The sequence below is a fragment of the Castor canadensis genome, chromosome 6 (assembly GCF_047511655.1).
Source record: "Castor canadensis chromosome 6, mCasCan1.hap1v2, whole genome shotgun sequence".
Classification (NCBI taxonomy): Eukaryota; Metazoa; Chordata; class Mammalia; order Rodentia; family Castoridae; genus Castor; species Castor canadensis.
The window spans coordinates 27912036-28200393 of NC_133391.1; the positions used below are offsets into that span (position 1 = coordinate 27912036).

The window sequence follows — 288358 nt, forward strand, 5'->3', positions numbered from 1 at the left end:
TGCTCTGAAGCCAGGAATAAAATAAAGGTGCCAATTCTCCCCACTCTTCTTCAATATAGTACTAGAATTCCTAGCCAGTGCAATAAGGGAAGAGAAAGAAATAAAAGTGATTCAAACAGGGAAAGATGAAATTAAATCATCCCTTTTTGTGATTATATGATTCTATATTTAAAGGATCCTAAATATTCCATCAAAAAATTGATCAGCCCTTTTGTTAACATAGAAAGACCTAAACTCGATATACAGAAATTACTAGTTCTTCAATATACCAACAATGAACAGGCTGAGAAAGAAATCATGAAAACAATTCCATTCACAATAGTCTCAAATAAATAAATTAATTAAATACCAAGGTATAAACTTAACCAAGGAGGTGAAAGTCCTATACAACAAAAACTACAAAACCTCGAAGAAAGAAATTGAAGAAGACACAAGAAAGATGGAAAGACCTTCCATTTCATGGATTGGCAGAATTAGTCATGTGAAAATGATTGTACTACTGAAAACAGATTCAATGTAATGCCCATCAAAATTCCAATGTCACTCTTTGTAGAAATAGAAAAATTAACCCCAAAATTCATATGAAAGCATAAAAGAGCCCAAATAGCATAAGTAATACTGAACAAAAAGAACAACACTGGGGGGTATCACAATGTATTATAGAATATTGGTAGCAAAACCAGCATGGTACAGGCACAAAATCAGACATAAACACTAATGGAACAGAATAAAAGACCCAGAAATAAAACAACACAGCTACAGCTATCTGATCTTTGAAAAAGAAGACAAAAAACACTGGAGCAGACAGCCTCCTCAACAAATGGTGCTGGGAAAAGTGATTATCTACACACAGAAAACTGAAACTAGACTCCTGTCTCTCACTCCAAATCATTCAAAGATCTAAATGTAAGACCTAAAACTTTGAAACTATTACAAGAAAAATAGGAAAACTCTGGAAGATACAGGAATAGGTAATTATTTTCTGAATAGGACTCTAATTGTCCAGAAAATAAGAGCAAGAATTGATGACTAGGACTGCATCAAATTAAAAAGTTTCTGCACAACAAAAGACACAATTACCAGAATCAAGAGACAACCCACAGAATGAGGGAAAATCCAACCCACCGAATGAGGGAAAATCTTTGACAGCTATTAAACAGATAAAGGATTAATATCTAGAATACACAAAGAGCTCAAAAAACTAAGCAACAAAAGAACAAAAAATCCAATTAATAAATGAGCAAATGAATTGAACAGGTAGTTCTCAGAAGAAATAAAACAGCTAATAAATACATGAAAAAATGAACATACTTAATCATAAAGGAAGTGCAAATCAAAACTACACCTAGATTCTATCTCACTCCAGTCAGATTGGCTAGCATCAAGAAAACAACAACAAATATTGGTGAGGATACAGGGGGAAAAGGAACCTTCATGCACTGTTGCTGGGCATATAAACTACAGTAACCTAGTTTTTGAGTTTTCTCAAAAAGCTAAAAATATACTCACCTCTGACTTCATCATATCATCCTTGAGTATATATCTGAATGACTGTAAATCAATGTATAAAAGAGATACCTGAACACACAGGTTTATTGCAGCTCTGTTCTCTCTAGTTAAATTATGGAATCAACTGAGATGCCCAACAACCAACGAATGGATAAAGAAAACATTATACATATTATATATATAGTATATACATATATAGATATATAAAGATATAGATATAGATTTATATAGGCTGGAGGCATAGCTCAAGTGGTGGAGTGCCTGCCTAGCAAATGCAAAATCCTGAGTTCAACCCACAATACCACCAAAAAAATTCACATATATGTAAAACCCACCAAACACTGTTTGAAAAATGAGGGGAGGAGGGAGAAGAGAAATGGGAATATAATGAAGGGGTGAACTTGTTCAAAGTATACTGTATGTATGCACGGAATTATCACAATGAAATCCCCTTGTAGTATTAATGTATGTTAATTAAAATACAAAACTATTTAAAAAAAAACAGGAAGTGGATGAGGAGATGTTGGTCAAAGGATAAATAAATACAGTTAGGAGGAATAAGTTTAAGAAATCCATTAGACAACATGGTGACTATAGTAATATATATATTCTTTAAAAAGAAACACAAAAGATAAATCCAAAACTATTAAGATTTGTAACCTACTTGAGGAGGATGGGACTGGAATAGATAAAATGTGATAAATGGAATAAGGAAGAAGGAGAAGAGTGATACTTCCTTAACTATAATTTTTTGTGAATTTCTAACTTTTAAAACCATGTCAACATTTCACCTACTAAATGTTTTTCTATCTAGCTTACCTACTTACTTACCCACTCATGTAATAAAACCAACCAGGATTCAGATGGAGATGAAAAATGGAATAACAGAAATAAATGAAATGCATTACAGATAAATGACATAACCACACTGAAAGGACAAGGAAAGAAAATAAATAAACCCGCAAAGGAGAGAGGGGAAGGAAAGGAAGAAAAAAATGTCCATTGATATCTTATATCACACACAAAATTTAATTCATAATGGATAATAGACCTAAGTAAGTGTGTCAAACCTCTAGATGAAAACTTTGGACACCTCATTAAAATTAAGACCTTCTGCTCTCTGAAAGACATTGTTATAAGACTAAAAAGACAAATCACAAACTGTGAGACACTATTGCAGATCAGATAGCTAGTAAAAGCTGTCCATTTATAGCATTAGATATCTAAAAGTTTTATATTTATAACATTAAGGAACTCATAATCAACACATGTGATTTCAGCATTGTAGCCGAATAGCAACCCCTGGCCCTATTTCCCCTTATGCACGCACCAATTCAGCAACAATACTCAGGCCGATTCCCTTTGTGAGAAATTTAGAAGCCAACTGAGAGTGTCCTATATCACAAGTGCTGGTAAGACACACTGCATCAAAACTGGCGGGAAAATTTGAGACACTCTTTTGTCATAATCCCTCCTTCCAACACAGCATCACACAATCAGGGGGATCCCCAGCTTCCTGCTTCTTTCAGGGAAGAAAGGGCAGTACGATATGCCCAGTATTCTGACTTTTCTGGAGGCTGCCTGAGGAACAACACTGACAACAGAAAACTCTAGGTTTGGAGCTGCTGAGAACAAAAGCAGCAGTTTTGATAGACACATGCACTCTCACACATGTGTGCATACACTCACACACATACAAAATAAGATCCTTCCCCTAGTTCAGTACAGAGTAAGCAGATAGAAACAATCATATTCCAGCTTCTCCCTGGGGAGAGCAATAGTTATACCACGTAACCCATGTTCCCCTTTAAGGAGGTTGCTTGAGGAACTTACTTCTGCCTCAGAGCGCAGATGGGACCAGCATTCTCTAGATGTCTGGGGGTCACTGAGGAAGAAAAAAAAAGGAAAAAAAACATGGCGCATGCTCTTCCAGATAACTAATAGTCAGCAGACAGAATACAGAGGGCATAAGATATGAACTCCTGAAATAGAAAAAAATAAGACAGTAAATTCGTCTGATTAGGCATTTGGATGCACAAATCCAGAGAAAAACACATGAGAAGGTCTGAGAGGGCCCCAGAATTTCTGGTTGGATGATGAGGTTTTTTCCTGCATGAGTCAGTCTGTGAAAACTGGAAGAAGTGGTTGTTTTTCTAATACACAGATACCAACACAAAGTCAAGAAAATGAACAAACAAGAAAACACAGCACAAACAAAGCAACAAGATAAATTACTGGAAACTAATCCTAATGAAACAGAGGTGTGTGAATCGCCTGATAGAGAATTCAAAATAACCATCTATAAAAAAGCCCAAAAGGCTCAGATTAACAAAATGAGAATTTCAACAGATATTAAAATTTTTAAAGAATGAAACAGAAATCTAATTCAATAGAAGGTTTCAACAATAGCCAAGAAGAGTCAGTAAACAAGAGGTAGGTCATTTGAAATTATTCAGAGGAGCAAAAAGAAACAGAAATTTTAAAAAGTGAAAAATCTTAAAGGATGCCATCAAATGAAAAAAAAAACACATTACAGAATCTTAGAAGGAGAAGAAGAAGGACAAGAAAACTTAATCAAAGATATAATGGATGAAAACTTGCCAAGTTTGGAGAAGGAAATAGACATCTGGTCCCAGGGAATTCCAAAAGACACCAATTAAGATGAGGCCAAAGAAATTCACACCAAAGTAGACTACAATAAAATTTTCAGTCTTTAGTCATTGGAGGTGAGCCCTCAAAGAGAATTGAATTGTGGGACTCTGGTCTGTGAATGGTTTTTTTCAACCATGTGTTTCTGCTGTGATAAGCTGGCTCACCACAAACAAGAAGTAATAGGGCCAATCAATCATTGGGTGGATCCTCTAAAACTATGAGCCCAAATCAACCTTTTCTCTTTATAGGTTGATTAGCTCAAATATTTGATACTGTGCCAGAAAACTGATTAACACAAATGTTCGTATTACCTAAAACATTCTGCAGGTTCAATGTAATTCCTATCAATATCCCAACTGCATTTTTTACAGAAATGAAAACAAACTTAAAATTTATATATGTGAGAATTAAGTAAAGTTAGGTCTTTTCTGTCAAAGAAATGTAAAATTATCATCACACAGATGCCAGCTAACCTCCCCAAATTACTGCCTATATGCTTTGTGAAATATTGGTTGACCTTTCAAGGTTCTTGCAGTCAAACAAAGAGCTGTTTATCTCCAGATGTCCTAATCTCAAACTGCTTGCTTAAAGACGGATGTTGCTCAAAAGAATTTTCTTGTTCTCTTTGCTTCAAGGTCCCCCTTACCCCACATACTCCCTTTTCTAAGTAACCAATCTCGAAGATTGTGAACCCAAACCAGTCCATCAGGGTAAAGGGCAAAGAGATAAAAACTGAGCTGACTCCCCACTCAGTGTGTTCCCCTATCAAACTATGGTCTATGGGTGCACCCTTCTGCAGAAGTAAAACTTTTCTTTTTGCCTTGCTGAGTGACTCCCATGTGTTTCTTTGATCACTGTTTGGAAAGAGCATTTCTAACATATAGCATCTCAAGGGATCCAGAATTGCCAAAATAATATCAAAGAAACTCCTCTTGTGTATCAATCCCAAAGGCTCCTTGGCATCTTCAGGTATGGTTACAACCACCACCCTACTTCCAATATAGAAATCATTATTAGTCAGGGCTTTCCAGATAAACAGAAACAGTCACACAATCACAAAGGCTGAGAAGTTCCCCCATGGCTATCTGTAGTTTGGAGAGCCAGGAGCTTCTCAGCCAAGAAGCTGGAACAGTCAGAACCAGAATTCATGTATATCCCAGCCAGAGGTTGAACATTCACTCAGAGGGCTGCTGATGAAAGACTGTGTTCAAAGGTTGAAGAACCTGGAGTCTGATGTCTAAGGGCAACAGCAGCAGAAAAACACACTACCCAGGATAAGAAACAAAGTGCCCTATTTTTCTATGTTTTTGTTCCACCCAGGCCCCCAGCCTATGAGACGGGGCCAGGTACAGTGTGGAGGGTATTTTCTACTGTGTTCACTGGCTTAACACCAGTCTTTTCTGGAAGCACCCTCATAGAGATATCCAAAGTGTGCATTACCAATTCTCTACACATGCCTCAAATCCAGTCAGGAAGTACATGGTCAAATGATTTTTGACAGGGTTCTAAGACCCCACAATGGGAAAAGGACAGTATCTTCAACAAACGCTGTTGGGCACATGTAAAAGAATGAGGTTGAACCATCATGCTTTACACAAAAATTACCAAAACTGATTAGCTATCTAAACATAAGACCTGAAACTATAAAATTACCAAAGAAACCATTAGGAAACGGTTTCTTACATTAAATTTCACAACGATCTTTTTTATGTAACATTGATAGCACAGGCAACAAAAGCAAAGTAGACAAAGCTTCCACACATCAAAGAAAATATAATCGACAGAGTAGAAAACAGCCTACAAAATAAGATAAAATAATTATAGATCATTTATCCAATGAGGGATTACTATCCAGAAGATAAAAAGAACTCTTATAATTGTGATGAAATAAATAACCCAATTGCTAGGGCTGAATGTGTCCCCAAAATTCATATGTGATTGAATGTAAACAAAAATAAAGATACCTGTTGAAACTATTTCTCGAAAGGGGAGGATAAAGGAGAATGATGGAGGGGGTGAATTCAAGTATGATATATTTGATATATTGTAAGAAACTCTGTAAATGCCACAAAGTACCCCCACCCAGCACAATACAATAAAAATAAATAAATAAATAATCCATATGTTGCCTTCCTGCCCCGCAAGGTGACGGTATTAGGAAGTGATTAGGAGGTATTAGGAGCAGAGGCCTCATGAAATGGGCAAATGCTCTTTAAAAAGAGGCCTGACAAACATGACAAGGGGATTGGACTTTGATCACATGATAAAGCGAGAGCACACAAGGGAAGTATAAGGATAGGTAAGACACCCAAAAAACTAGATAGCATTTGTTGTCCTCAACGCAGAGAAACTAAAGCAGATACTTTAAAGTGACAGAAGCCAATAGGAGAAGGGGACCAGGAACTAGAATTAAGAATTAAGAATTAAGGTAACACACATGCACAGGAAATCAACGTGAGTCAACTCCCTGTATAGCTATCCTTATCTCAACCAGCAAAAACCCTTGTTCCTTCCTATTATTGCTTATACTCTCTCTTCAACAAAATTAGAGATAAGTGCAAAATAGTTTCTGCCGGGTAGTGAGGAGTAAGGGGTGGGGGGTTAAGGGAGGGAGCAGGGCAGGGGTAAGGAAGGGGAAGGGGGGAAGGGGAGATAAATGACTCAAACATTGTGTGCACATATGAATAAAATAAAAATTAAAAAAAATAATAAAAGAGGCCTGAGAAACACCCGTCCTTCTGCCACGAGAAGACATGGTGAAAAGACAGTTGTGTTCAAACAAGTAAGCAGACTCTTGCTAAACACTGAATTAGCTGGCACTTAAACTTGGACTTCCTGCCCTCCAAAACTGGGAGAAAAAAATTTCTGTTATTTATAATATACTCATTTTATGTTATTGTGTTACAGCAACCCCAATGGACTAAGACATCAATTTTAAAATGGACAATGCCAGACAATCCCAGCTCTTGGGAGGCAGAGGCAAGAAGATCATGAGCTTGGGCCCAGGCGTCCAGAGCCATCCTGTGCGGAGTTGTACTTGGTCTGGCACCCACCCAACCGCCACAATAAGTGAGGCCCGAGCCCCCAGGGGGCCCTGGTGGAGCTGGCTGCTCGGACTCTATGGGGAGGCTACGGCAGGGGGTTGGGTGGCTACCCACTGGCCCCAAGCCAAGGCTGGTGCTGGGGGTCTGGGCTGGCTAGGGGTGCACGGGAGAGTGGCCACGAGAATCCCCACAATTCTCCTCACCTTTTGTTTGCTTTGTGGTGGGGAGGTGTATTTTTAAAAGGTGACTTGGGAAGGCTGTAGGCTCCCCGCGTGGAGGAGGCCAGCAGGGAAGGGACTTGCTGGGGGGGGGATGGGTTGGGGTGGAGATGGAGTGCACAGGATGCTGCTGGTTGTGTCACCTGACAGCAGGTGTGCTAGATGGTGCGCCCCATCCCCATTCCTGCAGGGACCTCTGATCATTCAAATTGCTGCTCAAGAGATTGCTTGAAAGGTTCTTTTAGACAAAATTTTAGGGGAAATGTTTCTGAGTTTGAAAATGAGTGACTTTTGTAGAAACAAGCCAAGAGAGACCTTCAGTTCAATTGCCATGAAGTCCTTGTAAGATTTTAATGATCCAATAAACAGTGCAGAAGAATAGACAATTAGAAGGGCACCCTGCTAGCTTCCCTCTTTTCTAGCACCTTTGTGGTTTGAGGTTTTATGGTTAAAGGGGAGGAAGTGCTTTGTTCAGAGGTCCCTGCTCCAGGCAGGTTTTGAACAGCTTTAGGTTTGAGTCAGAGACTTAAGTTGCAAATTAGGTAGAATCTGTCTAACCTACCTGCCACCTGCTGGGGGTTACTTTAGTGTCCTGGTCTGCTGTCAGGTGTCATTAAGTCTGAAATGGATACCTTACACCCCCAAGCTGGAATTAATATGTTCTGTACCAAGTTGACCAAAGTTGGGCAGTAGCAACAGCTTTGCACAGACTGTCATGAGAATGAATCTGTTTTCCACCTTAATTTTTCTTAAAAATAACAAAACTCTGACATCAAATTCTCCTCCCCCTTGTAGTTTTGTAAGGAGAGAGGGACACCTCTCCAGTGTGTTCTTTGGTTTTGATTCGTTACTACTGTTAATACTGACCCCTAGGTAAAGCGTGAGGGGGGGTGGGCAGTGTAATCAAAATTATTTAGAGCAGGGCCCAATTTCAGATGAGGCAGGGAGAGCTCACATTTTACTAAACTTTAAAAATTCATGCACGATGGAGCCACTGGCCTGCTTTCTACCAAATGGGCCAGGGTCAGGAAGTAGTGCAGCTGGGCCTGCCATTTTCTCTGGTCCTGGAAACAGTGTAACTTCTGGTGATCCCTCTTCATTCCTTCCCCCATTGACAGGCTTGGAGTACATGTATTTTGGGACCTGCCTCTAAATACCTTCGGAGCTAATTCTACCCCAAGTCACTTAAAGGAAATGTATTTTAATAAAAGCATAAACTGAACAACCCAGCAAGAGTCCCTATATGGCATTCAGCAAAATTGCAGCAGCCTCTGGTTATTCAAGTGTCCTTAAGGGTTAGTTATGGGCCCCATTTTTGGAACATGAACTGGGGAGAGGTAGAAGTTGTTGGGGTCCGAGGTTGACCACCCCTCAGAGGAACAAAAGACACTGACGATAATGTAAGCCACAAAGCGAGGTTTATATTTCCAGCTAGCTGGGGTCCGTGTATCCACCCGATGCAGCGGGTTTCAACGAGGACCCCAAATGCAAAGTTCAGGCTGCTTTTATATTTTTTAAACATTAGTCATGGTCACACAGCAATTTTTATGGCCCCTGGGGTCACATATTTCTGATATCACCCACATCCTGGTGGTGGGGCAAGATTACTTGAAGATTATTTATCAGGAACTTGATAAACACCAGGTGTCTTGACTCATTGACTCACATACCGTTCTAGCAAGATTAACCAGAAACAGTCCCTGTTCCCAGAAACCATCCCACCTCCCTTAGTTCCAGTAAGTGGTGGCTTGGGTCATGTTAGCCATGGCTGGTTGAGTGGGCTGCAAGCCTCAAAGGTACTCTAACATTCCCTGCTTTAGTTGTTCATAATGAGGAATTATGCTCATCTAGGCGACGAGCGTAAACATCCTCAGGACTAGGTAACTTTTCATATTGCTGTCTCAGGACCATGAGTTGGACTGTACTAATTCAATCTTTCACGAAGGTCACTAGCTTATTCAGAATACAAGGACCAAAGGTTAAGATAAGCAGTAGTATGACCAGAGAGCCCACCAGGGTAGAGACTAAGGTAGTGAACCAGGGGGACCTACTGAACCAAGCTTCGAACCAATTTTCTTGGGCTTCCCTTTCCCGTTTCCTTTTTGCCAGTCCTTCTTTGCCAGGCCGACGAGTGGGGAGGCTCAGGGGGGCCAGCTGCCTCTGGCTGGAGTGGCGCAGCAGCGGCATATGGCGGGGGATTTACTTCACAATCTAAGTCTATCAAGGACGGATGGAGAGTTGGGTCTTCCTGCAGAATAGGCTTCTTAGGGGAATTAACGGGAGTGGGGGTGTTCCCCGACACGGCCAGTATTGCGGGCCGGTCTGCAGGTGCCCCATGGATAAATGGCTGCATCCAGGAAGGGGGGTCTTCTACTGAAGTCTGCAGCATAGGACGTAGGGATATTGATCAGGGTGGCCATGAAGACCGGGTCTATTAATGACATCTCGGACCTTCTTAATCGTGTCCAAGGAGAAGGTACCTTGAGGAGGCCAGCCTACATCAAAGGTTGGCCATTCAGCTGAGCAAAGGGTGTCAAACTTACCTTTCTTAATTTCCATGCCATAATTGTGTCCCTTAGTGTGGATTTCTGAAAAATGACTCAGAAGAAGGGTCTTAGGAGTTACCTGAGCCTGTCCCATGATGATCAGGAGAGATGGACAGAGGAGACCACAAAGAACAAGAGAGACAATTCCAGCAGACAAACAAATTCACACAGGACTCTCTAACGTACACAAGTACTGGCCGGTCAACCAGACTACTCTCACAGGCATAATTCCATTCACACCAGATTTAGGATCCTTACCCAAAGACCGCCCAAATGGCATCCACTGAGGACGTTGGCGCGGTTACTGACCGTCGGGGATGTCTCCCATGACTTCCAATAGTGAAGTCTCCAGGGCTGTAACCCCTTCCTTCCACTCAATGAGAATTCTCAACCAAATTCAGACGGAGACTCTAAGTCCCTCCAAATGGAGGTGGCCAATCCTCCTTCCAGGTCTTTCTCAACTAAACCTTGGTATCGGAGGTCTTTCTTTCCTCTCAGGGAGGGGCTGATATCTCAGTGGGACCTCCAGATGTTGGGGTCCGAGGTCGACCACCCCTCAGAGGAACAAAAGACACTGACGATAATGTAAGCCACAAAGCGAGGTTTATTTCCAGCCAGCTGGGGTCCGGGTATCCACCCGATGCAGTGGGTTTCAACGAGGACCCCGAATGCAAAGTTCAGGCTGCTTTTATATTTTTTAAACATTGGTCATGGTCACACAGCAATTTTTATGGCACCTGGAGTCACATATTTCTGATATCATCCACATCCTGGTGGTGGGGCAAGATTACTTGAAGATTATTTATCAGGAACTTGATAAACACCAGGTGTCTTGACTCATTGACTCACATACCGTTCTAGCAAGATTAACGAGAAACAGTCTCTGTTCCCAGAAACCGTCCCACCTCCCTTAGTTCCAGTAAGTGGTGGCTTGGGTCATGTTAGTCATGGCCGGTTAAGTGGGCTGCAAGCCTTGACGATACCCTAACAAAGTATGTGGGGCCCATACCTGTCCTGTGAATTCCTCCCTAATTCTGTAGGTTTAGAGGGTCACTGGGGCCCTGCCTCAGCTCTTCCGAGTGAGCCTGAATGGGTCAGCTCTTTATTGCAGACTTGTATGGCTTGTTTGCTGCCATCAGACCTGCCTAACTGGTGTCTTGCAATCTTTCAACAAATATTTCCTGAGCATCCGCTCTAGTTGAGGCAGTGAGTCCATAGCCATGATCAAGAAATGCCCAGGGCCTGCCCTGGAGAACTGACCTCAGGAAGAGAAGACAGGCAAGTGGCTGTTAGAAAGAAGGTCAGTGCAGGAGGCCATAGGAGCCTCCAGGAGAAACAGTAACCTAGCAGGGACTGAGCACTTATCTGGCATGGAAAGGAGGACAATAGGAACAAGTATTTGAGGTATGGGGAACCACAGATCTTAGGAGACAGTAATAGAGAGCCTGTGGGGAACTGCCAGAGGCTCAGGATGGCAGAATCCTAGGGTCAGATAAGGCTAAGGGACAAATGGGCCAAACAACAGAGGATCCTGATCAGGACCACACTTAAGAGCACCGAGGAGCTGCTGAAGAATTCTGAGGAGACAGATGTGATAAGGTGTCCTTTCCTCTCTCTTTCTCTCACTTTGCTTCTTTCTCTTTTCTTTTCTTGGTGGTACTGGGGTTTAAACTTGGCTCTACCACTTGAGGCAAGCCCCCAGTCCTTTTTGTTTTCTTCTTTTTTTTTTTTTTCTCAGATAGGATCTCCTACTTTTGCCTGGGCTGGCCTTGGACCACAGTCCTCCTACCTCTGCCTCCCAAGTAGTTGGGATTACAGGCTATACTGCCTGTCCTTTTATTCTCATTAGGAACTCTTCCTCTATTCAGCAAATACTGAGTGACTTGCAGATGCTAAGCCTGACCAGGATCCTGCTTTATGAATCTCCCATTTTAACTTTTCTCTTGCTGGCTTTCCCTCAGTGGTTATCTTCAAGTTCAGCACAGCCTTTAAGAGGGAGAGGAAATAAGTGGGAGAGTTTCCTTGTGAAGCAGAGAGAGGGATTTGCTGTTAAGATGCAGTGTAGATCCTTTCAGTTCAGCCCAGGAAGCCCACCATGGGTGGATCTGCAGAGGTAAAATTTCATTTGTTGTGGCTTCCCACAACAAACTGTTTCCTGCTTGTGCTGAATGACACTTATGCTTGGGTTTTTCTTTTTCCCGCCACTAAAACCTAATGCATGAACAAGATACATGTGCTAGAACAAAGCAGGGTTTAGGATTTATTTTCTATCTCAGTTGGTCTGCCTCTTCTGTTTGCAGTTCCTCTGTTCGCTGAGCATGGATCTTTAACCATCAGGCTCATCTTATGATTTAGTGTTTAATGAATGGAGAGAGATGTTTCTCCTGATTGGTTAGAGTACAATAACAGATCTGTTGCCAGCCAATCAGATTGCAGCTTGTGAACCCCAGTTCTGTGAGCAATGGTTGTGTAGTGTATCTGCAAGCCTCTGGGGACATGGCAGCAGTGCCACTGTTAATCATTTGGCATGATAGAAGTAAACAGAAAAGAATACTGCAAACAGAATTAGTGTCCTCCCCTTCAGAATAAGTCAGGTTTGCCTTCATGATTGGAGTTGATGGCAAGGTGACATGTGTGTAGATCTGGTGCATTTATCCAGCTGCAGGGAACAAGGGGGCAGCCCTCTCTTGTTTTGAAATCACTAGCAGTGATTTTAGCACTGATGATACAGATTCCCTGGTCCTGGAGGCTGGGGCTTATGCTCTCTGATGCAGCTCCCAGAAGCTCTAATCAGTATTTCATTTAGGATCAATATACATGTGTTCATTGCTTAGATAATAAAATACTTCAGGATTGATAAAATAAAAAATAAATAAATAAAATAAAATAAAATGGACAATGCCAGACATGGTGGTACATGCTTATAATCTCAGCTCTTGGGAGGCAGAGGCAAGAAGATCATGAGTTCAAGGCCAACATGGGCTACATTTCAAGACCCCATCTCAAAATAAATAAGTAAAAGTGGACAATGAACCTGAACATATATTTCTTCAAACAAGACACACAAATAACCAACAAACAAATGATAAACATCATAGTAGGATAGAGTAAATAAAGATCACAATGAGATATTACCTTATATCCATTGGGATGTCTATTATTTAAAAACCAACAAACTATTAAAAAACAAAAAGAAATATAACAAGTGTGGCAATATTGACAAAAATGAAGTTGGAGCACTAACACAGACTGACTTCAAGACTTACCATAAATCTACAGTAAACGAGAATTCACAGAAAAGCCAGGTGCTACTCACCTGTAATCCTAGCAACGCAGGAGACAGAGATCAGGAAGATTTTGGTTCAAAGTCATGCTAAGCAAATAGTTTATGAAACCCTATCTCAAAAAAACCCTTCACAAAAAAGGGCTAGTGGGGTAGTTCAAGGTGAAGGCCCTGAGTTCAAGCCCCAGTACCAAAAAAAAAAAAAAAAAAGAATTCACAGGAGAATAAAGAGATACGTTAATGAAACAGGCCTGAGATCCCAGTAATGGACCCACATAAGCAAAGTCAGCCAATCTTGGATGAAAAGCAAAGATAATGCGATGTAGCCTAGATAGTGTTAGAAAAATCAGATGCTCACATGCAAAGTAACAAATCTAGAAGCAGACTTTACACCCTTTATAAAAATTAGCTTAAAATGGTTCCAATAGATATCAATGTAAAATGCAAAACTATGAAACTCCAAGAGACAACATAAGAGAAACAAAGATGGTATGAGTATGGCAATGACTTTTTAGACACATCACGAAGATAAAACCCAAGAAAAAAGTAGTTGATAAATTGGACTTCATTAAAATAAAAAACTGCTGCTCTGTGAAATACAATGTCAGGAGAATAAGAAGATAGACCACAGACTGGGGGGGGGGCGGGGAGTTTGCAAAAGACAAACCTAATAAAGCCTTTAGTTCAGAATATACGAAGAACTTGTAAATTAAAACAGAAGCCAGAGATCATAACAGACACCTCACCAAAGAAAATATACTATACAAATGGCAAATAAGCCTATAAAAAATGTTTCACTTCATATGTCATCAGGAAAATGCAAATTGAAACACCAATAAGAAGCTAGTAATGCTTTTATCTAGTTTCATCTTGTCTTACTTTAAATAGGTTGAGATAACCTATGTAACCTATTATTAATTTTGTGGTCTCAAGTGTTTAGCTAGCAGCCAGGCACCTATGGCTCACGCCTGTAATCCTGGCTACTCAGGAGTCAGAGATTAGGAGGATCGCGGTTTGAAGCCAGCCCTGGGCAAATAGTTCACAAAATCCTATCTCAAAAATAGACCCTTCACAAAAATAGGGCTGGTGGAGCGGTTCAAGGTGAAGGCCCTGAGTTCAAGCCCCAGTAATGCAAAACAAAACAAAACAAAAAAGTGTTTAGCCATTAAACTGGATTTCCTTAGGCCAAATCTTTTGTCACTGAACTGTTCTGAGATATACCTTGATGTTTAAAAGAAAACTTTTAGTAAAAATGGTTTGAGTCTCATCTAGTGTTGCGGGAAGTTGCTAGCTGAGACACGGGACACTGAGGCAGTTTAGCAGGAAGTAACATTTTATTGTGCCAGCACAGACCCAGCAGACTTGTGTTCAAATGCTGAGCCCCAAGAAGAAAGGGATCTCACCTTATGCTCCCTTGCAAGCAGGTTACAGAGGCAATAAAATTAAAAAACAAGGTTTAACCCATATATGGTTCCATGCAATTCTATAGGCTACTTCAGCCTAGTGCTAAGTGCCCTTCTACCCCTAGTGCTATGTGACCTTCTTCACCTTTGAATTCTTTAGGTTTTATCTCTCTGCTATGCCATCCCTTCCCCCCTGCTACCTTATAAGAACTGTCTGTTTTCTTCTGATCCTCCTCCCTGCTACAGTAGTAGAGTACATTTTTTAATTTTTCCTTTCCTTGTAGTTAATTCTGCATATATGTATGTTAAACTGAAACAATTTGATGGAAGAAACTGCACAGGGTTTGTTCTCCAAAGACAAGTACTGTTCAGTGGAACAAAACTATAAACTTTCTAGGTGTGTTGTAATACCATTGAAAAGTAACTCAACAAAGCATACATATGAAAATGTAGTGCCCAAGTCTCTGTCTGCTTCAAAAGATAATACAGATGAGTTAAAAGACAAAAAAACACCAATGAGTGATTACTTACCTAATAGAATTACTAAAATGAGAGACAGATCCTAACAAATGCTGGTAGGAGCCAACACTCCTGGCAAGCTGGTGGAAATGTGAAGTGGTTCAACCTCTTTGAATTGAGTTGAACGTATACCTACCATTATAACACAGACTTTCCACTCCCAGGTATTTTCCTAAAAAAGCAGAAAGCCAATATCAATGAAAGATTTATATGCAGATGTCCACAGAACCTTTACATCAACCAAAAACTGGAAACACTCTAAATGTCCATCAGCAGGGAAATGGTTAAGAAATTGGGGAATATCCTTCAGTGAATAAAAGGGGAACAACATAGATAGATTCTAAAGCAAAAGTGATGGTAATCAGGTAGAGAGAATACATAGTGTATGATTTCATTTACATAAAATGTTAGAAAATGCAAATTCCAGTAACGGAAGATGAATTAGTAGTTGAGGATTGGAAGGATGGGAAGGATTGATTATTGAGGGAAATCGGGTAACTCAAAACTCAGGAATAACCGATTCTTTTTTGAGATTGGGCCTTGCTCTGTAGCTCAGCTGACTTGCAATCCTGGATCCTGTGATCCTCCTGCCTCAGCCTGCCACAGTGTAGTTTATCTTGATTGTGGTAATAATTTCTCGTGTGCACACATACGTCACGTTGTGTGCTTTAAGTACGTAGAGTTTATTGTATCCCAATTATTCTAAGAAATACTGTTTAAAGGGCAAAACAAATCTATTCAGCAAAACTCAGAGTATGAAAACTCTACAGGACAGTACTCTAGAGTCTTTAAACAAATTTTATCTTTCATTTTTTTCTTGAAGCTAATTTTTCTTATTATTGTGCCGGGGTACATTGCATTGTGACATTTACAAAAGTTCTTACAATGTATCATAGTTGAATTCACCACCTCCATCATTTTCCTTTATCCCCCCCTCCTCCCATTCCTGGAATAGTTTCAATAGGTCTCATTTTTCCACTTTCATACATGAATACATGTTTCCACCACATTCACCCTCCTAAACCCTTTCCTTATATCCTCCCCCCTCCTATTGGTACCAATCCCCCAGACAGGACCTGTTCAGCCCTCCTGTTCTCCAACTCTGTAAAAATAAAATTACATTTTTGTTTTTTTAAGATAGCTATATAGGGAGTTTCTTTGTGACATATATGTATTATAACCTGAATTGGTTCATCTCCTCTATTTTTCTCCTTTCTACCTTAGTCTCCTTCTTATGGTGATTTTAACAGGTTTAAAAATTCTATATTCATTCTTGTGTAGGAAGTACATCAGCCATATCACCTTCTTAACTTCCTTCTTTTAAAAAAGGAAAAAGAAGTGAAAGATTACAAATGACTGAAGATATATATGAAATGTAATACATAGACCCTCATCTTGAGATCCCCATCTAAAGAAATCAAATAGGAAGAAAACATAACTATGAGATAATTGAAGAAATTTGAAAATTGACTGGATAGTTGGTATAAAGAAAGTGTTACTTTTTGTATATAATAATGGTGTTGTTATATTTTTCCTATCATTTATAGGGAAGAAGAAGATATGAAGTATAGATGATTATTGACTAGATTATTGAAACTGGTAATAAATACATTGGTTTCATTACTGTCTTGTTTTGGAGTGAGATTTTCATAATAAAAACATTTTTTAAAATGTCTCTAAATTTAGAAATAATAAAATGTATTTCATGTATGTAAACTGTTTTCCACTGTGACACTTGTCAGTTTGTGTACTGGAATACATTAAAGTCACCCAAATTAAAACTGAAAAGAGATTTTTCTAAGATTAAATTTAATATAAATATTTAAGTAGTTGGAATTCTACTCTCAGATAATAGTCTTAAAACAGAAATAGTCTTGAGTCAGAAATGGTCTTGCAACATTTACGTACACAAAATTTTACAGAAATTGAGAATAAAAGCCTCTTTTAAAAAGAGGAAAGAGACTGGGAGTGTGGCTCAAGTGGTAGAGTGCTTGCCTAACAAGCACTCAACCCTGAGTTCAATCCTTAGTACCTTAAAAATGAAATTTACACAAGGAAATGCTGGAGATGTAGCTCGGTGGATAGTATGCTTGCCTAGCCTGTGCAAGGTTCTGGGTTCAATTCCCAGCACCACAGGTGGGGAGGTGCTGAACATACAAGATTGTTTCACTGTTATATTAGGTATGATTACACGGATGTGGGATGGCTGGACACGGCACATTGATTGATGCCTGAATAGATGAAAGGCGCAACTTTGTGTTTCTTAGAGCTCCCCTATACAAAAGGCTGCTATGTAAGTCCACACAGGTGCTGCCTCTGAGCACAGGATAGCAGCAAGTCAGAATCATTGGGCAATTTTTTTGTACCGGTGGGGTGGTAGGCTGTGTGGCTTCTCAGGGGTCTGCTATCTTGAATAGTTCCACAGGCGCAAGGAAGAAAAGACCATCCATGCTGATAGCTATCTGGGGGCCTTTGACAGTGGACACTGTAGCTCAGCGGGGTTAGAACCAGAATAGAAACCTGACAGGGAAGTAGCTGGGAGGGGTTGTTTGGCCAACTGTCGACAAGGAGAACTGAGAGTGTTTACTCAAGACTTCAACGTTAGCTCAAGACAGCACCTGCTTGTGAAACTTCACACAGGTGTCACTTAAAATCAATCACTTTATTAACACATGGTCTTTGCAAAACACCTATGAACGAGGTACTCTCATGTAACATTAGGCAGCTGAGCAAACAAAGGCCCGGACATATGAAGTCACTTCCTTGGAGAGTATTTGAAATGGAATAATTTGGTTCTCGAAACTACCTAACTTACCATAATGTTTTACTGATCAGAGTGAGGGGGCAAAGAGGGAAATAAAAGATCTCCTAGGCCATTAAATCCTAGTGTTGTGGGGAAAGCATAGAGAATCAAGAGGCAAAACTCCAGTGGCATCTCTTAAAGCACCAGAATGTCCTTGTGTGAAGCTAGTGAAACAATTTGGGGCAGATGAAGAGCCAGGCCAGTCCTGGTGATCAGAGCTTCCTGCTTTCACTTAGCTTGATGTTTTTGTGATAGGCTTAGTGGAGTCTATCCATTGGTGGAGGGGCATTTGAAGTCTTTCTCCACCCTTCCCCCACTCCAGTAGGGACACGGCATGACCATCACTCATACTATGGAAGGACCCACCTAAGCTGAAATTTAATTACATATAATCCAGGTACTGTTCTTGGCTGCTCTAGGGGAAGACAAAACTCATTTGAGATCTACTCTGGAAGCCAAGTGTGGTGGCACAGGCCTATATGCTCAGCTATTTGGGAGTCTGAAGCAGGAGAATGGTGAGTTGTAGGTCAGCCTGGGCTCCATAGAAAGACTTTGTCTCAAAACAAGCAGACAAAAAAGAAAACAAACGAAGACTTTCCCAGAAGTTTAAGGAGAAGGCATACATACAACACACATGAAATCTATAACTAAGGTCTGAAATTTGTTTCATACATTTAAAAAATGTGTCAGTAATTCAGGGAGGGAGCTCAGCAGGGACTAACCGTGGAGGAAGGCTTTGGCTGTAGCTCAGTCCTCCCTCTTGGAACCACAGGGCTCCTCTCAGGAGCATTGTTAAATAGAATATACATTCAATTAAGGCTAAATTACTCTGTCTAGTATGGTAGTAATTTGCATATTTACCTAAATCCCAATGCCAGATAGCGAGTTCTTCTCCAGAGCAGTAACTGGGAGCTTTCCAACTAGGGATCAGTACAGTATCTAGCATAGTGGTTTGGTTGGGTTTTTTGCTTTGCCCTCAAAAGTGCTTCTTAAATGTATCTGACTTAGGCCACAGCTGAGCTGTGAGCAGTAGGTTGGTTGAGAATACAAACAGAGGAAGGGTATAGCAAGGGAAATGATCTCTTCAGAAACGAAGAGAAAGGAAAAGCAGATCTGTGGCAGTCTAGCAGAGGGTTCACCCAGGAGAGATAAAACTAGATAGAAAGGCATGGAGTCATACTGTGAAGGCTAAACTGTGGAATTGGAGGTTTCTCCAAAAGGATGGTGGCTTTAACAATGCAGATCTCAGGAAATAGAGTGTTCTGGGAAGAGTTTTTAAATCTCCACCCAGATAAGATCAGATGGAAAGGCGTGATAATGGGGCATATTAGGCAATCATGAGCATTTTGAAAATGCCTCCTAGATGACTCACATTCCCAATTGTTGCCTTTGGCCATGGAGAAGCTTTGGAAAAAAATTGCAATAACTACAACAAATGCCATGAACGGCACTGCTAATCAAAATACTTACCCAAAGTGAAAAGGCTAAGTCTGAAATAGATTTGTTTCAAATGATACAATAACCCACTGCAAACACTTGATTCTAGCTACAGCCTAAGTATGTCTATTAAGAGGATTTGTTCACTCAAGACACATTCAAAATTTTGATTTTGTTTGTGTAAAGTGAATTTTCTCTGGATATTTAAAAATTGAAGCTAATTATTTATTTTTTTTACTTATTGCTAGGCACCAGTGGTTCACTCCTGTAATCCTAGCTAGACTCAGGAGGCAGAGATCAGGAGGATTGCTGTTCCAAGCCAGCCCAAACAAATAAATCATGAGACTCTATCTCAAAAATACCCAACACAAGAGGGCTGATAGAGTGGCCCAACTGGTAGAGCACCTACTTAGCAAATGTGAGGCTCTGATTTCAAACACTGGTACCACCAAAAACTTTTTTTAAAAAATTTACCTGGAAACAAAGGATCATTTATTAAATAGACTATACCCTTAATTAAAGCCAAAGTTTTAAATGAGAGCCCAGGTATGGTGGTGCACACCTGTAACCCCAGTACTCAGGATGCAAGGCAGGACCACCACCAGTTCAAGGCCATCCTGGGCTAAATAGTGAGACCCTGTCTCAAAAATAAATAAATAAGCAAATATGAAAACTATCATATTCTTGTCATAAAAATTTTGGAAGATACATGTGGGGAGACAAAGCACTCCAAAACCCACAATACTGAGCATCCGTCATAATACACTCCTCAATTCTTTCCTTCACTCTAATAAAACAAATACAATATGACACAATTTGCAATTGATTCCCATCCTTCTTCCGGAAGGCATTTTCATTTCATTAGCCTGGCAAAAAAATGTGTCCTTCCTATTAAACTTATTTTATTTATTAGCCCTTCTCATACCATGATGATGAGGTTTTACTGTTGGTGTACATTTTATCTTAATGGTGTTGATGCAATGTGGCCCTCCCTGAAGTTTTTACTTACAAGAGGTCACACCGACCTTCCCTGCTCCCTGGCCAAGGCTGTCTTCTGGCAACAGAACCATGCTCTAACAGCCCCACATCTCACAAACTCCTTGACATCTGCCACTTCTCCCTCTGCCTGAGGCTCCTTCCTCTTTCAAGAGCTCCAAGCAAGTTAACAAACAGGCAAGTGATAGGACAGACACCAAGCTCTTCCCCCATCCCTTCCTTTATCTCTACCCATTCTGCTTTCTCCCAAGTGCCCAGGTATGATCCTGTCACTGGAACCAAGGTGGGTAAAGGGGGCCCCAGAGGGTGGGGCCCTCATCTCAGGGTACTGGGCTCATGACATTGTTACAATAAAGAATTAGCAGAGCATGTCAAGATAGACACCAGAAAAGCCAAGCAAAGGAAAGACGAGTACATGCCCAGGCAAGGCAAGGGTGCAGGCACACAGAGAAGAGACACACTGAGCGGTCTAACATTAAGTATTTATACTGGAAAAGTGTGTAGGTGTCGGGGGGAAGGGGGGGCGGGGGGCTACCTATTTGTTTTTCTTGGTTTTTGAGCATATCAGTCACCTGGGAAAGGTTAAGGAAGTAGGTTATTTTTTATGTTAGGTTGTAGTTCAGTGAGGCCAAAGAAAATAATACTGTGCTAACAATCTAATCATACGTTGATCTTTTTTTACAGAACGAAAAAAAATAGCAGACATGGTTTCCTCTTAAGAGTTAGTAAAATGGACTGGAGGTGTGGCTCAAGCAGTAAGAATGCCCACGTTGCAAGCATGAAGCTCTGAGTTCAAACCCTATCCTACTATTAAAAAAAAAAAAAAAAAGATTGAGCCATACTTCCAGTCCTTTCACTTTTGGTTTATTTTGTTTTTCAGATAGGGTTTTGAACTTTTGGCCAAGCCAGACTCAGACCACAATCCTCTTTTCTCTGCCTCCCAAATAGCTTGCATTACAGGCTTGCACCACCATGCCCAGTCCAGAAAATGTACTTTGTTCTTAAGATTTAGCAAATATATTTTGCTCTTAAGATTAAGCATTTAGCAAATGTGTTTTTGCTGTTAGGTGTCAATGTGTTTTGCTCCTCAATTCCTAACAGAGGAATTCCTTATCACCTTTTCCTGCTCTAATCTACCTCAAGTCTACTTCTCATTTCTTTCCTCAGTCTAAATCAACTCAGGCAGATGACACAGTGGACTCATGCATTCATCAGATACAGCCAGACATGAAGCCCAGTTTAACTTAGGGGAAAATCACATACTATCAAGGCATCTGGGGTCATTGCATAGCTGATGGACACTAATAAGATGGGCTTCATAACTGTTAATACAAGGATTTAGAGGGAAAAGGAATCCTTATCCACTGTCAGTGGGAGCAAAAATCAGTACAACCACTCTAGAAAGCAGTATGGAGGTTTCTCAAAAAACCAAAAATAGAACTGTCATACAACCCAGCACAGCAATACCACTCCTGGCCATATACCCTGAGCCACTTCCACATCCATGTTTATTGCAGCACTATTCACAATAGCCAAGCTTTGGAAACAGCCAAGATGCCCTAAAACTGATGAATGGATGAAGGAAATGTGGTATTTTTACACAATGGAGTATTATTTGGCCATAAAGAAGAATGAAATTATATTGTTTCCAGGTAAATGGGGTGGAACTGGAGATTGTCATGTTGTCATGTTAAGTGAAGTCAGGCTCAGAAGGACAAAGGTCACATGTTTTCCCTCACATGTAGAAGCTAGACCCACAAGATGAATGTATACATACATATATATGTATATATACATATTCATATGTACATAGAGAGAGAGAGAGAGAACATGATTATAATAGTGTAATAGTTGGTCTGAGGGCACTACAGGGAGGTGGATGAGGAAATAAGAGAATGATAGAGAATGAATAATATTGAAATACATTGCTTCTGGGCATGAAGATAGCATATTGAAATGCACCAAAAACTGTTGAATAATAGGGAAGAAGGGTGATAGAGAAAGGGTAAGTAATAGATAGATGGGGTCAATCTAATTAAAGTACGAAAATACCAAGGAGAAACCCCCTTGAACAATTTATATACACTTTTTAAAAATGAAGGACAGGAAGGTAAAACAGGTCCTGTGCAGAGGACGGTATCAGAGGGAGGGGGAGTGTAAACAGAGAAGGTGAAGGAGAGTGAATATAGCCAATGCACTTTGTATATGTGCATAAAAACACAACAATGATACCTGTTGAAATTGTTCTAAGAAGTGAGGGAGAGGGGGAGAATGAGGTAGAACCATAGAGGGGTGAATATAATTAAAATACGTTGCAAGCACATATGTAAATGCCACAACAAATCCCCCCTGTACAATTATTATACATACTAATAAAAATATATCATCTCTGGATTACTTTTAGTACCTAATACAATGTAATGCTATGTTAGTAGTTGTTATACTATATTGTCCAGTGAATAAAGTCAAGGAAAATGAGTGTACATATTCAATATGGACATGATTTTTGTTTTTATAATAGTTTTAATCTTCAGTTGATTGAACCCCCAGATGCACATCTCACAGGGTATTGCTCCCCTTAGTCATTTGTTTTTCACAGCCATTTTTTTGTATGTGCATGGTGCTTGGGACTTAATCCTTGCTAGGCAAGGGCCCTACCACTGATATACATCACCAGCTTCAAAACCAATTTTTAAAACAAAACTCATTCAATAGTACTTTTCAGGATGTACAAAATCATTGCTCAATTTATTTGGCAATGAAAATGGCCATTTTGGTTTTTATGTAACTGTGTTTCTGTTACATAATTCTTGTTGACATAGTGATTCAACCAAGTTACTTGTAGCAAGTGATACACAAGAAAAGCAACTACAGGTGCTTTACATGGACATCAACCAAAGCCAGAAATTGATCAAAGTCATGCTGTAAGAACAGAGCTTGAGAAACATACCTTGTATCATCAGGAAGATGGGGCCCTAGGGACAAGCTGTACCTAAACTGCAGAATCCATTGGAGCCAAATTGATTCCTGGATTGGGGTCCAGAGTTTACTAAGCTGGGTGAAAGATTCCCTTTTAAATTTCAACCTTATGATTTTCCTACTCTTCGGGTCTTAATTTGAACTTGTTGATCAGTTGAAGTATGTCAAAGTAATTCTTTCAAAAATGATTCCTAGAAATAATATTTTCTGTGTCTTTGAAAATTTGCCTTATAAAGGTATAACAAGTATAACTTGAACTAAAATTAGTTGAGAGTAAAAGTTCATGTTTACAACCTTTTCTCTCAAAAAGTCTGCAGCTAGTACTCCATTGTCTTTGAAATTTCATACTGCAAAGAAGAGTCAATTTGATTTTTAAAATTCTGTGCAGTATTATTTTTCTTTGTGTATGTGCCAATTCCATGATCTTTTTTTTTTTTACAGCTGATTCTCAGTTATCCTTAGAGAGATACACTTTTGTTGAGAGAAGCCTTTTGAAAGCCCATCAGGTAAACTGATGGACTTGACATGAAAGAAGCTATAAGAGGAGGAACGGGCTAGCAGGGAGAGGGAGATGGAAGAGGTGCCCAAAGCTTAGGCATTGGTGCTGCCATGGAAATAGAGATTCTGGACATGAAAAAAGCTATCCAGGAAGCCAAAGAACATTTATTCACGAAAAGCCTCCCACTGGAAAAGAATGTGAAGGCCAGGCCTGGTGTCACACTCCTGCAATTGGAAGGCAGGGGCAGGAGGATTATGAGTTTGAGGCCAGCATGGACTACATAGCAAGCTCAAGGCCAACCTGGGTTATAGAGCAAAAGCCTCTCTCAAAAAGACAAAAACTCAAACAAAAAAAAATACAAAGATCTAGGGAACAGCTCAATAGTAAAGTGCTTATCTAGCATGCACGAGACCTTAGGTTTGATTCCCCGCACCATAAAAATAAAACAACAAAAAAAGACAAACCAGTGTGAAGGTTCTTCAAAAAGCTAAAATCAGAGCTGCCATATTATTCAGTAATCCCACAACTGGGTATACAACCAAGGAAAATGAAATCAGTGTCCCAAAAAGACACCAGAATCCCCCTGCTTATTGCAATACTATCCATAAGAGCAAGAAATGTCAATCAAAAAAAAAAAATCTCTTGACAAACAATAAAAAGCACCCTCTTCGATTAAAAAAAAAGTTTGCTGAAGGTATTAGGGTTTTCCCTTCTGCTCATGAATGTATACATTTATTTTTATCAAACTATTTAAAAGCTAGACATCATGACTCTTCAACACAGCATGTGTGTTCCATAAAAACTAGGACTAGGACAAGCTTCAGCATGTCCTCAGTACTATTTTCACACTCAATAAATTTAATACATACACTATCATCTTGCACATAGTCCTTATTTGTCTAAATGTCTTCAATTCTCATGAACAATGTCTTTATAGGTCTCTCTCTTTCTCTCTCTCTCTCTCTACTCAGGATCCAATTAAAGACTGCCCAGTGCTTTAGATGGTCAAGTTTCTACTTGCTTTAACTGAAGCGTGTACCTCCTGCATGTGTGGGATTTTGAGGGGAGAGCTGAAAAAAGCAGGAGTGTTCGTTAGGTGGTGACAGTTGTTCTGTAAAATATCCCACAATCTGGATTCACTAGATTTGGGAACATCTACATTATTTGTGAGACCTAGTGCAAAATGAAAAGGCAGGAAACTGTTCAAAAATGAAGAATTTCAAGACAATGGTGACAGAACCTTAAACTGAGCTTGTGTTTGTTCAAAGCAACCCATGAGTTGGTCCCAGTCAGATTTTGTTCTCATTACTTGATGTAAATTTTTTGTTTGAGGGTTTTTACTTTATTTATTATTTTATTTTATTTTGTTGACTTTTTGAGACAGATCTCACTTTGTAGCCCAGGCTGGCCTTGAACTTGAACTCCTCCTACCTCCACCTCCCAATACAGGAGGATTTACAGACGGAATTACAGGTATGCATGACCCTGCCTGGCTAACACGGGGTATTTTTGCCAAGACTGTCACATAAGTGATGTGTGCACCTCTCATCACAGCACACTAGGAAAGCAGTTAGATTTATTTTCCTAGTTTAGTAAAGTTTTCTTGGTAAGTGCTTCTATTCAAATTTGTTTGAATTATCAGAAACACATGATTCTAACGTTGAATTTCAAAGTCTTAAATCATAAGTGTCTCTTGCCTTTCCCTTCCTTTTCATTTTGATCTTTTTATCTCTCCCACTCCCCTTTTCAAGGGCTTTATGAATTTGTCTTTCAAGTTTTTGACTCCATTTTTGCCATGTCTATTTCTTCTCTTAACTTTTAGCCTCCAGTAGAAATATTAATTCTATTATTAAATTTTTAGTTTTCTACTAAGATTTTCTTGCACTAATCTCCCTTTTCATGTCATGCATTTTCTTTTTAATCTATTTCTCCTTACACATATTCTTCTCTTAGTTATAGAGGCCATGTTTTCTCTCACTCTATGGAAGATGTCAAAACCTTTTCTAAACTTTTCTTTTGGTTCCTAAATTGCTAGTTTCTTAGAAGTCCAAGAATTCAGGATGTGCCCTTTCCCTCATTCTGCAATATTTTTCAAAGACTTTTATCATGTTGATTCTTGTTTCTTTATCGTTCTTCTTAAATTGAAAGAGCTAGGTGGGTGCCAGTGGCTGATGCCTTGTAATCCTAGCTACTCAGAAGGCAGAGATCAAAATGATTGCAGTTCGAAGCCAGCCTGGGCAAATAGTTTGCAAGACCTTATCTCGAAAAAACAAAAAACCTCAAAAACCCCATCACAATAAAAGGGCTGGTGGAGTGGATCAAGGTAAAGGTCCTGAGTTCAAACCCCAGTACTGAAAAAAAAAAAATTGAAAGAGCTAACAGACAGTGTGCATTACTCAATAGAGGGAGTACTCAAATTTCTCTTGACATCCTCCACAACTCCCTTCTTAGACCACAGCTGTACAGAGGTTATACACAGCTTCCAGCTCAGTTCCCCATATCCAAGAAATGTTTGCCTAGCTTATACAGCTAGACTAAAATGGAATCTTTTCCTAGAAATAAATTCTGGAGTTTCAGCAGTGGGTTATACTTATTTATTTTTCTTCAACATTTTAGCATATATTAACTGTACAAAGGGGTCTCATTGTGGTATTTCCATAAATGAATATCATGTACTTTATTAAATCCACTCCCTTAATTACTTTGGTGAGTTATATTTAAATGTTAATTTGCCCAAGATTTTTCTTCTTATTGTTTTCAGATCCATCAAATATTTATCAAGCACTTTTAATTTATTTATTGTCATGCTGGTACCCTGAAGAGAAGATATCAAGATTGTAAGAATGGGAGAACAGTAAGAAAGGAAGTCAGGGACAGCCACTCCAGGGTGTTGCCCACAACTTAGGAAAGAGCTGAAGAGGAGCCTTGGGGAAATTATGAAAAGAAGGTTAAAAATTACAGACTTTTAAGCAATGCAGAAAATTCTCCTGGCCCAAAAAATATTCACGAGTGCCTTTTTCAGCATCTTTGGAGGTCAGGATAGGAACAGGATGCCTACCAATAGGGTAAGGTGTTTCTAAAAAAGAAAAGAAAGAAAAGCCAATAATAAATCACTGAATAATTGTTCAACTTGTACAGAAACTTCCTTTTTAACCTCTAATTCTCCCTGTAGTCAATCCAGTCCTGACTCCCATTTCACCACTAATACCACTGTGCTAAAGCCAAACATGCTAAGGGCTTCCCACTTGGTAGGCAAGAGCTCTACTACGTGATCCACATCCCCAGCCCTTTTGCTTTTAGTTTGTATTTCCAGAGAGAGTCTCCAGCTAACTTTGCCCAGGCTGACAACAAATCGAGATCCTCCTGTGTCTACCACCCAAGTAGCTGGGATTACAGATGTCCTCCACTATACCTCACACCCCAGCCAGCTGAGATCCTGGCCCAAAGCTCTTTCAATTTTTTTTTTCAGTACTGGGGTTTGAACTCAGAACCTTTACCTTGATCCACTCCACCAGCCCTTTTGTTGTGATGGGGTTTTTGAGGTTTTTTGTTTTTTCGAGATAAGGTCTTACAAACTATTTGCCCAGGCTGACTTCAAACTGCAATCATTTTGATCTCTGCCTCCTGAGTAGCTAGGATTACAGGCGTGAGCCACTGGCCCCTGGCCAGAATAAGAGTTAAGCTTTTTTTTTTTTTCTTTTTTGGTGAAACTGGGATTTGAACTCAGGGCTTCATGCTTGCAAAGCAGGCACTCTACCACTTGAGCCACCCCTCTACTTAGTAGTCAACAAATGTTTGCTGACTAAATAATGGATGGGTGAATGTTTCATAGTTCACATTAGGCATGTTTATACACATCATCTCATCAGAAGTGTTGGCTTCTTGGACCAGAGGATTGGTAATGTGAAGGAGGATGGCATATGGCAGTGTGACTGAAATATTTGGGGTGGCACAACTTCCTTGAGTGTCCTAATGTAGCTCCCTTCCCTAATGTGACACAACCAAATGTTCAAACATATCCTTCGTTTTTGTTTTCCAATCTGAAGGGAAATGTGCAGTTGTTACAATGTCCTCAATTCCTTCCTTCATTAAATGAAATACCACAGTTATGGCTTGTTCCACAATTCACATAGGGATTTCATGTAGCTTTAATTGTTCTGTCTTTTCTAGCAATTACAAATGTCTTCCCCCTCCAGGAAAGGTGTTTCTTGTTCTGTCTTCCCCTGTAAAGCTGAGAGGAAAGGGGGAGGATAGGAAAGTGGTGGCCATGTGATGGCTTGTCCCTGTCTGAGTGTCTCTGCTGTACTTTAACCATAGCTCTTTATAGCAACCTTGGCGACTTCTTCCTACTGGCTTATTCACAGGGCTTTGTCCTTGCCTAGGGTAGAGCCTGATCTTAACAGTCTTTGTATCACTGGTACCTGAAGCCCATCATGGGCTCAATCAATGTTTATTGAATGAATAACATCCCTCTGCCTACTTCACAATGTCACCTAGGGTACCCTTTGCCAACTTCACAATGTTACTTTCAACTGACCCCGCGCAGAAATGGGGACTTCACGGGGGCTCCCTGGGCTATCTCCTTTCAGCCCTGTGCGAATCACGCTCCCGCGTGGCTCCAGCAAAGTACCATAGTCTGGAGGGGCAGCAAATGGATTTAGGTTAAACCGGCTGGGACCAGGGGCGCTGGTTCCTGAGGGATGAGGGGCCAGGTCCCCGGTTGCTCTGGGCGCCTCCTCCGCTGCCACAGAACGGCCAACTTTGGCGGCAGAGGCCACTGGCGTTGATGTGAGCCGATTCCCTCAAGCCTTGAGCTCCAAAGTGCCCGGCGAGGGCAGAGAAAGCGGCGCGCAGCCTCTGCACTTCCCAGAACTGCAACCGAGAACTTTTCCCAGCCCGGCCCACGGGTTGCAAGAGGGTCAGACACTAAGGACCCGCCTTTCCAGACTGGGGCCCAGTAGGGCGAAGGTTGTTCCCAAGGCCACGTGAAGGTTCCTCAGCCCCTGAAAGCCCTGATTTATGAAAGAAGAAAGCGAAGATCGCCCCAACCTCTGAGACGCAGCGCCCGATGCCACCCGAGGATCCGCTCGTGCAACAGCTGCCACCGCCGGCCGCGCGGCGCGAGCGCAGAGCGCACCCGAGTGCAGGTCACTGCCCAGCGATGTCCCGCCACGGCCGGGGCGTGCGCTTCGGGCCGCCGCCGGAGCTGCCGCTGCTCCTGCTGCTGCTGCCTTTGACCGCCGCGGTGCAGCCGAGCCCAGCAGGTGAGCCCAGCACCCCCCCGCACCCCTGCACCCCAGGCCAGCCAAGTTGGTGTCTGGGTGGACGCCAAGGGGTGCGCTTCTTGGGGGAGTCTAGCCATTCTCCCTGCAGCCCTGTTGTAGCTCCAAGGGTGGCATTTGAGAAGGGCATGGGACTCGTCTGCCAACTTGAAAAGTTTTGGCCAGGATTCTTGGCAGACCAATCGGTTCACTCCTGTAATCAACTGTTGGCCCACAGAGCCTCAGCTCGTCCCAAAGGCTTCAGCCAGGTGTCATCTAAATATGTTTATTTATCCAGTTCATACAGAGGTGTGATTCTGGACTGCCTTTCGGGTTTTTTTGTTTTGTTTTGTTTTTGTTTTTAACCGACAATGACTTTAATTTAAAAAAATGATTGGAATCTGGTCATGTCAGCTTCATATATACCAGAGGACCAAAGGGTGCTATATATTTTTTCATATAATGTTTACTATAATCCTAAATCGTTAATAATCCCCATTATACAGATGAGAAAAATCGAGATTGGTAGGAAGTCAGTTATGTGAATAAAGATAAAGCAGAAAGTTAACACCAAGGGCATTTGTTTCTCTAGTCCTCTCTGGGTAAAACAGTTTTTGTTCATACAGGTGTCCATTCTAATCCCCCCCCACCCCATAAAAAGACCAAGATTGTGAACTACAGGGGCAATTAAGACCGGCTGGGGACGATAGCACACGCCTGTGATCCCAGCTACTGGTGAGGCATAGTTAGGATGATTGGATCCCAGACCTGCCAAGGCAAAAATAGAGATATTTCTAAAGCAATCATCTAACGCATAAAAGAGCTGGGGTGGAGCACCTGCCTAGCAAGCATAAGCCCCAGAGTTCAAACCCCAGTACTACCAATAAAAAAATAAATTTGAGAGAGGATTAATTTTGCTTAGTTTGATAATCCATCTTTCTGCTGACCTTGTACAAGAATAGGGTAGGGTTTGGGGAGGGTCCCCTTCCCAAACACATTCAGATTCTTGTTACACCACCTTCCATCAACAAGAATCTGCAGTCACCAGATTTCAAGGTCTTTGCTTTCAAAACTTGCCCAATTATCACTCATCAATCTTAAATCTTTCCAGTCTGTCCAGGTCTCTGGGATCAGAAGCAGTACATCAGGAGGTTCCCAGGCCTTGATTTAGCTGCATGTTCTGTGGCCATGGTGACCTTGGTGCCCTGTGTAGCCCAGAGAGGTAGCTAATTCAGACACCCCTGGGAGGAGCATAGAGAGCGCCCTGGACACAGAGGTGGCTTTTGTGCCTAGAATCATGGCTGCAGTCGTCATTCCTTTTCTGTCCTTTTGGACTATTGGGATTACTTTAAAAGTGTCTGTAGGTAAAGGGAACAGCCTGGGAGTGAGGTGGAGACACCATCTTTCTGAAGGTGGGGCATTGTTTATTCAACAAGATGCTACACCCTGCAGGAAACTACATCTTAAACTGACTTGCCCAATTAGGAGGCTGACTAGAACCTAGGAGGATCCGGAGTCAAAGCAGAAAGCAAAGTTCTTTCTGCTGCTGGGTGATCACACAGCTCCACATCCAGACATCCAGGGAGGCTCCTTGTGATGGCTTTTGGAGGGCCAAGGGTGCCTGGTGATGCCCACGCTGCCAGATGTGGTCTCTGCTTCCTTCTTTCTACTTCCTTTCATCTGTTTATTGTTGCAACTTGCTGGACCTTTATCTCGACTTTTGCTACCTCTTACTTGTCTTGTCTTCTCTGAAGTACCTTGGCTCAGGACTTCTGAATTTAGAAGGGACTTGATAAACACCAAAGGGACTGCACTATCATCCCCTTGGAATGAAGTTTATTTTGTCTAATATGTGCCTACTTTCCAAAAACAACTTCTTGAATTTTTGTGGTTTATTTTTTAGGTTTTTTAGTCCAGAAGTTGGCAAATAATTGTACATTCATCTTACCTACATAATTCAAGCTATTAAAGATGTTATGTGTATGTGGAGTCTGAAAAGACCAATATGTATTTTTTAGAATGGCCTTATATAGGTTTGTGTGTGTGTGGCTCTGGGGATCAAACCCAGGTACTTGTGAATGCTAGACATCCCCTCTACCACTGAGCTACACCTCCCAGTCCTCCTGGTACAACTTCTCTAAGTGATAGGCACAGTGAAGTCAGGCATGGACCTTGGGAAAACTGGTTCTGAATCTGGCCAGCAATCTTGCAGAAATTCAGTCTTTCCAGTGTTCTAAGTCTGATCAGATCTGAAGACACTGATTCACCTTGGTACATGCCCAAATATGTTCACCAATCTTGTCAATTACTCATAAGAAATATAACTGTCTGACAGACTGGATATTTGGGTAGCCTGCTTCAGGCATATTCTCACTGTAATCAAATCACACAGAGTAGATAATATCAAGGGTTCTCAGACTTGGGCCTGATTCATATGGCTCTCAGTAGGAACTAGATACTTGCATGAGCCAGTGGGGTGCCCTCCACTGGACAGTGCCTGCTTGGTCCAACTGCCCACAGAGAGGGGATTGGGGGTGGGGCTGCCTGTCCACACTTCTATGACTTACTAGTGCCCACTTGAGGTTGACCTTTCTAGACAGGTCAGACCTTTAGTTGTTGAAGAGTTTACTGGTCCTGGGAGTTATTTGGTCTGACCTAAGGTGACTTGACATTCGGGTTGGATCCAATTTCAGTTGATGCTATAACTCTGAGGGCAATCTTTGTTTTGTTGACACAGGGTCTCACTATGCAGCCCAGGCTGGCCTTTAACTGGTGATCCTTCTGCCTCAGCCTTCCAAGTGCTGGAATTAACAGATGTATGCCACCATGCCCAGCAAAGCAATCTTGTTTCCAAACCAATTAAAGGTAGGACCTGACAGTTGCTCTATAGGTTCAATCTTCATATGGCACTTTTTTTTTTTTTTGGTGGTCTTGGGCTTTGAACTCAGGGCTTAGATTAGACAGATGCTCTACCATGTGAACCACACTTCCAGCCCTCAATCTTTATATGGAAGTTCTTTGTTCTTGGAAGTATGGTATTAGAGAGATGTAGCATAGATTTCGAGAAACAAAAGATCTCTTGGAACCTTACTGCCTGGATTTGAATCTTGGCTCTCACACTTACTATTCAACCTGTAGTCATTTAACTTCTCTATGCCTCAGTTTCCTCATCTGCAAAGTGGGAAATAATAGCATGTATCTCATAAGATGTTGTAAGATGCAGTACCTGGCATACAGTATGTGCTATGTAATCAAGGACCCATTATTGTTGGTATTCGAGTTGCTTTTTTCTAGAAAGGCATCATAGGTATCTTGATGAGGTGGACAGGATTGCAGATGATAGTCTATGTGATTCAGAGCTCTGTTGGACACAGTGGAATGACACCTGTCATTCCAACACCAGGAGGCGTGGCGTGTAAGGAAAAGGCCCTATAAAGAAGGAGACAGAGGAGGGGAAAGAGGAAGAAGAGGAGGGAAAAGACAAGGAGAATTATTATTTGGGAGGCTGAGATTGTGAGGATAGCAGTTCCAAGCCAGCCTGGGCAAAAAAGTTTGTGAGACTCCATCTCAATGGAGAAAAAGCTGAGCATGGCGGCGTGTGCCTGTCATCCTACCAAGGTAGGAAGCATAAGAGGATCGGGATCCAGGCCAGCCTGAGCAAAAAGCAAAACCCTATCTCCAAAAATAACCATAGCAAAAAGGGCTGGAGGCGCAACTCAACAGATAGAGTACCTGCTGAGAAAAAAACTGCCGTACTGCCAAAAAAAGAAAAGACAGGAGGAGAAGGAGGAGGAGGAGAGAGTATTTCCTTAACTATGGCCCAACATTTGCAGATTGCACATTAAACACATGTTTCAAAAAACAGTGAGCAGAGTTCTAGGTTACATTCCTTGGCTGAAACTAATGTACATCACCTTGATGGGTTTTTCTTCAATTCTTTTTTTTTTTTTTTTTTTTTGCAGTACTGGGGCTTGAACTCAGGGCCTACACCTTGAGCCACTCCTGTTTTGTGAAGGGTTTTTCAAGATAGGGTCTCACAGATTGGCTTCCAACCTCAATCCTCCTGATCTCTGCCTCCTAAATAGATAGGATTGCAGGCGTGGGCCACCGGACTGACTTCCTTAATTCATTTTTATTAACTGTATCTGTTTTAGAATTTTCCAACTCTTTTTCTTCCTAAAACTTCATTCCACTACATTGGTGTTTCAGACCCAAAAAGACTCAGTGGTCCCTGTAAACTTAAACAATTTCTCCCTGCATCAGTTTATTTTAAAAAATATATACAAGATAAATTTCAGAACAATTCCCGACACAAGTACCCATTTATCTTTCTTATTAAACTTTCTTTTCTAGTCTTTCTAGAAACATGAATCCAGTAGCAACAATCAAAATATTTCTCTAGAAGAAAGCTATACAAGATCCTTTTTCAATATTTAAATTGAGGCAGAACAGTTTTTTTAATTTCATTGTGATTTATTTCCATAATCTAGAAACTATGAGTCATGTGGACTTTGTTCTGCCACACAGAACAACTTTCACTTTTTTTTGGACTTCTGTAAGCATTAATTTTACATTGTCACTTGTCTTTTGTTCTTGTTAGATCCCAAGTTGTAAAGCATGAACTATTAAGAAAGCAAAAGCAGCAAGATGAGTAGCAACAATCATGGAAAGAATCTCAAAGGATTTATTTTCTTCAACATTTTAAGTTGGTTCATGCATTTAGCTTTGGTTTCTCTTTTTTCTTTTATGGGGGACAGTACTGGGGCTTGAACTCACAGCCTCACACTTGCTAGGTAGGCACTCTCCGACTTGAGCCACTCTGCCAGGCCATGTTTGTTTTGTTCTGGAGACAGTGTCTCACTATGTACCCCAGGCTGGCCTGGCGCTGGAAATCCTTCTGCCTGTGTCTCTCAATTGCTGGGATTACAGGTATGCACCACTGCATAATTTTTTTATGCAGTTCTATTTGTTCCTGCAAGTTAAATTTCACAATCTTGTGAAAACTTAGCTTTACAATGTGGCTAAGAAAATTATTAATAACATTAGGTAGCTTCTTTGTACTACTGCAAAACAGGAATTTCCTTAATGTGGTCAGAAAAATGAAATAGAGGTAGTGAAATTATGAGGAAATTTTAGTCTAAAACTTGAAACTCTGTCCACACAGGCAACAAATGTCATGTTACAATCTTCCTAGGGAAAATTGTAGAAATCTCTTGATTGGGAGATCTGAAAACAGAGTGACCAAGTCACGGAAAGAGACTGACTTACTCTGAAATTTGTCCACCAACCCTGCAGATGATGTAATAATTCCAGCAAAAGGTAGTGTTGAGTTACTTAAACAACTTTATTCTCTTTGTATGCTTTATAAACCTAAGATATCAAAGTAATTAGAAATCAAGAGATGGAGGCATGGCTCAAGTGGTAAAGAACTTGCCTAGCAAACATAAGGCCCTGAGTTCAAATTTGGTATCACCAAAAAAGGAAGGAAGGAAGGAGTCATTATCAAGAATTAATATACCAGGAACTTGATATGATTCTGTCACCAGGTGAGACCTTCCCTACCAGTATGAAAAATAAGGATGTAAGTGGCCACGTAACCAATAAGAAATTGTGCTAGTCTCAATGGAATGGATATAATTAAATATTCTCAAGGAGCCTGTGATGAAGTTTATTGAATTGAAGGCACACAAACTTGCCTAATAAAAGAGTGATCTAGATGAAGGTTTTGCTGAGAGCCCCAAGTCAGAATGAGGCTGACATTCTATTGACTGGAGTTTTGAATAGTATTCTGATTCACCAGGTAGTGAAGAATAGGTACATTTCAAAGGATGAAGGAAGGGGATTATTCCAGACCTAAACAAATCTCCAGCCTTTTTCTGCATTCATGTTCTGTTGTTTTGAAGCTATGTTTTAAAGTTACAGGCCTTTTGTTCCAGTTTTATGTAGACATAACTGAGGTGCCTCAGCTCAGACGACCTGCTCGATTTCCTGCTTTCCACCTCAGAGTTTCTCTGAACTCATAATCATTTAGCTCCAAAACACAAGCAAACCTTGGAGTGAGGTATTTAACACTTCATGGGGTGCCATCCTTGGGATGGAGCCTTGGGAAAAGCTCACTCCACATACCTCTGAGAGACCTGGTAAGATCAATGCCCAATGCCCACAGTGCAGACTCTCAAATTGGATCTCCCTGTTACCTTCTTTCACTTCCTCGGCCCCTCACTCCTGGTCCCTGGGAGCACTTACCTAAATAATCTCTCTCTTCAGTTTGGCTCTGTCCAGCCTACTTATGTGTCCAACACCTACTTATGGGTTTGTTGACTGGACCTTGTTTTAATTCATCAATAATTTGCTTAGTGATTCTGATGAAGAGTCCAAGCAAATCTAAAAACCAGATAGCAATTTATAAAGAACTCTTTCAAGAAGAGACATATGAAGCCAAGGTGCATAGAGAGATTAGTTCAGTGGATATAAAAAAGGAAGCAATTAAAAGATCAGAATCCGTGAGTTATTAACTAAGACCAATCTGAACAGTTTCAGTTATACTTTTCTGATTTTTCTCATTTCATCTCTCTCTCCCTCCTTTTCTCTTTTTCTCCCTCTAACTTACTAAATATATTAGGCCAGCATTGTATTGCTTAGAGTTGAAAACCACTTACTCTTTCAAAAAATGAGGTGCTAGGAAAATAGTTTCCAAATATGAGGGAGAGTAATTAAAGACATTTAGAAATAGCTTATAAATTCTTTCTTACTAATATAAGAGTAGGGTTTTTTTCAAGGAAAATCAGGAAACTCATAGAAAATATTAAAGTATGCAAGTAAATACAAGGAATTTAGTTTGGGTGTTGGGTTTTTACATAGAGAAAAATATAAAAATAATTGGGAGTTTTAAACCAACTTTACAGAAGAAAAAATTTAGTTTTGTAAAGCAACATTCTCATGCACTCAACAAATACTTACCAACTATATTGACTTTTGAGGACAGTGCTGTTAAACATGATTAAATCTGCCAGGTGCCAGTGGCGCATGTCTGTAATACTAGCTACTTAGGAGGCAGAGATCAGGAGCATGGCTGTTCAAAGCCAGCCTAGGCAAATAGTTTGTGAGACCCTATCTTGAAAATACCTAACACAAAAAAGGGCTGGCAAAGTGTCTCAAGGTGAAGGCCCTGAGTTCAAACTCCAGTACCACAAAAAATGTCAAACACATGGCAATTGCCCCTCGGTCTGGATAAACTTTAAGCTGAGAGTCAGAACCATCTTTCATGTCTCATGTAATCCATAATTACATGAGTTATTTTAGACTAACTTCTGTGAATGAGTATTCTGATAAACCTGCCTTTCATTGAAAGAACCACACAAACTGGATTCATCCAAAAAATATCATTTTGTAGGGGACAGTGCTCTCTGATCCAGAGCAGTGAACAGACACAGTCCCTGCTGTATAAAAGTAGGTTAGGATTAGAATAATGTAATATTTTCCTACCTTTAAAGAAAACCAGAAAATAGCATGGGTGCTTGGTAAACCAGAAAGAGGTGATAACTGAAGACACCATTGAGGAGAGAACATTGTAAGAGTAAAGTGAAAAACCCAGATTTTGGCTTAATTCTCAAAGCACATGCTAAACTGTTAGCAGTCAAGTGTTGTCACTGAATTCTCTTAAGGACTGAGTCAAAGTTTCTCCATGCATGGAGGTACACTGGTGTCAAAAAAAATGCATGTATTTGGGGAAGCTTGTTTTTATGATTAGGAAATGAGGAAGTGTCAGTGAAAGTAGGGGGCAAGGTGTGCAGCAAAAAGGGGAAGACAGAGCTCAGAGGAGAACTGCCAAGGTTTTAGAGAAGGCGACAAAGCTAAAATCAAGCTTTGTGGGTGGAAAGGGAGAGACCTTACTGTCCTTCCTCTCTTCTTTCATGGTTCCCATTTACGACTCCTCCCCTGCCATGGCTCTTTAAGACTGCGTTTAGTCAGCCATCCCTGCTTCCTGATTCCCTACAAGACTGCAGGAGGGAAGGGCAGAAGGAAACGAGTGAGAAAAGCTGGGAAAGGTCTCAGCTATGGCATTTGGGGTCAGAAATAAACTTGGAAAACATTTGTTTATATGAAAGGAGAAGGGAACTTTCCATGGCAACTGCCCCAGTAGTCAAATTGGGGCTGGTTGGCTGCATTAACAGTTAGATAAATATTTCTTTAAATATTGTTTATAGATAAAGTTTCACTTCCACTTAACCTTTCTTAAAGAAAGCCTTCCATTATGATGGTGTTTTTACTAAGAAGTAAAAGGACTTTGTCCTACTCAGAATCCTTCTTTAAGGGTTATAATCAAGATTAGCTTCCAAGCCTGACCAAGTCCCAACCTGCCACCCAGTGCCCTAGGTCCAACATTCATGATGTTCTAGTGTTACAATTGTAATTTTATCTCTTATTTGATAGACAATCAAATGTGATAATTTAATACACAAAATAAAATGTTGATTCAATTCTGAATGTTGCCAAAAGATAACCCTATTTAAACATTTAATAGGAGCCTTCTAGACTTCTGACCACTAAGAACTCTATATTTGACATTAAACTTGGATTACCTCCCAGGCTTATTCCCCATCTTTTTCTTCTTTCTATGACTGACACAATATCCTTCCACTGAGTCTCAACCTAGGACCTGAGAGTCAGTCCGAGCGGTTCCTGCCTCTTTGATGACTGATGACCCTACTGCAAAGGTTTTCTTTACCCAGAGCAGATGTGTGATGAGTTCTCAGACAGAGAAGGAGATGTTCTAGCTACCGTTTACTTTCTGCATTTCTTATTTCCCCTTTTCTCTCTTTTCCATCTGAAGTCTCCCTTCCTTTCCCAGTTACATTTTGGGTACCTATTATGAATCAGGTTCTATGCCAAGTGTGGAGGGAACAGTCTCTGGACTCCTGCTCTTCATGGTTTAGGAACAGGGCAGACATGTAAGATACAGTACTGTGCAACAAAGTGTAAATAAAATGTGCATACAAGAGACAATGAGAAGGGGGGAAAATGACCCAAACATTGTATGCACATACTAATAAAATAAAAATTAAAAAAAAAAAAGAGACAATGAGCAAGTAGTGAAAGTCAGCCCTACAAAGGGGACACTACCACTTCCTGAGTACAACATAGCAATTTTGAGATTGCCGGGTGGTTAACAAGAAAGAAAAATCTCCGGCAGAAGAAATGCAAATGAGAGGTGCTAACCCAGCTCCAGGCTGGCTGGAAAGCCAGATGTAACTGTCTCTTGATCACAAAGCACTTGGTGCAGTGGTGATGAAGCTAGGCAAGTAGATAGAAACCAGGTCATGAAGGCCAAGAAGGTAAACTATAGAATTTCTTTGTTATAGGAAATAGAAGCTACTAAAAATTTTTTTAGTTTGCCTACTAAAAAAAAATCAGTTAGCTGATTTTGTTACTCTGGTGGAGAATGGAGCATGGATTAAAGGTCATAGGAACCTTGAAAAAAGACTTCTTCTATAGTGAAAGGCGATAGTACAGATAAAGAGACAGAAGCTGGGTGTGGTGGGGCCTGCCTATAATTCCAGCAGGCAGAGTCAGGATGATCGCTAAGTTTGAGGCCAGCCTGGGCTATATGGTAACACCAGGACCCTGTAAGAAGGAAAGAAAAGAAAGTAGGAAGGAAAGAGAGGTGGACAGAGAGAGAGAGGAAGGAAGGAAGGAAGGAAGGAAGGAAGGAAGGAAGGAAGGAAGTGAGTTTCAATTAAATCTGAGTTATGAGAAAGAAGAGGCCAAGATATACTCAGGCTTCAGGTTGAGAGATGACAGAGATAAAAGCAGAAAATAGGAGATGGTTGGGAGAGAATATGAGTTTTATTTTGGATATTTTGAATTTCTAGTGCTTATGGAATCTTCCAGATTGTTACCAGGTGTGCTACAGGTATACAGAATACAAAGGGACCCATGTGAATGAGAGAAAGTCAGGCAAAGGTGGAGAACATTTAGGAAAGAACAGTGTTCCTGGTGCCACAAAAGGAGAGAATTTTAAGAATACAGCTGCCTTCTGTGTCTGTGGGTTCTGTATCCAAGGGTTCAACCAAGTGCAGATTAAAAATACTCAAAACAAATAAATGCATCTGAACTGAACATGTCCAGACTTTTTTATTCCCTAAAAACACAGTATAACCTCTCTTTACATAGCATCTACAGTGTGTTAGTTCTCATAAGCAACCCAGGGATGATTTAGAGTATATGAATGACTGTGCACAGGTTCTGTGCAAATACCATACTATTTTATATAAGTACTTGAGCATCTGTGGGTTTTGGTGTTCATGAGGGATCCTGGAACCAATTCCCCAAAGATACCAGGGCAATACTGTAAGTATTCATCGGGGTCAAATGCCTTCAGAAGTGCATGTGACATTAAAAGGCTCAAGGATTTCATCAGTGACCCAGGCAGGACTAGCAGTGCTGGTGGCATGGTGGGGATGCATACGAGACTGTAGCAGGCTGAAGTAGTGAGGAAGATGAGGAAGTGATGTGTCTGAGTTCACTTCTCCTTCCAGGAAATGAGGCCTGGAACAGGGCAGTCAACTCACAGCTCTATCACCAGCATCTAGCACAAGAGCACAGGAAATAGCTTCTACTTTTTCTGCAAAATAAGATCTGAATGTCGCATGTGAAGAATTAAGCAGGATTAAGCAGAGGCTATAGGATAAGGAGACTAAGAATGAGTGCTTTTGGTCCAGCCACTGAGGGGAATGGAAGAAGTTGGTGACCAGCAAGTTGGAGGACCCTACGGTTGGTTGAATGAAGAGGTGAGCATGAACCCCATCTCCTGCACTGTCCAGAATCCCACCTGCTAAGGATGAACTCTATGATGCTATAACTCCACCCGGCCTTCGGCTTAGGTCTTTGTGCCCAGGGCACATTCCCCCATGCCTCTGGTTTTTCTGCACTGGTAGCAAGGACAAACTACATTCTCATAGAATGAAAATGTTTAAAAGCAAGTGAGTTGGAATTGTTGGTTACATAGGGGAAAAAAAATGCTTTGGCAACTGAGTTGAGTGGCATTTTATCACAATCCCCTTTCCTTTCAGGAGTCTACTACGCAACGGTTTACTGGATTCCTGATGAGAAGACAGTAGAAGTAAAAAATGTACTGGACACGAATGGGGATGCCTATGGCTATTACAATAACTCTATGAACACCACAGGCTGGGGCATCCTAGAGATCAAAGCTGGGTACGGCTCCCAGTCCCTGGGCAACCAGATCGTCATGTTTGTGGCTGGCTTCTTAGAGGGTTACCTCACTGCTCCGTAAGTACCCGCGCCACGAGTAACTGCCAGGCATTCTCGTTTTCCTTTGTGGTCTTCCTGGCAATGTGCGTCAGAACTGAAAAGTAGCAGAGGTGTTTTGGACGTAATAGACTCACCCTCAGAGTTACATTTGTACCCTTCAAACACCTGCCAGGAAGAAGGTACAAAGCCCTTGAGTATGGCAATTCAATTTCAATGGCATTTCTTTCTTTCTTTTTTTTTTTAAATCTTTGCTTCTCATGAAGCTATTTTAAAAGACAGTGAAGTCATTTAATCTTACTAACCACTTACTGAATGGTAGAAGCAGATAAAAGGTGGAATAACTCCTCAAGAATGACAAAGCAGGGAAGATTAATTTAAAATCAAATGTGAAAGCTTGAGACAGTACTTCCAAGTGGCCCAAGAGATTTTAAATGGAAATTTTAATAGGTCTACTTTAAATGATCTTTCCGGTTCTATCGTTCTTTGATTCTGATGTCCTTGCCATACCTTATAAAAATAACAAGAACACAGTTAAGAACAATGCAGTCAGGATTCATGAGTTTTAGACAAAAGGTCTTTAAGGGAAATGAGGCTGTATTTCATTTACTCAAACTCCAGCCCTGCTTCACGTAAAAAAGTGTTTTATGACTAGGCTTGCTTTTTATTCTCTGTGATCTAATTGTTTAAGTGCAATTTAATTAAGCCTTATTTGGCTTAATTTGACTACCTTAGTCATAGTGGGTGCTGATCCTAATCTATTTTTGAGTACCTGAGATTATATCAGATGTTGAATGACTAGTTATGAGCTCTAGCTACTCTTTTACTTAGAGTACAACTCCTGTCTTTATTTTTCTACCTGATTTTTGTTACCCTATCATAAAAGTCTCCTTATAAAAGTTTATAAACTGAAAAAAGATTTTTAAATATGTTCATTTGGTGACACTGGGGTTTAAACTCAGAGCCTCACGCTTGCGAGGCAGGTGTTGTACCGCTTGAGCCAAGTCTCCAGCCCAACATATGTTTAAAACTGTATTAAACATGTGAACAGCTGGACGTCTCTCCCCACCAAATCTTTATCCACTTCTGTGTCTAGAGTTCTGTGTCCAGAGTTCTGATTGTGTTGTTTAACTTGAATTACAGGTTTGGAAAAATAATTCAAACTTAGGTTCTGTGACTATAAATAAATTAGGTTAACTCATCAATGACATATTCAGGTCATTAAGGAAACTGAGTCTGAGCCAGCAGCTCTAAGCCATAGGAATGCTTTAAGGATGAATATGTCCTTCCTTGGATGTTTCCACTGGTATGGGTGCTGGAGAGAGCTCATGAGAGGGATTCTGAAAAGGTGGCAGTTCCAATATTCTTATGTTGCAGAGAAAAATGAGTTTAATATCTCATAGCAGACACTTTGGGGAATGACTTTATCTTTGAACCTTCATTTTTGATATACAGCATTTATCTTTAAGTAACTTTATCCATAGTAGAAAGTGCTGTTTTATTAATAACTTTTAAAAATACTTTTACAAACTTTTAAAAACACAGAAGTATTTTAAAAATACTTCTGTGTTAGAGTAAAAATTACTCGAATTTTATTTATTTATTTATTTTGATACTGGGGTTTGAACGCCAGTGCTCACGCTTGCTAGGCAAGTGCTCTACCCCTTGACCCACACCATCAGCCCCTATTTTATTTCTTTAAAAAAGACAGCCAAGGCACTTGTGGTTCACACCAGTAATACTCACTCCTTGGGGGCTCAGATCAGGAGGATCACGGTTTGAGACCATCTCGGGCAAACTCTTCGTGAGATCCCCATTTCTAAAATAACCACAGCAAAATGGACTGGAGGTGTAGCTTAAGCTGTAGAGCACTTGCTTTGAAAATCGAAGCCCTGAATTCAAATTCAGTTCACCAAAATAAATAAAAAAGACAGCTACTATGCAGTAACTGTTTTCTTATTTTGTTGCCTTTTATATGTAAAACATCCTTTGAAGATTAAATACCAAAACACTTCCTACCAATTGTGGCCCATGCTTTGGGGATCTGTGTCTTTCTTCCCTTTGGATAAATGGTAAATAGCGGAAGGCAAATGATCAGGAGAGAGGCAGGGACGGGCTAGTTACCTGAGCCTAATACTGGGTCCTTAGAGGAAGGCTGAACAAGAGTTTGTCAACCACAAGAACTGCAGAGTTCAAAGGAAAAGGCACCCTAGTAGCAGTGGAAGAGGCTTGTGGAGAAAGTGAGTCGTAGGTTTTGTGCTTGATAGATCAGAACCGTTTGGTCTCTCTGGAATGATGCAGAGGGAGAGAGGGAGAGAGGGAGGGAGGGAAAAAACACAAAAGGGGAAGGAGGAGGAAGAACTACAATCAAAACTCCCTTTAGCCTATGGCCAAACCACCCTGAACTTGATCTTATCTGGTCTCAGAAGCTAAGCAGTTTAGTTACTAACCAAGTACTGGTTAGTACTTGGGTGGGAGACTGTCTGGGAATCCTGGGTGCTGTAGACCTTAAACAAACAAGCAAATTACCTTTAGGAGAGTCTTTCCTGTCAGGCATGCTGGCTCATGCATACCTATAATTGTAGCTACTTGGGAGGCTGAGATCATGGTCCCAGGCAGGCAAAAAGTTCATCAGGCCCCATCTCAATGATGGTGGCACATGCCTGTCATCCCAGCTATGGATAGAAGCATAAATAGGAGGATGGCAGTCCAGGCCAGCCTGGACAAAAAGGGAGACCTATCTCTAAAACAACCAGAGCAAAAAGGACATGGCTCAAGTGGTAGAGTGCCTGCCTAGTAAGTTCAAACCCCAGAACTGACCAAAAAAAAAAAAAAAAAAATTGTTCAGAGGCTGTCATTCGATTGATTACTGAAAGGCAAAATGAGTAGATTCCTGAATGAGCATGCATTTAAAGAACCTGCTCTGTGCCTAGCTCAAAGGTAGGACTAATAGGATAACTCACTTAATAACCAAATACGCCTCAAAGCTTCCCCAACTCATGAGCTTGGCCATGGGTTGAGGAAGGAGGAGGCTGGGGGAGGGTTCTCCATTTCCTACCTCCTTTCCTGATATGGTCCAGAATATGAGGCTCGTTACAGTTCTGACATCCGGGAGTTTATTTTGAGGAAAGGGATATGCCCCAATGGAGCTGTGCTGGCTCTCGGGAGGCACAGCAGAGGAGTTGCAACAGGGTTGAGGCTCCCAGACCAAGGGCAGCAGCCAGGATTGCCGCAGCACAGTGCACTGTACAATATCTCAATTGAGCTGTGAGACATGTGGCTCCCTCCACACAAAGGTATCTCCAGCATTCTCTGAAGCAAAGCAGAAGAGCTTAAAACATTAACTGTTTGGAAGCTGTAATGAGAGCCACAAGCCAATAGTAGAGAAGGCATCTGCTCACAGGCTAGGTGATTTTTGTTTGTTTTGTACCAGCCACACATGGGTGGTTGTCTGAGAAATAATAGCATCTTCATACATAAATATCATTTATCAACTTCAAACACACACTGCTAGAGATTGTTATTTGGGGCTCACATACTAAGAAACGGGTTTAGGGTGACAGACAGCAACTGAACCTGAGCTGGGAGATGAGTTCACATCAGTGGTCAAAAGAACTTTCTCATCTCATTTTTCGCTCAGCTTGTGTAGTTGCCTGTGAAGCTGCCAAGAGCAGTGAGAAAGCGAGGGGCCGCCACTTTTTTCCATGCTAGCACATTTAAAGTGTGAGGGGGACAGGGGGACAGATATTGTGGGATGAACAACATTTAGATTTTCATAAAATATCAGATAAAAAAAATTGGTTTAACCACCTTGGAAAATATCATTTGCTCTTTGCAACGTATGAAATACTTGAAACACCAAAGAATCTGGTGACACTTCCTAAGTGTGCAAAAAAACATTCTCTAATACGCTGAAGGGTTTCTCTTGAGACATTCAATAATTTTTTGTCTTTGTGAACTGTCACAACACTCCTACGTAAGAGTTGGGTCCTAGGCCTGAGCCTCTTCAGTTCATCATGACACCAAAGCCATTAGTCTGTGGTTGTCCCTGCAGAATGATCTCATCATGTGCAGCAGCTGTGACCAGAGCCATCTGGGACCACAGAGGAGCAGACCCTAGATATTTTGGGGAGCTTCTCTTACTGTCTTGCCCTTCCTCTCTTCCTTTCTCCATCTTCCTACATTGACTCCTTCCCCAGAATCACTTATTGCAGAATGTTGACATTGCCATGGAAACACCCCCTCAGATATAGGTTCCTGGGCCACGCTGCAATGTCACTTCATCCTCAGATGGCCACAGACTGAGTGCAGGATGGCTTCTGTTCCCACGTCTTTTACTTATCCCCCTACCTCACATCTCTTAGGACCAGGATTCCTGAGAGCCAGATGCTGCCTCCCTCATTCCACCTACTGAAAATATTGCTAATCCTCAAGGCCCATCTCACATGATCACTTCTTGATGCCACCTTTTCATGACTCCATTCCTACTGGATCAGAGAGCCATCTGTATAGCCTCGAGGGCACAGTTCCTTCTTAGTACGTTTCTATACCCCAGATACCTGACACAACACTTTGCCCACAGAAGTTACTTAATCACATACTTACTAGGTTTAATTGAATCCTGTTGTTGTTGCAAGTCTACTAGAGGCCAATCAGAAAGCTGAGGTACCTATTTCCATGTAATGCAGTTTGGAACAGCTGTGGCCAAATGGAGCCTCTTTGTTTTAAACGCCATTGGACAACTCCCTACAAGTTGCAAATCCAGTCTCTGATGTAGCATAAATAATGTCAAACTTGATAAATAGTCATGGGTTGATTTTTAATAAAATGAGGCACAAAACCTTTCTGGGAAGAAAGGTGATGAGGATGTAGGATCCTGCCTGTTCTGTTGTAGTTTTTAATAAAGTAGCCAATCTTTTGTGTCATTGAGGCAGCTGTTACAACTCCCTCTTCTGTAATTATGTAGCTTGAATGAGTCAACTGTAACTACAAACACTTGTTTTGTTGCTTTGTGCCAGGCTCTGAGGATAGGGGAAGGAGTGAGGGAATAGAGAGGAGTGTTAGTTCCTAGGTGTGTTTTTCAAAGGGAACCCTCAGATAATACATTGAGATCACACTTGTTAAGGCTAAAATGATAAGACGTTCTAGCAAGACCATGACACAAATATAGAAAGTTACCAAACATGCTGTTTTGTGTTTGGGCTTAACACCCCCCCACCGAAGAAATGCCTCAAGAATCTTCTCCACACCCCCAACTTGCTCCTTTTGGATCAAGGTTGTGACAAAGCAAAGATAATTAAGAAATAGTCTTACTCTTAAAAATACCAAATAAACTATGTACTAGTGATTACTTTGAACAAAGACTACAATGTAATGAGGATGACGGTGGTAGTGACAGCTACCACTCATATTGCATTTACAGTGTGTCAAACACTCTTCAAAGCATTTTACATGTGTTAAATTAATCCACAACAATTCTGAGATATGTATCATTGTTATCCTCACACTGCTAATGTATAAACTTGAGCACAGGGAAATTAAGTAACTAGCTGAAAGCCACAAAGCTAGTAAGTAGGAGCCAGAACTGGAAACCAGGTTGTTTAGTTACAGAGTTTACTCACACATTACAAAACACAAATGTTTTAATCACAATGAGAAATGCTAAACTAGTTCAATATGACCCTTGACCCAGGGAGTCAAAACAAATAGAAAAGAATTGAGATAGCAAATGACAAGTGCTAAATGACATAATGACATAGTGCAAAATATATTCAGGAAAAGAGGAGTATGCATGTGTCTTCATGATTCTCAACATATGAATGGGTAAGGAGGAAACTTCTTGACTTCACTTACCACAGGAGCTAAAACCAAAAGTAACACATCCATGAAGTGGACACCAGTGTCATTTCTGTTTGATGAGAATTGAAAGCCTGGAGAATTAAAAATCTTACTTTCAGTCATGAAACCTAGAGTCAGTGGAGTCAAGCTTTGAACTCAGAACTCAAAGTCTGTGCCCCTAACTGTTACACTTCATTGCTCCATCACACAAAAATGCAGGTGCCATCCAGGGATCACAACAGAGCCTCGACCTAAGAAGACTGCAAGTGGATTGGTTTTGTCAGAGCCCCTGGATGTGTATGGATAGAGGTTTCAATTCTCACTTCAAGGTGGAGATGTCTGTTCTTCTGATCTGAATGTCAGAATCAAAAAATTTGGTCTACACACACACACACACACACACACACACACACACACACGCACACATACACACACACAGAGTTACTCTCCTATATTTCTGTCTGTCTTACCTAAATATTCTTAGCAGTCAAGATTAATGTTCCTGTGTTTCAGGATCTCACCACCTGGGCACTATTGGTGTTTCGGGTTGGATTGGTTTTTGTTGTTGGTTGTATGCTGTTTATCAGCATCTTTGGTCTCTGTCCAGTAGATAACAGATGCCTTGGGCCTATGGGAGCACCATGCATCATGGTGGAGAAGGCCTGGTCACCTCATGGCAACTGAGAAGCAGAGAAAGAGAGAGGAATGGGCAAGGTGCTAGTATCCCCTCCAAGGGTATACCCCCCAATGGTCTAGCTTGCTCTCATGATGTCTCACCTTATAAACATTCCACCACCTTCGAATAACAGCCCTTAACACATGGGCCTTTTGGGGTCATTTAATACCCAAACTATACCAGGCTCACTTACCTGAAGTGTGAGGTTGGACAGAGGATCCTTATCTGGTCATCCCATACTCGTCTAGCTTTATTTCTGTTCTGTCCCTCATTTGTACAGATGGTGAAAGGAATGGACCAACTTGATAACAGAAAAGGTATGATGCCATAAAAACAATGCAAATAAATGTTAAATGTGTTAATTCAGTTTTTTAAAATATACATACAAATACATCAAAGGAAAAACTCCTATGAGGTAAAATTTACTAAATTCAAGGGCCATAAAATAAAAGATTTCAAAGAATTTTAATGATCTCTACCTAATTAGTGATAAAACTCTTCTCTTTCTATTAGTGTCAGTTCCAGAAATGATTAAACAATATTTAAAGGTCCAGACTCCGTGGAGACAAATTCCTGTTGTTGGAAAAAGTTGCCTTTTGCTTCTAATTCTGAACTCCCTGAATCAGTAAAAACATCAAATAAAAACCCAAACTAGGACTTTGGATAAAATTTCAGTCTAGAGGGTACAGAGGTCTCCCAATCTCTATACCCATTTCTAAACTTAGTAGATAAAATATATAAAACATCATAGCACAGGTTCTGTCTTTCTCTCTCTCCCTCCCCCATTTTCCCTCTCTCTCTCCCCCCCATGTTTTTCTATGTTCTCCTTTTCTCCCTGCCATGATGAACCGCAGCCTCTGAAACTGAGCAAAATAAATGCTCCTTTAAGTTGTGTCTGCCAGGGGTTTTGTCGTAGAGAAGGAAAGTCTAATATAGAAAATTGGTATCAGAGAAGTAGAGTCATTGCTATGACTACTTGACAGTGTGGTTCAAGAGCCTTTGAACCTGGCTTGTGGGAGGAATTTGGAAACGTTTAGAAATGCAAACTAGAGAAGCCCTAGAATGCTGTGAACAGAGTTCAGTGGATGAGTCTGCTGGGAGCTCAGAAGACCAGAATGCTGATAGGAATGTAGACAGTAAAGACTGTGCTCATGGGTTTCAGATTGGAATGAGATCTCTGTTTGGGATGGACTACAGGCCATTATTATATTACATGCTGGCAAAGAACTTGTGAACATTTTGTCCATGCCTTGAGACTGAGGGAGGCTAAGTTTAAAGTGATGGACTCATTGGGAGAGGGTATTTCAAGGCAGCCCAGCATTCAGGCTGTGCAGAGCTATCTCTAGCTGCTTTTAGTTGAATTTACATTGAGAACTGGGAGCAAAAGGCAAAGCAGAAAGGTTTGAAAACCATGCAGCTTGCCCAGAAAAAAAAAGAAAAAAGCCCATGTAAAGATGGGATTAAGGAAAAGTGCCTCCTGAAGAGATTAGGGCCATTTAAAAGCAGTCAAATACTTTTCATTGAGACAATAGGAAAGATGCCTTTGAGGGCATCTCAGAAACTGGCTGGACCCTTCCTATCACAGACTCAAGGATGTAAAGATCTTAACTCATTTGAAAGACTTTGCTTTAAGAAGGCAGCTGGAGTGAGGGATATAACAGGGCCACCTAAGGGTAGTGGTTTCCCATGTTCAGTCTTTAGGCCACCATATCCATGGTCCAAGGGGCCTGGCTACTGCTTCAACTGGCAGCTGACTAGTGTAATCCACATGGTGCTGGGTTTTAGACATGCAGAATACAACAGTTATGAGTCATGGGGGCTTCAAGTCATATTTCAAAGGAAAGTCTAAGAGGCCAGACAATGTAGAGTAGCCTCTAAGAGGGTGATGTGTGAAGCTGTGTGGGTGAAGCTTAAGTTGCAGTGGAGACCCAAGGAATTTGGAAATGCCAGGAAAGTGGAGCATCAGCCAAGGAAAGCCACAGGCAGCAATGAAGAACCTGCAATGAAGAGAGGATATGTAGGCTGCAAACAGCATGTCACAGGGACAGGGACAGGGCCACCCAAGTCATGTGGAGCTCACATCATGCCACAGTCTGCTTCTGATGCTGGATATGGAGCTATATGATTTAATGTTTTCTCTGCTGGGTTTTGGTCTTGCTTTGGTCCCATTCCTCCTTCTATGCCCCATTCCTCCCTTTTAGAATGAGACTGTTTGCTGTATGCCATTGATTCTTGAAAACAGTTAATTTGGTTTTGGTTCTACAGGTGCTCAAACTAAGAGTTTGCCTTGGGTCTCAGAAGAGACTTTGTACTTGGACTTTTGAACAGTGTTGAAACTGCTATGACTATGAGGACTTTTGGAGAGAGAATGAATGCATTTTGCATTATGAGACAGACATGAGCCTTTTGGGGACCAAGGAGTTTAAGGAGATGTTTGAGTGTCAAGTTGAAAAGGTGTGGATTTGTAATGATTAATCTTGATTTTCAACTTAATTGGATTGAGAAGAACTGAGGAGTTTAGTAAAATATACCTCTGTGTCTACAAAGACCTTTACAGAGAGGATTAACTAAGGGGGAGACCCACCGTGAATGTAGGTGGCACCACCCCATAGAGGGGGCTTAGTTGAAATAAAAGTGGAAAAAAGGAGCAAGCTCACTAGCACAGGGATGTTCTGTCATGGCTTACTGGCCATCAGAATGTGAACTTCTCTGCTCTTCCATGCCCTCCCCACCATCATGGACAGAAACCTCTGAAATGTGAGCCAAAATAAACCCTCTGCTCTTTAAAAAGAAAAGGAGTGAAAGAAAATGTCATAGTAACCTAACTGGGTCCTAAAACAAGGTAAATATCTCTTGAACCAAAAATGGAACAGAAAACGAAATGATGGAATATGGCTCTGCTGGGCCTTGGTCTGAAGCAGGCAAGGGCAGCCTCCTCTGATGGTGAAGGTCTCTAAGTGAGCTCAGTCAAGAAGTAACCTTGCTGTTTTTAACTTTTTGTAGCATCTGTGGCTCAACACAGATACTCAACACTTAGGAAGTAAGAGAGGTTTATTTTGGCCCACAGTTCTTGAGGTTGAAGTCTAAGATTGGGTGGGTCCACTTGTTTAAGTCCCTGGTGAGGATGGCCCATCATGATGGAGAATGTATCAGGGTAAGATGTCACATCTTGAGCCAGGAAACAGAAAGGGGAACAGTCTGGAGTACTACATTCCCTTTTAAGGCCATGCCCCCATTGAAATAAGCACCTCCAGTAAGGCCTCACCTCTTAAAGGTCCATAGCATCTTCCAGTACTGCTGCTCTGGGGACCAAGCCTTTTCATATGGACCTTTGTGGGCCACTCACCCAAACCATACCAGCATCTTAGCCTACAGATTTATAAGAAACCATGAGTTTTTGGCAAAGAGTGGGGACACAATCAAAACCCAAATAGTCTACAGATATTCCATAGGTTGGAGGTCCTAAAAAGACACTGTAAGACCTGGCTCACAGGACACATGTGAAGGCACTTAGTCAAAGTGGGAGGAGACAAAGGTTAAATAAATAAATATGCCACCCTACCAGTGTTCCATAATACACACACACACACACACACACACACACACAGAGCATGCTAAGAAAAGAAGTTAACTAAATCATCAATAATCATATCATCAATATATTCCAGATTAATTTTATAGAATAGGGATTTTAAATTTGCTTAAGTGCTTTAAGTTACAGATGTAAAAAAATTTTTGACAGAATATTTAAGAAAAGGAAGAAATAAAAATACAGAGCTGAGCCAGGCTCAGTGGTTCATGTCTATAATCCTAGCTATTAGTGAAGAGGCGACTGGCAGGAGTGTGGTTTGTTGCCATTTTGGGCAAAAAAGTTCACAAGACCCTATTTTGACCAATAAAAAGCTAGGTGTGGACAAGTGTGTGCCTGACATTCCAGCTACATGGGAAACATAACTAGGAAGACTGTAGCCCAGGCATAAACGCGAGACCCTGCTCAAAAAATATCTAAAATCAAAAAGGGCTGGAGACTTGGTTCAAGTGGTGGAGTGCTTGCCTGGCAAGCACAAGGCCCTGGGTTCAAACCCAGCATCACTAATAAAAAAGAAAAAGACAGCACTGTATGTGCTAGCAAACTTGTTTGGAAAGAAAAATGTTGTATATTGTGTGTGTGTGAAACAGATTTGATCCTTTTTTCCTGAGTCTCCTTCACTTTATAGTCATGATTGTACCTTTAAAAAAAACTATATTATTTTTGCGTCTTTAAAAACATTTGCATGTCTTTAAACATTTTTATGTCTTTAAAAAATGTTTAAAATGTGACCTACACACAGAACATTGCAAATGGTTAAAAATAAAGTATTATGAAAATATTACAACTTAAAAGAATTCATTTCACAGTGTTTTACTTGGTCTTTGACTTAATTGGAATACTTTTAGGAGGATACTTCATTTGTGTTTGTAATAGTCTTTGAAGCACTTGGAAATAAATTTCTGCCTAATTCATTAAAATTTTCTATGACAAAAAAAGAAAGAAGACAAAAAAAGGGATAGTAAATGGAAAACAGAAAACATGATAGAAATGAGTCCAAGAATATTAAAATCACAATAAATGTAAGTGGATTATTTTTGCCAATTAAAATATTTACTGTATAACATATGAGATTAATTTTTTAAGTAAGCTGTAAAAGGAAGAATCCTTAATAATCATGTCTGAGAATGTAAATTGGCACTATTTGTCAATATCTAGCATACACACACACACACACATAATCCTATAATCCTAGATGAATATGTATATAAAAAGAGATACATATATACAACATTTGATTACATTATGGTAGAGAAAAATTAAAAGCTAGTTCAATGTCCATTAATGGAATGCATGCATGAGTTGTTACATAGTCATACCATATAATACTACCAGCAACTGAGAAGTATAAGTTCAAACAGTAGATGATAACATAGATATTTCTTTAAAAGTCATGGTAAGAGAAATGAACAAATTAAAGAGATAGATCAGCCTAATCTTATTTATATTTTATTCTGAAACACGATAAATAATAGTACACATTATTTATAGTTAAATATATATGTAGTGATTGTATAAAAGTATAAAGGGGAAATAGTAAATCAGATTCAAGATCATAGATTCCTCTGGGAAGAAAGGAGGGGGATGAGTGTCAGCAAAATATACACAGAGGACCTTAACTCTATCTAATATTTAGTTCATGTTTTCAAATATACGTAGCAAAATGGCAAAATATAGTGGTGTAATAAAGTGAGTGGTAGATGCTTGGGTGTTTATTACAGTCTATACTTTTCATATATTAGAAATATTTCTTAATTTTAAATTGTGCACTTGATTTATTTAAATATAAAACACAGTGGAAAAGGCTTGTAATTGGAGAGAAAGTAATTAGCTAAAAGACTGGGTGAGTGGCTGTAATGGAGAAATCCAAGAAGAAAAGTAAGAAAGTCACGATTTTCACCTGTCGTTCTAGACACATGAATGACCACTTCACCAACCTCTACCCACAACTGATCAAGAAGCAGCTCATCATGGACAAAGTGAAAGACTTTATAGAGTATGTATGGGAGCTTTACTCTTCTGGTGTTTATTAAGTCTGCAAATTTCTTTTTCTGTCTCTTTAGCAGGACTCTGTAGAGTTGCTCTCATAGTAGGGTATAGCATTTTTCAGTAATGACATGAAAACTGGTTGATACAACATGTCCTTTAACTTCAGCTCTTTCAAAGGTCAAGGTGGATAAGCTAAGACAGTAGAAGACACCAGCAGGATAAAGCAGGCAAATTAAATCCCCAACCCCTTCCACATGGCTGCTCCTCTCCTTCTTGTAGGGGGTCCCTTTTATTCCCTCTGAAGGTGGCACGGTGACTAATACCAGCTGGTGTTAGCTAATATCTAAAGTTATTTTCTTTTTTGAGACAAAGTCTCACTATGTAGGGCTGGCCTTAAACTCAAGATTCTCCTGTCTCAGCCTCCCTAGTGCTGAGATTACAGGCATGTACCACCACGCCTGCTGCTAAAGTCATAATTATTAACACTGTCTGAGAATATATCCATTTTAATAGTTTTCTAAAGACTAAATTTTTAATATGACTAAATTTGTGGGATGAGGGACCATGTATGGTGATACATGCCTGTAATCTCAGCGATGCAGCAGGCAGAGGTAGGAGGATCACAGTTGGAGACAAGCCCCAGACAAAAGAGATATCTTACCTAAAAAATAAATTGAAACAAAAAAAGGTGGGGTTGTGGTTCAAGTGGTAGAGAGCTTGCCTGGCAAGCACAAGACCTTGATTTCATACCCTAGTACCTCCAGAAAAAAAAAAAAATTGTGGATGACAAGAAATAATTTGGGGGAAGGAAAGGATCTTTGTTTGGCCGTGCTAATCATATACTAAGCAACCTCTTCATGAAATTCTAAAAATCCTACCAAGCACCAGCTAAAAAAAATCACAAAACTAGATCCCATGAGACATGAACTTGTATTGTTCTAAGTAGCTTTCTGTATGCAAAGTCATAACTAATCATCCCATATAAAGTATAGAGAACAGAATGAAGGGAGAAGAAAAGGCCTGTTAAAAATAAGTCTTTTTTTGAGACGTATGCTAGGACACACGCGTTGAGGCACTAAATAACAACTGACATGACAGGAATATAAATTAAACCCCCTTGTCCTTAGGTGGTTTTTTTTCCTAACCTATTGTTTAACTTCTACATACAAAAGTAAAGTTAAGTTGGGCGGCTGGTGGCTCACACCTGTAATCCTGGCTACTCAGGAGACAGAGATCAGGAGGATTGCCGTTCAAAGCCAGCTCCAGCAAATAGTTCTCAAGACTCTTATCTCAAAAAAACCCATCACAAAAAAGGACTGGTGAATAACTCAAGTGATAGAGCATCTTCCTACCAAGTATGAGGCCCTGAGTTCAAACCCCAGTACCACCAAAAAGCAAAAAAAAGTAAAATTAGTGAGCTTGTCTTTGTTGACTTACTGAGATATTATGATTTTATAGAAGATAACATTTGAATGGTTTGTGTTTGACTTTCTTAGGACTTGGTATCACACATAGACTGCGATCACATTTGTGTTTTGGTTCTAGATAGAGCCCAAAAAAAGCTATAAAAGACGATTCATAGTCCTAGGAATAAATTAAATTTCATTTAAGGTTTGCTCTGAAATCTTTTGAGTGACTGGCATGTTATAAGATCTGGGATTTTAATTATACTAGCATAAGTGTCTGAGTGTATATATATATATATATATATATATATATATATAATCTCTAAGTGGCTGGTTTGATTTAACTTTGGATGAGCAGTGTTTGAGACCTGCAAATCTGATATCTCCTCCAGGAAGCAAGAGCAGTGGACCCGGAAGAACATCAAAGACTACAAGGATGACCCATTTTGGAGACACACTGGCTACATCATAGCACAGATGGACGGGCTGTATGCAGGAGCAATGAAGAGGGCCATGGCAGAAGGGACAAAAGTAAGATGTTTAAGAAGTACTGAGAATTTATATGACAAGAATATTGAATTTTTTTGAGGTACTGGAGTTTTGGACTCAGGGCCTTATGTTTGCTAGACAGGTGCTCTACCACTTGAGCCACTCAGCCAGTCCTTCTTGCATTTGTTATTTTTGAAATAGGGTCTCACCTTATTCCTTGGGCTAGCTTGGACCACAATTCTCCTATTTATGCTTCCCCCAGTAGCTGGGATGACAGGTGTGTACCACTATTTGCAGCCATTGGTTGAGATGGGGTCTCGGGAACTCCCCACCCCCAATCCCTATTCCCACCCACCCCCCCAGCCTTGAACCATGATCCTCCTGCTCTCTGCCTCTCAAGTAGCTAGGATTACAGGCTTGAACCACTGCGCCTGGCCTTGAAAATGGTTTTGAAAGTAACATTCCAATTTAGTGGCATATCAAATGAGGACTAGAGCATACATTCCTTGCAGACAAGCATTGTTATATCCGTTATATTGTAGCAACTAACTCACCTTACACAAGCTCAAAACCTGTTTCTGTGTTCATAAATCTTTCATAATATTATGCTCATGATGAAGTTTAAAAGTCTGGTATGAACATAACTGGCTTTTAAACTAACCCAACAGAGGTGTTAGTGCTTTAAACCACAAGCTCATTAAGCCAAAATGTCCAAGTGTGCCAGCTTTGTTTTCCACAGACTACCACATCCACGTAGACACAGATGCACACTAACACATGTGCATTCATTTTGGGGTGAAACTGTACCAAGTCTTTGAGGTGTCATTTGATACACTTCTAAAAATCATCCTGAGTAATTTGTTTCCTAGGGGCAATATGTTTATATATGTATGAGTATATGTGTGTGTATACATGTGTATGTGTGTATACATACATACATGGATACAAAAATGCATACATACATAGGGCAAAATATGCAAAAAGTTCATAGACATATGATATACACAATTCCTAATCATATGAATTCAGCCTTGCTCTTAAGATTAGAAATGCAAATTAAAGCCATACTTTTATTTTTTTCACCAGTTTGGCAAGAATTCCAAAGTATGAAAGTATCCCCATTGGCAAGGCCATAGAAAAAAGATGCTCTCCTAAAACACTGGAGAGAGTACACAGTAGTATATCCACTCTGAACAGGAACTTCAGCACTTTGTGCCAAAATCATGTGCTCATTTCCCTTTTGAGCCAGGGATCCCACTTCCAGTATTATCACAGAGGTACACTGGCAAAGATCCAATATGGCAGATGTGCTAGCCTACTAACTGAGGATAATTTATATTAGCAAAAGACTGAAAGTAGTCAAGTACTTAGAGGACTAGCTGAATGAATGATGTAGTTCTAATGAGCAATAAGTGGAGTCCAGGTGTGGGGATGTAGGCCTGTAATCCCAGCTACATGGGAAGCAGAGATCAAGAGCATTGCTATTTGAGGCAAGCCCAGGCAAAAAAGTTAGCCCCCATCTCAAAAAACAATCCAGGCATGGTGGTACACAGCTGTACTCTCAGCTTTGTGGGAGGCACTGATAGGAGAACCTCAGTCCTAGGCCAGCCCAGGCAAAAATGCAAGACCCTATATGAAAAGCATCTAAGTAAAAAGGGCTGGGAGTGTGGCTCAGTGGTAGAATGCCTATCTTCCACTATTATTTGTATGGGTTGTTTTTTAGTATTTATATGAAATTTTTTTAAACTCTGGAGATATACAAAAGAAGTCAGTAAAAATGGTAAACTAGAGAAAGAATGGGAACAAAACAAATGGAGGACAAAAAGAGGCAGCACAGCCTAGCATGGTTCTGATTGCAAGTACCCTCAGAACTTAGAGAGCTGAGGCAGGTGGGCCATGAGTTCAAAGCCAGCCTGACCCCATCTAAATAAAAGAAAGAAAAGAAAAAGGAGAAGGAGACATTCAACTGAAGACCTTACTATGATTTCTTACATCTTAAATAACAAATGTATTACTTATTCAAAAACACAAAACCAAGGGAATGTTTAATAAATTAATTATTGGGTTGGGATTTTTGCTTTTGTTTTTGTTTTTGGTGAAAGTGACATTTCTCTCTCCACCATCTCTACTAACAACTGATTTGTGCATAGATGCATTGGGCTATTCTGGTTAATTAAATAAGGCAGTACTCTCCAGGTAGTACCAAGTTTCTGTGCAAATATCACCTGACAGTTGCTTCAAGGTTAATGATATTCTGTTAGTCCTATATTAAGCACACAAAATCAGAAGCGTCTTAGTTAAAATTTTTGCTGATGTGATTTGTCCCACAGAGAACATTTACGAATGTCTTGAGGAGACACTTTTAGTCGATGGGTGTGTGTTAGTTCACGCCTGTAATCCCAGCTACTACTGAGGCAGAGGTAGGATGATCCTAGTCTGATGTCAGCCAAGGCAAAAGCACAAGACCCTGACTGGAAAACAAAAAAGAGGACTGGGGCCATGGTTCAAGTGGTAGAGCACTTGCCTAGCAAGCATGAGGCCCCGACTTCAATCCACAGTAGAGCCGAAAAAAACCTGGAAGGATGCTATGGCTATTTAGCGGTGGAAGGCAGATAAGCTACAGTGCACAGCCTTCCAAAAGAAAGAATCATCTGTCCCAACATGTCAATAGTGCCAAGACTGAGAAGCCTGGCCATAGAGGAATGCAAACAGAAAGCTGTTTTATTCCCTAAGAAGCCATGTTCAAAATCAAAATATGCTAAGGCATCTCTTATAATGCCATAAAATCATTTCTGAAGTCATAGTAAATCCAACACATCTGTTCTATTAGAGACCCTTCCCAAGTGAGTGATTTAATGCAACTTGAGCAAGAGATCCAGAAAATGGCCTGTGTCACAATTCAACACTAAATGCAGTCTGTGTCCTTCCCCAGCCCATAACCATGTTCCAGATTCAGTTCCTGAATGCTGTTGGAGATCTCCTGGATCTCATTCCTTCTCTCTCTCCCACCAAAAACCCCAGCATGAAGGTTTTTAAGAGATGGGACATGGGACACTGTTCTGCTCTTATTAAGGTAAGCTATTCAGCAGTGCCTCTTTCTCCTGCTCCACATAGACCTTTTCTCCATGTCACCCAAGTACTGCCACATCCCATCGCCCTGGCTGGAGCTATGTAGCAACTCATGGGGTCCTCTACAGTAGAAGTTGGAGGTACAGAATGTAACCTGTTTCTTCCACCATTCCTCCTATACTATATGTGTCCCCCACTCCCAACATTCCATTTTGCATGTTAGAAGAAGAGACATTAAAGGTTAATGTTTAACTCTTTGGCATGTATTCCAATAATAGAGAGAGCAATACAGTTACCTGATTGACAACGTTGTAGTCAGTTATCTGTGTGCCTGTCTGTGATTCTGCCTACAGGTCCTTCCTGGATTTGAGAACATCTTTTTTGCTCACTCAAGCTGGTATACGTATGCAGCCATGCTCAGGGTATATAAGCACTGGGACTTCAACATCAAGGACAAAGACACCAGCAGTAGTCGCCTCTCTTTCAGCAGTTACCCAGGTAAATAAATTTAGAGGGACACCCAAGAGCTTTCTTCAAGCAACACCCCGGTGATTCAAGGCTAACCAAAGGGAACAATAAATAATAAATGCCTTGTGGCTAAAAGGGCATTCTGATTTTCAGAGTGCCTTTTGAAGAAATAGAGCCTTAATCCTTTTAATAGATAATACAAGTAGGTTAATAGATTTGCCAAGTAGAAGATGCTTTGTAAATGTAAACTATAGGCATCTAAATTCACTTCAACAAATGGCAACTGAGCACTTAGGAACTACAAGACACCAGGTTCTGCACTCAGGACAGATCCTGCTCTCACATCTCCCTGAGGATCTGTGCTCTGTTTCTCTCATTCATTGCAAAATCCACAGTACTTAACCAAGCGTGTGGCATCTAGTACTCGGTAGAGTTTTGTTAAATGAATGAATGAATGACTGTGTAGACTTATAATCCTTACATTATAGTCAGGAGGTCAAGAAAAATACGATACAGGTAAAAGTAATAATGTTACTGAATAGTGTATATTCTACAAAAGTGTAACAAATGTTACCAGTATTCCAAAGAGAGAAAGATTCCATCTGATTGTTGGGGAAGGGAAAGAGGTTGACATTTGAGATGGGTAGTGATGATGGCTAGACGTAGTACAGGGAGAGATGGATGGGAGGACAGTCTTTATAGAAGAGGGGCTACAGACTCCTTTCTCTAAAGGAGGCAGACAGAGGATGTAAGTGAATAAAGAGGAGCGGATGTAAGAAAACAAGGTGGAAACCATTGAAGCAAACATGACCCACTGAAGAAGACGTCTGCGTAGCCCCCACTGACTGTCATCCAGGAACATGGAGACTGGTATTTCCAGATCCTCCAACTTCTTGAGATAGGAAAACAGATTTTAAATCCAAAACTCACCATGTAAATCTAACAAGGATGTCTGCTAGCTGGAATTGCCCTCTCAATTGCAGGCTTGCAATCTCCCCAGGAACCATTATTAGCAGAGACAAGGAGACACACTTAACACCTAACAGTCCACTGTGGAGGCGGTTTGGAGAATTTTGACCTTTAGTGATGTATCTATAACTTACAATGTGGTTATACCAACCTCCTGTCTTATCTGGTTCTCTTTGTGAGAGTGACTGTTTTTTCCTGATTTATTCCACTTTATATGAATTCTGACCAGAGGCATAACCCAGGATTTCCATCCTTGAAACATGATCCTTCCTTTGAGACCTCTTTGATTTTTATCTTTGCATAATTTAATTTAACATTGAAGGGGACTACAGACTCCTCTCTGTTAGGCTGTACTTTGCTTCTTTTTTGTTCTGTGACACTGACATTTAAGGACAGCAAGAGACTGAGGCCAGTCAAATATTCTTATATGATAAAATACAACACTCAGATGTTCCTGCACTGCTGAAATCTCTATGAGTATGGTGTTCTCTATTACAGTCCTGGAGGGCGTAGTGATGGAGGAGAATATGGGAGAGTTTCCTATGAAATTTATGACCCTGTTAACATTTCCATATATAGTCTTCAAGAACAGCCAGGTGCTGGTGCTCATGCTTGTAATTCTAGCTGCTCAGGAGGTGAGATCAGGAGGATCACAGTTAAAAGCCGGCCCGGGTAAATAGTTTGCAAGAAAGACCCTATCTCAAAAATGCCTAACACAAAGCAGGGCTGGCAGAGTGGCTCAAGTGGTAGAGTGTCTACTTAGCAAGTGTGAGATCTAAATTCAAACCCCAGTACCACCAAAAATAAAAAAAAAAAAAAACAGTCAGTCATGGTGGCTTATGCCTTTTACCCTAGTTTTTGGGGAGGAAGAAATTCAGAGGATCATGGCTCAACACCACCAGGGCAAAAGTTAGCAAGACCCCATCTCAACCAGTAAAAAGCTGGGTGTGGAGGTAAACACCTGTCATCCCAGCTATGAGGGAAGCATAAATAGGAGGACTGTGGTCCAGGCCAGCCTGGGCATAAATGTGAGAACCTGTTTGAAAAATACCTACAGCAAAAAGGGCTGGGGGTATGATCCCAATGTAGAGTACCTGCCTAGCAAGCTCAAGCCTCTGAATTCAAGTCCCAGTACCTCCAAAAAAATAAAAATAAAAAAAAAAGAACAGGTAGATAACATGGATAAATAATATAGAGAGCTTTTTAGAACAATTGAAATTGCAAGAGAACAAAAGACATTTTATCCCCCGGTGTTCTTACAGGAGCTGGAGAACTATGTGATTTATATATTCTCTCAAATAGATAGCTTTCTTTCTCAACAAAAAACACAGCATGTGAAGCCTGACTGATGTTGCAAACTGGTTGATTAAGAAATCTGCCATGCTGGATTCATCCAGTGGCCATGGAAGTAAGCTCCCTTGAAGCTCACACTAGGTGCTCTGCTGAGCCTGAACAAAGTTGGGTGATTTGTTTTCTTTTCTGTGGTGCAGGTTGAGTGGGATAGAGTAGAATGTTATTTTTGTATCAAACAGGATGAGGTCTGAAACACTTCAGGATCTGGGCAAGAGTATTAAGAATTTCTGAGTTAACACCCAGTGCTAGTGACTCACACTTGTTATTCTAGCTGCCTGGGAGGCTGAGATCAGGAAGATCAAGGTTCAAGGCTAGCTGGGCAAATAGTTCACAAGAGCCCATCTCTAAAATAACCAGAGCAAAATGAAGTAGAGACTACTCAAGCAGTAGAACACCTGCTTTGCAAGTACAAAGCCTTGAGTTCAAATCAGTCTCACAAGAAAAAGAAAAAAAATTCTGAGTCAACAGTTGAATTTGCTAACAGGATATGTTAGGTATTCCCCACCCCCACACACAGGTAACTATGTGAGGTGATGCATATGTTAATTAGCTTGGCTGTGGTAATCATTTCACAATGTGTATCAGAATATTATGTTGTAACCCTTCAATATACACAATTTTTTATATATTAATTATACCACAATAAAGCTGGAAAAAGAATGGAAATGAAGTTATTAGGAGATAAGCAAATATTTTGTGTTAAGAGAACAATTGTTATATTTACATTAAAATTATACAAAAAAGCAGTTTTTAAAAAGAGGATTAAGGCTATAGTTCAAGTGATAAAGGCCTCCAAGGCCTGGAGTTCAAATCCTGGTACCACCAAAAAAAAATTCCTGAATCAGAACATACCAACTTATAAAACATTCATGACCTGCTTGATGTGCTTATTTAAATTGACAACTAAGATGGTACAGCTGCCATCACACTGACATTCAGGTAGTTATAAGATTTCGTATGTTCTAGCCATATTGTGCTCTCCTGGCATATTTTTTAAAGCAGCCATCAAGATGAGTCCCATGAAAAACACCAGAACGTCTAATGGGTGCTGCATACCTCTAAATCCCCAGGAAGGATCATGAGTTTGAGGCCAGCCTGGGCTGCATAGAGAGACTCTGTCTTGGAAAGAAAAAAACCAAACCAAAACAAAACAAAACAAAAAACCACTATAACTTCAAGACAGACATACTTTTTTTTGAGTTATCTAACAGTAAAGACAACAAAGCATGACATCTGTTAAATAGTACCTCACCATATGAAGTCCTGCTGCTTTAACATGGTGAGCCTCAGTTTTCTCAATCTAAAATGAGATTAATGCTTACTTCATGAAGTTGCAAATACTATATAATTTATTTATTCACCAACAATTTTCAGTTAAATTGTACTGGGCAAAGGATTTATGACAGAGAGCAAGAAAGATACAATCCCTCCTCACAAAATTTGCATTCCTGTGAGAAAGTCAAGTAAAAAACAATGACATGTTGCAACACTAGGGGGCAGCGTGGAGAGTCTGTTCCAACTGCTCACAAAGTGAGTTGAGCAGCCTGTTCATATAGCCAGAAAGGCAAGTGGGGGAGGGCAGGGTTTGTCTGCATCAGTCACAACAGTCCTCTCATGTTTGTGTCAAACATGGTATGCTCATTATGCAAATGAAAGACTGTGTTTGGACCAATCACAGCTCTTCTGATGGGCTGAATTGCCCTGCCTCCCTGACCTAGGTGGAAACTGACCTGGGTGGAAGAGGTAGTTATAGCCATTGGTTTTCTGTTGAGCCAAAGTACCTTGCAAAAGGGTGCTTCCAAAGGCTTATCAGTAACAGTGCCTTAACCATATTTGACAAAAAAAAAAAAAAAAAATTAAAAAACTTTCAAAAGGGTGTTTACAAAAAAAGCCAGTAACAATAAAATGTGATTTGTGTAAGACTCAAATCACCATAATGTTTTACAAATGGTTGGTCAGTGGATAGAAGATTGGTCTCCATCTTCAAGAAGAAAACAAAATGTTGAAAACAATCTCTAAATTACTGTAGCACATCACAGTGTTCCGTGTGCTGCCTGCCCTAACCAGAATCCTTAACAGATAATAACCAAAGAACTGTCAGAGTCAAGTTTGGTGGCACACATTTGTAATCCCAGCTTCCAGGGACTAAGGCAGGAGGCTTGCAAATTCAAGGCCAGTCTGCTACATAGTGAGACCCTGCCTCAAAAAGCAAAAACAAGAACAATAAAAATTCTCTGAAAAATACTTGCAAAATTGTAGTCCAGCATAGAAGAAGAGAAGGAGCAACAGAGATCCTTTATACTATACTCATCAGTATTACAGAAGAATTCGCTGCCTCCAGTACACCCAAACCAACGCCAGCCTCATGCTGTGTTCACCAGAGCCACAGTTAACTCCGTAAAAATGGAGATGGAGGCTTATGTCTTCTATAGCCTTGTTGGAAGTTGGGCAAAACAAGACCACAACTGTTCACAACCGTTCTTGTGAGAAACAGAAAGCTTCTAGAACAAGTTTGTCCAAGGGTCAATTCCTCAAAGGTTTCCAGTGTCTTGGGCAAATATTTACTTGCAGGACAACTGCCTGTTATAAACAACTTGATTAAAAAGTTTATTATAGGGCTTGAAGTGTGGCTCAAGTGATAGAGTGTCTGCCTAGCGAGCATGAAGCCCTAAGTTCAAACCCTAGTACCACCAAAAAAAAAAAAAAGTTTATTACAAAATTCCTGGACCAATATTAGGTATAGTAATTTATCAATGAAGATTTAGAATAGTGAGCAGAGAAAGCTACTAATATATTTATCTCGATCTACTGTCACATGACAAATTCTATATAGTGCCCATGTACCACTTATTATTTATTACCAAATACATTGTTTCTTACTAATTTCCTGTCTCTCCTTGCCATGAGAAAAAAAGTTAGCAATGTTGTTACTCACAAAACCCTCACTCTAGCCGGACTGCCGGACTGGAGGTGTGGCTCACATGGTAGAGTGCCTGCTTTGCAAGCAAAAAGACCTGAGTTCAAACCTCAGACCTACCAAAAAAAAAAAAAAACCCTCACTCTTTGGGAGGTGCTAGGGTTTTGAACTCAGAGCCTTGAGCTTGCTAGGCTGGCACTCTACCACTTAAGCCACGCCTCCAGCCCCAAGAGCCTTCACTCTTCAGAACCTATTTGTGAAGCATAGACCTTGCCTCTGCAGTTCTCCAGCACCATTTCTTACGGACTGTGCATTCGAGCAAGTGGCCTCTAATGACTGTCTCATGATGCTTTGTGAACGATGACCACACGCCAGTCGTTCCAAGAGTGCTGCGAAAAATGTGCATGATGGTTCGTTTTCTAACTACTGAGGTTACTTTCAGAATTCTACAGTGAAAGCATAGATCAGCATGTTTGCCAACGACATCTTGTCTGACAGTCTGTACGCTGCAATTACTGCCTTCCTAGAATGAGATTTTTTTCCATGCTCACCACTTCCCCACCTTCCACTTGCCACCACCAGTGGGTGACATAGGTAAGATGCCTGTGGGCAGAACTGGAAAAGTTGTCCCAGTTGTACTAGGAAAATTCATCCATTTTTAAGACTGACCAATTAGAGCAGGAAGTCACCTCATCACCTGAAGGTAAAGCCTCCGAAGGCTTGGGCCCAGGCTTCCTGGAGGAAGGCTCACAGAGTGAAGTTCTCTGTCACCTCCCTCAGGAGCAGTAGAAGGGGAGGGAGTGACACTGCACTGAGAACAGACAAAGAAAAAGAAGAAAACCCATGTGGAGCCCACCACCTACATGCTAGAGCCCAAGGGCAAGAAGTGACTGTCACTAGCCTAGTGCCCTGAGCATGTGCTCTGTCTGACGTAAGAGCTACTTCAGGTCATCATGTTACCGCTGTCTGAAAGCTTGGTCATGCACCAGCCAGCCAAAAATAACACTGAGGCCAAGTCTTGGGCTCTCTCCCAGAACTACACTGTAGGCTTGAGTCCCAGAGCAACTTCTGCTGCTTGGGTAGCAGGAAAGTACCCCCAGGACAGGAGCTAGGGGGCAAGGGCCCGTGTAGGTGCTTTTTTGTGCCAGAGAGGTTGATTTAGGTAGTGCTGCCATCCCCACCAGTCTTAGTTCCAGAAGGGGATGTAAGTTGCTGGTGAAGTGGCTCAAAGGGTAGAGCACCTGCCTAGCAAGTGTGAGGCCCTGAGTTCAAACCCCAATATCACCAAAGTAAAAGTTTATTTGGGCTCACAGTTTTGGAGTCCAAGGGCATGACATTAGTACAACAGCACTACACGCGGTGAACAGCTGTGGTGAGTGTGTCTTCAGCTGTTATTCTCAAGTCAGGAGCAGAGATAAGAGGAGGACAGGACCAGGCTTGTTCTTCTTGTAACAACCTTCTCGTGAGAACTACTGAGTGGTCCCACAAGAACTAAGGGTTTTCCCTCAAAGACCCAAAGAATTCCTGCTAGACCCAAAGGTTCCACTACCTCCCATCAAGGTCACCATACAGAACAAGCCATCAGTGCCGGACCATCCACACTGAAATCATTGAAAATGATTTTGAGGCTTTTCCCAACTGCTCAATGCTTGTCCATATGTATTAGATATCTATTGCTATATAATGACTTACCCTAAAAATTAGTGGCTTAAAACAATGACAATCTGCAGTCTGGATGGGTCTTTACTGCACTGTGTCTGGGGCCTCAGTGAAAAGACTCAAAGACCCAATGAGGGGCTGAGGGCTGAGATTGCTATCGTTTATCAGGACACTCACTTAAGGTGAGGCTGCCAAATTATTCTTCCTCACCTGAGCTTCTCAGAATTGCTTAAGTGTTCTTACGACTAGGTGCCCAGCTTCCACTGGACCAAGTAAGCCCAAAGAACAAGCCAGTAAAAAGTCTATTATGACCTAGTCTCAGAATTCACATGCTGTCACTTCCACCAAATTCTATTCAGGAGAAGTAAGTTATTATGACCAGCCCAATCTAAAGGGGAAAAAGTTAGGACTCACCATTTTTGTTTTGTTTTGTTTTGTATTTTTGAGACAGGGTCTCATCAAGTAGCCCAGGCTGGCCTTGAACTTTTAATCCTCCTGCCTCAACCTCCTGAGGCCTTACATATAACACCACATCCAGTTTCCTTAAGTGTTTAAAAGAATTCACCAGTGAAGCCATCTGGACAGAGTTTTTGTTCTTAATTAGAAATTTAGTTTCTTTCATTGATACACCATCTACTTTTCTAATTCTTGAATCGTTTTGAAAATGTGTGTCTTTCAAGAAATTTGTCCAGTTCTTCTAAGTTTTATGTGTAGTTATTTATAAAATTTTTCTTGACCTCTTTTTTTTTTTTTGGAGGGGGCAGGCGGTGCTGGGGTTTGAACTCAGGGCCTTATACTTGCTGAGCAGGTGCTCTACCACTTAAGCCACTCTGCCTGACCTTTTTTGCAGTAGGCATTTTCAAGATAGGGTCTCATGAAAAATTTGTCCAGGCTGGCTTTGAGCCACAGTCCTCCCAAATCTCTGCCTTCTGAGTAGCATGAACCACCAGTGCCTGACTTTTTCTTGGTTAAAGCCCCTTTATCAAATTCATGACATTATGTCCCCATCCTTTTTTTTTTTTTTTGATCTGCCTGTCTTGAACAGTATTAATTTTATTGATAATTTCTAAAAAAGATTTTGGTCCTGTTGATTTATTTCTGATTATCCATTTTTCTTCTTCATTATTTCCATTTTTGTCATTGTCTTCTATTTTGCATTTAATTTGCAGTTATTTCTAGTTTAATGTAGAAGCTTAGATAATTGATTTTGATCTTTCTATTAAGAGCAAATAAAGATATAAATTTAACAGTCTTTAATTTTGGATGGGAGTGTTTGGCCCATTTATATTTAATGTAAATATTACACATTTGAATTTAGGTCCCCCATTTGTATTTCGTCTGTTTTGTTTCTCTATTCCTCTTTTCCTATCTTCTTTTGTGTTAAATATTTTATTAACTGTGTTATTAAAAAATTCTACATTTTAAGACATCAGTTGGCTTTCTAGCTATACTTCTTTGCATTGTTTTGTTGCTTGCTTTCTCAGAGATTTAACCTGTAACCCATCACAATTTGCATAAGGTTAATATTTAATTATGCCTACTAAAAATGTGTTTAAAAGTTTGGTAGTACTGGGATACCACAAGCATTCTACAGCCTGAACCACACCTCCAGTACTTTTTGCTCTGTTTATTTTGGAGATAGGTTCTCACTTTTTGCACAGGCCAGCTTGGACCACGATCCCCCTATTTTTTGTTTTTCATTCTTTTTGGGAAGACAGACATGCACCAGCACACTCAGCTTTTCTCTGTTGAGGTGGGGTCTCACAAACTTTTATTGCACAGGCTGACCTGAGACCACAGTCCTTTCAATCTCAGCCTCCCACATACCTTGAGATGAAAGGTATGTGCCACTACACCCAGCTATTTGTTAAGATGGGGTCTCATGAACTTTCTGCTTGAAGTGGTCTCAAACTGATCCTCCTGATCTTAGCCTCTCGAGTAGCTAGAATTATAGCCATGAGCCAGCAATGACCAGCTAAAAATAGAGGAATCTTGTCGTGGAATAAACCTATTTACTTTGGGTTTATTCTGCATAGGATTTGTTGACCTTACAGGATTTATAAATTAATATTTTTCATTAAATCTAAGGGTGTTTCAGCAGTTACAACTTCAAATATTGTTTTTTACTTCCTTTCTCCTCTCCCTCTGGGATTCCAATCAATTATCTGTCAAATGCTAAAGATTTTCTCACAGGCAGGTCAGTTTTAGGCTTTGTTCAGTTTTTTCTCTCTATTCTTCAGATTGGGTGATTTCTATTTATCTTTGAGTTAGCTGATTCTTCTGCTATCTCAAATTTACTTTTGAACCATACAGTGAATATTTTTCATTTCAGTTATTATACTTTTCAAGTCTAGAGTGTTCTCTCTCTCTCTCTCTCTCTCTCTCTCTCTCTCTCTCTCTCTCTCCCTCTCTCTCTCTCTGTCTCTTTCTCTCTCTCTGCTTGATAACACTAGCTGCCATACTTCCCTTTTTAAAGGAAGTCTTATGTCTTTGTCAGTTAAATTTAAGGCTGGGGGAGTGGCTCAAGTGGTAGAGCGCCTGTCTAGCAAGTGTGAAGCCATGAGTTCAAACTCCAGTGCTTCCAAAATATAAATAAATAAATACTTTAAAAATTCAATTTTAGGCTACTTAGAGTTTCTGATAGTTTTTAAGCCATGGATCATGCTTTCCTGTTTCCTTTAGTATCTAGTAATTTTGGTTTGAAATTTGAACATAAAGTGATTTTGGATTTTGGCTTTTTGAAAACTATTTTTTTTAATAGTAGGCAGTTACCGCTCTTGTACTCAAACTTTGAAATGTGTCTCCATCACAATGTGCAGCAGCCTCCAAGGTCTCTGCTCAGTGTTTTTTACTTACAAAGGAAAATTCCTCACTTCTTTCTGTTTTCCCCTGGGCTCCCTGGCATCTCTCTCACTCATGCATAGTGAATAGTTAACCACAGAGTTGGGCAGAGTTTATATTCAAGTTTTGGGTCTCTGCTCTTCTATGGGGGTCTTACTTCCAAATTTCCCCCACAAATTTCCAACTGTTTTGCAGCACTGAACTTTTGCATCTTCCATTTCCAACAAATTATGGCTAGCTTTCCACCACTAGAGTTGGGGATGGGAGATTTATTAGTTTGTTAAGACTGCCTTAACAAAGTTCTATAGATTGGGTAGTTTTATAGAACTTTATTTTCCCATCATTCTAGAAGCTGAAGGTCCAAGATCAAGGTTGGTTTGGTTTGTCCTGAGGCCTGTCTTGGACTTGCAGATGGCTGCTGTCTTGCGGTGTCCTTACATGGTCCTTCAGCTGGGTGCATCTCCCTGACATCTCTTCCTCTTATAAGGACCTTAGTCTTATCGGATTAAGGCTGATTCATATGACCTCAGTTAACTTTAGTTTCCTGTTTCAAGACCCTATCTCTAAACACAGGCACATGCTAAGGCACTAGGAGTTAGAACTTCTATGTTTGAATTTTGGGTACCGCATCTCAGTGAGATCAGGGTGGGGAATGCACTAAAGTAATGAAGACTCATATTCATTCTCCACCAGTAATGCCCCAGTGTCCAGTACCGCCCTGATTTGGGTCATCATCTTGTACCTTTCAATAATTGTTTTAAATAATTTAACAGTTTTGTTTTTCATAATTGTCATTTGTGAAGGAAATGACTCAATTTAATCATGCTGCCATTATTGGAATATTCACCCTTGGTATGAGTTTTCTTATTACTTCTTAATACATATTGCCCTAGTGCTTTCTATATTAAGAAGAAATAGCACAAGAGCTCCTTTTAGACACTTCACTAAACTTCAGGTTAAGTTACCCTCCTTTGAGTACCTCAGAAACCCTGTGCATCATTTCTTTAGGCCACATGTCCAGTGTCTGTGTCTTTGTTGCCAGGGCCAGGACAGAGCCTTGCATATTGCAATCATTGACTAAATATTTATGGAAGGAAAGAGAAACAGATGGACAAAAATAAGGAGTGCCTTATACCATTTTGTGCTGCTGTAACAAAATATCTGAGACTGGGAATCTTATAAAAAAGAGGTTTATTCAGCTCACAGTTCTGGAAGTCTAACAGTATGGCCCAGCATTGGTTTCTTGTGAGTGTCTCATAGTGGATGGCATTACATGGCAGGAGTATGTGTGAGAAAGAGGTCATATGGTGAAGGAAAAAACAAAGAAAAGCCAAACTTTCTCGTCCTTTCACAACCCATTCTTGTGTGAATTAACTCACTCCAGTGAGCCCTTACCCATGCCACAAGACCAGTATTAATCTCTTTGCAAGAGTAGTTGTGATCCAATCAACCTCCTACAAGGTCCTAACTCTTGAAAGTCCCACCACTGCATCATATTACAAAGGGGACCCAGCTTCCAATAGGTGAACATTTGGGGGCAAATTGTAGAAGTAGGGTGGGGAGTTGACAGGAAGGAGATAGGCAGACAAAATATGGGTGACCCACTGTGATGTGGACATGGTGAGGGTTATAAGGAAGAAAAAGGGGAGATAAAGAAAAAGGGAGGAGACGGACTACCTAAAAGATCAGAGCTTCTACTGTGACTTCAGTGTTTTCTAGTCACGTACCCACGATTACATATCCTTGATTGGAAAACAAGAGTCAACTATGTCCACGAACTATTAACAAAGCATTTCAAATGCAAACATGTATGTTCAGCCAAGGAATTATATCTTTTTTTTTTAAACTGTTTCACTATGTGGCCCAGACTGGCCTTGAACTCATGATCCTCCTCCCTCAGCTTCCTGAGTGCTGGCATTATAGGTGAGGAACTGTATCCTAATGCTGATCCTTTATAGCCACTCTGATGATAAATGATGTGAATAGACTTGTCTATCTTTACGGGAATTAGGCAGCACTCGGGTTTTTAATAAATTAGTATAAATTTATTTGTTGCTCAACTTCTTATCAAATAAAAGGAAAACAAAAATCTTTAATATTTGTTTATTTTCTACTATGTGTCTGACTTGTGATTGACACTGTCTTAAACATTTGGTATGTATTATATCATTTAGCTTTCATGCAAAAAGTGTATATCATTTTCATTCTTCAAAGAAAGAGGTTCAAAGAAATTAAATAGGTCACGTAAATAGGTCAAGGCTACCCAACTCAGCAGCTGAGGACTGTGTTCACACACATATCTACTACAGATACTCATTTCTTTTCAGAAATGGTTCAGTGTGCATTTAAGTTAAATGTAAAAGAGCCAGGAGCTCAAAGGACCTCCTGCCAAGCCAGGTGGGTGGTGCTCTTTCGGGAACAAAAGTTGGAACTTATTCAAAGTGTTTTTAATTGAGGATTCCAGTAATGACATGCTTGTGAGGCTGAGCTTCAAGCTTAATTATCTAAGTGATTTTCTCTTGCATGCACATAGTGTGTTTCACCAAGCATGTGTGTGTTTTTTGCATCGTGTCCAGGTATGCTGTCTACACACACACACACACACACACACATGAATATCGAACCTGCTAAAAGTGCAGATGCCACAGTGTCATCCATAGACATTCTTATTTCTTATTCCCAAGCTGGGTATTTGTAACAAGCACCAATATGATTCTAGCAGACTGGGTCTTGATCCCATCTTTGAGACTATGGCAGCCCTGTGGTCCAGGTAGTAAAAACTTTGCTCCAACTTTTCTGATTTGAAGATCATGTACTTGAAAGAAGGAACACACAAAGATGAAAGAACAGGCTACAAGCCCAGGAAAATTTAATCACATCTTTATAGCTCAGAAGTTAATTTCCAGATTACTTTCCTAGGTTATAAAATTATCTATTTAAAAGTGTACAATGTAAACATTTTAATGTACTTTAATTATTTTTAACAATTTCATTTTACCTCTTTGATCTTAGAGACTTTGGTTATAAATGGGAAATAGATATATAATAACTAATGAGTGAGTGTGAACCAGAATTCACATTCTCTACTTTGGAAAACTAGAACGAAGGGAAGGAAACAAATTGTAGTAGAGCTAGTCACATATTCCGAAGGCTCACAGATAAGTTTCAAAGCACTTCCTTTCTGCCTTTAGTGTCTTTCTTTTGCAGTTTACATCCCCTTTGGCACCATCACAGGACAATGATGTCTTTTGTCAAGTCATAGCTGTCTTAAGCATCTTTTGCCAGGAAGCAAAAAGGAAGCTTCCTCTCTTCTGTTTTTTCCAGAAATCCCACCTCATTTTCCACACTTTCCTTGATTAACTGGTCGTATGGTTTCTGCATCTTCACCTTGTCTAAACATGCAACTCCTCATGACTCAGTCTTGTTCCTGATGCACTGTGTCATAGAGTGTACTGAATAAGTATCGTCTTTCTTTGTGCAACTACATACCTGCCCCCATCACATCTGTCAGGTGTGCATATAGAGTTCAGAGTCAGTCTTGGGTTTATTCCTGACATGCTTTTATTAGCTTTGAATGGTTTAAATGGCTCATCTAAGCTCTCATTGTGAAGATCAAGTGATAGCATCTACTCTTCAAAAGCAAGGTATCCAGTAACAGTAAACATTAGTCACCACTCTCTGCTTTTCCTGCCTTAGATTTCACAACTGTTTATTGAACATCTACTGTGTGTCAAATCCTTTTCTTTGTGCTGAAGTGAACAAGCACCAGTTAACAAGAAAGAAAAATTCCTCCATTGACGGAGCTCACATGCTGTGGTATTAAGAAAAAAAGAGGATAAATAAGTAACATTATTGAAATTAAGGGTTTTTTTGTTTTGTTTTATTCGTGGTACTGAGGTTTGAACTGAGGGCTTTGCACTTAGCTAGGCAAATGCTTTACTATTTGAGCCACACCTCTAGCCCTTTTTGCTCTGGTTATTTTGGAGATAGGGTCTTGCTTTTTGCCCAGGCTGGTCTGGACCACACAATCTTCCTATTTTAAGCATTTCATTGTTGCTAGAATGACAGGTGCATGTCACCATGCCCAAGTTTTTTCCACTGATTTGGGGTCTCACAAACTTTCTAACTCCAGCTGGCCCAGAACTGTGCTCCTCCTGATCTCAGTCTTCCAAGTAGCTAGGACTATAGATGTGAGCCACCAGTGCCTGACTTAAAATAATTTATTTTTGAAGAAAAATACAGAGGATTGATTAAGTGCAAACATACTTTCTTTATATTTAAAAACTTTAAGAGACATACTCATTCCTTTATGAAGACACTCAGACTTCACAATAAAGGCAGAATACTGCACGAACAACCTCACTACTTCAAGATTAAGCAAAAATGTGTTCTTTGACTACTTGCTTGGTTGAAGAATAACCAGCAGAAGGAGGAGAAGTTGATTGTCAACAATTAGGATTTTGGCAGGCAAGGAAGCAAATGTCATCTATAAGGGGTGGGGAAGGCTAAAACCATTGTGGAGTCCAAAAAATAAAGGGCTGAGTTATACTGTGTCCTGAAATGGCAGGGAGCCCACAGGCTTCCTTTTTTTGAAATGAGTTAGCAGAATGTTTTCCTGCTGCAGACAGAAACCTTAGAGCCAGGGTCTGATGGAGACTCAGCGGGGGTAGGGGATGGGGGTGGGGGGGGGGCACCTGGGCACTAGCCTTTTGTAAAAGCTCCTGATGAAATTCTGACAGTCTCTGGGCTGCACAGAATTGTACAGCATTGGGCATATGACAGATGTTTAATTTGCTGACTGACTGTCAGACTGGCTTAAAGAAATCAGACAGTAAGGGCAGTGCAGTACTTTCCACAATTCCCAGAGATGATACTGTCCCTCCTCAGCAGCAGAAAGAGGCTGAGCAAAAAGGCTAAGTATGATACAAAGTTGTCACTTTAACAAAAAGGAGGAAATGTGAGTTCCCAACATGTCACATCCATCTGTGTTAAAATGAAATGATAACAAGACAACCAAAGCAAAATGTTCTGTAGAATTGAATTGCTATTACTGTATTAGTTAGCAACGGCTGCATAGAAAAATAGCCCCACAACTTTGACTGGAAGCAATAAATGATTGTTACTGCTTTTTGAGTTCACAGATCAGCTGAGTGGTTTTTTTGTAAGCATCTCAGTGGGGCATATTCGTGCATCCGTGTTTGATTGTGGGTTGGTAGGCAGCTCTGCTGACCTTGGGTGAACTCTCTCATATGTTTAGGGTTGGCTGAGGTGTCTGGGGGGGGGGGTCCTTCAACAGAGTCTTCCATCTTAGAAACCAGGCTAGGCTAGGCTTGTTTACAAGACAATGCAGGGTTACAAGAGTCAGCAGATTCCCCAAGGCCTTGACTCAGAACTGGCAGATTGTGTTACCTGAGCAAATTCCAAATCTAGCCCAGATTTGAGAGTTGAGGAAAATGACAACACTTCTTTTTTTTTTTTCCCCTTTTTTTAAGAGGTACTGGGGTTTGAACTCAGGTCCTTGAGCTTGTGGGGCAAGCACTGTACCACTTGAACCACTTCCTTAGCCCCCAACGTTATGGCAAAGTCACATTGCAGAGAATATGGACAGAGGGAGCCAGGAAGAAATACAGTCATGACCCCATGAGGGTCCTGAGTTGTACAGTAGTCTCCCTTGTCCATGGGAGGTATATTCCAAAATCCCCAGTGGATGCTTGAATCCGCAGATAATATTGAACCCCATACTTACTCTGGTTGGTTGGCTGTTTGTTTTTGTTTTTTGGTGTTACTGGTGTTTGAACCCAGGGCCTTCTGTTTGTTAAGCAAGTGCACTGCCACTTGAGCCACACCTCTAGCCCTATCACATATAACTATGATACGGTTTAATTTATCATAAATAATGATAAAGTTTTAATGTAAATTAGGCTCAGTAAGAGATTAACAATACTATTAATTAGAAAAACTGTAAGGACGTAGTGTAATAAAGTTATGAATTATCTATTCCTGGAATATTCTATTTAGTGTTTTCAGACCACAGTTGACTGTCGGTAATCAAAAACTAGGAGAGTGAAACCAAGGATATGGAAGCACTACTGGATGTTTTCATTGTCCATGGCCTTGCAACACTGGTTCCGCTCTTCCAAAAGGAAGGCCTGGGCTTGGTCTGCGCTCTCTGGGCTTTGAAGCAGCTGATGATTGCACTGTACAGATGGGCATGTAACAAATATACCTAATGACTTCATGGGCTGCACTAAGCAATAGTTTTATGGCATCTGGGGGTAATGGTTACTGTTTCTTTTTATGATCAAAGTATTTTTATAAGTCTTAATGTATGCGTTATTGACCAAAACAGTTCCTTTTTATTTCTTAATTAAATTCAGCAAGAAGCATACTATGAGATCTTACTTAGAGACTGGCATTCATAAAACACCAGAGTGTTTCACTTTCTCCTAATCTCTAACCATCTTCCTTTCAAGCTGCTAATGACAGATACGAGCAACAATATTATTTTACAGTGTCAAAGAACACTTGTTTCTCTTATAGGCATGTGTCAGGACTTTGTCACCTCTCTGGGCTTTTTATTATCTTAATTTCTAAAAAACAGAATTGGTGATCTCAACTGAAGTTTTTGTAAACCAGTTCAGAACTGGTTTATTTTTTTTAATTTTTGCTCCAGAACTCTGGGCTGTCTGGATTTTTCCATCTCCTAATGTGTTTAATAAAAGAGTTTTGCTCTAAGATGAGAAACAATACCTTAAACATTTATATTATTTATTCACTTAACATATATTAAAGAACGCCTGCCCTCTTGTGTCCAGGAAGGCTACTACAGTAAAGGAGTGAACTAGCAAACTTACCAAACCAGAAACACAGGTTTTTCTCCTAGACAGCTTGCTTAAGGCTGCCAAGCATGGCTGTATGGATTGAACAGTGTGAAAGAATCCCAGTCTAAGAAATGAATAAATAGTTATTGGAAATTGCCCCACACTCTGTCAAACTATATACCCTGTGTCCAGGCTGCATCTTCCCAGAGAGGTTCGTTATTAGGGTGCCATCAAGCATTGTACCACCTGGAGTGTGCAACACTCTTTAGTTTACACAAACCTCTGTGAAGCCTAACAGCAGCAGTAGAGAAGCCCATTAGATTAGTTGGATACTTCTCTCATCACATAACTTTCCTTCTCAGAAATTCAACTTAGATTGTGACATCACTTAACGCCAGAGAAAGGGAAGAGGATCAGAGAGGCAAAATGAGAACTGCCAAATTTGTTAGGGGCAGTGCAGGAAACTAAACTGCAGACCTTCTGAGCCACAATCCATGCTTTTCAGTCTTTAGCCTGAGGTAGCCCCTGTATTGAACCCACCCTTTCTATCCCATTCCAGGCCCAGAACAGATGCTCAGTGGCATGCGTCATAGTGGTGAGGTGATTTTAGTTGGAACATGGACAAGTTTTTTTTTTGCATATTACAAACAATTGCAAAATGCATTTGTTTGAATGTGTTTTAGGGAGAAAATCAAAAACTTTGAACTCATGGTTCCTTACAAGTTAATATATGTGATAAAGGCTAAGTGTTTTAGGTTTGAAAAAAAGAGTTAATGTTAAGAAGAGTATTAAGTAATACATATGTTTATACATATGTTAACTTGATTTAGCCATTCATGATGTACACATTTATTAAAATATTATGCTGCACTCCATAAATATACACAATTTTTACTTTTCCTTCTTTAGAATTTTGTTTTTTCTTTTACAAGGTAATGGCAACTAAAAATATCATGGCATTTTCTTACACATGTACAATGTACTTAGAACATATTCACCATGCATCACCCTCTCTCGTTCCCCTCCCCAACTCCTACTGTTTCCCCACAAAACTTTTTATGCTTATGTTTGTTTGTTTGTAAATCTAGAATCTGTATATGAGAACGCATGGAATACTTGTCTTTCTGGCTTACTTTACTTAACATGATCTCCAGTTCTATTAATTTTCCTAAAAATGATGTAATTTCACTCTTCTCTATGGCTGCATGGTACTCCATTGTGTATATATATGCCATAATTTCTTTAACCATTCATCCGTTGATGGGCATCTAGGGTAACTTGATTACCTGGCTATTGTGAATAGTGCCACAATGAACATGTGTGTACAGATGTCTCTATTGTGTGCTCCAAACCTGTTATTTTGTAATGTAGGCACTCACGACAATATCTCTCTTAGCACTGCCTTTGCATGTAGCATTTTTATTTGATTCTAGGAATTTTAAAAAATTTCCTCCCTGGTTTCTTTAGTAACTCATTGATTATGCAAAAGTATACTTTAAGTTTCATGTGTTTCCATAGTTTCTGTAATTTCTCATTACTGATTTCTAATTTTATTTTTGTTATGATCTAATAAGATAAAATAAATGACAGCAATTTTCTCATAGTTAAGACTTGCTTTGTGACCAAAATGTAATCTATTTTGCAAAAAGTTCCATGGGCTGCTGAGAAAAATGTGTGTTCAGCTACTGTTAGATGGAATATTCTGCAGATCTTTATTACATCTGTTCGATCTACTGTGCAGTTTAACTCTGAATTTTTTTTGTTGATTTTTTTTTTTTTTTTGTCTGAATGGGTTATCTGTTGATGAGAGTAGGATATTGAAGTCACCCACTATTATTGTATCTGGATCTATCTGACCCTTTATGTTCAGTATTGTTTATGAAATTCAGTCCACCAACATTTGGTGCTTATGAATTTATAGTTCTTATGTTTTCTTCATGGATCATTTCCCTTTTTTAATGTATAGTGACTTTCTTAATCTTTTCTAACTTTGGCTTGAAGTCTACTTTGTAAATATGAGTACACTACTTTGTACTTTCAGTATGCCACTTGCTTGGCATATTGTTTTCTATGCTTTCACTTTCAGTCTGTGTGTCTTTGCCAGTGAGGTGTGTCTCTTGCAGACAACAATTTATTAGATCTTGTAATCTGATCAGCCAGTCTCCATCTTTAAATTAGAGAATTAAGGTCATTTACATTTAGGGTTATTTTGAGAGGTGCTGCTGATTCTTGTTATTTTGTTGGGGTTTTTTTCTTGTTGTTGTTGTTTTGTTTCTTCCTTGATTGATTCCAGTACTGTTTGACCTTTTCTTTCTCCCTTACTCATCGTGGGAGTTTGCTGATTTACTGAGTTGAACATGCTTGATTCTTTTCTAATCCTCATTTTTCTTCTGCTCCTCTCATGAAATTTATTCTTTCCTAAACTTTCACATTGTGACTGCCTTTCTTCCTCATCTCTGTTTAGGATTCCTTTAAGTATCTTCTATAGTGCTGAGTTATGAATAGCTTTGGTTTGTACCTTATCTTGGAAGGTTTTTATTTCTCCATTGTTTTTAAAGGATAACTTTGCTGGATACAGTAATTTGAGTTAGCATTTACTTCCAAGCTTGAAATATACCTGCTCATGTTTTCTCAGCTGTTAGGGTTTTTGCTAGGAGATTTGATGTAATTCTGATGATTTTACCATTGTAAAATATAAGTATGTTGATGTTTTTCTCTTGAAGCTTTCAATATTCTTTCTTAATTCTGTAGTCTTGGCATTATAACTACTAGGTGATGTAGAGAAGTTCTGTTCTAGTCATGTTTTTGGGGGTGGGTGGGTGGTTCTGAATGCCTTTGTACTTGGATCTCCAAATCTTTCCCTAAATTAATTCTATTCATGAGGGGTGCTCCAGACTCTTCTCTGACATTTCTTTAATGCTGCCTGTTTGACCATTATAGTTAGTTACCAATGACAATAAACCCTCTCATCATTACAGCTGTATCTGACCTGTCATTTCCCTGTTCATTCCAGTATTAACCACAAAATAGGCCTTAAGAAAAGACTTGTGGCTTTCACTGATTTTACTGTGCCACCTCCAACATTTAGAAAAAGTTTTGATCCAGGATGTCAATGTCCTAGTTCCAAAACCATGTCCACTTTTGTACATGTAAATGTTTTCTATTTATAAAAATCATGTAGTCGCAGATAAAACTTGTAAAAATCAGAAAAGCACAAAGAGAAGGTATCCATATTCTTAAGTATCAATATTCTTAACTATCCTGCTAATTAAAAGTTCCTTTGCAAAATCCTAACAAGTAGGCATCTATTTCTGTTTATCTTTTTAAAAAATTAACACTATTCCCAATTCAATATAGATTTTTGTTATCCCAAACCATAAAGATAAACCTTTTCAATGGTGAACCCAGGGGTGGGGGTCTACTATCATCTTTATAATCAGCAGATGGGTAGCTACCACAGAGGTGAGCCAAAGCTGAGAGGGGCTGCTATAGATCAAGGGAAATCATTACTGACACATTACAAAATGCATTGTGAACATGAAATTCAGGGCTAATAATGATGGTTCAGTGTTCAATGCATCCATGTGCTCATTTGTGTATTTGTCTTTCCTATAGGGTTTTTGGAGTCTCTGGATGACTTTTACATTCTTAGCAGTGGTTTGGTATTGTTGCAGACCACAAACAGTGTATACAATAAAACCCTACTGAAGTTTGTGGTACCTGAGACTCTTTTGGCCTGGCAAAGAGTCCGTGTGGCAAATATGATGGCAAATGGTGGCAAACAGTGGGCAGAGATCTTTTCAAAATACAACTCTGGTAAGTGGCCCTGCAGAATAACTTTTAGGTATACACATATGTTAACCTATAAATCCAAATCCATGCCATTCCTTTGTCTCTCCCAATATTTCAGGTACCTATAACAATCAATACATGGTCCTGGACCTGAAGAAGGTGAACCTGAGTAAGAGCCTTGATAAAGGCACCTTGTACATTGTGGAGCAAATCCCTACTTTTGTAGAATATTCTGAACAAACTGATGTTCTACGAAAAGGTACTTTCTTGTTGCTATGTTTGGAAGTCTGATGAGTATATGCTTGTATGTGTGTGTGTGGGGGGGGAAGATGTGTAATATGTGAGTGGAAGATTGTGAAGAAAGGGTGGGAATGTCATTGCTACTTACACTGAAAAGGAATGACCAACCTCAGCACAACATGTAAACATATGCCTCAAATTCTTATGGAACCACATACCGTTTGGAACACAGATCAGACATTCATAACTTTAATACTTCTTATGGCTCTAATACTGCCTGCTTTCCTGAGTTATTGGTTAAGGCTTTAAGTTCAATTCAGCAAATATTTATGGATTGCCACTCTGGATCAGAGGCTGGAAAAGCAAGAATTAGGATCTCCATAAGGAAACAAAGCACATGGAGTTGTTATGAGAACCCAGACTGGGAAAGGCTGGAATATAGTCTGGTATGAAAGCCCAGTAGAAACTAAAGAGAGTGGCATTTTTAGAACAAGGGATGGGAGAGGGCAGTTTGGGAGAGAAACAGCACAAGCCACACATTGGAAACCCAAGACTTTCAGTGCCTTGATTCAATTTTTGGTGTCTCAGAATCTCGGGCAAATTATTTGACCTCTATGAGCCTCCTACGTTCTTCATTTGTAAACTAGGACAATCTATGTAGGTCCAAAATCACTTGTCATTTGGAAATCCCAAAACTGTAAAACCAAAAATTGTTTTTGGGTTCCCACTCACTTGGTAACAAAATATGACATGATTTGAACTCATTTGACAGTAAAAGTTGCCCCAAAATGGTCCAAAATAGACTTGAAATATTTCATTGCCTTTATTTCTTCTTAAAGGCATTACATATGCATTAAGCTACAGAAAGGATTATCTTTCACTATGAGGTGTTCCCCACAGACAATGCAATGTCATATGTAATATATGTTCACTCCATTTACTATATTAAAATCTGAAAAATTCTGAGATTCTGAAATTCATCTGGCCCCCAACAATTTTTGGATGTGGGAGTGTAGATCTTTTCACTGTTGCAGAGCAATTATGAGAATTCATTGAAGTAGGTAGTAGTGTAAAACCAACTCAGTTCAATGTTTTTGTTCTTTAGAAAATGAGGGGATTTTTCGTTTTGTATTGTGTTTGTTTGTTTTGGCAGTTCTGGGGTTTGAACTCAGGGGTCTCCAGCTTGCTAGGCAGGCTATCTACCATTTGAGGCACATCCTCAGACATTTTTTTGTTTTTATTTTTTGAATAGGGTCTCTGGTTTATGGCCCTTATGCTTCCTGCATAGCTGGGATGAATGGAGAGTGCCACTGCACCCAGCTTTCTATTGGCTGATATGGGGGCTTGCAAAATTTGGTTGCTAGCCTCAAACTGTGATCATCCCCACATTCATCTTCAAAGTGTCTAAGATTACAGGCATGAGCCACCATGTCTGGCTATAAAATGAGCATTTTCAACAAGGGAAAATAGAATGTGGGAGAGAAAAATAGGGGGTAGTTAGTACAGAATTACAATAGATCAGCTGATAGACAAGTAAGAACAAAACCAAGATAAAGTGCTTGTCCTGGGTATCAGGACCTGTTCCTCCATTTCCTAGGACCCCAAATTGATTTTGTAATGACACTTAAGAGTGAGCCATCTCAGCAGAGTGATTCACACCAACCAAAGCCACAGAAGACCTGTGCATAAAACAGAAATTTTTTAAGGTGGGAGTTTCAATTGCTGGGCAGTTCACCTCTTACCATGCAGGAGATGTACTTTCTTCCCTCATAGGAAAATCCACCTGAGAAGCTGAATCATTTAAGGCATTAAATTCAAAACTGAGACTCTTGCTCTCCAACGCTTAAGGCTGGTCCAGCTGGCTTCTAAGGGTCTGAGAAAACAGTGTACCTCAAGAGAGATAGGCTGGAAATCGTATGTTCTCCTTCATATGCAGACATTAGATCAAGGGTAAACACAACAAGGGGATTGGACTTGGATCACATGATAAAGCGAGAGCACACAAGGGAGGGGTGAGGATAGGTAAGACACCCAAAAAACTAGATAGCATTTGTTGCCCTTAATGCAGAGAAACTAATGCAGATACTTTAAAGTGACAGAAGCCAATAGGAGAAGGGGACCAGAAACTAGAGAAAAGGTTAGTTCAAGAAGAATTAACCTAGAAGGTAACACACGCACAGGAAATCAATCTGAGTCAACTCCCTGTATAGCTATCCTTATCTCAACTAGCAAAAATCCTTGGTCCTTCCTATTACTGCTTATACTCTCTCTTCAACAAAATTAGAGATAGGGGCAAAATAGTCTCTGCCTGGGAGCGAGGGGTTAGGGTGGATAAGGGAGGGGGCGGGGGGTAAGGGAGGGGGTGGGAGAAGGAGGGAGAAATGACCCAAACATTGTATGCACATATGAATAAAAGAAAAATAAAAAAAAGAGAGATAGGCTGGTTAGAAATAGCATTTTCTTCTTGGGATTGTTGCTGATACAATGATAGATTTAGGTTCTTTGCAACCTGATCCCTGGATCCAATGAAACTTCACTAAGACTAAAAAGAGCTGGTAATGATCTGTGTATTTGGCAGAGGAGGGAAGAACTGAGAGCTAACTTTACTACATTCCATATTCTGGACTTACCTCTGGGCCTTTTCCTTATGTTCTCTTGTTTGATCTTCATAACAAACTACCAAATAAGTATTATTGTGACCATTTTACTGTGAAGAAAGAAAGGCTCAGAAAAAACCTGTGAGGTTGAGCTTGGTGGCTCATGCCTATAATCTTAGCTATGTGAGAGGTGTAGGTAAGAAGATCCTGGTCAGAGGCTGGTCCTGGGCAGAAACAGGAGATCCTATCCAAAAAATAACTAAAGCAAAAAGGAAAGAAAAAAAAGGCTCTAGGGGAATGGCTGTAGTGGTGGAGAGTCTGCCTAATAAGCAGGAGGCCCTGAGTTCAAACCCTAATACCCTACCCCCCCAAAAAACATAAACATGTGATATCCCAAATAAATGATCTTATGTAGTCATTAAGTTAAAGTCCCCCAAATCTCCCAGCATTTGGAAGCAGCTGTGATATAGCCAACAGGAGTCATAATAGAGTTTCTCTTCCAAAGGCCTGTTGTTTGGTGCCTTTTCAGGTAGGGCCGAAAAAGACATCTGATCTCTCTAAACCCTGTTTCTTCCTTACTAGGAGAGAGAGTAATACTTACCAGGTTACTGTGAGAGTAAAAAAATTGGTATATTTTAAATGCTTTAGTAAATCATGAGGATTTATGCAAATGTGATATATAAAGGAGACATTTCTATCATTCTCTTGAGCTGTTTTCAAAGTTTTCTTATTGGCATATATTTCATAAAGAGAAATAGTTGATACTCATCTACTGTTTATCAAGATTAGACACTATTATAAGCACTCCATCTGTTTGAGTTCATTTAATGATCATGATACTACTAATAAAGGGTTATTTGTATGGTAATATATCATTATTATAAAGATAAACTGAGGCACAGAGAGATTAAGTAATTTGTCCAAAGTCCTAATAATGGCAGAACCAGGCTTCATATCCAGTCAAACTCTTGAGTTACATAACCTAAAAATGTTCTAGCAACAAATCTGATTTTTATCCTGTAATTTTAATGTCATTCTTATCTCAATTCTTGTTGATGCTGTTTGTGTCCTGGATAAAAGTTCTGTCATTTGCTTAGTCTTGGTAACCTCCCTGACTAGGAGATCCTATACAACTGTAGAAAGGAAGAAGGCACACAAGGACCAAGAGAATATAGAGATGCTAAGTTAACCCCCGAACAGTGGAGACATCCCTGTTTTGATTGCCTGTCCTGGGGAAAATAACCCACACTCATGTAATCTAGGATGTTCCTAAAATGCAGCTCTTACTACAGTCGTATCACATGCCTGTGTTAAGTGACTAATGAGCTGTGTGGCCTTAGCACACTACAGAGCCTTGAATGAAGCTTAGCCTTCATAAATATTTGCAATCAAAGGAGATAAAAGATTGCTGGAACATGAAAGACCATCCCAACTCTCCTCACATTATGCCTCCACCCTCTCCCAAAAGAAGAAACAGAAAAAAGAAATGAGAAGTGGTCTAAGACCAGTTATTCATCTCTGGACTTAGAATTTAGGATTTCTGATTCTCAACACTGTGTTCTTCTACTAGCCCTTGATTTACATCTGGAGTCCTCCCTTTTAGATCAAACTGTGAAGCATCTTTTGGCATTTCAATAGCCAATCCACTTACTTCATTTTGCTATACAGAAAATAAGGTTATTTTCTGGTTTATAGATTTCTTTAACAATTTGGGGCGAAATCCAAAAATTCATATGCTCTTCTTCCCTTAACAAAATAATCTAGAAGCATACCAATTCTGGAAACTTAAAAGGATGTTTGGTTGCCAAGGTCTACATTCAAAACTTTATTTTCTGTGCCATTTCATTTTGTAATTACACGTGACAAAAATTTCAAAATAAGCTATCATTAACACTTCTTTTGTTCCCTCACTCTCTTGCTTTCTGTCTTCTTCTCTGTCAATCCTACTCTTCTCTTCCATTCCACATCAGGATACTGGCCTTCCTACAATGTTCCTTTCCATGAAAAAGTCTACAACTGGAGTGGCTACCCACTGCTGGTTCAGAAGCTGGGCTTGGATTACTCTTACGACTTAGCTCCTCGAGCCAAAATTTTCCGGCGAGATCAAGGGAAAGTAACTGATGTGGCTTCGATGAAATATATCATGCGATACAACAGTACGTAGCACATTTCTCAAGAGTCATTCTTCAAAACTTCTTTTCTTCCCCATGGATCAAGAATCCATGTAAGTTTATCATCTCTGTACTAGAAGGAAATATAAAAAGTTATTTGAATTAAGTATTCACAGTGTTCAACTAATACTATACATATTGTATACTCAACAAATAGAATTTTTGCATCCTTTATCATATGACAGAAGATTCTATAGATTTTTTTAACTGAAAAAAATTACATGTAAAACATAGATTAACTCATATAGGGTACTACCTCCCTTCCCCACGACAGGTTTTCTTCCAAGCATAAAAGCAGCTAACAGAAAAATATTCAGAAATGCTACTTCTGACTGATAGTACCAAAGTCAAATTTACATTTCCTTTGTTGGAAGACATAGATGCACATCAGTTTTCTGTCATCTCTCTTCTCTCCATTCTTCACTGTGCACAATTATTGGGCAGAGGACTTGTGGTTAGTGACTCTTTCAGAATATATAGCCTTGTATCTGGGAGCAAACTGGGCTGGTGAGGCCCTTGGGGGTGTATCTAGGCTTGTCAGGTTCTAAACTCTTATTTGAGATATGAACATATCTTAGAATAGTTACAACTCACTCTTTTCTTCATTACTGTTTCTTAGATTATCAGAAGGATCCTTATAGTAAGGGTGATCCCTGCAATACCATCTGCTGCCGTGAGGACCTGAACTCAGCTAACCCAAGTCCTGGAGGTTGCTATGACACAAAGGTAACATGCTCTACTAGCTTTTGAATTCAAATCCAATCAGCAATCAGGCCAAGGTAAAGCTGTAGAGCTTTTCATGGCATAAAACATAATGTCTCTAACCATAACCAAATTCAGGAATCAGCTTTTTCAGAGATTCTAGCACTAGGTCCCACTGCCAAACTACAAGTCCTGCTCTGCCACTTCAGAGTAAATCTCGTAATTTTTAACATTCCATTTCCTCATCTGTGCAGTGGAAACAGCAGTACTTACCGTATGGGGTGTTGTGAAGAATAAGGCTTTAATAGCTACAAAATGTTTCAAACAGCAGTTATTTGCAAATGTACACAATCACAATGGTGATGATGATAATGTCAAGTTTTACTAAACTGGCTAAAAATCCAAACAACATGCTATTGAGAGCAGTATGATTTCATGCTAAACATGAATTTAGCTGAAGGAACAGGTATTGGACCAGGTGTTCTAAGCACTAAAGGTTTTCATCATGTTAGAATTGGTGATAGCCAGGTGTGCTGGTACAAGCCTGTAATCCCAGCTACTCAGGAGGTGGAAAGCAGGAGGATCACAAGTTTAAAGCCAGCCCAGACAAAAGTAGCATAAACCTGTCTCAAAAAAACAAAACAATCACTGGGAGCATAGCTCAAGAGGTACAACACTTGCCCAGCATGCATTATAGGTAACGTTAAAGGTTACATATATGTAACATAATATAAGTTCACAGTGGTGTGCAGAAGCTGGCTTATATTGGTGTTGAGTGAACAACCGTGAAAGTTACATTTTAGATTTAGTGGGAGAATTTATACCATGGAAATTAGCAAACACCATAAATCAGGATCTATTAAAAGTTTACCTTCATACTACTACTGGATTTGGGGTGTTCAAGGGCATGAGTTAGCCATTTGGTTGGAATAACACTACCACATCCTTTGACACTTTTGGCTTGGGCATGTCTTTTCATTTGTATCACCTGTCCTAAATTCTGGAAGAAATTTTGAAAGCGTGATCTGTCCTATCTTTGCTCAAAAAATTATAGGAATGCTGACACCACCTACAAATATTTTCTATCAGCCTAATACTTAAACGCAAAATGCTCTAAGTAGTTTGATTCAGCTCAATCTTCTTTGTAGCTATGTGATGGCAAAGCTTTAGTAAAGAAAAAGGAAGGAAGGTGGGAAGAGAAAGAGAAAAGGGAAAGGAGGAAGGGAAGGGGAAGGAAAAGGAAAGGAAGAGGGAAATAAAGGGACGGGAAAGGGAGGGAAGGAGTCGGGGTGGGGGAAGGAAGGGCAAAGGAAAAGGAGGAAAGGGAAGAAAAAGAAAGGGGGAAGGAAAATCAGTGTAGAGAACCTGGCACCTGTGAAGCCCCCAAAAATGTTTTGGTATTTCTTTTTCATAATATTTGCAAACGTTCAGCTGGAAAGTGTGAGAAGTGTAATATTCATCCCACTCTACACTACCACTTCTGCTGCCTTGTGTGGGAGAATCCAAGCCAATCTTCCTTGTGCCAAATTCTGTTGAAGGATATAAATTGAAAATATAATTTCTCTTGTTATAGCCATTTTGAATCCAGTACTTTCTTTCCCCTTGAAGGTTAAGAGTTGATGCTAACCCAACGGTTGGTTGAGTGCTTTTGAGAACCTTGGACCTCATTTGTTGACAGTGGTTACATTCTACTTTAAAACTCTTGCTGCTGGCTCTGATTAATAACTTTTATTGAGGACTTAATATATTCTAGGCACTGCTCTAAGCATTACTCATTAATTCTCATGGCAATTCTATAAAACAGGACTATTAGTCCACTGTACAAATGAGAAAACAAGCTGGTTTCCATAATATAGTGGTTATCACTTTCACGTCACAAGTGAGAAAACTGAGTCATAAAATTGTTAAGTGATTTTTAAACACATTTGTAGTTAGTATTCCGAATGAGCAATCACACTACAGATCTCACTTCTGCCTACATTGATATACACTCCTGCTAATCAATTCACCTTTGAATGCTGGATAGATAGCATAAACGACTATGCAGAAGCATGCAGGAAAATTCTGTTTTAAGGAGGCTAATATTGTGACTTTAGAAAGAGAAGGGGGAAATAAAGGCCATGCATTCAGTCAAGTGGTTTTCTAAAATGTCTCCGGTCCTCTCTTTCCAGGTGGCAGATTTCAATCTAGCACTTACATACACCGCTTATGCCATTAGTGGTCCCACAGTGCAAGGTGGCCTTCCTGCTTTTCGCTGGAACCGCTTCAACAAAACTCTCCATCATGGCATGCCAGAGGTCTATGACTTCGATTTTATTACCATGAAACCAATTTTGAAAGCTGAGAGGAAACGAAAGAGGGAGATGAGGGAATAAAGGCTACAAACAAGATACCAAAGGCACTATTTTAGAGAACTACTCTTAATAAAATGTATTAAATTTATTTTGCTTTTCCACTTTGTTGTTTGTAATAGTAAGCATTCAGTATAGGGTGGAGTGCTGCAGAAGACACATTACACATGATACACAACAATCTAGGCTGCAGCAAACAAGCGAATAAAGCATAAGTATTCTCTCATTTATCAAAATCTGTTATTCTCCTCTTATGCTTATAGACACAGATCCCATCTCTCAGGGCCCTGTAGGTAGTTGACCCACATGACTTGAGTACTAGCCAATGGTACCTGAGGTGAGTGCCACTTACAGACCCCTAAAACCTGTATGTCTCCCATGCCCTTTCTCCTTCCCCTGACTGGTTATGCTTAAAGACAAGAATCCAAGAACCCAACGGATGACAAAGCAGGGTTTTCAAAGGACCCTCCAGCAGAAATGCAGTTAAGTGATTTTCTGGTCATTAACAGGCATCAGTTCTCTGCAACAGTACTCTGTGGTGCAGAGTAGATACACAATATAGTAACCTAACAGTACTGTTGTTCCCCATTTGTTAAAAGCAGTAATTCTGAATGGCAACTCTTCTTTCAAAGCTGGAGAATTACATGTAGTATGATTGACACAGAAGTGCTAAGTAGGTTAAGTAAGTCACAATGTAGTTTATAATGGGTGATTCTAAACAAGATAGATTTTCAAAAGCAGGAAAAAAAAAAAGGCTGAGAATAATCAGAATGAATCAGAGTACTCAGAATGTTAAAAACCCAGTCATTTATTTCAAAGTATAAATTTCAGGCTTGCTGAACAAAACCCCACTAACAGTTAACACATACACAGACACCACTCTACTGTACATTTAAGAAAGAAAGAAAATAACCCACAAAACATAATAAAAATAGGGCAACTTGCTATAGCCCAGTTAATATTAGACATTAGGAAGGTCTTACATTGTCTTACTATTTACACTTTCAACCGCAATGAACAAAAATCAGGATGCAAGTTTCCTACTGAAAATGTTTATATTTAGTTTTGAAATGCCTGATAAAATACTGAAGCCAGCATCCCCAAAAAGTTTTTGATTGCTCAGTTACCTTATTTACAAAGAGAGGGGAAAAAACATATTTAAATATAGGTGATAGGTACTTGGCTGAATTTACAAATAAAAACAAAAGCTTATTTTTAACATGATAAAATCATTTGAAGATGAGAATACGAAACATGTTTGCTGGATCCTATTCCTTGCTTTCGGCTGGCTAAAGAGGGTAACTGAATTTAGGAATTAAGACAAGCTTAACACACGAAGGAAGCCCTCATGAAAATTACCAATTTTTCTATGTCCCAAAATTGGGGAAAAAAAATTTGCCCAGTAATAGTTAAGGAAGGCAAACCTATGCATTGGTTACATAGTTATTTGCTATAATACTGGGACATTCTTTTATCTTCTGGAAATGAGAATAAAATAAGCCAACCAAACACGTATCAGTGATAAAATTAAAATAACAATTCTAAAAATCATAGTAGTGAGGATACTGAAATGGCCCAAGAAGGAAAGTCAGGGAGAACACTTGGAAGGTCTCTGTAGTACCCTACTGTGCAAAGATCACAGTATATAAAAGTGAGAGATGAGGATACCACAAGCATTATTTTGTGAACCTTATACAGTACTGGAAAACTCATGGAAAAAGATAAAATGCATATCATGCAACATTAACACTAACCTTGCTGCATAAATGGTGATTTGGAGAATATTTAAAGAAAATGATGAACAACTAATGCTGTAAAAGAGTTCTGCAGAAAGATGCACATAAGTAAGCTTCTAAGATTCTACACTTGGCTTAGATCATTTTTCCTCAAGGTTATTTATTTTCTGGCAATGGGGATGAGGGCAGTAAGGAACACCTATCTGGGAGGCAAATGGTACCCCAATAAATATTTGCTTTTCAAGGAAGAAAGCTCTCTACTTCTCTCATAAAGTTTATATACTGCATTAAACAGTACAAAGTATTCTGCATATTTTAAAAAGTGAGACGGGAGAAATAGAGGGATATAGTTACCTCATAAAGTTAACCATTAACAACAGATGTTGTATATGTCATTTATAAATTTACTAGCAAGAACATAATTTTTAAAAAGAGGCTTACTCACACTTAAAACAGGGTGAAAATTACTCTGACAAAGTGCAAAGTAGAGAGTAACAACCATTATTGTTACCATTAAATGCCATATAAACATTCTACATTTCAGGTTGAAATATCAGAAGATTCCAGGATTTCCAATAAGGCAACACCTACACAAGTATAGTCAGGCTAAAAATGTAGCAAACTGCATTCCCAAAATGGGATAATTGAGCTTATTTGTAATACTTTGTGGAAAAAATACCAGGAAATAAAAAAGATAAACATGGAGTGTGAACTACTAAAAATTTTGTTATTAGTAACTACCTTGAGTCCTCCATTCTCTCTCCCAAAGAAAAAAGCCACATATAAAAGCCTAGGATTTTAGCTCAGCAGTTTTCAGTAAATCCAAAATGGCTATTGCCCAAAATCCCACAGGCAGGTTAATTTGAGATCATCATCATCCTATAATAAATGCACATTTCCCTTAAAATTACAAGCTCTCTTTGTAATTACAAGCTCTCTTTGTACCTTCTTTCACCATCTGGAGAAAATGAAAGGTTTAATTACTTTCTGTAATAAATCTACTTTTGGGATTACTACTTGAGAATTTGCTCTCTTTCTTTTGATAGAATATAGGCTAATATAATGCAATATTTTCATTCTACTGGACTTTCTTCACCTGACTACATAACACTGAAAACTTTAAAAGGCTAGTGAAAATAAGCAATGTTCAGTAAGGGAACTTTTTGTTGGGTGGTAAGCAAACTGTTATTATGTGACTATTAAACCAGCCAATAAAGAACAGTTTTGAACATGGGCTTTTCTATTCTGATAGGAATGATCCTGAACACATAAGCAACATCCTAAGCACAGCAGTTAAAAATATACACACAGGCAGATATAGACAGGTGTAGATACAGACAGGCATTCATATACATCTAGAAGATAATTTCTTCCCTTCAAAATTTTCATTGTTATAACATTGGCAATTGCTCTACCACCATCATTTGTTCTAGAATGAGTCATATGTAGTTAATTGGCAAATTTGAGGAAAATCTAATTCTCACTGTGGTCTCATTTTCTAAGATTTCCAATAAGGCAACATCTACACAAGATTTGGACCGTATACATTTTGGTAACCTGTAGGCTTTATCATCAATCAAATCTCACACCTACGATGTGACCGGTGACCACTGAAAGTCACTAAAGACAATTTCTTTACAACTAGACTACTTCCTGTTATAAGACATGAAGGTTGTAAACAAAGAAAATAGCATTATAAAAGGGATATTGCTCCCTTGTATAATTCCAGTAAAATGACTAATTTATTCCAATACAAACATGAATTAAAATGTTCTAAGGAAAGATGATTTGAAAAACTTTTTCACAAACTCCATGAATAACTCTCAAAATATTTCCAACCACTCTTACCCCTAAAACTTAACCCAGCCCTCCTGTCCTAAATTATCTATCAAAACATCTGATACTAGTATAGCTAGCACTCATACTGAAAAATCCAGGACCCAAGCTGAATTTTATTAACTTTGAAGAAGAATGGAGATACTCAGGTGGTTCATATAAAAGGCTATAAAAGTATATCTTTTCACCAAAGAATACACTTTTTAAGTTCTTTCCAAAGCTGATAAAAGCTCAATCAGATTCAACTTGGCACCATCGAAACAAAGTTAAAAAGCTAAAGCAGAAAGGATGACATGAGGAAAAAGAGAAAATGCCTTTCCCTTGACACATTAGCTCACTGTACTTCGTGAATTTTACTGTTTACATCCTTTGAGAGACACCATGAACAATGAAGTAAATTGGAATTGCTTTCATAACCTAACACAGTGTGCAACATGGGTACTGGAACAGGTGTGATGGAAATTTTTTTTACCAATATAGTTTTCTCTTGATCCATTTTATGCAGTTAATGACCCAAATTAAAAGCATACATCATTAGAAGAAAAGATAAGTCAATTTTGGGAGATAAATGTAGTGATGCCATAGATGGGGGAAGGGAAATTATATACATAAAAATCTTGACTAAAAAATTACTTGAGAGGGTATGCTATATTTGATGAAAATGAAGGAGAAATGAAGGCTGACAGGCTGAAAGGAAAGAATATAAACAATGGACATATAGCCATGCTATTTCTATAGTTGATTTTTTAAGGCACAAAATAAATGTAAAAGCCAGATTACAAAGGGAGGAGTATTGCAGATGATTTTTCTCCTAATTGGCAACCCAGGAGAAGAAATAAAAGATGAACAGAATCTTTACTATGCTGAAATTAGCCTACTTTAAACTAGCCATTTTGTTTTTCTATTTCTTTGGGTTTTGTTTAGATTAAGTTTAAATCACTTATCTTTGAACCTACAGATCCCTTAGAAGTAGAATCATGCCAGTTATGTATCTGAGATCCTTTGATCTACTTACTTCATACTGGAAGAGAGGTAAATTTGAGAATGAAAATGGGAGATCCCACTGCAATAAACACACAAATAGGGGGAAAAAATGCACACAAACACCCACACAAATTCCCCAACCTCAAAACTGAAGCAAGGTGCACATTTACATTTCAAGACCCTGAAGCTTAAATTGTCCAGGAAAAGATTCTTGCTTTAGGGGCTGAGTTTATTTTACTTCTGGTTATAAACAAATGTAGTGTATACACACATCTGTCTGAGAAATCTTGTACAATGTGGATTTTACATTGGGTATCATGCACAAGATTAAAAACAAGATCAAAACGTGGAACTTTTAAAAGAGGAAAAGATAAAGGCTCCAAGGTTTAACTGCTCTGGGAAGTAGAGATCACATCTGTTGACTGAGGATCACAGAAAGGTCCAAAACGTCCATAAATATCCTTGGCTCGTACTGCAAAATAGTATTTGCTGCCAGAGACAAACTGGGTGAGAGTACAAGCCATGGGTAAGGGAAGTGCTTTTACTTCCCCAATCTTCTTCCATTGTGAGGGCACAGTGGCACTGGGTTCCTCATGGTAAGCATAGAGATGGTAGCTGTCCACAGTAGCACAGCTACGATCCACTTCCAGGACACTCCATGACAATACAATGCCATTTTGACTCTGAACTCTTGCTAACTTCAAGTGCGGCTTCTGAGGCAGAGATGTGCTGGCAGCTTCTGGGGGCAGGCGTTGTGGTTGTGGGGCTTCTGGTAAGGGTGCTGGGTGCACAGGGCGTGGGGGCTCCTAACAAAAGAAGAGACACATTGAATTATAGTGATCATAGAACTGTTTTACAATGCTAGAATTAAGAAAACGTTGAGATCAAAATAATACTTTACATCAAGAATCCTGAGAAGTACCAAATATCGTACCAATTTGGCAAGTTTCTATTTGGTGATTTGTAATCAATCATGCCCAAAACAATGGTGCTGGGGTTAGTCTACAATACTTTCTGTATCTGAAGTACTGAGTTTTTCTTTAGAAATAAAAAACCCTTGCAGATGGAACATCATTTTGAGAGATTCTGTAGATACAAATATAAGTTAGCTATTTCTAACAAAATCATTTATAATTTAATTCACTATGGTACAGACTCCATTAAGTATGTTATTTTTAGGAACAATGTGGGGCAGTGCATAGTGTGAAAATGGTATATACAACTATGCTTCCATTTTAAAGTTATTGTCATACAAAGACAGTAGCATACTTAAAAACACATTTAATGCTTAATGCATATCATATTCTTGGCCAGTCTGCATGAAAAAGGTGATATTTAAATTGAATGATGAATGATAGGACTTACAGATGCATGAATACTTATTATAAGCATTTTTAAAAGAAAGTTTTGCTAGGTAATAAATGAATCAATCATCCCAGTATTTTTATTTATACGATATTCTATACTAATCAAATACTACCATAATCTTGTCACAGAGTAGTATGACATTGTATTGGAGGCTAAATCTAAGGAAAGATTTTTGGTTTTCTCTGTCCTCCTAAACAAACAAATTCCCAATCTTAGTAGATTAATTAAAATAATAAATTGTTGACAACAGAGTAGTCAGAACTGGTGTAAGATTTTAAGGAAAAGAATAAAGTTAGAACATGGAAAATCCAAAATACTCTTAATTTAACCATGAATTAGAATGGTCTATTTCACTTCACTGTCCCAGCTGTGGGCCTATTTTTAGTGCACTGTATCCCATAAGCTATCTCAATGATCATCATCCCTAGGAACATTTATTCACAATGGAAAGATCAATTTCCTTAAAATAAACTTCAACTGGAAGAGAAGAAACCTATCACTTCCCTTATGTGTTGTTACTTTAAAGAAAAATGCTAACTACAACATTTGACCTTGTTATAGTTCAGAATTTTATAAAGTAAAGCATCAACATTTACAGTATGCACTTGTGGTGGTCGGTGATGCACTGTGAGCTGAGGTCCTGCTGATCCCAGGGTTAGTCCATTGTTTACAACATAGGTGGTTGTTTGAGGCACTCGAACTGTAACACCTACAAAAGAAAATTAAGGGAAAACATCAGAATTCTACTGTAAATTTGGTGGGATACTGATTAAACACTTGATGTCAGTAAAGCAGTTTTTAAAATTCAAAAGGAGCCAGGCACTGGTGGCTCATGCCTATAATCCTAGCTACTCAGGAGGCAGAGAATTAGGAGGATCTCAGTTCAAAGTTAGCCCAGAGAAATAGTTTGTGAGACCCTATCTCAAAAAAACCCATCACAAAAAAGGGCTGGTGGAGTGGTTCAATGTGTAGGCCCTGAGTTCAAGCCCTAGTACTACAAAAAAGAAAAAAATCAAAAGGAAAATTATTTTCCACCTAGAAATTTATAGTCAGACAAGCCATCACTTAAGCATGAGGATAAAGAAATAATACAGGTGGGGGCAGGGGGTAGAAATGGCCCAAACAATATATGCACATATGAATAAATCAATTTAAAAAAAAAAGAAAGAATACAATAAGCCTGTTTGTTTACGGATTTATTACACATACTTTTGACCAAGCACAGTTAAATAAATAAATAAATTCAAAACCAAATATGCCTCCTGAAAAGCAAATGGTGCCAAAAAAGCAATATAAAAGCGAATGTTTAATTTAGCTGGTAAAATGAAAATTTGAGATTTGCTGAAAGGCAGCATGTCTTGTAGAAGTTTAGCGGGTTATGGAAAAAAATTAATCAAATATTCACAATATAGCACTGAACTCTGTATATCCTTAGCATGCATGGTTTTTCCTCACTGATGGTCTCCTTGGAACCATGTACCCACAGATACCAGGGTCTACTGCATATTCAAGTGTTCAAAAAGATCTAACTTCCATGCACCTTTTCCCAAATATCACTAGATGATGTGTGCAATCAACGTAAGAGAAAACATGAGGTATAAGAACAGGTATTCTATTACAGAAACAAACACATGTATCTCTAAGAGGAGGACTATAAACAACACTAGTTGTACACCTCATGTAGAAAGAAAACAAGCCTAAAAGGAACAGTGTGATTCAAAGATAGACAAACTAGGCTGGAGGTGTGGCTGAAGTGGTGGAGCATCCACCTAGCAAACAAAAGATAGACAAATTAAAGTTGTCTGTATAAAGATCCCTGTTGTCTCACATTTTCAACCAGGACAGAAAACTCAAGAAAATCATCTTTAGTCAGTGACTCACACCTATAATCCTAGCTACTTGAAGCAGACATCAAGAGGATCATGGTTCAAGGCAAGGCAGGCAAATAGTTTGTGAGACTCTATCTCAAAAATACCTAACATAAAAAAGGGTTGGCAGAGTGGCTCAAGAGATAAAGTGCCTACTTACCAAGTGTGAGGCCCTGAGTTCAAACCCCAGTTCCGCCCAGAAAAAAAGAATCATCCTTGTCTCGTTTTAATGAAATTCCTCTCTTTTTTTCTTGTCCTAATCAGCTAAAAATACTCATCTAACCCCACAGAAGACCTATGACAAACCTCAGAACGACAGAAATAGAAAATTTAGAGCTCTCTACGGTCCCAATCGTATTTCTGGCATATATTCGGTATCTGATCTATACTACAGTCCTGTCAGCTTTTCTGACTGTGGTAAGTCTAGTTTTTCCCTGAACCAACTCATGACCTTATCAACTGATCTGCCCAGAGAAAGTTGAAGCCAGACTATGACCCAGAGACTCTGCTTGGTTTAATTTCTCCTCAGAGCTATCATTTGATAATGGCATTATTACAGTTTCTTTGAACAACTAGACTTTTCCATGCTATTAAACTTTACATATATATTAGCTATATATTGGTAACAAAACCACAAAAAAAACCCAAATGACCAATGGAAAAGTAAGGATGGTGAAAAGAAAAAGAGGGAATAGGAGGCATACAGGATACTGACAAAGTTCTATTTCTCAACCTGGTAGAGAGTACATAGTTGGCTCACTTTATTATTTTTCTTTAAACTTTAAATATACCTTTTATACAAAATTTAACATATAATATATGTAGGAATCTGTATGTTTCCTTTAACATTTTCTCTTTTGGTTCTTCAGTCACCTTCTATACCTTTAAGACTCTTTCCTTAGAAATATCTTTTATAATGACATCCATCATCTATCTGGGCTAAGCCAAAAATTGATCATTTCAACTGTAATTAGGCAGGCCATTTCTTTTAAGAGTGGAGTATAGACCAACATCAAATAAAGGTACTATGATAATGCAAACCATAAATAAAGTTAAATTGAAGTTTACACACAAAGCACATAAACTATATAGTATACATGCCCACTTTTGTCTGGTTAACTCTTATAAGGGAAGAAAAATGAATTAGTAATAGTTTTTTTTTTTTTTACCATTTTTAAAAATCATTTTTAATTAACAAAACTGAGTATCTTTATAGTATATAACATTATGTTTTGAAATATGTACACATTTCAGAATGATTAAATCAAGCTAGTTAACATATGCATTAACACATAATTATTTTGTAGTGCAAACACTTAAAATCTACTTATTAGCAATTTTAAAGTATATATTGTTACTAACTATACTATAGAACTATGCTGTATAATAGATTTCTTGAACTTATTATAGTTTTCATATGATATTACAAGCATGTTTTGCAAAATCTAACATCAATATAAGCCATTCCAACTAAATGCTGAAGAAAAGTGAATGTCTGAGTCATATATAAGCAGAGTCTCTTACTATTTTGAGGATTGACCTGACGAACAGCAGGAGCCTGCATAACAGTTCCTCGTAGTGGAGCCTGAGCTGGTGGTGCTGGGAGAGTTGTATAAACCACTTGATGGTTTGCAGGAGCTCTTGGTACAGGGAGTCTTGTGGTCACCTGAGTTACTGGACGATGTGTTACATTCACGGTGGTTGGAGCTAATGTAAGCCACAAAAAGGTATTAAGAATGCTGTCAATTTTATGTTAAAGAAACAGTACCAAATGGTAATTATCTTTGCATAAAATCTAACTATATAATAGGGAAAAAGAGGTAATAGTCTCCTTCAAAATCTTGCAAGGTAACAATGACAGGGACAACAAAAAATAACAGTATCAATATCAAAATTCAAGCTTCAGAAGAAAAGAGTACCTTAATCATATATAATTCACTGCCACTCTTCGGTTTGACTAGATAATAAACACAGATGGGGTAAAAAGGGATCTTTTTTAAGAGTATGGTTACTATACGAGACATTTACAAAAGCAATTTGTACTTCTTCAACTTTAAGTTGTTCTTAGTAGAGTGGAATTACTGGCCCTCTAGGCCTTCTACCAAGGGGGTATAAATTTAAAGAGAATTGTGTTCCACAGTTCATGAAACTGGCTGGCTATTGTAATTCACATTTTTTTAAGTGAACCGAACTATGTCTTTGGTTGGCTACTATAATTCACATTTTGCCCTTCCTCTTCTCTGGCATTCTGGCATCCCCTCTCCCCCACAACTAATATTCTAGAAGCACTGAGTAGTGCTAACAGGTATTTCTTAAAAAGTGAATCACAGCCTGGAGCTACAATAATGAGGTAGGTTTTGTTTGTTTTAAGAGATGGGGTCTTACTATGCTGCCCAGGGTGGCCTCAAAGTCCTAGGCTTCAGTGATCCTTCTACCTCCCAAGTAGCTAAATTATAGGCACATGCCACCATGACTGACAATAATGTCAAATTTTAAGTTAACATTTTCCCACTAATAACTCTCTGAATTAAAATATTTTATAAATGATCATGTAATAACTATACAATAGAAAACAATAATCTACTTTCACATAGAAAAAAATGGTTTCTATAATAAAATTAATTTGGAGGAAAATACTGGATATAACAAAGATAAAAAGGGTTCCTTATTAAAGATTTCTTGGACTAGGGATATAGCTCAGTGGTAGAATGCTGGCCTAGCCTGTGGAAGGCCCTGGGTTTGATCCCAAATACTGGGGGAAAAAAAGCAAACTGACAACTAAGGACTCCTCAGTCTACATATCCTGTGAGTCTTCCGAAAAGGGAAGAAAACAGACAAGTCATTGTCTAACTACCTGTGGATGGGCATAATGACATTTCCTTTTAAAATATCTAAAGTAGGTAACTGTTGCTATAACTTTGTATAAATGTAAAGCACAGGAGCTCCTGAAGATGAATAACCACCACCTATTCAGATAGAATAATGATATTCAAATATGAGAACTAACTTCTATATCAGAAATAAAGTCATAAATACACTCTTTTGCATGGCAATGCCAACAAGGTAGCTTAACTGATAGTAGCAAATTCTGGAAAACATCTATAATTCTGAAATCCAGCAAATCTACACATATACTTACTGCATCAACAATAATTTCATAATTCAAAGATTAACAGTTATGAAACACTAGAAAATATCCCTTTTCCTACAAACTAGTCTGGTATTCTAAGTATAAATTTCACTGGATAAAATTCCATTTTAACTCCATGCTTTCCTCAAGGAGGAGTGCTTATGTAAGTACTTTGTAGATAAATCTCTAAGCAACAGACTAACTTGCAAGAAGTCAAACTGTTTTGATTAGCTTCTAAACTGAATGATATAGGCTATATCCTGAAAATGTCTGGTTTATAGTATCTTGAAATGTAGCAAGTAAAATACTAGCATTTACTTTCTGATGGTGTTTAGGCTAGTTAGAAGTAGTTCAAGATAAGACTCACTTTAAAATTCATGTTTGATCAATCAATTATAATTTATCTGTTTTACACAGAACAAATCATTATAATCAGCTCTTAGAGAAACTATCATTTCTGCTTTTCAGAATAGCAAATAATAAATATATATGCATATATACATATATATATTTAAAGTCTTCTTTATAATTATTCTCTACCTGTGCTGCTACTAAAGATGGCAAAATTAACTTACACTGTATTTAAAGACACACATTGTCTTCAAAATAATAATGAGGCTTACTCTCACTCTGCCTCCTCTTTCCATGCAATTCCATGGTCACTGATCTCTGAAGCAAAATTAACGCTTTTGCTTAATGACTCATCGAATTTACCTGTAGGTAGTAAGTGTATGGTCGTTTGAGATGGACCACTTGTTGGCACTCCAGATGGCTGAAGAGGCGGTGCTGGTTGTATGGGTTGCAATGGTCGAGACATAGGCTGAGAAGAACTCATGGCTGATAAAGGAGTAAGATTTAGCTTTTTTGGTTCTGTTAATTAAAAGTGAGATATAACAGAAAAATTAGGAAATACAGGTCTTCCTTTTTATGGGTGAATTTTATTTTTCCTTGCCACTTGGGTGTCAAAATTATCTATTTTTACAAGAACAATTTCTTTCTGTTTTGTGTGTATTTTTTGCCAATTTGAAAACCAAGATAAGAGCTAGTTAAACAATTCATTATTGCTTCTAAAACAGATTCTAATTCGTAGTTACAGAAATCCATTTTGCTTTTTAAAAATTTTTTTTAAATGAAAGGATCTTACTTCTAGATTCAATACAGTATCATGTCAACTAGAATAACTTCATTCCTGGCATGATGTATATGAATGTATCTACATGCCTGTGTCAATAATACTGTCCTAGATAAAATACTATAAATTGACAAATACTATAATTAAAAATACTATAAATAAGATTTTGAATTTCAATTACTCAGTATAGTTTGGGTTCTTTTGTTTGATACATAATTGGTTGCTTATCATCACTATATAGTTTTTAAAATAAAATACACAGATTGTCTAGTTTTAAAAGTCTTCAACCTATGAAATAAATATTTGCATCTTAAATCTCTTAAAAATAGGAAAACCACTACATGGTAATTATATGAAGCATATAAGCTAAAAGCCTTTCTCTCTAAAATGATCCTCACTCATTTCTGTCCTATGGAACAGTTCTGGCTTTGTGTCTGCTATTTCAGTAGATCCTTGCAATAATCTTATGATATTCATTTTATAGTTGAAGGAACTTGCAAGACTTAGAGAAGATATGTCAGAACCAGCAAGGGACCTGGGAATCAAACCTAGGTCTTCTGAATCTATATTAACTGTTTTTTGTGTGTGCGCATGTTTTGTAGGCAGATCTCTACATTTTTTTTTTTCTTCCCCAATACTGGGGTTTGAACTCAGGGCTTTAAGCTTACTAGGTAGGTACACTCTACCACTTCAGGAAAGTCCTGTGTGTATTTTTAATGCAGATACTTATAAGTATATATACATTTAATTTTGATCATTTGAATTGCCTTTAGTGCTATATAAAGCATTCATACCCAAAATACTTAGTAGTATTCAGTTACAATATTTAGAAACTAGAATGAGTTGGTATTAAACCATACTCTCAGTTATTATTCTGCAGTTTTGGTAGGTGTTCCATGAATAAAAAGTTCCACTGTTAGCACTGGAGGTGTGGCTCAAGTGTTAAGAGGACCTGCTTAGCAAAGGCAAAGCCCTGATTTCAAACCCCAGCACTGCCCCGCTCCCCCCAGAAAAAGAAGTTCCATGGTTAAATATGCTTAGAAAATGCCAAGTTCAATTGGCTTTTTTCTTAATAGAGACTTCTCTTTACTATGCTAATTTGTAATTTACAATGTATACAGAAGTGCTCCACAAACCTTTTCCTACACCTTGTTCATACTCATTCAAATTTTGGTTTCTGTTTTTAAGTCTAATTTTTTTAACTCTACTTCTAAAAGGGATATAAATACACCACACGTTATGCTGTAGAGATCTGTCTTCACAGAATATTGTAGTATATTAAGAGGAAAAAATGTTATTAAAGTACTCCTTAATACCATTACAATTTAAGTACCTTGTGAAGCTCCACTCTCTTCATCATCCATTGTGAGATCAATGACACCACCTGAATCACTGCCAGTGGCTTTTCCACTCTGAAACACAACAACAAAAAAAAAACCCACACAGTTTGCAAAGGAAACTAGGAGACAAAGGCAGTAGTATGAGGGGGAAAGAAGGATGAGAAGCCTAGTTCAATCTGAATCCTTCAATGGCCTTACCTGAAGGAGCAGAGGTTTTTTTGTTTTTTGTTTTGTTTTTGTTTTAGGAGCAGAGTTTGTCAGAAAAATGTACCATTATGCTTCAAGAGTTAAATAACTGCCATACAAAATACAATTTTCAAAAGAAATTCCAGAATTTTTTTTAAAAAATTAAGCAATACATTGCTTAAAGTGATAAGACACTTTAAGTGCTATATGATTAAACACAAGTATCACCTTCTGGTCAAATTGAAATGTTGACCAATCTTACTCTAAATTATCAATTATGAATAAACCAAAACACCAAACACAAGCTTTAAAGATACAATTAGGCTACTAAAAGAATCTAGGGCTAGAGGCCTGGCTCGAGTGGTAGAATGCTTACCTAGAAAAGCATGAAGCCAAGTTTGAACCCTAGTACCAACAATAAACAAAGAATGAATGAATCTAAATCTGTTTTTTTCTCCCTGAAAAATGGTACAGTATAAAATGGTACATCCAATTTGACCAATGTCAACCTGTTGTTCAAAATCATTAGAAAATTAAGATCAAAAACCGAGAAAGAAAAAAACCACTACTTTAAAGCACACACAATAGTGACAAAAAAGGAAGGCTGGACAATACAGACCTACAGAGCCAGGACTCTTCAGTCAGAAAAACTGATCTCAACTAAAACTTATTTACTATATAAGTTAGTGTTAAAAGATAATTTCCACTACAAGTGAAGGGGGACAGTGTGTGAGACTGGCAAATTGAGGGCTTAAACTCCAGAATCTTTCACCTGAGATAATAATATCCAACCTCCCCCCCAACACACACACACAAACACACTGGAAAAGGAGCAGCAGGCAATAAACTGGCACCATTCCAGAGTTGGGTATCCGATTAGAATGCCACCTAAGACTGAAAGCCTAGGATACCGATGGGGGGAAGGAAACACCCACTCAGAAAAACATAAAAAGTTGTGAGTTTTTCTTTTTTGGGGGGGAGGGGAAGGAGAAGGGAAAGACAACTGGGGTTTGAACTCAGGATTTCACACTTGCAAAGCATGCACTCTTAATGCTTCAGCCACACCTCCTATTCATTTTGCTCCAGTTATTTTGGACATGGGATCTCGTGAACTATTTGCCTAGGCTGGTCTCGACCCTCAATCCTCCTGATCTCAGCTTCCCAAGTAGTTAAGATTACAAGTGTAAGCCACTAGTGCTTGGTCAAATTCCAAAATATTTTATATGCTAACTTATTTTTGTTGTCAAATTTTGTATGTTTAGATTTTTTATGTGTTTGTATTTTTTTCTGTATATCTGAGTAATTTTGCACTCTTTCTCTCATTTTCTCCTTAGTTCTATTTTTCTCCCCACTTTGTTGCTCAGCAGACATGAGACTCATGAAACCTGCCTCTCAGTATTCATTCTTAAGCCATTTCTTCCCCTTCCTTTTCCTATCACCATTCTCCATTTATAGTTTCCCTCCTGTCCACAACTAGAACTGCTTCCTAGCTCATATTTTCTTCTCTTTTTACCTACCCAAATCCTTCTTTGTTACTTATACTTTCAGCTGGTAAATAGAATGCCAGGTCATCTCTTTTGGGGTTTTATTTATGTTTGTCTGTTCAATTTTCTCCATTTCCTCCTATTTCCTTCAACACAATATGTAGGTCTCTTCTACCTATGTCATTTCACTTTCTCATCAACTCCTTCTATTAAGCTTAGTCACCACCCCTTTCTGCCTTATAAAACCATATACCTTATATTATCCATAGTTACCCTCCCCCCAACTCCTCTCCATAACCACCCTGATTACCTTGGGTCTTCTTAGATCATGCAGATTCATCTTTGCTCCAATATACCTCTAAAGATACTAGAGGAGCAGCAGTGATTGCTCTTTAGGAATTGCTGTAATCTCAAGGCTGCAGTTGAGAAACTGTGATAGATTTTGAAGCTAAGCTTCCTCTTCCTGGGGTGTGGCACCCAGCATCTTAAGAACCAAATATGAATGTTTGACTACTAAACCAGAATCCCCCAGTCTACAGACAAGAAAATACACTACAATCAACCCAATACCCAGTCCAAAATAATCTTTGAGAAAGCTCCAACTAAAGGAACACAAAGGATTGGACTCTCCAACCAAAATCAACCCCAGATGTGTAAATCCCAACACAGAAACATGAAGCAAGAAAGCAACAGCTCTCCCTTAAAAGCCAACAACTCTACAATAAAGGTCTTAAATAGTAGTGAAGATGAAGATATACAAACTAATTTTTTAAAAGCAATGACAAAAATTATCAATGAATTCAAAGATGAGATGTATAAGCAACTGAATTAATTCAAAGAGGACACACACACAAAAAAATAACTGAACTGAAAAAGAATTCATATAAATAGATGACTGAAATAAAGAAGAGAATGCAGAATATGATAGAGGAATTCAATAAAGATATAGAAATCCTGAAAATAGTGAAATTGACATCTTAGAAACAAAAAGCTTAATATCCCAAATAAAAACCTCTATCAAAACTTTGGCTAACAGAGTGGAGCAAGTTGAAAATAGAATATCAGGAATTGAAGATAAAGTAGAGGAATTAGATCAAAGACGATGAAAAAATACTAAGAAAATAGCAGAAAGCTTCCCCAATCTAGAGAAAGGGAGGGACATTCAGATATAGGAACCATTTAGAACACCAAACAAGCAAGACCAGAAAAGAAGCATCACCAGACACATTACAATTAATTAAACGTAAACATAAAGAACAAAGAATTCTGAAAGCTTCAGAACAGAAGTAACAAGCCATGTATAAAGGCAAGCCCATTAGAATAGCAGATTTCTCAGCATAAACTCTAAATGCAAGGAGAGCATGGAATGATATATTTTAAGCCCTGAAAGAAAACAATTGTCAACCTAGACTAGTCTACCCAGCAAAACTATCCTTCATAACTAAGGAAATAAAAAATAAGCAAAACTAAAGGAATTCATGACCACCAAACCAGCACTGCAGAAAATACTTGAAGGATCCTACACGCAAAAGAAGAAAATAGACACAACCAGGAAAATGTTAAATAATGAGGTAGATTAGTAAACAAGCAACAGAGAAAAAGTAAACATCAGAAAAACAGCAATGAATGGAACTACTACATACCTTTCAATATTAACACTGAATGTGAATGGCCTCAATTCCCCAATCAAAAGACACAATGGCAAATTGGATTAAAAACCATTTGTTTTTAATTGTGGCAGAGTGGCTCAAGTGGTAGAGTTTCTGCCTCGCAAGCATGAGGCCTTGAATTCAAGCTCCAGTACCAGCAAAAAGTAAATAACAATTGCCATTTAATTTCTGACAAACAGCCTAAAACATACATTGGAAAAAAGATACCTTCTGCAACAAATGGTGCTGGGAAAACTGTATATTCATATGTTGACAAATTTAACATCTCACCCTGTACTAGTATCAATTCAAAGTGGATCAAAGATCTCAATGTGGAAGACAGGACCAAACCATAAACATATACACAAATATAAATAGATAGATAGATAGATAGATAGAGACACAGACAGACAAATAGATAATGTCTGTAATAGTGGGACTGTTTAGGGGACTAAGAGAAAGGAGAGGAAAAAAAATAATAATAGAAAGTGAATAATATCAAAATACACTTCATCTATACAGGAAGATAGCATAACAAAATGCACTGAAAGCTGAATAATATGGAGATAGGAGGGAAAATGGGGGTAGAAGGGAAAAGTTAAGGGGAAGTAATATGAAGGGTTCATCTGATTGAAGTACAATTCGTGAAATACCATGATGAAATCCCTTTAAACAATGAATATACACTTAAAAACTATAAAACAAGTCCTGTTAAGGAGTGGGTTTTAGTGCAAGGAGGGTAAATGGAGAAGGTGAAAATGCTTTAAGTGGGGGTGAGGGGGTGAAGGAAAATGATGGTGGGAGTGAATCTAACCAAGGTACATCGTAAGGATATATGGAAATGTCACAATGAAAACCCCCTGGTACAACTACTATATACACTAATAAAAATGTTACAAAAAGATAATTTCCTCAGTTTCTAAAATGTAGACATTGAAGCTCCAAGGATTAATTAAAATGTGTATATAAAATGCTTAACATCACATGACACATAATAATGCTTAATAACTGAAAATCATAATTTTCTTTGGCATTATCATATTGCGACCAACTCTAAATAATTAGGCTTTTCATCTGTAAAACTCTAAAATAATGAAATTAAAGAAAATAATTCCTTGCTTTCGAAAATTCAGGCCCAATTCCAGGGTAATAATGCCATTGACAATCTTTCTGTGATTTCAGAGAAAATGTTGTATGTACAAACACATATCACAAACTGATCCAATTTAAAGTTAAAAGTTCCTAACAATTCTTAAAGAATGAAACATAATCACTCACTACAACTTATTATCTAGAAGTTCCAGTTTTCACAAATTAAGTTTTGAAACTTAGTCAAATATTACCAAACATGAAATCCAACTTAGGATAAAGGAATGATAAGTCAATAGAAACAGACTCCAAGCAGAGACTGGGTTACTTTAAGCAGATAAAGACTTCAAATTAGCTATTGAAATTGTGCTGAAAGAATTAAAATATGATATTTAAGAATGCATTAAAAAATCTTAAAAGAGAAGTCAAAACAAAAAAAGAAATACTACTACTGGAAAGAATTATTATTAAAATAAAAATTAGCTAAGTAGGCTAAAATGCAGATTATAGGAGTCTGGGGACATGGTGGCACACAGCTGTAATCCTAACACTTGGGAAGTTGAGACAGGAGGATGGTGTAGCTAGTCTGGGCTACATACTAAGTTTGATGCCAGCCTGGACTTAACAAAACCAGACTGCAGAAGACAGACAAAACTCAGTAAAAGTGGAGATAGGTTAACAGAAATTTCCTGGTCTGAAGAATAGAAAGAGAGTTTAGAAACTGCAAAATATGTGACAAGAATCAGAAATCTATGTAATGATAAGAAATAGTTCAGCAGAAACCTAAAATGAGAGAAAATAAGGGGGTCAACTCCACTCTTACATAAATCGTATCAAACTATTGAAAGTGAGCAATGAAAAGAAAATGATGGAAAGAACCCGAGAAAATTAGGAGTTATGGAAGAAACAAAGAGTATTTGCTAACTATTGCTTAGAAACAAGAAAGCAATAAAGATAGTAAGCAAGCAATATGTCCAAAGTGCTGAAAGCTCTCCTAGAGAAAAGAAAGCAAAAGACAAAAATACATCAGTAGATATAAAAAATAAATAAATAAATAAAAACACAGGACATACTTAACATTTGTAAGAAAAAAGCTTAACAGGATACTTTGGTTTTGAAAGAAAATACCAATTCAGATAGAATGAAAAAGAAGATCAAGAAAGGTAAACATGAGGATAAATATTAAAGACTAAACAGCTTTCTGTTCTTAATTTCTTTTAAATTCTTCAAGAAAATTTACAAAGAATGTATTTGTAAATTTCTAATGTGGAGATGTGCTATAGAATGAATTGTAAAGACAAAACTACCACAGATAAAAACAAGAAAGCATTATGTAAGGAAAGCAGGAGCCCTAGGGGTAAGGGTAAACACAACTGAAAGTTCCTACATGTCTAAATAATTCCACATTAACTCTGAGAATAATGGTGTAACTTTAAGAGTCAGCTATGTATTAGAAACTCCAGAGCAACCACTTTTAAAGCATGAAAACACATACAGCTAGGAAACCAAGAGGAATTAAGATAAAATACTTTTTAAAAACTAAGAAACACATACACACACAAACACACAAACCAAGAAAGCACATGGAAACAAATAAGCAGACAAAACATTTTTTTAAAAAGAACAAAATACCAGACAAATAACTGTAAATAGATCCTTTCAAAATGTAAAGATTTTCAAATGGAATAGTACAGCCAGACATCAAGAAATAACTTTTACTTTTCTTCTACAGATTCACTTTAAATACAAACAGATTGATACTTGAAAAGAGAGCCCATGCACATAGTAAGCACAAAAACGCTGCTGTGAGTATTAATGTCAGACAAAAGACAAAGGAAAGTTTATAATGATAAAAGGCTCAATGTATCAGGGAGGCATAACATACATTATGGAAAGTTACATGCCTGTCAATACAGCATCAAAACAAATGAAGAAAAACTGACAAAATTAAAAGGAGAAACAAAAACACTGAGTCACACTAAAGACTAATCATCCACTTTCAGTAGTAGAAAAACAGTGAGATCAAAAAACAACAATCTAGTGACTGTACAGAAGATCCAGAGATTGCTATCAACCACATTAGTTTAACTGACATTTATGGAACACAACAATATCTAACAAGTAACTACAGTCTTTTTCAAGTATAAAGATATTCACTAATATGCCATGCATTGGGCTATACAGTACAAGTCAAATATACGTGAAATACCCAAATCATATAGAGGATATTTACTAAACACAACAGAATCAAATGGAAAAAACAATAAAAAGACATTTACAAAGTTTCTAAATATTATGGAATTAAAAAACACACTAACTAACCCAGGATCCAAAAACAAATGACACAAATCTAAGTAAAATGAAAATGACAATTTAAAAATTTGTGAAATGCAGCTGAGGCAGTGCTTAAGGAGAAAATTTTACATCATTAAGAAAAGACCTCCAAGGGCTGGCAGAGTGCCTCAAGCAGTTAAGAGTGCCTGCCTAGTAAGCATGAGGCCCTGAGTTCAAACACCAGTACCGCCAAAACAAGTAAGACCTACAATCAATAATTTAAGGTACTAAATTAGAATTCTTATTGATCATAATGTAACTGATACAACTCATCTATTAACATATACAAATTGTTCCTGACTAGATTTTGTTTCTGAAGAATAAAATTAGTAATCATTTCAGTAATTGTTAACAGCATTTATAAGACTGTCAGAATAATTAGAACTACTGCTGTCAGACTATGCATTTACAGTCAGTCTTTAACACATTTAAACTTTACAATTATTATATGAAGTAAGCACTAGCATTAGCTCCACTTTGTAGGTGAAAAATCTAAGGTGATTAGGAAAACAAACCATTTAATAGCTCTCCCCTCCAAAAACACCTAGTAATAAGCTTAACAAAGGAAGTGAAAGACCCCTGTAACAAAAACTATAAACCACTAAAAAAAACAAATCAAAGAAAGACATTCAGAATATGGAAAGATCTCCCATGCTCATGCATCTGAATGCAGAAAACTAAAACCACATTAATGTATTTTACCCTGTAGAGGTGTCAATTCAAAGTGGATTAAGGGCCTTAATATAAGACCAGCCCTCCAAAATACCTCAGACCTTAAGACTTAAGCTTCTCTGAGATACTCTGCATATATCCTTGCAGTTAATAAGACAGAGAGAAAGCAAATCCTTTGTGATGCCAAACAAAGGAGGATGTGGAAGGCCTGACTTCTCTAAACTCCGCTCAATATATAGCCTTTCCTGTTGCTCTTGCTCTACACTTTTTTGCTGTGCTATACTATAACCATGAGTGTAACCCACAGTTGTATTTTATGAATCCTTTTAGCTAATCAGCAAATTTGAGAGACATCTTAATTCCCTAAAAATTGCAATATACTATAGATAGTAACATCAAAAGAAGTCTACAGTTTTATAATAAACGCTAATAATTTGCATAAATTTATTTTAGCTATCTATTGTATATATTATAATATATACAATATGTAATAATTGTATGTATTATATATACAATAAACAGGATTAACATAAAATCACATATGTATAAAATACATTGAAACTCATATGAAATATATTAATAAATACTTATTTGGGAGACGTTAGAGAAATCTTTATTCAAGGACTATAAAAAAAGAATACAGTTCACCTTCCAAATCAGCAGGTTCCTTAAGGAATTCAACCAACATGGACCAAAATATTTTGATGTGAAAACACCTATACAGAAAATGTAGTCTTATTTTTTCCATGTCATTATTCCCAAACAGTACAAGAACTATTTACATAACATTTACATTTGTATAAGGTATTATATATAATTAAATATGCATAGATGTGCATATACTATACCATTTTATATAAAGGATTTGAGCGTCCATAGATTTTGGTATCTGCAGGAGTCCTGGAACCAATCACCTGAAGATACCAAAGGATTATACATATGTAATTATTTTCTAATTAGGTATGGCTAAGCATTTCTACACTAGCCACTCAGATTTCCTCAAATCTATAATAGTTTTAAAATGTTAAGTATTATAGAGTTGACAGAGAAAAAATACATTGATGGGCTAGGCATGGTGGTGCATGTCTATAAATTCCCAGCTACTTGGGAGGCAGAGAAAGAAGATCACAGTTGCCCAGGCAAAATTAGTGCTAGACTCTTATCTGGGGAAAAAAACAGCAAAAGGACTGGAGGTGTGGCTCAGTAGATAATGCAGTTGGCTGACTGAAAGTGCAAAGCTATGAGAAAGGGGGAGGGGAGGGGAGCGGAGGGGAGGAGAAAAAGACATTCTTTTAGACAAGTGAATTTAGAAACTGACAGTTAAGAATCATTGGCTACCTATCTCACAGTAGTTTCTATCTGCTACAAAGTGGCATATAGGGTAAAATGCTAACAAGAATTCCTTAATAGAGCTTCAAAAGACCAATAAATTACATTAATAAAGCCTTCATCACAATGACAGAAGTTATATTTTGTACCAAAAAAATTCAGGCTGACAAGAACATATATACTTCCCTAATGGAATTTGTCACTTATCATTCATATTTATAACTGTCACGCATTCAAGATGAAACCTTTCCTTTTTTAAAAATATTCTTATTAGGATATATTAGTTGTGTGGTGGGGTGTTCATTGTGACACTTACATATGTGCTTACGATGAATCTTAATTAGATTTGCCCCCTCCATCTTTCTCCCTCATCTCCCTTCCCACCCTTCTTAGAACAATTTCAACAGGTGAAACCTTGCTACTTTTGATAAAGCATTGCTTTAGCATAGTAGCTGCTCTACCAATATGCTTGTATATGGTTTTTATGTTCTAGCATTCAATTCTCCTTCCTCTGTGCCAAATAAAATATCTATCAAGAGCTTACTATTCTGTTGTATTGTCTCTTTGCTATTTGGTGAAGACGATTTCTATGCCATGAGTCATTTGGGTTGACTGATACAATTCCTTTCTTCAAATAAGTCACTTATGGAAGGGGGCATGGCTCAAGTGGTAGAACCCCTGCCTAGCAAGCAGGAGGCCCTGAGTTCAAGCCCCAGTATAGCCAAAAGAAAAAACCAATTATGTAGTATAATGCAAACTAAATATTTCAGAATTTTAAAACTGTATAGTATGAAGTAACACATTGATACTTTGGACTTTCTAGAATATAATAAGCAGCTGGGTATCACTGGATCTTGTACTGCTTTTTGTTTTTCTTTCATTAAAAATATAGCAAGCTTTTGTATCCACTTAGTTCACTTAAATCTTCTTGCATGTATACTATACTTCAGCAAAAAAACTACAGCTACATACACTGCCGTCTCAAAAAAACCCCTAAATATATACATCATTTTCTGTACCATGTATCTTTTAGAAAAGTACCTCATATATAATTTTACATAAATCTTTAATACTGCACACAAAGACTGCTAAACTTTGTAAGAAAAAAAATACTTTAAAAGATTAAATTTGATCTATAAACCATGGTGTGTATCTGACTTGGGTCAAAAATTCATAATTTTAAGAGAAAATGGTCATAATTAAAGGTCGTCACAATCTTTTAAAACTCATTTCATTTATTTCTGTCTAATATATTAAGACTAGGAATAATAGATGAGCTTCTTTGTACAATTTTAAGGAAGGGAAGAAAATAAAACTATCAATGATCTAATGACTTCACTATAAATCTACTACACCTAAAACAATATAGAAGAATCAAGAGAAACAATGTTAATACAAGAAAGAAGTATATTTCATTATTGGGAGGTTAAGATTTAATATGGTAAAAGACGAAGACCTGCAAAGTTCTAAGAAGGTATCAGAAAAACAAAGACTTTCTTCCCCAAAAGACTACTTTTGAGGAAACTAAAATGGTGTGGGGGTTGAGGAGGGGAGTGGCATAAGATAAGGATAAATCAGTGAGATCCTCTCAAAAACAAGAGCCTGATAAGGTTGAAGGGAGAAAATTACAGGAGATGAACCAATTCAGGTTGTAATACATATATGCATGAAAAAGTCATAAGGAAACTCCCTGTATAGCTATCTTAAGCAAACAAAAAAAAAATTTTTTTTCCTTTTACAAAATTGGAGAACAGGTCCTGTCCGGGGGATTGGTAGCAGTGGGAGGGGAAGGATGTGGGGAAAGAGTGCAGGAGGGTGACTATAGTGAGAATACTGTGTACAGATGAATGTAAATGGAAAAATGAGACCTGTTGAACCTATTCCAGGAATGGGTAGGAGGGATAAAGGAGAATGATAAGAGGGGGTGAATTCAACTATGACATATTATAAGAACTTTTATAAATGTTACAATGTACTCGCAGCAAAATTAAAAAAACAAAAACAAAAACAAAAAAAAGGGCCTTGAAGAAATTACATGAAATGCAGACTCAATCTTTACAATCATAAGAAAGCAAAGCAAATAAACCAGACTGTCAACTGTACAAATGAACCAATTAGGAGTAATAAAGTAATATTATCTCTTAAGGAACTACTAGCTGTGAGAAAATGTTTGGACGTTTGTAAAAAAAAGAAAAAAAAGAGTAATTTTCATTAAATTAAAGAATAGTGATGGAAATTCACTTGTCTATGGACTACAATTAGAATTTCACCTTGAAATAGAAGGAAAAATCTTACCTGTAATGTGCTATCAGCTGCTTTCTTATTAACAGAAGCATCTACTGTTTTGTTTGTCTGGTTTTCTGAGAATTAAAAAAAAAAAAAAAAACTTAAAAAAAAAAATCCACAATATGTTAGGGTGTTTTATATCCAATAGTTCACGTAACCTCCAAATATTTTTCGGTTGACATGTCACACATGTAAATGGCTTCTCTCATAGATCATCACCACTACAGTATCCTTCCAAAGGCAAATTCACAATATAAACATACACTCATTGACCCTACAAGCAATTTAAATTCTATCCTAAGGAATACCTGGGGAAAATAATTTAAGATGTACATAACTTAAATGTTCCAGCATGACAAACATGGTTAAATAAACTATAATTATTCCATACTTGTCCTTTTGGAGACAAACAGTAACATCAGAAATTTGTAATAAATTCATAAAACAAGTTTCAGTGATTGAGAAATACATGTGCATAATTCTCACTAGTCCAATTTCAATTACCTTTCTTCATCTGTGTATTGCGTTTGTAGTAAAAAAGTTGCTGAATACATGAAAATTACTTCTAGAACAGCATTAAGAAAAAAAACCAAGTATGTTTCTGTGTAATTCCTAAGGGTGTGAAGAAGTAAAGGTATTAAATTTGAAATATCTTTTGTATTTATCGAGGTGAGGTGACTATTTAGCTTTTCCTCTTTGGTAATACAGAAAATTACAATATTGAGAGTTTTCTTGTGTTGAAACATACTATCCTTTCTTGCTGGAGATAAAATCTTGGTCAATGTATGGCATTCCTTTCACATGTCATTTTTTTTTGTTGGGGGGGGGTTGGGGGATGCAGTATTGGGGTTTGAAGTCAGGATCTTATGCTCAAACCACTTGGGCCACATCCCCAGTCCTTTCTACTTAGTTATTTTCAGATAGTCTTGAGTTTTTGCCCTGGTTGGGCTGGACCACAATCTCCTATTTACACCTCCCATGTGGTGGGATGACAGGCAAGGTCCACCATATTCAGATAATTGGTTGAGATGGGGGTCTCAGTAACTTATCAGGGCTGGACTTGAACCACTCAGATCTCCGCCTCCCAAGTACTAGGATTACAAACAAGCATAAGTCACTACTCCTAGCTCTCATTTGCAAATTTTAAGAACACATACAGAGTAAACTATTTATGTTTTTTAAAAAGCAGATGATAAAACTTTCTTTCTATATTACATATATAATTCTACACATGAAAATTCAGCTACAATAAATTTCCACCTGCTTAAAGAGATATTTCAGGGCAGAGAAGTTAAAAGGAAGCCCTTACAATTTTTTGCTACCCCATCTGAATTATTTAAATTATTTTTGTAAGAGAACATACTAACACATTGTTACTTTTTAAAAAAAAATTAAAATTACTAGAGTCATACAAATACTTTGCAGGAGTATAAATGGCAGTATCTCATTAGTAAGTCTGGATAACTGCTGTGTGGTGAATACATATAAGATTGTTATTGTATTGATGGACTGTATTGTGTTAAAGCATGAAAAATTGTTGAAATAAAGAAGCATTAGCTAGTGTGTGTTAGGGCTTGGAGGCCAGCTGGAGTGTGACAAGCTGATATGCTAATGAGCCAAACCTAAGGTGGCCGCTGATATGCTAATAAGCCAACCCTAAGGTGACAGTGTGGATAACAGAAGTGGTGAGGTCACCACAGGGTATATAAACTCAGGCCAGAACCCAAAGCCTTGCTCACCTCCTTGACATCACATCGGAGACCATGCTGTCAGGAGTCCCCCTGAGACCCTGACATAGAGGCAGCCGCCACTTGTGAGCATGCCCCTTCTCCCGACAACCACTTGGTGTCGCCGGTGAACCGTGCACTGGACCTGCACTGAAGGTGGCTGTGAGGATCCCCTGGGGCGCAGCTACGCCCCCCTCATAGGCTGAGAAGATGTCGCTCAAGATGTTGCTCAGTGAGCGAGACTTGGGGGAAAGTCTGAGTAACTCCTTGCTGGCTAGGGTAGCAGAGACAGGCATTAGGATCCATAGGAAAGTGCCGTGTGAATTTGTTTGAATAAAAACCCTGTTCTCTGAAATAAGAGTCTCCTGAGTACTGTCTCTCTGTACTCAATTGAACCAATAGGCACTCGCGACATGCCGTATGAGCATAAATGGATGGCAAAAATCTTATTTAATTCTTTCCTTGAAGAAGTGATTGTTTTGTTTTATTTAAAGTAATTTTCGTAGACTTCTGCAATAAGAGATGCTTGGTGAAAATGAAAGTTATAAATAAATTCTATGTACTATATAATTCTCCCCAAATGACCTCAACCTTTAATGTCTAGTTTAGTAAAGGGTACTAGCATTTAACAAAGTCTTAGAAATCCAAATCATCTCGAGTAAAATTTCTCTTACCACCTAAACTTTTGTCAGTAAATTATCAAGTACTGCCAATTCTGTCTTTTGAATAACCTTTAATCTTTTGTAAACCACCATCTGTCATCTAGTTCACTACAGGAATTAATCTCCCTTATTGTATTCTTTTTCCTTCACCCTGCAGCCAGTATTCATGGATGTCCCATTCTGTTAAGAAAACCTTTTTATCTCATTCCCCCTATTCTTCTGTTCATCTCGTATCTTTCCAGATCTCCCGGGTTTCTCCTATCTTCTAAAAGAAAATGGCGTAACTTAGTACTTAGGACATTTATAATTAATTGCTTATTTAATGGCCAGGTTCCTTATTTGATTGTAAGCTTGGTGAGAAAAGGACTATTTTGTACATTAGATCAATGCAGGTATACAGTATTTCATGAATGCATGGGGAAAAAAAAAGAAAAGAAAAAAAAAAAAAAAACCCTACCATTTGGGTCCTAAACTTCTAAACAGTGTAAGGACATATACTTCACTTAAAACTAATAAGGATATAACTAACTATAATTAAAATATATACAAATATATGCAGTCTAGTGACATAGTGTAAGTTTTTATTAAGTAAATAATACCTACATAAGTATAGGCCTTAGGAAGTTTTCATTAAATAACCTAATTAATTTATTGCAATAAAGATATAAAGTTTGGCTTCAACTTTCATATTCAGCAAAAAACTTGCTATTTGGCTATAGCATAGGTTTTTGGGAAGCCCAAAGGTACAAATGCCTGCTATAGTGTCATTTATGGTACTTATAAAATTAGGCATCATGAAAGAACAGATCGTCTTATATGATCTCATTCTAATTAACATTATGAAAACATACAAACTTGCCATTCACATTTATTGTTAATATCTACTAATTTGTTTCAAATATAGGTTAAATGGAACTCAAAATACAGATCTCCTCAATATAATTTATATATAAAGTATGTGTATTAACACATGCTAAATAGAAAATTTTAAGTATGAATTATATTACCTCAAAAATTATTATGAAAATTATTGCCCTTACATACAAAAAAGTTAAGAACACTAAAGTTATAAACTTTGAAACAGAATGATTCCAAAATAGAGTATATCAGATAGGTAATTCTAGGATATGCACTTTTGTGCTCTCAAATGTTCATAAATAAGAAAACAGAATAATGAGATTGTAATCTGATACTTATAAAAGTATTTAGGGTATAAGCATTCATAACATTTAATAAACTCTCTTCTAGTTTTTTTTTTCTTTTTGGTGCCACTGGAGTTTGAATTCAGGGCCTCACACTTGCTAGGCAGGTGCTCTTATTGCTTGAGCCACTCCGCCAGCCCTTCCTTTCTTTGTGATGGGCTTTTTCGAGATAGGGTCTCTTGAATTGTTTGCCCAGGATGGCTTTGAACCATGACCCCCCACAATCTCTGCCCCTTAAGTAATTAGGATTACAGGTGTGGGCCATCAGTGCCCAGCTTAAGTTTTCTTTCTTTTCACATCACAGTCTTTCAGGAAAAGTTCTGTATTTAAGAATATCTCATCAGGTGATCATGAATTAAGAACAATGGCAACTTTGCATCAACATTTCACAGAGGATAAATTCCAGTATCACATATAACAACATCCAACATAAATTATTTGAAATATAAAAAATTCTAAAATAGAAAAAAGAAAAAGAAATTAGAGAAAAAGAACTATTCCTAAAAATTATGCCTGTCTACTAACCTCAGTTAAAACTAAGTGGGTCTTTCAGTGCTGCAAACATTAGCAATATTTTCTCTTGCTGTTGTTTGCTTGATTTTCTCCTTTTCGGGGTTGGGGATCAAACTCAGGGCAAATGCTCTATCACCAAGCTACATCCCCAGGCCTGAAGGAACAATGTCCTTGTACTGTTTAATTTAATTTAAATTATAAATTTAAAAACTACTAATAATTGAATTTTCATACAGAATATCAGTTTTTCTCATATCCCAGATGTTCATTATAAGAGGGTGATATTCAGCTTCAGCCCATATTAACTTTGATCTACTACTCATTTACTTTCTTGACAATTCTGTTAAATAGCATTACTTTCTGAGAGAATACCCTTCTTTTACTAGTACTAGTATACTAAGTACACTATTAATTTCTACATGACAAATAAAGAACAAGGTGTGTATATCTACTTACAAAAGTGCTTTAGGATCTGTTTCTCATATTTCATAGTCACTACATCAACACGAAAGACACTCCAGCAATTTCATTATATATGAAACATATATGTCTATCCATTCTTGCCTATCTTTCCAAAAGCAGTAGAGAGAAAGTCAGAAGTAAAGAAAAAGTCAAGTCAAATGTATGCATTCTAGGAACAAGGAAGACATATAGCTTTGCAATTTTAAATAGAGATATAAATTCTCCTTGTAATATTCCTAAATATAATAGAGCTTATGGGAAAACACAGAAAACAGAAAATAAAAAGGAATCCATCATTTTGTAATAAATGAGATAGGGAAGAACCTATTTTTAAATTGTGCAAACTTGGAAAATGTGAATGATGAATGCAAAAAGCATTTTCCCAAATGGGTAGGGAAGAATGCTTTTTTACTGCTCTCTTGCAAATATGTATTAATTACCCATTTACAATATATTTACTCAACCAGATATTACTGGCAAACATATCATAAAAGCAATCATAACATTGGCCTAAATGTAAAACTCACCAAAATTAGGAAAATTACTAACAGATAAAATACAAATGCTTGCTTACTTCTCAAAGTATGTAACTCCCTTACATACAGGAAATCGGGGATAGAAGGAGTAAAGGGCACCAAAACACAGATAGGAGAAACTATTTCTGATTTTCTATAGCACAGGAGGGTAATTACTAGTTAAAACAATCTTAATTGGGGTGTGGTAGCTCAAACCTGTAATCCTATTTACTTGACAGGCAGCAAATTAGTAGGATCAGTTCAATGGCAGTCCAAGCAAAAACGTTGTGAAATCCCATCTCATGAATACCTGGATGCAGTGGCACACACTTATTACCCCTGCTACACAGGGAAGCACAAACAGGACCATGGTCCGGTACAGGCATAAAGCAAGACAGTAGCTCAAAAATAACCAACACACAAAGGCCTGACGGAGTGGTTCAAGTGGTAAAGCACTGGCCTAGTAGCAAGCATGAGACTCTGAGTTCAAACCCCAGAACCACCAAAAAACAAACACACAAAAATAAATAAAATTTTAAAAACCCCTACAATTTATTTCAAAATGATTCCCAACACATACACATAGCAATGATTGTTTGAAAAAAGTGCTTATTACCCTGATTTGATTTTTACACATTATACATATGGATCAAATTATCATAATTTCCACCACAAAGGTATATGCATATTTTGTCTCAATAAAAAATTAGAAAAAAAATTGTTTCCTGCCCAAACTCCACCTTATAAGCATCATTTATCTTTAGGTATCTAGAAAATTACTAAAAATAATCTCAAGGAAATTTTATTTATTCTGTTCTTCCAATAATGTTAGTCACTTAAGAAAACAAAGTTCAATCATCTAAAGAACATTAACATGTTTAGGTTTCTATTGCTAAATCAACATAGTCACTTACCAGTTCTTGGGGTGGTAGTGCTATTTTGTTCTGTAGAAGATGAAGTACTAAAAGCAGAAATTGGAATTTTCATCTGTATAGGGCCACGATTATTTGGTGGACTATAGAGTCCTGATGGGCCTACTGTAGGTAAAGAAGTCCTTGTGGCTTGTACGATAGAGTGTGCTGTTGGAACGGCCTGTACAGCAAGTGTTGTTCCTAATGGTGCAGCACTGGCAGGAGAGTTCCTTTGAATACTAGGACTGGGTACAGAAGAAATGTTGTTTGGTTTAGTGGGATTTGGCAAAGATGGCAAGGATACTGGATTTTTGGTAAGACCACCCACTGTAGGTGGGCTTTGCACAGAAATGAATTCAACGTTGCCAGATGGTTGATTGGTCACTAAAGTCCCTGGATGACTCTGTAGGAGCTGTGGCTGGGAGGATACTGCAACAGGTACATGCAAAATCACTGGTAAGGGCTGTAAAGAGATTGTAGGTTGAGGATTTCCACTAGGCACCTGAGTAGTAGCGACTACTGTGGCTGTGTTGGGTGCAGGAAGAAGTGATGTTGCTGTCAGAGAACCTGAGGTTGCTGGAGTCTGCAATTTAGGTTGACTAGTGACAACTGCTGGAGGAGTGACAAGACTGGTGGAAGATACTATAAAAAGAAAACAGAAGTCTCAGTTTAATAGCTACCTTACTTTATCAGCTGTAATAAAATAACACATACAAATTCAACACACTGTTATCATGAACAATAAAGTCTTCTGTCTTAAGGAAACTTTTTTTTCATATTTAAGTTCTGGAAATTCTTAAACCTTTTAGATGCATTTTTGTATGTAAATTTGGTGTATAATGAAATGACATGATTTAGCATTAATATGGAGGATTGCTATCTCAGTTCCAAGAACAGTTTTTGAATACTAACTACAAACATTTCAGAGTAGTGGAGAAAACAAAAATACTGAAAACTAAAAATGTGCAGGTATTTTGAAACAACAGTAAAAAGATGAATGCCTTATAACACCAACAATATATAAACACAATAGGAAACCTTCAAAGAATCAGTCATTATTAACTAACAGGTAAACCTGAACACTGTATTTTATCCTTTGGACCATGTGAAACCTGTATGTGTATTAAATATTATCGAATTCCTTGGTAAAGAAAGTAAACTTTCTATTGACACTGTTGAAATCATGTAATTAAGAAAATAGCACTGAGTGAAGAATAGAGATACATTAAAAAATGGGGGAGCATTTACCAAAGAGCAGAGAAAATGAAAATGCTAGTCACTAGAGATGTGGGGTAATTTTGATTCAACTACTTAGGTTTATTGTCATCGGAAAAAGTTTGAAATATGTAACTAAATTTTCTTCTCACTGATTTATAGTCTTTCTAAAAAATCCCAGGTACACTGCAGCAGTAATGTACAAAGTGTAGTCCAGAGGGACACCTTCAGATTCCTGAGAACCTTTCAGGAAGTTTGTAATGTCAAAACTATTTTTTTTAATAGTAATCACACATTTGACATTTTCACTGTGGACATGTGCACCAATGGAACAAAAGCAATGTGAACAGAAATGCTGATGCCCTAGTTTAATAGTTCCCCTCATTTGCAGAAGAATATGTTCCAAGACTTCCAGAAGGTACCAAAAACCACAGACAGTACCAAACTCTATATACACTATCATTTCCTATGCAGTCATGTGTTGCTTAATAAAGGGGGTATGTTTTGGGAAAGGTGACATTAGGTGATTTCATTTCTGGATGTGTACTTACTCAAACCTATGTGGTTTAGGTCAATCACTCAATGTGGCCTCTTGGTATAATCAAAACACACAGGAAATGTGAAATAAGTGAGGCTGCTATCACATTCACTTATAGTCAACTTTTTATAAGGAATATACCCTAAAATAACAATAAACAATATAGCAAATACATGAACCAGTAACATACTTGTTTACTTAATTGTTGTCAAGTATTATGTATTGTGCACCATTGTATGTGCTATATTTTTATTCAACTATAGTGCTATAGGTTTGTTTATAACAGTGTCATCATAAACTCATGAGTAATATATATTGACTTTCAATGTTAAAATGGTTACAACTTCATCAGCTGGTAAGAATTTTCCAGTTCCATTAAAATCTTAAGGGATAAATTCTGTCCATTATTGACTGAAATGTCATTATGAGTACACATACATACTTATGATAAAGTTTAATTTAGAAATTAGACATAGTAAGAAATTAATGGTAATACCTAATAAAAAAGAACAATATACCATAGTAAAAATTATGAATTTTCTATGATTTCCACTTAATATTAGCAGACCACCCATAACTGAAACTGTGGGAAATGAAACCATGGATAAGGGGGACTGCTTTATAAGAACCAAAGCAGTGTACTGGTACCAAACTATCACTATATTCTTCACTATCAAATGCTTACAGTAAAACACAAAGTCAGTTTCATTTAAGAACACCTATAAAGAAGTAAAAACTACTAATTTTATTATATTTCAACACTTCAGTAAAAGCTTCTCTTAATATTTTCTATGAAGAAATAGGTAGTACATAGAAAACTGCTACATGCCAAAATAGGATGACTGACTTAAGGAAAAATGCTTGTGTGACTGAGAAGTAAGCTAAATTAGTTATGAGTAACCTTTTGCATGGAAAACCTTTTGTTTTCTTTCTTTTTCTGGGGGGGAGACGGGGAATGGAATGAGTCAGGATCCATCTATGTAGCCCAAGCAGGCCTCGAACTCAAAATACTCATGATACTCATGTCATAGCCTCCCAAAGTGCTGGGATTACAAATGTGTGCCACCATACCCAACTACACTTTTTTTTTTTTCCTGAAAGAATGACTTCAAAAACACAATGAGTTAGAAAAGTTCATTGGTATGGTTTCATACTCTATTTTGCACTAACCTTAATACTATTTAATAGTGTCAAATAACAACATCCAACTATCTAAAAGGGCTAGCTAGCCCTTTTCCATCTATATATTTGTATGAGGCTTGATTTCTTTCATATACTTCAGTCAAATGAGCATATTCAAACAGACTGAAGGCAAATGCAGATACAAGCATCCAGCTATCTTCAAGTGTGTTAACATCTTAAGTAGAACATTAAAGAGATCTATAAAAGTGAAAGGCAATATAACATTCTTCTTCAATATTTTTAATTTTGGAAAATAGAGCTGTTTTCACTTTAAAATGTTCTTTGTGTTACACTGTGTTTATTTCCTAATCTTGAATAAATTTTCAAAAATTTGTTTTAACTTTAATTGATAATAATTACCAATTGGTACGACATATGAAAGCTCTTCTTTTACAGGCTTGTAAAGGGATCTGGAGACCAGAAAATTTAAGAACTACTACAGCAGGAATTTGAATATTAATATTTTCATGCATATTTATTTATGATCCTGAATTTTTAGTGAGATTTTGTACCTGGACCTATATGCCCAGTTTTCTAGGGTATTTCCAACCTCAAAAGAATTTAAGAAAAGAGAACCAAGACCTCTAATGCCTAAGAAAACTTTTTCTTGGTGCTAAAAAATGTTACCTGTATTCACAGGAGTTTGAAAAGATGGTGGTAAATTCTCGCTTACATTTCTTTTGGATTCCAGCATCTGTCTCACTGTGCCTGCATTTCTATGAAACATATAAACACAAATATTGTCAATGCCTATGCCATTCTAGGGAAAATCAACTGATGTATAGAAAAAGCAGTGGTCCATGAGGGGAAAGAGATGGCTAGATTTGGATTTTGGAACCCTATACTGCAAGCAAATACAGGGAGGCAGAACTGGCACACAGACTTCTGAATGATGGAGTCTACAGCATTAGGAAGAGTCCTTGTCATATATTTTATATCATCAATACTTAACTAAAAACCAAGTGTCGGTACTAATAGAGACATTAATTTTTCTCATCACTGATTAAAGCATACCTCAATTACTTAAGAGAAGACTATTAATGATGTGGTTAAACAATATGTTGGAGGTTTGGAGAGTAATTCAGTGGTAAAGCACATGCCTAGCAAGTTCCAGGTCCTACATTTCGTCCCAAGTGCCACAAAAAAGAAAACAGACAAAAAAAAAAAAAAAGAAGGGAATATGTAGTAACAAAAGAAAATGTTATACTAAATTAGCAAAATTGATACCCATAGGTAAACAATGTAATAAAGCAGAAAAAGAAAATATTACTCAACCCATTATAACAGTTATCTCTACATAAATATTTAGGATTAAATTAGAAGATTATTTTTACCAAATAAAGAAAATCAGAATCTTGCTCTAGTATTCAAAAAGTAGGTGAACTGACTGTAAGTCTTACCTGTAGGCCACATTATTATTGCTGTTGACATCACTCACAGACTTTCCTGGTGATACAGGTGGATTTGGTGGATTCTGGGATGGGAAATACCAAAGCAAAAATCAAAACCCAGTATATAAACATTCTTTTTAAAAAAATAAGACTTTTAAATGCTTTCTCAATATATGAGCTGATAACACAGTGGAAAACATTACTAGTTGAGGTAAGATAGATTTATCTTAAATCATTTATTCTGTGAAGACAACTGCTCATCATTTGAAAGATGTAATTCCTATTACTCAGTTTCTTATGAATATTATACAACATAAAATATTTTAAATGGCTCACATGCTGCCATAGTAGGCAACATATTAGCACTAGAAATTCAATAAATAAAGTAGTGGTGCCCAAAGTTACAAATCAAATCAAAATTATTTTTAAGATTTTGCTTTTAAAAATTCTCCTGTCAAAATAGTTAATGCTGGGTATTAAGGGGGTAGGTGGGAGAGGGAGGGGGTGGAGTGGGTGGTAAGGGAGGGGGTGGGGGCAGGGGGGAGAAATGACCCAACCTTGTATGCACATATGAATAATAAAACAATAAAAAAAAAATTCTCCTGCCACTATGTTCAATAATTTCATAAAAATACATCACAATTCTAAGCTTTAATGACAACGTATTTCAGAATTTCCTCCCAACAGCCAAGGAATTAGAAACAAAATTCTAGGACCTACATATTAATTACCACTATACAGGCCTTAAGCATTAATGACACTATCATCATTTATTCCTTAAAATAAGAACAGGCCAGGTACTTGTGGCTCACAGCTGTAATCCTAGTGACTGAAGAGACAGAGATCAAGAGGATCATGGTTTGAAACCATTCCCAGGCAAATAGTTTGAGAACAGCCTATCTCAAAAAATCCCATCACAAAAGCAAGGGCTGGTGGAGTGGCTCAAGCAGTAATAGCACCTGCCTAGCAAGTGTGAGGTGCCAAGTTCAAACTCCAGTGTTGCCAAAAGAGAGACAGAGAGAGAGAAAGAAAAGAATAAATAACATAACTCCATTCTAGACTAATGGAGTGTAAGAAAAACACACATTAAACCAAAGGTGGTTTAACTGTTGAGAATTATATGCAGCAGATGCCACTGACCACTCTTCTCAATGACAAATATATTTTGCTCCTTTTTATAAGGCAAAAGAATAATTTTAACCTATCAGTATAGAGCTGCATTAAGCCTGTGTATAGAGGAGACAAAAGCTGGAATGAAGATAATCTGCTATAAAGGTACATAAAATCTGGCTATCAAGACAAACACATGAAGCAAACAGAAAAGCAAATTAAAATAATAGCATAGTGCAAATGAAAAAAAATAAAAGGTCTGGGGGGAAAGAATGCATTGTAATGGTTAAGATAAAGGAAAAGAACACTTCAGGGGAAAAAAGTGGAAAAGAAAAGATAATAAATAAAAGACCTCACTTAGAACATGAAAAGTATTTGAAGAATGACTTTAAAAATCATGGCATTATTAGCAATATGGTAAAATAGGAAGGCTCAGACTCTCCTTCCCCGATGGAGACAAGGACTTAGCAAGGTAAGGGCCTTCGCACTTGTGAAGCAGGCACTCTACCAGTCCATTTTGCTCTGGTTATTTTGAAGATGTGTCACCATGCCTGGCACAGTTAAGTAATTTTGAAATAGACAAGAAAAAAGTGACTCAGAATATATACAAGTGCTTCCATAAGATTATGAGCAGATTTCTCAGCAGAAACCTTGTACGCCTGAGGTAGTATGTCAGTATATTCATAGTGCTGAAAAAACTACTCATCAAAAATAGTCTAGCAATACTGTATTTCAAAAATGAAGGAGAAATTAAAACTCTATTGCATAAACAAAAGGTTAGGAAGTTTATTACCACAAGACCAGTTTATAAGGAATGCAAAGAGAATCCTTCTAGAACTCCCTTTCAATTCTTTCACAGAATGGAAGAACACTAAGCAACATCATAAAAACACATAAACATACAAAAACCCCTCTAGTAAAAATACAGAATCCTGTATCATTGCTGTATTGATGCACAAAGCACTTTTAATTCTAGCATAAAATTTAAAAGACTACTTGAAAAGCTACAAAAATGATAATGGATACATAATTTAAAAAGATGTAATGCTACATCAATTAACATCAAGTTGTAGTTGGAGAGAAGTAAAACAGTAGAGCTCTTATGTGTAATTGAAGTTGTTAGTAGTTTAAAATAGTTCTAACTCTAATATGTTCTACGTAATCCCCATGGTAACCAGAGAAAATATCTAAAGAAAATAAAAAAGGGAATCTATGCATGCTACTACCAAACATATACAAAAAGGAAGGGAACTAGAGAGGAACATAATAGTTAATAAAAGATAGAAAAAAACATAGTGGCAACAGTAAGCAGTAATTCCTTTAAATGCAAATGGATGAATCACTAATCAAAAGACATAGGATGGTTTAAAAGTACAAGAGAACACGACCATAGTAAGCCTGTCTAGCAAGTGTGAGGACCTGAGTTCCAACCCCAGTATCGTAAAAACAGAAAACAAGATCCAACCATACTTGTCTACAAGATACTTATTTTAGATGTAAGTGTACACCAAATGTTAAAAGACAAAAGAAAGATATTCCCTGCAATAGAATGAAAGTAATGAAAAGAAATTAAGGGTGGTCAAACTTTTCTAACATGGTAAGTAAAAAACCGTCAAAGGAGAAGGACATTATATAATGATAAAACAGTTAACTGGCCAGATATAATAATCGTAAGTATATATGCACCTAACGTAAGAGTTCTCAAGAATGTGATAGACAGCAACACAGTACTAGCAAACTTCAATACTTTAATTTCAGTAATGTGTAGAATGACCAGACAGAAAAATTAATAAACAGAGACTTAATAGTACAGACTAACTGGACTAACCAGACATATACAGAACACTTTTTCAAACACCGGCAGAAAACATATTCCTTTTAAGCACACACAGAACATTCTCATGGACGGAAGATACATTAAGTCCCTAAACAAGTCTTATTTTTGCAGTACTGGGGCTTGAATTCAGTGCCTTCACCTTGAGCCACTCCACCAGTCTTTTTTGGTGATGGGTATTTTTGAGATAAGGTCTTGGGAACTATTTGCCCAGGCTGCTTAGAACTGTGATCCTCCTGATCTCTGCCTCCTGAGTAGCTAGGATTACTGGCATTAGCTACCAACGCCCAACCCAAAACAAGTCTTAACAAATTTAACAACGAAATCACACTAACAATCTTTTCTGGCCACAATGGAATAAAATGTGAAATCAGCATAAGAGAAACAGGAAAGTAACAAATATGTGGAAATTAAACAACACGCTGTGAAGAAAACCAATGGGTAAAAGAGGGAATCAGAAAATATCTTGAGACAAATGAAAACACAATATACCAAAACTTATAAAAGAAAAAAAGTGTTAGAAAAAGAGTTATAGCAGTAACACAAAAAGAACTATCTCATGGAAAGCCCCAACCCCTGCTCTCGTGTGCATTACCTGGTGTCTGAAGGAAGTAAATAAAGTTTAACCAGGTGATGGAACGACTGTGCACCTTGCAGACAAACAGGGTGTAGATGATTGGCACTTACACTCTTGGGTTGTGTGACCTTAGCCTTATGAAGCAGGAAACTAGGCTGGCATTCCCTTCCACCATTTTTCTCAACCCTAAGAAGGTCTAGCAACTGCACCATAAAAATGGGGATCCCTAACCATGACAGGGATGAGGAGTAGCGGCAACTCAGGAATGATAATTGAACAACTAAACCATTAAAAAATAAAACTAAATTAAATAAAGATCTCGGTTCAAAACCCTAACGTTACATCTCAAAGAAGTAGAAGAAAACCCTAAGCCCAGTTAGCAGCAGAGAAGAAATATGAAGATTAGGACAGAAATGAAGAAACAGAGAAACTGGGGTAAACAGAAATCAATGAAATTAAGTTTTTTCTTTAAAGATCAATGAAATTAGCTAGACTAAAAAGACAAAGCATCAAATTAATTAAAATAAAGAATGAAAGACAAAACATTAGAATGGATGCCACAGAAACGTAAAGGATTATAAAAGACTACAATGAACAATTACACACCAGGAATCTGGATAATCTAAAAGAAAGAGATAAATTTCTAAAACCATACAACCTATCAAGACTGAACCATCAAGATATAAAATATGAACAAATCTCTAACTAGTAAGGAGATTTGATTTAAACAGTAATTTAAAAAAAAAACTCCCAGCAAACAAAAGTAGTGAACCAAATGACTTCACTAGAAAATTCACAAAACATTTAAAGAATGTACACCAATTTTCCTCAAACCTTTTTTTAAAGTTGAAGAGGAAACTCACTTTATTGAGGCCATCATTATTAACCCAATACCAAAGATACTAAAAGGAAACTACAGACCAATTTTTTTGTATTGTTGTTTATTAGCAGTACTGGGTAATTTTTTTTCGGTTTTTTTTTTTTTTTTGGCAGTACTGTAAGTACTTGTGATTGTTAGGCAGGTGCTCTACCACTTAATAAGCCACTCTGCCAGCCCTTTTTCTGTTGGTGATTTTTGATACAGGGTCTCACTTTATGCGTAAGCCATGCTCCTCCTTTTTGGGCTTTCCCACCACATCCAGTCACTGGTTGAGATCAAGTCCCAAGACACCACCCACACTGGCCTTCTCATCTCTACCTCCTGAATAGCTAGAATTATAGGCTTGAACACCTCACCGAGCAGGTACTGGGATTTAAACTCAGGGTCTCAAGCTTGCTAGGCAGCTCCTCTTCTACTTGAGCCATCATACCCCCAACCCTTTGTGCTTCAGTTTTGGGACAGGGTCTTGCGTTTTGGGTCCAGGGCTGGCCTGGACTTCGATCCTCCTACTTACACCTCTCATGTAACTGGCACAACAAACCATACCACTATGCCCAGCGTTTTTATTCAGAAGGGGACTTGTTAACTTTCTTTTGCCCAAGCTAACCTAGAACCATGATCCTTTTAATGTCTCCCTCCTAACCACCTGGAATTACAGGTGTACCCAAAAATGAAAGGCCTCTTTGGGTTTTTTGTTTGGTTGGTTTCATTTTATTTTGAGACAGGATCTTATAATGTAGCCCAGGTTGGATGAACTCACAATCCTCCTGCCTCAGCCTCCCAAAAGCTGGGATTCACATCCAGTCAAACACTAGTTGACCTTGAAATAGTTTCTCTACCAGCTAAAAACTAATTTGTTTATGGGGTTAACTTCATTAACATTTCCAGGTGTAACATTATTTCCTGGAAATTCAAGTCCACAATTACTAGTTGGGATATCACTTTCATACATCTTCAAGTCCTCTTCATATCATATTCATTTGCTTTAAATTGTCCTTTGGATCCGGGGTTTGTTATTTTTCCCAGACAACAGAATTTAGAAAGACTGCTGGGGTTCTTAGTTGCAGATCTTAAGCAATTTATTTTAATTCTTTATTTCTTATGGAAGGGTGTCTACTCTCATTTCCAGAAATGCGCTTAGGAACTATTTTAGGAGGGCTCTCTAATGCATCACCAGTAACTCTTCTTTTTTATCTAGTCTGTCTACATGTCACTGATATTCCTTGAATGTTTAAACTTTTTTCTTTGTGTTTCCAAATTCAGTATTTTTTTTTCCCATTTTCTTTTGGGAGTTTTTCTTTATAGTTCTCAGAATGCCTCATATTGTCAGTCTCCATGTTGTGGATTCTACTCATTTCCTCTTTCTGATGAGGTTTTTCTTCTACCTAAGCAGGTAAGTCCTGTCACATTTTCACTTTTTTTTTTTTAAGAGTTGGCATTTTTCCCAAAACACACTGTAGTACTTCATGTGTATCATGTTATTGATACCTATAAGATACACAGGTTTTGAGTCCCCCTGAATATGTTGAGTGGTCGCTTTGGCTGAGTAGCAAGTTCATCAGTATATTTCTCTGGGTTTAAGAGAAAACTACCCTGAAGCTGTTCAACTGAAATGATGAAAGACTATAACCCATGTATTAATTCATAATCTGCCAAAGGATCTGCTTTGCAATCTCCCTTATTTTTTGACTGGCTTCATCCTTTTGAGTTTCTTTCTTCCATGAAATAAGTATTAAATAAGTGCATCACTTCAGATTTAAAACCAAGACATAAATATAATACCTAATATTAAGATAACGAGTATGGCTGAGACTATTCAGTCTCACAAATGGTAAGTTTTCTCCCTTCTCAGTTTATAGGTGAGGACTGTGCTCAATTTTAATCCTTTATATTCAGAACCTTTTTCTTCATATTCTTGAGAATCTGTGAAATCTAAGGGTCTCTTGGTTTCCTTTCTCTGAAAATGAAACTTCAAAGAAAGTCTGTTTGTCTTCAGAAGCCCATTCCTTTCAATAGGTATGGCACCAGGCATTTTCTTTTCAATCCCAAGGAGTTGGCAAGAATTAATTTATAAAGAGCAGCTGCAATCACCAAGTATATGGGGTCATGGCCTTATGTGAAGTCTATAGTGTTGACATGGTGAATACAGCCAGGATAAATGTGGGTGCAGCAGGAGAGTCCCTGCCCAGGCACCTGGGTACTAACTCTAGGAAAAACTGGTCAGATAACCCTCCCTGATGATCTGCTAAAAAAGCAGGAACCAGGACACAATTCATTCCTGGCTCCCAAGCAAATACTTCTCTAGACCCTATCTCCAAAATAACCACAGCAAAATGAATTAGACATGTGGCTCAAGTGGTAGACTACCTGCTTTGCAAGCACAAAGTCCTGAGTTCAAACTCCTGTCCCAACACACACAAAAAAGTGTATCATCATAAACAATGGTCCATATGGCAGTATAAGAACTGACAATTAATATGGTTATACACAATCAAGCATAGTATTAAGATATTAGAGGGAGTGTATTCCGTGCATATAAGTCACTTTTTATAAGAATTAAAAGATGAAGATAACACTTGAAATTTCTACAAAATCTGACTGGAAAGCAGAAATATGTAAGTGTAAGTAGAAAGACGGCCTTAAATATAAGCTAATGAAGGCAGAAACAAAATCTGAAAGATTCAAAGCCACTTTAACACCGTTCTTCAAGCACCACATACTGTAGCTGATCAGACTAGTCATTTCCAGTAAGTAGGAATTATATAGCATTTGTTCTTTGTTATATTATTTCTAGATTTCCAAAACAGAAGCTCTTTGGAGACTGAAACATTTTCATCTTTATTCCTTAACTTATTGCCTATCTCCTTAAACTACATAGGAAAGAATCAGAAGGTCGTTTTGAAAATAAATTTGATATGCACTAAAACAGAAAAGTGTGCAGATGGCTGCATATTGCGCAGTTCAGAACAAGAATGAAAGGGAAAAGTAGAAATTCATACTGCACAAAACCAATAAATGGAAGAGTTAAATGTTTGGCTCAGATACAGGAAATAAACATTTATTTCTTTAAAAAAAAGGCTTATGCCCATTTCTAACACAAGAAATAAAATAGCTTGATTTTTACAGTTAGGAAAGTGGAGTTGATAGACAATAATAGCATGTAAGACTACAATGAAAAAAATCCTTGGGTATGACCAAATCAAAGTTTGGTGAAATAACTCTGTATAAAACAAAGATAGTAACTGTCACTTGCTCTAGGAAAAAGAGAAGCCAAAATTTTAAAGTTAAAAAATAAAAAAAGGAGAGAGAGAGAGAGAGAGAGAGAGAGAGAGAGAGAAACAGAAGATTAGTGAAGATAAAACTATGAATGGGTAGGCATGGGGAATCCCTTTATGATGAAAGAACAGTTCTAACTACAGTTCTTCACTGTAGTTAGATTTATATAAATCCATACATGAGATCAAAGTGCATAGGAATGCATACACAATGAATGGATGTAAAAACTGACAATAACTGGTAAGTCTATAAACTAAAGAACTGTATTGATTTCTTGGTTCTGATATTATAATGCAATTATATCTGAGTTTCATCATGAGGAAAAGCTAGGTGAAGAGTTCATAGGACTTTGTGTGAGTCTATAATTACTTCAAGTTAAATTGTTTTATAAAAGGCAAGAAGATATAAAACATGAAGAAAAAAGATATAAAAATGCATCAATTACAGAAAAAATTCTAGAAATAATTATTACTGAAATTATTAGTAGTAGTGGTAACTATGATGTACCAGATAATGGAAGACAGTATAAAGGCAAAGAAATGTAATTTGCTCAAATGTAAAAATTCCAGAGGACAAGAGATCCAATTAATCTATAAAATAACACACAGCAGCTATACTAAAATATGAGTGATAAAGGAATAATGGAATAATAAAATAACAAAGAAATCAAACAAAAAGCCAGGCTATAGAGTACAAATGCTATGATACGAGCTTTAGACTTGATTCTATACTAAAAAATATGTAATACATACATATATTACATATTCAAAGCAATAAAAATGATTTACTCTAATCTTGGCCCATGTGTTACAATAAGCATAACAGACGACTTACTGTGGGAAAGTAAAGAAGACCAGAACAGGTATACTAGAGGCAGTAGAATACCAAAATGCTTTGGAAGAAATAGTAGGAAAACAGACTTGGACTCTGGTAAGAATGTATGAAGAAATAAGTAAGACAAACCTCAAAAACAAACATAGAAAATGCCAACTTCAAGAATGCCGTACCCTCAAATAGATGAATACAAATGTTGATAATATGAAAACAGTGAAAAGAATCAGTTACTTCTAAAGCTGTAGCTCCAGAAACAGAGCAGTGTATAGTATAAAAGTAAAATTTCATCTTCATAATAAAGGAAAAGTTTCATCCTAACTCAGCATTTCCTAAGATTACCACAAGAGCTAAATATTAATTGCGCAAAAATAGAAATGCTTACTTCTTGTCTTTTCTTAAGATCTTCTTTGGCTGCTCCAAAGCGTTTGGTTAACCTGGCTATCTTGGCCTGAAAGAAAACAAAAATGAAATGGAAATCATGTGGCATTCTGACATTTAAAAAGCCATGCATATAACAAGAAACTCACATACAATAGGACATTCAGAAAAATGAGAGTATGTATGTAAAATACATATACTTGGAAAATACAGAAAAACATAAGTAAACTACTGTGACCCCTGAACTAAACAGCTAGACATAAACACTATTAGAGGGTTAGCTTCTTTCCTCCCAGAACTGGAGGCACCTGCTCACATATAGTACATTTAAGAATATGTAAGCTTGTGTTTTGGATTGTTCTTAAAGACATGGTAGTAACTATACTTAATACTGCCTTAGGACACATTCACAAGATGGAATCTCTGGGGACAGAATATATTTTTATGATTCTTCTCTAAATGTTTTTCAGAAAGGCTTTACTAACACATTCAGCAGTGTAGATGAGGGCTCAGATATTACTTTTTTGAGGCACTTAATTTCATGTTCTTTTAATCTTTATTATTAGTGTTAACATTTATCAATGACATTTTACTACTTATACAAATTGCCTGAACCCACATTATGTCCAAATACATAGCAAAAAGAAATCTGGAGGTGTGTATAGCAGAACAAAAGAAAAAGGAAAAAGAAAAGAAAAATTATCACAATGCTACAATGAATATTTGACAGTATGTCCTTTCACTCTTTTCCTAGGTACAGGTATGATATTCAGCTGTTTTTGCTATTGCAACTGCTGTCTTACATTAAACGTTATTTTCAAAATTATAAAAATAGCCAGGCACCAGTAACACACACCTGTAATCCTAGTTACTAGGTAGGGTGAGATCAAGAAGATTGCACTTTGAGGTATGCCTAAGCAAATACTTTGTGAGAGCTAATCTCCAAAATAACCAGAGGAGGTCTGGCAGAGTGGCTCAAGTGATACAGCACCTCCCTGGCAAGTGTGAGGCCCTGAGTTCAAGCCCCAGTACCAGGGGGGTAAAAAAAAATTCAAAATAACCACAGCAAAATGGACTGAAGGTGTGGGTCAAGCGGTAGAACACCTGCTTTGTAAGCCCAAAGCTCTGAATTCAAACCCCAGTCCCACCAAAAACAACAACAAAAAAAGATTATGAAAATAAAACTTCTGAGTGTGGTCATGAAGTCTACCAAAATGAGATCTCCTCCAAAGAATCTCTTTTATTCAATATAAAGTCATTTATACCACAGCAGTGAGAAAAAGTTATTTATTTTCAAAGAGTGTTTCAGAAAGTAGTCACTTACAGAGGAGACCCCAAATCTCACAATTAAGTCCACAAATATGACCTAGGCAATCCAGCCTGAAGTGTCTCTCCTCAGGGCTTGTTGATGCATTATTATTAAGGCCCATGGACATACAGCACAATTTTATATCCTTAATATGGTCTTGCCTTTCTGATGACCTAAAACATTTCAAGTGACTTCTTCCAAAAAACAAAAAAAAGAAGATATTTTCTATATCTAAACCTTTACACAGAATATTTTTCATTTTTCTTTAGTCAGATTATCTGCATGAGTATTCTATAAATTGCAGAGCATGTATAGTACCATTATTCTATTTTTACTAAAAAATTTTAAAAAATCATTTGTATATGTTATATATATATGTGAAAAGTATAAAAAGACACATAGTAGATAAAAAGCAGCTGCCTATGGAGGCCAAGATTAGGAAGAAATCAGAGGGAAGAGAAGATAAAGACTTCAACTTCAGATCATATACTTCTGAAGTATTCAAATTCTTCTTAAAAGAAAATTATCACTTAAGACAATTAAATCAGTACAGAGAAAAAGCCTCAAACCATCAGCACTGATTTATTGTCTTCTGACATTTAATAGTATAAAAAAGACATTAAAGGACAGACTTCATTTTTTTTACATAATTCATTATGCATAATTCATTATTATTATTCAAAAGACCTGCCATAATGGGTCTAAGAGTGGGTCTCTATTTTGGCAAGTATTCTGTGAAATTTTAAAAATATGTAAAGAATTCATTTTTGTAAATTCTATTTATACCTGTTTTCTGTTTTTATTTTTTGATAAGTCTTGTTATGTTGCTCAGAATGGTCTTGATGTCCTGGGCTCAAATGATCCTTCTGCCTCAGACCCTCAAGTAGCTGGGACTATAGTTGTATGCCACTGGATTACATATTTAATTACTACTTTTACTTCATCTTTCCTTGGTTTCTTCCTTAGGCAATTATTAATTTCTTGTGTACTGAAACAACTGATAGTTGTTTAAACATAAGTCATATGAACTGTTGGGAATCAGACACTGGGCCTTGTTCAGCAAGCTAGACAAACCAGGAACTTCTTCGCATATGTTACCAAGGAAACTTGGGAAACAGCTCTGCCTAAGCAGAGCTGCATCAAGTTCGTCCTAATAACAAAACATTAATGCTTTCTTAAAGACTAGTAAATAATTAGACATGGAATCTATTATCCAAAACTATGTTCTTTATTAAGCTGCCACAGATTTACTTCATTAATATAAAGGAAGAGGAAAAGACTAAAAGAGAACAACTGCAATAGCTGTTTTCAGGTTAAAAAAAAAAAAAACCCGCTATTTTTTTTTTATTTGACAGAATATAAGATTTATTAGGGCAGGGATTACATTTAAATTTTTCCTTTTTTCCTTCTAATGCCTTCATTTTCAACTGTGGTAAAATGTTCTACATACAAAATAAAACTTACCATTTTAGCCACATAGTTCAGTGTTAGTAAATATATCACAACGTAAAACTACTTACAATGATATTTTCTAAGTCATAACCAATGAAACAAAAATACTACATTCCAGGTATGTTAACACCTTTTCTATTTCCCTAGGAAATACAGTTGAAATTTTGAGAATTTGGAATTTGCATAATGACTTGAAAAGATTCACATCCTCCTATCTAGGAACATGTTATATAATTGTTAACATAATGCTTTCTTTTATCATCCATTTTCTTCTTAAGGGTCTTGAGATTTTCTTCTTAGGTTTATTCTTAAGTACTTAAAATAATTACCATATGTGAAGACTTTTTCTCATTATATTTCTATTTAGCTGTTGTTGATATACAGGAAAAACTACTAGAATATATTGTCATTATATCTGATAGTTGCTAAATTTCCTTCTTCATTTAACAGTCTGCCAAGTCATTTCTACCAGGTTCCTATTTTACCAGCTGTTACTTATTTATTTTGCTTGTCTCATTGAATTGCCCAAAGACTGCCAATGAACCTAATACATAGTATCTATTAGTAAAAATACTTGTCTCATTCTCAACCTAAATGAAAATGTTTCTAATGATCCACTAATAAATATGGCACTTACAACAAGTTTCTGATAGATACTTTTATGAGGTTCAAGGAATTTACTTCCTATCTTTCCCATGAATAGCTGGTGAATTTTAGTAAGTCCTTCTTGGGCATCTGCTGAGAGAATCATACATTTTTCCCTTTACCAGAGCAGTAAAACATAATTGTTAATGCTGAACCATCCTTACGCTCATAAGAGAAATCCATCTTGGGAGGTGAAATGACTATGACTTTTCTTTTCTTGTTCTATGGAATTTCAGTTAGGCTTACTTCATAAAATGAAACTTCATGTTTTTCTGTACTCTGGAACAGGTTTGCTGTACAAGTCATGAATTATCTGTATCTCAAAGATTTGTCAGAATTTCCTGCAAAGTCTTTTGGGTCTTTATCTTCAGATAAAGATCTTTGGCTACAGGATTAAAAGGATTCCTCAAAATTTTAGGTTTTCTACTTCCTTTTTTAGATAAAATGGTCTTCACTGGTATAAAGCTATAAAATAAAAATATCCTCTTAAAGACTCTCCTATGGATATTTGTCTCCTTTTTCAATCCTTGGGTTATTTGTGCTTACTCTCATTATTTCTAGATCAAAGATTTATCTACCACTATCCATCTAATAAAAGAATAAGCTTTGCCTTTGCTGATCAACCTTCACCAAGGGTTTTGTTTTTCCTATTTTTATTAACACATTTGTTATGCTGAGGTTTACTCTGTTATTGCTATTTAATCCCAGCACACAGAAGAACACACAATATTTTTTTTTATCTTTTTGGCTTTGATAAATCCTAATTTTATTACCAAGTTGCTATTGGATACACAATAATGCCAAATTTAGGACTTAAACAAGATCACTACATCCAGTAAAGCTATCCTTTAAAATTGATGGAGAAATAAAGACCTTCTAAAATAAGCACAAACTAAAGCAATTCAAGACCAATAAGCCAGCATTACAGAAGATACATAAATGAACTCTACATATAGATAAAGAATAAAGAAAAGGTCACAAGCATGAGAGTTCAGGACAGAATAAACTTCACAAGAAGAATAGATGAACACATGAGAATTAGGAATATCTTCAATTCAGTATGCCAGCAAACATCTAAGGTGATAAGGGAGAAATAAAACAATAAACAGAACTCCAATCAACTAAGGAAAAACCAACAAAATTACAGGAACCAGAAAATATCCCCCAATAATAAATATAAATGGTATTAGCTGTACAATTAAAAGACTAAGAATGGCCATTTAGATTCACCATATTTGTTATCAATAAGAAACACATCTCACTAGCAAAGATACACACAGACTGAAGGTAAAAGGATGGAAAATATAAACCAAGCAGGTCAAACCTCAAAGCAAGCAGGAGGAGCTATACTTATAATCTGACAAAGTAGACTTCAAGTCAAAGTTAGTCCAAAGAGATAAAGAAGGGCACTACATATCATTAAAGGGAACAATCTATCAAGAAGATACAACAACTGTAAACTTACATGCACTAAATGTGGGTATAGAACAAACACTACTGGACATAAATAGACAGATGATATAAAAATGGGTGGTGACTTCAATACCCCACTCTTGTCAAACATCATCTGGACAAAAAAAATCTTCAGATCTTCAGAGTCAAACTGAACAATAGATTAAATGGACTCAACAGAAATCCAAAGAATACTTCAGAAATCTGTACAATACATATTCTTTTCAGCAGCACATGGAACTTCCTCCAAAATATATCATGTTTTAGACCATACAGCAAATCTTAATTAAAAAAAAAAAAAGAAATAATTTCTTGTATAATAAGATAATAATGAAGTAAAATTAGAAGTCAAAAGCAAGAGAAAGTATATAAACTCAAGGAGATTAAGCAATGCACTTTTGAATGACCACTGAGTCAATGGAGAAATCAAAGAATTCCTAGAATCAAATGAAAACAAAAACACAACTTACCAGGATGTTTGAGATGTAGCAGAGGCAGTTCTAAGAAAGAAGTTTATAGTTGAGTGCCTATATTAAAATAATATTAAAAGAGATCTCAAATAACCTAATGACATACCTTAAGGTCTTAGAAAAAAAATCAAATCCAAAATCAGTAACTAGATAGAAATAATAAAGTACAAGGCAGAAATTAATGTAATGGAGACTAAAAGAAAAATCATAGAGCTGCGCACATACTTGTAAGTTAGCTACTTGGAGGCTGAGATCGAGAGGATCCTGGTTCAAGGCCAGCCTAGGTAAATACTTCATGAGACCCATATCCAAATTAACTAGCACAAAATGTACTAAAGTTGTGGCTCAAGTAGTATAGTACCTGCTTTGCTAGAAAGAAGCCCTCAGTTCAAACCCCAGTCCCAAGAAAAGATAAACAAACAATACAAATAAAAGAATACAAAGAATCAATGAAACAAAAAGCTAGTTCTTTGAGAAGATAAAACGAGATTGACAAACCCTTAGCCAAACTAACCAAAGAAAGAGAGAAGACTCAAATTAATAAAATAAGAGATGAAAAGAAGGACATTACAACAGATACCTATATGAGATTCAGAGCTATCACCAAGAACCAAGAGGATATAAACAACTTTTAAAAATTTATTAACAAGTAATGAGACTGAAGCAATAATAAGAGTCTCCTAACAAAGAAAAGTGCAGGACTGGAGAGATTTACTGCTGAATTCTATCAGACCTTTAAAGAAGAACATCAATGCTCTTCTAACTATTCCCTAACATAAAAAGGAAAGGAATGCTGCCAAATTCATTCTATGAAACCAGTATTACCCTGATACCAAAATTGGAAACAACCAAAGAGGAAAACTACAGAGCAATTTCACTGGTAAATATAGATGTAAAAATTCTTAATCAGATACTTAAAAAATTTAATAAAATTCAGACCAAATTCAGTTAACACATTAAAAAGACCATAACATCATGATCAAGTTGGTTTCATTCCAGGAATGCAAGAGTAGTTCATATAAGCAAATCAATAAATGTAATACAGCACATAACGATAAACAGGGTTAAAAACCATGAAGACACTAGGAATGGAAGGAACATACTGGAACATGAAAAAGGATATATAAAATAAACTTACCCAACATGGTACTAAACGGGGAAAATCTAAGAACATTTCCATTAAAATCAAGAACATGGTAAGAGTGTTCACTCTCTCTACTCTTATTCAATACAGTGCTTAAATTCATAGAGCAATAAGGCAAGAGAACAAAATAAAAGTGATACAAATAGAGAAGAAAGACTTCAAATTATTCCTGTTTTCACATGATATGATCCTATACTTAAGTCTCCAAAGACTCCATCAGTAGACTACTAGATCTGACAAATACTTTCAGCAAAGTAGGAGGATACAAAATCAGCACACAAAAATCAATAGCTTTTCTATACATCAGTAATGAACTAACTGAAAAAGTCAGGAAAACAATCCCATTCACAATCATCTCAAAAAAAAAAAAAGAACGAAAGAAAAAAAAAAATCTAAACAAACTGAAGAAAATGAAGACCACCACCCCACCGATGTTCATGAATTGGCAGGATGAACAACGTAAACATGCTCACTATAGATTCAATGCAACCAGCAAATTCCAGTAACATTCTTCCCAGAAATTTTTTTAAAAACTTAAAACTCAAATGAAAACACAAAAGACCCTGAACAGCCAAACCAATACTGAGCCAAAAGCACAGTGCTAGAGCTAATCACAATACTTGATTTCAAATTATATTACAGAGCCAACAGTAACAAAATCAGCATGGTGCTGGGACAAAAACAGACATGTACAGCAATGGAATAGAAGACCCGGAAATATGCCCATGCAGATATAGCCTTCTAATTCTTGACACAGATGCCAAAAATATACATAGGATAAAATATCAATGGGAAGATACTCCTTGAAAATTTTACAAGAATTCAAAGACTGTCAGTAAGAGGAACAATGGAAACTAGGATTCATTTGGTTTGGTGTTGGAAAGATTCAGAATATGAGGCTACAAACAAACAACCATGTATAAATAGACATTAAACTTTAAATATTAAAAAACACGGACTCACATCTTAAGACTATAGGGCTGACTAAGTGGCTCAAGTGGTAAGACAGCCTGCCTAGCAAGCGTGAGGCCCTGAGTTCAAACCTCAGTGCCACCAAAAAACAAAACATCTTAAGAATGTAATAGTCAAAAACTCAGGTTTTAAAATCACAAAATAATAGTTGTAGCCATGAGAATGACTGATGAGAAACAATAAATGAATTTTCTTCTTTTAAACCTTCATATATTTCAGTTTTATTATGGACTTCTCAAACAGTACTAGTAAATTGGAGTTCAATAATTAGATAATGCTAAAACTATTGACAGACCCTGTTAAAGGAAACAATCAGGAAAAGTGTTGTCCCCATCACAAAACTACTAAGATTTTATTACTTTATTACTAATACTAAAGTCTCACATCAAACAAAATTAGCAGTATGAAACCAAGAAAACAAATTTTAGCCTAGAAGAATGTTGCATCTAAATTCTACCCATATCTGGCTACAATCTGGTTTTCAACTGTGAAAAACTGATTTAACTTTCAGGGGCTGCTTCTCCAATCATCTGTAAAATAAGTACCTATAAGTGGTTTACCAACCAAAGTTAGACTATGATCTTATTTAAACAGGCTAATTAAACAGTTACTTGTGATGAATAAATATACTGATAAAAATTTCCAGCTTCTTAGCTTTGTGGTAATATAGATTATTTTAACATTCCACTATATAGTCATTTCAGCTGGCCAGCTGCATGTTTATAGCTATATTTAATAAAAAGTGAAAAGTAGCAATTATTAATAAATATGGATTAGTAAAGATCTTAAAATCACACAATCCATGGAGGAAGTAAACTGATAACTTAAAAAATCCCTCACCAACCTAAAATAAATAAATAAATAATCCCTCACCAATATTATTTTGAACTTACCACAGCATAGCATGTTAGACACCAGTCTTTCTTCAGTGATCAAAATTAAAAATAAAAATAAATAAGAAGCACACACCAAGTTAGATAATTTCTGAATTTCTGCTAAGGGTTGAAGTATATTCCCCAAAATTCATATATTGAAGTCTGAACCTTTAGTAGCTCAAGGACACTGCAGAGATAATTAAGATGAAATCATACTAGACTGAGGTAGATCCCTAATCTGATATAACTGGTATCCTAAAAAAGGAAGAAATTAGGGTTAGAGTAGTGGCTCAAGTGGTAGAACACTTGCTTAGCAAGTGCATGGTCCTGAGTTCAAACCCTGACCCCAATAAAAAGGAAACATTTAGACAAAAATACACATGAACAATACCATGTGAAGGTAATGCCAGACATAGAAGTGATGCCTCTTTCAGGCAAAGAACATCAAGACTACCAGGAAACCAACAGATGCTAGAGGAAAGGCATAGATCATATTTCTCCTCATAGCACCAGCCCTCAGAAAGAACCAGTCCTACTGACACCTTGACTTTGGATTCTACTCTCTAGAACTGAGATAATAAAATATGGTTCTGTTTTTACAACAGCTCCAGCAAACTAACATTCTTTACCTCTTACATTTATTTTTAAATGTATTATACAGTCAACTTCAAATACATAAAATTATGATGTATCATCATCAGAAAATAAATTATAAAAACTGATGATATGCAGGATATAAAAGTTAAGTGTACAAACCTGTAGTTCAGTAAGAACTGTTTTATGCCTTTTGTTACATTCAATCTTTTCCACTCGTGTTTTCAGTTCTGCCAAAGTCTTATCAAATACAGCACACTGTAGTGCACACAACTTTTCTTCTAGTAACCACTGTATAACCTAAAGAAATAAATATTCCTTTGTTACGCAAAGGCAAATCAGTAAGCAAAACACAGTAAATACTAAGTATGATAAGATAATGACACTGTGTTACCTAATTTAATGAATAAAACATGCTTAGATGATTTAATGAAGAAAATCAATCCTGTCTACTGAAATTCTCTATTTCCCCATATATGGAAGCTACCTCAAAGGATAAATTACACTAAAAACTTGAAATTTTCTAGAGTAAAATTCTGAAAATAATTTGAAGTTTTAGTATTTTCTTCCCATATCCTTATCATGCTCAAACCACTTAAAGGAAATTAAAGAGCCAGTGTTCAAAATTTTAATCTGTTATAGATTAATATTTTTATGAGAAACAGTAAGAATGTCACTGCAATATCATATTCTGCAAAACATTTCTAACTGCCTATTCAAAATTCCCGAATTACTTCATTATGGATGCACAATCTACCAGTACATACCCATGAACTACTATACCTAACTTAACACTGTTCCAGAGAAGTAAATTCTCAGTACATATTAAAGTTTTCAAAGTTCTTTCACATATTTATTTTCATAATTCTTGCAGCTCTATAAGAAGACTAAATGAGCATTATCATTTCCATATGTGGAAGAGACTGGGGGAATATATGATGTTTTTTATTGCTTTGCTATTCCTTTTCCTAAAAAGTATAGACATTAGTATTTGTATGCTAATGAGAGAACCTTCATTCATAACTTCACAACTGAGCATACAAGAGCTTGAAAAACTACTATCACCTAAGTTTCATATATGCCATAAAGGTTTGTGAACCATGAAATATTGAATATTTTCTATGTCTGGCCTGACAGATATATTGGGGGGAGGTTTCCAAAATCTTTACATATTCCCTTTCCCTAGAAAAGCCTTGTCCCTACCATTCTTAATATTAACCATAAAATATATAACAAAGATCTTAAAATGTACAGACTTACAACTATGGAACCAACTTATTTTAAAGATGAAAATATTAACAGATAAACCTGTTTCCTTTTAAGAATAAGATAAAATTCAATACAGGAAATAAAAATAAAAGCTAAAAAACTATTCAGTTTTGTTACAAAAGCAAATAATGTTATATCTCCCTTCCATTTTGATAATTATCATCTCTTAAAAAAAATCATGTGGCCAAAAGAGTCAGAGTCAGAAGGAGTTTTTAAATAACCACAGACTTCATAAGCTCCACTGTTTTTAAGTTGTCTCTATGACACACTAGGTATGTCAGTTAAACAGAATACTATCCTGTCAAAAATCTAGACTGATAAAAACAATGGTGCTTTTTAAGTTATAATTTACGACACCTTTTGAAGTTTCTGACTAATGTCTCCTTTAGCTGTAATTTTTACTTGAAATTCTGCCTCATATTCTTCTTCTATATATCGACGACGTTTGGATTGTACATTGTCCATGTCCTCTGATTTAGAACGTTTTCTTCTGGAAAATTCATCTGAAAACAAAAATAGCAAAAATTAGGTGTTTTTATTTTAGAACTTAATGTTTATTCCAGCAAAATATTGTTTCTATCACAAAAGAATTATCTACCAATTAATCTATGAATTATTTTTTAGATGAAAAAAGTAGGAATACAGCTTTTAGGGTTTTTTTTGTTATACTGGGGCATGACCTCAGGGCTTCATGCTTGCTAGGCAGGTGCTCTACCATTTTAATCATTCTACTAACTTTTAGCTTTCAAAGTCGAATGATTTTCAGAATATAAGTAAGAATTTTCAAATGGCTAAAAATGGCCAATGTACACTACAAAACACAAAATATTCCTTCCTTGAAATTTTCATATTAAGATGAAGAACAGCTATGTCATATAGAAGGTAGAAATCATCTCAAATTCTTTTCCTTTGCTAATTCTCAGTGCACATGAATCCTCTGAAAAACATTCATTCTTATGTCACAAATTCCTATCAACTGTGTATAAGTTGAATTACTTCTTCCTCCCAGTAAGTAACAGGAAAAAGTATTACTTATCAACCTTAGGAAATAACAATACTGCAATAGCTCTTCTTAATATATCCTAATGAATTTCAAATACATAAAAATAATAAAATTAATGTCATTATAAAAGTACATTTGGGACTGGGGGAGCGTGGCTCAACTGGTAGAGTGCCTGCCTAGCATGCTTGAGGCCCTAGCTTTGATCCCTAGTACCTAAAAGAAAATTACATTTGACAAAGAACAGACATTCAAAGATCATCCCTTAAAAATTATTTCAAATAATGTTAATATTCATTAGATCATAAGAAAATTGTATCTGGTTTCTTCTAGAATACCTAAAAAATTAAAACACTAGAATCCCTACATGTTTTAAAGGCAAATGCCCTTTTTTTTGACCATACCAATCCCTCTCAATCTCACTCTATAACCAAATCTAGATGTATATATTTTTTTAATCCAGTTCCATCCTACAACTGCTCTTACAGTAACAACTTACCCATGGGGTAAGAGCAACTTAACAGGGAAAATTAAAGAACCCAGGTTTTCTGACTTCTGTTCAAGTGATCTTTCTATAAACCTGACCATATTCAGTCTTAAAATTTCCTTACTCATGAAACTTAAGAACCTTAAGTAGTCCGAAATATTTACTTCCACTTCCTTTTATCAGCCCAGACAAAATTCTTACAATTCCTAAACTTAAGACTAAAATAAGTTCTCTCAAGATACTCAGATAGTAACTTAAATTTAGATCTAAATCTTTGTTATGGAATACCAAATGTAAAAACAAAATAAAACATTGAAGTACATGAAATAATATGGTAAAGATTCTAGAGTTAGTCATCTACAAAGTGAGTCAATTGTGCCTTACTTAAATTGCAAAATTTTATAGTCATCTCATGAACAGAAAAGGATTTACATGGCCTTTAAAGCCAGAAACAATAATTACTATTTTTCAGATTAGTTCAAGTTTGTTTGTACATGCATACGTTTCTCAGAAGGTCTTTCATCTTCTTCATCTACTACTTGCTCTTCTTCCTCAGGTTTGCTGTCCTTTTCATTCATTTCTATTTCTGCTGTCACAAAAATAGAGAAATTTATTTCTATTGGAATTCATAACTGCTCACTAATTTACATTTTTGGTAACTACAAAGTTTCTAAGTCAAAGTCCCTGAATGTGAAATTTTGGGAAGAAAATGAAAACATGAACTAAGAGAAATGAATGAGCAAGTCCACATTCAACAGTTCTGCAATTCTTAATAAATTCAACTTGTAAAAACAATTACCAATATAGATTTTAAAGCAATTTACTTGGCAATTTTCTATTACCAATACAATTATTAAAATGTGAAAACAACTATTTTAAAGCACTTAAATTCCTCTACATTCAATTTATTAAAACTAGAATAGTGGCTGTGACAATTACTGAAAAAACTTAGAAACTATTGGTAAATTCAAAACAATATTTTAACTAGAAAGATACACTAAGTTGCTTTAATGGTTACAGGGCAATTCATAAACAAGGAATGTAAAGACTACTTTACATATAACAAAAACTTTACTTAGAAATAATACCAACTTTTGATAACAAACAAATAAGCTTGGTGTTTGACATACCTTACCTCATAACCTCAATATAATCCTACACTTATAGCAGTATTTTTGCCATCATGTGTAAATGAGGAAAGTAACATTCGGGAAGATTAGATATTTTTCTTAAGAGACATATTAATATAATTAATGACTGATATTAAAAAATATTGCTGAAAATATCTACACAATTACATTATGTTAAACAAATAAAATCCCAGAGGTACCAGATATGCTCTCAATCAATCAATCTATGCCCCTTCGACTAACGGAATCACTAAATTGGGTAGATCTACAATTACTAATATGTTTGAACTTCTTTTTTTTTTTCATGTGAAATTACTACAATTAGTTGGTTCCTTGTTGGCTTCAATAAAGCATAGTATGTTTTATCATGTTCTATAACTAATATTGAATAAGAAGTCATTATATAAAGATTCTGACATGACATTTGAGCCCTAAACATCAGGGTTTAATTCCAATAACCCTTATGGCAGAAATTAAGGTGAAAAAAGTTAAAAGACATTTTAGGTGAAAGGCAGGGACCAGTATCACTGATGAACCTAATAGGCTTACAAACAGGCTCTATAAATATTTTTCCACACTGAGATAAGCAATGAAACTAATACTATACATAAAGATTACTACAACTATTTTTTAACTCTGTAAGTATTAGAAAATTAACTTTCCATTTACTGTCCTTGGCTCATTATAAATGTTTTAAGATCTCAGCTCTCAGTCCACTTCAGTGAAATGCAAATTTGTTTTTGCTTCCTTTTACAAAGTTGATACACTCACTGTAACACATTTCTGTATACATTTTTCTAAATTACCCTGATTTTTAATGGTGAAAGTTTATAACTCCTAAGCATTCTAGTCCCCAGAGTTTTCAGAGACAAAGAATAACTTAGTTGTTTGAGATAAAAGACTTATTTAGTCTTTATCTGGCAAATAGTCACATCACCCAAAGCATAAAATTAGCCATGGCTTCAATTAGGATAAATGCAAGTCAGAGAACACAAAAATAAATTGGCCAGGTTTGTTCTGCTTCTTTTATGCATGTTAGTTTTCTCTCTTCTTACAGATATGTCAAGCTTAGTTTAAGGTTCCTGTATTTTACTTAAAAATCTCCTAGTACCACCTAATTCCCATTTCCAGGTAAGCTCAGAAGACATAAGTGGATTTCCAACACTTGAAACATTCACTAGATTTTTTGGGGGGGCGGGTGGGGGGTAAGGGGGTTGGTAGTACTGGGATTGAACTCAAAGTCTCCAACTTGGCTCTACCATTTGAGTCATGTTCCCAGTCCTTTTGCTTTAAATTTGTGTGCCACAGCTGGGATTATATGCATGTACTGCACTACCATGCCCAGTCCACATTGGGATTTTAGAATAGATTCATAGGATTAAAATTTATGCTAGGGTTTTACACCATGGAAAGAAGTTGGAAAAAGAAAAAATGTTATTAACAGATTCTTAAGAATGAGGCCCTATATTTAACTTTTTTGTTCATAAATGCTCTAGAGAAGTAGCTTAAAGTGGTAGAGCACTTGCCTAGCAAGTGTGAGTATTAGCAGCCAACTTCTTTCAACCTATAATAATAATAATAAAAGGCCCCACTACACAGACAATTTTATATATACTTTCAGGTAGTTCCTGGAATGTGTGAAACTCATTCAAATCTTTTGTAGAATATATTCTTATTTATGAGTAAGTTTTTGTTATAATTCTTCTGGTGTTGAATACAATCTTACCAGAACTTAGCAGGTATTTTATCTTCTATGAATACAGCACTAGTCTTTCAGCAAGACTAGACAATAAGCTCACTAAAGGCAAATACCAGATCTTGATTTTGATAACCCTAAAAATTTTGAGAAAGGGCTGAGACAAATTATATGCTTTGTATCTATGTAATGACTGTTATTTTTAATAAGTGTCATTTAGGAAGGGTGAAAAAGTGTGTTATAAAGACTAAGAAATAAAATTTACATTAGGGGATTGAATTTCCCATTTTCAAAATTGTTTTTTATAGAACTTGCAGGAAATAATGGGTAAAAATGTTTTCTTAGGTTAGGGGTTGGCAAATGTTTTTTTGTAAATGGCCCAAAAATATTTTCATCCATGGGGGCCATATACTCCTGACATAACTACTTACTTCTATCCTTTTGGTAAAAATTAGCAATAAATAATATGTAATACAGGAACAAATAGCCTTGGCTATGTTCCAGTAAAATTTTCATTAAAAATAAATGAATAAATAAACAGATGGGAGGACTTGAGGAGTGGCTCAAGTAGTACAGCACCTGCCTAGCATGCATGAAGCCCCAAGTTCAAACCCCAGTACCACCAAAATAAAAAAAAAAAAAAAACCAAAAACACAGATGGGGCCCTTGCTTTAGACTACTGGCTCCATGAAATAGTTAAAAGAAACAAGAAATTCTTACAGACTAGTTAAAAGACAACACACCCGTTAGAAAAATGGGTAAAGGAAGTAAGTAGGTAATTCATCAGTAAATAAATACAAAAAGCCAATGTAAAGAGTCTCAACTTTACAAAATTTATCAGAAAAATGTGGCAAGAGATAATATGACTTCTCCAGAAGTAAAGCTTTACTTAACCAAGTAAAGTTGTGAATATACTCTTCTACAATCTCCAAAGTGAATTTTTGTGTTCCCTTGCTGAATGTAACTTGGGGAAAAGTTACATTTTTTTTCCCCTACAATTCTCCTCTCAATTCTCTCTGACACCCAAATCTAGTCTTCCACTACACATTGATCAAAACTGCTCCTTGTCAAAGTCACCAAAAATCTACAGGTTGTTAAATAGCTCTCTTTCATCTAACTTGACAGCATTTGACAACATAAACAGTTAACTTAGTCTCCCCCTCAAAACATCCTCTTTCTGCTTCTAGAACACCAAAATCTCTTAAGTTTTTTTCCTACCTCTACAATTCTTTCTCACTCTTTGCTAGTTCTGTCTCATCTCTAAATACGGAAATGCAAGAGCTGGGTTCTTAGATCCTCTCTTCTATATTTGTAATCACTGAGGCAAACTTACGTTGTCATTCAAATTCAACTAATGTCTATATGCTATCTACTACTAAATATACACTATACATTAGACTATATTTTGAAATCAAGACAGGTATCTATCTAATTTAAGCAACAACAGTTATTTGAAACTTACCTTCCTCCTACACTCTCATTTCCAAAAACCTACTTCAACATTGGTTATAACTCAGAAAACTTTTAATTGCAACTATGCCTAGCATTGGACTGAAAGGCTCCATAAAGAAAAACAAAACACAGAAGAAAAAGTTAAATATAAATGAGGTTAAGAGAAGAATTTTAGCTAAACACAATAAATAGTGACAACAAATTGTCAGTAAGTTTTAATTGACTAAATCATGACAATTCTATCACTACTAACCTAAGGCAATAACAGAAGAAAACTCTGAATCTTATTGCCATGCAATTATCTTCATTGGAAATATTTTGTGCTCGTTTTATTTATCTTAAAACATCCAACAAAAATGTGAAACCTATATCTAAAAAAAACTGAAAACAAAAAATGACTGGCTCAAGTGGTAGAGCACCTGCCTAGCAAGAGCAAGGCTGAGTTCAAACCCCAGTAGTGCCAAAAAAAAAAACCATTTTAAATAATAAATTTGCTAAAAAAAAAGTGGTCAGGACTGACAGGTTTATGTTTCCCTATTAGTACACCACATACATGGTAGTAGCTAGAAGGAAAAGCCAGTACTGTCATCAGACTTGAGACTCTAGTTTATGATTCTGTGTCCTGAAGACATACAGTCAAGAATGAAGAAATTATGGCTGGGGAATGTGGCTAGGAGGCAGAGTGCTTCTGAGCATATATGAAGCCCTGGGTTCAATTCTCAGCACTAGGTGGGAAAACAAAGGAATTGATGAAAAGTAACACCTTGCAGTAATAGATTCTGAAGGTGGTGCCGAAATGATTTCCAAATGGATTAGATATGAAGTGTGTATGTAGGAGAGGAACGGTACCAAGGCTGCTGGCCTAAATAAAATGGCACTGCTATTACCAATAATATGACCACAAAAGCAACTAGGATTTTTCTTACTCTGTTTTTCTCAAGGAAAAGTAAAAGAGATGGGAAAGGTAGGTATTCACAAAATCATTAAGTTTATACATCTTTTATATAAGGGGTTTGGAATTAACCTAAAAGTATCCGGGATTTCAAGGGGGAGATCACTGAGATGAGGGAAAGATGTTAGGTTCCAGAATCAAGAGGGCTGAAGAAAGGAATGAATAGATAATTAGGCTTCAAGGTTTCAGCTTTTAATAATGGTAATGCCATGAGAGAGAGAGAGAGAGAGAGAGAGAGTGTATGTGTTTAAAAACAGTACTCTAGTGCTGGAGGTGTGGCTAAGCTGTAGGGCACTTGCGTAGCAAGTGTGAAGTTCTAAATTCAAACTCAAGTAAGTACCATAAAAAAAAAAAAAAAGATTTTATTGGTAAAATTAAAAATGTGACTTGTTACACCTGAAGTAAATAAATGAGCAGTCCTTTAGGTTCTTATTTGTTCACTAAGTGATAGCAAAAAAGAACAGCTGCTAGGACTTTGATCAATTAATTACATTATGATTTAAACTGCTGTCAGAATATTATGTTAGTCTACCTTATTTATATTCCTAGATTAGAAGCCTACTTGATTTGATGCTGCTCAGAGAAAGTATTTTTAATTATGAATTCTATAAACTTAATCTCTGAGGAGATCCCTCAACAGAGTCACCACCATTTTCAACCTCCTCTGCAACTAAAGAAAACCTAAAACTATCAGAATGCTTTATTAAATAGTTCATTAAAATGGTTAAATAATCAGCTAACCTGGAGAGCATGTCTGGGTTTGTGATATAACTTCAGACTCATCTTTTTCACATGAAATATCCTCTTCATCAGAGAGGACCAAAAAGGCTTCCTTTGGCAAACTCTCACTACTTTCTTGTTTTGATGGTGAACCAAAAGAACCTTCCATTTTCTCTTCCAAATCTGGATTTGTCTCTTCAATTGGGAGCAGAGAAGTTTTACAAAAGCAAGTAAGTTCATCCTCAGTAGGTGCAAGTTTTTCCAAAATAGGAATTATTTCATCTGTCTCCATAGAATCTGCATTTTCTAAGATGTCCTCCTTTTTGTCATCTTTTACAACATTTTCACTAATGGTTTCTACAAGATCTGAAGATTTTTCATCTTTATTCTTTTCACCTTGATCAGTTTCCATACTGCTAGATATAGCCTCTTCTCCAAGAGCAAGCTCTGTGATAGGATCTTCTTCTACCTTCTTTCCATTTTCAGGAGGTAGATCTGAACAAATAGTTCTACCCTCTGTTTCTGGAGTTTCTTCATTACCATTAATATTACTATCAGCTTTACTTTCCTCATCAAGTGAGTCCTTACTTGGAATTTGGTCTAACTTTTCATTGTCCTCAGTTTTTTCAAGGAAATTGTCATCTTTATGGCTACTTTGCTCTGTATTGTCAGTTTCAGGAACTGGTTCACAAACTGACACAGAACTCAGCTTAAAGGTGGGCTCAAAGGCTGATTCAGAATTCAGTTCATCAGAAGTCAATTCACCAGATGTTAGCTCACCAGAGGCCACTTCACCAGAGGCCAGATCATCAGTGGCCAGTCCACTATTGGCAGGATCACCAGCAAGAAGATCACCAGAAGACAGATCAGCAGAAGGTGGATCACTAGAGGCTGGATTATCAGAGGCACAATCACTAGAAGCTGGTTCCTCAGAGGCCAGTTCAGCAGAGGTCACTACACCAGAAATTGGTTCTCCAGAAACTGGTTCATCCAAAACTGGCTCACCAGAAGTGGAATCACCAGAGGCAAGATCACTAGAGCCAAGATCACCAGAGGTGGGTTCCTCAGAAGCAGGATCACCAGATGAGGGATCACTAGATGAGGGATCACCAGAGGTGGAATCACCAGAGTTTGAGTCAACAGGGGCAGAATCATCAGAGGCCAGTACTCCAGAGGCCAGATCTCCAGTGGCCAGATCACTACAGGGTGGATCACCAGAAGCTGATTCAGTAGTCAGTTTAGAAGCTGGTTCAGAAGTCACATTATCAGAAGAAAAAGGCTCACAATTTAAATCCTCATCCTGCTTGTTTTTTACATTAACATTTAGGTTACAAGGTATTTCTTTCCATTCTGTTTTACTTTCTTCAGGGTCAAAACAAATCTCATCAATGCCATTCACTTCTTCCTTATCTTTAATATAATCTATATTTTCCAAAGGTGAAGTTGGGTCCAAATCTCCATTTTCATGGTTACCATTTAAAAGTCTGACATCAGTTTTCAACAATTCTTCTTTGACTTTGTACACAACTTCGAGCTGCTGACGATCACTTACTCTCATTGTTTTTCGAGCCTTGAAGACTTTTTTCTGAGGTTCTTCTATATTATCCATTTCGAATCTTTAAAAAAAGACAGAAAGAGATTAATAACTGAATCAAGTCACCTAATTATAGAACAGCTGCAAATTGAACCAAGCAGTACACAACATATAATTGAAATGACATATAGAACATTAATAATTATTGCTATGTCTTAATTTTCATATTACATAATATAAAAGTGATAAAGGGAATAGTCCATATAAGATAAATTACCAGGAAGAAAACAGGAAAAAAAAAAAAAAAAAGAAGAAACTACTTTTCATTTTCAATATAGGATTCAGAATCTGGAGATATAGGGGCATGACAAAGTAGATGAAGAAAATGAGAAAGGACTGAGGGCATGGCTCAAGTGGTAAGCACAAGGCTCTAAGTTCAAACATCAGTATCACCAAAAGAAAAAAAGAAAAAGAAAAGTATGAGAATAGAAAGAGTTGGAGAAAAGAGAAGATACACAGAATAGAGATAAGGAAGAATTAAGGAACATGTACAGATAGATGACATTTGTAACCAGGCCTAAGTAGATTAACTGAACTATAAACATATTAGTAAGAGATTACTATCAAAAAGTAAAGACATGGTCAATTAACAATTTTAATATTCTTTTAAAAACAAAGTGAAGACAACTCACAAAATGGGAGAAAATATTTGTAAATCATATACCTGATAAGATACTTATATTTAGAATACATAAAACACATAAACTGTTTGTTTATATAAAACAAATTGTTACAACCAATAATTTTTTTCCAAAGAAATTCAATTTTAAAACAGGCAAAGGACTTGACTAGGCATTTCTACAGAGCAGCTAATAAGCCAGTAGTATATAACTAATAAATATGAAAAAAATGCTCATCAGGGAAATGTAAATATAAACTATAATTGGTAACACTTCACAGACCAGGACAGCTATAATCAGAGAAAATAATGACTGCTGGGAAGGTTGTGGAGAACTAAAAACCTTTATTCAATGCTGGTGGGACTCTAAAATGGTGCAGCTGCTTTGGAATAATGGGCAGATCCTTAGCATATTAAATGTACAGCTGTAATTCAACTTAATAATTCAATTCTCTAGGAATTGAAACAAAAACATAACATATGTCCATGAGAAAAGTTGTCCACAAATACTCACAGCAGCATTACTCATAAAAGCCCAATACTGAAAATAACCCAAATGTCCATCAACCGAGGGCTGGATAAATTTGGTATATCTATACAGCGGACTATTATTTAACCATAAAAAAGGTGTGTGCTGATATATACTATAACAGGAATGAAACATGAAAATAAGCTGAGGGAAAGAAGCCAGTCACAAAAGGCTATATATGAAGGACTTCATTTATGTGTCCAGAATAGGCAAATCTATAGAAACAGCAAGGTTAGTGATTAACAAGGGTATGGGGAAAAAATGAGGAGTGGCTGTTAAAAGTTACAGAATTCCTTTGTGGGGTAATGAAAATGTTCTAATATTGACTGTGCTTATGGTTACACAATTCTCTGAATACAAGGAAAACCAACTAATAGCACTTTTTTGTTTTAGTTGGGATGGTGGAATAGCTCAAGTGGTAGAGTACCTTCCCAGCAAGTGTGAGGCCCTGAGTTCAAACCCCAGTACCACCAAAAAAAGAAAAAGTCTTTTGTTTTGTTTGGATACAGGGTCTCACTAACCACCCAGGTTAGTCTTGAACACATTGGGTAGAACAGGCTAGCCACCAACTCATGATCCTACTGTCTTGGCTTCCTGAATGCTGGATTTCAAGATATGCACCATCACACACAGTGTTTTGTTTTGTTTCTGTACATTTTTATGAGTGAATTGTATGTACGTGATTATATCTCAGTAAAACCGTTAACAAAAAAGCTGAAGTATGTGTATTTGTGTGTGACTATATTCTCTAGTTTTGCTAGATTTCTATCATTCTCATTTATTTATCAAAGAATGGACTTCTATCTTGGCTGAAATTTCTGTTTTACATCTGCTTCCTACTTTCACTGGTTTCTTCTCTAGTATTTCTTTTCTCTTATGTTTTTGAATGAATTTAACTTAACACCACTTTTTACCTTGTGGTTCAAGTTTAATCATTAGTTTTCAGTCTTTCCTCTTTTGTAATAAATACAAATAAAGCTATAATAAGAACAGCTATTTAATTGCATCTTACATTTTGATGTGTCATATTTCCATTGTTATTCCGAAATATTTTCTGATTTGCACTGTGATTTCTCTTTACAGCTGAGTGACTTAGCATTCTGCTTAAGAGAATAATACATAAACCCCAGGAGGACCAAAAAAATAATAATAATAATAATACATAATTACCAAATGAAGTTCATTTAGAAAAATACAAGGTTGCTTTTACATCCAAAATTCAAGTAATGTTAATGATGATCAAGTCATGAAACATTTTGGCTTTATATCATGCCCTCCACAGTGCCCAGTTCATAAATTTTGCCTAAACTGGATGAATATTTGGTATTAAACTATTATTGGTTGAACAGCGTAAGAGCTCACCACCCCTCCATACACGAGTCCTAAATCCCAGTATCTCAAAATGTGTCCTTATTTGGATTAGGTCTGAACAGAGGTAACTAAATTAAAATAAGGTTATTAGGGTGGGCCGTAATTCAGTATGATTAATGACTTTATAAAAAGGGGAAAATTTGAACACAGAAAGAATACCATGTGAAGATTGGAGTTACACTGTCACAAATAAAGGAACTACCAGAAAACAAGAAGAAATGCTTAGAGCAAATCCTTCCTTAGTATCTTCAGAGGAAGCATTACATTAACAAATTTCTCTTAAATAACTTTGATATTCTATATATGAATTATATAATTCAACATGTAAAATTCATGTTTAATATTAAATTGCCACCACCAAATAACATTTAATAAAAATAAATACAACCCAAGGCAAGGGACTTTAGCAACAAAACTATTAAATTCATAAATTATAAAGTAATGCAAAAAGAGCAACCAGTAAGTACCATCCATACCCACAAGGGAGCACACTACAGCCATTTACTACATCTTTTATAGGTTCTAAGTATAATGAAAAACAGACAAAACAATAAAGTAGCATGAGCAACCAGTTCAAACTAGTTCGGCCTTATCAGTGCAAACCAATCAGCAATTTGCTTTTAGAAATCTATTTTGCATAAGCAGTGCATATTTAAGAGAGATACACATTAGAGAAGGTTGTGCACCTTCAAATAAGTTTTCATGGCTGTGTTACCAGAACAAGGTATTTCTAAAGATCACTTTAAATTTTGTTGTCTGTATCTAAAATGCCGTTCATAAATCTATTCTATAAAATAAATGCTACTTTTTGAGGTGGCAATACTAGATAGAATCAGGAGGCATTCACATGATTATTAACTTGTTTTCACATTTATATTTTACAGCAGAAAATGTCTGCCATATTTAGAAGTAAATGCAAGTCATAATGAACTAGTACTTTTTTCATGAGAGTCCAAAAAATATTTTTTAAGTGTTTATATATTTAGATACAAGAATTTTGAGGAAGGAAAGGAACATTTTTTTTCTATTGGAATTTATGTTTAAATAACAATAGATAAGTGTGTTACCCACAAACATGTCTCTACGACCTATAAAAAAATTTTTTTAAGTATTTGGTAAATTGTTTTTAGGGATAGCCCAATGAGTGTCTAAATGACAACATTATTTTCTTCTCTGCTTCATCCCCCTCCACCCACTCCTTTTACTCTTCTTTCTAGCAAAGAGATCATAGCTTTGAAACAACAAAAGGAAGCTGTTTTGTCCTTAGCCTACAATCTGCCTGCTCACAGAGCTCAAGAATTTAAGTGGCTGTTCAAGAGCTGCTCACAAACTCAGCGAATCAGCAGCCAGCTTTCTGATTCCTGCCCAGCAACAGGAGACAAACAATAAGATCAGAGAAACAGTTAAACAAAACCTGGACCTAAAATACTTCAGTGTGGTTCTTTATCTGAAATAAGTACTCTAGAACATAGTTTGCATAAAATCCTAAATCCATGACACACTTTAAATATACAGCATAAATAAATTAGGTTTACACCTTTTATGCTACTTTATCTTTCTTTAATAAATGTTTGTGAATGTTTCTAGAAACATAAATCAACTTCCTACCTGAGAAATGAGTCAAACACACACTATATATAAACATACTTTTCCACATTAAGAATCTACAAAATTCAAAGATATATTTCATGTAAAAGAGTCACAGTTCTTACATTTATAAAACATCTATAACTACAAATATGGCAAAACCTTAAAATCCAAAAAATTAACAGTAATATTTTTCATACCCACCTACCACTATTGTTATAAATTTCTAATTCCAAATATCAATAGTATTCTGAGGCAGAAAGATTATTACTATTAAAGAATGGCAAAGTGTTGTATTGTCTACTGCACTGAACTAAGTCTAATTCATATGAGACTACTATGTCTGATTCTTGATGATTTATTTTAATTGGTATTAAGTATACTAAGTACAATTAACTGCCTTTCCTAACAGGTTAACAGTTTTAATGAGTTTTCCTTTTGAAGCAATAAAACAAATGTGTGGATTATACATACATTTATACTTCTACAGTTTTTTAAATGAAATTTATTACTAAAAAACAGAAAATCTGTGATTCGGATATATTTTTTCTCAAATCCACTACTTATTAGATTTTCTTAGTTAACACATTTTTAAAGTAAGCTTCATTTTTCCCCTTCATTTCAGATGAATCTTGTAATTTTTCAAACATACCCCAAGAGGGAGCTTGCTGCAGTCATACTCTTAGTTTATATAATCTCCTCATAGGAAAAATAAACCAGCAGCAGCTTCAATGCTTCTGTCCTGTCCTGTGAGAAAACTGAAATTCACTGTATGATTGGCTCAAAGCTGTAGCTTACTAAAACCAATCAGACATCAGTATCACAAACCTTACCCAGCAACAAGAGGAAGTAGATAAGGGCAAGTGCTTTACCAAGAATGCAAAGGGTGTGAAAATAAAGGTGAATAATGAAATTAGAATATATCAGTATTATAGCCCCAGATGTTCTGTTTTGAATAAGAGGTATATTTTGAGTAAGAGGTCTATAGTAGTTTGTTGTTTCTTTTAAGTAAAATAGGGTTTGTTCTGCCTCCCAAAAACATCCATAACTACTTACTGTGTCAAAATGCATACACAACAAACACTACACTGACTCAAAGTAATGAATATGTGCTAAAATATACTTAAAAATAAAACTTGCAAAAACTGAGAAAATGTTAATTCATGGTTAAGTAAAACCATAAATGGTAAACACAGCACTTGTATCTTTGATACGGGCAATCATATTCATGCTGCTAAAGGACATTAGTACATCATTTTTCTGAATAATGAAATGCTGAAAATAATTTTTATACAAATTTGTTTTCATTAAATGATCGAACTATGATTCAATAAAACAAATAATTAATCATTTTAATCATCATCAGTGATTCCTAACCTCTTTAGAAATGCAACTCTCTTGGTGGATTCTTTAAGTACCCCAATTCTCAGTTAAGAACTCTATTTTACTTTACACTGCTAAATTTTGCTTGAGAATTTCCAGTATCAATGAAAACAGAATCATAAAGAATAATCCTTCTGTTATACAACAAATATAATCTGCCATACTGTTTGCTATCCATTAATAAGACTGGTCAACCTAACTATGCAATGCTTCACCCACTTTGACTTTTTCCACTCAAATTTAGTGTCTGTGTACATACATATAAACATACACACACTTTTTAATTTTATTTTAAAAACCAGGTATCTTATCATTTTTGTTTAAAACCTAGTATTTTCCTAAAACTTTAGTAAAACATAACTACCACTTTCACTACTTTTATTAAAAATTCCACAAAGATTTTCAGAATGTTTTTTCCATATGTTCATTTCTCTCCCCCAGTCATTCACAAGGCATCCGGCAACATTTGTTACTTAAGGATTCAGAATGCCCTGTAGTTCACAATTCTTCAATTCTACTATGCTATGGTTCTTCTTTCAAATGGCATAAAAGCACTGTCTCCAACTATTCTTTCATCTTAAAAGAAAAAAAAAAAGTGTGAGTTCTGTTCTTATCTAATTATTGATTATATTTGACATATCAACAAATAGCCCCTTGCTATTAGCTTGATAGTCATCAAACTCCTGATAATAGCTCAAGACATTAAAATGTGGCATGGGGCATCTTCAAACTAAAATTTTTTAAATAGTCAACAAGGGAAACAGTGTTTTCTTTACCAACAACAATTTCTTAAAGTAGAGACAAATTATACTCTCAAAATTTTGCTTACATCAAAAATTAACCAAAATGGTCAATTACAGTCTACTTCCTTGCTGCACCAAACAGCTAGGGTGGGCTACATGGGAAACAAGCAAAATGGACTGGAGGTGTGGTGCAAGTGATACAGCACTTGCTTTGCAAGTACAAAGCCCTGAATTCAAACCCCAGTCCCACAAAAAGGAAAAAAGCAAAAACAAAAACCCCAATGAGCTGTGTGGGATTGTGTACCTATCATTCCAACTACTCAGGAGGCTGAGGTAAGAGAACCCAGTAGAAGTGTGTTTGGGGCAGGGGAGGGGTGTGACAGAAAGAAAAGCATTCTATTTACAATACCATCAAAAAACAATAAATTTAGCAAAAGAAGTACAAAGCTCAATACTCTAAAAACTATGAAACATTATTCATTGAAGAAATTAAAGAAGACCTAAACAGGAGGCTCACACCTAAAATCCCAGCACTCAGGAGGCTGAAGCAGGATAGTAAGCTTGCTACCAGTTTAAGCTACACAGCAAATTCCAGGGCAGATCAGGCCACATTGAGACACTCTGTCTCTCAAGCAAAAATAAATAAATAAAACAAAAGTAAACAAAACACTCTTAAGATGTTTTGCCAGGGGGTTGGGTGATATAGCTCAATGGTACAGCGATTGCGTAGCACACAAGAGGTCCTGGGTTCAGGCCTCAGAACCACAAAAAAAAAAAAAATCAACGCTCTTCTAATTGAGTTACAAATTCAAGGCAATCCCTAATCAAAATACCAACTACCTTCTTTGAAACTGACGAACTGATTCTAAAACTCACATGAGGGAAAGAAAAAAGCAAGTTAAGTAACCCTATAGGACTCACACTTCATATTTTCAAAACTTATTACAAAGATACAGTAATCCAAACATTATGGTATAACCAGCAAAAGGACCCATACTTAGATCCAATGAAAGAGAAATAAACCTTCACTTGAATGGTAGACAAAAGCTACCATTCACTGAGGAAAGAACAGCATTTTCAACAAAAAGTGCTGGGACAACTTTATCACATGAAAAAAACAATGAAGTTGAATTTCTATCTCATGATATATTCAAATATTAACTCCTAGTGGATCAAAAATCTAAAATTAAAAATTCAACTTTTAAGATCTTAGGAAAAAAACACAAGCATAAATTTTCATGATCTTTGACTAGACAATGTTTTCTTAGTTATGACCCAAATTAGCAACAAAAAAGAGACCATTAAAATTAATTTAATGCCACAAAGAAGACCATCAAAAGTGAGAAGAGAATCGAGACAATGGGAAAAATACTTGTAAATCATATATCTGCTATAGCTACACTATATTAAAAACTGTTATAACGATATAAAAAAGAAATCTAACTTTAAAATGGGCTAATGATTTGAATAGGCATTTCTACAAAACAGCTAGTAAGTCAATAGTCCATAACTAATAAAAATGCTCGTCAGGGAAATGTAAATCCAAACTACAATAGACAACACTTCACATAGACCAGACAACTATAATCAGAGAGAATAATGAATGGCTGAGAAGGATATGGAAAAATAAGAACCTTCATACAATGTTGGTGGAACTGTAAATGGTACTGCTACTTTGGAAAAACAGTTAAGCAGATCCCCAGCATGTTAAATGTAGAGCTGACATTCACCTCAGCAATTTTAATTCCCTAGAAATACACCCAAAAGAAACAAAAACATATGTACATGAAAAATTTGTCCACGAATACTCTTAGCCACATTACTTATAATACCCCCAAACTGAAAACAACCCAAATACCCAGCAACCAAGATATGGACAAAGAAAACGTGGTATATCCATACAATGGTGCATTATTCAGCCACAAAAAGGTATCAAGTTCTGATATATACTACAACATGGATGAACATTAAAAATATGAGGGAAAGAAGCCAGTCACAAAAGGCCACATACTGAATGATTCAATTTACCTATGTCCAAATATACAGACATAGGAAATAGATTAGGGATTGCCTAGTGTTGGAGGGTTTGGGGAAGAAATGAGAGGCTACTAAAGGGTACAGGACTCCTTTATAGGGTAATGAAAAAATTCTAACATTGATTTGTGCTAAGGGTTACTCAACTCTGTGGATATAATGAAAACCACTGAACTGTACACTTTTAAAAGGTGAACTGTATAGTCTAAGATATCAATAAATCTGATATTTTAGAGAAAAGAATAGCAGAATTTAATTTCAGTGTTTTTTCTTTTCTTTTTTTTTAACCAAACCTCCTTTACTGGCTCATTAGCTACATTCTCAACATGAATAAAAACAACTAACAAGAAAGCTGAGTGTTGCTTCATATTTTAGACAGTTCACATTTCTAGGCCAATAAGTGTGTTTGTCATCTGACTGGTGAGAAAAATCAGTATACATAAAATAGCACCAACACTGTTCTCATACGTACTCATCTTGATAAGCCAGTTACTCTTTTTCCTTGCCCTAAATGGGACAAAATTCTGTAATATTCATGAAACACTCATCCAATATAAAAGAACAAGCAAATAAAGCAGTACTGAGCATGATACAATTGAACATTTTTACAATTATTAATAGTTATCTACACATGGAAAATGAAATTATCAACCAAAAGTACCCAAAAGTTTTAAATGAAATAGAAACATTATCTTCCATTATAAAATAGCAATAGAAAAGTGTAATCAAAAAACATTATATGTAATTAATGCCAATAAATTTGTTTTTAAATAAGGTATATTTCTAGAATTTCTGGAGTTACATATGGCTTTGTCACATTTTAACAATATTTTCTTTATTCATATAAAGTACCTGGCCACCTTTTACTGCATTTGTCAGTACTTTAACGGTATCCTTTTAGAAATGATCACTATACAGGGAATGCAATACTTACATTTACTTATTGTTTAATGCAATGCTTTTGCACATCTCATGTACCTAGTATAAAATTAATGTATTTTATACATTCAAAGCTTTAATATCAGAAAACATCTTAAATAAGCAGGTATCATGATTTGCTTCTGAGGTCATTCAGAAAAAGAAAGAAAAATGAAGAATTCTGATGTTATATAATAATGTACTATATAGTTTTTGACATATACTAAATATTGGTTAAAAGAATGATGCGTTATGTACACATAACTGACAACTAAAACAATTCATAAGTGAAAAGGTTATTTTTTTAGAAAGCAAAGGTAGTAATCTAGAACATTTCAACAGACTTGTAAGCTAACATGCTGGCATGTATACATATAAAAAGTAATAAAATACTCCCACTTATACATTGCCTAACAGGCAAAATATAGCACCATTAAATAAATCAAATCTACACTAGGGAGGCATTTCTCAATCTTAAAAAGTTTGCTTAGTGTGATTTCCTATTTCAAAATCAAAATTCCCCTTTAAAAGAAATCTATATTTATCACTATATAATGATGAAAACTCTCTTTAAAATAATAAACATACCCCAAAGGGAGCCCCTTGCAGCCATCTTATCAGTTCTTTCATAGAAACAGAAACTGAAATACAATTTGCATAGTCACTGTGGTTGGCTAATGAAAACAGGAACATGCAACCAATCAGGAAATCAGAAATTGGGCAACCATAAGAGAAATTTTAAATCCGCCTAGCAACAGCCTAAAAATAGAAACAATATGCTAGTATGAATCCTAGAACAGATGTGAACATAACAGCAAAAGTATCAACTCAACACTTTATTTTCTTGGGGAAAACATATGCCTTGACCCCTTTTCTTATTAGGTGCTAATTAAAGAAAAATTAATGTTAAGCTAACTAAATGGGCTGCTTTCAATAATGTGCCAAAGACTGTATTATTTGTGTATGTGTGTGGACTCATGCATACATACTGAAGTGTTTTTCCTTTTTCAGGAAATAAATCAGACACTTGAATCGCAGCTGTAATAAATTCAAGGCTCTCTAAAAAAATCTCAGAATCTGAGTAGCACTGAATTTTTCTGGCACTTTTTTATGTAACTGAGAATGTGTTTTAAAAAAAAACAGCTTGGCATATATTTCACCACAAAGCTTAAAGAACTCATCAAAGCAGACCTCTAAATAAATAAGGCAGGGATTTGCCTCATTCATTTTCTAAACACAAATTTCTCCTAACATACAGTACTATGTTTATATACTCCAGGAATTTAGTAATTATTTTCCAAGGCTGGGGGGCATGGTTCAAGTGACAGAGTGCATGCCTAGCAAACACTAGGCTCTGAATTCAAATCCTAGTACCACAAAAGAAAAAAAAGAGAAAAATTATTTTCTGATCAATTTAAAATAATTATCAATGAGGAAAATAAATTATCTTACTGCTTGTATCAAATGAAGGTTAAACATTTAAACATATAAATTATGTAACACGTCTATTTCTAATTTTTCAATTATGCTTAAAACAGGAATAATATTAAAGTTGACAGTGCTTTATATTTCTTCTTCTGTTACCCAGATAACAGGTGTATTTCATCATTCTGACTTTCCAACTAATAATGTTTAACATGTATGTTTCTTTGTGTGTTACAAATTACTTTGCAGTGGATTTTAATTCCTAAAGGTGGCAAGCAATTTGCAGTCCAATGAAACAGATTTGAAAAGATTATGAGGGTTAGGGATGTAGCTCAGTGGTTATAAAGCTTACTGCACACAGGTAAGGCCCTGGGTTTGATCACCAACACCATAAAGGAAACTTAAAAAACAAAAAACAACAACAACAACAACAAAAAACATAGAAGATGATTATGGCTAGTGGGAAATTACCAAACCCAGAAAAAACCCAAACATTTTAAGAATTTAAATTACACCTGCTGAAATAAAAAGCTGGATAAAGAGTCAAGCCATGTTTTAACAAGTGCTCTTTGTTAAAGTACACATTCTATGCATTTTGGGGGTGTTTTTGTTTTTGTAGGACTGGGGATTGAACTTGGGACATTGCACCTGCTAGGCAGGTGCTCACTACTTGAGCCACTAAGCCAGCTCCCATTTTGTTTTCATGCTTTTATTTTGCTATGCTAGAGATTGAACCAGTATCTCACAAATGCTAGGCAAGTGCATGTATTTCTTACATCAAACTTTTTGTCAGTGAGTTTTGATGAAATAGTGAATTAAGTTTAAAGTATTTTCTTTGGCCACTATTAACTAAAATGCAAAATGAATTCATATGTTTGATACTATGAAAATCTAAAACACTTAAATTGAAAAAAAATGTTATATAAAGGATTTACTTTAATCATGAATAAAGCTTGGAAACAAGACCTTTAAAACATATATAGGAACACAGACTGGTTTTAAATAATAAAAGCTCAAGTAAAGGATGGGTTAAAATTAAATGAGCTAGCCAGACACAGGAGGCTAAGATCTGGAGGATCAAATACTTCAAGAGACTGAGGTGTGACTCAAGCAATAGAGACCCTAGCTTTGCAAGCATGACGCCCTGAGTTCAAACTCCAATGCCACCAAAAAAAAAAAAAGAAAGAAAACAATCTTGCCTAGCATGTCCAAGGCCCTGGGTTCAATCCTCAGGACTACAAATAATAATAATGGTATAAAAAATAAATATCCTAAATCTTAGGTGTACATAGATTTTGTTTACTTATCTGAGCTATTATCCTTATCACAAAGGTAAGCAGTATGAATTAACTTATGAGTTACAATTAGTTTTGTTAATAGGGCACTACTAACAGGAGAAATTCTTCAATAATCCCAGATTATCAAATATTGTTTTAAATGCAAGCCTCAGTACTTTCTATTTTCTTAAATAGTATTTAAAACAGTTACTTTTTTTCAAAATTTTTACTTATTGTTCAGTTTTACGTCAGGAAAATTTTAAAAAGTACCATCTGTAGAACATTATTCAAAGCAGTCAACACAACACCTATCTATCTGAATCTGAAGGGAAATAAGTAACCCATGTACTTTAGAATAATTAATATAGCAACTAAAATGCCCTGGATAAGTTTAGACAATTGCAGAAACTTCACCCTGGGTCAACAATCTATTCTTTCCTGCTCCTCTCCCTTCTAAAAACCCAGACATAAAAATGGCACCTAAGAACAAGATGTTCTGTAGTCTAAATCTCTTTTTTCAGAGATCTAAGTTCAGTAGCAAACTAAAGTGAGAACCTGAGTACTTTTCCACATTCTAGAGGAAAAGCAAATTCTTCTTTAGATTGCTTTTTTTTTTTTAATTTTCCATAGCAAAGTAATACTGCATGCTATCCCTTCTTGTGAATACAATTAAATTTATTTTTACCACAACTTTTCTAGCCAATTCTGCTTATAAATCTACATATGTGTGGCTCAAGTGATAGAGCACCTGCTTTGCAAGAGTGAAGCCCTGAGTTCAAACCCCAGACCCACCAAATAAATAAATAAAAAAGAAAGAAATCTACATCTTTATTTAGTCAGATCTTTCCAACAAAGTTGTGGGGTTTTATGTTTGCTTGTTTTTGTGGGATACAGGGGCTTGAGATGAGCCACTCCACGAGAGAGAGAGAGAGAGAGAGAGAGAGAGAGGGAGAGAGAGAGAGAGAGAGAGGAGATGAGTGGTTTTTTTCAAGATAGGGTCTCTCGAACTATTTGCCCCAACTGGCTTTCAACAGCGATCCTCCTGATCTCTGCCTCTTGAGTCGCTAGGATTATAGAAGTGAGCTACAGCCAGCCAAAAGTTATGTTTTTGATAGTAAGATCTCTACTGAGCATACAACAAAGAATGAAGCAACACCTCTCCTCTGAGCATAAGAAGAGTTTACATTACCATTCTAAAATTTTCCTAAAAATAATGTGCAAAATCTACTTGTTGCTGCAAATGTTCCTAAGAAGCTTAGTTTTCTAAGTTGGTCTGCTAGCAGTCACTATCAAGTTTGATAAATCTTAAGAAAGAGCCAGGTGCTGGTGGCTCATGCCTATAATTAATCCTAGCTACTCAGGAGGCAGAGATCAAGAGGATCAGAGTTCAAAGCCAGTCCGGGAAAATAGTTCCGGAGACCCTATCTCGAAAAATACGCAAAATATACATAACCAAAACAAAAGGGCTGGAGGAGTGGCTCAAGTAGAGCACCTGCCTAGCAAGTATGAAGCCCTAAGGTCAAATCTCAGTACTGACAAAAAGAAAGAAAATACAAGTCTCTCTATCCAAAACTAAGAATTAGCACATTTTTAGAACCTAACAACAACAACAAGCCTGTAGAGCTCTGACCAAAAAATACTATACTGTCTTAATCATCAGATCAATGAGCCAATGTTCTTCATCCATTCTACAAATTCCACAAATACACTGAGAGCTCACGTTCTGTTCTAACCGAAACCAGTTCAAGAGCTGTTTGTTACTGAATTCAGTTGTACATTTTTATTACAAATTATAGAATTCAAGTAAATTTTGTGTAAACTGTTGAATCCTGGGCAAATCATCTGACATCATTAGGTCTAAAATTTCCAATATGAAATATGGGAAAATTAAAGACCTTAAAAGTTGCTTCAAGTTTTGATTCTCTAATAACATTTTAACAAATTCTACTCCAAAATCTACAGCTCTTTAAACAATGATAAAAATAGGCTGAATTTGTTCATGTATCCATTATTTATTAGGATCATTACTACAGAACAATTTTTAAGACACCGTAAAGAAATGATGTAACAAAGTACAAAAATACTCTAATAGAAAGTGTTATTGTGTGCAGATTTTTAATGTATATATGAAAGAGCGATACAATGTATGGATGTTTTTCTGTATGTAAGACCACCAAACTTAGGAGACGTTCTCGAGTTTCCATAAACGGCCATTAAACATTATAGAATGTTTAATCATAATATTCAAAACCAGGTTTTCATATGTATAATTACAGATAAAACCTCAACAAAGCCCTTATTGTCTTCCTGATAGGGTTAATACTCCCAATATTTATAAGCCAGATTTCTGAAAACTGACTGCATAAAAAAATTGAAATTCAAGCAGGAGGAAGGAAAAAAAGAGCATGCCTTTCTTTCCAATCCCAATTTCAATTGCATTTCTGCTTATAATCCTATTTATAATTCAGTTATAGCCACACGACTTCACAAGTAGTTGCTAAGCAACAGCAGCATGCTCAGTTCAGGCCTACTGGAAAGTTGGCTCTCTGCCACATGAAAAAATTTAACTGAACCTAGAGCCTCCAGAATCTTATAAAGGAGAAGACAAGGATGAAGTGGAAGAGAAGGAGGAGGAGGTAGGAGGAGGAGGAACAAGCAGAGGAAGAGGAGAAGAAAAAGGGAGACAGGAGAAAGAGAAGAGGGAGGAGAAACACAGAAAGGAAAAAATAATCCCAAGGACATGCAGTGATCAGTACAGTAAGTCAAGGAGAATTAAGCTCTTTTCAAAGGTTCACAAATTCTGATCTAAAACCTTAATTTGATATTTCAAAATACTTATACTTCTCTTCAAAAATCTTAATAATTTTTTCTATTCTAAAGCTATTCTGGTAAACAATAAAGTTTGATCAGCCACATCACTGTAATAGCATAACAATAAAATAAATACATTGTGCAAAGAACAGCCCTTTGAGAGAATAGGATAGCAGTCTGTGGGAATTAACTGTGACTATGTTATAGCTTTAATGCCAGGAGACAACAAACTACATTTTCCTCAAATTCATTTATCACTACATATCTGGTTAACCACTAAAGCAAGCAATAACTTTTATACCCTAAATTACAGTACTTTCCAATTTTAAACATAATAGTTTTAAATATAAGCATATTAGGAAATTTACTGAAATCAAAAGGTTTTACAAAATTTAACTCTCATTTCTCAACAGAATTTGAAAAGGCACTGAATGTTCAGGTTTCATTCGCTAATAAAAATTAAACAGTGGTAAAAAGTAAGACTTAACATTAAGATACTCCTTCAGCTAACTAGAAATGTCATACCTTCCAGTAAAACAACAGATATTTCAACTAAACTCTGAAACAAAAGAATGTGATACTATACTCAATACTGCAGAAATTCTGACCAAATCCTAACAGCTAAAATGTCTAAAGATACAATGAAGGAAATGTTAAATTCAGAACAGCAAGAAAAATATTTATATGAAAGAATTTGAAAATATGTGAAATATTAGAGCTAGGTTAGCCTGAATATTCAGTGTAAGAAAAAATATCAGTTTATCTGTATAAAATTTATTTAAAAAAGTAAATTTTTATACCCTACATAATTTTTATACCCTACATAATTTTTATACCCTAACAAACTTTTCAAATTAAGATGTAAGGAGAAAAAAAATCTAAAAAAATAGGTGGAAAAATGAGAATTAAAAACTAATAAAGAATAATGGGACAGCATATGACAAAGCAATAATTACTAACACAATTACTTTAAAAAAAAAAGAGTGCAGTGAATAATTATTCAAAAGGCACACACAAACAATAAAAGAATGGAATGTGTGACAGAGAAAACTTTACAAATTAACAGGGAAAAGACAAATTTTGAAGTGAGTGGTTGAGAATGGATCAAAGAAGTTGAGATAGGAGTACAATACTAAACAAACTAGACATTAAAAAATTGAAAATTTCAAAGGCACAGAAAGTAAAATATATAACCACTAATTATGAGAAGTACCTGAGGAAAAAAGAGCATACTACTATAGGATTAGTATCCATAAAAAAAAAAGAACATCTATTAGTACATAAAAAGGACAAATAATTCAGGGGGAAAAAAAAAAAGGAAACATGAACAGGCAATTCAAATATAAGGAAGGATGTCCAATTTCACTAATGATCAGTGAAAGAAAAGCTAAAAAAAAAAAAAAGGAGAGAGCAAATACATTTTCTACATCAGACTGGCAACTATGGCTAGCATTTTATGTATGGTTGGTAGTCATCTCAAATACCATTACTAGAAGAATTAACCATCAGAATAATTTTTAAGGGCAAATAGGTCAGAACTGTCCACCAACTCTGACAAACCAAAGGCATTCTAAGGTATCTATCTTAGGATATAGAATTTTTGTTTGTTTGTCTGCTTTGGTTTTTTTTTTTTTTTTTTTTTTTGGCAGTACTGGTGTTTGAATTCAGGGCTTCACATTTGCTAAGCAGGCACTCACTCTTAACATTTGAGCCATGCCTGTAACCCAGGATATAGATTAGGGGCTGGTAGAGTGATTAAAGTGGTAGAGCACCTGCCTAGCAAGCATGAGGTCCCAAGTTCAAACCCTAGTATCACCACAAAAAAAAAAAAAAAAAAAACTAATAAATTTTAAAAAGGGTATGGAATAAGATGCCTACATCTGCCACAATAGCAAAAAAAAAAAAAAAAATTCAGAAAATAAGTTACTGGAGCATCCACACTAAAGAACACTAAGGAATTTAAAACAATGCAGTAGATCTTTCAAAGACATGAAAACATCTCTGAGAAATATTATTAAGTATACAAAAAAGCTCACACAACTCAGTAATTAATGACACAAACCCTAGAATTCTGGCACTATCCTTTCCTGGGTAAGTTACCTATCTAGGATATGCATCCTTTCCTTGCCTCAATATTCTCATCTATGAAACTGATACCATAAATACATCTGTTTTCACAGAAATTATTTCAGAATTAAGTGAAATAATACAAAGTCCTCTGACATTACAAGGAGTCAATAAATGTTTTCTTTTTTTATGCCATTATTATTTTGAAACACACAAAAAAAATTTGAGCAGATATGTAGTCATACAAGTGATATTTTAAAAGTCTGGAAAGACAAATGCCAAAGTAGTTAAAGCAGCTCACTGGAGGAGAGACAAGAGAATATAAATACAGACTTTCATTTAGAAGTGATATGTCAGCTTGAATCTTCACATGCAAAAACTTTCAAGTAATTTGTATTTGACCAATTAAGCTCTTCCAACGTTCTCTCTTCCATGCTAGTTCTAAGGGAAGGCAACAGTGACATTTATGACTGTGGTTAGGGTAGTGACTAACATATACCCAAAGCCCAAGAAGTGACAAGCAGGTCACCATCCAAAAGACAAATTGCCAGCATATCCTCTTACAATCAATCACCTGTGTGTCAGCATCTACCCAAGTAAAAGAGGAAATATCACATACCAAAAAAAGAAAAAGTAAAAGTACAATCAAGAATGCAAACTAATCCTCGTTAGATGCCCAACACCTCACAAAACCCTAGCAAATGAGTAGCAGAATAACACAATACTCTTTTAAAACAGTGTATCAAATAATCCTCAATGTGTAAAAGATGTTATTTCACCCAAAAAAGCAGATATAATAGGAAATTAATCTGAAATTTTAGAAATTCAAAATATAAGCTGCATGGAACAGAACTGAAGTAGCCTAGTTAATCAAGACCAGAATTTCTCTCACAATGTTTTACAAAGGAAAAACATTAAAGCTAAGAGATTTGGGAGATATACTCAAACACAGCAATTATCACTGAAGAGGAGTTTTTGAAGAAAAAAAAAACAAAGCAGGAAGAAAAAGGAAACAAGGGGAGGGTGAACCTCACAAATGAAAAATGTACAAGTTTTTCAATAACTGAGACCTACTGAGTATCAAAACAAAAGTTTGATAAATTTATTCTGATTCTTAAGACATACTATGGTTAAGATTTCAGAGAGCCAATATAAGGAAACATTAACAACTTAAAAAGTTTTTTAAAAAATAAGGAAACACTAATAATTTAAAAGTTAAAAAAAAATTTACAAAGAAATATGAATTAAACTGACATCAGACTTGTCATCAACAATACTAATACTAAATGCTAAAAAAAGAAAGAAAGAAAGAGAGAAAGCAAGAAAATGATACCCTCAATGCTCAGTTTCAGGAAAAAGATACTTTTATGCTAGAACAGCAATGCCAACAAACTTAGCAATCAGCAAGCATAGAGAAATGAAGGTATTACCTATAAGTAAGTACAGAAACATACAGGTACAAAATAGCAAAAGACCCTAAGAAGGAAGTCAGACAAAGGAATAAGCAATGTTATAAAAAGCAAATTAACTCATGGGTAGGCTGAAATATCTGAGATTTCATTAACTTTACTTATGGTGGTAGAGTACCAGCCTAGAAAGTGTGAGGTCCTGAATTCAAACCCCAGTACAGCCATAAATAAGCAGGTAAGTAAATAAATAAATAAATAAAATAAAATCTCCCAAAAATTTCAGATAATCACAACATGGGAACGTATTTTGGGGATGCAGTATAAAGGGAAAGGAGTGTAGATCAGGGAAAATGTAGCTTGGTTTCAAGTTGGTAAAAAGACCAAACAAAATCAGATAGGTACTATAAATAACAGACACACTTTTAATAAAATAGTACATAAGAGTTGAAAGTTAGGAATGAAAAAAATTATATGCTACACAATGCTAATCCAAAAAAGGGACAGGTATACATATAATGACTATGTATAACATATTTTAAAAGAATTCAAAGTGAAAATCAAATAATGCAACCAAAAAAGGTATGTTCTACTGTTAAAAAGGTACAAATCATTATAAATATGCATGTAACAATGTGCCTAAGTAATAACAGTTTAAATTACACAAAGCAAAACAAATATCAAAAAGTTCAGGAAAGGGCTGGCTGAGTGGCTCCAGTGGTAGAGTGCCTGCAGAGCAAGCATGCAGCCCTGAGTTGAGATGCCAGTACCATCAAAAAAAAAAAAGGTTCAGAAAGGAACTAAAACTTACAAGCAGAAATATACAGACCTCTTCCTAAAATCTACAGATAAAGAAACTATAAGCAATAAAGAATGCATTTCCCAAATAACATTCATGAAATAAATAAAATTGCATCCCCAGTAGACCCAAAATAAAAAATTTTTACAAGTACATCCAACAAATATTAGTATTGACCTTTCATGTGATAGCAAGGAAATCTTAGTAAATTCAAAGACAAAAAAAGAAATCACACAAGGTCATATTCTCTGACCATAACATAACAAAGTTAGGTATACCAACAAGATAAGAAGAAAATGATCTCCTTGTAAATTTAAAATAACACTTTTTGAATTAAGGAGGCAATCAGTGGAAAAATAATAACAGCACTAACAGAATACAAACCTAGGGAATTCAACAAGACAACACTCATATGAAAATTGATACAGTAATAAAATATAATACTAATGCAAGAAATTACAATACAAGCCGAAAGTTATGGAAGAAAACTCAGAAAATAACCAGCAACCAATGAAATCAAAGCCAACTCTTTAAAAAAATGGGGGAATATAGCAAGCAATACCCAAAGAAAACCTAATAATATTAGAAACTATGAAAGAGACATAACGTAAGAAAATCTATTTAATTCAAACATTCAAGTATTTTAAAGGCTGTCAATTGAATGAGGAGGAGAAAGATTTTTACTTACCTCCAAACTCAAAAACTTCAAGAGCACAAGGTGGCTGCCAAAAACATTACAGCAGAATAGAAGTGTAGAGTCAAGTAGAATAGGGGATATTTTTAAGAGTATTACATTTGTCTGAATACCACAGAGAAAAACTTTTAGTTTTCATGGCTCCAGACAAACACAAACATTCAGCAGGCAGAGGTAAAAAGGCAAGGCAAAAGGCAACACTGTCTCAAACTGTTAATTTGTCAGATGGCCTACAAAAAAGAAGAAACTGCCTTATGAAATCAAAGAAAGACATGACCCCGTTTGTCATTAAAAACACTGAAGCAGAAACTAGTTAATTACCTATCAGGAATATTAAACAATAGATTCCTGTACAAAGTGCAATGTTAGAACTACTTATCATTCATTTCATTTTACAGATTTTGTGATTCTACACTGCTTGCTAAATAAATTTTATTGCCTAAGAGAAGCAAAAATTCATACTTCTTCAGATTTTGGATCACTTACACCCAACTTAATAGTCTCAAAGATTATAGACATTTATCCTCCTACATTTTATCTTTGTCTTACATGCTTCCTTTAAGATTTGTCTATATGTAGAATATTCCCTCCATCTATTCTTTTCATCTTTCTTTGTTATGACCCCACCCCCCCCATTCTTAACAGCATTCAGTGAATTCATATTTTCGTTTAACAATTTCCTTCTTTTTCTGTATATAAAAACCAGAACATCTCCACTATCTTCCCAATAAGCTCCAATAAGCATTTTCTGATACAATAGTTCAAGAGAAGTTTGGGAACATTTCCCAAGTGTTTCAGATGTGTATGTCCTCCACACCAAGAAAACCATGACCTTCTCCCCATCCAACCTCAAAATTAATAAAAATTTATCTTTTCACCATCATCTTTTTACCAATCATAGTGGAATTGTTTGAGATAAAACACAAAAAATATGAATTTCTATACTTTTTAATAAACTATTCATTAACTATTTTTAAGACCCAGGCAAAAGTGTCAAAAGGCAGCAAGTAACAGTTCATGCCCCTGAAACATGACTATATCTTCTATCACAGCTGGTCTCCAGTTTTTAAGTATATAACCATGTAGTAATAAATGGCCAGTTTCCTTTCAGAAGCCACAGAACTGGAAGTCCCACCTAAAAGTAACACTTCAGGATTGAATAAAGAGCCTATTGTTCAACTTGTAAAAAGCAAGAGAAAGCACAGAGTACCCCCTAATGAAATTCCTTTCTTTCACTTTTCTAAGCAAACCTCACTACCACTTCTCACTTTATCATATGGGTTTGAACCCATTTCCCCAAAATGATTATATCATTCAGTAATATATTTTATCTCTGGCCATACTGACAGTAATGAACACATACATATTTACATTTTTTTATAAACATATACTTGCACTTGAGAAACAGGAATCTATATTTGATTCCTGTCTAATTTGATAGGAATCAAACTAATTTGATATTAGTTGTCTAATTTTATTTCAATGAGATTTTGTTTACCTGTATACAATATTTCAGAACAAAACAAAAATTAACAAATGTTTATACACCCTTCAAGCAGTTTAAGAAATAAAATATTAGATTTGATGGAATTGCTAATTAATACACTTACTGTACTAGTAAGACTCTTAAATTAACTTTGTTAAAATGTGATAAACTTAAATATGTGGAACTAGAATGGACAAGGGTGGACTGAAAAACTTACTATGCTATATTTATATATGCTATCTAATGTATGTCAATGAGACAAATGTGAAAGCAAAAGCAATCTGATTTGTACTGGTGAACTCAAAGTGGTAAATTTACACTAAAACTTTACAGTAAAGTCAGGTTACAAATGTCATTATCTCTGCATATACCAGTTGGTGTCAGTGTACCTGAGAACACAGCAACAGAATATGATGAAAAGAAATCTAAAACTGATTTATGTAATATGAACATATTGTATACCTGAGTAGTGTACATATATGAAGTCCACTGTTCATTTCAATTCAAATATGAGGAAATCTTGAAAAGATAAAAATGACATTTTTAAAAAAACCAAATCCAAACATGGCACTCAAAATCTCCTGTATATTAACATTAAACAATCTACCAGTCCTGTTATTACTAGAACTGAACACAAACACAAAAACTTCCTAATGGTGAGAGAAAGATATAATACCTGGGGAGTAGGGAGGTATCTCAGAAAAAGGACCTCAATCTCTTTCTTACCTGTGGGCAGCTTGATACAGTGAAAAGGACTTCCTCTTCTGTAAATCACTGCTATTTAGTTCATTTGTATACACATTAAAAACTAATGCAGACTTCTAGATCAGCCTTCTTGAGTCTAAATTTCTTGTCTGATTCTTATTCATGGAAAAAAAAAAAACCAGGAATACGGTAGGTTGTCTACATATTAAAATTCCTTTCGGTGTTTCACATCTGTTGTGTAGTTTGTGCAGCAAATATCCCATTAACCACAAAAGCCAAAAACGTCATTCAATATATCAATGAAGCTCACAAAACAAAGTGTATCTTCAAAATGACTGTTTCAAGTGAAAATGCCTAGAATCAGAATTCTTTGTACTGCTTTCTATGCTGTCAACTATTGGGTCTGCAGCAACTGTATGCAGTTAAGTACCTCCCACATATTACCCAATTGTATCAATAGGCATAAATCTATAAAAGCAGAACTAAAAGCTTAAAAGGCTTATAGCTTCTCACTGCTCCACATATTCACTGTCAATTCTTGAGGTCTCACTACTGTTATTCTAATGCATCAACTCTGTTCTTTCAATCAGTCCAAAAGACTGAATTCTTATACATTCCAAACAGAAAATCCATGACACATATTATTTGCTGCCTTAGTACAGCCAGACTGCAGTTACAGCTAGCTGGCGCCAGTAAGAGCAATTTACATAAAGCAATCCTCTTTTCAAGACCAAACTAAAGGAGAGTACAGCTGAGTAAATCCTCCCCATTCTTTCCCCAATAGGCATTGACCAGTTCTAGAATATATCTAGCTATCTATTTATTAATAGAATTCAAATCCAGGTAATATAAGAAAACCAATTTATAATTCTTATATAACTGAAATTCTTGACAAATATCTTAATCCTCAAAGACTTTTTTTAAAAAAAAAAGCCTAGCTTATTTGTGACATAGACTAAGTATGTAAAATTTAATGCTTGCTGTTTTTAACAATCATTAAAACTAAAAATTATAATTCACATTCCCTAAAAGCTGTCCTCATTGTAATCTTCAACTACTTTTCAAATTTTACTAGTGAATTAAATATAACAAAATAGACTTGTTCTGAGAACCTTACCTTGTACACATTCAGATACCACTATTGTGATGGTTAAATAATTCAAATATTTACTGCTAATTAGTATTACCAAATCATATGCTCAGTATCGAAACTCAAGCAAATTAAATTACAAATATCCTCACAAAAATGTATTTTTTAATCAGTACCACATTCTTTTTAAAAACAGTGTCATTGATGTATCATTTTTATTGGCAAAATCTGACTGGGCAATTGAGTCATTACCATATAATTTATTTTAAAGTTTTTTAGTTACTTAATGACCTACTTAGTTACTTAATGACCTACTAATGAATGATTCTACATCTCTACTGGTTTTCCACTAATTTTGTTAAGAGTGCAAATATATTCAATTTCATACTTAAATAATCCAAAAACTAGTTTAGTGCATCTAAAAAATGATAATAAAATAAAAGGTACTTAAAATGCTAAAAAGGGGTTATTCCAAAATATGTTCTTCATTTTTTAATCTTATTAAGTGGTAGAGCACCTGGCTCTGCAACCACAAAGCCCTGAGTTCAAACCCAGTCCCACCAAAAATAAATAAATAACTTTAATGACTATTATATAAAAAAGATAATGAGGCTCTAAATAAGAAGCTACATATCAATAGCAAGTGGTAGGTTGCTAATATATTACCTGGGTAATCCCTGATTAGAAATGATAGATTTCCTCAAACAACTATATTCTCCAGGATCTGTGCCTCACCACAGCAATGAAATGACAGAGACAAACAAAACATGATATAATTTCACATCATACAACTAATAGTTAATACTTTAGTGAGAGTAAAAATATTCAGGGTTGGAAAAAAGACCTTAAAAATTATCTACTTTTAATCTTAGATGTTTCCTTTCTTTCTCTTTCTACTTGTATATGCATCAACTTTGAGTAAAAGTACTTGAAAAATCAAACGACCTGAATTCATTTAGTCCAACATAGAATAAATGGAAATAACCAGCATTTTATTTTTAAAGTCAAGTAAGCTAATCACCTGACAGCAAATTTGTCAAAAGAAGCTCAAAACTCTATAACCTGCTACTAAAAGTAGCAAAAGTGGAAGTTGTTGTTGATCTAACTCACTGTTTCCCAAGCTAATAGCTGAAGACTGACATTTTATTTACAATCCACCACAGATAAATATTTTTTGTAAAATACAATGATAATTATGTGAAAAGTGAAAATAGAAAGGCAAGTAAAATAAGATTCAATTATTTTTATTATTCAATTCAACTTATATAGAATTCCTTATCGGACTGTTTTTAAAATTTCCAGAAACTCTTAATTTAAGCTTTTATATCATGGACAACTAGGAACAGTTTTTGGACTGATGACACACACCACATACTTAGTAGCATACAGCTCTTGGAAAAATCCTACACTAGCCAGGCGCTGGTGGCTCACACCTGTAATCCCTAGCTACTCTGGAGGCAGAGATCAGTAGGATAGCGGTTCAAAGACAAGCCCGGCAAATAGTTCACGAGATGCTATATGGAAAAAAACCTTCACCAAAAAAAGGGCTGGTAGAGTGGCTCAAGATTTAGGCCCTGAGTTCAAACCCCAGTACCATAAAAAAAAAAAAAAAAAAACCTACACTACCCCCAGCATTCACAATCACTCATTATTTGTAACTTATTTTCTTATTTCTTGTCTTTCTTGTCTCCCCTCTCTCCCCAGGAATGTAAACCCCATGAGGAGGGATCTTATATGCCAAGCATTAAAACAGTATCTGACAACTAACAGGTACACAACAAAAATTTGGTAAACTTGAGTCATATGATCAATTCACAGTTCATTTTGTTTTTACTCTGCCCATGATGCCTTAGTACAAGTTAGGATTCTTATTTATCCTTTTTAGGTTCTTTAAGGTTTGAGATTCTAGATACTTTGCACTCTGGAATTTTTACTGTGAATAAGCCAGACACCTATCAACCCCCTCTCCCTAATTGTCCTTCTCTGAAGTACCCAGTTGCCAAGATATCTACCCAATTCCATTGTCCCTGAAATAATGACTGGAAAAAAAGAAAAGGTCTGTGTTAGAAAGTACCATGTGAGGAAAATGCAACCAATATTTAACTCAGACTTACTTTGTACCACACATTGCACTAGGCACTTTATATTTGTTATCTTCATTTAAATCCCAATATCAACTCTGTATGGAATACATTATCCCCATTTTAAAAATAAGGAAAACTGAGGTTCTGAAAATAAGTAACCTGCCTTATCCCACAGAAATAATGTCTAAGATTTATTAACAATGGAGTGGAAGCACATCTATTTACCATAACTAACTGCAAAGCTGGTATTCTTCTCTGACTTCTTTTTCTCCCCTGAGATTGTGTCTCCCTAAATTGCCCAGGCTGGCCTTGGACTAGGGTTCCTCCTGCCTCAGCCTTGACAGTAGCTAGGATTACAGGTTTGCAAACCACAACCGGCTTCCTTGACTTTTTTATTTAGTCCAAACACCTCTCATTTAATGGTCAAGAAATGGTAAAAGATTAAGCAATTTATCGAAAACAATGAACAATTAATAGCAATACAGACCAGAGATGAATGCCATGGTACGTCTACATCCAGCCTTAAGTAACTAAAAGGGGAAAAGGGGGCATGGCATGTTATCCTAAGGTTGAGGCAGGCAGGAGGAAAGAATTTGAGGTCAGCCTGTAGTACAAAGCTAGACACTGCGGGTAAGGGAGGGGTAATGAGGACAAAGTAAAGGTTATCAAAGGTGCCCTATCTTCTAAAGAACAATTTATTATGCTAAGTCTTTCCTACCAAGTAAAGTAGGTTAGATTTTACGTATGTTTACTATTTGGGGGGTTAGGAGCTATATTTTAGTTACTTAATGCTGCCAACACTCCATTAAATAAATAGAATAGGGATTTAAAAGGAACTGCCAGGCACATAATGTGAACCCATGAAGAGAAACAAATCGTAAGCAAGAGTAACCCCTATCCTGAAGGAGACAGTATCTACTCAGTGTAGATTATTGTTCTCAAGCAAAAATACAAACCTAGCATTGCCCAATTTAACTGTTTTAATTTTAAGAGGTGAGACCTCTAGATTTGTGTGTTAAATCTGACAACTTTAAATGTTAAGTAGAGAAATGGGGCAATGGTTAAAGGATAAAAATAAGTCTGGTGGCTGTCAAGTTTGTGGCCAATGAAATAGAACTTTACTGTTAAGATTCTTATTTCTATGAAACATACAAAAACAAGTCATCTCTTTAGAGGAGCTATTTTCTCACAGTGTATTTAAAATACTCAATCTAAAACTGAAACGTTTTTCCTACACCTCTAATTCTGTAATGACAACATTCTATATTGGCTTTACTTTTTAAATTACATCTGTCATTACCCACACACAGCAAAAGCTGGATAATTTATGTGACAGAGTAGGACCTATGACCATATAATATTACTAAGTAGATATACTGATGTTAGTTAGCACTCCTTGCTTCTGCATATAAGTTATAAAAGAAATTTCCCATCCTTTCTCAAAATACTCTGACCTAGTCACACTTGACCAACTATAAGACACAATAAACTGAATGCTTTTTCAGTAATAATGCCTTTTATTACTGGGAAAATTAGAATGCCCTATATTTGTAGAGTATCTCATGGTACTATTCACATACATTATGTAAACTGATTCTCAGCATATGCTTGCCTAACAGTTCCTCATTTTAGGTGAGGAGACGATCAGAAAGTGGCATAAGGGCTGAGGGCAAGGCTTAATGACTAAGGCTGCCCAGCCTAGCAAGAAAAAAACCCTCGAAGTTCAGAAAATGGAATGAGCTGGACTATATCAGAAAAAGGCAGCCAAAATGGGATTCGAATTCAGGTTTGGACTCTTGATGAATGTACTTCCCACCGCTCCAACATTTCCCTTTGAAGTTCATAGTCATGAAATGCCTTATGAAAATAGGTAAACAAATGGGGAGGAAAAAAATAAGGAGATAAAATACAAACTCACTTATTCATTTCCCATAATATATTATGTACTTGGTTATCCAGCATAATAACTAACCTGTAATTTAGCACAGAAAATTTGAAAACTGCCACCAACCCCAAAGTAATAATCTCAGAGAGGTCTAATTTATGATTACAGTTGCAAAAATGCAACATGGCAGTGAAAGAATTAGCAATAATATCCTAAGTAACACAAAGTGTTAGTGTTTCCCCATGAACAAGTGATAATCTTGTAAAGAAAGTGTGGTAGTAAATTTTGTCGTGGGCAATAGAAGGCGAAAGAGGTGGATCACCAAAATTTCCCTATGGTTCCACTCTGAAAACCAATAAAAATTGCTAAATAATTCCAACAGAGTCTAGCATTAAAGAATACCAAACCTAGTAGCTATCTTACATTTTATATGCGTATATATACATATATATATAAATGTAGATATATATACACATATATACACACACACATATTGTTAAATATACATATTTTAAATACTAGAATCTCCTCCCCCACCTCCACTCTGCCACCAAAGACAGTAAGTTGTTCATACCAGAAAAAGCATGAGATGAAAGTGATTAAGGTTGCAGCACATTCAATTTCCTGTCATAGTCACTCCAGAGCATGACCTTACTGAAAGAAATATGGATAGAATCCCTCCCACATACTGAATTATTTTTCTTTTTCCCTTTTAGAGACAAGTAGATGACTGAATGATTTACATAAATTAGTGTTCAAATTATGAGAAGCCACAATGCACATAACATTAAATTTGATAGGGAACATAATTGTATTAAAAAAAAAAACTAACAAATATAAACACAAGTTTGTGACAAAGCAGCAATTTAAATATTAAGTCTTATAAATAAAGATCTTATACTCTACCTTCATTGAAATCAAGAGAAAATATAAAGATGCATTCTAGAATAATTTTCAAGTTATTTTCAAACTCTGTCCTTAAATGTCAGAGTTCTACAAATAAGGGAACTGGATTTGGACATTAATATATGTTTTAATTGTATAAGTGATCTCGTTTCAAAGTGTTCAACAGCTTGTTTCATTGAACTAAATACACTTAAGACAAGGAAATGGTATAAATTTATACCATAAAATAAGTACACAACAACAAAATACTACATGTACCTTTTCTATATACTGGGGTCCTCCATCAGAATTTAATTTGCAAAAAGTATTTTTTTTAGAAGTATTCTATTTACAAAGTTCAGAACTTACTGTTCTATGTCAAATTAGTCAGGAATATATTCGTAGCACCGTACTAACAAACAAAGCTAGAGGAATATACTATACCATTTAAGAAAATAATTTACAAATAATGTGATTTATGCGCTGCTTAAAGTATAACTGTTGTGATTTCGGAAATGTTATGTGAATAAGAATTCCTTCTCCCACCTTTCTGGGTAGCCATGAAATTACAGTATCTCAATAAATGTTTCTACATCAGAACAATGCCAATAGATCTTTTAAATTATGAAACCAAATATATAATAATCACTGAGTTATACTGTTAAATATACACATTAGTATCACTTTGTTAACTAAAAAAAGTACGCCAGCTCTGTTGGCATCAGAATACAATAGATATAAAAAGTATACAGGCCTAGATTTGAACTTATTCCTAAATGTAAAACCTGAAACTGAATGACAATTAAAGCAATAAGTAATTTGAACAAAAAATGTGAATGAGTTGGATACCAGGAGCAAATAACATGATGAGATAGAATTGGAGCCCATAATATACACACACATAAAAAAAGACTTAACAGAATTTAAAAAAAAATTACTCTTCTAGATAGAGAATTACCATTCATCTTAGAAAGCTTACACACAATGCCTCAGAAGAAAGGGAGAAAAAAAAATCTTACTCTTTGTATAAAACAAGGTTTTATTTTTAGCTTCTTTTTTAAAAATTTATTCTGGTAATATACTGTTTGAATTTCTACAAATAAATGTCAAACAGAAAAGAAATATTAAGTTAATTAGGGTTAGAAAAGCACAACAGTAGTGATCAAATGTTCTGGCAATGACAGAACATAAGATGGTGAGAAATCACAGGAATTTAACCTTTGACCTCACCATCCTATGTACTGTTTATATAATATAGGCTTACAGGTTCTAGCAAACATTTCAACATTTTAGCAAATAAATTCAACTTCCTGTACAAACCCAGTTAAATTCAAATGTTTTTAATTGTAATGTTTAAAGATAAAGAGTAATTGGTTCTTACCTCTGGTCCTGATGCATGTGACAAGTCTCACTGGCATACTTGCTGCCTAAGCAACTACAAAGATTAGGTTAGCAGCCATTTTGAGACAGCTGCACAGTCTCAGTTGCACGAAAGTGTAATTAAGATGGCTGCAATGTGCACTCAAGAACTCAGAGTGAAAACTCAGCCATGTATCAAAAAAGCCCCTCCCACTTTGTCAGCCTGCAGGAAACTGAACAAAGACAACAGCTAATGCATATACTGCAACAAACAATGCAGCTACTCAGGAAACAGATTAAAAGGAAATAGAAGGCAGCAAGCCAGTTTTGCAACAAAATGCTTGTGAATCCGGATTTGCAATACAGACTTTGGGCACATCCAGATCCCAAACAACTTAAAAGTCCATGCCACATATTAGCAGTAACAGAGATAGAGCCAAATCACACAAAGCGAACATCAGGGAATTCGCCTGAAAGAAAGCCTCCATTTCAGTCCAGAAAAAAAAAACCTGCTCAAGGTCTTGTTTTTTTTTTTTCTTTCTTGCCTTTTTTTCTTTTAACTTTTATACTACACGTTTATTATGAAAAGGGTTTCAATTTATCATTTCTGGAAAATTAAGTTGTTTAATCCTGATAATCATTTGATCAAGTTAATTTCAATGTATAGAAATCTAATTAAAAACCTCCCCACAGAATGTAAGCTTCAAAATGTTCAAATCTAGCAGAATTGTTAAAGCTTACAATCAAATTTTTGAATTTTGACAAATTATATTTCATGCTCTACCTCAGACCCCAACATTTTAATACTAGTGAAAAGCAATGTAGACACTCTGGGAGGGGGAGGGGGAATAGGGAGTAAAAAAGGATGGAAACCCAGTCTGAAAGTCAGTATATTAACAAGACAAATTTGACAGCATTCTCAACAAATTTGTCTTGGTAGTAAGATAGCCATCAAGAAATGAAAAGGCCAAATGCACAGAAGAGAACCTATTTGCTTGACAGTTCCCACCAGCTATGTAATTCATGTTCTTTCCCTTTTCTTTGGCCTACCTTCCTAAAATTTAGCTATCATGGGTTTTCTCCATCCAACACTAAATTATTTGTTGGAACTTTTTTAATGGGGTAGGAGTAGCTAAAAGGAGACTGGCTCCCATGATATATCATTCAAAATGTGTGTTGGAGCACGTGAGTTTCATCATTTCATTCTATTTCTATATATATATACATATATATTTGAAATTTTCCATAGTAAAAATTTTTTAATTTTTTAATTAAAAAAGGTCCTCATTCATTTTCCATGAGGCAAACTGGATAATGTATGCAAAAAGTGTGCTAAGTACCAGAAAAAAATAATTATACTTGATGTAAGACTCAATTCTTCAAAATTATAACTCATTCTGAGGATAGCTCAAGCAATATATTCATTAAAAGGTGTTGGTAAACTGGGAAAGACTGGAACCAATAAATATTACTGTAGCACTGAAATGTAAGTTTAACTGGGGGATGGGTATTGCAAACACCCAAAATATTTAGAGCTACCTTAAGGTTTATATAGACTATCTCAATTAATTCTCACACTAACTCTAACAGCAGGTTTTGACATCTTTTATTGTGATAAGCAGGATCAGGCTTGAAAGTAAGTAACGTCACAAAACTTATAAAAGCTGAAATTTAATCCAAACTACACTCAGAACCAGCCCATTCGATTTCATCTACCCCTTCATATGATGATTCTTTCTCTTTCAGGTGAAAATAGGAAAGGAAAATGGTAGGCTGTTGTTTGGATAACACATGCCTCTGCCTGTATCTTTGACTCTCTGTCCCAAAGAAACTATTCTACTTCACCTGATAAATCCTATCCAGGATTCAGCATAAATTACCTTATCACTGACAATCCTCTCCTTATTCTACCATCCACCTAGCCAGGCATAATTGCTCTCTCAAGATCTCTTATTCATACTTTTATTTTACCGTACTTGTCACATTTCATTACTTGTATCTTTATATAAGTAAACATACAAGGACAGAAATCACATTTTATTTTCTATTCCAATTCCATTTTCTATTTATAGTGTGAAACAGTATTCACTCAATAAATGGCAAATTGAAATTAATTCCAAGTGTTTTGCTTCTACCACAAAAATCTAAGAAAATTCTACACCTATAAGGATTTTGACTTTTAGGACCTATGTTCTTATTTTCTAGGAAGAGGAAATCAACTAGGTTTTTACTCTTGGCCTAAAAGCCTCTGCAGTTCAGAATGCAGTATGAGAAAAATACCTTTTGTAAAGCACTTTCCAGTTTTTAGTACTTCACAACTACTACACAGGAGCTACTATGTGCATGAGGAATAGCTGACCCCTGACGTCTATGGAAAACTATAGAATGTTAAGTGAATTATTTACTTTTAAATTCTATTACTATTTCTCAGTAGAATACAGCTTGACTATATAATGTCACAGATTATCTTATAAAAACTTTTACATAGAATCATTTTCCATTTTCAAAACACACATTTGGAAAGAATTTCTAATGTTAGGTAAACATTTCTATGACTAATATTTCATCTCTTCATAATTAAAAACTAGCACATTTCATAATCAATTTTTCATTTCACTCTTACAATACTACGTAAAGCAAGATGGCTACAATCTAAATTTTTTTTTTTTGGTGGTACAGAGTTTGAACTCAGAGCCTCATGCTTGCTAGGTAGGCGTTCTACCATCTGAGTCACTCCACCAGCCATTTTTTTATGTTGAGTATTTTCAAGATAAGATCTCAAGAACTATTTGCCTGGGCTGGCCTCAAATGGAGATCCTCCTGATCTCTGCCTCCCAAGTAGCTAGGATTACAGGCATGAGCCTCTAGCACCAGACCACAATCTCTAATTTTTATGTACGGAGAATATAATCATTTGCCAGGAGTAGTAATAAGAAGGGCGGGGGGAAAAATCACTGGAACACAATTACTCTGGTCAACTACTGTAATTTTTTTGCATGTCACACAATTGGAAAACTTTGATATGCAAATTATTGAAAATTCCAAAGAACCTAAAAAAAAGTTTCAGTGTATTTGGTAGAAAATAAATACATTTTAATTGATTGAGTTAGGAGACTTAATTACACAAGTTATTATTATCATCATTATTCATATTAAAAAGAAAAAGGAATATAGAAGGATTGTATGAATTGAAAATATATCATTTCACATCTCACATCACTCCCTCAAGTCCCACAAAAATTTTAGAAAACTGTTGCATTTTGGTGGTGCTGGGGATCAAACCCAGGACCTTGCACATACTAGGCTCTAAAACAGACCTACACCCTAAGCCTAATAAAGGTATGTTTTAATATATGTTAAGTCCTTAACAACAGTGGAAAGTAAGTAAGACCAATGATAACTAATTCAGCAATCCCCAAAACATCATATTCCAAGCCATAGTGGTCACAAGTCCAAAACGAATCTCATTTACATGACCAAAACAATAATAATAGTAGTAGAAAGTTCAAGGCTCCAGTCACTAAGCTGCTGCTGCAAGGACTCAGCAATCTCCCCTTAGAGCACCCTTGCTTCCCAACAACTCCCTTTCCCCCCCTACTTTTTCTCCCACCACAGGCCATTTCCACAGGGAAAAGAATCATATTGCATGTTATTAGGACTATGTTATTGCACTATTAGAACCTCCAGCCTTCTGCACCCTTTGCAATGAAAGTAAGGATGATGACCTGCTTCCAGCTGGCACTGAGGATAATAACCATATAAAAATTCAACAGAGAAATGGCAGGAAGATCCTTACTACTGTGTTAAGAGATTGCTGAAGATTATGATAAAAAGAAGCTAGTGAAGGTGTGTAATTTGCCTCCAATGGCACTATCATTGAGCACTCAGAATATGGAGAATTCAGCTAAGAATGACCAGCACAAAAATACATGCCAGTTCCAGACTGGACTAGCTAAGGAGAGTCAGCTGAAGGTTCATGGGTTCTAAGTGCTTGTAACTCACTGAAATTTAATGAAGATTTCATTGTAATGAGTAGAAATTTCCCTTCTGTCCTCTGTCACAATTTTAAAACCTCATGGTTTCTATAATGTAACTATTGGTGTCTATTTTTAACTTGGACTAGTGCAATGCTAAGCAATAAACTGAAAAGAGAAAAAAAAACCCTGCAATAAACTGAACCTGAGGTCTTGTGGGGAACTCCCAAAAGATGACCCACCCAGTTCATCCAATAGAAATGTTCAAAAGCTGAGTTTAATATATCCCCATCAACTTTTAATCTGCCACATCACATTATGCAGTCAGCCAAGATAGAGGAAGGGAACCAAGAAAAATGTCTGTCATGGAAGGCTGAAACCAAAAAAAGAAACAAATGCACAAAGCAATAGTTTATATGAAAAGAAGAAAACTTAAAAAAAAAAAAAAAAGATTGTGGGCTGGAGTGAATCAAGCAGTAGAGCACCTACCTAGCAGTGTAAGACCCTGAGTTCAAACCCCAATACCAAAAAAAAGAAAAGAAAGTTGCCATCTTGAGTCAATAGAACAGAATAGGCAAGGAATGGAAAACAGAAATTGACAGAGCATGATAAAAAAATGAAAAACTTTCTTTCAGTAGAACAACTAGATGATAAAGTTGAAATCTATCTACACAAAAGACAAAGTGTAATTAGAGGAAAAAGTTCAGGAGGGAGGGTGCATTCAAAAATTCAAATTGGGCCAGGCATAGTGGCATACAGCTATAGTCACAGCACCCAGATGATTTACGGCAAGAGAACTGTGAATTGGAGACCAGTGTGGGCTAACATAGCAAGACTGTCTCAGGAAAAATGACAGAATGGCAAAAGACATCACCAATGAAATCATTTAAGAAAACTTGCTTAGCATATGCAAGGCCCTGGGTATGATCCCCAGCACTGAAAAAGAAGGAAAAAGAAAATTTTTCAGAACTGAAGAGCAACTGTTGTCAGACCAAAAAAGCCCAGTGAATGCCAGCAAACAGTATGAACAGATCCAAACCAAGATATGTTACAATGAAATTTCAGAACACTAGAGACTTAATAACATATTCCATAAGCTTCTATTGATGAGGAAGTCAGAAATAAGAATGGCTTCAGATTTCTCAATAGGAATAAAAGAAGGAAAAAAACAATGAAGCAGTGCCTTTAAAATTCTAAAGGAAAATGATTTTCAACCTAGAATTCTATACCCAGCCAAACTATCGATCAAGCATTAAAAATATAGAGTATTTTTCAGGCATACATGGTCCTGAAATATACATATGCCTCCCATGCACCCATTCTCCAAAAGCTACTACAGCCAGAAGCCAGTGGCTCATACCTATAATCCTAGCTACTCAGGAGATCAGGAGGATTGCAGTTCAAGGCCAACGCAAGGAAACAGTTTGAGAGACCCCATTTGGAAAATACCCAACACAGGACAGGGTCTCTGCAGAGATTAAATCAATAAAAACACATGGCATATGAAAACAAAGGTCCTAGAAGAGAAATAAAGGAAATCCCCATGACGCTGAGTAAAATTCTAAGGATGAAAATTACATGCAAGGTACAAAGAACAGACAGGCTAAACTGGCAATGAGATAAAAAGAAACAGACCTGAATCAAGATCCTTACTGCTACTGTACCTGAAAGAAAAATGTGTCTTGTAAATAAACATAAAAAAATCCTTAGTGAAGAACTAGGACTGGTGGAGTAGCTCAAGTGGTAGAGCACCTAGCAGCCTGAAGCCCTGAGCTCTTACCCCAGTACTATCAAAAAAGAAAAAAAGAATGATGAACAAATATACAAAAATGGACTAGGGATGTGGTATGTAGCTCAGTGGAAGAGTGCTTGCCTAACATGTGTGAAACCCCATTTCAGAAAAAGGAAAAAAAAAAATACCAAATCATCTTAACTAATGTTATTACATGAAAGAAATTCATGGATGCAGGCATTCTGGCATAAAACTGCCATTACCCTCATGAGTCAACATCTGCCATATCTGTATCAAAGGAATGGATCAGGATTATCATGATTCTATTAGTGCAGAGCAGACAGTGTTGTAAAAGTAGTCTGCTAAACCCAAGATTAGTGAAATAAGAACTAAATAAACTAATTGTTATTATTTTATTTTAATGGTCATAAAAGAAAAACTCTCCTGTTTATCTTTAACTTATAATTTAAAATATACCTTATATAAACAGTAACTTAAAGGCTGGTGGAGTGGCTCAAGTGGTAGAGCACTTTCCCATAGGCCTGAGGCCCTGAGTTCAAATCTCAGTACCACCACAAAAAAAAAAAGTAATTCAAGTAATATTTTATTTAATACCCTCAGAATTCAGGGGGATTGAATATCCTTGTGAAAAAATTTAATATAGGAAATGAGCTAATAAACCACCAAAAACACTTTAAGAGTGGTTCTGTGGAAAACAATTAATATATTGATTGGTCTTATCTAGAAACTGCTCAGAAAAATGATTAAATATTGTATAAAGTATTATAACTATTTTTTATCAATCAACTTAGTTTCAATAAAAATGTTTTCTTCTTCCAATATGAAATTGGATGAATCAAATTTGTAACCATGACCACAGTAAAAATATAAAATTTAAAAACAAATTTCTTGTAATTAGGAATGACAGAGAACAAGGACTCCATTTCCAATGTAGAAATGATGCCTACTAAATCTTCACAGGAAACCAATTTAGTATCGCTTGTATATCTTATGGATTCCAATTTTAAAGAGAATAAAGAGTATAAATTCCTGACAGGCCAGAACACTGACAGATGTGAGAATCTCAAGAAATGCCCTACTGCAGATGAAAATACATGGAGATAAATCAGATGGCTCTTGGTTTCTAATCATGTATTTAATAAGTTAACAAGTGAATTATAACACTACAAAATATCCAGATAGACGGTAACTCTGAAGTTAACACTTCATTAGACTTGTGAAAATTAAATGGTCCAATAAAACATCAAAATAAAGACACAGAAATAGTAAATTAGTATGGCCAAATTCTGAGTTTGGTCCCAAGAAAGGGCTATAGAAGAAAAATGATGCTCTATTTTGTTTCAAAAAAATACAGTGTTTTAGAGAAACAGTCTATGTTGCCTCAGCTGGCCCAGGGCTCAAGTGATCTTCCCATCTCATCCTCCTGAGTAGTGAAAACTACAGGTCAATGTGTTACTACCACGTCCGACTTGCCTTAATTTGGATTGAGCATGTTTAGCAAGTTTTATTAACTGGAGGGAAAGGAAAGATTGAGGGGTGGGAGAAGTACATACTCCTGTGTGGAACTGTCTTCAAAATAAATTATTTCATCCCTAACTTTGGCAATGATATCTATCTGAAGAAATGTGACAAACCTTGCAGATAAAATTAATGTGGAAAAAATACCTGCCTTTTCACCATGAAGAGGTTTAATGTAAATTTAGTGACCTTAGAATAATCTTGTGGAGTTTTTTCCCCTTTAAATTCTCATTTGTTGGGGTTTTTTATTTTAAACTGGATTCCCTCACAAGATTTTGCAAATACACTACTTTTGTAAAGGCTAGTAGTCCTTACTACAGAGTGACATTATCAAACCTATTTTTCTAAATTATTTTAAATACACTTAAATTCAGCCACTGGAAATCAAGAATGTTGCTTCCTATAAATCTGCCTGCACTGCAAGACTCTTAAATTGCCTCTTAAAAAAATTTTTTTTGTCGTACTGGGATCTGAACTCAGGGCCTACACCTTAAGCCAGTCCACCAGCCCTTTTTTTGTGATGGGTTTTTTCAAGATAGGGTCTCACAAAGATCCTCCTGATCTTCGCCTTCTAAGTATCTAGGATTATAGCTATGAGCCACCAACACGTGGCTTTAAATATTTGTGAATGAATGATCACTAATTGATAGAAGCTAGAGAAGAGGAATACAAATGCTAAGCATTCTATATATGCAATTTCATTTAACCCTCCCAACAGGCACTAAGCCTATTTTAAAGGTACGGAATACTGCTGGGAAACACTAATAGTCCAGGTCCCAATACAAAACTACACTATTGTTATTTCCACTTCACTATATTACTAACTGGTTTTAAGAAAATCCTTTGCCTTTTGTTTTGTTCTTTTACCCTACATTTATTTTATCTTCCAACTTTTAAATCACTGATGCAGGAAGGAGAGCATCACACAAACTCTATACATAAATTATGTCATTCCATTTTTTCCTCAAAATTTTCTTATGTGTGTGTTTGTGTGTGTGTGTAGGGAGGCACCACCTCAAAGAGAGAGTGTATGTGTAGGCGCACACGCGTGGGTGGGTGTGGCTTGCCAGTGGCTCATGCCTAAAATCCTAGCTACTTTGGAGGCTGAGATTGGGAGGATCTCGGTTTGAAGCTAGCCTGGGCAAATGGTTCTCAGGACCCCCATTTCCAAAATAACCAGGGCAAAATGGACAGGAGGTGTGGTTCAAGTGGTAGAGCACCTGCTTTGGAAGTATGAAGCCCTGAGTTCAAATCCCCAGTCCCCAAAACAAAAAAGTGTGTGTGTTCACTCATTTTCTTAACTTTCCTCTACTTAAAATACTGAAGACTTTTTCAAAAGTTCATTTACTGTTTATAACTTTTTAACACCTTGAGGCACTCCACCAGTCCTTTTTTGTGATGAATTTTTTTTGAGATAGTGTCTCCCTATTTGCCCAGCAGGCTTCAAACTGTGATCTTCCTGATCTCTGCCTCCTAAGTAGTTAGAATTACAGGTGTGAGCCACCGGCACCCCTCTTGGTTGTTCATAATTTTTGACATGTAAACTGCTGATCAAATCTTTTGACAATTTACCAGTGAGTGCTTATCACCTAAGTATATATGTGTTTGAGTTCTGTTATCTGCGAATGAGTTAAGTGAAAAGAATTAAAATATCCTTTTTCTTTTTTTGCACCTCCACCTAAAAAAAAAAGAGGAATTCTATTTTCAATGAGCAAATATTTATTGATATTAAGACAGGCACGATGGAAAGTAATTTTATACCAATAGTACTGATTATATGCAGAATTAGAATTTATCTTTAAAATATGACACTTATCAAATAAATCAATAAAATATGATTCATAACCCCAGAAAGTTGCTAAAGTCCCACACAAGTAACTATAAACATAAAAGTAGAAAGGAACAAATGCCTTTAAAAGAGATACCAATGCAAACAAAGAAAGTTGGAGACCTTCCAATTGAGAATAACTTCCTTTATTAGGTATATGTATAAGTACTACAGCAGCAATGACTATTTATAAAAATCAAGGATTTGTATCAGTGTTATTTACAATTCTCATAATGTCCTACCTTTTCTTCCACCTTTCAGATTTTGAACATGCTATACAGTCACTTTACCAATGATATCCTAATTCAACTCATAAAATACAACTCCTCTGAGAATTTTTTGATTCCTCCTTCAATGGAGTCCCACTTTCTGTGCCCTATAAAACTAATTGTTGTACTTATCATATTCTACAGAAAGCTTCCTTTAATTATTTACTTACTAACCAAGTAAGTTTTGCCTACATGCAGAAAATTTTGACAATCTTTTTTACTTCTGTGTATTACAACATCCTTTTTCAAAAAATCACATTTCCCATCTTGAAAATGTATATTTTATATACATAGGTGAAAACTGATCATCTGAATAAAATACAAACATACACTCAATTTTTGTGTTTAAAATAAATAATTCAGACCACTGTCACTCAATTTGTCTTCAGTACTTCTGGAGTGAGGCCAGAGCAAATTGTTCAAAGACCCTATCTCAAAAATCACAAAAGGGCTGGTGGAGTGGCTCAAGGTGTAGGCCCTGAGTTCAAACGCCAGTATCAATAAATAAATAAATATTAAGCATGCTAGCTTACAAGATTCAAATATATTACACTGACTTGAAAATTACAACTTCCAAATCCTTGAACTAAGGGTTTAGCTCAGTGGTACAAAGTACGTACTTAGCATGCACAAGGTCTGGATTCAATTCCCACCACCAAAAACAAGTAATTCCAATTCTTGCAAAACTAACTGATCATGATTTAATATTTTCAAAAGCAAACAGAGGAAAGAAGTCTATCAAATAACATAAATATTTATAATACCTGGGATCTCAGCCAGAAATCATGAACAGAAAGCCCCAAAAAAGACCATATTTTAAAGATAAATTCTAATTCAAAGGAAGACACAGTATTGTATTATAACTAGACCTAACTTTCAAAATAAAGAACCAGTTTTCAGTATTGAATTATGAATTACTTTGACATATTTCTATGGTTTCTTTACGTAGCAATGCTAATTGTTCACTAATCGTCATTTTTCTTTCCGCTATGAAACTCTCTAATTTAAGCTGAGCACAGAGTATCCAATTAGACTACACACATTTCCCAGCCTTTCTTTCTCAGCTAAATATGCCCCAATGACTGAATTATCAGACATAAAACCTGAGTCGAACACTTCCATATCATGCTCTTGAAAAAGTGTGCACTCCCATTTAGCCTTTCTCCCTTGCCACTGACTAATTCAAGTGTAGAATAAGCATGTTAGACCTAAAAACAGAAGCCATATGGTTAAGCCAAGTCCATCTTAAATCCTCAACAATCTTACTCTGTATTTATGAGAGAAATAAATGTTTATGATGGGCAGGATGGTGCTTCCCTACATTCAAGAGTGATTTGGGAGGCTGAGGCAGGACGAGCCCAAGTTCAAGGTCAGCCTAGGCTATACAAGCTAGACCCTGTTCAAAATACCAAGGGCTGGGGGTGCAAGTTTTAGAGCATGCTCAAGGCCCTGGCTTAGAAACCCAGCACAACAAAAAAAAAAAAAGAAAGAAAGAAAAAGAAACATTTGTCATCTTTAAACAATTGTAATAGTCTCTTACAGCAGCTAGGCCTTGAACCCAATACACTTCTGACAACAATAACCACCATTAAGTGACAGAAATTCAAAGTGGCTCTCCTAAAACTGGTGAAGTGGCTCAAGTGGTAGAGCATGTGCCTAGCAAGTGTAAGGCCCTGAGTTCAAACCCCAGTACTACCAAAACACACATACATACACAAAGTGGCCCTCTTTTTCCCTTCCATGCCTTTCCCCACTTCTCCTTTTCTTAAGACATTCTACCGAGTTAAGGGTGAAAGCAAAGAACTTCTAAGGTGCCAAACCATAGTTGGCAATGAGGGGCAGCATTCAAAATGTTCATTATTGTTCCATCAAACTCTTCATAGTTCTCAAAACAAACTCCCTTTACATCTTCTAGGTTTACATTTCTACAAAACAGAAGACATTATCACTAAGAACTACTGACCTAAAGAGAGATCCTTTTAAGGCTTTTATAGTTCTAAGAATCACTATTCTAACATAAAAGTAAACTTTTGTATTAGAATATAAAAGTACTATGGTGTGATAAACATGTAGTTACCAGGTACTCTTCAAGACAAGAGCTGCCCAAAGTAGTCAGACTATACAAATGGGAAAGGACCATACAGTACACTATTAAAAGGGATCTACAGCTAGTTATTCCAGTTATTAAATGAAAATAATGTAAAACATTACAATGTTCAGAGCAACAAAACCACGCAGACATAAAGAGTCAGGTGTGATAATGACTACCTGTATTCCCAGCATTTCAGAGACTGAGGCAGGAGGATCAGCCTCCGCTACATAATAAGATTCTGTCTCAAAAAAATAAAGAAAAGCTGCGAACCTCAATAAATGAATACTTCTGATGGCAAAGTTAGTAAGTCATCTTCATTTCCCAAGCTTTCATGTTTACATAGGTACAATTATAAGGATTCTCAGGAATCTGTCTGTACCCTTGGGCCTCCCTTTTTTTTTTTGGAAAGATGACCAATGATATGCCTGAGTCGTTCTCTTAAATACTCAAAAATCCAAAGGATCAAAATTCAAACTGAAAAAAATACAAGCAATAGTAGCCCTGGCCCACCCTTTTAAAAAAACTGAAAATGCTCACCCTCTCTGTCTTCTATACAAAGTGCTTTCCACCACACAAAGCTCATTTTCTAGAATTCACTTCTCTGTTCTCAACAAAGTAAAATGCCAGAAGAAACCTCTGGTTTACTCTGTGGACTGCAAAAAAATCTGAGAACGCACACTACAAAGTGATTTTTAAACAGTGTTGGGCTCTCTGATAAAACATAAGGGCGAATGGGCAAGAACTTTGAAAGCGAAGCTCCCTGATATCTAGGTCATTTGTAAGTACTCTAGGAAAGAGAAAAGAACTATGGCTTCCCAGAGCTAACTAATGATATTTTAGCAATCTTCTGTTTAAATAATGCTAAAGCATCACCTAGTTTTTATTTATGATTTGCCTACAACTGTTAGGAACTCAAAGGCCTTCAAATTGTGTCTTCATGTGACTTTCTTAACTACGTTTGCCAATGTACGTGTTTTCCATAGGCCTTGAAACTGAAAGAAAAAATCATAAATATCTCTTAAATTTGCCTTTGTCTTCTCAAGTAGGTTAAGTGTAACTAAACATTCTCTATGATTCAGAATCACTAATAAGATCAGCAGAATAACTAATAAGATAAGGAACATGCTATAATGCTAATTCAGCTCTAGAAAGGCAGATTCCCAAGTAGCCTCATAACTAAGTTTAAAACTCTTGTTTCTTCCCTCCTTCACTATCTAGAAGCTAATCATTTCTTGGCCTACTCATATGCATTGCTCTAATAGAACTTCTATCCCTAATTTGCTACTTCTCATCTGTTATAGGTATGAGAAATGAAATACTCTAACTCACAAGAACTTGGAAAAGTTCTCAACTAAGGCCAAAGGTAACTGAAAAAATAAAATAAAAAATATTAGATATTAAAAATACAAAATATAATATGTAGCATAAAAATATAAAATGTAAAAAAGTAAAAGTAAAATTTTTGTAAGATTTGCTTGGAAAAGACCCCAACACAGGAATTTCTCATTAAAAAGGATAAAACACTAAAGAAAAGCTAGTATCTTAACATTTGCTATTTCCTGGATTCATTTTCATTAAGACAATAATATTTTCTTATTTAAGTTCTACCTGGAGTAGAACTTTTGGAGTTTTGTTTTATTGAGGGACTGGAGTTTGAATGCAGGGCTTCGCACTTATAAAGCAGCTCTACCACTTGAGCCACACCTCCAGTCCATTTTGCTCTGGTTATTTTTGGAGATGGGGGGGGGGTCTCAAGAGCTATCTCAACCTCCCAAGTAGCTAGGATTACAGGCATGAGACAGGAGCACCTGGCTAAATTCTGTATTTATTTCCTTGTTTTCATGCCTCCACCGACTTTCAAGTTTAACTAATTTAACTGAAATGATATTTTGGCAATAACCTGACTCTCTTCATTATGAAAGAGATAAAAAGTATAATTACTAGAATATATTACTATTAATCAGTAATAACATCTGTTACTCCAATCAACAAAAAAGAGATTTAATAGAGTGAACTTATAATTATTCTTACAAGAATATATAGCAATTTAATGCTATTCAGGAAAATTACTTTTATCTTTATTATGAGGTTAGGCTTCATCCTGGCCAAAAAACGAGTTAGGCAACTTCTCAAAATTCCTCCTTTTAAAAAAAGTCTAGTGCTGGTGGTGTGGTTCAAGTAGGAGAGCACTTGACTAGCAATTGAGGCCCTGAGTTCAAATCACAATACTGCCCGAGGGGAGTATAAAAAAGAAAAATAAAGTGCACCCAAATGATCAGCACAGAAAGAAAAGCATAAGTCAATGCCTTCTTACAAGAGATAATAATATACAGCCACTTTCAAATGCTTAAAAAGAACTGATAATTTGGGATAGTTTCACAATACAGTATCTGCAATCATTTTTAAAATACGTTTTTGAATAACAGTGAAATGGGAAAATAGCCATAATATTAAGTTAAAAGAGCAAGAATTAAGCTTAGGATGTATAGCTTAGTGGTAGAAGGTGTGCTTAGCATGTTCACCGCCATGTTCAATCTGCTAATGAGAAACTAACTAATAAACATTTATGGATTCATCAACCCATGAAAAAAGTGAAGCTACAAAAAAATCACCAGAATATTTAGTGCTTATTTGCAAATGTGACTAATTTTCAGTATTTTCCAAATGTCCTATATGTTTAAGGTATTTAAATTACTTACATGCCCAAATAATTTAGAGAAAAAATACAATCTTAATGGCTTGGGCTTAATCATTCAAACCTGTTTTTCTAAATTAAATTTTCTGTATAAAATTTACACACATACAAAGATTTTAAATAACTTCACTAACTTAAAAGTCATTCCTTGAGTGGCTTAGTCCTAGTATTTACATATGCTGCATGTGCCAGTATTTTATAGCATCAGGGACTTAGGGGTGTGATGCAAGTGGTAGAACATCTGCCTAGCAAGCATGAGGGCCTGAGTTCAAACTCCAGCACTGCCGATAAAAAGTAACATTTCTTTTGAATCAGGTGCCAGTGGCTCTCTTATCCTAGCTCCTTGGGAGGCTGAGATCAAGAAGACCCAGGTTTGACACGAGCCCAGGCAAATTGTTTGTAAGACCCCACCCAATCTCTGAAATAACCAGACTGAAAATGGACTGGGGGTGTGGCTCAAGCTGTAGTGTCTGCTTTGCAAGTGTGAAGCCCCTTTTCCAAACCCCAGTCCCACAAAAAAAAAATAATTTTTGTAGTATCATAATCTCTGAAGTAAAATTTCAAAATCTGCTTTTGACAAGCCTACCAAAGAATAAATCACTGATGTTCAATTTGTTAATCTTAGTAATTTGCCTAAGAAACACAACAGCAAAATTTTCCTATCAATATTTACTCTGCATGTTCTTCAAACACCTCTTATGACTTCAATATTAACACATGTCTCAGTCATCGGTACATTCATAGGAAAACATAAATACAAAGACCAAAGTAATAGCATGCAAGTATGGGTCAGGGTTAACTACCTCAGAAGCATAAGAGGGTCAAGAAGTCACAACTGCCTATATTTTGTGTAGAAGACACAGAGATCCAGGAATTACATTTGGTCAAATTATGATTCTGTTGAGAAAAAAAGGAGACTCTTTCTCATCACTCCATCCTACCTCATGTGATGTCATTTAAAAATCCACCAACCAAACCTTTCAATTACATCTAGTTAATGCTTAATAAGAATATTTAATTTAGGTAATAAAAGATCCCCCAAACTTCATTTGACAGTAACTGACTCAAACTGAAGAGTTACATAATCAACCAAGAAATCCACTGATGTATATATGAACCTCAGATGAAGTTTATGAAACCATTTACAAGTTTCCATTCCTGCAAGAAACAATTTGTACAATGGGAGAATATCAAATCTTACATACCTTCCCCCAGGTACATTACATAACATTTAAATATAGTGACATTACCATTTTAATCTAAAATAATCAGTAGCATACTGATAACTACCTTCAAGAAATTAAAAGGAGGACACTAAGAATTTTTTTTTAAAAAGCCTAACTGTAGTTTATACACATGTATAATATAGTGCTGATATTTTTATAAATCAACCACTTTTTACTGATGGGTCATTTGAGTTCTTCACAAAGGCCTCAGTATCACCGGGAATTCTCTGTAAAATTCTTCTCAGAAAAAATAATTACTAGGAAAACTATTCCAGCTTCGATAGCATGCCACACAAAAAAGCTGAGCAAAACGGGCTGATTAATTTTAAGGGTGACAAATTCACCGCAGCAGTGATGGACAAAGGACCAGAGGCACTGAAAAGATGGGAAAGACGAATGCTCAGCATACACACTGGTGAAAATCAAAACTTCATGGACTTGGAACCAAAATTCAAAGGAAAATACCTGAGGAAACTGAGGTGTGACTTCAAGCCATCCTGTATGTTAACATGGGGTCACATTAAAATATTCATGCGGGACAGAAACACAGAACACACCTGAGGGAGCTGAGACTTGACTTTCAGTTACCTTGCCCATTTTCACTATCCCTCACACCCCCCAAATAGTTCCAAAACGAGAACTGCCTGTTTTGTAAATGTCCCACACATCCATGACAGAGCTGGCAATAACGGGGTTAAAGTGTCACCTGCACAATGCAGCTGGCAGAAATGCACTTCCCCCGAAACACCGGCCCCGCCCCCCGACGCACGCGAACCCCGCAATACCTAGCAGCGAAATTACAAACCAAGAACCACAAGAGGCAAATTTTCACACAAAATTAAATCGCCAGCTTCTGAGACAACCAGAGAAATAAAGAGCTCCAGGTCGGTCTCAGAGCGCGGCGGGAGAAACGGCCTCCTTGACCGACGTGGGAAGGGAAACCCCTCGAGCACAAGGCAAATCCAATCTAGAACCCAAATGGCGTCCGACGAGAACGTTCCATCGGAAGGTGGAGACTGCGCGTGCGCAGCCACCGCCCCGCCGGCTGCACAACTGCAGCGCCAGCCCAGCCCCGCGGGGTCACGTGCTCCCATGCAGCGCCCGCCCGCAGCGCCGCAACCGCGCAGGCGCACACGCAACTCCCGCAGCCGCCATAATGCGGTCTTGACTGTTCCGAAATACAATAGTAATTTCAGAAAAAAAATGTGATTACAACAGCCCCTGGGATTCACGTCTACCTTTGGGGGCGGGAGAGGAGGAAGAGGGAACAGTGTTCCTTCTTACACAGCCGTCCCGCGCCGCCGGCCCCAACGCTGCCGCCTCCGGCTCGCGCGCTTCAGTCGCCGCGCCGCCGCTGCCACTGCCGCCGCCTCCGCAGATTCAAAAACAAACCCGCTGCTCCCTTGCACGCGCCGGGGCCGTTATGCAAATTAAGGTGGGCGGAGCTTCGTGGGCGTACTATATACCCCGCCCACTATGCTATCAGCCAATAAGCGCACGGACTGGCCGATCCCCATGCAAATGTTCCGGTTTTTTATTTGAATGAGGCGCTTTGGCCACGCCTCCCGCCGCGGGAAGGAGACCCAAGTCTGAGGTGGTGGCGCTGCGCGCTCAGGCGCTGCTTCTTGGAGAGGTGTTTTTTGCCCGCGAGGTGTTTTGGGGAGGATGTCCCTCGTGAGGAGCACTTGGTGAGCGCCCTCTGTGAGACGCGAAGGCAAGGCAGGAGGTGAGACTTGAAAAAGTGGAGGCCGTTTCCAAAAAAAAAAAAGAAACAAAAAACAGCGCGTGAAGTATGGTGACTTGTTCATCATTCATTTCTATTTTTCTTACTTTTTTTCTTTTTTTTTTTTTTGTTTTTGTTTTTGTTGTAAGACAGGGTCTCGCTATGGAGTCCAGGCTGACCTCGAACTCGCGATCAATGAGCCTCAGCCTCCCAAGTGCTGGGATGGCAGCTGGCGTCTGCTTCACCATTTTTAAATTCGCCAACTTTCTGTGAACTGAGTTAAGGGGCCCTGGGTTCGAACCCTAGTACCACCAAAATAAATACACACACACACACACACACACACACACACACATACACACACACATATATATCAGAAAAGGTCTTATTTCAAGTGTTTCTGTGAAGCAAGTTCTGCTGCACCTCAGGAACCTCAGTTTTCTCATCTGTGAAATGGTGGTATTACCTGTAGTTCACGAAATTCCAAGTATAAATGTGCCTTGCAAACCAGATACACTCCCTTTAAGTTTTTCTGGCAGTACTGGGATTTGAACTCAGGGCCTTGCACTGTCGATGAACCATGATGTCAACCAAAGACTCAAAATTCTTAGGTCTTAAGGTTTTGATCGTTTTTCAATGTAATTTCTACCATAAATTCACTTGTTTGCTCGATATGTATTTAGTTTTGGAGAAGTGCCTGGCTCAAGAAAAAATACACTCTGATGGGCTCAAGTGGTGAGTTCGAACCTTAGTACTGCCAAAATATATATACATACCCCGAACAGGGTATGGTGGTACATGCCTATAATCAACACCTACTCAGGAGGTGGAGATTGGAAGGATCTCATTTCAAGGCCAGCCCCAGCAAAAAGTTAGCAAGATCCCATCTAAACAAACAAGCTTGGTGTGGCAGTTTGCTGCTGCATTCCCAGTCACATGGAAGGCTTAAGAAAGAGGACTTTGGACTGAGACCAGCTGCAGGCAAACACACATGACCCTACGTGAAAAACAAGCAACAAAGGGCTCAGGAGGCAGGTACCAGTGACTCACACCTGTAATCCCTAGCTACTCAGGAGGCAAAGATCAGGAGGATAGAGGTGCAAGCCAGCCCACTCCTGACAAGTAGTCTGCAAGATTCTATCTTGAAAGAACCCTTCACAAAGAGGGGAGGGGGCCTGGTGGGGTGGCTCAAGATATGGGCCCTAAATTCAAGCTCCAGTACCACCAAAAAGAAAGAAAGGGAGGGAGGGAGGGAGGGAAAATAAAGAAAGAAAGAAAAGGACTGGGGGCAGTGCACAACTGGTAGAGTGCCTGCATAGGAAGAATGAGGCCCTGTGTTCAATCTGGAGTAGAGCACCCCCCCCAAAAAAAAAAAAATAAAGACTTGACTTTAAGCTGGGTGCTGAGAGCTCATGCTTGTAATCCTAACTACTTGGGAGGCTGAGAGCAGGAGGATAACAGTTTGAGGGCAGCCCAAGCAAATAGTTCAAGAGACCAACCCCCCACCCCCATCTCCAAAATAACCAGAACAAAATGGTCTGGAGTTGTGGCTCAAGTGGTAGAGTGCCTACATTGCAAGTGTGAAGCCCTGAGTTCAAACCCTAGTACCACCAAAAAAAACAAAAACAAAAAGCTCGACTTCAACTACTGGGTAGTGTGGTATTCAAAGTGTGGAGCCAGGCATGGCCCAGTCAAAATGGAAGCAGGTTTGAAGAGTTCCCACTCCCATATACACACTTTGTCCAGTGTTAATCCTTTAGCTGTAGAATTGTAGGAGGTCCTGAAGTTCTTCAGCTGGGGACTGAGGCAGATGGGGTAGTAGGACACATATTCAGGAATGAGACAGCTACTTTCCAGTCAGTACCAAAGATTTCAATATTTTAATCACCATTATGGTCTTATTGTTAAATCAGGGTGAATATCATTGTTGTTCCAGAAAAGTAAAGAAAAAGAGGAAGAAGAGCAGGAGGAAGAAGAGAACTAAACTAATATTTCAACAAATTTCAATTGTAGCAATTAAACAAGGAAAACAACTCAACAAAAACAACGTAACTCAAAAAAGAAACAGCTCAAGAGAAAACTGCTTCCTAAATGTAGCCATGCAACATTTCTGTCAACAGGTTGTCAAATAAATGACACTGAGTTCTAGAATTTTGTCTTCATGAAATTATTTCATGACTATTAAATTTAAGAACTTTTTCAGTTGTATTTAAGTAATTTTCATTTTGCTGGGTGCCATTGGCTCACACCTATAATCCTAGCTACTCAGGAGGCAGAGATCAGGAGGATAGAGGTTTAAAGCCAGCCTGGGCAAATAGGTTTTTGAGACCCTATCTTGAAAAAACCCATTACCTGAAAAAAAAAAAAAAAAAAAACGTGCTGGTGAAAAGGCTCAAGTAGTAGAGTACCTGCCTAGCACATGTAAGGCCTGAGTTCAAACCCTAGTACCTCCATAAATAAATAATTTTCATTTTGAAGTTTAATATTAGGCTGGTGGTGTGGCCCGAGTGGTAGAGCACCTACCTAACAAGCCTGAGGTTCTATGTTCAAACACAGGACCTCAAAAAAAAAGAGAGAGAGAAAAAAATTAATTTATATTTACTATATAAATTTATATATGCTATATGATTTATTATAACTGAATAATTTAAGAGAAAAACAAGTTTTGTAAAATACACACAATTTAAATTGTGATTTTTATTAACATATTAATTGTGCAAAACAATAATGGGTTTCATTGTGGCACTGTCATACAAACATATAATGTACTTTGATTGTATTCGCCCTGTTTTACCCTCGCTCAGTCCTCCCCACTCCTCCTGATTCCCTTCCCCAGTAGTCTCACTTTTACTTTCATGTCTTTTTCTTCCTTTGTTCTTTCTTTTGTTCAGATTCCACATACGAAAGAAAACATATTTGTCTTTCTGATTCTGATTTATTTCGCTTAACTTGCTCATCTCCAATTCCATCCATTTTCCCATAAATGACAGGTTTTATTCTTGTTTATGACTGAATAATATACTCTACTATGCATGTATGTGTCCACTCATCCATTGATGGGCACCTAGGCTGATTCCACAACTTGGCTACTGTGAATAGTGCCACAATAAACATGGGTACATAGGTGTCACTATTGTGTGCTTTGATTCCTTTGGGTATATATACCCAAGAGTGGTATAGCTAAATCATATGGTAGTTCTATTTTTAGCTATTTGAAGACCCTCCATACTACTTTCCACTGTGGCTGCACCAATTTACATTCTCACCAATAGTGTGCAGTGTAAGGGTTCCTGTTCCCTACATCCTTGCCAACATTTATTGTTTTCTGCTTTCTCAGTGATGGCCATTCTGACTGGAGTGAGATAATATCTGAATTTAGTTTTAATTTGTATTTCTCCTGATAGCTAAAGCTATTGAACATTGCTTCATGTATGTATTGGCCATTCGGTCTTCTTTTAAGAACTGCCTGTTCAGTTCATTTGACCATTTATTAATTAAATACATTGGATTATTTTTATTGGATGGTTTGTTCTTTCTGTTTAATTTTTTTGAGCTCTTTATATATCCTGTATATTAATCCCTTGTCAGATAAATAGCTGGCAAAGATTTTCTCACATCCTGTATGCTGTTACCTCACTCTGGTAACTTATTTCCTTTGCTGTGCAGAAGCTTTTTAATTTAATGAAATCCCATTTGTCAATGCTCACTCATTTCCTGAACAATTGGAGTCCAATTCAGCAGTGTTTGTCCTATGTTTTCCTCTAGTAGTTTCAAAGTTACAATTCTTACATCAAGGTCTTGATCCAGGGGTACCCTCTATATCCCACTCTGGGGCTCTATTCTCCCACTTAACACTTTTCAGTAAACTCTCCCACTTTACACTGTTCTATCTCAATAAACTCCCTGCTTTGCTCCAAGAAAAAAGAAAAAAGAAGTCATTTTGAATTGCTTTTTATGCAGGGTGAGAGATAGCAATAGAGGTCTGGTTTCAGTCTTTCATATGTGAATATCCTGTTTTCCCAGCACCACTTGTTAAACAGGCTGTCTTTTCTCTGAGTATGTTCTTAGCACCTTTGTTGAGAATCAATGACTGTAGCTGAGTGGGTTTATTTCTGGGTCTTCTATTCCATTGGTCTACATGTCTTTTTTTGTGCCAGTACCATGCTGTTTTTGTTACTATGGCTCTGTAGTGTAATTTGAAATAAGGTTTTCTGATACCTCCAACATTGCCCTTGTTTTTTTGTTTTGTTTTTTTTTTGGCAGCACTGGGGTTGGAACTTTGCCTGACACTTGCTAGGAAAGCGCTCTACCACCAGCCTACCATTGTTCCTTTTGCTCAGGATTGCTTTGCTTGCTTAGTAAGCACGAGGTCCTGAGTTCAAACTCCGTACTGACCCACCCCCCACCCCCATAAAAAGCTTTTTTTTTTTAAGATATAAATCTGCCTTAAGAATTTTATTGAAAACAGGCGTTGGTGGCTCATGCCTGTAATCCTAGCTATTCAGGAGGCAGAGATCAGGAGGATCGTGGTTCAAAGCCAGCCTGGGCAAATAGTCCATGAAATCCTATCTCAAAAGAACCCATCACAAAAAAAAAAGCCCTGGTGTAGTGGTTCAAGATGTAGGGCCTGAATTCAAGCCCTAGTACCACAGAAAAAGATTAAGGGGGGAGGGGAGGAGGAGGAGAAAGAAGAAGAATATTAATAATTTCAAGTGATACAGTAGAATGAAGTTTATGAAAATATAAAGATGTGGTGTGGGGAGAAGAGCTATATAAGAACTGTAATGACCTTTAAAATCTAATGACCTATAGAATTTTGAGCTAATTTTGCTCTTTTTAAAAAAATATTATTTGTTTGTATATTACCCAGCCTGGCCTCATACTTCTGGGTTCATGTGATCTTCCCCCCTCAGCCTCCCAAGTAGCTGGGACTACAAGTATGTTTGCTATACTATATATAGTTTTTGCTATACTATTTTTAATAGTGATTTAGGTGCAGTCATTGATAATATGATAGTCAAATGTAAATAGGTGTATGAAATAAAGTGGGTAAATTTGAATAAATTATGTTACTTCGATATTGTACCCATAGAAATAAGACAAAATGATACTTTAAAAAGAATAGAGCTGGGTGCCAGTGTCTTGTGCCTGTAATCATAACTACTATATTATTTTCCATTATGTATGTATTAATTTGCATTCCCACTAATCATGTGCAAGGGTTGCCTTTTTTCCACATCCTGGTCAATACTTTTTAATCTTTTATCTTTTTTGTTAATAGCTATATAACAGGTGTGAAATGATAGCTGTATTTGATTTTCTTTTTCATTTCTTTGATGATTAGTGATGATAATTTTTCAACCTGTTGGTCATTTTTATGTTTTCTTCTGAGAAATGGCTGTTAAGGTCCTTTGCCTGTTTTTTTTTAGTTTGTTTGTCTTCTTGCTACTGAATCGTTCAATACATATACATTTCCTTATATAATTTGGAAATTAACCTTTTGTGAGCAGCATTATTTGCAAATATTTTCTCCCATTTGTTAGCCTGTCTCTTAACTCTGTTGGTTCTTAGCTGTGCAGAAGCTCTTTAGTTAGATATAGTCCAACTTATTTATTTTTGTTTTTGTTGCCTGTTCTTTTTGTGTCATATCTATAAATTTACTGTTAAGATCAGTATCATGAAGAGTTCCCTTGTATTTTCTTCTAGTAGTTTTACAGTTTCAGATTTTAAGTCTTTAATCCATTTTAGTTGATTTTTATATGCTGTCAGATAATGGTCTAATTTCCTTCTTTTCCATGTAGGTATCTAATTTTTCACAGGTTATAATTTAAGTAACAATTTTGACACTTTTTGCAGCAGAGAGTCATTTTACTACTGGCAAGTGTGTCAATAATCTTCCAAATTTAGGCAGATCAGAGAACCAATTCTAAAGTCCCATTTTCTGTTCCTTTTAGCTCACTTCCTGTACCATTATGGTATCAAGTAGGGTTTGGTAAGAGAATTAGAAATCCCAATGAGTCCTGTGGAGTAAGAGAATTAGTATAGGATGCAAGCTTCCTACCACTGTAGTTAGAGTACACAAAGTAACAATTAAAGAGGGTTAATTGCAGTTCAGGGCTTTGAACTCAGGACCTTACACATACTAAGCAAACACTCTACCCTTTGAGCCACACCTCCAACCCTTTTTTGACTTTCTTTATTTTTCAGAAAGGAACTCAAGGTTTACCTGGGGCTATCCTTGAACAGTTATTATACTACTGATGCCTCTTCATAGCTGGGACCATTGGTGTGTACTACCACACTGACTTGTTGGTTGAAATAGGGTCTCACTAACTTTTTGCCCTGGCTGGCCTAGAAGCACAATTCTCCCAATCTCTGCTTTCCCTGTAGCTGACATTATAGACATGAGCCACCACATCTGGCTTAAATACATATTCTGCTTAAGTGGGACTACAAAGGGAATGTTACTACCTCTGTTCAGTTATCACTTCTGTGTGTCCACAACCAAGTGTCTATTGGTGGCCTCAAGGTCATTGTTGGTCAACAGATATAGCAAACATGAACAACAATCTGGAGCTTGCCAACCTCTTTGTTACTGCATCTGACAAGGACGACTTTGAGAAAATAATAGTATTTCACTTCTGCCTGCCAAGTTATAAATAATACTCTTTTGGCCAACACTAGAACAGAGCAACATAAGGAGAGAAAGTATGAAAAACTAACTCCATATTAAGCAAATTAAATATAGTCCAACCACAATAAGTACCACCATTTCTTTCTGGGGCACGCCTCATCCTCATTCTTAGCTTAAGTGATTCATACAGATCTTATCTCAACACTTTAGACCTTACCTTTCTTTTCAAACCATACCTATCAAACCATGGTCATATTGATCTACCTCAACCCTGAAACTTTTCCTGAATACACTAGAAACATAGTTTTCTCTCCACTGGCATTAATAAACTGACAGACTATATAATTAATGTTGCTTCTGGCTGTCTTTATTTGCTGGGGAAAAGAAACAGCAAGAAAAGCAGGGAAATGGGTAATGATGAGCATGTAAGGTCATTATCTGAACAACTGAATTCAAACAAAGTCTTTTCTGACCCTGAATTTTTGAATAGGTGAGAATAGTGTATGAAGTACAGGGGATAATCATTAAGTGTTTGATGGATGCTTGAATGACTAAGCCAAGAAATTTATTTTCATTTTCTTTTTTTTTTTTGTACTGGGATTTGAACTCAGGGCCTTACTCTTAGTTGGCAGGTGCTTTTCTACCTTAGCCATGCCTCTTTTTGCTTTACTTATTTTTCAAATAGGGTTTCAACTTTATGCCAAGGCAATCCTGGATCTTGTTCCTCCCAGTTATGCCTCCTTTGAGGCTGGATGTCAGGCATGTGTCACAGTGCTCAGCTTTTTATTGGTTGAGATGGGGGGGGTCTTGAAAACTTTTTGCCTGGGTTGGCCTTGAACCATGATTCTCTTAATCTCTGCCTCCCCAGTAGCTAGGATTATAGGTATAAACCACTGTACCCAGAAATTTCTTCTTTTTGGTTAAGCAAATTTGAGTTTAAAACCTGCTTCTTATATACAAAAGATTAAAATAATAGTTTATTTACACTCCTGCTGAAAAGACTGCTTTATAGGGACCACACCTACATTCCAGCACTCCACTCATAATTTTGACTAGAAGTAGGAATGCAACCCACTTGGATTAAATTTTCTGTGATAGGTAAGATCTAGAACAAACATGAGCAAGCCAAGAGAACCTTATTTGTCACTCTGGATTTAAACCCAGAAATACCTACACAGTGAAGTTGTTCCTATGGGTGATGAGCATGGAAGAATGCCATGAAGTTACTGGGGTCTGTGTGCAACTTAAGATGGCTAAAGATGGTTAAATTTGATTGTCAATTTGATTGAATTGAGAAATGCCTAAGAGATTGCTAGGGCACACCTCTGAATTTGTCTATGTGGTCATTTCAGAAAAGGATTAGATATATGGGCTCTGACCTAAAAATTGTTTAATCCATTTGCATAGACTATTAGGAGGTGGTGGACCTGTGAAAGGTGGGGCCTGGATGAGGAAGTAGGTCACTAGGGGCGTGTCCTTGGGGGTTATATCTTGTCCTTGGCCTCTTCTTATTATGACTCCCTCTGCTTCTTGTCTGCTCTACCACATCCTGCCCACCATGATGGGCTAAAAGCTCTAAAACCATGAACAAAACAAATCCTTCCTCCTTTAAGTTGTTTATGTCAGGTATTCTGTTATAGTCACAAGAAAACAGACAGATACAGCTGTATAAGATAAATATGTGCAGAGTAAAAGGAATGAATATATCAATTAGAAGTGGAGACTAGAGTAAGGAGAATGCAGAGCCTCACACTTACTAGGCAGGTGCTCTACCACTTGAGCCACTACACCAGCCTGTTTGTTTTGGGTATTTTCAAGATACAGTCTTAGGAATTTTTGGCTCTGGCTGGCGTCAAACTTTGATACTCCTGATCTCTACCTCCTAAGTAGCTAGGATTATAGGCATGAGCCACCAGTGCCTGGCTATTCTTAAAGACCTAAATAACATGACATAATATTTTCAAATAGTTTCTAAAATTGTGTTTATTAGTTCAAAAGCATTTTGAAATTTATATATATGTGTGTGAAAACAATGTGATTCTGTATGCTGGGTTTTACTGAATTGTGAGATTGCAATTCGAAATTTAGATGATTTGGTTTGTGGTTTTACTAGCTGAAGAGGAAGCTTTACAAAAAGAATGCTGATCCACTTAATTTTTTTTTGTTTTTTTTTTTGTGGTACTGGGGTTTGAACTTCAGGCCTCATGCTTGCTAGGCAGGCACACTAACACTTGAGCCACTTCACCAACCCTAAGAATGCTGATCCAAATAGAAGTGGCATATTGTCTATATTTAGTAATTCATAATACTTATTTTCAATACTGAGGAAAATACAATTATTATCCAGATTTCATTTTGGACTCCATTCTTGCCTTCCTTTTGATCTGTCCGTTTCTCTACCGATCTTAAATTCCAGGATTCCAGGTCTGGCAGATAAACATCCTGGGGAGCAAATAAAGATCCCCCCTGAACTGCAGCAATTTCCTTGGCACCAAGAAGATTCTGTGTGATATGCAAATCCCCTCAACTCTTGCCTCCCCTCTGCATAAGGCCACTTAAAGCCACTATGATCAGCCCCACAAACAGCTCTTAGACTTGTCCTCCTGGTGTGGCCACACTGCAATTAAAGTTCCTTTTCCTGTTTCACCATCAACTTCTTTGCCTGTTTTTCTCTTTTGGGGAGGAGTGCCCCCAGTCTAGGTCATTGGAAACCTACCCTCCCCACCCCACTGACTTCCTAAGAATACCTAAGCTGCCAAATTTGGCTGATGTATTTCTGTCTTTCACTAGTATCAATCAGATGTTAATGCAAACTAATTAAAAATTTTTACATACATAACAGAGGTATTACACCATTGTAAGATTTAAAAGAAGATTTAAAAATAGGTTAAATAATTAGATTTGCAAGCCACACCTTGAGCAGCAAGTTTTTAGGGTTTGAATTCAAATCCTCATGCTTGCTAGCAGGCACTCTACCACTTAAGCCATTTCACCAGCCCTTTTTGTATTAGGTGTTTTCGAGATAGGACCTCACAAACTTTTTGCTTGGGCTGGCATCAAACCATAATCCTCCAGATCTCTACCTCCTGAGTAGTTAGGATTATAAGCATGAGCCACCAGTATCTAGTAGCAGCAAGTTTTTTTAAAATCATAAGAAAAGAAAAGCATGTTAAAGATTACAGCCATTGTTTCTAGCAATAAAATCATCCAAGGCAAAGCAGAAGTATTTCCATTCATTTTCAATATGTTCTTTTCACAGCACACTTTTTTTTTTAATACTGCTGAACTCATATATCTTTTAATTCTTATCTTACTGTAAAGGAAAGATTAATTTTTTTTTCTGAGTTCAAACTCTAATATCACTAAATAAATAAATAAATGTTTTGTTTTTCAACATATAAGCAAGGAACATTCTGATAACCACCTTTTTTTTTTTTTGGAAAATTTCAGCAAATATAAAACTGGTCTTTTTGCAAAATAAAAGTGTATAATTTATCTTAAAAGTAAACTGCTCCTTAAATATTCACTATAAATGACAAGGAATTCTCTGGATATCCCCAGCTGCTATGGTTTGGAAATGGTTTGGCATACTTCCATCCCCAATTCCTGCAGGAGTTTAATCCCCAAAGTCATGTGTTAAAGGTATTAAGACAGTAGAAATTTAATCTGACTACTGTGTTTAGAGATGAGGGCCTCTGGAAAGTGATTAGATTTGGAAAAGGTCATTGGGTAGAGCCTCCACAGGTGAATTCTGGTAGTTTTATAAGAGGAGGGACAGAAAATCTTGCCATGTGATTGAATTGCCGCCTTGGTACTTTGCCAGCAGAAAGGCCATTACCAGACCTGAGCTGATGCCAGTATCCTGCCTGTGAGCTAAATCAAACTCTTCTCTTTATAAAACTAGCCTACCTCAGATATTTCATTATAATAATAAAAGGCTGGCTCATATACTATAAAGACAGACTACCTAGCTAGCCAAAATTAAGCAGTATGGCTAGGACAAAAGGGCCCCTGGAAAACTCCATTGTAACTGGAGCTGCCAACAATATGCAAAAGTTGACACAATCCCCATGAGTAATCTTCCTAGTAATCTTCTCTAGTAACCTTCCTAGGATTCAGGAGAGAGGGAAAAGGGAAAGCAGGAAGAATCTAAATGAAGACCGCTAAGACCATAGTCTGATCAGAATGTTGAGGGAGGGCACAGTCAACCCGAATTCTGTTTTCCACATACCTAATTATCATAGACAATGGCCAATACCCAGGAGTAGAACAGTTAAAATCCCTAGACCCAACCAATTCACAGGCAATCCTCTACTGGGACCCCTCTGGCTCTGCAAGGGCTCTGTTTCTTTTCTTCTCAGTAAACTTCCTACCTCTATATTCACCTTTCTTTGTCCATGGATTACATTCTTCAAGTTCTCAAGACAAAGGACCTGTGGAACTAAAACAACAATAACACTAGCCACACAGAAAAACTGGTATCAATACCAGCTAATTGAATGTTTTTAAAAAGTGTGAGATAGGCTGAGGTTGTGGCTCCAATGGTAGAATACCTGCCTTGCAAGTATGAGACACTGAGTTGAAACCTCATTACCACAAAAAAAAAAAAAAAAAATTAAAAAGTGTTAGCTGTGTAGCTCATTGGTAGAGTGCTTACCTATTATGCACAAGATCCTAGGCTCAATCTCCAGCACAATAAATAAATAAAAATTTAAGCTATAAAATTAACTACAATAAGGATATCTGGATATTCATCTCTGGTTTCAATTTCTTTCCTTCATGAAAGATAAAGTAAATGAAAAGCTATCTCAATTACAAGTACAAATTTGGTAGTTTTTTTGTTTGTTTTCAGCACAGATGGTCTTTGAAAACAAGATTATCCCCTGAGGACATAAGGCATAATAAAGGAAGAAGTCAGGGTAGACCTTGGGAACCACCAATATTTATGAGCTAGTAGGAAGAAGAAAATGAGGAGTTAATTGAATTTTATTTGTTAGTGTTAATTTCAGTTTTACCTTTCACTAAACACTTTAAGAGAATTCTCATTTAATCTTCATAACAACAGAAGAGAAATGACTACTATTCTGTTTATATATTTCCCAAGGCCATCCAGTTATTTAGTGGTATAGCTAAGTAGAAATCAGTCTGGCACAGTATCACTAAAATTAAAACAGTACACTGGGAAGTCTAGGACAAGGGCAGATGTCATTTTGGTAAGGTTTTGGGTCTTAGTTTTTCTTCTGCACTTAGGATATACATAGTTCTCCAGGGCTTCCAACTAAAGGTCTTGTATGTTAACTTGGACCCTTTCCTAGAAAACCCTGAATTCCAATCATGATATCTTCAACAACATGGACTGAAAAATACTCCACCCTGATTTTTGGAAGCACTCTACTTTTTTTTTTTTTTTTTTTTTTGTGGTACTGGGGATTGAACTCAGGGCCTCATGCAGAAACACTCTACTTTGTTAGCTTCCTGCCTGCACAGTTTAAGAATTTAGCATGCCAGACATAGTGGTACAACCCTGTAATCCCAACATTCTAAACAAACCCAAGTTTGAGGCCAGTCTAGATTACACAGAGAGAGAACACATGTCCAAAAAAAAGTCTTTAATGAAAATCTTTTTGCTTATCAATCTCTGTTCTATATTCTTCTCTTAGGAACATCTTAGCTCCTCAAGCCTCCAGTTATATTTCCCCAGCAAAAAACTGTCACAACTCTGTTGCTCTGTTCCCAGCAGTAAGTTCCTGGGTAAATCCTGGCATATCAAACTTTTGAGCTGTGTCCTGAAGTAAAAAATACCCCCAGAGTGAAAGCATCCACAGAAGATCACTGATCTACAGTAAGATAGCATATTGGTCTCTCAGACACTGGCTAACCTAAGAACAATACAAAAAAACTATTTAAGCAAAGAAATGATATTAGGTTCATGTTTTTTATTTTGGGGGTGCTAGGGATGGAACCCAGGGCCTTGCATATGCTAAGCAAGTGTTCTACCACTATATAGCAACCCCTGCCTCAGATTCACATTTTAATGTTAACATTACTGTATTGTTATTTTACAATCCTTAATGAAATGATCAATTAAGAGACTAATCACTGATGGTTGCTAAATCCATAAGCTCAGCAGTTCTCTGATATTTTGCTCTCAAGAATGTTTTACACCTAAAAATCACTAGGGATCACAAAGAGGGTTTGTTTTTTATTTGTTTGTTTTTCATGTAGAATATCTCTCTCAATTTTAACCATTCTAGAAATTGAAGTTGAGAAAATTTTGAAACACCATTATTTCATGTAGCCTCTGAAAACTGCTGGAAGAGTAAAGAAAAAAAAAAGGCAAATCATGTGTGCTAATTTATTTGAAAATAATTTTGGCCTCACAGACTCTTGGGAAGAATTTCAGAGCCTTCCCTTCCCTCCCTCGAGGATCACTGACTACAGACTGAACACTATGGCATTAGCTGAAAGATTGAAGGGGAAACTTGAGGATGAATGGATTAGGCTAACAAACTTACACACATGAATCTTACCAATACAATAAGAAAGAATTATTTCAGCTGGGCATGGTTGGACAGGCTTCTGATCCCAGTTCCTTGGATGTCAGAGATTGAGAGGATCATGATTTGAGGTCAGTCTGGGAAAAAAGTTAGGAAGACTACATTTCAATGAGTTATGTTACATAATCTCAGCTATGTGGGAAGCATTAAGTGAGAGGATCTGGTCTGAGGCTGGCCAGGGCAAAAAGTTGAGACTCTACCTGAAAAAGTAACTAAAGCAAAAAGAGCTGAGGGTACATACATGGCTGAGGTGGTGAAGTGGTGGAGCATCTGCTTAGCAAGCTTGAAGCCCTGAGTTCAAACCCCAACACAGAAAAAAAAAAAATAAGGAAAATCTGAATGGGTCCCTCCAAACCAAGAAAGGATCACTGATGAATTATATTACACAGTTAAGGAAAAAATAACATTAATGTTACACAACTTCTTTCAGAAAACAGGAAGATGAAATACTTTCCAAATCAAGATGAGTAAGCTAGAATTAGGGAAAGTTTGGGACTTGTAAAAAAATATATGACTTAATATTGTATGTGTTTGTATGTTGCCCAGACTGACTCAAGGACCACCCTCATCCAGCCCATGCACTCCCCATTCATTCATTATTAATAGCAATCACCTGGTTCTTCCCTTCCCATAGCCTAGCTTAAGTATTAAAGGCACCTGGAGAAGAGGAGCACACTCTCTGCCTGCAGATTCCACTTGCACTCACCATGCTCCCTTTTGTATTTTCCTTCCCTAACTTTTAATAAACTCCATTTACGTTCACATGTCCTGCCATGGATTCTTCCTGGTGGGACACAAAGAATTTGGAAGTCTTCTGATCAAAGACTGCCCCAGGGCTGTTAACAAAAAGACCAGAAAAACCTTTAATGACAAAACCTGCTAAAGACATTGCAAAAAAAAAAAAAAGTAAATTATAGAATATAGATGCAAAAATCACCAAATCAAATCTAGCATTACATAAAATGGATATCTCATGACCAAATAGTACAAAAACAACTATATTTTCCAAAACAAAAAAATTAATGAAATAAATGACATTGTTTTACATTTTTGCAAATCTCTTGAATATCTGGAATAGTAAAGAACAGTTGGATTCTTACATCTGCTTCTACATTTGGTCTTACCATGTAACATAGCCTGTACCCACTAGAGAATTTTTGTGTCTATTCATGAATGAACAGAATAAAATCTTAGTTTTATTTGTTTTTACTCTTCTTTCTTTCTTTATTTATTTAAAAAAATTGGTGGTGCTGAGCCATGCCTTCAATCCATTTTGCTCTGGGTATTTTAGATATAGGGTCTTGTGAACTATTTGTCTGGGGTGGCCTTTTACTGGAAAGTTTACTTCTGGTAATTATGTGTTCTTGCATTCTACAAGAGATAAATTCAAGCAAGTGTAGTAAAAGGAATTGTAAAGTTTACTAGGACAGGAATTGAACATAACAGGATAAAAGTGAGGAGAAATGGGGGAAAACAGAAGAAAACATTCCCTGCTCCCCATGCAGGAAATGAGAGTAGAGACTCAAAATGGTTGCCCCCATCTCTTAGTCTTACACTTTTGGAGAGCTGGGGAAATACAAGATGTGGTCAAAGATAATGGATCAGGGTGGCTAAGATGGGTGTTAAAACAGGGAGGTATCATGCAGGTCTACTCAAATCACAGGGACACAAGGTGTGCTTTAGAACTTCCATTTGCTGGACAAGTCTTTTAATGTTTTTGGCCCTCCACCCATCCAAGGAGCCTTGGAGCTTGTTAATATTTCAAAGATTGAAAGGAAAATGCAGATAACCCTGGAATGCAGATAGCCTTGTTCTTGGGAGGGGTTGACTAGTTGCTCCCATGTTTTCATTTTTTACTTTTTAGTTTTAGTGTCTGAGTCTGACCCTTTTAATATTTATTAAAATAATATAATTTCCCTGTCTCCTCATCTTTCTATCCTGCCTCATCCATCACTCATGGCTAATTGCTACCTAATAGCCTCAAATCATGATCCTTCCACTCTCAACCTCCCAAGTAGCAAGGATTACAGGTGTGAGTCACTGGCCCTCGATTAAAATCTTGGTTTTATTAGGAAATAGTTCTGACCTCATGAGAAGTCTACCTGTCCTCTCACCACACTTTGAGAACTGCTGCTGTAAGCAATAGCAGTTTAAGTGAAAGGCTGGGAGAGGGAATGGAGAGCAGGCATTCCAAACTGCTATTTTTTTGTAACAATGCTTGTGAATAGACTGGCTAAAGGAGGAAGAGGAAGAGCTGAAGTAGAGCCCTTGCCTAGCATCTAGTTCAATCCCCAAACTGGAAAGAAAGGAAGGAAGAACCTGGGTGCCACTGGCTCACACCTTTAATCCTATCTCCTTGGGAGGCTGAGACAACAGTTTGAGACCAGCTTGGACAAATAGTTCTCAAGACCTCATCTCCAAAATAACCAGAGCAAAATGGGCTGGAGGTGTGGCTCAAGAGGGAGATGCCTGGTTTGAGAGTATGAAGCCCTGAGTTCAAACCTCAGCCACACCAAAAAAATTTTAAAAGTATATGAGGCGATGTATGTAGGTTATATGCAAATACTTTATAATTTTATATAAAAGATTTGATTATCAATTTTTGGGTTTGATTTTGGTTTTGAAACACAGTCTCACTGTGTATCCTAGGCTGGTGATCACTGGTGATCACTCTGCCTCTGCCTCCCAAATGCTGGGATTATAGACCTATACCACCATTCCCGGCCCATCTATGAGTTTTGGTGTTCACAAAAGGTCCTAGAAGTAATCTGTCAGGTTACTGAGGGGCAACTGTAATTAACTGAAGAATTAATGTATTGGCAAAAGAGCCTTCAGTCAGTATGTCTTATAACATTTTTCTAGACAGAAAGTAAAGAGATAAGGAAAAGTTGTTAGCTGGCATGAAACAATTAATACCAGGAGTACCTCCAAGATCTGAGCTTAAAATAAAGAGATTAGTATGATATTTTTATCAAAGCTAAGCTGTATCAGATATAAAGTTTTATGTTTGTGGGTTTTCATTTTATTTCTTAACCTGTGCCTGATCAAACATACATCATTGTGCATAAAATAGATGAATATGTCTATTATTAGGCATACTTAGAAGGAAGTAAAGTACTACATTACATAAGGAAAAAGACTTTGAGAATAAAAGGAGAAAGATGTCTAAAAAGGTTCGTAAAACAGTAACTACGCTTAAATATTAAGTTTGTAAGGAATGGAATGGAAGTCTGTGGGCTGAATGCAAGAGAGTTTTAAAAAATGGTTTCTCATGCCTGGTGTGGTAGTTCATACCTCTAATCCCTGCACACAGTATGCAGAGGCAGGAGGATCCCTCAAAAAAGGAAAAAAAAAAGTATTTTTCAGTAAGTGTTGGTTTAACTTTTACTTAAACTATTTTCTATATACATTTTGCTTCAGTACTCATGTGCAGAGTTGGGGGAGGCATTGGTTTCAACAGGTTGTCGATTTTGATGAGTAGAGGCTCCCCCACCCCAACTGTGTTGGGGCCACTAGGTAACAGGGTACACGTAGAGGAATGTAGCTCAGCACGGGGGAAGGATAGAGTGCAAGACGTGCAACCGTGACAAATTCTTCTACTTAGCTGTGTTGAACACAGACTATCTTGAAAGTGCTTAGTGTGATGTTCTCCTTAGCTTTGTGCAAATACACGAAGACAATAAAATGAGTCAAAGTCTCAGGTATCACTATGTTTTGTCAAAGTCCGCAATAGCTTCTCCCCCTTGGAAATTCTGAAAAGAATCTAGTTCTGCCCTTGTCTTCACAATTTAAGCCCTTCCTTTTAGCTTCTACCTTCATATTATCTTCTCCTTCCTTCATCCTACTTTCTCCTGTTTTTGTTTGACTCTATTTTCCATAGCATTTATTAGGAATTTAACCTATCTTTTTTACTGTGGTATTGTTATTAGCATTTTTTCTACTGCTCTTATTAAAATATTGCATAACCCTTGAGTGAGTAATTTTAGTGCACAATCTTGCAAAATGAGAAGTTTTCCAAGAATGCATGTTTTTCTGTTATTTCATTAATCAAAGTACAGTATTAGTGAGGAAGCAAGGACTAATCCAGAGCTTCCTACTCTATTCTGCTCAAATTATGTGGTTTATTAAATCAATTTAAAACACAGAGTGAGAAATAAGGAAAAAAAAGGATTATAGGTGAAGAGCTTAGAAAGACAAGGACACCTGAATCCTGTGTTAACAATGTTAACAATACTTCCAGTACCACAGTCCTTTTTGGTATGGAATTTGAACTCAGGGCCTAATACTTGTTAGTCAGGTGCTCTATCACTTGAGCCATTCCACTAGCCATTTTCTATGTTGGATATTTTTTGATATATAGTATCTCGCAAACATTTGCCTGGGCTGACCTGGAACCACGATCTTCCTGATTGCTGCCTCCTGAGTAGCTAGGGTTAAACCAGCACCCAACTGTTTTTATGTCCTATCTTTCTGCCCTAACAGTCTTTCTCTTTCATGGTGTGATTATGGTATGATAATGAAGAGCACAGCTGGCACTTGGGCAAGGGAGTTTGGCAGACAGGAATTATCTGGAATCAATATGCTAGTTTGCTCTATCACCAACAGGCAAGGGCAAGTATGCCTGGCTACAACTGTAGGAGCTAATTAACGGGTGCTCTCCATGTTTTTAGACATGGCACATGCAAGGCCAGAATGGAAGCTCAGTGAGTGTCACAAATTAGTAGCCTCTTGGTTTCTTATTGCTATATAACAAATTGCCATATTCTTCGCAGCTTAAAGCAATACTCATTTACTAGCTTATACTTCTGGCATTGGCTGACTGGGTTCTCTACTCACAAGGCTGAAAGCAAGGTTCCGCTCAGCTGATTTCTTGTGTTGGCCTCATTGGAAAAATCTACTTCTAAGTTTATTCTTCTTGAGAGAATTTAGTTCCTTGAAGCTGCAAGACTGAGGACTGAGGTCCCATTTCCCTAGTGGCTCTCTGGACCAATTCTCAGTTTCTAGAGGTTGCATGTACTTCTTGCTGTATGGCCCCCTCTGTCTTCAAGGCAGAAACTCCTCTCATTCTTTGAATCTCTGACATTCTATCTCTGAACTCTAGACTTGGATTTAAACAACTCTTGTGAGGCCAGGCACTGGTGGCTCATGTTTGTATTCCTAGCTAATTTGGATGCTGAGACGAAGAGGGTCATAGTTCGAGGCCAGCCTGAGCAAATAGTTGGTGAGACCCCCCCATCTCCAAAAATAATCAGAGCAAAATAAACTGGAGGTGTGGCTCAAGTGGTAGAGTGCCTGCTTTCAAGCTCAAAGCTCCGAATTCAAACCTCAGTCCCACCAAAATAAATAAATACATAATTATTTATGTATTGGTTTATACAAAGGGTGCTTGTGGTTAGGTCAAGCTTACCTGAAAAAAATTTCCCTATCTTAAGTCCAGCTAATTTGAGACCTTACATATGTCTGAAAAAGAAAACCCTTAACAACATTTGAATTAATGCTTAATTAAACAACTGGGAGAGGATGTTTGTAAACCAGAGGCCAGAAATTGGGGAGGCGGGGGGGGGGGGGTGGGGAGGGGGCATTTTATAATTCTGCAGAGCACAATAGTTTATTTAGGACTAGCATAGCTGCCAGCCTAAAAGGTGAACCTATATCTTGTGACTTGATCTTTCCATTCCTTTCCACAAATAAATAGAATTCTTGTTTGTCTGATATAGTTTACATCTGGAATGTACCCCACAGAGCCATGTGTTAAAGGTTCGTTGACAGCCTATGGTGCTACTGTGGGGTGGTAGAACCTTTAGGAGGTGGAACCTAGTATAAGGAAGTTAGTTCACTAATGGTGTACAATTTGAAGTGGATACCAGTCTCTGGCCATTTCCTGTTTCCTTCTTTCTTTGCTTCCTGGCTGCCATGAGGTGAGCCGGTCTTATGTCACATGTTATCTCCATGATGTACTGTGCCAGCACAGACCAAAAGCAATAGGACCAAGCAACCATGTGCCAAAATGAATCTTTCCTCCTTACAAGTTTTTATCTCAGGTAGTTGTCACAAAATGAAGAGTTGTCCTATCAGATGCTCTGGTTATTGTTGAACTTTGACCTGTCTTACAAGTTACTAATTTACAATCTGAATTTAATGCATTTTTATGAATTCTGCCTATGTTTCACAAGCTACTTGCTTACATGTTATCTACATTTAGCTTATTATGAGTTTCACCTGTATTTTATAAGCTACTTGCTTAACTGATATAAAAGCTTATTTCTTCTTTGAAAATATCTCATTTGTATGAAAGAATTGAATATTCTCAAATAAAACAAATGAATATTATGATGCTTCAGTTTCAGTCAGTGAAGGAAAGGATGAAATGCAAATGGTATGTTGCTCCATTTCCCTTTCTCCTCAAAGAATTTAGAAATGAGACTTCTGCTTATATTGAACTAGTCAGAACTAAGTCACATGGCCATACCTAACTTAAAGAGAGATATGGAAAAGCAGTCTTTATTTAGGGTGGTCATGAGCCTAGATTAAAAACCGGGTGTTCCGTTACAAAGGAAGAAAGGGACAAAGTGATGGTAGGAGACAATTAGCAATTTCTATTGCAATTAGTTAAGAAACCAAGTTAGCAATAATAATAATTTTAAAGTAGACACTATGGCTAAAGTTCTCATATATAACTAGTAGATGGTATTTATTATTTATGATTTATCTTTCCCTTTGTCTAGATTGTGCTTCTTGCCTTCTGGTGGCTCTTGAGCTTTTATGATTTTACTCTTTATCTTTTGTTTTGTTTTGGTTTTGGTGGCACTAGAGTTTGAACTCAGAGTTTTGTACTTGAAAGCAGGTGCTCTACTGGTTCAGCCATACCTCCAGTCCATGATTTTACTCTCTTTGTTTGCCTCCCTCCTACTCACTCCATTCCTAGTGGACTGACTTAAATCTTCAATTCTGTAGTTGATGAATTATTTGTGGTACTTCCTGCATATTTTCAGTACTCTGACACCACTGGACAATAGTAAAAGAAGATTTTCTTAGGATATTCTTAGAATTCTTGCTATACTGCTCATTTTTCCTATACAATCAAGATCCATAACACATGTAAAATCTTTACAACCTTCACTTTCTTTTGTTTTGATGGTACAAGAAGCCTGAAACAGCCAAGCAACTGTTTCTATTTCAAATTTATTTTGATTGTTATAACATTCCATTTCCCTTAAGAACTGGGAGTTTAGATCAAATTCTAAAAGCAGGTTATTATGTGTGGTCACAAGCAGTGTCACTCCCAAGCAGCCAGTTAGTTTCCTAGAATCTTACTGCTTACTATGAAAGAGAAAATGTCATCAATGGTCAATGGTTCAGAACATATATCACATTCTGCAAGACAGGACTATAACTTTGCAAAAAGTTCCCAATTTGATACCCTGGTTGAACTTTCAATAAAATGTTCTACTTTCTCACATGGCTGACTTGTAGGCACAAGAGAATGTGATGATGATGAATACTATGGGCTTTTGGCTCATTTCTTTTGCTATGAAAAATGGTCTGAGACAATGTCATTGGAATGTCAGAATGGTATATAATGCATCCATTAAGTTTATAGATGATGGCTGTATACCCATGGAGATGAATACAAAACCAGAGGGAATTGAATTGAGGACAAATGTTGTCCTCTATGTGGCAGAAGGAGCCCAATGAAGTTGTCCTATAATCAGATAGATGCATTTCTTTTAAAATATGGATGGGCTTTCCGTTCGATGGTCACAGTGCCTTACCAATTAAACCCAAAGCAATGTGTACAAGTCAGCCTTGGTGAAGTAAAAATCACAACTTTCTTCATGGCCACCTTGCTGCTTTGTTCACAGGTCTGTTGAGCAAGAACCAGGCCAAGAATGATTAACAACCATAATGTAGGTCATACCATCCAAGTAGTCAGTCAACACATTTTCAAGCAAGAACTATGTGAAATCTCAGGTTGAGGTCAGAATCGGACAACTGGACAAAATATTTATATTAGAGTCCCAACTAATATATAATGGTCCCTATTCTGACTATTAGAAGTAATAGTGTCTTTGGACTTGATACATTAGATCATAATTGGTATCAAATGTCCACAAAAGACTGGGCGCTGGTGGCACACACCTGTAATCCTAGCTACTTGGGTGGGTGAAATCAGAAGATCTTAGTTTATTTGCCAGCCCAGGCAAATAATTCAAGAGACCCCATCTCCAAAAAATAACCAGAGTAAAACAGACTGCTGGTGTGGCTCAAGTGGTAGAGCACCAGCTTTGCAAGTAGGACACCCTGAGTTAAAACCCCAGTCCCAAAAACCATAGCAACAAAATAATCCACAAAACATTTTGCTGTTCACCTTTTTCCAGTGTGTGAGACTATATCATTTTCCTGTAGAGTTTCCTGTCTCCTATCCATTCAAATATTTCACATTTATAATTTTATTTATGTCAGAAAACCAAGAGCCTCTTATTCAATTGTAATTGTTTAAGCCACTCTTTATTAGTAGTACATTTTAATCACCTTTCTTGTTGCTGAAACAGAATGCCTGACATAAACAACTTGAAAGGAAGAAGTATTTGTTTTGCTCACAAAAATCAAAGATTCTTTGTGGGGATGAGGGGGAGCATGGAGTAGCAGCTCACATCATAGTGGACAGGAAGCAGGGTTGAGCCATAACAAGAGGGGCCAGGACAAGGTATAGCCACCAAGCACCCCTCCCCCCATGACCTGTTTCCTCCAGGCTCCTAATAGTCTATTCAAATTTTGAATCCATCAATGCATTAAACTATTCATTTGAATCCATCAATGGAGTAAACCATTCAGAGCCCTCATAATCTAATTGTCTCTGTAAACACCCCCACAGACACACACACATAGGGTGCTTTGCTAATCTGCTAGGTGTTTCTCAGTCCAGTCAAGTTGGCAATCAAGATTTATAATCATAACTCTATCCCTTGTCAACCTGACAACCGAACACATCTCCTTAACCCATAACTACTCTTGATCTCCAAAGGCTCAGGCCTATTTTATAATGCAAAATATATTCGGTCCATCTCAAGGAGTCCCCAAAGTCTTACTTGAAAGTTCAAGTTCAAAGCCTTCTCTTAGATTTACATCAACTTTTAGAGCTGTGAACCCTTGTGAAAATAAAAAACAAGTTACATACTTCCAACATACAATAAACAAAGCAGTGTAAACATTTCTCTTTCAAAATGGAGGAAGAGGAGAAAAGGAAGAATCGGATCAAAGCAACACCATGGGCTTCTCTGACAGCATTGCTTACCCATATCTCACTACACCAGGGAACTAAACTGTAATTTCCAGATTATTTTTAGATCAAAAGCAAATGACCTTGTGGCAACCTCCCAACCCAAGATCCTGTGGAAAAAGATTTATGTAGAACTGAATGTGAAAATCTTAGTGGTCATTTTTAAAACATTGTTGTATTACTCTTAGTGCTCTACTTTCTGGTAGGAAAGAAAAACCCTCCTGTTTCCTTCAAATTTTATACGCAATTCTGCATGTAATAAAACTATGCATTTGCAAACTGAAATGAAGCATTCCATACCTGTGCCTCCTGAGTCCTCATCCTTTACAAATAAATACTTTTGCTGAGCTTCTCTATTTTTCCTATCAATATAATTTGCATACATTCAGTAAAAATCTGTCCAGGAATGGTGGGGCATTCCCTAGCACTTGGGAGCTAGAGGAAGGAGGAAGGAGAGCTGGAGGCCAGCTTGAGCTACATCATGAAACCCTGTCTTTGGGGGGGGCGGGAATGAAACTTGTCCTAGTGAGATAGGTTAAAATTAGGGAAAGTTTGGACTCACAGAAAAATACCAAATCTTAGATTAACCATGCTTTGGCTCAGGAACCACCCTCACCTGGCCAGGAACCACCCATGTCCGTCCGCACTCATTGATTACTGGATGAGAGTCACCTGGTTCTCCCCTTCACAGAGGTCATGATAGGTTTTAAAAGCACCTGAAGAGTAGAAACATGCTCTCTCAGCTTCCACCTCAGCCCCACCATGCTCCCCTTTGTATTTTCCTTTCCTAACTCTGAATAAACTCTATTTACACCCATGTATCCTTTGATGGATTCTTCCCTGCTGGATACAAAGAATTTGAAAGTCTTCTGATCACAGACTGCACCAGTGCCATTAACACTACAACATATCAAGATACAATTAAACAAGTCAATCGTTTTATCAAAGCTGTACTCTAGTATAACGTTAGAAAATTAATCTCATTTTATCCAGTATGACAAATATGCCATGCAGGAATACATCTGGTTCTTAACTCATAAATTAACCAGGTCAAAATACTATGATTCTAGCTCTAGAAATAGTATGTAACCAAGACTAACTTCAGAATTTTTTATGATTATAAGGGGAACTGTTAAGAAAAATTATCCAAACTCAGAAACAAGACAAAAAATTATCACAGGACCTAACAAGCCCCTCCAAGGATTATTTCAGGTTGTAGGGAATATACCTTTGTATAACAGTATTTACTATTAATTAGGGCCTAGATTTTGTGAAGTTACACATCAAGTTGGAAATTTTTCCAGAGAGATGCATACAATTTCTTACCCATAGAAGAAAAATAACTCCAAAAAAAGGAACAAAGAAAAAAATAACTCCTAAGTTTTGTCACACCTAGCAAGTGTCTTTCTGTAAGCCTTGGTAGATGGACTATTTTGTATCCCCTGTTCCTATAATCTTCTTTGAGATAACTTGCCATCTTCAGTTAAATCATAATCATTGAAACATGTTTATTCTATAGTTGTATGACAGCCATGTTTTTAAAAATTATACATTTTAAATATAATATTTGTTAGAATGAAAGAGGCATGGAAGAGGTGGAAAGACAATGAAAATGTCATCACAGGGTTTATTGTTTAGGAAGGAGCCCTGTGGAGGGGGTCCCCAGCAAGAGAGCTGGAGCCCCCAGCTGCTTATAGACTTGGAGTAGATATAGGAGTGGTCTGGAGAGGAAACCCCACTGGGTGGGAAAATTCTTCCAGAGGGGAGTCAACCATCATCTAGGGAAGCTAGAAGAGATTAATGATAATTAGATAGATAAGTTGCTCAGCTCAGGACACTCTGGTGAAGTGACAGCTCTGGACTCCCAGTGAGAGGTGGCAGTTTGTCATTTCCTTGAGGCTAGGTGTTGTCCTTCCAGTGGGTGGTGGGGTGTTTCCATTAAGCTGTCTGTAAGAGAGGGGAGTCTGATGGCTTCTTTTTGTTTACCCTAACAATACTGTGACGCTCTGTAACAGCATCTCTGATTTTCCTCTTCTAATTCAACCTACATATTGCTATCAGTCCTGTCTTCCTAGACTTCTGCTATTTATTCTTATCCTTGCTGAAACCTCCTATCAACAAGATAAATTCCTAGTGCTCCATGCAGCAACACATATATTATAATGAGAATGATACAGAGAGGATTAGCATGGGCCCTGTGCAAGTATAGCATGCAAACTCATGAAGCATTCCATAAAACAAGACAAAGCAAAAAAAAGAAAGAGATAAATTTCCAAAAGCTATTAGCCTGGCATTCACAATGCTTCACTGTTGAGCTCCAGGCCTTAGCACCTTTTCTCCCACAAACTCTCATTTTAGCCAAAAATAAATAAAACAAAAACCCCTCTCATCTGAATTTCTTTTCCTGTGAATTGTTTTTGGTTTTCCTTTCTTAGAACTTCTTTTCCCTCAATCCAGCTCACTTCTGTAGGTGAAATCAGTGCCTGAACTCATAGTGTTGTAGGAAGGCTCAGACAGAGAGACTGGCCACCAAAGCTTTGGGGAAGCAAGTTTATTAAGCAGGCCAGAAGTGACTCAGCAGATTCGCATCCCAAGGCTGAGTCCCGAAAACAAAGGGGGCCTTCCTTATATACCAGTTAGAGCAGATTACAGAAATGGGGGTACACCTTATCCCATACATGGTCACATATTATTTTATTGGCCATTTTAACCTCTGCCACGAAGTGACCCTTCACTAGTCTCACCCCAGGTCACATTCCCCAAATCCGGTTTTTCTTTGCTTCACTGTAGCACACATTATTTCTCAGTGTCACTCATTATCTCCCTTTCCCCTCTCTGCCTTCCTGCCACATTCCCCTCTTTGATGCTGGGACCCACTTCTGGATCAAAGAACTTCATCTTGATCTAGAGGTTTATATTTCCACAGCATCATTACATGGCCTAGAGTTGTCTCCCCAGCACATATACTTATCATTTGACATATACGTTTTCTCCCAGGCCAGGCATCCACAGGTATTTCCAATATCCTGAGGTTGATAGAGGTTTTACCTATTAGGGCACACACATCAAAGTATATAGATACTGGCCTTTGGGGGTTGTAAACCTGTGTCCGGCTAATAAGCTCCGCAGTGCTGGGGAAGTTTCAGACCTCTATCCATTGCTCCTAAGGGTGACAGATGGGGTTAAAACAGATATACTGACTATCATGAAAGTACACTGAGTAGGTGGTATGGCTTGTGGGTGCATGTCCCAACAACTGTGCCTGAGCAAGAATAATAAGTACCGAAAACCAGAGTTTTGGTAACAACACTTCCTGCTCAGGTAGTGTACATACATGAGTCACAGTCCAAGGCCTGGGCATCCCCAGCTAGAGAGCTGATTAAGATTAGCAAGAAGAAAGCATGGAAGGGACTCATCCTCAAAGGTGAGATGGGCAACTCCTCAAGCTTCCACCGTACATAGACTAGTCAGTTTCTGGAGCGACTAGAGCAGGGCTGACATCTCGTCTTTGTGGTCTTCTGTTGTATCCTGGGAAGCAGGATCCTGCCGGGGATGGGCACAGGTGTTCCAGAGAGTGATGTTTTATGGTAAGGTTGAGCCAGGGATGCAATCCCACTTGAGGGAAGCTGGCTTCACTAGGCTGTGGTGGATCCAGGGAACAATCTCTGCTACCTTAACTGCCATGGGGGTGGATAAAACAACAACAAAAGGGCCCCTCCAGTGGGACTTCAGGGTTTGAACATTACATTCCTTTACCCAAACAGCATCTCCTGGTTTATAAGGGTGTGTGGGACTTGCAGGCTAATAGGGAGTCTCTCTCTTATCTAGTAATTGATTTTTGACAGCGTCAACCTGAGGGCCTACGTCTGTTCTCTCAGGGTGAGGTCACCCATTTTCTTAAGGTCCCCTCACAGGTCCTTGACTAAAGGGGGCGGGCACCCAAAAAGATCTTCAAAAGGGGAGAGACCCATACCCTTTTGGGTCTTTTGGTGCCACTATACCTAATCCTGAGCAAGGCTATGAGCAGTAACTGATCCCATTGTAGATGGGTCTCCTGGCATAGTTTTCCCAATTGCAATTTTAGATCCTGTTCATATGTTCTACTTTCCCTGAACCCTGGGGGTGGTAAGCCATGTGCAGCTTCCAAGTTATTCCTAAGCCCTTAGCCACCAACCGTACCACCTCAGCCACAAAGGCCAGCCTATTTTCCAATCCAATAGACACAGGTATTCTGAACTGAGGGATGATTTCCTTTAACAGGCACCTGGCCACTTCCTGGGCTTTCTCAGTCCAAATAGGGAAGGCTCTATCCATCCTGAGAAAGTGAAGACAAACACCAGCAAATACTTACATCCTCTGGCCTGTGGCATCTCAGTTAAGTCCACAATCAGGTTTTCAAAAGGAGTTCCTCCAATGCTTTGCACGTGGGGTGTTGCTCTTGGCCCTTGCTGGGGATTGTTTTTGCCAAACAGACTGGACCTCTCACATACTGTCTTACTTATGCCAGAGAGCTTTGGGACCTAAAAATGCTGGGCCAAGGTGGTCTCAAGAGCTGTCCACCCTGAGTGAGTTCCTTCACGGAACTGCCTGACAAGTGTGGCAACTAATGACTTTGGAATTACGATATAGCCATTGGCAAATTTCCATCACCCACCTGAAACTTCCTCCTTCATTCTTAAACCAAGCCTGTTCTTGTGATGTATACCATGGGTCCCATTTAGATAAGGGGCAGTGAGGCTCAGGTTTGTCCTCCTGTGAGGGCTGCTTGATTGGCTGCCCTATCAGCTTTTCATTCCCTGAACACTTGTTTTCTCCCTCTTCTGGTGCCCTCAGGAGTGCATGACTGCTACTTCCTTAGGGACCCATACAGCTTTTAGCAATTCCAGAATTTCTTGTCCATACTTAACACTTTTTCTCCTGAGTTAATGAGCACCCTTTCTTTAATAGGGCTCCATGAACATAAATTGTAGCAAAGGCATATTTAGAGTCTGTACAGATGTTTACCCGTACTCCTGCAGTGAGCTGGGGAGCCTGGGTGAGAGCAATGAGCTCAGCCTTTTGTGCAGAGGTGCCAACCAGCAGCAGACACGCTTCAATGACAGCATCCAGAGTCACTACTACATGTCTGGCAAAACGTGTACCATCCTGGACAAAGCTGCCACCATCTGTGAAATATTCAACATCCCAGATAACTGATAGGCTAATCAGTCAAGTTCAGCTGGCTGGAAATCATCTCATCTATAACCTCCAAACAGTTATTCTCTGGAAGGTCTGAGTCATCTGGCACTCAGATGGCCAGGTTTAGAGTCCTAACAACTTCTACTCAGATACACGGGTTTTCATATAACATGCTTTGATAGCTGAACATTAGGAGTTTGTCAGTCAATAGTTTCCTTTATATTCCATAAGAGTCACAACAAAGTGGGGAACATGGACTGTGAATTCTTGTCCCAAGGTAAGTTTGTCTGCTTCAGCCACCAAGACGGCAGGGGCTGCCAGGGTGCTCAGGTAGGGCGCTCAGGTAGGGCAGCCAGCCTCAGGAAACTGCATCAAGTTGCTTTGATAAATAGGTCACCAGGCAGTGCCAGGAAACTAGCAGCTGTGTCAAGATTCCTATAACTGTCCCCAGTCTCTCATGTACATAGAGGAAGAAAGGCTTCATCACATCTGGCAAACCCAGAGCAAGGGTGTTTGTGAGTGCCCTCTTAATCTCTTTAAAGGCCTTTTCTTGCTCCTCTCCCCATACTACAGGTTCCCTTTCTCCTTCCTTTGTGGCTTCATAAAGGGGTTTTGCCAAGAGAGAGTAATTGGGGATCAAGACCTGAAGCCCCTAGAAATTCTCTAATTTGTTTGTTACAGGTCTTGGGGGCTGGAATGGAACAGATGGCCTGTTTCCTCTCAGGGCCCAGTCTACCTACATTGTCCTTGTGACAGGTGAAATCTGAGGTATTTGACAGTATCCTGGCAAATCTGAGCTTTCTTTCAAGAAACCTTATATCCTGCCTTCCACAAAAGGGAGATAAGGAGTCAAGTTCCTTCCATATAATCCTCCTGAGTTGGTCCAGCCAACAGAAGGTCATCTATGTACTGGAGGAGTGTGCAGCCATGCTGGTAAACCAAGAAAGCCTTTAGGTCAGAAGCCAAGGCAGGTCCAAAGATAGTGGGAGAGTTTTTGAAGCCTTGTGGCACCTGAGTCCAAGTCAATTGTTCATTCTCTCCAGTACAAAGACTTTCCCATTGGAAAGCAGAGGTGGGTTGACTCTGTGGGGTCAGGCAGATGCAGAAAAATGCATCTGTAAGATCCAGGCAAGTAAAGAACTTTACCTCAGCTGGGATAAGGCCCAAAAAGTTGTATGGGTTTGGGACCACAGGGTATAAAGTAAGAGTTGTTGAGTTGACTACATGGAGGTCCTGAACAGGCTTAGAGTCTTCAGTCCTGAGTTTTTTGACAGGCCCTAAAGGAGTGTTCCAGGGAGACTGACAAGGCTGAAGGATTCTATACTTTAGGAGTCTGTCAAGATGCTTTTGGATCTCAATTTGGATCTTGCAAGGAATATAGTATTATTATCTCTGGCTAACAGGAATGGCTCCCAGCTGTATTTCTGTGACCACCAGAGGTATGTTGTAAGCCAGTCCAGGGGGGTTGTCCTCAGCCCATACTCCTGGAATCTTAAAGGGAATCTTAGTCATCTCCTTCTTAAAGGTATAGAGTCACCATTTCTCCTTCTGCACAACTGTGAGAGTTAGAATCTTAGCTTCAGGCACTCCCAGCTTTAAGGTTGCCATGCCATCAGAGTCAAAAGTTACTTGTGCCCTTAGTTTGTACAAGTCTCTGCCCATCAAGGCCACAGGGCAATCAAGAAAGTAAAAGGCTGGTAGACAAATGTCCGCCTTCCTCCTTGTATCTGACCATGCTGGTCATAATATATTGGGCCCTGGACATCTCTCAGGTGCATCTGAAGCATGGTGGGTCCTGGGAAGGCTAAGCCTATATTGGGACTGTTCAAATGTTCCTGGTTGGACCTAGGGGCTGGTCTTGCAGTGAGTGAGGACTGGTGGGCTCAGAGTGAGCATGAGGTTCATAGGGCCTGAGGAAGTTGGGGCTGTTGCAGTCTCAAGGGCTCCAGGGCCCAGCTTTGCAGGTGTATTTGCTGCTGGGGTTTCCCCATCTGATGCTGCTTCCCTTTCCACAGGTGCAGGTGAAGGGGTGGAAGGCAATGGCAAAAGTAGGTACAGCAACACATAACGGGGTGGGGCCCCTCACTAATATGGGTTTCTCTGACTTTTTTACATTTTGCCCTGCTCTTGGAAGCTGCTGCAACCCTGGCTACCATGACCCTACATGCTTCCTCCAGGTGGGGCTTTAGCCATGTGGGGTGACTGAGGACTGCATCCTGCCAGCAATCAAAATAAGGAAACCGATCTGGGTGTCCAGGTTCCCCTACAACCACTTTAAAAACCCTATTGACTATGACCTTTTCTAATGACCCCTCCAAGGGCCATCCTTCACGAAAAGCAAGCCATTCTATTTCACAGAATGTCCTAAGCTTGCCAGAAGTCAGCTTAACTCTGCAATCTCCATTAACTCCCTTTTTAAACTTCTTAAGAATGCACCCCAGTGGGGTGTTCTTATTCATACCTCCTCCTGTTCCTCCCATTACTAGGTGTCAAGACAGTGACAGAAATGGAAGGGATGAGAGGTGTAAAGGGGAGGTACAGTATACCCCTTTCTGGCATACAGGGGAAAACAAATAACACCACTCACTTCATCCTCCTCTGGTCGCTCCCCTCACAAGAATGTAGGCACCACTTTGCTGTAGTGAAATTGTATAAACCCTGGACTGGAGCCCTAAATGGGCCATATACTGTAGACTATATGAAGATTTGCCATGGAACCATGGATCAGGACTTCGCTTGCTTCACTGCTGGGCTGTGACTCAGGCTCACACTTTCACACATTCTCACACAGCACAGTATTTCCACTCTGCTCCCTGAACCTGAGAGACAAGGTTTCACCCCAAAGGGGAGTTACTAGGGTATCTCTGGGAGTTGATCAAACTCCCTCTCTGCCTCCTATGGCAGGTTTAAATTTGAACCTTGATTCTTACCAGTCTAATGAGTGGGGTTCCCAAGTTGGTTCCTGAGCCTTTTATGGTTCCTTTGTGCAACTGAAACTAGCCTCTTCAGTTCACTGGGATAGAGGCTCCCTCCCCTCAGATGAACATGTCTGGCTGTTCATGGCAGGGGCAGCCCTCCTGGTGGGCTAGGGAGATTGAGCCAGCAACAAGTAGGTCAAAATATCGCCCTCTGAAACCCAGACAGAGCACCCAGAAATGTAGGATGGCTCAGACAGAGAGACAGGGCACCAAAGCTTTCAGGAGGCAAGTTTATTAAGCAGGCCAGCAGCGACTCACTGGATTTGCACTCCAAGACTGAGCCCCAAGAACAAAAGGGGCCTTCCTTATATACCATTTAGAGTGGGTTACAGAAATGGGGAATGCATCTTGTCCTATACATGGACACATACTATTTTATCAGTCATTTTAACCTCAAGGGCGAGGTGACCCTTCTCTGGTCTAGCCCAAGGTGCTATGTGACACTGTTGCACTCATTATCTCCCTTCCCCTTCCTTGCCTTCCTGTCACAATAGCATTTAATGCTTGAAGATACATCACCATATATAGGTACAAATATCAGAATATATCTGATATTTGTCCTCAGTTCCTGGCACAAAACTTAAAAAAAAAAAAAACAAAAAAACCCATGGACTTCCTGAGTGAGAGATGTATTTTTCTTAAGATAATGGAGTGATTCATGGTAGACCCTTAGATAGTCCAGGATCACCAGAAAAATCAATCATATGATAAGAAGTTTATGGTTAGAACTTTGGGTTAGTCTAACTTCTAGGAAAATGGGGGGGGGGGCTGGAGATTGAGCTCAATCATGTAGCAAATGATTGCTCAATCAATCATGCTTATATAGTGAAGCTAATAAAAACTTTACATACTGAAGCTCAGTGGAGTTACCTGGCTGTTGAACACATTGATGTTCAGGAGGGCCCCTTATCAAGATTCTTTGAGAGGAGGGCACAGAAGCTCTGTAGTCCCTTCTAGACCCTGCTATATGCACCCCTTCAATAGACTTCTTGAGTTGTATCCTTTATAATAAAGCTAAACATAAGCACAGCATTTTCTTGAGTCTTTTAATGGATTATTAAACCTGAAAAGGTTATGAGGACCCTGAATTTTTGTCATGTTTGTCAGATGCATGGGTGGCCTGAGGAGCCTCTGGAACTTGTGACTGGATCTGGAGTGAAGGCAGTCTTGTGGAGGATGGAGCCTTCCATCTTTGGCATCCATGCTAACTTCAGGTGGTTAGAGTTGGAATTGTAGGAGAAGATGCCCCAGTTAGGGCTGAAACAAAGCACACATCTAATACTGTATAATGTTAGTAGTTGACAAGTCACAGGGAGAAAACTTGTTATTCCATTTGCTTGTCTTATCCAATTCAGAAAATCTGAATTACATCAGATTTGTCTTATGCAATTCTTCTAGCAGTGCACTATGTGATTTTTTTATTCTCTGAAATGTTCAGTCACCTCCAGGCTGATCAGAATGGTACATGACTTAGGCGTAGAATCTAAGCCAGTAAGATTCTATCTCCATTTTAGTGGTAAACACTAAAATGTTAATGTGTTGGTTGCTGATGCTAAAGCAGGAGGTATCTGACTTAGTGAGTACCCAATGGATTTGTGTGGAAAAAATAAGTGAAAAATGATTCTGTAACTTTAGGACTGTTATAGCTGTTCTCTGATGTACATGGAAAAACAGAGAAAATCAACCCTCTGGAATAGAGAATGAAACATGTTATGGTCTGATTGTTTTTTGTCCTCTCCACCATCATATTTATATAATGAAACCCAATCAAAAATAAAATAATAGTATGAGATGAGGTCTTTAGGATGTGATTACTATCCTTATAAATAAGGTTTAGGGGAGCTTTTTCCACCCCTTTTGCCATATAAGGACACATAGAAGGTGGATCTGTGAATCAGAGAGCCCTCACTGGATACCAACCCTGCTGGTGGCTTGATCTAAGACTTCCCAGAATCCAGAACTATAAGCAACAAATTTCTGTTGCTTATAAATTATTCATCCTAAGGTATGTTGTCACAATATCTAAGAGAATAAGTCAAAGCAGATGCAAAGTGGGAAGTAGGGACAAGGGAGTATGGATTTGGAAAGATGGTGAGACAACTATGTTGTACTCCCAATGACTTTCCTGTTCCAGATACAGTGAGGACCTGATGTATTGTCCTATTTCAGTTTTACTCTCCTTACATTTCTCCAAGTAAGTGTTTTTTTACTGGTATTTAAGATTAATGTTTTTAATGCTAACAGTCATGATTCTCACACAAATACATAAGAAAAAGTGTCAAAGATTTTACTATCTCTAATTAGATGAAGAAACCACCAAAGTGCTACATCAAATGTGAAGAAGAATCCAAGGAACAGGCATACTTAGTGATCAAAAATACTGAAATGACGCTGGGTACATTGGCACCTGTAATCTTAGCACTCAAGAGTCAGAGGCAGGAAGATTGCAAGTTTGAGGCCACGGAGGGAGACCCTGTCTGAGAAAAACAAAACAAAACAATAGCAATAAATAGAATATTTAAATGAACTTTCAAACGAATACATAGCTGGCTTTTGGTAGAAATGAAGAATTTGTCCCTTCATTGAACAGAATTCATTTATGTGGTTATGGACAAGACTTGTTTGTATTGCTACTTGTTTCCTACACATTAATTTTAATGTCTAAAGAAATGTAAACTAGTCAAAGATAAAAGTGAATATTCCTACATGATCAGATAATCCCAGCAGTATACTATTCCATTGAAAGTATATCCAGTCATCTTTTGTTTGTTCTAATGCCTTAAATTTTTCTCCATACAAATCATCCTTTTCTACATGTACATTTATTTAACTAGGATTTTGATTTTGATGGTACTAGGATTAGAACTCAGGGCTTTGTGCTTTACTAGGCAGACACTCTACCATGTGAGCCATGCCACCAGCCCGAATGGTCCTTTTCTACAGTAGTGTTTCTTATCTCTGTGTGTTAGTTTTCCATTACTGTAACAAACAGTTGAGATAAATCAATTTATAAAGAGAAAAGGGTAATTTTGGCTCACAGATTTGGAAGTTTCAGTCCATTGTCTGTTGGCTAATTGCTTTGGGGCCTGTAGTGACTCAGTACATTCTGGTGTGAGTGGGTACCAGAGGAAGCTGTTCAACTTATAGCAACCAAGAAGCAAAGAGAGGGAAAAGGAGTGTCTGGTGTCTCAATATTGCCTTAAAGAGCACACCCTTGATGACCTAACTTCCTCTCACTAAGCTCTACCTTCTAAAGGTTCCACCACCTTCCAATAAGTGCCACAGGCTGGAGACTAAGCTTGCAACACATGGCTTACTCTTGGGGAATACTTACCCAAACCATAGTGTACTGTGTGAGAAAATCATTCCCTTTGTGAAAAATCTACAAAGGCACAGAAATAAAAAAAGGAAACGACCAAATCAATCTTGACAACCAAAAAGAACAATAGAACCCCAGATTTGAAGGAAACTTGTCTTATGACTAGCTTACCTTCACAAAGTATCTTGTAAGATGTTGGGTTAGAGAAATATTTTCTAATTGATTGCTGCTTGCAGTTTGCAAATTGAAAAAAGAAATGTGTGATCCTTTTTGTCAATTCTTTGTGTGTGTGTGTGTGTGTGTGTGTGTGTGTTGATTTAAAACAATGACAAATAACAACACAAAGTAAAAACAAATACTCTTGCTAGCCTGCAGGGAAAAATAGTCAGAAATTAGACATTTGTCTTGATCATATTTCAGGAACATTTAAAAATCTCTATAAAACATATGACCAACTATACAACATACATCACTTGTGTTGTATGTTTTTATGCATAAAAAATGCCCATAAGAAGTGGGAATTTGCATGGACAAAATGCTGGAGGAAAAAAATGGGCTACTTCTATTATTTTTTGTTCTTCTTCCAATCCCTCCCCCAGCAATCAGAGGAAGCTACAGTTAACATGAGAGGATAAAAGAGACCTTGTAGTGTCATTTTTCAAGGCCAATTTGCTCAACTAATATAATAAGGCCTTGGAAAGTGAGTGTGGAGTTCTTCCTGTAGCTGACTGTTGGGGTCAGGAAACTATGTCCTCTACAGAGATTAGCTGACCCAGTTTGAGTGAGGAGGCTCAAATTTCCTGCCCTTGGTTCCCCGACCTTCAGCAGCATGAATGCTGAGGCACATCAAGGGAATAAATGAAGGCTGAGCACCATAGCCAATCAACCCAGAATGTTATGATGTTGGCTGAGGACCCAGAATGGGTCTCCAGACTGATCAGTCAAGGGCCTTGTCTCAAAGCCACCCCATGTTCTCCTTCCTCCCTTGTTGTGTGGCCTGGAGCAACCTTCTTTCTCACCCTCAGCTACTGCCACTGCATTCACAAGTCCTCATGATTTTCTCTTCTGATCTGTAAACATGGTATCCCTGAAGGAAACCAGAATGTAACACTCCAAAATATGCGTCTCTGATAGAAAAACCATTTTGAGCCGAAGGCAATTAAGGAACAATGTTCCATGTCACTTACCATGTGGTTCTCTGTGCTGACCACCTCCAGAATTTGTAAGCAAAAAGGCCATCACCAGATGTGAGCCCTTAAATCTCCACAATTCCTCAGATACTATGTTACAGCAGCAGAAAAGGACTATTCAATAAGGAGCTGAATCCTGCCAATAACCAGGAAACGAGAAAGAAGACCTAAACCTCAGTGACTTTCCTCATAGCCTAACCCATATCTTGTTTCCACTTGATGGGACAAACTAACTGGTGCTGGACATGACCCACAGAAACTGCTGTCATCAGTATGTGTCATTTAAGAAGAAGGAGGGAGCCTGTGGCTCATGCCAACTCAGGAGGCGGACATCAGAAAGATCCAGGTTTGAAGCCAGTGTAGGCAAATAATTCCATAAGACCCTATCTCGAAAACCCTTCACAAAAATTGGGCTGGTGGAGTGGCTCAAGGTACTGAGTTCAAGCCCCAGTACTGCCAAAAAAAAAAAAAAAAGAAGAAGGAGGGAAGGAAGAGCAGGAAGAAACAAAAGGAGACATGCTCTTTATCCTCTAGGTTTTCTGCTTAAAGAAAGGATATAAATTCTCCTAGACTGGTGATAATTGTACAGTCCTATTCAACCCAGAGACAGCACAAGAGGAATCTAAAAATCCTCACACTTACTAGTTTCCTTTCCTACATTTCCTTGCTACAGTCTCTGCCCTTGGAAGGAAAAACTGCTTTCCTATTTCCTGTCATTTCTCTACAAATGTATTGTTCTCTGTAGAAGATGCAGTGGGAATTACTTTTCATTGATGTCTCTCCTCCATGTTGTGCCCACTTGCACATTTTGTTTGTTTGTTTATTTTTGTGGTACTGGGGTTTGAACCCTGGGCCTCACTCATGCTAGGCAAGTGCTCCACCAGTTGAACCACAAGCACTTTTGTTTTAATTTTTTGTTTTTAAGACTAACTTTACCTTTACTGGCTTTGAACTCTGTGATTTTCTTGCCTCAGCCTCCTAAGTGCTAGGATTACAAACATGTACCACCATACCCACCTATTCCTGCAGGTACTAATAAACTGTTCACTCTTGTTAATCTGAATTTTGATGAAGGGATCCCTTCCAGCTAAGAACTAATGAGAGTTGAGGAAAAAATGGTCTCTCTTCCCTTGTGTCATCATGCATCACTTTTTCTTTCAGGTTCTAACAACAAATGGATGACAGAGGTGGGTTTTTTATCCCTTTCTTTAAGAGTTCTGTTGTTAATCACCATGAGGAACTAAATCTGTGGGGAAACCATGACAAAATAAAGTGAAGTGGCAATGTTTTCACAGTAGCTTAGATTAGTAAATGACAAGTGGAAAGCAATTTTCAAATTTTTTCACTCTACTTTTATTTCTCCACTGGGCAGAAATGTGGAGTTGTTCTCCTGGTACACTATCTTGCTCCACAGTTGGATATAAACAAGGCCTGATGATAAAATCCTGGTGCAACCATAAGTATCCCTTTGGTACCAGTGGCATTTTATTTATTTATTTATTTATTTATTATTATTGTTTTGGCAGTGCTGGGGTTTGAAACCAGGGCCCTATGCTTGTTAGGCAAGTGCTCTACCACTTGAGCCACCCACCAGCCCTTTTTTGTGTTTTTTTTTTTTTTTTTTTGAGATAGGGTCTCACAAGCTATTTGCCTGGGCTGGCTTCAAACCACAGTCCTCCTGATCTCTACCTCCTGAGAACTAGGATTACATGCTTAAGCCCCAGTGCCTGGCTACAGTGGCACTTTACATCTTTTGGGAACTCACGAATTATCCTTGCTCGGGTAGAATCTGTTGTGAAAATTACAGACCAAGGTAATGTCAGGTGAAATAGTATCTCCTTTTGAAAGAGAGGAAGAAAGGGGCTGGTGGAGTGACTCAAGTGGTAGACTACCTGCCTATTAAGGGTGTGACTCTGAGTTCAAACCCCCCAGTGCCACCAAAAAAAAAGAGAGGAAAAAGAACCTCAGTTGCAGTTGAAATTTAGTATTGCAAATGTTATTATAGAAGTCTGTACAAAAAAGCCTGCTGTGTAACAAATGCTGTTATTTAGAAGTCTGTGTATATAAAACCTGGCTCCCTGAAAGAAGCGGGATTATGAGGACTTTTTACAACTTTTTAAGAATTTGGGTTTCAGAAAGAATAAAAAGTGTTTAAAATTAAGAACTAGCCAAGCACTGGTGACTGAGGCCTGTAATCCTCGCTACTCAGGAGGCAGAGATTAGAAGGATCACAGTTCGAAGCTAGCCTAGGAAAATTGTTCTCGAGACCCTATCTTGAAAAAATGATTACAAAAAGGGGCTGGTGGAGTGCCTGCCTAGCAAGCATGAGGCCCTGAGCTAATGAATACTTTTGTACATTTTCCCCAATAATGTGAGAATTTAGTTTAAAAAAAATTTCCACACCAAGCATGGTGGTATATGTTTGTAATCCCAGCACTTGGGAGATTGAAGTAGGGGGATTACAAATTTGAGTGTAGTCTGGGATATAAAGTGAGTTCCGGGCCAAACTCTGCAACATTGCAAGACCCTACATCAAAAACAGAGAGAGAAAAAGGAAAAAAGAAAGAAGGAACGGAAGGAAGGAAGGAAAGAAGGAAGGAAGGAAGAAAAAAAAAAGATTCTTTACAAATTGAAATGAATTTCCTTTCAAAGACATCTTATGGGGTTGGACTCATTTAAACACCCTATTCATATGTGACTAGAGACATTATTCTGGGCCTATAATCCTAGCTACTCAGGAGGAGGAAATCAAGAGTATCACACTTTAAGACCAGCCCAGACAAAAAGTTAGCAAGAACTCATATTAACCATTCAGGCATGGTGGTACATTCCCTTAATCCCACCTAATGGGAAGCATAGGTAGGACCATCATAATCCAGGCAGGCCCAGGTCAAATGTGAGACCCTATATGAAAAATAAAGCAAAAAAGGGCTGGGGACATGGCTCAAGTGGTAAGAGTGCCTGCTTAGCAAGTTGAGGCCCTGTTTAGCGAGTTCAAACCCCAATACTGAAAAAAATAAAATAAAAAACACATTACACTGTTAGTAAGTGAAAGAATACTTCCTGATACTTGAACAACATAAAAATAATGCTTTGTGTGATTCTGTAGCAAAGTAAATTTAGTAACTCAAGGCTGCAATCTTGAGTTCAGTCCTCGGTACCATCAATAAAAAATTAAATAAATAAAGACTTCCACTTAACTACCAGGAGAATCATAGACTGTAACATGAAGCAGTCTGAGTTCTTCCCTTTCTAATGCTTTCATCTCTCTCAAGTTTTCCTGCATTTTCCAAGTCCTTCTCAGCTCGCTATTCTCTAGTAATGGTAGTTTTAAATCATTCATAATTTAGTGAATTCTTTTTGTTGTTGTTGGCATTAGGGCTTGAACTGAGGGCCTCAGGATTGTTAGGCAGGTGCTCTACCACTTGAGCCACTCCACCAGTCCTTTTTGTGTTGGGTATTTTCCAGATAGGGTCTCCAAAACTTTTCTCCCCAGGGCTAGCTTCAGACTTCGATCCTCCTGATCTCTGCCTCCTAAGTAGCTAGGATTTTAGGTGTTTGCCACTCAGCACCCTGCTTAACAGATTCTTAAACACTTATGAGGATGAGAGAAAGATTAGTGGTAGAAATCAGGCAACGTGGCAGCCTGAATACCTCTGTCAGAATGCCTCATATTCTAATATGCTGCTGGTTTCTGCTGAGGAATTCTTAGTCACTGCCACACATCTTCCATGATTACTATTGCCATTAAGTATAGATGTTTGGTTAAGTGGTTTTGTTGTTTGTTTTGTGGTAGTAGGGTTTGAACCCAGGGCCTCACACTTGCCAAGAGCAGGCGCTCTACCACTTGAGCCATACTCCCAGCTTTTGGTTAAGTTTTTTTTTCTTTCTTCTCTTCAAAAAATTACCAGTCATAGGACTGGTAATTTGGTGGCAAATATTTCTCCGTTAGCTTGAAAAGATCACATGCTGATTGAGGTTGTAACTTCAGGGAAAATGATATAAAAGATTAGTGATTTTTGTGTGTATTGGGTGTTTCTTGACACTTTCAGAAAGCCTTATATGCTAGAAAAAGAGTAGGTAAGTATAGGTGAAACGGACCATCACTTTGCTAAAAAAGCTTTTCTTTGAGGCCTGCGATTGAAGTTGATAATTTGTGGCCTTGCAGGGATGAAAGGGCAAACTGCTTTTGCACTAAAAACTGAGCCAGTTATAGGCAGGGGCTAAAACTATGTGACCTTACTAAGATAAAGCTAGTGCTTCTTCACACAAAAGCATTAGCCTGCTGGCAAGGAGTAGATTAAACATACTTCTCTCCCACTCAAGTCTCTTTTAAAAGACTTCAAAGTGACTGCCATTAAATTGAGAGAGAAATAATGGACAGGATACTATAACCAATAAGCAAAAGACCAACTTTCAGGCTTGAAAACATAAAACAAAACAATCTCTTGACAAAATCTTTGGCTATGACTACAAGGACCACAGAATTGGCTAAAAGTAAGTACAAAGGAATTCCTATTTGAAAGAATTATATTGTCTACAAGATTTTATGACTATTCAACCCTGAAAACAATCCCCAAGCCTGCACAAACATGAAATGAGCTGGATAAACAGTGTACTTCCCAAGAAATGTATAATTCTTCAAAGTCAATCTCAGATATGATCATGGAGGATGCTATTCAAAGAGGAAATTGTGAGAACTAGTAAATATATTAGTTATCCATTCCTACCATAACAAAATACCCCTGACTGGATGGCTTAACCAACAGTAATTCATTTGCTCATGGTTCTGGAGGCTGGAAGTTCAAGATCAAGCTATTAGCTGGTTTGGTTTCTCACGAGGCCTTTCTCTGTTTTCAGATGACTGCATTCTTGCTATGTGTACTCATAGCCCCTCCATTATGTGCACATATCCCTGGTGTCTCTTCCTTATCTTACAAAAACACCAGTCATATTGGATTAAGATTCCACACTTATTATATGTACCTGGCAGGGGAGATACCATGATCACAAAGATTCTACCCTTATGATCTCAGTTAGCCTCAGTCATCTCCCTAAAGTCCCTATTTCAAAAATAGTGAAATTGGAAATTAGGGCTTCAATATATGAATTTTGAGCAGGAGACAATTCAAACCATAACAAGGACAATAAATGAGAGAATTTATCACAGAGAGAAGAACCTAGATTGCTAGGACAATTTAGCATGTTAATCAAGAAAATCCATTCCCAGGCCAGGAAGCCTCCGCAACTACTGTCCAGCAGGGTGTGATCATTTCTAAGGACAAGTGTCAGTAAATGTTAGTGTTTCCTATTCTCTTTTATCCAACAGAAGTTTAAATTAAGGCTATCCTAGTCCTGTTTTACCATTATATATTGACTATAAGTGAGAAGGCAAATAACTTTTAGTTTATGAATTTCTGGATCATAATCCACTATATCTAGGCAAGATGGAGATGACTAAAATTGTTAATCTTGATTGTCAACTTGATTGGACTGAGAAATTCCCAAGAGATTAGTAAAGCACAGCTCTTGGTGTGTCTGTGAGGGCATTTCCAGAGATGATTAACTAAGAAAGGAAGATCTGCTCTAACTGAATGTGGGTAGCACCATCCCATAGACTGGGGGCTCAGAGAGAATAATGGAGAAAGCCAACTAGTATGGACATCCTTTCTCTCTCTCTCTCTCTCTCTCTCTCTCTCTCTCTCTCTCTCTCTCTCTTTCCTAGCCACCATGATAAGAGCTGCTCTACTCCACTACTCCCTCCCCACCGTCCCCACCGTAATAGACGGAAACTTCTAAAACCATGAGCCAAAATAAATCCTTCTTCTCCTTAAATTATTTCTGTGAAACATTTTGAGCTTAGGGCAATAGCTAGGTGACATGTTAGAGTTCTCTCTCCAGGTAAGGGGATCTTTCTATAGAAAGAAGGAGCTTGACAATGAGAGGACTAGGGTGAAGACTGTTATTAGTCTCCTGACCTGTTTTTTCTGGGTCTGTCAAGTTTTAGCTGGACATAAGACTGCCTAAAATAAAGACCACATTTCCCAGCATCCCTTTTTTAATTTTAATAAGTTAAAATAATTTTTTAAAGAACAGATGAATTTTATTTTATTCTTTTCTCCTTCCAGCTGACTGAAATGAGGGCATGAACTCTGGATCTTTATTAGACCATGGAGTAAAGCACCTTGTTGTGGATGCCCACACAAAAATATTTCCAGCCAGGCCCTGTGGCTCCCACCTATAATCCTAACTACTCAGAAAGCATAGATTAGGAGGATCAAAGTTAGAACCCAACCCCAGCCAATAGTTCATGGGACCCTATCTTGAAAAAAACCAAACACAAAAAAAGGGTTAGAGGAGTGGCTCAATGTGTATGCCCTGAGTTCAAGCCCCCCTACTGGAATATACACATATATCCAGAGCTAGGTCATTGTTTCTATGAAATAAATGCCTCTTGGCTTCTATTACATGAGACCAACAGAAACAAACTATACTTTGTTTTCCTTTTCAATTCACTTAATTTCAACAATCTGTCAAAAAGTCAATAAACAAATGCTGAATTACATTCTGTTGTGTTTTTAAGCCTTTCAATTTCAGACTATAAAAACATTGTGTGTCCCCCACCTTGACCACCCTGATCCTTTTCCTATGTCACAGGCCACCCATAGATACAAAGTCAGGAGGCCAAGCCAATTCACAGGAGGGCCATGAGTCCTGATGAAGCACTTATGGACAAAATGTAGTTCACTGTGGGGATGTAGTTCATCAGTATAAAGAAGAAACCAACAATGACCAAGACCAAGGAATAGTACTGTTATAGAAAAAGGAAAATGTCGTAGCTTCATAATCAGCAACTTCATTCCTCTTCCACAAGATTCTTTTATCTTTTTCTTTCCCAGACATCTATTATCAGCTTCAGAAAGTTTTCAAGTCACTTCTTAGGAAATGGCATCCTCCCTCTTCTGTGCTACTTCGTGCTTGAGAGCAAATTTTACATTCACGTATGCAAAGGCTACCAAATAAGTGCTTTCTGGGGTCATCACACTGTACAGAACAGCAGACTAAATAAGATCCATATGTCACATTTACCAATATAACCAGATGGGGATGGCAGACACAATGAATGCATTCCCAAAGAACAGTGCAGAGGACTTGGCGGAGAGGTTATAGCTGAAATCCTGCAGGATCTCCTCCTTGGACTGCTGCTTGGAACCACGTTTAAGAGCTATGACCAAGCAGGAGCCAAGAGTTGGAAATCATACTTTTAAAGCCAGTATTGAGTGTGGCTCAAGTGGTAGAGCACCTGCTTTATAAGCACAAAGCCCTGAGTTCAAACCCCTGACCCACCAAAAAGTACAATAATTAAAAATATAAAACCAGCACTGATACCAGAGTTAGGGCAGAAGCCGTGGCTCTAAAGAGTTTCAATAGACTATGTTTAGCCACCCATCCCAGAAAGCCAATCAGAAAGCAGAGCAGTGGTGAAAGCAGGAAGGGAGCTTTATTAATAGTGTGATCAGACCAAGTCTAAGGATCTGAAACCTGTCTTCAAAGTGCTTATTTCAGCTTCCGCATTACACAGGAAAGAGAAAGGCAAAAACTGAGATTTCCATGGTAGTAGTTATGGTCATCTTGTTCTGACCATGGTCTGCTTCATCGTGTTGAGTCATTATCTCAGAAATGGTCACTGTCTTGAGTGAGCTATGTCAGTAATATAGACAAACATGCTTGTGTTTTTTCACAATGTTGGAATTTATTATATAACAGAAAGTTTACAAGCTACTTCAATTTTGTTGACATTAATTGCCAAGTACTACTGATGTCACTTGATATCCATGAGCCACTGGCAAACAGGTTTTATATATATATATTCTAACCTTACTTACTCTCAAATCACACATTACACTTTACAATGACATCCAGGTTACAGAAGGCTTAAAAAGGGTTAAAGCAGCTGCAGAATTCAAAGAGGACTTGAAGAAGTTATTACAGAAGACTAACACAGATGCAAAGAGAGTCACTGTGGGTGGTTAGATATTAACATAGAGAACCCAAACAAACAAAAATAGGAACCAGTCACAGTGCTCACTGCGGCAGTACATACACTAAAATTGGAACTATACAGAGAAGGTTGTCAGGGCATGAATGACACACAGATTCATAAAGGGAAGTCCTCCATATTTTTTTAAAAAAAGAAACCAGTGACAAAGCTATTGTGGTGTGATGGTGTCAAAATGCATGGCTGATTCAAGATTCAGAGCTGCTTCCAAGCTTAGTGGGTCTGTGCTGTGTTTGTTTTTGTGGGAGTTGGCAGTACTGGGGCTTGACTCAGTCCCTTGTGCTTGCTAAGCAAGCAGTCTACCACTTGAGCTACTCCACTAATTTGCCTACCAGGTCTGGATGATGGCGATTCAAGTGGGTCACATAGAGCTGGGGGATCCTGTGTGGCTGAAGTCCCAAGGAAAGAGTAGGAAGTTTGGTGCCTCTAGATCCCATGACACATTCATGGTCTGATGATGGGGCTAATGAGTGTCTTGTCCCTTGGTGTTAGGCTCTCCTCTTTTTATAAAATCCAGATGAGGAAGTTGCACCATCCGTTGGTCTGGTGTGTACAAGTTTATGGGCCTGGTTTTCCTGATATGCTTTTGATACACCCATTTATCCATGTGTTCCCAACTTAATTTGATAAGTTTAAAGGTATTTTATTTGCATTAGTAAGTTTTTCATCAGTCTGCCTCATGATTTGTTCTGGATGGATTGTGGTTCTTTACTTGCACAAACAAGGTACAGAGTCATACTTCATCAGCATTTGCACTCAAAATGGAACAAACTGCTGTTGTATAAAATGTCACTTAGGGCAAAGTGCAGGCTTAACACTACTGTTCTGTAGAACATGGAGTAACTTGGAAGAGGGCACAGCCTGAGCTCCACAGCCACACAGACCTTTGTTTGTATCAAAACGATGTCTATTGCTTAGGGGTAGTTTCAGTCTTTGTCATCCATCAGGGTTATTGTTCCTGTGGTCTCAGGTAACTATAGGGCAGAAAGATTTAAGAGAATCAGAGGACAGAAATGAAACAAAATGGCATCAGAAACAAAATGGAGTTAAGTTATGTCAATGAATAGCCTTCCTTCAGTTTCATTAGAGGTATGCTGAACTGTTCTATTGTCAACTTGGCTAATTTAGGCTGTATATATTTCCCAGAATTCCCTTCCTTGTATGGTTCCGGATTATAGTTGACCAGAAGAAGAGCCAGCTCAAAATTTACAAGGCAGAAGTGAAACCAGGACCATGACTATCTAAAGGTCTTCATTGTGCCACATGGTGAAAGACAGATGTTGAGGTGCCCACTCCGTCCAGTTCATCTGCTTTTCTCTGTTCTAGACGAGGCTCTTCTTCTTAACAGCCAGCCTTGCTGCCCAACAGCAGCTACAGGCCCATTACCAGTAGCAGTAGACACACAGAGATGCTTAGCTTCCCATTCACAGTCCCACTTTGGTTTCTCAAATTTCCATATAAGCTTCAACTTGTCTCCCCACTCAGGGATTCAGGAAAACTTCTTCATGACTATCTCTCCACCTTCCTCTTCCAGACTTTTACTTCCTCAACTCCTCCCCTGGTTATGTAAACTCTAATTCCTATTGTTATGCCTCAGAAAAAAAGTATCCCAAAGTATGATGCTCTGACATGCTGAGTACTTTGAACTAAAAAATAGCAGTCTCAGAACCAAGATCTCTCTGAGTTTCTCCCCTCACCTACCTTCTGTCTCTCCTAAAGTACAAGGAGGAGCTGTCTCAGAAGCTCCCTTATCTGAATAAGGGAATTTCCTCCAGGAGTGCAGTTGTCTCCAGCTCACTCCTTATAATCTCATCAACCAGGGGAGATTAACTCTCAGGAAAGAAAACTCTCAGGAAAGACCAGAGTTGACTACATACCCACAGCCCAGAGGAATTTTGTCCCAGGCTGCTTGTTCATTGGGCCCATTAATCTCCACTAAAAATAATTATTCTTCCTCTGAAAGTGCCTATGGCCCTCATTTCCTTTTCCCATATGGTGAAGGATATATAAGATTTTAAATCTTGTTGAATTATGAGACACTCACACTTTTCATTTTGGTTGCCCTTTTGCACATAATAAATTTGTATGCCTTTTTTTTGTTGTTGTTGGGGGGATATGGTGAGACAGGGTCTTCCTATATATACCAGGCTGGCCCAGTACTCAAGATCCTCCTGCCTCAGGTTTTCATGCTAGGATTATAGGCGTGTGCCACCACGCTTTGTATGCCTTTTCTGCTGTTAATCTATCTACTGTCACTTTATTTTAGCAGACTCAATTATTAAACCATCAGAAGGTGACTGTAAAGTTCTTTGCATCCCTACACTATAAATAATACCTTGTCCAATAACACTCTTATAGTGGCTCCATTCCCTCACTGAACCATGACCAACACATTAAATTTTATTACATATACAGAATGTAGATCACTTCATGCCAGAGTCACATAAATCTTCCTCTTTGATCTTCCTGAGAACCATAGGAAGGTGGCACTGTTATCACCTCCAGTTTACAGATGTGGAAATGGGTTTTCACAAATTAAATAACATTCTCACTGTCACACAGCAAGTAAGTAGTGAAACCAAATTTACAATTCAATCTGCCTCCTACTAGGACCCAAAATCTTAACCTCTTCACATTAATACTTATGTGCCTCTGTGCTGTTAAACTCTGACTCAATTCTATTCTTTAGTTGTTTTGTTTGTAGGTGCTAATGGCCACATTTTTTTCTTTTTCTTTTTGGATGGGACTGGGGTTTGAATTCAGGGTTTGGTGTTTGTAAAGTAGGCACTCTACCACTTGAGCCATGCCTCTAGTCCATTTTGCTCTGGCTATCTTAGAGACAGGATCTCTCAAACTATTTTTCCAGGCTGAGATCTAACTGTGATATTCCCAATCTTAGCCTCCAAAGTAGTAAGGATTACAGGTGTGAGCCACCCACATCGGACTTAAGGCCAGTTTTGCTACCCTATCAGACACCCATAATGTAAGAACAATAAACAATGAAAATAACTAATGTATTGCCAGAGTTTCCTTAGTAGCTTTAGAAGGGATCTGTTTTACCTAGAGTATCCATCTCTTTTACTTCACCTCCCTAAAAGCAAAATCTCTGGTTGGTAGAGCTTTACTTTAGGAAAGGATTGAGGTCCATTTTTGTTTTATTTAATATTTAAAAGCTGAAGAGGGGTTGATGGAGCTGATGGAGTGGTTCAGGGGATAGAGTGCCTTCCCAGCAAGTGTGAGGCCCCAAGTTCAAACCTCAGCACCAAAAAAAAAAAAAAAAAACTGAAGTAAAGGGTTGGGGGCATGGCTCAGGTGGTAGAGCACTTACTTAGCAAGCATAAGGCTCCAAGTTCAATTCACAGTACCATTAAAAAAAAAAATACACACAGTTACAGCCATCTGTCTTTGACAATGGAGCCAAAAACATACACTGTTTTTAACAAATGATGCTGGGAAAACTGGTTAGCTACAGGCAGAAGACTGAAACTAGACCCCTACCTCTCACCCTGTACAAAAATCTACTCTGGGACTGGAGGCTTGGCTCAGCCTGCAAACATGAAATCCTGAGTTTAAACCCTAGTACTGTAAAATTGAATAAATAAATAAAAACTCCAATTGTATCAAAGATCTTAATGTAAGACCTGAAGATTTCTGCCTACCAAATGTGAGGCCCTGAGTTTAATGGAAGTTTACAAAAGATTTGAACAAATAACCCTGCCTTGAGGCTACCTCAAAATTCCACTCCTCCCCTGAACCATTGCACAACTTGCAAAATGACATATTTCACCCACCCTGACACCTGTTCTCCCTTCCTGGAAACAGCTACCCAGTGACCTTTCTTTTCCTCCTTCTTCCCTACTTAAGGACTGAGCTTTACCACAACCATGTGCCACTTACTTTCAGATTCTTCCAGATGCATTTGGTGCATCTCTCTGGCTTTTAATAAAGGCCCATACAGTCTGTTCAGGTCAGTTTGGTTTTTTTCTTATCTATTCTTGCTTCATTAAATAGTTTGAGCCTAACAGAGTTCAAACTCCAGTACTGCCTAAATAAATAAATATAAAAATAATAAAAAACACTTCAACCTTTGAAGCTTTGAAACTACTGCAGGAAAAAATAGGGAAAACTCTGGAAGACATAGGCGTATATAATTATTTTCTGAAAAGGATACTAATTGCTGAGGAAATAAGAGCAAGAATTGACAAATGGGACTGAATCAAATTAAAAAGTTTCTGCACTTCAAAAGAAACAATAAGGGACGACCCAGAGAAAGGGAGAAAAACTTTGCCAGAACACACCAAAGAGCTCAAAAAACTAAACAGCAAAAGAACAAATAATTTAGTCAATAGGTGCACAAACAAATTGAAGAGTTCAATGAAAAAGAAATTCAAGTGGCTAATCAATACATGAAGAAATATTCAACATTGATAGCCACAAAGGAAATGCAAGTCAAAACTGTGCTAAGATTTCATCTCACTCCCATCACAACAGTTATCATCAAGAAAACAAACAACAGAGGCCAGGTGGTTCATGCCTATAATCCTAGCCACTCTGGAGGATCACAACTTGACCCCAGTACCACCAAAACAAGAAATAGAAAACCAACAACAAATGCTGGCAAGGATGGGGGGAGGGGAACTGTCAAGACACCATTGGGAATGCAAACTAGTGTAACCACTATGGAAATCAGTATGGAGGTTCCTCAAGAAACTAAAAATGGACTTACCTTATGACCCTGGCGTACCACTCTTAGGCATATATCTGAGGGACTGAGATACCTGCATACCCCTGTCTATTGCAGCTCTGCTCACAACAGCCAAACTGTGTTATTAGCTAAAGTGCCCAACAACCAATGAATTGATAAAGAAACTATTACACACACACTCACAGAATATTACTCAGTCATAAACAAAAATGAAATTATGTCACTCACAGGACAATGGATAGAAAACCAGAGAACATAATATTATGTGAAATAAGCCAAGCTCAAAAAGCCAGATATAATATGTTCTCTCTCATTTGTGGAACCCAGACCTAAAATGATGATGATGTATTGGAACATGAATGTGAAAAGAGGATCATAGGGGAATCAACCAGAGGGGGAAAGGAAAAGGTACTGAGGAGTAAGAAGATCGAAGACTTCTATGCATATATATATGAGTGAAGACAGCAGAATGAAGCCCACCAAACCCTGAAAGAGGTCGGGGAAGGAAGGGGAAAATGGGAATATAATGCAAGGGGTAAATTTCTTCAAGGTATACTGTATACAAGGCAGGCTAGGACATAGGAAAAGAAGCCATGGGACTCCTCAGACCCCATGTAAATTGTTCTCATATAAACTCCTTATCTCAGCCCAGTGCTATCTCTTGCTGTTGTAAATTATAAGACAAAAAGCCTTGGGGGGGTGATTCCACCCTCTATTATCAGTCAGAAAAAAAAGGCTTGGGTAATGATCACTCCCCCATACACATGATTAAAGTACCTAGGAGCTAGCACATGGACAGAGTAACTGTCAATGACCCTAGCCAAACCCACAGGGACTGCCCCAACCCTCCCCAGTCACCAATTATTGGTGCTTTGGAACTGCATAGGATTTCCCCTCCTATAGGTTAGCACAGTTTTAAAATGCCTTAAGACAGAGAGAGCTCTCTGGCTGCTTCCAGCTTCTCCCTTCCACCTGGCTCACCATGGCCTTTTGTGATGCTTTCCCTAACCTGTAATAAACTCTGATACCTACCTTTCCACAGCCATGTGTCTTGCCTCAATTCTTCCATACTGGACAAAAAGAATTTGGAAATCTTATGATCAGAGACTACATAACCCTACAATATATACATCTATGGAATTATCACAATAATCCCCTCATATTATCAATGTGTGCTAATTAAAAATATAATAAAACTAATTTTAAAAAAGGAAAAGAAAAAGGTGAGAAAAGAAAGGCTAATGCCACAATCTCAACAAAATGATTACTGAAGCAGAAACTTTAGGCTCTGCTTCTAACAATCAATTCTGAAAGTGATACCAGAGATGAGTAATTCAATGCAATCTTCACAAAATTCCAATGACCTTCCACACAGAACCAGAAAAAAACAATCCTGAAATTCATGTAGAAGCACAAAAGGCCGCAAATAGCCAAAGCAATCCTAAGCAAAAAATGCTGGAGGTATCACAATACCTGATTTCAAATTATACTACAAAGCCATAGTAGCAAAAACAGTATGGTACCAGCACAAAAACTGACACACTGAGAAAAGGAATAGCATAAAAGACCCAGAAACAAACCCACACACCTACAGTCATTTAATTCTCAATAAAAGAGCCCAAAACCATACATTGAAGAAAAGATAGCCTCTTTAACAAGTGGTGCTGGAAAACAGGTGCTGTGTAGAAGACTGAAACTATACCCATGTCTCTCATCCTGCACAAAAATCAATTTAAAATGAATACAGACCTTAATGCAAGAACTATAGCTTTGAAACTACTACAGGAAAAATAAGAAAAGCACTTCAAGATACAGACATAGGCAATGACTTTCTGAATAAGATTCCAATTGCTCAGGAAATAATAGCAAAAATTAACAAATGGAACTGTACCAAAAAGCCTCTGCCCAGCAAAGGAAACAATCCACAGAGTAGGGACAGCCTACAGGATAAGAGAAAAATCTTGGCCAGCTATATGAAGAACTGAAGGACTGGAAGTGCCGCTAAGTGGTAGAGTGCTATCTTATCATGTGCAAGGTCCTGGGTTCAATCCACAAAAGCAACCCACAAACAAACACCAAAAGGACAAATAATCCAAGCAATAAATGGGCAAACAGTTCTCAAAAGAGGTACAAATGGCCAATAAATACATGCAACAATTTTCAACATCCTTAGCCAAAAAGAAAATGCAAACCAAAATTATATAATTGAGACTGCATCTCACCCCAGTCAGAAAGGCTATCACTAAGAAAACAAACAGCCAGGCTCTGGTGGTTCTATGTCTGTAATCCTAGCTACTCAGGAGGTAGAGATCAGGAGGATAGTGGTTCAAGACCAGCCACAGGCAAATAGTTCTCAATACTGTATCTTGGGGTTGAGGTGGGGGGGGGCGGGGAATCACCAAAAAAGGGGCTGCTGGAGTGGTTCAAGAGATAGAGCACTGACACATCAAGTGTGAGGCCCTGAATTCAAACCCTAGAACCGCCAAAGAAAGAAAACAAAGAAGAACAACAAATGCTGGCAAGGATGGGTGTGGGGTGGGTGATTAGATATGGGGGGAAGAACATAAATTAGTATAGCCACTATGGAAATCAGTATGGAGTTTCTCAAAAAATTAAAAATACCTGAATGTGGTAGCTGACTGCAGCACTCTAAGGAGGCTAAGGCAGGAGGATGGCAAGTTCAAGGCCAGCCTGGGCAACAGTAAGACCCTATCTCAAGAAAGCAAATGAACAAAACAGAACAAAATAATAATAATTTAAAAAGATAACAAAAATACTAAAACTAGAGCTTCCATATGATTCAGCTATACTGTAACAGGGACCACAAAAGAAAAAGAAAAAGAAAAAAATTTTGTATAGTTAGATTGCCTACTGGCCAGTTTACTCAGTTTGTTAAACTAAAATTTTCTTTCCCTCTTTGTATAATTGCTGGAGAATCTAGTAACAAAGATTAACTCCCTTTGTTTTCCAGTTAGACCCGGCAGCTCTCTACACCTTCTCTCTCTCTGACCACCAGAGCAGTAAACCTTCTGGCCAAGACATACAGCTTCAGAGAAGTGACACTAAATGCCTGGAGCATCAAGGCCAGTGGCCATGGTGAACATGCATCTGGTCACACAGTCAAGGTGAGCCCCTGAACTGCCCTTTAAGAGGTGGACATTTTCTCTCAGAAGTGAGAAGACAGCACTCTGAGAGGTTTACTTTCCCTGTCCTCGTCTTCATTGACAAATAATAAACCTTATTTCCTTTGCCTCAAAACCTTGCTCTCATTATTTATAAATTGTGAATTGGCATGGATTTTCCAGTGATGATACTACTCTTGGGTATGTACCCAAGGAAATCAAAGTTAACAAACAATAGAGACACTGTCGCACAACTGTTTATTGTGGCATCACTATTCATGATAGCCGTATCAGTCAGCCTGCGTGCCCACTGATGGATGAACGTATAAAGAAAACATGGTATGTATACATGGTAGAGTATTATTCAACCATAAAGAAGAAGGCTGGCCTTGTAGCTCAAATAGCAAAGCTCCTGCCTAACAAGCATGAGACCCTGAATTCAAACTCCAGTACCACAAAAGAAAAAGAAGAACAACAACATTGTATCCTTTGTAGGAAAAAAGTTTTTGATTTTTTGTTTGTTTTTTGTGGCAATAGGGTTTGAACTCAGGGCCTCCATGCTTGCTATGCAGGCACTCTCCCACTTGAACCACCTGCCAGTCCTTCACAGGAAAATGGATGAAACTGGAGATCATGCTGTTAAGTGAAATATACTAGACTCAGAAAGACAAATATTTCATGTTTTCTCTCATATATGGATAAAAATGAAAGTCATAAATGTAGAACAGGGACCATTTGAGAACAGGAAGGGGGAGGGGGCAAGAGAAGACAAGGGAGAGGTGAATATGATCAAAGTATATTACATACATGTATGAAAATGCCATAATGAAGCCAAATATTTTGTACAACTACTAATATGCTAGAAAGAGAGAGAGAGAGAGAGAGAGAGACTGGATGAGATGAGATGGCTCACACCTATAATCCCAGCTACTTCGGAGGCAAAGAGTGGAAGGATTGCAGTTCAGGCAGGTCTGGGCAAAACCTTAGTCTCTATTAGAAAAATAACTAAAGCAAAAAGAGCTGCAGCTGTGGCTCAAGTGACAAAGTATCCTGAGTTCAAGTCCCAGTACTGCCAGAGAGAAGGAGAGGGAGGGAGGGAGAGAAAGAGAATGAAGCAGTGGAAAGGAGCTTTGTTAACAGTGCGATTGCACTGGGAAGAATAGAGGTCTAATGACCTGAAATCTGTCTTCAAAGTACTTACAACAGTCTTAGTGTTTTATAGGAAACAGAAACAAAGGCAAGGATTGGGGTTCCTAGAGGAAAAGTCTAGGTCATCTTGGTTTGGCTGTGGCTTGATCATTACCTTAGATCATTATCTCAGGATACCACAGTGGGCTTGGATGTAGCCAAACGGTCTCTGTCTTTAGGGGGTAGTTTGTGTTCTTTGTCTTATGATGTTCATTCATCAGACCTATTGTTCTTGGGATGAAAGGGCACAAAGACTCAGGAGACTCTAAAGGAAGAAAATGAAATAAGGTGGCATCAGAAACAAACGGAGTTAGCTACCTAGTGACTGAACCCTCCTTCAAATCCACACTGTCAAACCATCATTCCACTTTTTTTCCTTTATCTTTTTCTGATGCTGAGTATCAAATCCAGGGCCTTATACATTTGAGGCAAGTATTCTATGACTGAGCTACACTCCCAGCCCTTGTTTTTATGAGACAGCATTTTGTTATATAGCCCATGCTTGCCTGGAACTCTGCATCCTCCTACCTTTGCCTTTTGAGTGCTGGTTACATTCACAAACCTCCACGCCCCAGACATCATTGCATTTCTGTGGGAGTGGGGCCTAAAGTAAGGCCCTTTTACAAAAGAATGAAAGGACAGCTCAGAGCTTAATGAAGTCAGATCTATGGACCATTTTTGGGATTTACTGAACGTACACCCACAGGAAAGGGAGAACTGTAGGCAAGAACGGTTGTGAGACAGGAAAAATTAGGGACTCCTAGAAAAAAAATGACATCTTAGATTAACCATGCTTTGGCTCAGGAACCACCCTTACCTTGCTGGAAACTGCCCATGCCCCTCCCCACTCATTGATTATTGTGTGAGAATCACCTTGTCCTCTCCTTCCCATAGATTATTGTAGGTTATAAAAGCACCTGGATTGCAGAAACATGTTCTCTGAGCTTCTGGCTTCAACTTTTAATAAATTCCATTTACACACATGTGTCCTGTGATGGATTCTTCCCTGCTGGATACAAAGAATCTGGAACTCTTCTGATTACAGACTGAACCAGCCCCATTAACATTTGTGTCACTGGAGAATGGATGAGGGGGCTTCCACAGCTTCCTAGTTTCCAGGCAAAAAATCTCAGGACCTTGAGATCCACAAACATTGAAAAGCATTTTAAGGTGTCTCACAACAAAGAGTCTCACAAGGTGAAAATTTTAGCAAGGATTTATTTTAGTATAACAGGATAAAATATAGACAAGGGGGTGGGGGAGGGTAGAAAAAGAGAGAGAAACATTTCCTGCCCTCATGCAGGAAATGGGAGCAAAGACTCAAAATGGTAGTCCCCAACTCTGAATTTTATAGTGGAGAGCTGGGGGAATACATGTGGTCAAAGACAATGGGTTGGGGTGGCTGACAGGGAGGGGTCACCTTCCCAAGTCACACCCTAAATCAGAGACAATAGGATACTTTAGAACTTTCCTTTGCTAGACATGATTATTTCTCCACCCATCCAAGAATCCTTGCAGCTTCTTAACATCTCAAAGAGGAAAGCAGAAACAGATAGCTCCTCTTTGTCTCCGAGTTTCTGTAACTTTGCATCTAAAAGGAGGTGGGAAGGGCTAGCTACTCTGGCTCTCCAACCTTTATTTCCTTATTTCAAGGTCAGGGTGTGATCCTTTAAATATTTATTAAAATAATATAATTTCTGTCTCCTCATCTATCTGTCCTGCCTCAATTGCTCTAATGTACTTTAGATTTTTTTATCTCAGTGCTTTATAGGGAGTCATAACCCTATAACAGTGTGGGAAGGTCCTCTCAGTACTGATATATCAATTTTGAGTTTACCAGGTTCTTGTGCAGGATCAGTGAAAGGATGACAAGCCCATGGATGGAATTGGAGAACATCATTCTGAGTGAGGTTAGCCTGGCCCAAAAGACCAAAAATTGTATGTTCTCCCTCATATGTGGACATTAGATCAAGGGCAAACACAACAATGGGATTGGACTTTGAGCACATGATAAAAGCGAGAGCACACAAGGGAGGGGTGAGGATAGGTAAGACACCTAAAAAATTAGCTAGCATTTGTTGCCCTTAAGGCAGAGAAACTAAAGCAGATACCTTAAATGCAACTGAGGCAAACAGGAAAAGGGGAACAGTTACTAGAGAAAAGGTTAGATCAAAAAGAATTAACCTAGAAGGTAACACCCACGCACAGGAAATCAATGTGAGTCAATGCCCTGTATAGCTATCCTTATCTCAACCAGCAAAAACCCTTGTCCCTTCCTGTTATTGCTTATACTCTCTCTACAACAAAATTAGAAATAAGGGCAAAATAGTTTCTCCTGCGTATTGAGGGGGTGGGGGGGAGAGGGAGGGGGTGGGGGCAGGGGGGAGAAATGAACCAAGCCTTGTATGCACATATGAATAATAAAAGAAAAAAAAAAAGGATGACAAGCCCAGTCAATGGATGAGTGGCAAACAAGAAAAAAGTTTATTGAAGGAAAGGAAGACAGAGCACCCACACAGGTGGGACTTAGAAAGAGTGAGCCAGGGCAACTGTGCTGTCTAGGAGTTTATACGCAGTTTTTGGTGCACTTTTGAGGCTGACTTTGCAAGTCCCTGCCTGGAGATATCTTCCTGATAGGTGGACCTTTGAGTGGGCTCTTATCCCCTCCCTAGTCTGACCCACATTCCCATTCTCAGGGCTCTGTTCTTTTGCCTAACATCTGTTTCTTGCTCATTTTAACCAGTACTTTATGGCCCCCAGCCCTGACTGCCTAAGGTCAAGCTAGCTCCTAACAGTCCCAAGCTCACACTCCTGCAACACTCACTGTTGTATGCCCACAGACAGTGTCACAGACAGTTACACATATGACTCTGGGTAAGGGCTTTCCCTCAGCCCAGGTGCAGAACAAGTCCAAAATGCCAGAGAGCTAAAACCCCTGGAAGCAAAGGTAAACCAATGAAGGATAGGACTTGGAGGATTGATACCCCAGCTTCCTCTAATCCTCACATTCTGAGCATGATCGAGCAAGTCGCCCCCCAGGGTACTTTGCTTATTAATGTTACTAGTCTAAGCTTCTTTTATCCCTTGCCTTGCTTTCCTGCTCCTTACCAATGCTTCTTAGCATTACCTCTTAAACTACTTGCATTCAGGCTGGAGGTGTGGCTAAAGCAGTAGAGAGCCTGTCTAGCAAGTATAAAGCCCAAACTACTGTCATTCACCTCTTTTGCTTTTGAAAGTATCTGGGCTCAAGACTGCTCAGTTATAGGAAAAGCACTACTACACTTCATTTTATTAAGTTTGAAATTCTACATATCAGAGATTCGTGTGAAATGTCAGGTACTAACTTGGGGTATTCAAACACTGCTTGCAGGATTATAAAGTAGTCTTTTTGTAATGTTAGAGGAAATTAGTTTGTTACATTGCTGGACCCTTGTGTTTTGTTTGTTTTGTTTTGAGCCAGTCTCAAGATGTAGGTCAGATTGGTGTTGAACTCATGGCCCTCTGTCTTCTGTCTCCTAAATGCTGGATTAAAGACCTACATCACTTTAAGAGGTGCTCAAACTGCTTTTGCTGAAAAGCATTGACTCCTTGCTCAGGCCCACAAATTAACTAAAAGCAGGAGAAAACATGACATCTCTCCTTCATTTTGTATCTGTCTCTGCTCTAAGCTATTCTCTTTGCAGTCACCTTGCATTCCAGAAAAGACAGAAGTGATAACATCTTCATAACAAGGGACTGAAACTTCCTCCAATAATAGAGACTACTCAGCATGGACCATCCTCCAGATAACCACTATGGAATCTTTCCCAGAATAAGGATGAAGATAATCAACAACCAGACCACACCTGTGACTGAAACTGTTTGACTATGCATACCTTTTGTCTTCTTCCCCCAGTTCTTTGGTTTACTTCAACCTGTATCTTATGTTTATACCCCAAGATGGCTGAAGATGCTTACTTTGCCTCTTCCCATAGCATGTCTTGAGCTTGTAAATAATCTCCTTTTTCTGCCTTCAGAAATCATGCCTTTTTTTTTTTTTTTTTTTTTTTTGTGGTACTGGGGTTTGAGCCACTCCACCAGCCCCCTTTCTCTTTTTCTTTTTCTTTCTTTCTTTTTTTTTATGATGGGTTTTTTTCAAGATAAGGTCTCATGAACTATTTGCCAAGGTTGGCAATCCTCTTGATCTCTGCCTTCTGAGTAGGTAGGATTTCAGGTGTACCTGCAACCACCATGCCTCTTTATTTGGTACATAGGGGCAAGTGGCCAGACCTGACATGTGGAAACCCAGGAGTTTGAGCCTTGGGTCCAAAATTCCACATCTGGCTCCTGCTTTCTTCTTCTTATTTTTCAACCTCACTATTGCTCAAAGGAATCATTAACCATCATAAAGTAAATCAATTTCCACTGCTTCATTCTATAGCATGCTTACTAGAGTTGCCTACGTCAGGAGTGTAATCTCAAGTCTACATCTGCTGTTTGGAGCTGAGAGATTGGTATATCAAGGGACAACAGCCAGATTGTATATAAAAATAGAACCCATAAGGGGATCAGAACATGCCACCCCCAAAATATGCTTTCCATGAGAAAGTGTTTTCCTAGCACTAGCAAAAAGAATACAGAATATTCTTATTTTGAACTCAGTCTCTCCACCAGCCCTTTTGCATGATGGGTTTTTTTGAGCTAAGGTCTCAAACTACTTACCTGGGCTGGCTTCAAACCATAATCCTCCTTATCTCTGCTTCCTGAGTAGCTAGGATTATAGGCATAAACCACCAGCGCCCAGCTAAAATTGTATGCTTTTTCCTGTTAATCTATTGTTTGTCAGTTTAATTTCCAGGTTCTAGGTATATAAGAGGGTAAAGAAAAATTATTCCTCCCTTAAACCCACAACATGCAACAACCTGTCTAGGAAACCAGTACCTTTACAATAACCACCCCAGAAAGACAGTCTGCTGTAAGTCAGACTTGTAGGAAATAAAATCTCTAGAGACAATCCAGGAAGTCGAACAACAAGTTATCCCTAAAATGGCTAGGACTTGACAAATAACTGACAGCTTCCCTAATTTTTGCCCTCACTTCCAACTGAGAAAGGTAAACATAAACCCTTAGCCAACAACATAGGGTTTCTTGTTGCTAGTTTGCCCACCTACATCCTCCGCACACCAATCACCTCTAATCAGTGCATGTTTGAAGGCTTTTCCTGTTTCTACTGTAAAATGTTTCTGCTCCTCTGCCTGACTTTGAGTCTCTGCCAAAACACAGTGGCTGACTCCCGTGCTATAGCAAGCTCTGAATAAATAACCTTTGCTTGTTCTCATTTGATTGGTTTCAGTTTATTTCCAGTTTGTTCACTCTTGTTACCCTCTATTTTGGGATAGTATTTGAAATTGCATCTGATTCTCTTCATCCACAGTGTCCTAATAGGAATTGTTATTATGAATGTCCTAATATGAATACTAGAGTTCCAAGTGTTTCAACTCTGAGATTGCATTTTTTTCTATTTTTGGTGTCACTGATGTTTGAATTCAGGGCCTTGTATTTGCTAGGCAGGCACTCTACTTTCTTGAGCCATGCCCCCAGACCATTCTGCTTTAGTTATTTTTTATTATTAATAGGATCTCAAGTTCATGCCCTGACCAACCTGGACTGCAATCCTCCTATTCATGATTCCTGAGTAGCTGGGTTGACAGTTTTATGCCACCACATCCAGCTTTTACTGGTACAGATAGGGCTTTGTTAACTTTTTGCTCTGGGTAATCTCCAGCCTTGGTCTTCCTGATCACCACTTCCCAATTACAAGATTGTATTTTACTTGTATCTCAATGAGACAGAAGTTTTAGTGCCCCTGGAGAAAAAAGCAAGAAGATTTCACATGTCTTTTTCCCCACTATCAAATGCAATCACACAAACAATACTTAGTACCAGTACTGCCTTCATTCTACCAACCCTGCCTGAAAGTGGGATTCTTCACTTCTCTGAAATCTCCTACTCCTAAGTGTCTAGGACCAAAGACTTTTTTTCTTTGTCATCAGGTATTTTTCTCTTTTTTAATTGATCGTGAAACTGGAGATTTGTGTAGGACCAGAAGCCTCCACTCAACCTTACTTATTTAGGGGTTTAGTCAAAGGGAGGGTCATCGTACCAAGTTCTTGTCTCATGAAGCCGAAGAAGACAATGAGAATCAGCAAAGGGGAGTTTGTTGAGATAGAAAAAGTAGCAAAGAGTAGAGTTCCCAGAACTGGGAAAGGTACTGAGAGAAGGTGCCAGAAAAGTGACATGATCTGAGGTTTTTAGCCAATTTTTTCCAGGGCATTGCTCAGTCTCTATGCTAATTAGGTGTGCAGAAAGCAGCATTCTGGTTGGCTGTGCCTGTGACATTCTGATTGGTTGTGTCCTAGTCCTCCTATTATCTTCATTGAGGTCCATCCTGATTTTTCTTCTTCCCACTCTTTAAAGTCACAGGGAGGTTATAATTGAGGCTTCCAGGGGACTTTCTGTCCTAGCTATACTAGTTTCAGCTAACTCCCTAGCCTACTTGCTCACCAGCAGGTTTTTTGTGTTTGTTTTTTTCTTTTATGTGGTACTGGGGTTTGGACTTAGGGCCTCATACTTGCTAGGCATGTTCTCTACCACTTGAGCAACTCCACCAGCCCTTTTTTTTTGGTGTTGGGTATTTTTGAGACAGGGTCTTGCTTTTTGCCTGGGCTGGTCTCTAACCAAGATCCTCCTGATCTCAGCCTCTCAAGTAGCTAGAATTTAGTATTACTGAAAAAGTTAGTGCTGGGTAAATACCTTGGTTCTCATGTCCAGCAAGAGATAAATTCAAGCAAGGTGCAAAATGTAGTAAAAGTAAGAGTAAAGTTTATTAGGAAAGGAATTCAGTATAACAGGATAAAAGTGGGAAGAAATGGAAAAATAAAATAGAGAGAAACATTTCCTGCTCCCCATGCAGGAAATGGGAGTAGAGACTCAAAATTGTGGCCCCATCTCTCAGTCTTATACTTTTGGAGAGCTGGAGGAATACACATGGCCAAAGGTAATGATCAGGGTGGCTAAGATGGGTGCTAAAACAGGGACCTGTCTTGCAGTCCTACTCAAATCGCAGGGGCAAAAGGTGTGCTTTAGAACTTCCACTTGCTAGAAGTGTCTTTTATTGTTTTGCCCCACCCTCCCACCAATGACCCTTGAAGCTCTCTTTCTTTCAAAGAGAAAAAGGTGGATGCAGATAGCTCTGGAATGCAGGTAGTCCTGTTCTTATAACTGAAAGATCAGTTATAAGAGGGGGTGGCCAGTTGCTCTGGCTTTTTAGTTTTCACTTTTTAGTTTTAATGTCTGAACCTGTCCCTTTCAGTATTCATTAAAAAATATAACTTCCTTGTCTCCTCATCTATCTATCCTGAGTCACCCATCACTCAAGTCTGTTATCTAACAATACTCATGAGTTACCTGTGACCTGCTTGTTTCCAGCAATTTAAGCAACAAAAGACTGCACCAGTGATTTAAAAACAATAATTAAAAAAAAAGAGTTAGCAATAGCATTAGTGGCAGAGGCAACAGGCAACAAACAGTAGCAGCCATAATCTGGGACAGTGATTGACGGCAGGTTCCTGTAGCCTCTGCTTAGTTTGCTTCCCCAGCTACTGGAGGAGGAGACTTCCCTACCTCTCCACACCACACAGTACCTTCACCGATTGCTTTATTTAAATCTCTTTAAAGCTCTTCTTTTGCTCTACTTGGGCAATAAAGCGACAAAGTTCTGTTTATCTACTGAGGATGATACTGCCTGGGAGAAAGAGCCTCAGGCAGAGGATTTGCATAGATTCCTCATTCTTCTTTAGTGAAGATATGTAAATATACTCCAGAAAAGGGCTTTGTGACCTTGCACTACTTAAGGATAAAGGTCCTGATATTTTAGTATTACTTGTTTATCAATTTTAATTATATAAATAACAAAATAAGAAAAATTTTTAAGTTTGCACAGCCAGAGCCAAGTTCCATGCAGAGCTCATGCTAAAAATGTCACTTAATGTATGTTTTTTCCAATCAGCAGTCTGAGGTGTGTTTGAAAGTGAAAGAGCACCTATTACCATCAAGCACAAGCTTACTACCGTGTCAAGCTCTGTTATGCACTGGTGTAGAAGCACTAGCTGTTTCTGGTTTGTTTTTAAATATTTCCTTGGCAATATGTAAAGAGCTACCACCCCAAGCCTGTGAGTTCCCCTCCTGTCTTGTCCTTGCAGCCCTGACCACCTTGCCTCCTTTTTATCCCAGATCTTCCTAAAGTCAAGCAACTAAAGGGTTAATGACTCTGCTCCAGGACTGTGACCAGGGCCTTTTCTGATTGGTTGGTGTCCATGCCAGTCACTAGTGGAATGTGGCTCTGGCTTCCTATATCTCTTCCATATCCCCTGCCTTGATAAGAGTAGGTCCAAACCCCTGTGGGATGACAGAGCCTGTGAGGCAGTGATGGTACTCTAGCAACAAAAACCTAGGGTTCACCTGGTCTTTACAGCCTAGGGTTTACAACCCCCTACAGTGATCCTCACATGATTGCTTTCAGAAGCTGTGATTTCTATAGGATTTTGGCTCTGAGTAAAACAAAAAAACTAAGGTTGGGCAGGTCATAGTAAGGATAAATGCAGCCATGGAGAGTTCTGTATTATCTGTAAGCATTGCAGATACTTTCCAAACAGAATGGAGTTATGCAGGAAAAAACAAGTCTTTGGGGGTAGTCAAGGAATAAGAAGTACAGATACTATGTTTTCAACATCATTGATGAATACTTTTCTTTCTTTTTGGTGGGACTGGGATTTGAACTCATGGCTTCACACTTGCAAAACATGTGTTCTACTGCTTGATCCATGCCTTTAAGTCCATTTTGTTCTAGTCATTTTGGAGATAGGGGTCTCCAAACTATTTGCCCACCCAGCTTCATTGTTGGAATTTAGCTCCATTTAATGTAATTGTTGGAAATATAGGCCCCAAATGAACATGTGGAGAGGAGTGATCTGGCCAAGAGATTCTTTATTGTCACTGGGAGAGGGAGAGAGCAGAGAGCCAAGAGAGAGAGGGAGAGAGGGGCAGGGGCTTAAATACCCTCAGTGGGACTCAGCATGATCTGATTGGTTAAGATCTTATGGCTCATGCTGATTGGAGGTTGGGGCAGAAGGAGGGTTCAAACTAGACTTGAGGCTGGACTGTGACCCTGAGAGGAAGGACTGTGACCCTGGAAAACAGAAGCTTAAGGGTGCAGTAAGAACTGAAACCTATGGGCACCATTACTGCCAACAGTCATGAGTTCATTCAAACTCACTGAATGCCCCTTGATACTGTTACATGCCGATGTGAAATGTTGTGGGTGGGTGTTGAGGGTCCTTGCCTTCACAGGCCAGAGAACTGGCTTGTGAGGCAGACGATTGACTTGTGAGCCAAAGCCGGTACAGGAAGCAGGATTTATTAGAGAGAAAGGAAAGACTATAGCTAGAGTATGCAGCAGAGACCTGAAACTGGTGGCTCTCTGATCAGGTGAAGCCTGGGGTTTTTATGCACATTTTAACTCTGGGTTTGGGTAAGGGTTAGGTGGGCTCTTCTCATTGGCCACGGGTTCAAGGGCTCTTTTAGATAAGTTGCCCATTATTAGAGCATCGTGGGGTGGGGGAGCAATCTTGAGAGCTTTTTGCTCATCAGCCCTGTGGCAGATCTATGAGACCCTACATCTCCTCTTCAGGGTACAGATTTACACCTCCTTCTCAGGATGCAGAGCTCATAGTGCTCTCCATGGGGGATGGGATATTCACTCATCTACCCTTTAAGTCTCCAGACCCAACAATACTAATGCTGATTTTGATAAAATGAGAACTAACACCTCATAGCATTTTCTCTGTGTCAGTTTCTCTTCTAAAAGTATATTACCTCATTTGGGAATTAAAAAATCAACCTTTTTTTTTTTTTTTCCAACAAGAAAACTGCAAAAAAATAAAAATAAAAAGAAGAAAACTGAGGTACAAAAAATTATTTAAAATTTATCTGACAGACTGGGGGGGCATGGCTTAAGAGGGAGTACCTGCCTAGCAAGCATGAGGCCCTGAGTTCAAATCCTAGTACCACCAAAAACAAATTTAAAAAATTAAATAAAATAAATAAAATTTATCTGGCAAGCCAATATTTGGACCCAGGCAACCTGGCAGATGAGTTCACATGAATTACCACCTTTCATCTGGCCTAATGGATTATCTTTGACTTAATTTCTAAATGATACTTTGTATCTGATTGTTAATTTGTATGGAATACATATATATTCATAACATATATATAGAAGATAATATAAGTATCTATTGTATGAGTTAACTAGAAAACTTTTGGATGGAATTGCTTTTATTCCAGTGAAATGAAGAAATCAACATCATGAGTAAGTGTTGTTATTAAGACAAAATAAAGTGATTTAGTATTATCAGTTCGAATGAAATGTTTTTGGAAGAATTTTCTGAAGTTCTTTTAGTGAAATCATGGCTCAAACTGGTATATATTATTTAACTTTCATGAGTTGTGTTTTAAACAGGTAACACCTTGGGGTGCAACTCAGTGGTGGAGTACTTGGCAAGCATGCTTGAGGCCCTGGGTTCCATCCCCAGCAAAACACACACACACACACACACACACACACACCCCACACTTACACAAACACAACCCCCCCAAAGATTTCTAAAAATCATCAAATTATTTGGAAATTATTAGGATAATTTCAAGAAAAATTTGCACCAATTTTTATTCTATTATAAGCATGTTACATACATACATATATGCATATATAATTGAATGAACAGCTTTATACATATATTATAAATTATACATATATTATAAATTGTTATAATTTAGAATATATTTAAAATTTTTTACATTTATATGTTACTACTTAGGTTAATTTATAATATATATTTGTAAGAGGTGCCTAAAATGCTTTTGCTGAAAAGCACTAACTCCTTACTTATGACCCAAAATTAACTAAAAACAAGAGGAAAGGTTGGCATCTTTGCCTCCATTTTGTACCTATTTTTCTTTGTTCTGAACCATTTTCTCTTGCAGTCTTCTTTTTGTTGTTGCTGTTTTTATTTTTGCAGTACTGGTGTTTGTACTCAGGGCCTACAGCTTGAGTCACTCCATCAGCGCTTTTTTTGTGATAAGTTCTTTTGAGATAGGGTCTTGCAAACTATTTTCCCAGGCTGGCTTTGAACTGAGATCCTCCTGATCTCTGCCTCCTGAGTAGCTATGATTACGGGCATGAGCCACTGGCACTCAGCTCTCATAGCCACCTTTGAATCAAGAAAGGACAAGAATGATCAACAACATCTTTATGACAAGGGACTGAAACTACCCTTAAGGTACAGTAGGGCCTTGCAGGACAGACCACCTCTCCAAATAAGAACAATTATCTATGATGAGGCTGCACTCTACAGCATGTGTAATCATGTGTTGGGAACCAGATTTCTTTCCTCAAGAAATGACAGCCATAACAACTTCTCTGGAACGCTTAGACTGAGATAATGGTCAACCAGAACACACCTGTGACTGAGATTATTTAACTATGCATACCCTTTGCTCCCTACCCTAATATTTAAAGCTAAAGTTCATGTTAGTACCAGAAGATGGCTGAAGATGGGCTGAGTGCTTTCTTTGCATCTTTATGTCCAAGACCATGTAATAAACCTCCATTCTCTGCTCTTCACTGTGTCTCTTTATTTGGTATACATTTGGTATATAAAGGGGCAAGTGGTCAAATCTGACATGTGGAAGCCCAGGAGTTTGGTTCTGGGATCCCAAACTCTAATTTCATAATGATGGTTTGATATGTTGACTACCCCCTTGGCAGCAAATATTAGCAAACCCCATCTCAAACAGACTGAAATGATAAGGAAAGAAAATTATTCTTCTTATAAAACCTGTAGTCCTGCTGGGCACCAGTGGCTCACAGCTATAATCCTAGCTACTCAAGAGGCAGAGATCAGGAGGATCAAGGTTCGAAGCCAGCCCCGGAAAAAAGTTCCAGAGACCCCATCTCGAAAAACCCTTCAAAAAAATAGGGCTGACAAAGTGGCTCAAGGTGAGGGCCCTGAGTTCAAGCCCCAGTTCCACCAAAAAAAAACCCACACAAAACAAAACAAACCTGTAGTCCAGGGCAGGTTCCAGGCACAGCAAGGTTCCAGGCTCAATAATGTTATCAAGGTTCTTTGCACATCTGTTGTTCCACTTCCCTTAGTATGTGGGTTTTCTGTTAAGCTGGATCCTTTCAGTACATGACCACAGCATTTCCTCCTGTGACATCTGTAGTGGTTTAAAATATGTCCACAAATTCTCTAATATTCCTCCTTCTCTGCAAAAGTGGAGCCTAATTCCCCTTTTCATAAGTTTGGGCTGTTCTATTTACTTTTAATGAATAGAATATGTACAAATGAGTGTCTTGCTCCTAAAATGAGGACATGAAGGCATTGTGTTTTCCCTTTTGTTTATTCTCTTGGATCTCTAACCTTAGGAAAAGCCAGTTACCACATCCTGAGGACTTTCAAGTAATCCTGTGCAAACAACAAAGGTCTCCTGGTGAAAGCCAGCAATGAACTAAGAATTTCTGTCAACTGCCATTGAGTGACCACCTTGGGAGCAGATCTCTGTCCCTAAGCCAATGTCTTGACTGGAATGTCATAAGAGATCCTGAGCCAGAATTGTTGCTTTTAAGTTCCTGACTCAAAAAAAACTGTGAGATAGGCTGGGTGCTGGTGGCTCACGCCTATAATCCTAGCTACTCAGAAGGCAGAGATCATGAGAATTGTGGCTCAAAGCCAGCCCAGGAAAAAGTTTGAGAGACCCTATCTTAAAAAACTCTTCACAAAAATAGGGCTGGTGGAGTGGCTCAAGGTGAAGGCCTTGAGTTCAAGCCCCAGTACTGCAAAAAACCAAAAAACTGTGAGATAATAAGATATTTATAGTAGACTGATACATAGCGATAGATATCTAACAACATTCAGAGCAGAAAAGTTGTATCTTTTCTCCTTTCTCTCCCTCCCTCTCTTGACAGTCTTTCTGTGAAGCCCAGGCTACCCTGGAACTTGTGATCCTCTCCCCATGCCCAGCTTCTCTTTTTATTTATTTTCTTTTCTGTTTTTTATTTGCTTGTTTGAAGTTCTTAATTTTCTTTGTTTTCTATTACAGAATTGGGCAACACTTTATTCCATAAAAACTGAGTAAGTGCACCCACTTCATCTCTTTCTCTTTCTCCTCTACTGAGACCTTCTGGCAAAACTTTTTCTCCCTCATTTCATCAGGCAGATTTGAATTACATTCCAATTACTAAACCAACCACAATAAGACAGTAGCATTACTATGATTGACTTATTTTGAACAAAATTCACCCCCTGGGGCTAGAGCTGGAGCCAGCTGCTTCTAAAGCAACAGACTATGTAGAGAATTAGGTGGCTTCTCTTAGGAAGGAATACAGGTAGGGACTGGATGTTAAAAGGTGACTTAAATCAAGATAGTGTAGGTTGTGCTGTGTTACAAATATCCACCAATTCTCAATGATGAAAGACATGAAAAGTTCATTTGTCTCTCAAACTACATGTCCAATGTGCCTTGGAAAGGAGGTGGTGGCTTAAAGTGGTGTCAGCTTGAAACAGGTGATTTGTGTAGGACCAAGAGCCTCCTCTCAACCTTGCTGGTTGAGGAGTTTAGCCAGAGGGAGGGTCACTGTTCTGGGTTCTTGTCTCACGAACCCAAAGAATTAACTTCCTGGGCAATGAGAATGAATAAACCTGGGCACTGATGGCTTACGCCAGGAAGCCTAGGTACTCAGGAGGCAGAGATCAGAAGAATCACGGTTCCGTGAGGGGAGTGAACGTGGTGGGGAATAAAGGCAGAAATGTCTCTGGAAATGGAAAGGAAACAAATGGCAGAAGTAACTTTGTCTTAGATAAAGGAGATGGGAAGGCATCCTTAAAAGCAAACATCTAAGGGGATGTGAGCAGCAGGCTTCTCACCCAGATAATAAAGTATAGTGGGATTTCTCCTAGATAAGGGAGACAAAGAAACATTCTTAAAGACAAACATCTAAAGAGATGAAATGTAGACTCCTAAAGAAAGATAGCACAGCAAACTTTCCCAAGATAAACAAAAGTGGGTCTCACCAAAATAATGGCCTATAGTCATAAACGTTTATGATTGGTCTCAAGAACAGGATGGACTAACAAGACCCTCCTGGAATGCCCATCCAGATAAGGATGGGCTCAACAAGTTAATTAGGCAGCTAATTATAGATGCAGCTTCCAAGTAAAGTAGGGACTGCCTAAATCAGGCTGAGCCCTATATCATCTCCTAGACTTCAGCCATTCTTTGACTTAGCTCTTTCACTAAGTCCGCCCATTAGTGTGATTTGCTATCCTTTCAATAAACTTTGTGCTTGCTTTAACTCTTAACTCCTGGTCCAGTATCTTCAATCAACTGTGCCAGGACACAAACTCAGGAACAACACTCCAGTATCAGTTTGAAGCCAGCCCTGGGCAAATAGTTTGCTAGACCCTATCTCGAAAAAACCGATCACAAAAAAGGGCTGGCAGAGTGGATCAAGTAGTAAGAGTGTCTGCCAGCAAGTGAGAGTCCCTGAGTTCAAATTCCATTGCCACCAACAAACAAACAGAAAACAGTAAAGCTGAAGATTATTAACATAGAAAAGTGTAAAGCAGGAGAGTAGAGCTCCCAGAGTCTGAGGTTTTTATGCATTTTCTGCAAGACCTTGCTCAACCTCTTTGCTAATAAGGTGTGTAGAAAGCAGCATTCTGGTTGGCTGTGCCTGCAGCACTCTGATTGGTTGGTCCTGATCCTCACATTGTCCTTATTCTGATCCATCTTGCTTTTTCTTGCTTCTACCCTTTAAGGTAACAGGTTGGTCATAATGGAGGTTTCCAGAGGCCCTTCAGTCTCAAATTCAACACTTGCTTCTTTGATCTCTTCGATGGTGGTATAGGAAAGGAGCAAATTGTTTATTGAATCTTAGAGCTTTTTCTTTGAAATGGTATATATCACCTCTTTTCCTCTTTTCTTATCTTATTAATTAAAGAGAATGCCTCATTTCAAAGAGGCCAGTTAATACAATGTAAATTACATTGTGACCCACAACTGGAAACCAAGAAATATTTGCTGAGCATCACCAATGAGTACTAGCCACAAGGAGGGCTAGGTTTGAGTGTGGTTTATCTTCCAAAGGTTCGTAAGTCAGAAATTTGGTCCAAAGTGTGGTTCTGTTGAGGTAGTGGAACCTTTAAGACATCCGGCCTAGTGGAAGGTAATTAGGTCATGGAGCTCACCCTGGTGAATGAATCAATGCTGGTCTTCAAGAGTGGGATTAGTCTTGCATGAGTGAATTATTTCTTGAAAGAGTCTGTCAGTCATTACAAAGCCAGAACACCCTCCGGTGTATGCCTTTCTGATTCTCTGCCATGTTGTGTCCGAGCCAGAATATCGTATCAAGATTCACTCTGTTCACCACTTGAAAATCAATGTTCAAGAGACAAGAGTTGGGGGCGGAAGACCGGTGGGGTGGGGGTGGGGAGGAGCATATCCGTTTATTCAAGGGCTGGTATCCTGAGAAGATAGAGGAGCTACCATACCTCCAAAAAACATCTCAGAGGATCAGGTACATGAGAGGATTTTTAAAAGAAGGAAAGAGGTGCTATGGGACAGTGGGCGGGAAGGCTATGTGCTGGGCAGTCTTCACAACCCAGGGCATGTGTGCATATGTGTGTGTCTTTATGTCTCTGATCTGGACATCACAATTGACCTTGACCTCCTTGGACTAGTTCCTATAACTTTCTTAGACATGTATATTACTTTTCTGGAAAGTCATCATCACAGTTAAGTGGTTTGTGTTAGTTGATGCACAGGACTAAAGAACAAGGGGAAGAGGCATTACACATCTGAAGGTCACCAGATAGTCTGGGTTCTATAAATCTGAAGAAAGACTATTTAGCAGATAACATCTTATTTGCTTAGGTATAGCTTTTTCCTTAGAATTTAAAATGCAGGCAAAGGGAAAGGAAGCAAAAGTAACTGGATGAAGGACAAGTGGAAAAGGGACTACCATTGTCACTGTTACAAGAGGCCCCTTACCAGGTCACCAGCACCATGCTGTTTGCATCCTACAGCCACTAGAATTGTGAGCTAATTAAACCTCCTTAAGTCACCCAGCTGCAGATTTTTTTTTCAATATAGCAAAACAAAAAGACTAAGACAAGAAGAAAAGGAGGGTCTGAGAAGCTTGCTTGCTTGCTAAAAGATTCAAAATTGGTGAGGTATTAAGACAGGCTAAAAATAAAAAAAAAAAGATGCCATGGGACTCCTAAGACCCCATGTAACTTATTCTTCCCACATTTCATGCTAAACTCCTTGTCTCAACCCAATGCTATCCTTTGCAGTTGTAAATTGCAAGGCAAGAAGCCTTGGGGGTGATTCTGCCCTCCATTATCTCTCAGATAAAAGCCATGAATATTGATCACACCCCATACATACGATTAGAATACCTAAGAGCTTAAGTGCATGGTCAGCCCCACTCACCAGAACGGCCCAGATCTTTCCCCACCCACAGGTTACCATGGTTTAAAATACCTTGAAACAGAGAGCTCTCTGCTTCCTGCTTCTTCCATCCTGCCTGGAGAGCCACCATTGCTTTTTTGTGATGCATTTCCCTTGCCTTTAATAAACTCTATTACCTACCTGCTTCCATGCAGGTCACAAAGGATTTGGAAATCTTCTGATCAGAGACTATAGGATCTGACAACGAACTTTCACCCTCCACACTTTTCCATCTCTCTTAATGCAGCTCTCTCTCCCTCTTCCTTGTCTTTGCCCTTTAAGACCTGAAGTGACTGGATATCAGGGTACACAGCACAAGGATAGTTCTTAGTTTAACTGCTCGTGCTAAATCTCAGCCTAGCATGTGTGAACAGGTCTTAGCAGACTACTTGGAAATTTGAGTGAAAACATTAGTATTGACTCAGCATTCTATATCTAACTGCAGAACTGGAATTAGTTCCAATAATGTGAATTTGCTAATAATCCTAAATTTATAAATATCACATTGAAATTTTAAGGTGCTTCGAATGCTGAAATTTGCATGGCAAGAACTCACTTTTTCTCAGGATTCTTCATATTTGTGGATGGGTTATTATCCTGTGAGGACATTTGGCGTCTAAGTTCTACTAACTGTGACAGTCTTCTTGTCTCAGGTCCTGAACTGTCAGGTTCCCTGTTTTGCATTATCATTTGGGTTCTTTTATTTTGGCCCAACAGCTGACCTACTAATAAATCTGGTATGAAAACCTAGTTTTTCTGATACCTAGCTCTGATATATTTCTAGCTATCTCCATCTGACTTTTCATCCTCTTTCCAAGTAGCTTTCTGGCTGTCTCCCTCCTCACCCGACAATACTGTTTTTCATGTCCCTCCGCTGTTCTCCCTTCCCACATCCTCTTGCTCCTATCTTTATAAAAACATATGTCAGCTCGCCCTGTAATAGCTGATTTCCTGCATATCCTCCTTCTGAGCCAGTTAACTCTTTGAAAGTACATTCCACACTGTGATTTTTTAAATTCACAATTCTGGCATAGTAAATAGTACCAGGGTGTCTGGTTGTTACAAAGAGTTCAATGAATGTTGAGAGCTATCAACTATTATAAGGACCAGACTGTGGGGAAGAGCTAAATGCCACTTTGTTCTAGGGACTTTCCATAATGGAAGACGCTTTAAAACTTTACTATAAAGATCTGTGGCTTTGGCTTTGTATGTATTGACAATCTGTTTATTTTTTGGCAGTACTGAGGTTTCAACTCACTGCTTTGCACTGGTTAGACAGGCACTTCTACCACTTGAGCCACTCCAGCAGCACTGTTTTGTGTTAGGTATTTTCTATCTCAAGAACTGTCTGGGCTGGCTTTGAAACATGATCCACCTGATCTTGCCTTCTGAGTAGCTAGAATTGCAGGCAAAAGCCATCACACCTAGCAGGCCTTAAGTAATTTTCTTCCTGTGAAGCCCAGGATAGCAGGGAACTCGCTATATTGACCTGGCAGGTCTTGAACTCATCCTCCTGCCTCATTCACATGGGCCACTATGACATGAACTCCTTATAAGGGCTCTCTGGGAGTGGTTCTCAACTCTGTTCCCTGGGGATGTCACTTCGTGTCACTAAGTGGCTTTAGAACAACAAAATTTCTAGGAATGGGGTAGAAAGTGTACTTTGAAGCTCTTCAAGCTGTTCCGGTATATCACTGTCAGGAGGGAGTAATCTGTTTTCTTCCTTCATCACTGCTTATGTTGAGGTTCAGGCCAATTTTATTTAGGCCTTTTGGATTTATGATGGATTGATCTCCTCAGGTAGGGGCAGGACTTTTATTACCAATAAGTAGCTGACCCCTTACCCTTTCTGGTCTACGTAACTGTTAGATAGGACATTATTATTCTGGAAAATCATTTATTGTTACACTTACAGTAACTGTTGTTTCTGGTCTTGGTGGCGACTGACCAACACAACCCTGTGCTCATCTTTACACCCTGGCTCCTTCCAGCTGGTGACAACAGTCATTTGGAAGCCTGGAGTAAAGTAGGCAGTCGGCTGTAGACTTTCAGCCACTGAACTGGAGTTTCCCAACTGGCCTGGGAGGAGGCTTGAAGGGCAGAGCTGCATGCCTTCCGCATTCCTCTTCCTCCCGCTGCGGAGGCGGTGCGGGGGAGGGGCAAGTGGCAGCCAGCTGCCTGCAGAGCTTGGGGGGTTGGGGAGAGGAGAAGATTGAGTCCTGTAACTGCTGGTGGCTCCCAGGCCCACTGAGCACATGCACTCTCTTCACATGCACTCTCTTCCCATTATCTGGTAGGCTTATCACAAAACAGGCAAAGGCAGGGCCAACCTCACAAAGCCTAAAAGCACGCTCTGATGTTTACTTAGAGCTGTATAGACACCAGATGCATTCATGCTTGCTAATCTCTCATCTGTAAAATGGGGACAAAAGAAAAATTACAACAAATATTATCAAGAAAGGAAAAAAAAAAAAAGGAAGCTGCAGAACAAAGTAGGCTCATTTCCTGTGCACAGTGGAAAGCAACTAAGAGCAATCACCGTTTGTTGATTTTGTTGCATCAAGGGCAAGTACAAAGGCAGCCCGTATGCAACAAATGCTTCCCTTTGATCTGCGTCTTGTAAGGAATCATTCCTTTACAGAGACACAATCCTTTATGCATCCCATCCACCCTGGGGATCACGAAGGGAAAGCTCGCAAGGTTGTTCTGGAAAGCAAGATGGGTTGCCATGGTTACAGCTCCCCGGGGCCCCGCCCTGTCCCCCTCCCGTTTCTCATGTGATCCCCAGGTCACTCCTGGTTGCCTGTACTTCTCCCCGCACAGCACTCACGGAATGGCAGGGAAATTCCAAACAATTTTCCAGATGGCCTCTGAGGCCCAGAAGCAGAGGGGGAAAAAAAAAAAAGTCGGTTGTCTGGTAGTGCTGAAATATCCTTGAAAAAATACTCATTAGATGGAAAGCTTGTTGAAGGCAGGAACCACGTCCTCCTCACTGAACCAGCGCTTCCTCGGTCCCTGTGACTATCTTGCCCCAGCTTGTGCGTAGGCTCACACTTGACAGGATCCGAAAAGGACTTATAATCATTTGCCAGTGAGGTTGGCGGTGTGGTGGCAGGTTAAAAGCCTGCCCTTTGGAGCCATAATCTTTGCCCGTTGCATCATAGATATGTAAAAGTCCTTGTCTTTGCGAACTTCATTGTCCTCATCTCTAAAATGGGAACAATACCCTACCTTACGGGGAACAGATCACTTAAGATATGAAGCACTGTATCTGTAGTGTGGTCGGTATTATTATGATTTCTGCTGTTTTTTCCCTTTGTAGCTTCTTCATGTCCACTTCTTCACATGGAGAGCAACATTGCTGTGCATTAAAAATAAACCAACTCCCAAACAACAACAAAAACCCCTAGCGGAGTCCATAGCGGCCCAGTTAGCAGCGCTTCACAAATTATTTGTGTAATAAGTATCAAGTAGAACATGCCTATAACAAGATTCCTGTATGTTACAAATGTCGCACAGAAGCAATGCAAAGTGGGTTGTATCCTGACTGCCCCTCCACGTGTCTATAAAACAGCATTTTGACAGGTTTCAGCTTGACCTGTTCCTTCTGCCCCTCTCAGAAACCTACAGACCCGCCAGGCTTTTGTAGTTCATGAGCTCTGCGGTCCCCCTCCCCCTTCCCACCAGGCTGGCGTCCAAGCCTGAGAAACCCTGTAATCTAGAGGCACTTACCTGGTGTCTATGGGAAATTCTAAACATTTCGGGGCTCTCAGAAGGGATGAATTCACTCCGGTCTCTCCCCACCCCCCACCCCAGGCAGACCTGGACTTTGTCCAGGGCTCCTAGAAAGCGTTGGATCTTTTTCAGGTGTTGGGGGAAGGGTTGTGACTGTTCCTGAGAAAGCTCTGAACCGAACTTGGCCGCAGGATGTGCACACCTTAGACAGCTGCGTACCACGGCTCAGACTGGGACACTTAGAGGAGCCATTGGGATGGCAGCGATCAGGTGTCAGGAGGTTCTGGCACTGGGGGAGGGGAGCACAGGGTTGTCATTCCTGTGTTACCTGACAGTGCTATGCCTCATGGTTGGTGGCGATGTACACCTTGTGTTTTTGGACATGGAAAGGAGCATGTTGACGGTGTTCAGCACATGTACTGCCTATGCATGGGGCTGAAGGAGGGCTGATCACTGCGTGTACTAATGCTAATTGTATGTACGGCCCTCCCACGACATCTATGTGCAGCGTATTTTAAGGTTATGCAATAATGCAGCGAAGATGGTGTGAACTGCAGGGTGTGAAGTGTGTTTCCTGTGCTTCAGACCCTATCACACATCACCCTCCCCTTCCCCCACCACTACACTCACATATTAAAATACCCAGGGACACAGAATCCTCCCCTCCTCCACAGCCGCAGCCAGCTTTGTCTGAAAACTGATACCCTGAGGCCCTTTTTCCCTTACCAGCCACAACCTGGAGCGGTGAGAGACAAAATGCGGCGTGGATCACGACCCAGCGGCCCTACTCTGTCATTTTTCCTCCTGCCACAGGCCCCTGTTCCTGCTCCAGACCTTATATTTCATCTGACTTTGCTACTCCAGGAAATCGCTTTGGGCTCCAGCGAGTCCAGGCCAGATCCAGTTCTGTCTGCAAACTCCAGTTTGCATTTTCTGTTTCACCCTAGTGAAGTCTCAGCCGAGGCTGTTGTTCTCAATCCAGCTTAGAAACTGGCTCAAACCGCCCTGAGCTGGATTTGGTGGCTGTTGAGACACAGTTTCTGCCTCTTTGTTAGGGCGGAACCGGCCTCATTCTGCTGGTGGCCCTCCCTCCAGCGTTCCCAGTCGCCAACAGCAGTCCCCTCCCCCCTCTGCCTCCCCAGTTTGGCTTTTTTTTTATTATTATTATTTTTTTACCATTTCTTGGGCCAAGACCCCTTGAAGTAGATTAAAATTTTTTTTTCAAGAAAAGTGGATTTAGGTTGCAAACCTTTTGCTTTTGTTAACTATTTAGTTCTGCCTTTCTCAAAGTTTTCTAACCAGTTGACATGGTGCCCTTCAAATCTTGGCTGTCATGCTAACCTAGAAATAACTGAATTTCCCATCTCAGACTGAAGGGTTTTGGTGCAGCACATTGGCTAGTTCTGTTTTGTAGTTCTCTTTAAATTAATTTATTAATTTCTTTGCTGAGAAATGACACACGTAGTAAAGGATAGAATTCTTTGAACAGTCAAAAACTTTGCTGGCCATGGCAAATGTGCAACTCCTAGAGAAAGGGCTACAGAGCTGAGATGTTTTTTTGGTTTTCGAACATGTAATTTTAACCCTGGATGGGATTCAGTGAGTTGCAGAGCGGAGAGGGCTATCTGAGGAGGGATGGGGGACATCCCCAACCTAACTCAGGTGGACACGGAACTGTGACCGTGATGGCATAAGATTAAAACAGGGCTGCCAGGTTTGCAAAGTTCTCTTCACATTACATTGAAGTACTTCTTAGGTTTTGGAGCAGGAAAGGGCAGTGGCACAGCATTGTGACAATGGCAAGTGCCACTAAATTGTCCACTTTTAAACGGCTAATTTTATGTTTAGGTGAGTTTTACCTCGATACAAAAAAATGTAAGCTTTTCTTGACAAGAATCTCTTCTTTTGAAAATTCAGAGAAGAGGCATGGATAGCTAGCAGCCATCATCTGGGTGTGGCTCCCTGTGGTGTTTGACGACTCACTGGTTTCCCTCTGCTGGCCGAATTAGGCAACGTGTCAAGATGTCGGAAGGCCTTTGGGGCAGTCTCAGTTCTCTGTGAAAGCACAAACCTAGGCTTCTTTACTAAGAATCATCCTCCCTTCCTTGTTTCATGTGTGTTTTCTTTGTCTTACTCATATGCATTACATTGAAAAGAGATTACAGGTGTTTCATGGGATTGACTACAAATTAATTTAAAATTCATTCCTAAATATCAAGAGAGACAAAAATGTCATTTCCCCTAGGTTAAAAACTAGAGTGAAATTGTGCTCATTTAAGTGTTTAATTTTAGAGGACCATAATTCCTGGGATGGAGGGGGTGTGGGGAGGTTGGGGTGGGACCCAGTTACTGCAGATCTGGAAAAGCTATTTTTATATGTACAGAAGGGAGGATGGGCTTTGTCTAGTAAGTCAGTACTGTGAAAAAGACTCCTCCTGTGCAGGTTTGGGCTTAGGAAATCTTCAAAACACATGAAAGAGAAAGGTGAATCTGTTAGTTGAATTTGTTTTTGAGATTTAAGAAACAATTATTGTGGGAAGGTACATAGTATATGCTATATAGAGTTTTCCAAGATGTTGAGATGGAAGGGAATTCCAGAGGGGTGGAGGTCAGGATATCCTGACTGGCCTTCTATTTCCCTCTCTCTCTCTCTCTCTCTTTTTGGTGGTACTGAGGTTTGAACTAGGGTCTCACACTTCTGTCTGGACTTCTGATTGTTAAGTCAGCTCTTTAGGACCCTAACACTTTGTGTTTTATGTGTTTGAGATACCATCCCATTCCCCTCCCAGCTCCTCCTACTTTCTGAGTAGGTGTCTTTATGTGTGGTCTCCTTAAGAAAAGCCTTCCTGAACATTTGGTCTAAAGTCAGTTCTGTCCTGTTATCTTCTTACATCGCATCTCCGTATGTATTTATTTATTATTTTAACCTGTTATAGTGCCACTACACAAGTATATATATTTGCTTTAGTGTATATTCTTTATCTATTCCCACTCCCCTCCTAAATCCCCTAAAGCCATGTCTATCTGATTAAACTGTATAACCAGCTCTTGGCATAGCACCTGGCAAAAACTTAGCAAGGAATAAATATTTGTTGAACAGATGAGTTAAATTCAAATGACATTTCTCTGGCCTCGGTCCCCTACTTCCTGGATTCTCCTTTTATACCATGTGGCTCTTTAAAGGTTCAGCCTGTTTTCTTTTTTCTTGTGAACTCTTAGCAATTACTGATTTACTTCAGAGATCCTCTCCTCATCATGTGAGAACCTGGGAGTGGAACTGATTCTTGAATTTTATTCGCTAAAGTAATGACAAAGAATTCTGTAGTTCCCACCGTCTGTGTTTCCTCATGGATACTACTTGATTGTACTTTGAGATGGGATTGGACCCTGGGTTTCATGTCTGAGTCTGGAGTTGTCCACTTGGGCTCCTTTGCCCCGCCCTTAACAAAACTTTCACTATCACTGGGAAGAAAGAGTTTGCTATTCCTTCTTCTAGACAGTCTCCTGCTGGTGAGAGTCAGGCTGGTCTGTGCAAAGATTTAAATGTAGCAGAATTTTCTCTTTTTTTGATGTGGGGAGGAAGTACTACTGAGATTGAAGTCAGGGTCTTGTGTTTGTTGGGCATGTGCTCTTCCACTTGAGCCACTCCACCACTCCCGTACCAGAATTTCAGCTAAGCAATTTGTATCTTCCAGAACCTTCAGAAGAAATGGCACCCATTCTCTGAACTTCATCTCCACACAAAAGAAATCCTTTTGGACAATTTCTTTCCCTAGGCAAATTAGCTACCGTTACCCTGCTTCAAAAACTCTGCTAGGGACTTTCAAGGTGTGGCTCTCCTGTATGCACTGAGTGATTTTGACGGACTGATGGTGGTATAACCGATAGAATTTCCCTAATTTCCTTGAAAATACTGTGATATTAACTTCTTTAGTTAGTAAAGAATCATAGTTAAGAGACTGACTATGTAGTTCAGAAAAATTCCGAGAACTTGCAATCCTCTGCTTCATTTCCCCAGTGCGTAGATTACAGGCGTGTTCCATCAAAACTGGCTTTTTGTCAGCGGGGTGTGGTGCATGCTGTAATCCCTGCATTTGGGAGGTTGAGGTAGGAGAATTGAGTTGGAGGCCATCCTGGGCTACACAATGAGATTCTGTCTCTAAATAATAAATAAAATAAAATACAGTAAAAATAATAAGGGGACGTCTCCTTTGTCAAGTTGTGATAATGTTTGTAATAGCATTTATAACTACAATTCAAGGAGCAGTTCCTTTGTGCCAGTTACTGTTTGTTGTGGCTTACCATGAAATGTCCCCATAGGCTTGTGCACTGGGGACTTGGTTACCAGATGGTGGGCTTTTGGGAAGCAATTGGGTCCTGAGGGCTCTGACCCAATCAATGGATTAGTTCCTTGGTGGGTTCATAGTGTCGTGGCACTCTTGGAAGATATTGAAAAGGAGGAAGTGGGGCCTAGATGAAGGAAGTAGGTCACTGGAGGCGTGTTCTCAGGGCTGGTGTCCTGTCCCTACTCCTCCTCTGTCTCAGAACAGTGGCGCCACCGGCCATGGACTAAAACCATAAGCCAAAATAAATTCTCTCTCTTTTTTTTTGGTGCTAGGATTTGAACACAGGGCCTCCTGCTTGCTAGGTAGGCAATCTACCACTTGAGTCACTCCACCAACCCTGTTTTGTGTTGGGTATTTTTCAAGATCCAGAACTATTTGCCTCAGCTGGCTTTGAACCTTGATACTCCTGATTTCTGCCTTCTGAATAGCTAGGATTAACCAGTGCCCTGCCATAAATGCTCCTTTAAATTGTCTCAGAAATTTCTTACAGAGGTGAAAAGCTGACTAACACACTTTTGATCTATATACATTTTTAAACAGCATTGTATGTGTAAACTTTTCTAATCCTGACAGCCACCATTCAGGGAACATACTATTGTTCCCATTTTACTACTGGGTACACAGAGACACAGAGAGGTTAGGTAACTCGCTCTAGGTCACACAGCTATAAGTGGCAGAACACAGTCACAAAACCAGACTGTTTGTGTTTTAAAACCCCATGCCATTTAACTGGCTCAAGATGAATGTTAAATGTTAGTTTCTTTTTACTTATTCCCTTACTTCCATCAAAATCTGTCATTACTTCCTCAAGAGAGCTTAGTACAAAGCTATAAATATTGACAGCCAACAGAACCCCCTGCTTTTTCAAATGAAGAAACAGAAGTCCAAAGAGCTTGAACCATTTGTGGTATCTGCCCATATAGAGCTAGACCAGCTTCCTATGTGCCCAGGAAGGAAGAATGGTTCACCTTACGGATGTGCTCACCTGTTTCCTTCCTTGAGTATTTTCTCACTATTTCAGAAAAGAAAAAGGAAAAAAAAAAATCCTTTTATGCATCTCCCTCTTGTCCCCACCTTGTTTTCTGAGATAAAATAACATACCGCTCTGGCAAAGACTTAACCTTGTGGCTTCTCTGTCACCACACATACAACACACGGGGTGTGAGCCAGAGTTCACCACTGCCAAAGTGAGCACAGAAGAGCACTCATGAGCGTTACCTTTCCCTCTCGTTTTTATCTTTAAAAAAAACAAAACCAAAATGGTATAGGAGATCTGACCCAGGGCCTCCCATGTGCCAGGCAAGCACCCTACCACTGAGCTATACCCCCACCCTCCCTCCCTCCCTCTCTCTCTCTCTCTCTCCTGTCTTCATCTCTTTCTTCCCTATTTCTTTCTCTCTCCCTTCCCTCACCTGGGCTAGAAGTGTAGGATTATGGCAGATGTCACCCCAGCAAAGAGTCCAGCACTGCACCCAGATAGGATTAGTAAACTGGCTTATCAGTAGCTGCCTAGCCTTCCCCTATCCCTCCATGGAAAGAGAAAAGTCCTGAATTCCTATCTTCATTGTGCCACAATCTTAATGTATGTGTTTGTATAATTTTAGTTAACCTGTGCTAGACCTAATTTTCCCACCTTTATATGAAATATTATCCTTCCTATTAACTTTTCTCAAAGAAGTTTGGCTTGGCCATGAAAAAGTACTGTGACAAAGTTCAGAAGATCATGGCATTTCTGCTTTAATTTATTTGGCTTAACATAAAAATTCTGAGAATTATCACATATATGTCTATAGCTGTGGAAGTGCAACATAGCTTTGTAATCTTCGAACAGAACTACTTAAAAGGTCACAATATGTAGTGTTATGCCATAAATGCACGGAATAGATGAGCGTCAAAGGAAATTTGTTTTTATTATTGTGGGCCCTCCCTCTCTTCCTCCCTCCTTCCCTTCCTTCTTTCCTTCCCTTTCTTCCTCCCTTCTTTCCTTCCTTCCTCCCTCCCTCCCTTCCTCCCTTCTTTCTCTCCCTTCCTTCCTTCTTTTTCTTTCTATTTTTTTTTCCTTAGTTTTATTTGAAGAAGTGAAGGGAGAAATGTGGCTGGACAGTTTGACACATGATAAGTAATAGTGAAAAAGGTTTAAACTAGTTTCCAGGTAATAGAAGCTCCTGCTTTTAACAATACTTTTAAAAACACTTGGGCTGGCAGAGTGGTTCAAGTGGTAGAGCATCTGCCTAGCAAGTGTGAGGCCCTGAGTTCAAACCCCAGTGCTGCCCAAAATAATAATAATAAAAAACCAGTGAGTTTCTACAATGTACATTGTGCCAGGTTTTCTTTGTTTTTTTTGCATGTACTATATAATGTAATCAGCATACAAGCTTGACAGAAGGGGAAACTAAGGCTAAGCTACTTGTGTGAGTCCCCACAGAGAAGATGCAGTTCTTCCTAGAAATCTGTGGGTGGTTTTTTTTGTTGTTGTTGCTGTTTGTTTGTTTTGGTAGTACTGGGGTTTGAACTCAGAGCCTCAAGCTTAAGGCAGGTGTGCTATCACTTTTTGCTTTGGTTATTTTTGAGACAGGATCTCACTTTTTGCTGAGACCTCCTAGTTACACTGCCTCCATAGATGGGAAGACAAGCATGCACCACCATGCCCTACTTTCATTGGTTGAGATGGGGTTTTATGAACTTTTTGCCTAAACTGGCTTGAACCATGATCCTCCCAGTCTCCACCTTCTGTGTAGATGGGATTACAGGTTTGAGCCACTGAGCCTGGCTCTTCCTAGGTATTTGCAATCCACAAAGAAAGAGACCCAAAAGTGTAAGCCATTGTTTAATATCTATAACACTATGAACTGTACTGTGTCTCAATGCAAGGAATATTATCTCAGAATGCTTAGGAGGCAGAAGGGAAAGGCAGTTAAGGAAGATTTAACAGCAGTGTTGCTGGCAGTAGGCATTAGAGAAAGCAGAGACCATTGATGAGATGGAGGACAGACAATATGCTTGCTGGTCAGATTTGAATGGAGTCGTAAAGGCACAGAGATCTGAACTAGAATGTTGTCCCTGGGAATTACTGAAGCCATCTAAGTGAGTATGGAGCAGAAAGGGAAGAAGGGGAAATGAGACCAGAGAGACAAGCAGGCTAGACCATGAAGGGTCCCCGGCCACTCAGTCCTCTAGACCTAGGCTTTTTGACAGAGTGCTCCTTTCAAATAAAATTGGATGTTTTGTAGAATTCCAATACATTTATTTACAGAAGCCACCTTCACCTCCTCACGGTACCCTAGAGGTTTGATGAACATGGTATAAAACTTAGGGGAGGCCAAGTGGAGCCATTGAAGGGTTTTTGATTTGCCTCTGATTGGCAGGGATGGATGTTGCTGGATGAGCAAATTTAAGTTTTAGAAGTTAGACAAATTGGTCACTCTAGTTTTAAGCAGGAATGTAACATCTAGTCCCACAATGACTCTAGTTGCTGTTTGGGAATGGGTTGTGTGGTATGAGGAAGGAAAGGAAAGAAAGACAAGGGACGTAACAGTGACTGGAGGGTTCTGTGTTCCAGGAGTGCGCCATGCCTTCCTGGTATTACAGCAAGGCATTGTTTTCTCGCTTTACTAACAGGAACTGAAATTTGGAGAGGGTAAATAATTTGTCCCAGGTCACACAGCAGTAAGTGGCAACACTGGGATTTGGGTCCAAGGCCCCAGCCTCATTCATTATATCCAGGGCGGGTCTCTGAAGACACTAATGTTTAAAACTGTGTAAAAATGAAGGTGAATGAAAATTTAGAGGAAGAAGGGGAAAACTGGAGAATATTGGTGAATATCCTCAGAATTTTTTCCCTCTATTTTTTCACTTAAAGGAGGTCATGAGACTGTAACATTGAAGATTTTGAGGGTCCAAATGAAACAGCAGCCATCCATTTTTCTTTTTCTTTCTTTCTTTCTTTTTCTTTCCTTCCTTCCTTTCACTCTCTTCCTCCTTCCCTCCCTCCCTCCTTCCCTACCTCCATCCCTTCCTTTCTTCCTTCCTTCCATCTTTTTAGCAGTACTAGGATTTGAACTCAAGGCCTTATGCTTGCTATGCAGGCATTCTCCCACCTGAGCCTCCCCCTCCAGCCTTTCTTTTTCTTTCTTTTTTAATGCTCAGAAGATGGAGGGAGGTGACTTTGTTGCATCCACAAGCTGTCTCTGATATATACGCTGGCCCACCTTGTCAACATGGTGCAACAGCCAGGCTGCAACGGCTCCTCCTTCTCCCTAGTCCTCCTGGGTCAGGTGTTTGGCTGTGTAATGAAGACTCATGGACCTCCAAAGCTGAGGCAGTGAAAAGGACAGTGGTGGCAGTTTGAGTTTGCCTGACTTGCAACTGTCAGGCACCAGTGTCAGATGAAGATAGCAGCCTTAGAGAGACTGTTTACCTCGACCTCACAATCACTTAAGATCAAGTTCCTGCCCCAAATCCCATTGTGTGTGTGTGTGTGTGTGTGTGTGTGTGTGTGTATAGACACATATACACAAAACTATGTGCATCTATCCATGTGTCTATATCACAATGGTTCTGCTTCTTTGAACTCTGGAATAATGAACAATATGGAAAAGGAGGTAACAAGTATAAGAAAGGAGATACTTAAAAAATAAGCATTCAAATATATATTACAAATAGTGTGACTGCTCTGAAAACAAACAAAACAAAATGACAAGATATTAAGGTCAACATGGAGGGATATCGTGTTTAGATTGGGAGGTCAGGAAAGCCTTTTTTACTGTGTGATGTTTTAAGGTGAAATGTGAAGACCAAGTAGGAGTTAAGGAGAGAATTTTTCCTGTTAGGCCCCAAGGTAGAAAAGAGTCCCAGGTGTTCAGGGAACTGTAGAGGCCCATGTGGTGGACGCCGGTCAGTAAGAGAGTAGCTTGAGATGAGATAAGATTCGAGAAGAATTTTATGTTAGCTTTTTCCCCTGTTCTCTCTCTCTCTCATACATCTTGCATCAGTATCTTCGCTTGGTTCGTTGGCTCTTCTGTAATCTTACTTGAGCCTCTTCCCTGATATATACTGCCTAAGATTTACATTTAACTGGTTAAAAAAGTAGAAAGAAAGGCTTCTCTCTTACATATCTGTTTGTCTAGCCCAGGAAGACTGATTAGTCCTATTAAATCCTCTCAGGGACAAATCACTACGCCAAGAAAAGAGTGACATACTTGTTCTGGTCTGAATCTAATACCACTTCTGTAATGAGGGATGCTGTGAGTGACAGTCTCACTGGGAACCCATGGAGTGTGAGAGGAGAGTCTCTGGGAGTCTTCCAGAAGAAAAGCAGCTGGAACAAACATTAGCAACACCTTTCTGCTCTTACCACGCTCGGGCGCCCTGTATGAGCATGTGTGCACATGGATACACACAAACACACCATCCTTATTGTGTGTGCAATTTAAAATGCACATATCTGTCTAGTGCAAGGATCTCAGTCCAACCGAAGTAGGTTATCTCCACATCCAGTGACTGCGAACAGCTCTAAGACAGGATTTCTGGACCAGTTCATCTAGTCTGACAACTTTTAGCTAAATGTGAGTTTAACTCCTTCAAGACACCAAGAAGGGACATAGAATGATGACAATAAAAACTCACTACCAGAAATAAGAAGGTGGGGAAAAAACACACAGTGTGTACATAGTTACAGTGTGCCACACACACAGCCGGACATGGGTAGTGAGAACAATAACAACTTTCTTCCGTAGGTATTCTTGGTTTTCAAATCTGAGTGTTTCATGTTCTGGCCCCTGTGTTCTCTGTGACTGCATCTGAGAGGGGTATAAAAGAGGAGCCTTCCTCAAGGACTATGCTGTTAGCTGCACTGTGCAGGCTGTCATCAAAAGACTTCCAAGTTCTTTGTGTCCCATGGCAGGACACGTGAGTGTAAATGGAGTTCATTAAAAGTTAGGGAAGCAAAACACAAAAGGGAGCATGGTGGGTGCAGGTGGAATCTGGAGGCAGAGAGAGCCTCCTTCTCTTCTCCAGGTGCTTTTAAAACTTATGCTGACCTATGGGAAGGAAGGACCCAGGTGATTCCCATCCAATAATCAATGAGTGGGGAGGGGTGTAGGCAGCTCCCAGAGCCAGGTGAGGGCAGTCCAAGCTGTCCCTGGGTTTATGAGTCCTGAACTTTCCCTAATTCTAGCCTGCTTCAAATTTCCCTTGAGAGACAAGATACAGTGCTGCTAACACTGGGGTTTGAACTCAGGGTCTTGTACTTGCTAAGCAAGCACTTTACTACATAAGTCACATGGCCAGCCCTTTTTTTTCTTTACTTATTTCTCCAGAAATAATTTTGCCAGAGTCAGCCTGAATTGTGATTCTTCTATTTATGCTTCCTGAGTTGCTGGGATTACAGACGTGAGCCACCACACCCAGCAGGACTGTGCTGTTTTGTTTTGTTTTTTTTTTGTTTATGTCCTGTTAACAGAATTCAAGGGATTTGAGAATTATCTTAGAGGCTGAGAAATCATTGGCTCTTATTTGCCAAACTTGGAACATACATGGCCTTACAAGTTCCATAGAAGCTCAGTAGACTGTTGATATACCTGATTCCTGGGAAATTTATGGATCAATTATCAATAGTAAAAGTAATGATCAGTCATAGTATTTAAATCTACATCCTTCTCTTACAGTTTTTCTTAACGGTGTTCTGCTAGTGCCTCAACTCTGTGCTTAAAGAGTACCATGCGACGTTGGGCATGTAAATCTTAAGTCCTTGCATGCTCAAGCAGCCTGGAGTGATCCTAGCCAATTATAGTCATGGGGTGTCTACATGGGTGGGAACTTTACCTGAAGGGTTGTATTAATCAAAAATACTTAGCAGGGTGGCCGTGGCTTACATGGGGAATCCTAGCTATGTGGGAGGGTAAGATTGGGAGGATCTGAAGAATCAAGTTTTGAGGCCGGCCCAGACACAAAAGTATGAGATAGGAAGATCATGGTTCAGGATGGCCTGAATGGAAAGCGAGATCCTAAATCTCCTATAAAATAACCAGAACAGCCCAGTGCTGGTGGCTCATACCTGTAATCCTGGTTACCTGGGAGACTGAGATAGGGAGGATGGCAGTTTGAGGCCAGGCTGAGCAAATTGTTTTTGAGACTCTTATCTCAAACATACCAGAATAACCAGGAAAACAAAAGCATCATGAAGGAGAAGTTTTGCAAAACAAAGAAATAGAGTAGAAAATAGCCACAGTTGTATAGTCAGAAACTGGAGCTGGGATAAAATAATATATAAAACTATGTATAATATATAACATTTACCTATAAAAAGGAGCACAGTTTTTTGCTTGTATTTTTTTTTTTAGGAAAAAAGGGAACTAGAGGGGGTGAATTCAAGTATGACATATTTGATACATTGTAAGGACTTTTGTAAATGCCACAATGTACCCCCACCCAGCACTACAATAAAAGAAAAGGGGAACTAATTATTACTAGACCATCTCTGGATACAGAAGATCTAGACATTAATATATTCGATTTAATAAAGAGTTAATTGTTTCTTCCTATATGAGGATCAGTGTTCTACTTAAGCAGCCATTTGCATGTTTATAGAACTTGTTTTTATGGATGAAAATAGAGAACCATCTCAGAAACTATTCCTCTCAGAATGAGGTCCCTTTATAGTGACGTCTACCTTCACACTTTCTTTTTAAGTATTTATTTATGCAGTACTGAGGGTTGAACCTAGGTCCTCACACCTGCTGGGCAAGCACTCTACCACTGAGCTATATCACCAACTCTTTGCTTTTTGGATTTTTGGTGTTGGTGTTTTTTTTTTTTTTCTCTTTCCCACTGCTGTGGTTTTAGGCAGGTCTATCACTTGAGCTATGCCCCACAGCCCTTTTTTGATTTAGTCATTTTATTTCTCAGGTAAGATCTTGTTCTTTTATTTTTTTTTAAATTTAATTAATTTTTTTCTTTTTAGGATCTTGTTCTTTTTGCTGGGGATTGGCCTCAGACCACTATCCTTCTACCCACACCTCTCATGTAGCTGGGATTACAGACATATGCCACCATGCCTGGCTTTTTGTGTTTTTTGAATGGAGTCTCACTATGCAGTCCAGAGTGGCCTTGGATTCACCTTCTTCCTGTCTCAGTCTCCTAAGAGCTGGGATTACAGAGTGTATAACCACACTTGGCCCTATCCCATTATTCTGGATCTCAAATTATTTCCAAAGATGTGCACATGATGAGGTAACTGCAGAAATGTTTGCTAGAATCATTGAAGAAATAAATTTTTTTTCTCTAGGACTTATTAAATCATAAGGACAAGCTGCATGTTGGTGGTACACACTTATAAGTTCAGCACTTGACAGCCTAAGGCAGGAGGATCTGAAGTTTAAGATCAACCTGGCTACATAGGAGACCCTGTCTCAAAAAAAAAAAAAAAAAATCCAAAGTGTGAAAGGCCAATGCCCAAAGGCCTACGTGAACACAGAACTGATGGGATGAGCAGTTAGAGTACAGTGATGGGGATATGCACAGGGAACCTAAGATGGGGGTGCCCCAAGTCCTCCTGTCTTTGAGGGAGGAAAAAGCATTAGGCAGCAGGGAAAAACAAGCAGTGACCACCCTGGGAGGAAGAGCTCACAGTCTCTGAGAGAAAAACATTGTAATTACACTTCCCAACTCATAGGTGGCGAGCCTTTATTAAGATCAAAATAGCCCACTGAGGTCAAGGGCATGTCACAAGATATTTTTGAATTCACCTAAAGATTAGTGCCTGGAAAAAAAGATCTTCAACTTAACAAAGACTCGCCCATAAACTATACCCTAGAACTCAGGCTGATTTATATACCTCTCTGTTAGCCCCTTGACATTGTAATCAAGAAAAAATATGTTACTTGGCCATGACGTCAGCCCTGTAGCCTAGACCTAGGGAGAGGAATGTCTTGTGGGCAATCTCAATAAGTACTCAAACCCAAAGGCTAATATTGTCATGTTCCCACTTTCAGCCTATTGAAAGTATACAATCTTTTCTTAATAGACTTTGCTTTGCTATCACTCTGCTTTGTGCCTTGTCTGAATGCATCTCGCACGGGGCACCAGGACCTAAGTTAGATTCTTCCATCAAAAACAAAACAAAACAAAAAACAGCAGAGAAATAAAGATAAGAGTTGGATAGAGTCCTGATGACCTCATTATGGCCCTAAATTCCAGTAGACTTGAATAGTGCTATTATAGGATAAGTTATGCCTCCTCCAAACTCATATATTGAAGGTGTAGCCCCCAATGTGAGTGTAGAGACAGGGTCATTAAAGAGATGTTAAGGTTAGGCCAGGTGTAGTAATGCCCACCTATAATCCAACATGTGATAGACTGAAGCAGAAGGATTTCAACTTCAAGGCCAGCCTGGACTACATTGTGAGACCTCCTCTCAAAAAAAAAGATGTAGATGAGGTTACATGAGGTCATAAAAATAGAGCTCTAATCCAATTTGACTGGTGTCTACAAGTCAAGGAGAGAGGCCTGGGGAGAAACAAACCCTGTTGACGCAATGACTTTGAACTTCAGCCTCCAGTACTGTTGGTCTTTGATAAACAAAATCCAGATTCTTACCTCCTATGTGGACGCATTCAGGCAGGATATGTAGACATAGCAAGGGTGGTAATAAAAGTTGATTAAAGGGAGAGGGGAGGGGAAGATAAAGGAAAATAATAGAGGGTGAATTCAATGATGACATATTTGATATATTGTAAGAACTTTTGTAAATGTCATAATGTACCTCCAGTACAACAATGATAAAATAAAATTAAAATAAAGGTTAGGGAAAAAAGTGGCAAAAGGCCATGACGGGCCAGGTATGAGGTGAAAGCAGACAGAGCAGCCTTCCTGTACCCAGGTGCTTTTTAAATCCTATGCTAACCTATGGGGGGGAAAGACCTGGGTGATTCTTGATCACCAATAATTGATGAGTGGGGAGGGTTTTGGGTGGTTCAAACTGACCCCAGGCTGGGCCAAGGCTTGAGTAATCTGTACATTTGCAATTAAAAAGAAGGCTGTCAGATGAGAGAGAGAGAGAGAGAGAGACACACACACACACACACACACACACACACACACACGTGTTCAATCTAAAATGTAATATTAAGTCATAAGAGTCCCCGTCTCTCCCTGTTTTAGCCTGCCTCAATACTATGAGATCAGATAACTCAGTTGCTGTGGTATTTTGTTGTCAGCCCTAGCAGAATAACACAAGTACTATCCCTGGCCACTTTAGTTTCAAGAGTCAATGTGCTACCTTTTATTTGGTTTGGTTTGAGGTAGGGTCTCAGCCTGGCCTCTAACTTGCAATCCTCCTGCCTCAGTCTCCTAAGAGCTAGGATTACATGGGTAACTGTAAGAGGTGCTCAAACTGCTTTTGCTGAAAAGCTCTGATTCCTTCTTGGGCCCACAAATTAACCAATAGCAGGAGAGAAGTTTGGCACTTGTCCTCCATTTTGTATCTGTCTTTGCTCTGAGCCCTTCTTTTTGTAGTCACTTAGGATTTCAGGACAGAACTGATAACATCTTTATGACAAGGAACCAGAGCTACCTGGAGCTGCCACCCTCCCAGTGAGGACAATTCACATCCTGAGCCAGAGTAATCCTCCCAAACAGAAACCACATTACTGCCTCCAGGTAATAACTTCCCAGAATTGCTCCAGAGCCCCAGACCACCTGCCTGACCAAGATTGCCGGCCCAACTGAACTCACACCTGTCACGGGGACTGTTTAACATACATACTTTTGTACCCTGCCCCCTGTTCTTTTGTCTATTTAAACCTACAGGTCATGTCTGTACCCTGAAGATGGTTAAAGATGAGCTGAGTGCTTACTCTGCCTCTTCCCACGGCATGTCTTGAGCTGTGTAATAAACTTCCTTTCTCTACCTTCACCATGCCTCTTTATTTGGCATTTAGGGGTGGGTGGCTGGATCTTGCACGTGGAATCTCAGGAGTTTGGGCCTTGGGTTCAAAACTCCAGTTTCATAATGTCAAATTCAATGTATTACTTTTGTATAATATAATTTGAACTGGAATTGTGACTCATATAAGGACATAAATGCTGGATGTGGTATCAGGAATATGGTATTTAAATAACTGGTAGAGCACCTGTCTAGCAAGTGTGAGGCTCTGAGCTCAAACCCTAGTACTGCCCCTCCCCCAAAATAGAAATAAAAATAACAGACCCTAAAATGTGGAATTTGACTATAAGGTAAGGTAGTGAGAATATCCCCAGCTCCCCAAATAGGAATGATTCTCACTCCCTGTTTTTTTTTGGTGGAAAATTATCTGGTTGAATTGCTGCCTGTTTCGTCCTTGAGTGCTTTACATACATCAAAAAAAAAAAAAAGGCCCAGGTCTGAGGGGTGGAGCTCAGGGTGGTAGAACCTGAGGTTAACATGTACAAGCCTGGGGAGTTAATCCCCAACACTGAAAACAAAACAAAACATACAACAAAAGCCTGGAGATTTGATAAAAAAAATTCTTTATGTTGTAAAGTTTATTTATTTATTTTTTTCAGTAAAGACTAAGAAAGAGGTCCACCTTGTTTGAAGCAGGTTTATCCAGAAAAAACAGGAAATTCATCTTTGCCCATGGTTAATAATCCAAGGTGGCTGAGAGTTAGCCTTGGCTTTCCTGGATTAGAATGTTACAGTTCTGTACAGTTTGCTAAAAGGAATGCTAACAAAGCCAGGCTAAGATACCCACAGGTCACTCCCAGTCACTTCCTGTTATTCATTCCCTGGCTGACAAAGGGGGCAATTGTTCTAACGGAAAAGAGCTGGTCAAGTCATTGGAATGCAGCCAGAAAAGAAGTGGGTTCCCTGCGGCTCCCCACTTCCACGGCAGGCACCTGACATAAGTCTGGCCAACCAGATCGTCTATCCTCCCTGTTGCAACAAGTTCAAGTTAGAAATATGCCTGGACTGGACTTCTGCTGAAACAATATGGTCTCCTTCTGCTGTGGGGTTGAGCTATCAGAATGTAAAATCTAGAAGCAGCAAGTAGAAATAACCTGCTTTAGAAGGAAGCCACAAGCAAGAAAGCAGAGCAAAAATTGGAAGGAGAATTTCATTCCTAAGGAATACATTTCAACTTAAAATTCTAGCTCTGCTTAAAGTAATTTTACACCTGAGCTTTCCATTATATGTAGCTGAGGCTAGCCTTGATTTATGATCCTCCTGCCTCAGCCTCCAGCATGCTAGGATTGGAGGTGAATGTCACCAACACCTGGCTCATATTTTCTTTAAGTCAGTTTGAGCAGTTTTTGGTAGTTGCTGGTAAACAGAAAGTTCCAGATTCTCATATCCTATGTGGATGCATCCAGGCAGGATATGTAGCTGTAATGAGGGTGATAATAGAAGTCCCTTAAAGGTTAGGAAAAAAGTTTCAGAAGACAATGGTAGGCCAGGTGGAAGCCAAAGCAGAGAGAGAGCTCTCTCTGTTTCAAGGTGTTTTTAAAACCTGTGGGAGGGGAAAAACCTAAGCAGTTTTTCATCACAAACAATCAGTGAGTAGGGAGGGGTTTGGATTGTCCCCAGGCTAGGGTGGTGATTCACTCTTGCATATTTGCAATTGAAAAGGAGTCCTGGCTGTTAAAAATTGTTTGCAAATGAAAGAGAGATTTAGAGAGAGAGAGAGAGAGAGAGAGAGAGAGAGAGAAAGAGAATGTTCAATCTGAAATACAATATATGTTTAAGAGTCCTTTTTTTTTCTATTCTTTGCATCAATAATTGAAATGTTTTGATGAGATTTTGAGTATGTGTGGTACTGGTGTTTGAGCATACATATATACACCATACTTGTACATCACACTTGCTAGGCAGATTCTCTACCTGAACTGCACCTCCAGTTCAATTTTGTTTTGTGTTCATGGTAGTTTCACCAATGTTCATTAAAATTCAAGATTTAGAGCTAGGTATGTTGGTGCACACCTGTAATCCCAGCACTTAGGAGTCAGAGGGAGGAGGATTGAGAGTTGGAAGCCAGTTTGGGCTTCCTGGTGAGACACTGCCTCAAAAAGTAAGAATCAACCAACAAGAAATCTAGGATTTAGGATATGGTATTCTTTTTAACACTTGTGTTGTCCTAAGGGTAGGCAGTGACACAGAGGTAGAATTGTTAACAGCACAGTGTTTCCAGAAGATCTCAATCCTTGTGCTCTATCATAGAAGAATCCAAGCAGAACACTTGTGTGGAGTGAGGAAGAAGAATTTTATTAAATGAAAGGGATTACTGTCTCTGCCAGATGAGAGGAGGTGCTGTGAGAGGAAAAGGGCCAAGGTTTTCTTTTAGGTCATTTTTATACCACCTTAAACTTGGAGGTGAGGAGGGAATATGTGTCATCACCTGGCTCCATTGACTGGCAGGCCAGCGGAAGGAGCTGGGAGGATTCCAGTGTATACCTTTGTCAATTCTCACATGGTCCACCCACAAGGGAGGAAGTTCCCATTCTTTCTAACTTAGTGTAATTGAAATAGAGCTCTTTGGGTGAGTCAGGGAGGGGGAGCAGTCCCAAATTTTCCCTAATTCTAAACTGCCTCAGAATGGTTCTGAGTACTATAAATTATAGAGGGGTTCACGAATTTTAGCAAAGATTTGTAAAATGTGTGACTCCCACTTCCTGTCACCTGGCCTGAGGTGTTAGTTTCATGCAATGTTTCCATTTCCTTACTTGTGTATGTAACCTCTAATCTTGTTGTTTACATATACATGGTCACTGCTTTTTTTTTAGTGTGAGAAATATGCTCACCTGTCCAAACTCAAAAGAGTGGACTCAGGATGTGAGGATGATCTAGCTGTGATATCTGTTACCCCAATGATCAGCTGATCTGGCTGGCTAAGTGGGTGGGTGTCCCCTTCCTCCCTCACTGCCCCCTGTGAGTTCCTCCTGAAGTTGCACACTCTGTGGAAGAGAACAACCATCCCGGTTGGACTCGGTAGGATCATTTTTCAGTCAAGGATATATGAGTAGCTGTGCTCCCCTGCTAGAACCTCCAAACAAGCTCTCAAAGAGTGGACTCAGAGACATGTGGAGTACAGTGGAGGTGAGACTTTAATGCAACCTTATAAACCTGGGTGCCCTGAAAAGCAAAGACACTGAAGCTGTTACAATACACATTGTATTGTCTAGTGTGAAAGTCCCTCTCCCAGTTCCTCATTGGCTGAGTACTATGGGGTTTACATTCTTTTCATGGACATTGCCTAATTCCTATTGGGTTATTTAAAATATGCCTCTTGGGACTGGTTAAATTTTAGAGGTGGACTTTAGGTAGTTATCTGCCTTTGTGGTGGGAAGGTGTCCATGTGTGTAGTAAGTGCTTTCTGGCATGTACCCATTCCCTCACTGTATTGTGGTTTGCCCCACCCAGTTTCAGTTTCTCAGTTTGTTTCTGTATCAGTTGTCCCTCTCCCAACATCCAAATGCCGATACACAAGTAAGCAGCCAGTGTTAAATGTCTTGAAAAATGGACCACTGTTGATTTTATTTCTAACATAAGTGACCATAAAGGATAAGAGCAAAATGTACCCCATCAAGGGACACATTCATCATTTTTAGGAAACAAATTAACATGATTTTAGGTTTTTTTTTTTTTTTTCTATTTTTCTTTCACTGTCTATACTGGTAAACAAGATGGGTAACTTCTATCTGTCAGAGATGAAATTCAGCATGGTGTCATAGGTAATACTTTGTCTAAAATAATCTGAACAGAAATGATGGACAATATACTGTTAATGTACAGTTTTCCTCTGGGAATTAAGACTAGAGTTTAGGGCCTGGTGTGGTGGCAGACACTTGCAGTCATGGCACTTGGAAAGCAAGGCAGGAAGATTGAAAGTTCAAAGCCAATCCAGGTTACACCCCAAGACACTGTTTTTAAAACCCAAAAAACTAGAAGCTAGGGTGGCCTGGAAAGTTGGTAGTATCTTTTACATTAAAGAATGGACTTTGGGCCAGGAGCTGTGGTTCAAGCCTGTAATCTTAGCAGGCTGAGATCCTGAGGATCAAGGTTTGAAGCCAGCCTGCAGAAAGTTTGGAAATCCCATTTCCAAAGTAGCCAGAGCAAAAATGGGCTGGAGATGTGGCTCAAGTGGTAGATCACCTGCTTTACTGGTATGAAACCTTGAGTTCAAACCCCAGCTCCACACAATAAAAAAGGAAAGAGCAAACTTTTTTGATTTTTTTGGACTGGAGTCTCACTGTGTAGCCCAGGTTCACAGGCTGGTCTCAAACTCTGGGTCTCCTGCTGGGATTATAGGTGTGTGCTACCATGTCAGGTTTAGGAAAGGACACTTTGGAAGGTGAATTAATATAAGACTTTGCCCCTACAGGTGGTTAGTACTCACATATTCATTGCTGTGTAACTTTGCATTATAACCACAATTTTTTTCACTATTTACTGTTTTTAGTTTTTATCAACTATGCTCCTAGAACTAGTTTGTCATCATTTTACTTTATATATGGTATACAATTTTTTTGACATGAAGATAATTTTTTTTTTAAGCTGTACATTAGGCTCAATGTAGCCTGTTGTTTTGTGACCTGGTCACTATAGGAATCTGAGTTTATATTTTTATTTATTTATTTGTGATACTGGGTTTTGAACTCAGGGCCTCATGCTTGCTAGGCAGGTGCTCTTCTACTCTACCAGCTAACATGAAGATAATTTAGTTGGGTCAGATGCTGGTGGCTCACACCTGTAATCTTAGCTACTTGGGAGGCTGAGATCTGAAGGATCAGGGTTTAAGGCTAACCCAGGCAAATAGTTTGAGAGACCCCCCCATCTCCAAAATAGCCAGAGAAAAATGACTGGAGGTGTTTCTCAGGCAGTAGAGGGCCTGCTTTGTAAGCACTGAGCCCTGAGTTCAAACCCTCATCCTTCCTACCTCCCCCCAAAAAATAATTTAGTTAAAACAATCATTGATAAGGTTTGCTTATCTATGTCCCTAACAATTCTTAAGCCTTTGCTCATTCTTCATATTACTTTTTTTGGGGGGGG

At 38.1% G+C, this 288358-nt stretch overlaps 2 protein-coding genes, 1 non-coding gene and 2 pseudogenes across 12 annotated transcripts; 2 read left to right on the forward strand and 3 right to left on the reverse strand.

Annotated features, from left to right (window-relative positions):
* The first annotated feature begins 28740 nt into the window (after positions 1–28740).
* On the forward strand, positions 28741–86448 carry Plbd1 (phospholipase B domain containing 1). 2 transcript variants are annotated; one of them, XM_020180228.2, is made up of 11 exons: positions 28741–29152; positions 40222–40441; positions 52436–52519; positions 54311–54449; positions 57340–57480; positions 57830–57974; positions 78120–78320; positions 78415–78555; positions 83104–83289; positions 83924–84030; positions 86178–86448. In XM_020180228.2, exons 1-11 carry the CDS (start codon positions 28957–28959, stop codon positions 86379–86381), a joined length of 1764 nt encoding a protein of 587 aa, XP_020035817.1. In that variant the 5' UTR covers positions 28741–28956; the 3' UTR covers positions 86382–86448. The 2 variants fall into 2 exon arrangements, with proteins under 2 accessions (XP_020035817.1, XP_073932118.1); XM_074076017.1 differs by lacking the exon at positions 28741–29152 and adding an exon at positions 31893–32014.
* A 701-nt stretch (positions 86449–87149) lies between these two features.
* Atf7ip (activating transcription factor 7 interacting protein) lies at positions 87150–195110 on the reverse strand. Of its 9 annotated transcripts, none has more exons than XM_074076009.1 (17): positions 171076–178360; positions 170812–170868; positions 147628–149222; positions 142159–142242; positions 140527–140672; positions 139063–139200; positions 129992–130057; positions 121108–121181; positions 120335–120423; positions 116776–117414; positions 110790–110854; positions 108014–108079; positions 99745–99823; positions 97994–98149; positions 95674–95856; positions 92878–92990; positions 87150–91719 (listed from the first exon to the last, which is right to left on the reverse strand). In XM_074076009.1, exons 2-17 carry the CDS (start codon positions 170844–170846, stop codon positions 91300–91302), a joined length of 3948 nt encoding a protein of 1315 aa, XP_073932110.1. In that variant the 5' UTR covers positions 170847–170868; positions 171076–178360; the 3' UTR covers positions 87150–91299. The 9 variants fall into 9 exon arrangements, with proteins under 9 accessions (XP_073932110.1, XP_073932109.1, XP_073932113.1 ...); XM_074076008.1 differs by having other exon boundaries at positions 142159–142245; XM_074076012.1 differs by lacking the exon at positions 171076–178360 and adding an exon at positions 168858–169093 and having other exon boundaries at positions 142159–142245; positions 170812–171026.
* LOC141424033 (ubiquitin carboxyl-terminal hydrolase 1 pseudogene) lies at positions 121655–129966 on the reverse strand (annotated as a pseudogene).
* A 24929-nt stretch (positions 195111–220039) lies between the features above and the next one.
* On the forward strand, positions 220040–220146 carry LOC141424449 (U6 spliceosomal RNA). Its single transcript, XR_012449375.1, has one exon. It is a non-coding gene; the product is annotated as a U6 spliceosomal RNA (small nuclear RNA).
* A 17119-nt stretch (positions 220147–237265) lies between these two features.
* LOC141424269 (translocon-associated protein subunit gamma pseudogene) lies at positions 237266–237647 on the reverse strand (annotated as a pseudogene).
* Between the last annotated feature and the right edge of the window lie 50711 nt (positions 237648–288358).

What these genes read in the sequence shown, in the direction of transcription:
- Atf7ip (XM_074076008.1), bottom strand. Translation starts at nt 170,846, where the DNA reads ATGAACAGTGGACTTCATATATGTACACTACTCAG. An exon ending in AACCCAGACATGCTCTCCAG is followed by an intron (nt 142,246 to 147,627) that starts GTTAGCTGATTA and finishes TTTTTGTGACAG; the next exon opens with CAGAAATAGAAATGAATGAA. An exon ending in TCAAACTCCTGTGAATACAG is followed by an intron (nt 117,415 to 120,334) that starts GTAACATTTTTT and finishes TTCTTTTTATAG; the next exon opens with TATCTTCCACCAGTCTTGTC.
- Plbd1 (XM_020180228.2), top strand. Translation starts at nt 28,957, where the DNA reads ATGCCACCCGAGGATCCGCTCGTGCAACAGCTGCCACCGCCGGCCGCG. An exon ending in GAGGGTTACCTCACTGCTCC is followed by an intron (nt 40,442 to 52,435) that starts GTAAGTACCCGC and finishes CTGTCGTTCTAG; the next exon opens with ACACATGAATGACCACTTCA. An exon ending in AACTGATGTTCTACGAAAAG is followed by an intron (nt 78,556 to 83,103) that starts GTACTTTCTTGT and finishes ATTCCACATCAG; the next exon opens with GATACTGGCCTTCCTACAAT.